The 280,727-nt window shown below is 48.0% G+C and overlaps 2 protein-coding genes and 1 pseudogene across 7 annotated transcripts; 2 read left to right on the forward strand and 1 right to left on the reverse strand.

Moving 5' to 3' along the window:
- Nucleotides 1-50,718: 50,718 nt before the first annotated feature.
- Nucleotides 50,719-111,867, reverse strand: LOC144141266 (CCR4-NOT transcription complex subunit 2-like). 3 transcript variants are annotated; one of them, XM_077672840.1, is made up of 14 exons: nt 111,711-111,866; nt 98,891-98,951; nt 95,928-96,213; nt 90,566-90,667; nt 89,472-89,498; nt 88,242-88,381; nt 86,941-87,051; nt 80,690-80,773; nt 72,594-72,628; nt 72,313-72,415; nt 59,235-59,391; nt 55,179-55,240; nt 54,423-54,573; nt 50,719-53,557 (listed from the first exon to the last, which is right to left on the reverse strand). In XM_077672840.1, the coding sequence occupies exons 2-14, from the start codon at nt 98,946-98,948 to the stop codon at nt 53,356-53,358; spliced, it is 1,518 nt and encodes a 505-aa protein (XP_077528966.1). In that variant the 5' UTR covers nt 98,949-98,951; nt 111,711-111,866; the 3' UTR covers nt 50,719-53,355. The 3 variants fall into 3 exon arrangements, with proteins under 3 accessions (XP_077528966.1, XP_077528965.1, XP_077528967.1); XM_077672839.1 differs by having other exon boundaries at nt 88,242-88,387; XM_077672841.1 differs by lacking the exon at nt 55,179-55,240 and having other exon boundaries at nt 53,399-53,557; nt 88,242-88,387; nt 111,711-111,867.
- A 335-nt stretch (nt 111,868-112,202) lies between these two features.
- On the forward strand, nt 112,203-232,423 carry Mbs (Myosin binding subunit). Of its 4 annotated transcripts, XM_077672843.1 has the most exons (19): nt 112,203-112,532; nt 159,540-159,670; nt 161,660-161,778; nt 165,905-166,064; nt 166,814-167,036; nt 168,297-168,504; nt 170,977-171,287; nt 174,035-174,168; nt 176,237-176,327; nt 177,398-177,592; nt 179,403-179,577; nt 181,301-181,419; nt 183,208-183,288; nt 209,847-209,981; nt 210,793-210,897; nt 217,034-217,069; nt 218,925-218,975; nt 219,700-219,797; nt 228,320-232,423. In XM_077672843.1, exons 1-18 carry the CDS (start codon nt 112,281-112,283, stop codon nt 219,784-219,786), a joined length of 2,613 nt encoding a protein of 870 aa, XP_077528969.1. In that variant the 5' UTR covers nt 112,203-112,280; the 3' UTR covers nt 219,787-219,797; nt 228,320-232,423. The 4 variants fall into 4 exon arrangements, with proteins under 4 accessions (XP_077528969.1, XP_077528971.1, XP_077528968.1 ...); XM_077672845.1 differs by lacking the exon at nt 217,034-217,069; XM_077672842.1 differs by lacking the exon at nt 219,700-219,797 and having other exon boundaries at nt 112,204-112,532.
- Nucleotides 232,424-246,685: 14,262 nt separating this feature from the next.
- LOC144143364 (uncharacterized) lies at nt 246,686-247,343 on the forward strand (annotated as a pseudogene).
- Nucleotides 247,344-280,727: the final 33,384 nt, after the last annotated feature.

Genomic DNA, 280,727 nt, shown 5'->3' on the forward strand with positions numbered 1-280,727 from the left:
ACTGACCATTCAGCGACAGGTGATCCCGTACGCGACATCGTACCAGTACCTGGGAGTGACCATCGGAACGGCGGCCGGCTATATGGAGGAGCACGAACGAAAGCTGAAGAAGAAAGCACTGCGGGGACAGAGTATACTCAGATGCAGGGCACTATGGGCCTTCAACCGAATGGAAGTGGTACGTAGCCTCTGGAAGGCGGTGACGGTTCCGGGGCTGACATTCGCGAACTCAGTGATCTGCCTGTCAAATGCAACACGGGAGTACATGGAGCGCAGACAGCGGGAGGTAGGTCGGATGGCCCTGGGGGCACACAGAGCGACGACAAATGAAGCCGTTCAGGGCGACCTTGGGTGGTCGTCGTTCGAGGCTCGGGAGGCAGTGGCGAAGCTGGGCTTTGAGATCAGGTCTTGGGCCCTCGGAGGGGACCGATGGGTACACCGGGTGCAGATGTGCATGCTGTACACTGGGGTGACGTCCCGGTGGAACCGGCGAACGAGGGCTCTGGCCACTAAGTATGAAGTGCCGCTGCCAACCCTGAACGACCTCAAGGGAACGAGCTTGGGACCGAAGGCACTGCGTGAGCGGGTGTGCGCGGCTGAGACTCGCATGTGGGAGCAGAGAGCTCGGAGCAAGCCGGCACTACGGACGTACAGTGCGCACAAGACAACGATCAGCCGGGAGGGTTTCTATGACAACAGTCGTGGGAGTTCCCTGCTGTTCGAGGCACGCTCTGGAACTTTAAGAACCGCTGTGTGGTGGGCGAAGTGTGGCAGGGAGGGGGAAGTGAGGTGCGCGGCGTGCGGAGAGGAGGAGGAGTCTTTGGAACACGTCGTGCTAGAGTGTAAGGCGATCCAGCCCCACCAGCCTAGTGGAACTACACTAGAGCGGGCGCTGGGCTTTGGATTCAGCAAACCGCCAGGTGGCGGGCCGCAGGCCAGTGAGGCGAATGGTGGAGGAGACGATGCAGCGGTGGACATTGAGTCACAGGCAGAGACCACCGAGCGGACGAAGCGTCGTCTCGAAAACTGGTTTGCAGTAGGGAAAAAGAGGTGTGGCGTCGTAGGCTAGGACCCGTGCGGAACATTTTTCCGAACGTTGTGCTCCGCCCGTTTCAAAGGGAACAGCCATCAAGACATCATCATCATCATCATCCGCCTGGAGGCAGCTCGCCTGACTATTACGGGGGGTCGGCATCGAAACACGCGTCCGAGTAATTTCGGCTGGGTGCGTTGGTCGGCAAAGCTGCGTCAGCATCAAGCAGGCGGGCTCCTGCAACTCACTCGCAGGAATACAAGCTGCCGTAGAGCCAGCGCCAACCGCAATACCAGCGGCTTACGGGCGCACATCACCGGTATAGGTCGCCTGAGAGTCGGTCTCTTACTAAGACTGGCGATCTCTCGCGACCAACGAGCCCGCTGCCGAGACGCAATCTCGAGCGGAGACTTCATGGCATCGAGACGCACGCACTCCGAAAGCGCGGAGACAACGGTCCCATTGCTCCCGCTTCCCCCCGCAGCGAGAGGAGACTGATTCTTCAGCGATCCCCCTCGCTCTTTGTCAGGCGTCAAATCTGCAAACACTCCGCCTCGGCGAGCACATCGTGCGGCTTGCGAACTCCCAAACACCGCACCCTCGCTCGGTAGTGTCCGCCGCGCCTGCGGGAAACTTCAACCGGCGCCGCTGGCGCGACTGCGCGGGGACGGCGCTACGAGGAAGGCGACCCGCCGCCATGTTGGAACAAGGCCTACGCACCTCCCGTCTCGCAAGCGGGCCGCGACTGCGGTGCTCGGAAGTATCCTACTGACTCACCGCCTGGTGCGTGTAGGAAGGTTTACACATTTGGCGTCACGGCTGTATCGGGCATGATAACTGTCTGCCTGCAACCGACTGGCGCGAGGCGTTTCGTCCGAAGTCTTCCGGACAAAGGGTAGCGGGCTACGACTGCAGCAACGCATTTCTCGGGGAGCTAGCAACCTCGAATTCGTCTGAATACGAGCCCCACATTGGTGCGCCAAAAATGTGGGGACCAGGGTTCCGGCCGCAAGGCTAGCTCGGCTGAACTCCTCCACGGACCGCCGACCGGCGTAGCGGCAGAGAACAGCAAGAACACACAAACACAACGAAACGGCCAAACTCGCGTTTATTGGCGCTCCACCAATAACGTAGTCGAACTCCTCGCTCGTCCCGATCCAGCCGTCCGGCGAGGATCAGGAAGCAGGCGCAAAGGGGGTAGACAAAGGAAGGGGAAAGCCGGATCTCCGGTTCTCACGTCTCTCCTCGTTGCCCGCTCGAACCCAAGAGACCCTTCCTTCGTCCCGCGCACCGAGACCGGCCCACCGGGGCCTCCGAAGAGCCGGTCACGTGACGAGCGATCGCCACGCCGCCGCCGCCACGACATGCCTGCGCCGCGACGGGAGCGGCGCTCCGCCGAGGAGAGAGAAGGAGCCTTCCCCCCTCGCATCGGCGGCGGGCGGTGAGGAATGGGGAATGCGCCAGGACTCTGGGCGTGGCCTCCGCGATTTGCTGCCGGTGGCGCGCCGTCGGTGGCCGATCGCGGAGGCCACGCTCTGGGTTTCCCACATAGTGCAGGAGATCGCTAGCTCGCTGCGTTTACAAAAGCTTTGCGTCGTTCTTGGCTACGTGGAAATATTCTGTTTCCTCCGTGTGCTGCACATCGCAGCGCGAAAAAATAAATTTTTGTACGCTGGACCACGCTCTTTTGTCGCCCTTCGTAACATTGAATTTTTTTGTTGCGTGTGATAAAATCAGTTTCATTGTTCTTTTTTCGCTTCCTGTTTTTGCAAGGATTGCAAAGCGTGGAAGCAGAAAGACACATGGTGCAACATATATCTCTTCGTCTTTTGATCCTTCGCGTTTCTGCAGCGTTTTTAGATGTTCTCTAGTATGTACCCACTCATCGAAAAACAATACTATTGGGCTATCTCTTTTAGCGTTCTGTGCATTCCATAGCAATCAACGAATTCATTAAGCATAGTCTGAACGACGCGTACTTGGTTTCTTTCAGTTTTTTTATTGTATTATCGATAGGCCCGCAGCAGTCCGTGACTACACAGCTACCGTATGTGTGGTATTTACAACTTTGCTTTAAGAAAAGAAGCAATATAGATTTAAAATCCGTAAACACGACGGCGCAGCGCTTGTGCCAGAGCATACAGAAGCCGTTGCCGTTCGCGGCCGAAGTCTACGGTAACTTACTTCGAAAAATAAAACCCAATTGAAGGCAGGTGATAAACACAATAACTGGACTATTCATCTCTAAATACTACGAAAAAAAAACACTTAATCAGCGCGCAGACACCAAAAGCAGCGAGCGTTTGCACGCCAAGAGCTGGCCAATACACCGCACGCGCGGTGGCTGGATGACCTTCGTGCGGCGGTGGCGCCTGTAGTGGCGCGCGCGGTCCCTATATGAAGCGAGCGCCGAAGTTTCGTGACCAGTAAAGCATTGAAGGACTCTGGTCGCAGCAACACCGGGGTGCGCCTGTGGAACCAGCTTAGCTCTGGGGCGATTGGTGACGCTGCGCCGGAGCCGCTTGATAAATATACAGTGGAACCCCGATAATACGGCTTTCAAGGGACCGCGAGAAAGCGTCGTATGACCGGGGTGCGGGTAACTGCCGGCCTAGTAGACGGTCTCACGCAACAGGTGGGCTAAGAACTTATTTAAAGTACTATATTTAGCTCGTCCTACCTCTACGCCATCGCTGCCACCGTAGCGATGGCGTAGAGGTAGAACACCCGCCTCGCGTGCAGAAGGACCGTGGTTCGAATCCCGGTGCCTTGTAGAAGGACTGTGGTTCGAATCCCGGTGCCGGACAATTCCCACCGGTTTAAAAAAAAAATCCGCGTATTGATGGAATTGCACAAAGGGGCTTGGGGTGCGGCCTGACCCCGGCGACCATTTCCGGTAATGCACTCCCTCACCAGAGCAGGATTGGCCACCCTGGTGTAGTAACGGCCACAACCTCCCATGAATACGCCAATTAACCCTTGGCCCTCAGTCCCCAGCGGCTGCGAAGCAACTGACCACGGCGGTGGTCAGACCTGTGACGCAGCAGAGGGTGCTAAGAATCCCTGGATCCGGACAGGCCGCCAATGGAATCTGAACCTGGCAACGTTTAACGCGCGAACCTTATCTAGCGAAGCAAGTCTCGAGGTGTTGTTCGAGGAATTAGAGGGCATTAAATGGGATGTAATAGGGCTTAGCGAGGTTAGGAGGGCAGGCGAAGCCTTTACGGTGCTGAAAAATGGACACGTCCTATGTTACCGTGGTCTAGAGGACAGAAGAGAACTGGGAGTGGGATTTCTAGTCAATAAAAGCATAGCTGGCAACATAGACGAATACTATAGCATTAACGAAAGGGCAGCAGGTCTTGTAATTAGGCTCAATAAGAGGTACAAACTCAAGGTGGTGCAGGGCTACGCGCCCACATCCAGCCACGACGACCAAGTAGTGGAACGCTTCTATGAAGATGTGGAATCGGCAATGGCTAAAGTAAAAACACAGTATACCGTAGTTATGGGGGACTTCAATGCTAAAGTAGGCAAGAATCAGGCTGGAGACAAGGAAGTTGGGAACTATGGTCTGGGCTGTAGAAATAGCAGGGGGGACCTACTAGTTGAGTTTGCAGAACGGAATAACCTACGCATAATGAATACCTTCTTCTGTAAACGGGAGAGTCGGAAGTGGACCTGGAGGAGCCCGAATGGGGAGCACAAAAATGAAATAGACTTCATATTATGCGATAACCCTGGTGTCGTGCAGGATGTGGAAGTGCTAGGAAGGGTTAGGTGTAGTGACCACCGTATGGTAAGATCTCGAATTAGGCTAGATTTCAGGAGGGACCGCAACAAGCTAGTACGAAAGAAACCGATAAATGAGCTAACAGTAAGACGTAAAGTAGAAGAATTCAGGATCGCGCTGCAGAACCGATATTCCGCCCTTAACGAGGAAGCCGAGCTTACGACACAGGAAGCCAGCGACAACCTTACACGCGTTATCACGGTGTGTGCAGTAGAAGCCGGGGCACTATGGCTAGACAGGATACTGGTAAACGTTCACAGGAGACGAAAGATCTAATCAGGAAACGGTAAACCATGAGAATCTCTACCGCAGCTGACAGAAGAGAAATAGCCGAGCTCTCCAAGTTAATCAATAAGCGTAAGACAGCTGACATACGGAAGTATAATATGGGGAGGATCGAGTACGCTGTAAAGGACGGAGGTAGCCTGAAAGCAGTGAAGAGACGTCTTGGCGTGGGGAAAAATCAGATGTATGCACTTAGCAAGGCAATGTCATCACTAATAGGGATAAAATAGTCACAGTGGCCGAGGAGTTCTATAGGGATTTGTACAGTAGCCGGGACATACAGGATAATGCCGAAGGAGACAGTAGTTCAGAGGAGATAGACAGGAGATAGATAGGAGGAGATAGATAGGAGATAGACACCAGTAACTACCGAAGAGGTAAGGAAGGCTTTGAAAGAAATGAAAGGGGGCAAAGCACCTGGTGAGGATCAGATAACAGCAGACCTCTTGAAGGATGGCGGAGAAATTGTACTTGAAAAACTGGCAAACCTGTATACGCAATGCCTAATGACCGCAATGGTACCGGAATCTTGGAAGAACGCGAACATCATCCTAATCCATAAGAAAGGCGACATGAAGGACTTGAAAAATTACAGGCCAATCAGCTTACTGTCAGTCGTCTACAAGGTATTTACCAAGGTAATTGCTAACCGAATCTCTACAACCTTAGATTTCAGTCAACCTAAAGAACAAGGAGGGTTCCGTAAAGGTTATTCAACAATGGACCATATTCACACGATCAATCAGGTGATAGAGAAGTGCGCTGAGTATACTGAACCCCTATATATAGCCTTCATAGATTATGAGAAAGCATTTTACTAGGTCGAAACCCTAGCAGTCATTCAGGCATTACGGAACCAGGGGGTAGATGAGCATTATGTAAGAATACTAGAGGATATCTACAATGGGTCTACAGCTACCATCATCCTCCATAGGGAGAGCAGTAAAATACCTATAAGGAAGGGTGTCAGACAAGGAGACACAATCTCTCCAATGTTATTCACAGCATGCTTACAAGAAGTATTCAGAACGTTGGATTGGGAACAGGTGGGAGTAAGGGTTAATGGAGAATACCTCAGTAACCTCAGATTTGCTGATGACGTTGCCTTGCTAAGTAACTCGGGGGACGAATTGCAAAGCATGCTTTCCGTGCTTTCCGCACTGGGCGAACAGAGTAGAACCGTGGGCCTGAAAATTAATATGCAGAAAACTAAAGTATTGATCAATAACCTTGGGACAGCACAGCAGTTTGAGATAGGTGGCGAGGCAGTGGAAGTGGTAAGCGAATATATCTACTTTGGCCAAGTTGTCACCCCAGATCCCAACCATGAGGCACAGATAATTAGAAGGATCAGAATGGGGTGGGGTGCATATGGCAGACATTCTCAGATAATGAATAGCAGCCTACCATTGTCGCTGAAGAAGAAAGTGTATGACAGCTGCATCTTACCGGTACTCACCTACGGGGCAGAAACTTGGAGGCTTACTAAGAGGGTTCAACTTAAACTGAGAACGACTCAGCGGGCAATGGAGCGGAAAATGATAGGTGTAACATCAAGGTACAAGAAGAGAGCGGAGTGGGTCAGGGAGCAAACTGGTGTTAAAGACATATTAGTAGAAATTAAGAAGAAGAAATGGACGTGGGCAGGGCATGTAATGCGAAGGCAAGATAACCGCTGGTCATTAAGGGTAACAGAGTGGATCCCTAGAGAAGGCAAGCGTTGCAGGGGGCGGCAGAAAGTTAGATGGGCAGATGAGATCAAGAAGTTTGCGGGGATAAATTGGTCACAGTTGGCACAGGACCGAGATAATTGGAGAATAATGGGAGAGGCCTTTGCCCTGCAGTGGGCATAGATAGGCTGATGATGATGATGATGATGATGATGATTTAGCTCGTTCTCGCGTGCTTTCCGTACCTTTAGATAAAATGCCAAGTTAAAGAATTGGCCGCGTATATGCTCCTTTCGTTGCAAATGTCGTCAAAAGACGATAGTCTTTGTAGACATTTGCCAATGAAACGCCCCCTTTTGCTTTCACGCTCACCTCTCATCGCGCTCATCCGAAGGTAAACACACCAAGGGTTTGCTCAAGGCGATTTAAATTTACCGCGTTCCCCTGCTACAGGCCGGGTTCCTCGATGCCAGCGCTGCAGTACGGCGGTGACGCGCTTGAATCGAGGCGGCCGACTTCAAGGTTTATAGAACCGCGTGGCCGTGCTCAACGTGCGTTCCAAGCAGAACGTGGAGCCTAGCTAGTGGAACAACTGATTTAGCCCTGGCCAATCCCCCCTTGTGGGTGCGTGCCAAACTCTTTGAGGACATCATCATCATCACCATCGTTCGTTGCTGTTGTCGCTTGATTTTTCATATGCCGCCTGGAAGTGGCGCGGGCCACAGCAGGCGGCGGTTTTCTGCAGTAGATGTAGAATATCATTTGCTATCGAAAAACCAAGCATCTATGAATTTTTTAATAAAGGAACACTGTAAATATCCCTCGAGTACTAATTTCCTGTCTTATACTTACGTAATGCCTTGTTCTTGTTCAACAAAGTTGACAAGTATGAACATATAAACCGGGCTTAGGCGTTTACCTTTGGCTGTGAGTATAAAAGACTAATGCGCAATATCTACTTTACTTTTGCTGGGAGGCTGAATCGAGTCAGAGATATACACAGACACGGCTCACACTTTCTCAAGCTGCAGTGTTGCGCGTTGCTTTTGGCGCATCATACACCGTGCCGCTCCAAGTTTGGGGCTTGCACGGTATCAACTGAGCGAACAGTGCCCTGGCACACCCCTAGGCAAACTATTCGTAGTAATTGGCGATTATATACTATGGCATAATCGCTGCAGGGCTGTAGCACAGAACCGCAGGCTACGTATGCAGTGGCCCTTGCTTTCCTTTTTCAGACAACACCTCGTGACCTTTTTGGAAGGCGAGTTGGCCCTTTTGGGTGAGGAAGAGTTTCGGCGACATTGGTCTACCCGGTTTATTGAGGTTTCGAACAAAAGGGTTATTATTCATGCCAGTTTTCCAGACCTGTGTGCTTAGGGATTTTCGTTGTAACAAGTGATTTTGGTGTTATAATTGTGTGTTAGTGCGGTACAGTACCCGTTGTTACATAAAACCAAACCTGTTCTGTATATTGCTAAATTCTTGAAGCGAATGTTTTTGTATCATTGTTTACCTCGCATGTTAATCTTTTAGTTGTAAGCAACTCTAAATTTTTTGTATGTTAATCTTTTGTCTACAATCAACTTGAAGCTGTTTATGTGTTTTTGTAAGTGTCTGTAAGCCTTCGCGCTCTGTTAGTTTTGTAGCAACCGGCGCTGCACTTGTTTAATTGTTTCTGGTTGTTACGTTGTATCATTGATACCAGGATTTTTTGATAATAAGTTTATTCTTTCAAGACAGACAGACATCTCCAGTCTTCCTTGCCAAGCCTAAGTTTTCGGGAAAGTACGGCCAGTGAAGTGTGCGAAAAATTGGCGATAACCAAATTAGACAACCAACAGATAGGAAGGTCATGCGGTGTCCGTTGGCATCAGCTGACTTCGGCGGCACTCCCGGCTGGTGTTCGGGATTTCAGGTGGTTACGTTGCTGGGAAGTTATCCCGACGTGTGACCGCGTGGCGAGATTCGGCGTTGTGCGTTCCGCACGGTGTCCACACTGCGGCCATACTGAGACGTTAGAACATGCCTTGTTTCACTGTCGTGTAGCGGCAACGTTTTGGAGTGTATTAAGCAGGATGTTCGGCCTCACACTTCGAATGAACACTCGTTCAAATGATGTGTTGGTTAATTTTCTTATGTGTGCTGGTGCTTTTGTTTTGTGGAGGAATGGTGGTGCTGCATGTCTTCGAGCATGGCCGCAACGGGCAATGTTCCGGCTGCTGTGGCGTGTCCGGTCGATTCTCATGAGTCATTTGGAACCCGAGTTGGCAGCTCTAGGATAAGAAGCCTTTCTTTTGCGATGTTCTACACGCTTTATAGTGGTCAGGAGCAGCATCCTGAGCGCTTCCCTAGTGCCGTACTGAGTTCAGTATAGTTTATGAACTCTTTCTTTGAACGCTGGTGAACTTTGTGTGACTTAATTGGTACTAGCTTGTTGCCCACGCCAAACATTTTTGCGCAGTGTGTAGAATGACCACGTTTCATGAAAACTGATTGGATAATTTTCTGTACTTAGGGCAGCGCTGTTATCACTTGTCGCTGCGCCCTGATATGTGGGTTATAATAAATTATCTTTACCCCCACCCCTCCCAGACCAAAATTTCTGGGTTTAAGTAGCCCAAGAAAGACTATCGTCTTTAAAAAAGGCACGCCAATTTTGTGCCCCCTAGCCTGCACGTCGTCCAAACTAGCCCGCCCGCCAAGCGCCGCGCGCTACGCGACACCCGTGCCGCCCCCTTACACATGCCGTCCGGCGGTATTTATAGCCCGCCAGAGCGAGTGAGATAATGCCGACGTGGTCTAACAAACTGAGAGAGGAAAAAGCGAGTGTGGGACTTCCAAGGCTAACTGAAACAAACTATAGTATAAGACGGACATGAAAAAATGACGGCATCTCCACTCCGTGGATGATGGCGAGGGTGCGGAGTACGGGGACTCGAAATGACATCCAAGTTGCGCCCCGAGTGACACCCGATTTGCGCCCCGACCTTCATTCGAATTGAGCCGTGAGTTTCGCAGTGATTATTACCTAAATGCAACTGCAACTCACGGCTCAAATCGAATTTAGCTTGATTTCCGCTTGATGGTGGTGTGCGCACGGATGGACGCGGATGGACATTGGGAGGTCTTAAGGTATACTCTGCACCGTTACAGGCGAGGAAGTCAGCCGTTTGATTCTCGGGTACTAACTCACGGTCGTAGCCCAATGGGTAAGACGACTGACACTAACTCTGTCTGGTCTACCAAAGAAAGGCTCGAATCTTGCCGGTGGCTGTGTGATTTTTTGCGATTGTAAATGCTATGCGCACGGACGCGGACGGACATTCTGCGGTCCTAAGGTACTCCGCACGGAAAAAAATACGGCATTCCCGTACAGGGGGGAGACGCCCTCTGAACGGTCCTGTGCCGTCGCTATTGGGTCAAAGTGCTCAACACACAGCTGTTTTCGTCCTCCGCAAGACCCAGCAACGCGAAATTAATAAGATCAATAAAAGTAAACTGTGTTGCGGCAAAAATTACAGCGCGGGATTGCTACAGTGACTTGCAGTAGCGGCCAGCGAGTGACCCAAAATAGCGGTGCCAACGTATACCTGTCGCCACCCTTGCGGTGGACGCCCGTGAGTGGAGGCACCCTAGCAAACAAAGGAGCGGAGTGACAAGAAAGCGAGTGTTCGGTCATCGCCGTGCGGCTGCGTCGTATGTGTTTTCGTTTTCGTCGGTGGCTCGATGGGAGCTTCAAATTCACGGCCCGCCTGCCACCTGAACTTCGACTTCTCGCGGTCGGCCCGTTGGCGTACTGCTGCCGCGTGGGGCTGTCGAAGGCAGTGTTGCGGAGCTACCACTCCGGAATTGGAATGACTCCGGATTCATTTCACCTTTTGGAGATGCCAGAATTGAATGAGAATGGAATGAGGACAATGCTTGGAGGAATGGAATGGGAACGGAATTAAGCGCCTTTTGTCCGTTATGGAATGGGAATGGAATGGGGATTTTTAGACGACGGTGTCACCCTTGCTGGGCCTCACAGAAACTTAATTAGTCTGTGGCGAAGACGGCGTCGGTATATCTCAAAGGGAGCACCGGCGACAAAAGCGAGAACGTAGACCCGCCATCTCGAGTAAGTGAATCCGCGCAGCCTGCCACAGCGCGTGTGGAAGTGAACTCGAGCGGCGCAAGTGCGCCTGGCCGGTGGAGCTGTTAGGTCGGCTCTTCGTGCTTCGGCAGGCCTTTTGAAGCATAGCTTTTGCTGTACAACTGTCTGTGGCGCAAATGGCAGACCGGCATCTCTCTCAATGGCAGGCGCCGTGTGGCCAGGCCAGCAGGCGGGGTATAGCATCAAAAAGCAGGAAGGAATGGGGAGGGGGATACGAACGTTGCGTATCCGAGGCCGCGGTGTTTCTCACCGCATGCTGACGCTGGAAAATCTTGGAGCCAACAATTTAGGCGTTTGCTCGTGGAACATGAAACAACGAGTCTGCTTTGCTTTCTCCTCCTACCCTCTGTACACGACACGCAAAATATATCCTTGTAGCTTGTAAGCCGACCTGGTAGGCATCTAGCGGGAATACGGCTCCAACCGTCGACCGTCTGTCCGTGTGTTGCAGCTGTCCCCGGGGCTCCAGCAAATCAAAACCAAGGCAACAAAAAGAAAATTGTGGGTGAGGGACTTGCGCGCCCGGCACCCGCCATCAGCGTAAGAAGCGAGCTTCGGATATGTTACTGAGCTTTCAACCTCCACGCTCTGCTACGGCGGCTACGGTGGTGGGCAGCTGGGATATACGATTTCATAAGACAATGCAGAACACAGCTGCCGAAAGGCGTTTCTTTCTAACAGTTCCGGCTCAAATAGCGCCCTTTTTTGCGAGTGCTTTGACAGCTGTCAGCAGTGCGACACCGTGGTTTGCTTCGGTCTGAATGTGGGGCCCTCTCCTACGTGCTATACTTGTTCGTGGTTTGGTTGCTGCGCTTCTGTGAACGTGGCCTTTGCGCCTGTGTACAAACGTATCTAATTACTGAAGCCTTAGTCGTGGGTTTGAAAGTTGGAGAACCGCCACTATTCAGGTAGGAAGGTCTCATTTCTAAATTTTAATCAGGTCCTCGTGCATATTGGTTGGCGTTCATGGAAACAAACTGCCTCACCATACTTTTTTTATTTTGACAGGGCTCCCGTGACAATATGGTTCTGTCAATTTAAATGAGGGGGTCATAAATAATGTCCTGTATTGAACGGATTGGGCTGAGCTAATGCCAGGGCAATAAACAAGCGCAATGGAGGTCAACGTGAAGTGGTGGCGATACGGTGAATACAGAAACTGTTAACGGTGTTTCGTGCCGCTGCCCTCCCGTCTCATGTTGGTATAGTAGCATCAGTGCTAACTAAATGCTGTAAACTCACTTGAAGTTGTTAAAGTAACCATTTCGAATGCGTGTACACGTGATCGAGCTCCGCGCGACATGCCTGTGAGTTATCCACAGCATACTAATTACGCTGGTAAGACAGTACGCAAAGCAGCTAGCAAGATAGCACGCCTCGGACTGTGCAACAGAACGGAAAAATTAAACATCAACGTAATAGCTGCTTCGTCACGCTTTGCGCAAAAAACAAACTGTTAAAACATGCCAACGTGCAAATACTATAATTAGTAGTGGGACCCCACTACTTATTATGCAAAAAGGGGCATTGTGACACTGGCCCTTTTAAAAGCGAAAGCTTTTTTAGTGTGACCTATCGAATTCTGTCAGAAAACTAATACATTCTTCCTTCGACCGGTTGCTCGACCGAAAAGCTGTGATAAGGTGACACACACGGCGCGTGCGGGAAACCGGGAACCGCAAATTAACTCTCCCTCTCTCTCTCTCTCTCTGAAACTGAGTTTCCATTGTGTAAAAATGCTTACTTGAATATCGCAAAAGACGAACGCTTCTACAGACAACACGCGCGCCGATCATGACGAAGGAGTACAGTGGTATACCTTTATCTCGTAAATCACGTAACGGTGTACACTCAGATTATTATTAGTTTCGTTTACTTAGCAGGCGAAAAATCGTCGCATGGGTTCGTTCTTCAGTGGCGGTTTGGGCGTTTGAAGGTTGGACGATCGGTTAGACGCACTTTCGGCGAAAGTTGGGCGCACTTTTAGCTTTCGCGCTTCTCTCCACTTTTGTTAGGAAGGGACGGTAATTTTTTTTAAAGGAGCACCGACACCAATTTTCGGCGTTAATATTATTGCACAGTTCGCTTCCTTCACTCAACCCTGGGTGAAATATGAGCGGCCTGCGACGCGAAGAACATAGTTCAATTGGATCTCATTTATCGCGCCGATGGAGCTGCGCGCGGAGCGGCTCTCAGCAAATGGACATCAGCGTGACATCATCCAGGGAGAGCCAAAAGAAGTGACGCGGCAGCGCTCGTCAAAAGCTCGTGACGTCACTTCATGCGTGCGGCCCCACGAGCGGCGAGCGGGCGCAACACCCTCTCAAGCGGGCGCCGGTGACGTCCGCACAAAGCGATGAGGTCAGGCAGGGAGTCTGTCATATGCGCCGTTCTGGATGAAAGCGCAGGAATCTGAAACAAACGATTTTCAGGCCGTTCAATATAATTAACTATCGCGCGCTGAAGTATTTGAAGTGCGGTTTCAGGTTCGCCAGGCCATTAAGCATCAATAAAAGCAATAAAAGTGTAACAAAATTTTCGTGTCAGTGCTCCTTTAAAGCAAAGCTTTTTACCTCTACCCCCCAAGGGTTCTTTCGCGACCGTTGGTGTCACCAGAAAACTCCAGCGAACAAATAAAAAATCACGCCATATCCACGGAATGAATGATGATAAGTGGGGCGAAGCTCGAGAGTGGGAGATCATCGGTAACCGTAACTCTCCCGTGAAAGTTCGCCCATTACATCATTAAGAAAGACGTAAGACTCTGTGCGTACATTGTACAAATCAACTTTTATTTTCGGAGTCAATGCTCCCAGGCCCAGACCTTAAGAAAGACCCCGCGCCATCGAGGACTACCCCGCACCTCCACCACAATTTGTCACGTAGGATGGGACACAACGGTAAAGAAAGAACTTTTATTTAGGGCGAACTTGTGCCCCAACAAGACGAGAGGAAACGAGCAAAGGTCCTTGCGTCTCGTGCGATCTCCGAGAACGACTGCCTGCGTTCGTGGCGTGATCTCTTGCGTGATCTCCCCCTCGCAGTGCACGTGCGCTCGCGCCTCCGTTGGCGAACACAGACAAGCTCGCGCTCCCGGTGCCGAGTTTGCGCTGCCGGTTGCAGCCGGTTCTTGCGCGTGCAACGCGGCCCACTTTGCGAGAGAGAGAGAGAGAGAATCCACTTTATTGGTGGTGGTGAAAACGTTTTATTGAGCTGGAACGGAGTTAGTTGAGCCGTTCCTCTCTTGTGGGGGGCGTCCTCAGTCCAGGAGGCCCTGGGCACGTGCGGCCAGTTGCGCCCGGGATATCAGCTGTTGCTGGTCACCCAGGTCGCCGCTAGCCAGCTGGCCCTCCCACTGCTCAGGGGTTGGGTTGGGAAGGGGGAGTAGAGTTGGGGTTAGGTGGCACTCCCACACCATGTGGTATAGGGTGCATGGGGATGGGCAGTGTTTGCACTTTGGAGAGTACTGTGCAGGATACATAGCATGAAGGCGTGTGCCATGAGGAAAGGTGTTGGTTTGCAGCCGTCGTAAGATGCACTCGTCGGTCTTGGGAAGGTTCGGATGGGGTGGAGAGAAGTGCTGGCGTTGTCGGTGTAAATGGGCAAGGATGTCAGCGTAGCGGAGGGGTATGGGCGGAGAAGCACTTGGGTCGTCGGCTCCCGTGGGTGCCCGGGGTATGAGGGCGCGGGCAGAGGCGTGGGCCGCCTCATTCCCAGGGAGAGCCGTGTGACCCGGTGTCCACACGATGCGGATATCGGGAATTGGCGCTGATCGTTGGGCAAGAATGCGGAGGGCAAGGGCCGAGATTCGTCCAGCTTGGTAGTGGCGGCAAGCGGTCTGGGAGTCTGTCAGGATCGTCACGTACTCTAGATCGGTGTGGGCGGCCAAGGCAATTGCAATTTCTTCTGCTGTTGTTATGTTGTTGGTAGGGGTGGTAGCTGAGTTCACAAGACTTCCTGTGGAGTCGACAACGGCTGACGTGTGGGCTGAGTGAGAGGAGTATGGAGAGGCATCCACGTATCGAGTGTCGTCCCGAGATCCGTACTTGACGTAGAGGTGGGCAGCCCGCGCCTTGCGGCGGCCTTGGTTATACGTTGGGTGCATATGGCGGGGTATAGGGGAGACAGTGATGTGACGACGGATAGCTGGTGGAATGCGTTGAAGAGTATGTTCCGGGGGGGGGGGGGGAGCGGATAGCCGAGACGACTTAATATTGAGCGACCGGTGGTTGTCAGGAGGCGTTCTTTTTGGCTGGTGAGATGCGCCTCGATGAGCTCCTCGAGTGTTGTGAACCCCGAGTTGTTGGAAACGGATTTTTGACGTGGTGATAGGTAGCCCAAGTGCCATTTTGTAACTTCTCAGTATGAGGGCGTTTAATTTATCACTTTCAGCAGGTTTTAGTGTGAGATACGGCGTGCCGTATGTTATGCGACTTATTAGGAGAGCCTGTACAAGGCTTACAGTGTCGCGCTCCTTAAAGGGACCCTGCAACACTCTTTGAGCAGTGCAAGTAAACCTGCGCAACGTTTAGATTACACTGCCAGGAATACCTGAGCCAAATATTACACGTGCACGTGAAGCGGTGAGCGCGCAAATCGATGTGAAAGACGCGGAAAAACAAACCGCTCTCTCTTCAGTTGTCCTCATTATGCATGGCCTGAGGGACGTCACATAGGCCATGGCTGCCCGATCGGCTGTCACTGGTCAACTTCGCGGGTAGATACTCCCATTTCCGTCGTCGTCGTCGCTGTGTACGAACCTCTTCTATGCCTGAACATGTAGGCACAGTTTTGCTGTTTCTTTTGTGTTTTGAGTGCGCGCGGAGTTTGAGTGATGAGCTCAATACTTCCCTTTCAACGGGACCACTCGACTACAAACGTTTATTGCTTCAAAAACGCCCTACCAGCCCGAGCGCGCACTTGCGAGCAGGTACCCATGCCTGCTTTTTTGTGGCACCAGACCGGAAATAGGCCCCTCCGCGTTGCGGAGAAAAGGAGAAAACTACCCGGCATGTGATATATCGAAGGCCGCCGAAGAGAACGCCGCGAGCCGCCCCCCTCTCCGGGAGAGAGCGCGCAGCTTTCGTCGCGTTGCCCGCGGTCGAGTTGAGAGGGAACGATTACGCGCGATTTCTCATCGCGCGTAGTTTCGTTAATTGTGAACGGATTTTCATAATTCTCGCGGGAGGAGATTTCTGGGACAATAGACTTTATCCCAAAATACATTACTAGTAGTCGATGGCAAGTGTTGCAGGGTCCCTTTAAGGCCTTGACGGCGGTGGGTGATTCGTCGAATGAGGCCGACTAGTTGCATTACGGTGGTTTGCAGTTGGGTGAGAGTTGCGTGGCCAGCCCCATCTTGTTGAATTTGAAGTCCTAGTACCCGAAGAACGGTCACCTTGGGAACGGGTTTACCCTGTATGGTGAGTGAGGGCTCAGGCGGTGGAGGTGGGCGTCTGCCACGAGAGCGGGCGCGGAGAACGAGTAGAGACGATTTTTCCGGGGCGCAAGTAAGTCCGCAGGTTGTCAAATAGGTGAGAGTGGCATTGATAGCTTGCTGGAGTGAGTCTTCCTGGTCGCCTACTGATCCACCAATAGTCCAGATGGTGAGGTCGTCGGCGTAGAGTGCGTAGTGAATGTGAGAAAGAGAGTCAAGAGCTGGTGGTAATCCGAGAAGTGCGACGTTGAAGAGGAGTGGGGATATTACTGAGCCTTGTGGCGTGCCCTTGGGTGGTGGGTGGAAAGCAGAGCTACGGAGGTCACCGATTCCGATCGTAGCTGTCCGGCCAGTTAAAAATTGACGTACGTAGTTGTAGGTGTGGAGGCCGCAATTGGTGCTTTGTAGGTTCTTTAAGATGGCAGCATGGGAGACATTGTCAAAGGCTCCTTTGACGTCTAGAGCCAGGATGGCTCGTGGGGTGGATGTGCTGAGATGGTCCAGAACCTCTTCTTTGATTTGGAGCAGGACGTCTTGCGTTGAAAGGTGAGCTCGAAAACCAATCATCGTATGCGGGACTAGGTTGTTGTCTTCAAGATAGGCTGTAAGGCGAGTATGAATGAGGTGTTCGTAAAGCTTGCCTAGACATGATGTCAGGGAGATCGGGCGGAGATTACTAATGGAGAGCGGTTTGTGAGGTTTCGGGACAAGTGTTATATCCGCATGTCGCCACTGGGCTGGAACAGTGCCTTGGGTCCATTGCGAGTTGAAAAAGTCGAGTAGTGCTTGGAGAGAGTCGTTGTCGAGGTTACGCAGGGTTTTGTTATTGATGCGGTCGTGGCCGGGAGTGGTGTTGCGGGTGAGCTTGGCCAGGACGTCTTGAAGTTCTTGAGTTGTAAAAGGGGCATCTAGGGTGGGATTTGGGGCCCCTGAGTTGTCTGGATGACCTATTGTAGAAGAAGGAGGAGGCCCAAATAGGGTGCTTTTGATATCGGAGAGTAGCTGGTCTTGGGGTCCGGGGTAGTTGTGAAGCAAACGTTTGAGGTGATGTGCCGTAGCAGATTTGGAGGGTTTGTCCCCGAGAAGCGATCGCAGTAAGTGCCATGTCTTTGTAGTTCCAAGCGTTCTTTGCAAGCTGTTACAAAAGGTAGCCCAGTTTTGCTGATGTAGCGTGAGGGCGTATTGGGCTGCCTCTTGGGTGATCTCGTTGATCCGGCGGCGGAGTTTCTTGTTATGTTTTTGTTTTTTCCATCGGCGAAGTAGGCCCTTGCGGCCGTCTAATAAGTGGAGAAGATGAGCATCCATGACTGGGTTTTCGGAGGTAAGAGGGAGAGTTTTGCTGTGCCGGGATACGGTTTCTTGAATTTGAGAGACCCATTGATCAAGGTCCGTGATGGTGGTGGGGAGTGGGTTAGGATCTTCGCGAAAGGCTTTCCAGTCAGTAAGGGTAGCTTGTCCAATGCGCGTTTTTGCTTTATGTTGAGGGAGAGTCACTTGGATGATGTGGTGATTGCTTCCGAGGGTTTCGTCGAGGCGTTCCCAGATGAGGTGGGAGATGTTGCGTGAGAAGGTGAGGTCAGGGTTTGTATCACGGGTGACGCTGTTGCCAATTCGAGTGGGAGTGGTCAAGTCATTTCACAGAGATAGTTGGTGGTGATTCGCGGTTGTGAACAATACCTGGCCTTTCCGTCTGTCCGAAGAGTAACCCCATGAGGTGTGGGGGGCATTGAAGTCCCCCAATAATAGTAAAGGGTGCCTATGAGAATGACAGAGGGCACGTTGGACGAGGTGGTCGAGCGAAGCGAGTGATTCTCGTGGGGGGCTATACACGTTAAGCAGGAATATACTAGGCGTGGTAGGCGAAGTAGGAAGAATTTCTATAAATGTATGGCCAATTCGGGAGTGAATGTCGATAATCTGCGCGGTGAGATGGCGTGCCACCAGGATTGCCGTGCGAGGGGAGGCTGGTGAGACGTGTGTTTCGTAATTCCGTAGGGTGACAGGGGCGGTATCAACTTCTTGGAGGGAAATGACATCTGGTTTTTTGTCCTGACTGAGATGTAAGAGGGAGATACGCTTGCTTTGAAATGAACGACAATTCCATTGCCATATGGTTAAGGGACGTTGTATGGCTTGCGGATTATTATTCATGTTGGAGTGCATCAAGAGTCGCTGCCATTTCCACGTCTCGTTGAGGGTAGGTCTTCTGTTTCTTTGGATATGGTGTATGTTCTCGACTTGAGAGGTCCGAGACTTGTTTCGTAAGGTTCAGGAGCGCTGAGTTCATGGCCGTGATTTGTTGTTCGATTGCCTTTGTTCGTGTGGTGAGGGCGTCTTCTATTCGGAGGATGAGGTTGGTCGTTGAGGTTTGGGCCTCTGTGATTTTTCGATCGATGAGGACGGTTGTTTCCTCGGGCGATTGGAAGACTGGGAGTGTGTTGATCTTTTCTATTAGTAGCGCATTCTGAGTCTCTATCTGAATTAGGCGTTCCTGCGTTTGATGTTCAAGCTTGTCAACTCGTTCCATCAAGAGATTGAGTTGTCGTTGAAATTGAGCTTGTGCTTGGGAGAGTGTCAGTTCAGAGGGGGAAGAAGGTGGGGAAAGGGGTGTGTTGACAGGAGTAGGTAGAGGGGGGAAGTCGGCATGTTGAGCAGTGGGAAAAGGCGCAGCCACTTGCGACCAGCTTACCTGGGTGACGTGGTGGGAAGGCTTGGCTGGTAGAATGTTGAACTTCTGTGCGACGAGGTCGGCCGAAGTCTTGGGTTTCGTTGTTGTTCGGGGAAGAAAACGCTTGGGGCAGTCTTTACTAACTCTGGTTTTAGGGTGGGGGAGTGGCGGTGGCCCATAGGGCCGCCGCGACGTCGAGGGCACGACCGGTGACCAGTTCTTGGAGGTCGCGGTCCGAGCCCCCCAGAGCCTGTTCCCAGAGGGTGGGGGAGGGTAGAGGTGGGAAAGGATCGCGCGGACATTCGCAGAGCGAGTGATAGAGCGTGTCCGGCGCGTCACACAAGGGGCAGTTGGGAGAGGAAAAGAGGTGAGGGTGCGTATGCATTAATAGAGTGCGGTGAGGAAACGAGTGAGTCTGAAGAAGGCGCCACATGTGGGCAGCCTCGGCGGTGAGGGAGGGGTGGGGAGGGGGAAGTTGTCTGCGAAGGAGGCGGTAATGTTGGGTGATGTCCCGGTATGTGAGCAGTACCGAATGGGACATCTCGGGAACGCCGTGTGTAGGTGTAAAAGAAGCGCCTGCCCGGTGTGTCAAAGCTCGGGCTTGGTGGTGGGCAGCCTCATTACCACCTATGCCGGTGTGGGCCGGGGTCCACAGCAGCGTCACGGGTTCGGAAGGGAGTCGAGTGCGAAGAATTTGGAGGGCCAGTGATGAAATAGTGCCCTTGAGGTAATTTCGGATGGCGGGTTGCGAATCTGATAATATAATGAGAGGGGTGGGTGTTTGGGTAAGAGCGAGGGCAATGGCCGCCTCCTCCGCGGTAACTGAGGTCGAGGTGAGCACCGTGGCTGAATCTTGCGGGTCGGCGCCAGGTGTTCCTATGACCGCAATGCCAAAAGCGGGCTTGCTCGGATACTCAGCCGCATCTACATATACGACGCTCGGGGATGGGGAGTAGCGTCTGAGATGATCCCGGGCACGGGCTAAACGGCGACCAATGTGGAAGGCGGGATTCATATTGCGAGGAAGGGGTTTGATGTGGATGCTGGAGCGGATTGAGAGAGGGATGGTTGCCATAGGATCGAGTAGAATGGGTGGGTCGAGATGCGCTCGTTCAAGAATGCAGCGGCCGGTGGGCGTTTGGGATAGGCGAGTGATTTGGGCAGTGCGGTGCGCTTCGAGTAGCTCCGTCACCGTGTTGTGTAGACCTAGGGCTAGAAGTCGTTCGGTAGGGGCGTGTGTAGGCAAGAGAAGCGCTGCACGATAGGCACGTCTTAAAAGAGCGTCCAAGGACTGCTTCTGAGTGAGGGTGAGGGTGGCGTACGGTAGGTGGTAGCAGAAGCGAGAGATGAGGAAGCTATGAAGGAGGCGAAGGCGCTCAGATTCAACGAGGCCATTTTTACGGGTCGTGATGCGTTTAATGAGGGCAATGATCTGCGTGGTGTAAGTGCGAAGCTGGGCGATGGTGTGTGTGCTGCTGCGAGTAGACTGTATGATAAAGCCAAGGATGCGGACTTGTGAGACATGGGGAATAATTGTGCCATCGAGCGAGACCTGGATGGATTCGGCGGCACCGTGTAGGGAGGTGGACCGGGATCGCCGTGGAGGTAATATAAGTAATTCTGATTTGGAGACAGAGCAAGAGAGACCGGCAGCTTGGGCATGCTGGTGTACGATAGAGGCTCTCTGATTGAGGGTCTCTTCGATCATGGCATCACTACCGCTGGGCACCCATAGTGTGATGTCGTCAGCATAGATCACAGATCGGAAATTGGGGGTGTGCTCAAGTGCGCGAGCGAGAGGCGTCATAGCCAGGTTAAAGAGAAGCGGAGAAAGGACGGCGCCCTGGGGCGTGCCGCGAGAGGGCGTAGGGAAAGTTGTGGTGTGGAGTGAGCCGAGGCGCAGTGTAGCGGTGCGGTTAGAAAGGAAGTTTGTTATGTAGGTGTGTGTGCGACTGCCAAGATTGTGGTGGTTGACGGAGGAGTCGAGGATGGCGTGGTGGGAAACATGATCGAAAGCTTTATGTAGATCAAGTGCGAGGATGGCGGCGTTGTCAGATTTAGGTGGCTGGGCGAGGATGTCAGCGTGAATCTGGAGCATAGCATCCTGGGTCGAAAGGCTAGGACGAAACCCAATCATATTGGGTGGGAGTAGTTGATTCTTTTCCAGGTAGGCAGTAAGGCGGGTGTTGATGACATGCTCTAAGAGCTTGCCTAGGCAGTGAGCGATATAGACCGGAGATTTTCAAGTACAAGAGTTTTGTTGGGTTTAGGGATTAGAGAGATGTTTGCGTGTTTCCACGAGCTGGGAAGAGTGCCGTGCTCCCAGTGGTAGTTAAACAAAGTGGTGATATGATCAATACAAGTATCGTCAAGATGTCGGAGTAGCTTGTTAGTTATGGCGTCCTCGCCTGGTGCGGTTTGGCGGTGCAGGGAACGTAAGGCCTGTATGATTTCCTCGCGGGAAATTTCAGCATCGAGGGTGAGGTTGGGAGCTCCGGCGTAGCGTGCAATTGGTGGCTCGGAGGAATTAGAGGTCCGTATGTATAGGGCTTTAAAGGGACACTGAAGTGATATGTAAACATTGCGGGATTACTAGCGCAAATTGTAGTCCGGAGTCCCCAGGCCATGTTTCGACCACTCTAGGCGCGTTTACGCGATTTTATTTAGTAGAAAAACTAATTCGAAAACGCTGTCCTCCTCTCTTTACGCTCGCCCATTTTCTGTGGCGTTTTCGTGTGACGTCAGGAGGGGATGAGCTGGCAATTGGCTGCGCCACGGCTGCGCTACTGCACGGCTCCCCGGCCGACAGAGTCAGTCGGCCCAGCGTTTCGTCCGCCGGCCGCCGGCGGGTCGTCGCAATCAAGGAGGTTAAAAAAAATTGCTTGGTCGCAATTCGTTCGCTTAGTTGAAACGAAGCCAGGACACGTTTGTGAATGGAAGAATGTGCCTTTCTTTACTTGGTTTGTTTGTACACTGTATCTAGCTCCAAGTCAAGGTCGTTTCACACAAGCGCTGCACATGCGACGCTTCGCTGACTGGTACGCCAGTAGGAAAATATAAGGCCTCTTGAAGCCGGGAGAAGAGTCAGCGAAGTCAATATAGGTACTAAGCAAATAAAATCAACTGATATTTTTACCGTACAGCGTAAAACTAGGGCGCGGGAAGCACTTTTTTGCACTGGGCGAACAAGCACAGCGGTCAGCAGCACGACTACGCATCTGCGAACGCTTTTCCGTCTACGAAATGCACTTGCTAGACGTGAGCTACTGTGGAAACTCGGGCGACGCTTACTGCACGATCGCAGTACAACAAATAGTCACCTAAGCGGCTTGAAATGCCAAAACTAAATAAAAGTGTAAACCGGTTGTACAATATATACCCTATATTAGCAAGGAATTCGCGTCGCGCTCCGTGGCCTAGCAGTCTGGGGCGCTAGGAATTCACCCCAAATGTTTTGCGAGTCACGAGTTCGAATCCCCGCGGGTACGTGCTTTTTTTTTTTGTAAGTTAACTTTTTTGTTTTCCGCCGATGTTTTCTATATTGAGTTCACCTTTTTTGGGGCCGCAACGTTCATGGCTACACGAACTAGTTCACAAAACGCGCGCAGGCTGGCACTGGCGCGCTAGCGAGTTCTCGTTGGCGTGCTGTTGCCATAAGCACCGACTGCTTGCAGGCAGTGGGCACAGGCCAGAATGAACAGACCCTTGGCCTGGTGCGAACACGCTTTTTACGATACAGGCATGAGGGAGGCAAGCTCCAAGTATGGGGGAAAAGCGCATGACATTTGGGCGTCTGCGGGTACGCGGAGGGCGTTCATGCACTGCGTAGGTCTCGGCTAGTGAATGCTACGACTACAAGCCGTCCTGGGAGGCTTATCTTGTGCATTTTACAGCCGACAACATGGCAGAAGCGCGGTACGATGATTACTGAGATATTGAGAATGCCCATACAACAAAGCCATTGGTTATGTTTTACAGAACCGAAACCGAAACCGAAACTTGTGTGATTGCTAACCTTGGGCATCGTCCAATCACGGCGCCCCTCCTCTCAACGTCACAGCCTTAGTTGGTGCGGCCGCCGCAAACCGCGCATGGTAGTTTTTCTTCTTTCGCGCTTTGTAAAATAATTACCGATTTGTCAACCGGATAAACGATGAAAAGTGTGCTAATTTGAGCCAGTCTACGCAGTGCAAGCAAAAACGGGAGCTTGACAAATTCACTTCAGTGTCCCTTTAAGGCGGGATATGATATCTTGCTTGGTGCCATCTTGCTTGTGGAGAAGCTGTGTGATACGTAAGGATTGGCTGGATTTGGATTTGTAAGGGTCAAGCAGGTGTCGTAATAGAGCCCAGGTGCGACGCATGTTGAGGGTACCCCGCATTTCGTCGCAGAGTTGGTGCCAGTTGGCCCGCCTAAGGTATTCGGCGTGTCGTGTAATTTCGGTGCGGAGGAGTTCGAGTCGGCGGCGCAGGGCTCGGCGGTGCTTGTGTTTGCGCCACCGTCGCTCGAGGCTACTGTAAGCCTCCCATAGATGCATCATTTTGGAGTCCGGAGGGGATCTTCGGGTCTACGAGTTTCTCGTGTTGTTGTTTAGCGTGCAACAGGTTGGCGACCCACTGCTCGAGGTCAGTGTCTTTGTCAGGGTCAGGGGGAGCGATATGTTGACTGTGTAAGCGAAATGCATCCCAGTCCGTTATATGCGTGTGCTGTGGCTGCTCGTCTGAAGAGATGTGTATCGTGGTGTGCAACTCGGTAATGAAGTGATCGCTGCCCAAGGTATGTGGAAGAGGGTGCCAAGTGGCAGGGCCGAGACGATGTGAACAAGTGATATCGGGGGCTGTGTCGCGCTGTACACTATTTCCTATGCGTGTGGCGAGGTCAGGGTCGTTGTGAGTGGTGAGGTGGAGTTGTTGGATCGCCTCCCACAGCAGGCGCCCTTTACGAGTTGTGCGGGAGTAGCCCCACGCAATATGTGGGGCATTAAAATCGCCCATAATGAGGAGGGGTTGGTGGCCTGCGTGCTGGAGAGCCGATTGGAAGATGTCATGGAATGTGTGTTGCGTGTTTCGGGGAGAGCTGTAGATATTAAGTATGTTAAGTTGTCTGTGTCCTATACGTTTGGGGAGGATGGTCGTGAATATGTGTGGAATGTCGAAAGGCAGGCTGCGCTGCTCTACACTGTAGTTGCGGTGTATTAGAGTTCCCAGCTGAGGAAAATCGGAGTGTCGGTATGCTTTGTAATTTAACAGTTTGACATTAGGGCCCGTTTCCTGAAGTGCAATGACTGTAGGCGTGTGAAACAGTGTGGTGATGAAAGCTTGAAGCGATGCCCGCTTCGTCTTGAAGCTGCGGCAGTTCCATTGCCAGGCTATAACGTCTTTAGAGGTCATTGTCGGCGTCTATGGGTATGGGAGCGTCCGCATGAGTTAGGTTCGCAGAGGGCGGTGGGTTCTGAGCGAACGAGCGCATCCATTCAAGCATTTCCGAATGTAATTCTTGTGTGGACAGTTGTAGTGCTGTCAACTGGCCCTGAAGTGACGCGAACATAGATTGATATTTAGCGCGGAGCTCATGCGGAGTAAGGGGCGCGTCCGTAGAGGCTGGCTGAGTATCGCTTTCCGCTTTGCGTTTCAAGGGGGGTGGTTGGGCGGGATTAGGAGTGGATGACTGAGTAGGCGAGGGCGCTGCGGAGGGGGTAGCAGGGATGGCGGGGGAGGTGGTAAGACGTTGGCGCAGCGATTGGTTCTCCTGCACCAAGCGGGCGTTTTCTTGTTGGAGGCGAATGACTGTTTCGCGCAGAGCTTTCATTTCACGAACTACGTGATCATAGGTGGTGCTGGGTGAGGTGTGGAAGTGGGTGGGAGGAGAGGTTGGGGTCACTGGGAGGCTCTGGGGGCTCACCTGCGCTTGGTGACTGACGTGTGATCGTCGGGGAAGTCCTTGGGCCACTTGGCTGTAGGAAGAAGGGCCGACATGCGTGACGTGAGCTTGTGTTGTGGCGGAAGTGTGGTGCAGGTGGTGGTCAGGTAGAGTGGTCGACTTCGGTGAGTGCCCATGGGGCGAAAGGGCATCCAGGTGCTGTCGAGTCACGGCAGGTGTGCTAGTCTTCCGCCGGGGCTGGAAGCGATTGCGACAACCAGCCGCTCCGGTGAGGTGGGCCGCCCCGCATAAGATGCAGGACGGGGTGCAGGGGTGGTTGGGTTGAGGAGATGTGGTGCCGCAGGTGGTGCAGCGGTCGGTGGGGGGTGGGTGCGGGCAGACATCCTTGCGGTGTCCAGGCCGCCAACAGGCGTAGCAGGCCTCTTGCTTCCTCCTAAAGGGGTAGCATCTCATGGTTGCGGCTCGGTAGCGGATCCAATACGGCACGATGGTACCTTGAAATAGGACCTGCACTATCGTGGAGCCATGAAGTCTTTTGGCGTCGATGATGCGTAGCGAGGGATTGTACTGTATGATGCTTTGAAGAATGGTGTCGGCGTCTTCCTCGGGGGGTACAGTGAATAGGGCGCCGACCGCTGTGGCGCTTGGTGGGGGGATGTGGTTAGCAAGCGCGTACACAGTGCCTTTCCAGTTGAGGCAGGGAGCTCCAGGTTGCGTTGGGCTCGGTTTTCATTGGGGGTGCTCACCACAATAAAGTTGGACCGATAATGGAGACGAACCTGGTCTCCGGCATGGCGAGGGAGCTTGGCTTGGTCCTGAAGTACGTCTGCGAGAGTCGCGGCGTTGACTGTGGTGTGGTCAAAGCCTCCTTGAGGGCGAGGACCACCTTGACATCGTCTTCAGGTAGCGGGTCTTCGGGCGGAGGAGTTTTGCGCCGTCGGCGCTGATGCCGGCGTTTGCGACCGGAGGTCTGCTTGCTGTCGGGGTGTGCCGCCGTCGCGGCGTCAGGTGCAGTGGTTGCGGAGTTCAAGGCGATCTTCAGTCCTGTCCAAATCTTCAAGGCGATCTTCAAGGAGAGCTTCAGTCCTGTCCAAATGGCCCCCCTTTGGGGGGCCATTTGGACAGGACTGAAGCTCTCCGAAATGTTAGGAGTAACATTTCTTCAGCTTACCTCCCCACGATGACGGCAGCAAACCTTCGTGACATCTTATTTAGCCTTAGCCCAAATAAAGCACCTGGTATCGATAAAGTGCGTGTTCACGAACTGCAGCGTAATTTTTTAGTGTTGGAAGAAGTACTTCTGCAAATGATAAATAGTTTCATAGAACACTCTTATATACCCAAGGAATTAAAAACTGCTCTCGTAAAGCCTTTACATAAAGAAGGTTCATTCAAAAAAATTGAAAATTACAGGTCTATTTCCATTCTGTCTACCGTTGTCCAGATTCTTGAAAAACATCTTCTCGTAACCATGACCAGTTTTTTGGAAAAGTTTGATGTCCTATCGCGAGAACAATATGGCTTCACTCCGGGAAAATGCACAACTGCACTTTTGGAAGACTTTTCTGATTTGCTGTATTCGGCCTTTGAAAATAACGAGGTTTCATGTGGCCTCTTTCTTGACGTAAGCAAAGCATTCAATTCCGTACACCATAATCTCTTGCTAGAAAAATTAAATCTTCTGGGGTTCCGGGGTCCTTTTAATGCACTGTTAGGGGACTACTTGGACAACAGAACGCAGATTGTTTGTGTGGGGGATTACTCTAGTTCTAAATTATTGTTAAAATCTGGCTTGCCTCAAGGCTCAATTTTATCGCCCCTATTGTTTAATCTTTACACAAATGATCTGCCTTTGGTGGTGACATATTGCCGTATTTTTCAATACGCTGATGATACTGTCCTTTTGTCGACACGCCCCGCTTACTGTGAATCAATTAATGCACTTCAAAAAGATGTGCATTCTGTTATGAACTGGTTTGATGTTAATTCCATCACGGTAAACACACAAAAAACAAAGCTCGTATGTTTTCGAAATCCGCACAAGCAAATTTCACTCAATCTACAACTTTTTCTACACCCTTCTTCTTGTGTTTCCTGCACTTGTGCGCCGATTTTGTATTCCGACAGTGTAAAATATTTAGGGATCTCTTTTGACTATGATATGACATGGAATACGCATTTGACTAATATCTGTAGTAAACTCAGGGGATTATCGTGCATTTTTTATAACTGCCGACATCTTATGACATTCCAGACTCGCAAAATCATTCTTCATGCACTTGTTTACAGTTCTTTACGATATGCCATTACTGTTTACTATCATTGTTCGACTACGTGGCGTTTAAAGGTCAACTCCATTTTGAAAAACATACTTCGTAGTGTCGCCTATAATATCAATCTTCCAAATGACAGCAATCTCTTTTCAGCGTTACACTTGCCTTCCTTTGACAACTTGTTTTTACAAACAGTGATTTGTGCTCATTTCTGGAACAGTGATTTCCTTGTTAATCATGTACCTGCAAGACCATTACGACACCATATGCGCTTCGACGTACCCAGATGCTTCACCCGATTTGGACGCTTCGTTAGAAAACACTATGTTCTCGCCACCTTCAATTCACTTCCTGATGCCATATTTGCTGTGCAATCAAAACGTTCTTTGAAATTATTTATCCGTGGAAACCTGTTTTGAAATGTGGAATGCTTGCTTTCCTACGCGTTAGTTCAGTTTTATATTTTTTCTAGTTACCGGCGGGATTCAGTGCACTGATGTATACGCCTTCTGTTTCTGCCTCTGACTGCCGGGTACAGCCCGACAAGCCTTTCTGGCTTGGGCTGACCTGACAATAACTGTATTGTCACTATGGATCAAAAAACAAATTTATTATTATTATTATTATTGCGGCGGATGGTCAGCCAGCCAGGCTCTTCGAGGACTTGGGGGTCGATGTCCTCCCCCTCAACCACGGACTCCATGTGGTGGGAAGGCAAGGCAGCTGTTGTAGCGTTAGCAGCAGCGTTGGGGTCGGTGGCTTCGGCCATAGCAGGAAGGTAGGCGCGGCGCGCCGGTGAAGAGACGCTGTGCGCCGAGCAGCACGTGGCCGGCGCAGTGGTGAGTGCACGTGCAGGGCATGCGCACCTGCGAAGCAGCGAGCACCAGGCCGACCCCGCGAGCGTGAGCTGTGGTCGCCCTAGCTCTAGCTTTTAGGCCTCGCTGAGGGGCGGCGTGGCCGGTAGAAAATCTCTTCTCTCAAACGTGAAAGTCGCTGGAGAGGTCGGAAAACTCACTGCGCTGGTTCCCGTGAGGTTATTGTCCAGACTCGTGAGGTTGGCATACGATTTGCAGGGGCAGAAACGTCAAAAAAGAGACATTGAACGGAGCAATGTGGAACTGCGTTCGCACTGCTCGGCCGCCTAGCGGCGAATCTCCCCCACTTTGCGACATCTCCGAAAGCATGCGGCGGTCACGTACCACGAGACACAAGGGATGGACAGACCCATGACTTAAGGAGCTTCGCCCCTAAAAGAATTTACTGGCACCGCCGGGAATCGAACCTGTAACTAACAGACTAACAAAGCGAGAGCTTTTTTTTTTCTTTATTGCCTTCTTTGACAGGATGACAAAACAAAGACACACGTAACTGATAATCTGTACACTCAATACTCAATACAAACAGCAGCCCTTCTTGGGCAAGCGGGGTGATTTCAATACTCTTTCATTACCAACAATGCTTCAATTGTGGGTAGCCGCTCTGGTTTAGAGGGCTGAAGTTTTTGTATCTGTACAAAAGAACCTATTGACTCTTTGAAGTAGTGTCTGATGAGCCTGGAATCTGGGTCGGAGTAGCGTACCGCCATCCTGTTTCTCCAGATGCTATGTAGTCCATACAGCATAATTGTGTCAAGCGGCACACCGTCCTCATTTTCAACATTCAAAAACCTAATACCGTAAGCATCGACAGGCAAATCTTTTTTGAGTGTTCGCTGTAGCTACGAGCCCAGGTGAAGACGGGGATGACAGTTGGTGTATTCACCAAGCACATCTTCGGGTTTATACCCCTCCGTTCTCGCTGAATACAACGTGAACGCGTCAAGCGACCACTCACGCCCGTCTAGCGGCCCTGTGCACATCTTGCTCATGTGCTAAGAGTTACAAAAATTAAAGGAAGCTCACACCAAAACAAGGCATCTCACTTCTAGTACGCCAATGTGCTAAAGCCTGTGGTCTCCAGTGTTCGCGTAAAAAATCACAACTCCTTTTCGTCCGCCCTCACGCCAAATCAAGGAATACATTCAAATACTCCTTGATGGCCAGGCCATCACCCCAAGCCCCAGCATCAAGATCCTGGACCAACATCTCGAGGCTAACACCAAGAGTGACGTCTCCTTGCAGCGCCTCAAAAACAGCATTAATCAAATCATACACATGATCAGGCGAGTTGCCACCAAGAAGCGAGGCCTAAAGGAATCCGGTACCTTTCGATTAATTGAAGCTTTTGTCCTCTCGAGAGTCACTTACGTCAACCCCCTGTCTTCTCCTCGACAAGGCAGACATAGAGATGCTTTATATAATGATTAGAAAGGCGGTCGAGCAGGTCATTGGTCTTCTCATGAGTGCGTCCACACAGAGGCTGCTTAGCATGGGGCTCCACAACACGGTGGAAGAGCTGATAGAAGGCCATCTTTCTAACCAGAAGGTCCGACTCAGAACTGCGATGGGTAACCGCATGCTTCACCAGATTGGCTGGGCAGCCCAGGATGTCGCTCCGCTTGACGTACTTCCAGACTCTTGGCGACTAAAACTAAAGATGCTCCCTTTGCTTAGAAATATGAACCCCTCACATCACGAGGGTCACGGGCTCAAGCGCTAAGCACGGGCTCAAGCACGGGCTCAAGCGCTAAACACCACCCTCGGTGGGGATCATGCAGTTATCTACACAGACGCCTCCAAACATCGAGGGCAGCGATACGCCATCATCGTGGCTACCTCCAGAACCAACCTCCTTGCGTGTACCTCGCTTAGGACCCAAGAAATGACGGCAGCAGAAGAGGCAGCCATCACCTTGGCTCTCACTGAACCAGGGGTTCGGAGGGTAGTCACCGATTCCCAGCAAGCCTACTGGAATTACCAGTCGGGTTGGGTGTCCTGACCTGAACTGCGCGCGCTAAAAAACCACTCCCCAAACGGTTCCATTCAGCTCATCTGGACACCCCTACACGCTTCAATGGAGGGCAACAAATACGCCCACCCAACAAGCCTGCGCTGTTACCTCCCGTGCTATGGAGCTGCACGAGGACAGTCACCCGCTTGTCACATTCAGGGAGATAACCCAGCATTATTCCCTTCTGCGACAGAGCGTACCATCGCTTTAAACTGACTTTTCCAGAGAACAACAAACTACCCTACGGCTCACACAATCCGGACTCCTTCCCACAGCCTACGCGTCTTCACTTAATGCATCCGAATCGCTATGACGCTGAATGTAAATTTTGCACAGAAGTAGGAACACTCCGCCCCGTAATCGGGGTGTGCGACTTTAGCCCTGAGCACCCTTCTCTCTTTCCGTCAACTACCCAACAAGAGCAATAGGAGATGCTGCTGTCCAGGCCCTCTCTACCTACCCAGCTTCAGCGGGTGGACAGAACACAGGCCGCGCGGACTGCATATGGGCCCCACACAAGAAGGAATCAGTACTCCCCATGGCTGCACTCTGGACCATTCAGAAATCTGAACAGAAGTATATCTTCCTCCTCCTCCTTCTCAGCCGCAAGTCTCGTCGCCTCCGTCCGCGGCGCAGAGACGGAGAAGTCAGATCGTCTAACACTGGGTCGGAGCTTACTTTAATTTTATAAAAGAAGTTTCCACTCTTGTGCTACACCAATACAACTCAACCAAACACCATTCATGCATCATGCATTGATTTACCCTAACCAATAATATCTCTTTGAAGTATTATTAAATGGTGTGGTTAAGTGCATTTCACTTTTCTCTGGTTTTACCATTTGTAGAGAGATGTGAGTGAATTGAAGGGACGTCGCATGGGTAATCGTTATGGGTGCCGTTTACAGCTTTGCTTTCCAACCACATTTACGGAGTGGATTGGCGCGATTTTTTTTTTTGTGTGTGGGAACGCTATACGGAGGAACTAAAAGCTTAAACAGCTCTGCTGTTAAAAATTTAAGCTGAGCTTCACTGGCCTAGCACAACACATGAGACGCGTCTCCAAAATGAATAAGCGGATGGCGTGGCAACCATTCCGGTAGAAGCGGCGTATATTTGTGCAACCAAAAGATAGAAGCACAGATGTGAGGGAGTGAGTGGAACAGTTAATGGCCCACAGGCATTCCCGCCACGCTCATTTCGAATCGGAGCGACGGGCCTTTTTTTTTACCTGCAGTGGACACGAACGGGCAGTGGATTATGATGATGATGATGATGATGATGAGTACTAGCGGCAAAGCCATCAATGAAATCGGAAAAGGATTTCTCGCAGCTCCGGCGTACACTGTATTAACAGATATTTGCAACGTTAGAAATCTTGCCGCCAATAATATGAACACTCGCAAAATTACTTCACGCTGTGGTATTGCCTACGTGTTGCTACCAGAAGACGACGACTTAGCGGAAGCGCGAGGCCACGAGCGCATGCGGTGGCACAGCTTGATTGGACCACGTCCGCTTCGGCTGCGTTGACGACTTCCTCTCCACCGCCGGCATCACTCTGCGCAGCCCTGGCCTCCCCTGCTGCGTATGTTCCTCGCTGATTCCCGCCGAATGTTCGTTGCAATCCAACCGTACATAGCGGCGCTGAGTGACTGCGTACGTCCAGCATTCCTGGGCATCAGATCGCCAACGGAAGCTGGCGTGGCTGGACCTCGGTCGCCACGCCCAGGTATCGTCCTCTCCGAGCTTCAAAGTTTGAGCCCCGGACCCCCCGGGCGGCCCACCCCGATCCCCGTTTCTCCACCGTCAGCAACCTCTGCAATGAACCACACGTCGCCGAAAGGCCGCTGGTTCCCGATCCGAGAGGCAGACCGGGGCCGGCGATGAATGCCACCGAACTATCGGCTGTGGGAGGCGGTTGCGCATCACCCATCGTCGAACTTGCTGGCATCCACCCCTGCCGATCCAGAACCGTGGACCAAGTTCTATCCAGCACACCGATGGCTCTTGGAAAGATGTGAGTGCCAGCTTGGAGGATGCCAGCCGGGAGTGATCGAGTCACTGACCCTGGGCCGTGGATGCGGTAGCAGCCCCAACGGTTGCCCTGCCGATGCCTGCGAGCTTAGGAAATGAATCCCCCGGCCACCCCGGGCGGCCCGCCCCGAATCCCAGTTCCTTCACTGTCGGCCGCAGCAGCGGTGGGCGACGCGTCATCGATTGGCCCCTGGGACTTGACCCCAGAGTGCCTCTTGAACGAGCGATAGCGGCCACCGATTGAGCCTCGCCCAACCTGCAGGCGAATTAACCGTGACCGTGGAACGCGCTGGCATATCTGGGCACCCCGGGCGCAGATGGGAGCAGCCCCAACGGTTGCCCTGGAGACCTCTATGCTCGGGGTCCCAGATGCCACCACGCCCAGCACTCGCCTTACGTGGCATCATACACATGACGAGCTCCGGCCAGCCCCCTGCAAGTTCCACCTGCGCCGCCGTCCGACCTCCACGAAGGCTGCCACCGCGGCTGCATCGCCTCGTCCCGCCCACCTCCTCCACCATGCGCACATATAACGTTACGTCATTCGTCTTCGCGACGGCAACGGCGCTGGAGGCGGTCGGCGCGGCTCAACCTTTTCGCAGTTGTGCTGTGCTTCCATGGATGTCGCCGCGTTCGCCCGACAACTCGGCTGTGTGAAGACTGGGATGTAAACTGTGTCGACGATATAGACAAGGACATGTAAAGTAGCGTTGCACTTTTCTGGTTACACCGAATTATGTTAGTAAACGCGATTCCGACTCTCACGCCACATTGAAGCACCCTTCCGTAACAACCTAGACAAAAACCTCGTGTTCTCATCTCACCTGAGTGCACTTGCTGCAACATTTTTGAGAACCACCTGCACATACAGGGTGTCCCAGCTATCATGGACCCAGATTTAAAAGCAATGGCGTTGTTCAAAGAAAACCTATAGTGCATAATGTTTGCGGTACTGTGGAGAAGCAAACAGTAATTTTTTTCCTTTATTGAGACTTAACTCATTAATTGTAATTAATTATCCAACTCGACAATTACTGTCCTTATCACTGAAGTGTCAATGAGGCACTTGAAGGTACCCACTAGGGGCATCAAACTGCGGTATTTTCAGCGACGAACTAATTGCGTACTCATTTATTCTGACTGATTAAGAAAACCCGCAAACTACGAGAAATACCACGTGACGGCACTTCTGCGCGCATTGTAAAGCACGTCCCCAAATAAGCTGACTGAAAGCAACTGCTTCGCCTGTCACCCGCCCGAAGAGGCAGCGCATCATCTTGATAATGGCATGCATGGAAGGAGTAGCAACAGCATGACTCGCGGGGCGCGTGTGCAGATAAGGCACAAACTCGGTCGCGATTTCTTCTTTCTTTTGTTTATTTCATTATGTCTAACTCAGAGGCAGCCTGTGGTAAATCACTGCTTTACGGTGCGCGCGGAGGTGCCGTCACGTGGTATTTTTCATATTTCGCGGGTTTTCTTTGTCAGTCAGAATAAATGTGTACGCGATTAGTCCGTCGCTTAAAATACCGCAGTTAGATGCTCCTCGTGGGTATCTACAATGCCTCATTGAGACTTTAGTGATTAGGACAGTACTTATCGAGTTGCATAATTAATTACAATTATTAGGTAAGTCTCATTATGTACTAGGTTTTCTTAATGTTACGCCATTACTCCCTTTTTAAATCTTGGTGCATTGTAGCTGGCACACCCTGTATAAGGACGATATTCACACCACGCCTATAAATCCATGAGCATCACGCTCGCATTACTTGGCTCACTTGGAACGTCTTGGTTGGCCTCTATCCGTAAACCACTTAATAGAGACCCTGTGGCTTCACGGCCGTGGCAGTTACGGGCGCCTAGACAAAGTTACGGGTCATCTTAGTATAGTTTGCGTGATCCAACCGCCCCGTTTGCGGCTGACAGACATCTTTAGCTCTGAAGTGGGATCGCGGAGGATGGTGGGATGTCTGTGCAGCTTAGTGGATCCCAAAGGGCGCCTTCTTCCTAACACTCATCCACACAACTGCCGTGTCTGGGAAGTACCGGGATCTGCATATAATTCTCCTATGACCATGTCCCCCACCACCAACACTATGCACGTTGCCCTTCACCAATGCAGTGGAAGAGCGGGATTTCCAGCTCGCAGCTTGAGGACCGGGAATACCTGGCCAGTAGAGCCCGAGCGGCGGCGGCAGCCCGAGGCCTTCTGAAATGAAAAGACGCCACGCACTTTTAGAGGGACGTTCTTAATTGGGAGTGATAGCAAAGCGGGTAACCGGTACTGGTACGGTACCTGCAAACCTATACGCTTGCGCACAATCACTTTTTCGTCTCTGCATAGGCGCAAAAGCGCTGGTCGTCTACAGGATATGGTACCGAAACCGGTTCTCCGGTTTGCTATAGTTGCCCAATGTCTCGCTTTCCACATGTTGTGTCCGTTTGAATTGCCTTCTTGAAGGGTTCCGGGAACGATGTTTTGGCCGCTGTTTTTCCCGTCCCTTTGCGTTCACGGCAAGCTTCGGGGGGGGGGGGGGGGGCACTTGCAGCCAGCCGCATTTCACGCGTTCCAAGCGTGATTACTTCTCCTACACCGTCAAAAGTGACAAAGCCACCGAAAGCACCGACACACGGATTGGGACGCCTTCCGAAAGCTGCTACCCACCGAGCAGACGGACATCACGGACATAGAGGAGTGGACAAACGAAATCAGGGAGAAGGAAACGGAAGCCACCAGAACCATCGAGACAGAAGACAACGTCGGTAGAATCGACAGCCGACTGGCCCACCTCATCGAAGCCAAACAATCGATACAAGCAAGGTGGAAGACGCAGCGAACCAACAGGAAACTGCGCAAGAAGGTGGCCGAACTAAACAGGGAGATAGAAGCCCACAGCAGGGTGCTGTGCACCCAACAATGGAACGAAGTGTGCAACGAGGCGGACAGCCAGATGCACTGCGGCAAGACGTGGAGCATGCTGAAAAGCCTCTTAGACGATAGCGCAACCAAATCCCACCAGCACGACAACCTGGCCCGAATCATCCACAAAGCCAGAAAAGAGAACGGGGAAGACGAGACGAAGAGGAGAATCAACAACAAGTACCTACCGACCGCACCCGGAATACCAGGAGGAACAGAACGAGTGGCTGGATCGGGACATTGAGGTGTGGGAGGTCAGGGCCACCCTACAAGATTTGAACACAAAGTCGGCGGCGGGACCCGACCGCGTCACAAATAGAGCACTCAAAAATCTAAACGAAACGGCCATCGAGAACCTCACGGCCTACTTCAACAAGTGCTGGCGCGCAGGGTCGCTGCCCCGACAATGGAAGACGGCCAAGACCATCTTAATCCCAAAGCCAGGCAAACCTCCCGGCATCGAGAACCTCAGACCAATCTCGTTGACGTCCTGCGTAGGCAAGGTGCTAGAACACGTCCTCCTGAACAGATGGCAGAGGTAACTAGAAGACGGAGGGCTCTACCCCAACACCATCATTGGGTTCAGGAATAAGCTCGGCACCCAAGACGCCATGATTCAATTAAAGCACGATATTCTCGACGACACAACGGGAACGAGAGACAAGGCCATACTGGGCCTGGACCTCCAGAGCGCCTTCGACCAAGTGAGGCACTCCGCGATCCTGGCGCAAGTGGCGAAGCTAAACATGGGCCGCAGGACGTATGCGTACATCAAAGATTTCCTGACGAACAGAACCACTGGGATCAACGCCGGTGACCTGCGGCTACCCGAGAAGCTGCTGGGCAGCGTCGGAACCCCCCAAGGCTCGGTCATCTCACCATTACTCTTCAATCTGGTAATGATCAGGGTGGCCCGAGAGACTCTCGCGAGTCGCGGGGGTTCGACACACCATATACGCCGACGACGTGACGCTGTGGGTACCGGGGGGGAGTGACGGGTACATCGAGAGCACGCTGCAAGAAGCAGTCGAGGCCATCGAAGAGCAACTAGACGGGTCCGGCCTCATCTGCTCCCCACGCAAGTCCGAGCTACTGGTGATTCCACCAAAGAGGTCAACCGGAAGGACAAAGGGAGACAAATCCGAGAGAGAGAGAGACAAGATCAGGATCAAGACGAGAAGCGGCCTCACGATCCCTGAGGGAGAAGATTCGGGTACTCGGCATGCTAATCGAACGGAAGTGGGTGAACGGCGAGACGGTCAACCGAGTGACGGCCAAAGTGTACGCGGCCATACGACTCATAAAGAGAGTATCAAACAAGAAAAAAGGAATGAAGGAGGAGAGCCTCATGAGACTCGTACAGTCCTTCGCAATAAGCCACGTAACGTACGTGGCAGCATTCCACAACTGGAGGCAATGCGAGCGGAACAAAATCAACGTGCTGATACGCAAGGCGTACAAGGCGGCACTCGGGCTCATCGACGGCACGAGCACGGAGAAACTCCTGGCCCTCGGCGTGCACAACCCGCTGGAAGAAATAGCAGAGGCGCAAAGAACGGCGCAGCTCGCGCGCCTTACAGAAACAAGAACAGGAAGACAAGTACTAAGGAACCTGGGCATAAGCCTGAGGGAACAAAATAGAACAGAAGAGACAATCCCAGAAGACATCAGCAGAAGGCTACGAGTACACCCCATACCGAGAAACATGAATCCAGAATACAACAGGGAAAGGCGAGAGGCGAGAGCCAGGGCACTCATCGACCTCCACGCCAGGGACGAGGGAGCCGTATACGTGGACGCGGCCGAATACCCGGGAGACGAGAAAGCCTACGCAGCAGTCGTAGTTCAAACCACGACAGGGACAACTAAGGCAGCAGCAAGCGTGCGCACACGGAAGGCGCATCGGGCAGAGGAGGTGGCCATCGCCCTGGCCATCGCCGACACCGAGTGCACGACCATACTCAGTGACTCCGGAACGGCAGTACGCAACTACGCCAGGGGAAGAGTGAGCAGCGAAGCCGCGCGAATACTGAGAGCGATAAAAATCGAGAGCCGCCGCGTGGCGATCAAATGGTTCCCTGCACACATGGGCGAAGACTTATCGGAAAGAGGGTACGCAAACCACAACGAGACGGCGAACGCCGTGGCGCGAGGCCTCACTACCCAGTAAACGTAAAACGTCCTGAGGACGTCCTCAAATGGTCTAAACATCCTGGATCCTTTACTGGGCGTCCAGGGGACATCCGCAGGGTTAGATATTGTAAATGATCCCTCAATGGTCCATCCTAGAGCTTATTTTGGACCACAATGGATTGCGAATGATCCCTAAATGATCCGTTGTATTACTTCTTTTGGATCACAATCCGTATGGACGTCTGACGCTGCCGTTACCGTGGAGGAAAGGCTATTACACTCGTATCCCTAGCAAAAATTCTGATAGAAACTTGTATTAGTCTTATACATTTTTGTATTGGGTGTATATATGACGCTTATTAGTCTTATACAAACTTTTATCAGTTTAAATCTCCGTAAATCTCTAACCAAATTATTATGCAAAATAGGTCAACATTTTTTTTTCACTTTCGCTCCTAAAAAATGCGCTGCTATCAGACATGAAGAGAGCCTGGTGGGAGCTAAGAGCGCTAAAAGTGCTGCGCCTGTGAGGCCGCAAGAAGAGCAAGAATCTAACCCGAAAAGACTGCAACGAAGTCAAGCCAAGCCATGCCATGGTCTTCGTTGGGTAGCCAATATGGCGACAAACATCAAAGTGCGGTTGGCGTGTGTGAACGTTCAGGAAGAAGACGGCTAGAAGCAACAGCTTGTAGCATTATTTCACATCGGACGCGTGTGCATCGCGTCATCGAGAAGTGTTGGAGATGTGTCTAACGCTCGCATAACTTTGGCAAGTATGAACCAGGCCGCCGCGCAACCCATCTTGGACCCGTCACCTTGCCGCTTCGAACACGCTCCTTCTGCTATGCTGTGTAACGAACGCCTGACATGGAAGAAAGCGTGCGCATCACGTCATCGAGAGGTGTTGGAGATGTGTAGCGCCCGGCTAACATTTACAAATACAACCGGGCCGCCGCCCGACCCATCTTTCACCCATCACCTCGCCGCTGCGGACATTTTTGTTGATTCTCAAGGGAATGCCTCACGCCGAAGAGATTCCATTCTAATCGCGTGTTGCGGAAGGGTGAATGCCGTTTTGAAGTTGCATCACAATGGGAATGGTGTTCAATCGGCCATTAATGCGCTCGATGTGTGCCTATGACTGGACCGTGCAGGTTTGACTTCAGCTTTTTTGATTGCATGCTGCAGCTATTTTGTGGATCCGCATTGCAATTTATTCGTTTGTTCTTAATCAGGTTACGAAAGTATGCATCGTTAAATTATTCAGCCAGATTTCTGTCAGCCAGAGGAATTTGCCTGTGTACAGGGGGGATTAAAAGAAATACGAACGGAGCACACAGCCTCCGACGCATGCCGCACCGTCTGGCTGCGCTGTCAGTAAACGGCGCGCATGCGTAATTCTTTCAGAGTGTTTGAGAGTGTGGCCTGCTGTTAGTGGAAATGCTTGATAAAGAAGGGACGCCGGCCATTTATTTTGGGGCGTCTTCTTATGCTCTGTCGCCACTGAACATATTGTGTACTACATTCGGGAGCCAAGCTCGCAGCAGGCTGATTGCAGCTAGCATGATGCCCTTGAACGATCACCCTACTCAGTGGCGACGCAGCGTGAAAAGACGCCTCTCAAAAACGATCGGGGTCGCGTCTTGATCAAGCATTTCCCATAAATATAGGCCACACTCTCAAAGGCTCTCAAAGAAATGCGCATGTGCGCAGTTTACTGACTTTGCAGCCAGACGGTGCAGCATGTGTCGGAAGCTGTGTGCTCCGCTGTTCGCATTTCTTTTAATCGCCCCTGTACCCTGATAATAAAACGTGTTGCCATGTTTCATTGCTTTGTTTGAACTTGCCACTGGTTCTGATAGAACTAGTACACTCTAATAGACCTACCAGACTGATGGATCTAATAGACGAATACAGACTGATGGACCTAATAGACTAATACAGACTGATAGGTCTATTAGCGGCAATAAGTATGTACGTGTATTAGAATTTGTATCAGAATTTCGCCAATAAAAGAAAAACAGTTAAAAAGTTTTTCAGAAGTTCTTTTTTTTTTTCAAAATTAGCTAAGTCCACTTTGGGTGGAATCGAGAAAAACGTCGTTTTTTGCTCCAAAAATAACGGTGGCAACTGCTGAAATAATTTTTTGCTATGGTGTAGAAGCAAGGAAAATATGAAGTTGAACAGTGCAGGGACGGGACTAAGGGCAGAGGCGACAAACACGGGCGCCTCTGCTCTTAGTCCCGTCCCTGCGCTGTTCAACTTCATGCAATGAACCAACTAGCCCAGTTACAAACCCTCCTAAAGGAAAGGATCTTATTTGAGCACTGAAATAGAAATGTGGCTGCATTACTTCCCTAAATGGTAGGTACTTGTAAAGTTCGGATCTGGCACACATTGATGTGACATGCAGGATTTGACCCATTTTGGATGAAAAGTTGTTAATTGCACAGGTCTTTGCGAGTGAATAACGGATGGAAACATATCACTTAAGGGCTTTTTAAAGTAACCTGCAGAAAAGTAGTAATATGACTCATTTTTCAGCGGCAATGCCTTGCTGCTCTGGAACTGAGGTCACTGGGTGTCGAGAGCACGATTGATGCGGACAGAAGTGTCTTCTTGGCAACATCCGCACTCTTCCTGTTCAACAGCTGCCTTTTCTTTATCTTGGAATATCCTCAAAAAGTCGGAAAAGTACTTCAACTCTTCATGCAGCTGCCATGATTCTCCTAAGCTAGAGAAGTCCCGTGATACCTTTCACCTTCAGGGGGGCTTACGTTGTGCTCGTACAAGCCACGCCTCTCTGGGGCACCTGAAAGATTCTTCCCTTTGCCTGAAACTGAAACAAAATTTGACACCAAGAACTGGTAATGTGGTTCTGCTCGAACTTCCAGGGTTTGTCTGTTGGGGTTCAGCTAGCCTATATACTCCGCTTTAGTTTTCTTGGGTTACCCGTGCCGTCTTTTCGGATGCAGTGTTTTTGCCTTCCCGCCAGGCACGGCTTCCCCAGGTTCTACTGTAATCATTTAGGACGTGCCCGATTTCTGTAGTGAGGCCTGTTGCATTAGCTTGTGAAAAAAAGACCGAAAAAAAAGAACATTAGTTTGTATCCTGGAAGTGTACGAAAATTGTCCAGCGGCATCATTTTGACGACGTTCTGAGGATGTACGCTGGACGGACAAACGGACCCCGATTGCACTGGCTAAGGATAAGATATGGACAACCTGAGGATGCTGAAATGTCCAGAGCCGGACATCCTGAGGATTTACCCAGGTTTGTTTTGCGTTATCTGGGTAACCGCGCTGCGGCAACTGCCGCCGTCGATCCAACGTGGTGGTGGGAGACCAAAGACAACATGACCACATACAACGAGATAACGAAGTGGTACAGACACAAGAGGAGAACGATGCCACCGCCCCACCCGGGCCTGACCAGGGAGGAAGCGGTACTATATCGGCAACTCCAGACGGGGACGCTACCCACCCCAGCCCTAATGAAGCACGTGTGCCCGGACGTGTACACGAGTGACCTATGCCGCACATGCCAGAAGGAGAGAGCCACAGCGGCTCACGTCCTATGGGACTGCAGCAAAAATCCACACGAAGCGGCAACGAGGAAGACGATCCCGCCGCTGCTAGAAGCAGCGACGAAGAGCTACGACAGGGAGACCCAGATCCAGGCCGTCCAGCAGGTCTCGGCCGCAGTCGAAAGGCAGCGACCCAGCGAACCCGAGGGAAGACCAGGGGCAGGCGTGGTCGACCCGAGGAAGTAGCGGGGCCGCGGCCAAAGTAGAGGCGACACCAACCGAGACGACGTCAAGGCCGCGTTGCGGCGAAGTACCCTAACAAGACCAGGGCGACAAGCCGTCTGCAGGCACTATCAATAAAGTTGTCGTAGCAATGACACGCCCTATGTTCTGATTGGAGACTTCAAAGTGGACGTCTCGCAGCCCTATGCGCCCTGACTGCTGCCCTCGTGGTCGAGTGGTTTCGGTTGGTATAATACACAGACGTTAAGATGCCTAATACGAAAGAAAGAAACCGAGAGTCCCATGTTTGTCCCCTTCAGTAAAACTGCAGTCTTTCCAAGATTCATTCAGCTAATTAGTTCAATCGAAAGTGCAAAAAACTTGTTGTATTTCACGCACTCCTTGGACTGCGCACAGCTTCGCTAATCATCCTTCTTCCCGGAGTGGAAACCAACTGATCTTTTTTTTTAAATACCGCATACAATTAACGTTTTTTCGTCCTTCCCCTCCTGCGATCTGCAGCCCCCGCCCGCCACGGGACTCTCTCAGCTTGAAGTTGGCCCATAAATGATGATTATGAGGGCCTACCGGGATTATTACACATGCCCAGTGTGGGAGATTGGCCAAGATTAATTTGGTTTAACTAGCGAGTTTATTTACACGATATGAAAACCGAATAGCGGGAGGAAAGATTTCCGTGTATGGTAAAAAAAGAGCGCAAATAGAAGAAAAACGATTCAAAATGACCTCCGGCGTCTCCAGAACACGAGCCGTCTCCAGAATGAATGAGTGGACGGCGTGGAATATACATGGCAGTGGCACAGAAAGATAAAACCACAGGGACAGTTAATGGCATTCCCGCCAATCGCATTTCGAAACGGAGCAACGCGCCTTCTTTTTTTGACTTGCGGTGGACACGAATGAGCAGTGGATGATGATGATGACTGGCGGCAAAGCCCTGAATAAAACCCGAAAACAACTACTTACAGCTTCCGTGTAAAATATATCAACATATTTTTAGAGTTCAACAAGCATTGTCGCAAATGAGATAAATACTCGCTATACATTCCCTCATGTATTGGCCACGTATTGCTGCAAGAAAAAGACGGCGCTGCGGAAGCGCGAAGCCACGAGCGCATGTGTTGGCGCAACCTGACCGGACGAGGTGCGCTCTTGCTGCGTCGTCTTTCCCTCCACCGCCGGCCAAGCTCATTCTGAAGAGGAACGCCGGCGGGTCTCCCACGCAGCCCTGGCCTGCCCTGCTGCGTCTGGCCCTCACCGAGTTGTTCGCCCGGCCATTCGTTGCAATGCCATCAGTGCTACGCTGCGCTGACTTACGGCACACGTCAACCTTCTTTGGATATCGCATCGTCACTGGTATAGTTAGGCCTCACCAGCGTACTGACCTGCAGGGAATGAATAGTCGTCTACGAGCTTTGGAGATCAAGCCCCCGGCCACCCCGGGTGGCACACCCCCTCCGCCGTCGACAGCAGCTGCGGCAAGCGACGGGACATCGACTGGCATCTGGAACTCGACCCCGAAGGGTCTCTCGAGCGAGCGATGACTGCCACCGGGCTATCGCCGGTGGGAGGCAGTTGCCCGCCACCCAACCTGCAGGCGAATTCGGCGCGGGCGTCCGACGTGGAGGAACTCTGGCAGGCCACCCCTGCCGGTCCAGAACCGTCGGCCGGGTTCCCTCCGACAGCCAGGCGACCCTGCACGCAGGATGCTAGTGCCAAGCAAAGGAGGCCGAGCCACTGACCCCGGGCCGTGAATATGGTCGCAGCCCCAACGGTTGCCCTGGAGACCTCTGCGCCGGGGGTCCAAGATGCTCGCCCAGCCCACGGCTTCCGTCGCACCGTAGACACGACGAGCTCCAGAAAGTGTCCGGCAAGTTCCTGTGGCGACGCCCTCCAGGAAGGCTACCACCGCGGCTGCAAGGTCGTAACCCCACACGTCTTTGCGACGGCACGTTCACCGGCGCTGAAGGCGGTCGGCGCAGCTCTACCATTTCGCAGTTGTGTGGTACTTCAATGGCTTGTGCCACGTTCGCCCGGCAACTTGGCTCTCCGAAGCCTGGGACACCTACTGCCTCGACAAGGATATAGAAGACACGCCTATAGGGGTGTTGCAAATAAACGCAATTCCGACTCCCCCATTGCCTCGTTCCTTATGACTTCGTAACACCGATTTGCAGCACCCCTCCGCAACACCATTTTCGCGTTCTCATTTTGTAAGACTATGCTCAAGGGAGGACGATGACACGCCTATTGACTGACGCATGAGCATCACGCACTCATATTGTCTCAGGTGGCCTGTTTGCGTAATTAACTTCGTTGGGACCTTTGTGGCCGTTACACGCTCCTAGCCAAAGTTTCAGATGATTTTATTAATGCCAAGCAGTATACCTCCAACCATCCAAAGAAATTTTCGTGTCCGCGTCAGCAGAAAACTCCCAGGCTTCTACTGGCTACACAAACGTACACCCCAGCACAAACTGCTGGCACTGCCAGTGATTAAACCTGGACCCGCGTAGAGAAGAGGAGAGAGAGCCTGTCGTCTTGACGACTAAGCTACGCCCAGAGGAGAGACCAACGGTTCGTATTCAGCGCGTGGGGAGGTGGAGGGCGACGCATGAAACAAGAGTGAGCGGCAAGCAGTGAGAGAGATGACGCTAAAGACGCGGTGTCACCCCTTCCCACATCCCGCATTGTGCCACCTCCACTTCCCCGCGCGATACTGCCACACGTGCACATGGTGCGGCGCGCCTTTCGCTTCCCTCCACCACATAGTGGGCGCGTGCCCCTCCAAACCCCCTCTCCATGCGACTCTGTCCCTGCCGTACGTGACGGGGCTCCGCTCCTGCAGAGGTTCCGTAGCCGGCCCAACTCGCACATGGGAGCGCTGCTGACTATCTTCGAGGAGGGCATCGAGGTTCCGAACCGACCCTGTCTGGAGCCGCCACAACCAGACACCGGGGAGGCCCTGCAGATCACCACGACCCTCCGCGGGGTCCGCAACAAGCGGACCACACCACCCCAGGCCATCCGCCAAGAGGCGGCCGTCCTGCTGCAGGACAAGCTGAGCAGCTACCTGCATCTCTTCACGGACGGCTCCGTCAAGCACAGCACGTGCGAGGGGGCGGCTGCGTGCGTGGTGCCTGAGCTGGGAGCCAGCCGGAGCTGCCGCCTGCCCTTCCCCACGTCCTCCACACGGGCGGAGCTGGCAGCGCTGCACCTGGCCGCCGACCTCCTCCTCGAAAGGGGGCCCCATAACCACCCCGGGGCGGTCATCCTCACGGACTCCAGGACTGCCCTGCTGCGGCTGCACGCGGCCGATCAACCCACCAACAGCAGCGGCTACCCGGAGCGCTCCCTTGCAATCAAGCTGCGCACTGTGGCCTCCCGAGGCTGCGACCTGCGGCTCCACTGGCTGCCGGGCCACAGTGGCATCCGGGGCAACGAAGACGCCGACGCCCGCGCCAGGGAGGCCCACCAGGAGGGCACCCCAGTCTCCGAAGACGTCACCGCGTTCGACGAGGCCCGCACTGCCCTGGCCCGCATGGTGCAGACGATGCACCCCGACCCTCGGGTCGTGAGCGGCCTGGCGCCCAGACCGTTGCCCGCACGCATCAGCAGGGACGCCCGCTGCCTGCTTCTCCGCATGCGGCTGAACTGCTGCAATGTGGCGGAGCGTCTGCACCGACACGGCCGCAAGGACTCCCCTACATGTGCGGACTGTTCCGAACTGGAGACGCTCGAGCACCTACTCTGCTTCTGCCCCCACCACGCAGGCCCGAGAGCAGAGCTCCACCGAGCGCTCCAGCGTCGAGGCCTTCCTAGCGCCGACATGGAGGACCTTCTGTTCCCGAAGGGACCTGCGGCAACCCAACGGGAAGTGTTCACTCGTCTGCTTCACTTCCTGAAGACGACCGGCCTCACGCAGCGGCTGTAGCCTGGAGTGCAGTGATTGACTGGTGTGCCCGGACTGACAGCGTTCTAGGACTGACAGCTCTCTTTATACCTTTCTCTCTCTCTCTCTCTCTCTTTCTACCTTATCCTATCACTCCCCCTCTACTTCCCTTCCCCTGCACTGGGTTGTATGCAGGTGAGCTCCCTGCCGAGCTCAAAATATCCCCAGTGAATTTCCTTTCATTTTCCCGTCGCGAACCACAACCCCCCCCCGCCCCCTTACCACGGTATACAGCAATGGGAGGCTACGCTGCGCAGCTCCGACCCACAAGTGCAAGAGTGTGTAATCCAGCTGGCCGAACTCGCCGCTAGGCCCCACGGGCTCCTGGCTGTCGACTAGGGGACTGTAGTGTGCCGGTGCTCCCAGCCGGCGCCTCTTTCTTAACAGCTTTGGATGAATGAAGTTTTCACCACCACCACCACCCCCACCACGCGGTGTCGCCCTCCTCTTCACCCTTCCAGAGCCTTCTATACTACTAAGTATATAGAAGGCTCTGCACCCTTCGAAAGACCCTAAAAGTGGCCGCCAGAAAATGCGCTGTCCAAACTGCGCAGAAAAGTGCCGCACGTGCGACATGAAAGCCAGAAAAAAGAACAGAGTTCCCGCTCGTGATGTTCGGGTAGAGGATACGCGAGCACTGCAAGGGCGGGAAATTTGAATTCCCCCACAGACAACTGCTCAGCGTCGATAGGAGGAGGAGGAGGAAACAACTTTATTGAGACCTGCAGATGAGACGTGGCCTAACGTCGCGTCGGTCTGCCGCACGTCGCCTGCTACCTCTTCATGCTGAACCTCCGAAGGAGGTAGCACTTTCGGGTCGCTGGCGTTTGAGGGCAGCCAACACCATGGACGGCCAGAAATTGGATGTTGTAGTCCTTGCTTCTCGCCGCGTCCATAAATTGCGGCGGGATCATAGAAAACGTGGTACAAGTAAGGAACAGATTATCTCCCTTCAAGTTCAACACAGAAGCTGCAAGTACTCGTTTTCGGATTTTAATCAGGGCTTTGCCACCAGTCATCATCATCATCATCATCCACTGCTCATTCATGTTCACCGCAAGTTAAAAAAGAAGGCGTGTTGCTCAGATTCGAAATGCAATTGGCGGGAAGGTCTGTGCGCCATTAACTGTCCCTGTGGTTTTATCTTTCTGTGCCACAAAGCTAAGCCACTGCCATGTATATTCCATGCCGTCCACTCATTCATTCTGGATACGGTTAGTCTTGTGCTAGAGCTGATCAGGTCATCTTGAATAGTTTTTCTTCTATTTGCGCTTTTTTTTACCATTCACTTGAAATCTTTCCTCCTGCTATTCGGTTTTCATCTCGTGTAAATAGACTCACTAGTTAAACCAAATCATTCTTGTCCAATCTCCCACAGTGGGCATGTGCATTTCCGGTAGGCACTTATCATCATCATTTATGGGCTGCCTTTGAACTGAGAGAGAGAGAGAGAGAGAGAGAGAGATAGAGAGAGACAGAGAGAACTTTATTATGAACAGATGGGTTAAGGAGACGGGGTGGCGTGGCCACCAGGCTGGTGGCGTCTAAAGCAGCTCGTTCAACCAAGAGCTCCTGGGTGGCCAGGTCGGAGCTGCCCAGCGCTTCCTCCCACTGCTCGCTGCTGGTGATTGGGGGGAAAGGGTCTTGAGGGCATTCCCACATGCAATGGGTGAGTGATGCATACGCACCACAAAGGGGACATTCGTGAGAGGGGAATTCTGACGGGCGAATGTGGTGGAGAAGGGATCTCGTTGGGAAGGCTCCCGTTTGAAGGAGTCTCCATGTTCGCACTTTATGTTGTGGAAGGGATGTATGGGATGGTGGGTAGAGACGACGGGAGAGACGGTAGTGCTCTGTAATATCATTAAAAGTGATCAGCTTGTCTCTGGTGGACCTGGCGCCGTGGTGGGGATAGGGGCTCATGCCGGCCCGGTGTGTAAGCTCTCGGGCCGCCATGTGTGCCGCCTCATTCCCCTGTAGCCCTGCATGGGCAGGCGCCCAGACGAGTTCCACAGAGATAGTGGGTGGATTTTGTTGGAGAATTCGGAGCGCATCCGAGGAGATATTGCCTCGTGCAAAATTTAGAATGGCCAGTTTCGAATCTGAGATTATGATTTTAGGCTGTGGCCGACAAGTAAGAGCCAGAGCGATTGCTGGTGAATCAGTGCGGATGGTGATTGCATTAACTGGGGGGGAGTGCGGGTTGTTGATAACTGCCACCGCGTAGGCATTTCTGTGCCTGTATTCTGCGGCATCTGCGTAGACGATATCGGGCCGGATGGGTAGCTGTCGGGCGAGGACTCGAGCCCTTGAGAGTCGTCGTGGTGCGTTGTAAACCGGATGCATATGCCTGGGCAGACGCCGAACGATAAGATGCTCTCGGACATCTGTCGGAGTCCCGCAGCGGGCGGCTTGTTTCTAAACCTACTCTTCACCCCACAAATCGCTACCGAGGGATCAGGAAAGAATATTGCGTGCCCTGCAGGTTAACACCTTCCCGCATCCCACCAGACTTCACCTCTTTGACCGAACACACTTTTCTCCACTTTGCTGTGGAGAGCCTGGGACTCTCAGACACATAGTGGGCTGCTGCGATAAGTCTACCCTAGACCCTCCTAACACCCACCTTTCCACGGAGCTTGGGGAGAGAGCCTTGGCCAGCTCCGACCTCGAAGATCAGCTGCGCCTGATCGAAAGGGCTGTCGACGCGGCCCGAGCTAAAGGCGTCCTGGAATGAGGACGCCTCTATGAAGCATTTTCTTCTCTCTCTCTCCAAACGCTTCGCTGCACGAGCACCCACGTGACATCTTCCACTGCGCGCGCTATTCTTTGAGCGCCTGCTAAAAGAAGCCAAGGTTCGGGCTTTAAAGGGACACTGGAGTGATTAATGTGAACATTGCGGAATTACTAGCGCAAATTGTAGTTCGGAGTCCGTAGGCCTTGTTTCGACCACTCTGGCCTCGTTTACGCGAATTTATTTAGTAGAAAAATCAATTCGAAAATGCTGTCCTCCTCTCTTTACGCTCGCCCATTTTCTGTGGCGTTTTCGTGTGACGTCAGCAGGAGATGAGCTGGAAAATGGAAAATGGCTGCGCTACTGCACGGTTCGCCGACCAGCCGACCTACCGATCGAGTCAGTCGGCCCAGCGTTTCGTCCGCCGGCCGCCGACGGGTCGTCGCTATTCGCGCGCTCAATTTAAACTAAGCCACAAGACCTTTGTGAATGAAATAATGTGCCTTTCTTTACTTTGTTAGTTTGTACACTGTGTCAAACTCAGTGTCCGGGTCGCTCCACACAAGCGCTGCATAAGTGCACATGCGACGCTTCGCTGACTTTACGCTAGTAGGAAAATCTAAGGCCAATTAAAGGCGGGAGAAGAGTCAGCGAAGTCAATATAGGTACTATGAAAATAAAATCAACTGAAACTTTTACCGTACAGCGCAAAACTAGGGAGCAGGAAGCATTTTTTGCGCTGGGTAAACAAGCACAGCGGTCAGCAGCACGACCGCACATCTGCGAACGCTTTTCCGTCAAAGAAATGCAATTGCTAGACGTGAGATATTGTGGAAGTTTGGGGGACGCTTACTGCAGGAGCGCTATACAACAAATAGTCACATAAAGTACTTGAAATGCTTAAAATAAATAAAAGTGTAAACTGATTATACATTATAGACCTTATATATCCAGCCCGGTCAGCGCCAGTGGTCTGAGGCGCTGGGATTACTGTTTTGAAAGTCGCACGTTCGAATCCCCAAGAGTACATGTTTTTTTTTTTTTGAAGTTGATTTTTTCGTATGCGGCCGATGTTTTCTGGACTGAGTTCATCCTTTTTGGGCCGTAACGTTTACTGCTCCACGAGCGAGATCGCAGAACGCGCGCATACTGGCAATGACGCTCTAGCGAGTTCTCGTTGGCGTGCTGTTGCCACAAGCACCGACTGCTTGCGGGCAGTGGGCCCAGGCCTCAATCAGCACACCCTTGGCCTGGTGCGAACTAGCTTTTTACGAACAGACATGAGAGAGGCAAGCTCCGAATATGCGGGAAAAGCGCATGGCATTTGAGAGTCTGCGGTGACGCGGAGGGCGTTCATCCACTGCGTAGGCCTCGTCTAGTGATTTCTACGATTCTAAGCCGCCCTGGGAGGTTTATCTTAGACATTTGACAGCCGACAACACGCACAAGCGCGGTACGGGGATTACGGAGATATCGAGAATGGCCATCCAACAACGCCATCGGATGTCAAGCATGTTGTTTTACAGAACCGAAACTTGTTTGATTGCTAACCTTGGGCGTCGTCCAATCACGGTGCCCCCCCTCCTGACGTCACAGCCTTTAGTTGGTGCGGCCGCCGCAAACCGCGCATGGTAGTTTTTCTTCTTTCGCGCTTTGTAAAATAATAACCGATTTGTCAACCGGATAAACGATGAATAGTGTTAATTTGAGCCAGTCTACACAGTGCAAGCAAAAACGGGAGCTTGACAAATTCACTTCAGTGTCCCTTTAAGGCCTAGATGTAAAGCACTGATTACTGGTGCTGACGGGTTGGGTTCGAGCCCCAGCAGCTGTATCTCGTAGTTTTGTTGTTTTCATTGCTTACCTTTTCTTAAAATTGATTTTTTAAACACAAATCTGCGCGTTGTTTTTGTTAATACTAGTGATTTGGTATCTTTAAGGTCGCTTTAGATTGGGACGCAGTCAATGACATTTATTTACCGTTCTGCATCGCGCGAACAGACATGTCACCTTGGTGGTCTGTGCCGCGAAGCGTTTGGAAATGTGCTGGCGGGAGGGGGCTGCAGATCGCCGTTGCCGTCGCGCATTAAGGCTGATTTTTTAACTTTTTTTGAAGCACCTCATCGACTCCAACGATGATCTCTTTGAGGAAGAGTATATAAGAATTGAGAACTGCTACCATTACGTGTGAAGCAAGTTTTCCATGTTGCTATATACTTGTCTGCCCAGTAGCGCATTGGTGTTGTGCGGTGTAGTATTCGTTGTAGGAACATTTGCTTCTCGATTTGTGATTCTGTAAGTTTTTACTGAATCTCTGAAATACATCCAATTATTTGGGACATCTGAATGGACGTACGGCAGTGTTAAATCCGACGTACATGGTATGTCTATCGGCTCTGAAACAGACATCCAGAGGACGTACGCTGGACAGCCGATGGACGTCCAGTGGTTGCTTGGATGATCTCAGGTGAAATGGTAGCGCTGGGGCTGATATCGGCAAGCCGAGGATTTATACCCAGCTGCCGTAGTATGCCTGGCCCGTGTGGCTTTTAGAGAGGTAAGCATGGCAGGGGGCGGTCGAAAGTTAAATATGGGCAGATGAGATCAAGAAGTTTGCGGGGATAAATTGGTCGCAGTTATCACAGGACCAGTATAAATTGGAGACCTATGGGACAGGCCTTTGCCCTGCAGTGGGCGCAGACAGGATGATGATGATGACAAGTTGGGAGGTCCACTGGGCTTCAAGAATCCCTGTAAAAGTGTTTGCAGCCCCAGTTGAAGTAGAAGAAGGGTGTTAGTGTAGGGTGGTAGCCCTACTAACAAGATACACCACTGCACAACAAATGCTGCACGTCAAGCACAGGGTACTTGTCTTGCACACTATTCAATCAATGACAGACTTTCACCCACCATGCACCCAAGGTATGTCACTAGAGCTCGTCAGACACCAAGCCTGTTCATCAGGTCTGGATGATACAGTTGCTCAAGCATTTCGACCATACATGGCCTTAGACAACTTGCAGTCACAGCACGGAGATTTTGTCAAGCCAAAGCACGCGAATCGAGTGGCACAACAGGTGACAAGTATGGCTTTAGAGATCGATCTTTATTGACAAGCAACTATGTATCAAGGCCGCTCCTTTGTACACTTTGAAAATAATTAAGGAAGGCTTATGTACATTGAGTTTTTGTCCCCAACAGCTACCTTTCAACGCTGGGAGCACCCCGACTCCCCCACAGTTGGATTGGCCGGCGGCATTCGACTTCCCGACACGCAGCAGCCGACAGTAGCCGCAAAACACTTACTGTACAGTGACGTTTTTTTTCACATTTTTTTCTCTTTTTGGCAGAAAACAAAACCGGCTTTCGTTCCTTGCATAGACAGCCTCGTAGACACGTCCCAATGGCTTTCGACCAGCGGCGATCTCAAACAAGTGATCTAGCCGCAATTAACGAACTTAAACGGAGTGGAGAGATGGTTTGAAGTGCATTGAACAAGGGTTCGTTTATATACTCAATAACAATTGGAAAAATGAAAAAGAGCCACGCTAATTTTGCACATATACAGGAGAAGGGTCACAAAATAAGTTGGCAATCAACAAGCTTTTTATGCAAGTACAAGCAGCGCTGATGCAAGCACTCAAAATTTCTCATGAGCAGACTTGCAAGCTATGAATTGTCATGAAACGTATGTTTGTCCTAGCTACTTGGAAACCTCCTTGGTAATGCCAGGCACTGCGTGACTGGCACTATTGGAAAAGTTTGGTAATCGACACAATTTCAAACACTTAAACTCGCAGGGACAGCAAATAAATAAAAAATAAGGGAAGAAAAAATAATCCCGACTGCTACAAGCACACAAAAACGAGGCCTGTGACACCCAAAGTTAAAAAAAAAAAAAAAAAAAAAAAAAGAAAAAAAGAAAAACACTGCTTATATTAGTTATAAAAATAAAACGAAAATTGCAACACCTGCGCCTCCAAAAAGATTCCAACCAAAAGGCTACTACTTCAAAAAGATATTTTACACTAAAAATGTAAATATTCTTTTACTTGCCCCGGGTAAAAAAGAACACAACTTTACACTAGCTACTTAAAAAACATGCTCCTGCCTCCTTTCAACTAAAAATGCAAATTAAACAATAACAGTGCGAAAAACCGCGTAACGTTCAACCTCTTATTCCGCTACATTCGTTGCAAGTCGTCTCAGCTCCACTGCCCAGCCGTGTGGAAGTCGGATGCTCACCTAAAGGGAGGTGATCAGTTGCCCGCAATTACCATGGGTCGGAGGCTATACACAAAACACAACAAAAGCACTCGGTCTGTCGGTCGTTTTGCTTGCGATGCACTGGGGGGCAGTGTGTCTCTTCTCTTTAGTAACCTCATTATTACACTAATCTACAGAACAAGTACTGAGCCCACTTTTCCCAAGATTTTCTCTTCCGCAACACAAGATAATTTCCTGCACATACAACATGGCAGTGATGAGTGCCGTTTATGTCCAGTGTTCCTTGGTGCTCTGTCGTCTGAGCATGCAAGTTTGCTTTGTTGGGATCTGATTGAAGGCTAATTAACTAGCTTTAGCAGGTGACCGTGAAACCATGTAAAAGTTCCGAACCCTACACTCATCACACATTGGTCCAAAAGGTGGTGGCTTCATTAAACGCAAGCTATGACAAAAACAAAACGGCTCTGTTCAAAGTGTGACAGCCACATCTAGGAGCTTCAGTTAAGGGCTAGCAGTGGCCACCATGCTTCAAACAAAACTACTTGCTACCAGAAAATTTTCTTGCAAGAAACTGGCAGACAATTGTGCTGAGCTAATTTTAAGAAAACAAGGATATAATTGTAAACATTGCTAAAATTGCTAAGCCAACGAAGGTACTGTTCAAAAAAAAAAAAAAAAAAAACTTGCATGCTCAAGCGAATGAGCACCACAGAAACAAAAAAGTTACCACAGCACCCAATTTTTACGTCGCCCATATTGGGAGTCATTACGAAACTATCTAATACTGGTGTTAGCCAGTGAATAAACCAGCAGGGCGGCAGTGACATCCAGGAATTGTGGGAAGGGCAGCCTGGAACGCAATTAAAGCAAGAACTTCCAAACTTCACAACTTCGAGAACACACCAGGCAGCACACACCAGTTTTTAAGGTATTCTCATTGGACGAAGCATGTATTCACCGTGACAATTGGCACGAAACAATAACGTCACATTTTTAACAAATCGCTCTCGACACACATCCAGTTTGGATCACACAGATGATGTCACAAAGCTCGCAAGTGCTCCCACAGCGCAGCTGAAAGAAAACGTAAAGACCGACATTGTAGTTCGTAAAGTCATCACTGGCAAATGGGGTCCCTGCTCCCACATTATGGACGTAGCAATGTCACAAAGACGAGCCGACGACGACGAGTGCTTCCTTGTAGTACGACCAACCGTGATGAACTGGCGAGGGAAAGTACGCTCAAAACATCCAGCCGGTTCATTCAGCCTTCTTTGCGGCCGCCAAGCACAGTAGTGTTCTTGCGGCAAAGACGTTGGCTCCCGAGGGCCAGCCGACAGAAGCCGAAACAGGCCCCGCCCCCTTGCGACACGCTTTGTAAGCTGTTTGTTTTCACGCTTTAGTTAAGGTTTGTGCGCTTGCCGCAAGGGGACTGAGCCGACATTCGCCCTCTGGTGTGTCGAGGCTTCGCTGCGGTCGGAGGGCTGCCGCAGCCAATCAGACGGGTGGGTAGTGGGGTGGCCGGTCTTCGAGCCGGTCGTAGTCGAGGTGGAACTCCTTGGCGACCTTCCTCCAGTTGACTGGGTCAAAGAAGAAGTACGTCCCGCGCTCGTACGTCGACGTCTTCTCCGTCGGCGAGATGCCTGCCCTCGTGATCCAGACGCGCTCGTCTTTGTGGAAGCGCCAGTCACGGTTGTACCTGCGCCACGTGTGCACAAACGGCGTGTAAGGCCGGGTCCAGACTGTTGCCCTAACTGCCGTAACAACTTTAAAGAATGACGTCAGTTCATGTCTCAGCGGACCGAACTGGGCGACACGCCGTTTTTTTTTTCACGTTCATAGATCACGATATGGCTTCTACGTCGGAAGTACAAACATGGCCGGCCTAAAACACTGGGTAGCAGTGCCTCTGGCACCAGCGAAACAGTCACAATTGCCAGAGAAGCTTGAGCCTATTTCAGACAAACACAATGAAAACAGACAAAATCATGGCTAAAACAATGACACTTATTACATTTTTATCGCAGCAGTTGAAGTTAATGGCAAAAAATATAAAAAGAAAAGCAAAAGAGATATTGCTCGCTCTCACTTATGCTACTACTCCCCATTGTCACCGCTGCGAGCAACTGCTAAATTCGCACGCAAGGGTCGTGATCACTGAGGCCTCAGAATACTGCTCCCAGCGGTGTTCCCGCGTTGCACACCACTCAGCTTTTAAGGTTTGCCAGCCACTGATCAACATCTTTGCATTACGTCATCTCTCGGCCACAGCCTATGGCTGTTTAAGAGAGAAAATCCCGGGCCGTCTCCACTGACGTGAACCCAGTGGAGGGGAGAAGCATGCAGTGTATTCTTAGTGCCTTGGCGTTTTTGCCAACAAAGATGAAACCGCTGGTGGGGTAGAGGTATACACAGCTTTGCTGTAAAACTTTCTTCTCTTTGAAGCACAAAGCTCTCCAGCGCGAGGCGTCCCGGCGTTTTAGTAGCGCAACTACATGAGCCGACTATTACGACGACGATGACAGGAGACGCCAACAGCCCCTGCCCCTAAAAGTGCGACTTACAGCTCTGCCGCGGAGAGGATTTGTAGCACGTCGCCGCCAAACATGTAAAAGATGAAGAACAGCAGGTCCTCCCCGTACCGGTTCAGCTTGATCCCCGCCAGCTTTTCTCTGATGCTCTGGTTGATGATGTACTCGGAAGGGACGTGGTAGTCTGCAGTCACGGCGGAGAGCGACAGTTGAGGAAAAAAGTAACCGAACCAACTAAGATTCTAATCAGGCTTAACAAAAGAGACTACGGCAACGGACAGGCAACGAGCTTCTAAAGGCACTAGCACCTATAGCTGCACTTGGAATTGTTAAGACGAAAATTATGCGTGCAACAAGGTTGGCCACGAAAGCAGGCAAGCCGCATGCATTTTCTCTGAGAGCAACATGCTTTTGCAGGAAGCAAGACAGACTGTTCGCGTGCATAGGAAGACAGTGCGCTTGCGGGATTAGAAGGCGTACAGATCAAAGCATCCCCTCCATTAAGGCGAAAGAAAAAGGCGCCCCCTGTAGCCAAACATGCGCCTTTATGCATGCATACTGCGCATGCACGCATGAGGCTCTGGCTCCGAGATGTGCGCTACAGATGCTAGTGCATTTAGAGGGACGTGCACATACGCATCTTCAAGCACTGACAAAGCATCGACAAAGGCATGGAAGTGATGTGCACAGTACTGCAAGCCCGTAGCCCACAAAGAGGAAAGTGTGCATCGTGTGCCCATGAGCGCTTTCACAGTTTCTGTTCTCCGTCCTTGTCTCAGGGAAACTCACCAATGTCTTGTGGCCTACAAGGCTGTTCGGCCCAGGGACCTCCAAACACGGGGTACAGGTTTCTGGGCACCGAGGAACACAGTCAGTCTTCGTCCCCTTGGCACATCTCTCTTCTTTCAGTTACATTTTGCTTCACCACATTTACAAGGTTTCTGATCGTGCTGGCAATATTAATAAAAAAAGATGCCAAGCAACAAAGTTTATGCTGTCAAAGGATCCCATTACATATTCTTGGCTTATGGGACGTGAACCAAGGATTAATATTAGAAATTCCAATTCTGCCCAAACTATTTGGTGAGTGGACCAGCACGTGACAGTGTTGCATTTTTATACAGGAAATAGAAACCTTTTTTGTAGCAATTCGGTGCAGACACGATTATCCAATTAAAAGTTCTACAGTAGCAAAAGAAATACTAAATGCTGAACTTCTGTGCAAGCTTTATCTACACAGAAAGTTTTTATGTGCTTGAAAGAAAATGTGCCCAGCTTCAACGACAGGAAACTTGAGTGCTTCATTCAAATGTATGTGTAAGTTTCTTTTGTTGGGGTTGCTATTACCCATTAATTTCACGGTATCTTTAAAAAACTCCTAACACGAAGCCACACTTTAATCAAAAATATTAAAAAAAGAACGTGTAGTACCTCAGTCCCCATAGACATTGCTGTATCGTATCGTACGTGCAGTTCCAATCCTGTGGCAATAACATTTTTATGAAGTTGTTTTTTCTAACAGGGGACATACTTTTCTTCTATTCAAGGAGCCTTCACACATCACACACACTTCGGTACTTTTACATTTGCAGGAGTGAGACATCTGAAACTGATTTTGGAATAATCATGGAGGCAAAAAAATCATGATTTTGGAGAAGGTGAATCTCGATTTGAAGCCGTAACGGCCCTAAGCACCTCAAATTAGAAACCAAAAAACATTCGTATTGACTAGAGGACAAAAACATTTTTCAGCAGTTTGATTTTTCAACAGAAGCCTGAAAAGAAGTGCTACACCTTCTCCAAAATTATATGAGATATACCTATAACTGGAATGACACCGTATGGAATAACTGAACAAGATCCTGCGAACAAGGTTCATGAAAGTGTCAACAATAATAATAATAATAATAATAATAATAATAATAATAATAATGCAAAAGCCACGACAGTGCAACGTCAAACATCAGGGGAGGTTGTCTCTCACTGCAGTAGTGAGCACAGCCTCATTAGTCGAATGTCCCGTACAAGCCTAAGCATACGTTATTGGCTTACTTCGATCGAAGTGTTTGTTGTTCCTGGCTAACACCAAAAAAACGTGACAATTTCCAGCAATTTCCTCAATTTTTCTAAGCTTGCCAAATTCCTTAAGAATTCCCCATTTTCACGCCTAGGAGATGCCAGCTACCATACGGCTGCCACGAAGCAAAGATATACTACCAACCTGGCCTTTTTCGATGTTGCAACAGGCATAAGCTGTAACTGCATCTTTGGATATCTGGGACACCATTATATAGCTGTTTTTGAAAAACTTGGGCTACATTCATTCTGAACTGTCCTAACTTTGCATTTCTTGCCTGGCGCAAGTAACGTGAAGCACTCCGTATGCAGGTTGATTTCTCCGACATCTTCCCACCCAGCCCATCTCAAGTAATTATTTCGGGCCCACAAACGGGAAAACACAGAAACAAAGCAACGTAAACAACAAAATCAGTTTTGCCCAACTGAAAGAACTAACTGACTGGCCAAACGAGTCCCCTAGGCATGGCTTCAGAGGAATTTCACTAATTAAAGACACCATTCACACTTGAATGCACACCACATCTCAAGCACATCACGTGTTGGCTTAGGCAATCAGTACAGACCCTCGTTATCACATGGCGCTTGTCAGCTACCGCAGTGGGCCGACCATTCCGTCTATGAACACCCATAACCCAATTCTTCACCACCTCACGAGGGCAGTTTAGCACAGCTACACAAATACCAACACGCAGCTGTGAGAGGAAAACGATAAAGCAGTGCCCAGACAACAAGATGATGGCAGCCTCCTCAATGAATTCTGTAAGATGCAACCAATCGGCATGTCAAGCTAAGGTGTTCAAGCACACTCCAACAACCCTCGCATGCATGCATTGGTTGCATGGCTCTGAAGCCAAAACATTCGAGTGAGAATGTGTGGATTTCGAAGTGTGTCAGCTTTACTCAAAGCTTTAGCATAATTGTAATACCAAACGTGGCTCCCCTAACTGAGCTAATGCTAAAAAGCCTTGCCTCTCTCTGCTTTACATGTGCCTACAACAACCAATACTACACATTTGAGACAGTGAAAGCAGGCGTGTTATAAAGTGGCAAAACTATCTCACAACTAAATCAAATATAACAAATGCCGGTTCAAATGTAAAATGGCATACCAGAAATTCCTTCATCCTACACTACCACATTTTTAAAATCATGCAATGCCATTTACAAGCATACGCACCCGAGTAAAAAAAAAAAAAAAGCGCGCACACACGCACACACACACACACACACACACACACACACACACACACACACACACACACACACACACACACACACACACACACACACACACACACACACACACACCCACACACTCGAATCGACTATTTTGAATTATCCTTTATACCAAACTATTTCTGGACACTGTACATTTAAACGAGAATGTGTCGCTAAAACGGTGCTTATATCGAACAAAAATACAAGCGACAACCGATATATCGAACGCTAAATGCCGGAGACGTGCCCCCCAAGTTGGCTTTCTTCCCTCGGGGCGGAAGAGAAATTCTGCCGGCACACCCCTCAAAGTGGTCTAGCCCGGCAGCTCACGGGCAGCGGGCAACCCCCCCCCCCCCCCCCTACCCTCCCAACCATGACTGCGCCATCGCGCCGTGCAAAGCGAGCCGTCGACAACCCCCTTGAAAAAAATGATCCTGGCCCACCCACCATGCTTTCCCACACATAACAGCAGTGTTATGTAAGGTACAATTATTTACAGTTTATTGGTCAAATAACCAGAAAAAAAAAATGCACAAAAAAGTATACACAAACATATCATATAGGTGATAGTACTAAGCGTAAAAATTATTTTAGGAATTCTAAGATATACAATTTGTTCCTACGTTCCTTGGCTATGATTCAATATATAAATCAATGCTGTCCACCATGTTTTGCATCTTTGCGGGGCCGTCAACCTAGCGGAACTGACAGCTGTGTCACTCCTCGGAGCCACTCGGGTGTAAGTCGGTCTCTCTAAAATATGCATCCAAGCACACTTTTTTTGAGTTCTGACACAAAATCCTCATTACTTCAGTGATAAAAAAAAAAAAAAAAAAAAAAAAAGACAGTGCTTTTGAGAAGCATCGCACATCGCTCTGTAGCGCTAATCTTAGACGAGTGCCAGGCTATCTTGAAGGCTATAACATGATATGGTGTGGTGCATTTGGCAAAAGATCCCTGCTGTACGTTGTCCAGACTCTACACATCAATGTGAAACCGCAGTCACCAGATAGGAAGCAACCGCAGCCGCCAGATAGGAAGCACGCTTTGTTTATAAATAAATACTGCGCTACGTCAAAAACGAACCTAGCTGGCAACACCTGTTGAAGTCTGAGGCATTTGAATGCGATATCAAACGTTGGGACGTTTGATATCGTTGGAACTTCGTGCCCGATGGCCTATGGCGCCGTACAATCATGGGTTTTGGTGTGAATGGCCCTGGGTCTAATACCCAGCAGTGCCCCAATTTTTGCCTGGACTTGTGAGCTTTATTTTGCTGTAAAATCTCCTCTTGGCTCAATTCTACACATTATTCTCATAAGTAAGGGTGGCTGGGTATATTTTATGTCGGTTTAGGGGTGGGGCACGACATATCAACACGTTTTGCATCCCATCGGAAATGCCTGGCTTGTATCTGTCTCGGAGCGAAATACCGCTTCCCTGAATTGCCAGCCAAGAATTCAGTGTGTATGAAGAAGACTGGGCTAAGGGCAGGTCCCTGGGGGGTACCCTCAAACGGAAAAGGCTAGCAGGAGTGTCGTGCCGTACTCGGGTGAGTTGAGGTTGAGCCCCAGGGTGGTGAGGTCGCTCCCCAAGGCCAGCGAGACCAGGTTGGGATCAGTCTCCGCCGCCCTGATGAAGGTTAGGAGCCCCACCATGCCGTACTGGTCCGTCACCATGCCCGCCGGGATGTTGGTTACCGTGCCTGCGTGGGGGACACAGCAACACAGTCTCAATTGATAAAGCGTCGAGGGCAACATATGACAGGTGTGGTCGAAAGACAGGGAAACAAAAATTGGGAGCTATTAATAAACTCTGTGAAGGTGGGTCATCAACGGAGCTGCATAAGATGCACTTCACACATGATGGGAGAATGTACACACATTTATTTTTGCCCACCAATTGGCACTGTGAATACTGAAATGATACTCAACAGTGATAAAGTCATCTGAGTCGCCAATTGTCGTATAATTTCTTTCTGGGAAAAGTTCGATAGAATCAGTTACAGCCATTTTCTGCAACTATAGTACCCCTCTAAATGCCTAAGTGTTCACACCAGACAGGAACTCTGAAATCTCTACATCGTCACAGTGAGCTTACATTTACAAGTGAACGAACTCAAAGAACTGCAACGATTGCCTTAGCAGTTAATTGTCATAAATTATCTTTGGGAAAGTTTTGGGGAAATGAGTTTCTGTAATGCGTTTTAGGTGGTGCTCGACAAAAATGCACAAAATCCTACCCATAAACAGCTTCTCTGTAATATATTGTCACGAAGCCAAAGACGACGCAGTTGTCTTGCAGGAGAAACAAGTTTATTGGAGCGAACTTGTGCTCCCCTAACAACTCAAAAGAATACAGAGGCGGTGAAGCAGCGGTCAACAAAGTGACTTGCGCAAGCTAATGTCGTCGAACCGAATGCCGCGGCGTCTGTCTGCAGGCTTTTATCTTTCGGTGCGAGTGTTTATAGAACCGTCGATTCACATCCAGAACATTGTAGGTCACAGAAGATCATTCTGGGCTAGCGACGTTAGGGCGAAACAGTCTGCTTATCTGAATGGGATAGCCCGTGCGGCATAAAAATAAAGAATGGAAGACGCGCTTTGCTTGGAACGCAGATAACAGCCAGGCGTGGCCCGGCAGTAAAAACAAACAATAAATAAACAAACATGGTTCGCGGCAATATGCAGGGGCATAGAGGCCGTTTATCGGCAGCATACAGCATCAGGCACAGTAACCAAAAGAACAGGAAAATGCACACTTTGTGACAGCCTTCTTTTCACAATCCCAACACACTCCCCACAAGACATGCATCAACACTCTCAACTAAATGACGTCAAAACAGAAGAATTTTCCTTCGTACAATGCTCCTGTGAAGCTGGAATTACCAAAGGCCAATGAGACAAAAACTGCCACTGATTTTTCCGCTGCCTCGTACCATCATTCGTTTATATTCAGCTTTTCTCCTGCAATGCTGCTTCCCATGCTTCCCTGTCAAATGTTCATTTCAGGTTGGTCTTGAACCATTTTTTGTTGTCTTGTTCGCCACCTCACACAGTCTCATTTATTTTTGGTGTATGATGGTAATTCCTTAGCCTTCTTGTGCGATTACCCATTTTCCTTTTCATTCTGTGGCCCGTCAGTTTTTTCTTTTCTGCCAATACACGTGCCATGCTAGCTCCTATTCTTCATACGATGTCACAGTTCTGTTCAATACCAGACAGGAGCAAAACACTCACTTTATGGCGCCTTTGAAAAACAGATAATCATTGTTTTGCCACAAATTCTGCTGAAAGCGTGCGGGAAATAAATTTTCGAAGGCTTACGATCCGTCTTTGTATGGGGAAACAGGGGAAAAGACCGGCAAAGGCCATTATAGCAGATGTCTTGGGTTTTAGGACTGAGTAATAGGCTACGATTCAAAAAGAAATGATTGAAACTGCAGCACAATTCGATAGGTCTTAAGTGAGGTGCATGGCTGACTTTTTACCAACTTGGGTGCACTATGCCGTTGCAAGGTAACTAAACTTGTAGGCAGAAAAATTCTCTCTTCCAGCTTTCACTTTTAGCACTGACTTGACTTTAGGGGATTGTTAAACTAACTCAAGCATGGCAACACCTCCTTGAAAACTTCAGGTTAAGACCAATGAGGTCTGTGCCAACGTGATTCTCCAAGCACATACTTTCCTGTCCACCACTTAGATTTTTCAGTTGGCTAAAACAAAAGCGTGCCTTTCTTCAACTTGCCCTCATTGTCTTCACCACTGGTTATTTGAAACAAAGGCCTATTGAAGAATTTTTCGGTACTTTGCAGGATTACAGCTTCAACTGCAGTGGACAGACTAAGAAGTACATTTCTCTTTTTAACTGTAATAATTTTGGCTACTGCTACCTTGAAGTCAGCACGGATACTAACCACATGAGGCAACTGATCTACAGTGTAGGCCAGTTCTAACGTTCAGTAGACTCCTGCAAAGATGAACTTGAAGGGACCGCAAAAATTAGTTTGTATTACTAGAAATTCACCTTAAGCGAACGTTTTTTGCATTGTGGATGTAACAGGAGAGCAAAAGTGTTGTTCGACAGAGTTTGTCCTAACCGGAGTGTACTGCATGTCGTATGAGCCGCGAAAATTCCCACTATGAGTGCTTCTGTACTGCAACCCAAACAAGCACAAATCAAGCCACATGTACAACTTACCTTTCGAGCACTGTTAATTTATCATCACTGCTCAAACCTTTTAAGGCTTTTTCCCTCATTTGAATAACTGCTGGTGTGACTATGTTATATTTTTTTTGGCGCTTGGAAGAGGGATGCCATAAGGGCAGAAGCCCAACCAATACTACCGGTGCAGCATGACCAGAATGCAAGCTTTTGTTGTCTTTTTTTTTAAAAAAAAGCTAGAGATTAGCTGACTCCTTTGGCATATATCGAGCGTGCGCCGTGACTGGGCCATAAGCACGAAAATGCTCAGACTTAGGACACAAATCCTTCGTGATCATGAACTGTTTCAATCAATTCAATGCCCTATATGCCCATTTCTTTCCCTCGCACCAATCTTATGACCTTTGCGTGATTTCAAGTAAAAGTTTGCCTACACACATCTACACATATCACAATTATTATTAGCTGTCCCTTTATGAATTCGGACATCTTATCAGTCTACCAGTAGCAGTGGATACATTTAGCCCCTGTAGCACGAACCCAACTCATGGCTTTCATACTTGAGACTATACTCGGGGGACAACTTTCTGTGGCAGAGAGAAAGCTTAAGGAGGGAGAGAGCTAACTGCTGTGTGTTACTGCGCCGAAGTAGATCCAGATAAACTGGTTTCGGTTTCAGCTTCGGCGTGACAGATACGGATTTGATACAGTTCGTTTCTTTGCATGAGCTCCGTGGTTGAGTATTACGTATTGTGGGTACCAGGGTTCTTGCACCTGGCCGCGGTTCCCCAGAAAGACACTACGCCCCCTAAAACCACACCTTTACTGGGAGTCCTGTTCCGCCAAGGTCCGCTCCTCAGCCGATCTGGCTGCGCACACCTAGCCCAGCTGAGTCGGCCATGTTCTCATCTCGCGAGATTGTCGACCTGCCACTATTGCCGGGTTACCATAGTATTGAGTATTGCATATTGGCGTCTTTTTTTGCTAAGCTCCACTTGTTTGTAAGGACAAGCCAACGCTTTGACAAAAGAACTCGGGCCGACTGAATAAATTATACCGTGGACAATACCATCTAACTCGGTATCGTCAAGAAATGACATGAATGTTGTCTGCGGTGCAGTTTTGAGGGCATGCACTGGCGTGTAAACTCTTCTCGAGCTGATAACTCGGCACTACCACCGACACGTGTAGCGTGCTTACGTAGCGCGGGCGTGGTATACCGCAAAAGCCGCCCGCACACACTATGGCACAATGTGAAATCCCATTTAGACCGTGTTCAGTGCATTCAAAGGCGAAACTATCGCACCGCTGCACTCTTGTCATTGTGTAACCTTGGGTGGCCTTCCAGTCGCCAAATGAAGCCATTCTATGCTTTGGGGAAGTTCAGGGCACCATCAAGCACATCCATCCTGAGCTGTGCCGAAAGTACACTCGCCTACGCTGGTAAGATTGCAAATCAAACGGAATGCAAAAACGACGGAGAGTCCAGGTTGCGTCAGTCTTACTTTGGGCATACATGTTGTAGACCACTTTCTTCATTTGTTCTAGCAGATTTTGGTTCACAAGCTTCTTATAAATCCTATGCACAAATGAACTAACGAACTACCCTAAGGAAAGGAAGCTGCCGTCAACGAGAACGCCATCTTTTTTTTTCCGAAGATAACCTACGAGAAGACGCCAGTGGACAACGCCGCAGTCAAATAAAACCCAAAAATTAAAAAAATAATGCTCTCTGTTTCACATATGCTGGCTAATAACTTAATGACACTATCAATCCAAGGGGAAAAATTAGAACTACATATTTTTCAGTTGCTTATGTAGCACCGTGCAAATGATTTTTGTTGACCTACTACCAGCTGCGCAGCGAAATGGTGTGGTTCAGCTCTGTAGCCTAGATTAAATTGCCACAGAAAGTTGTCCCCGAGTACAAAGCGGCATTCTGATATCCCCTTTAGATGGCCTTGCTGCCGTCCTAGAAGAATATCCGCCATCTAAAACCCTTTTACAAGGCAGACAGTGCAGGCTGCTTTGCAAAGATCGCTTTGGATGACTACTTCGCCTTTTAAGCTCAAAAACGTTGCCAGCACCACCATTACGCATACTAAGGTCGCCACCAAAAAAAAAAAAAAAAGTTCTTCAAGAAAAGGGTTTTCTATAATTTATCATTTTGGTAGGTACCTTTGTTTAGCTTTCATTTAGCCTAATGTTGAATTTATTACTGTGTTTGTCTTTTACAAAACTGAAGCTTGCATTTGTAACACCTCTGCTACAACGTTTCTCTTAATCAACAAGACTTAGGGGAAACCCCAAAGGTGGAGTGAGTTCCTGGTTAAGCTTGGCAGAGTGGCGCGGCGATCCTGGGTGCAAATCCTGGACCAGGACAAATTTTTCTTAAAGCTGTATAGCTTCCCTTTGTAGCCGTACGGCTGCATTTCAAGTGGATGTCAAATTGTCCTGTGGTGGCGGCTGCAGTGCTCTTCGATTCCTGTTGCATTACATCTGATCAGACTGCTTTCTAAGCTGCCTACTATGCTGTCTGCAAGTAAAAAAGCACCCGAGAAAGCAGAAGTGTGGCACGGTGGGCCGCCCTGAGAGGAATTGTCCACCCCAAAGGTTACTACTACATCAGTTACACAAGAAAACTTTTAAGACAAAGATGACATTGATAGCATTATGATGATGCATCATGAGTATGGTCTTATGCAGACTTATGCATATGAATGTATGCATGTTTGTGCGTTGACACAAATGAATGTATGGGTATCCGCAAGCGCATAGCCGTCAAACTGTTTAGTCCACCGATTGATTAAAAATATGTTGCTACCCTTCCAACTTCTGTTAGCACAAGCCCTCATGTGAAGCCCACGATGAAGTGTCAAGATGTTCAGGCCTAATCAGAGGGCAGTGTGTTGTGAAGAGATCTGTTTAAGCAAATTTATTAGCGCGATAGAAAAAAAAAAAAGCCACTTTTTGAGCTATCACTACTAACTCCCTGCAACAAGCAGGGTAGACTAGCTTATACCGTGTTTACACCCTTGATGAGAGGAAATTTTGCACCTCATGTGAGACTTACTGGTGACCAAATGAGTTCCGGATGACGATACGCCTGAAATGATGCCACAAATTACGCCCCATTAATCGGGAGTTTGTTGACTTGGAAACTACTCAGATAGAAATGCACAATGAAGGCACGTGAGAAGCTGTGGCGAGCAGTTAAGCTTGCCAATCTGAACTGAATGGTAAGTGCAGCATGTTGAACTGAGGTGCAATTGCAAGTACTTGGTAATCCGCTTGTACTGCTGCCCGACGTGCTAACTATGTACCGTATTTTCCGGTGTATAAGTTGCGGTTTTTTTCTGAAATTTTCGTTGGTGCGTCTTATCCACCGGTGCGACTTATGTATGGAATAAATCTGGTTCGCGGCGGCCGCGCGTGGCCAGCGCACGTTGAGACACAGCTCTATGGTCTAAATGAATACGAAGCCCACCGCTACGGCGTTTCTCATAGCCCATATGTCGCTTCAGGACGTTAAACCAAAGAATTTGCAACTTTTCTAGTCAAAAACAATCATAATGGCCTGCAACAACCGCGCGTCACTTTCTGCTATGCGCAGTAACTACATTTCACAATAAATTCAAAGTAACATCAAATTGGGTTGCAAAAACAAAATGCAGCTTATAATTCATTACAAAGTTACTCTGAAGGAGGTAACGTGCTGCTAATTTTTAAAATGACAGCTTGCTGATAAGTTTCGAATTTCGGGCCGCTTCCGTTCGCGTCACTTCCGTCCGCCATGACACCTTTATTGCGCGGATTTACGACAGCACGCAAGACACGCGCGACGTTTGGAGAGGTGGCCAAGTGGGTCTCCGACTCTTGGGACTCCATTTCTACAAAAACAGTTGTAGCCGGGTTGATAAAGGCCAGAGTAATCCGGTCCGCGAGTGCTGACGATGTTGGCGAAGAAGACATCAGTGAGTCGGAGGGCGATAGCGATACGCCGGCGGAACTCCCACTTGAAGTTGCTGAATTATTTGTTAGCGAGTCTGCGGAAGAAGGCTTCGATGGTTTTGTCTAAACACCGTCTAAGTACACGCCATCTGTGTGTATCAATAAATCATTTTTGAGAAGTTAGTTCTGGCTAGACTTTGGACGGTATATGCACGTCTAGCCCTCCTTACCGAGGGGTGCGTTCACAGGCGGCGGCTGCAGCAACCATGTACTTTCGCCGCACTTTCTAACGATCTGATTCACTATGAGTTTACCTAATGAACAAATGCGTCTTGTATACCGGTGCGTCTTATACACGTTTTTTCGGAAAAACTGTCATTTTGAGGGGGGTGCGACTTATAGACCGGAAAATACGGTACCTTGAAAGCTCACATTTGTTCCAGGTATAACATTAAGAATGAAGTGCAGCATAATTAAGGTTCAAACAGAAACAGCCACAAAGATTTTTGCGCAATTCTCCTTCCTTAGGCCCTTCTTTAACTCTTTCGCTACCGCCGGAAAATTGACCAATTTTTAGGGGTTAAAAAAAAACATTTTTTTTCCCGCTAAAAAAATCGGTTAAGCACTAATTACAGGAACACAAAATGCAGATTATTTAACGGCCTTTCCAATAACACCAGTTTTTTTAGATGTTTTCATCTATCATAGTTACGAAAACAAATATCAAAATCAAAATTTTTGTCAAGTTGTCGAAAAAAATGATAAAAAAGGAGCTGTGTATATTAAACCACCGGTAGTAGAAAAAAATGAGAATACACATTTTGTAGGGAAACATTTCAAAAACACGCCCCAGAAAAAATGTCGACGTGCGCGGAACAGTTTGCAAGATATAAAAAAAAATGTTAGCCTGCGCAGTGGTCGTGTCATGCGGTGAAGCCCAACCTCCAATTCAAAATGTGCAATTTCGGGTGGTTTCCTGGAATAAATCTGCCGGTTTGACATTATCAGAGGCACCAATTTGCCCCCCCATAAAGTAAAAAACACCTTGTCAATGACTGACTTTGCATTTACAGAAAGCACAATATTTGGGTCAAGCACGCGATGCGGAAAAAAAACATGCATGAAGTTGAAAACGGAACGCCGTGGCTGATGCTTGTTGACGTTCACGGTCAGTTATCTCTCAAAACATAAAGCTGAGCTTTATTATCATCTTCTTACTCGCAATTGCCACCTTGCTCGCAAAAATGAGGTACGATGCGCTAGAATCGTGCCCTGCGATCTTTGGCCGAGTAGCAGTTGCGCGATGAAAAAGATCAGCACAACGAGCCTCCTCTATTGCAGCGCCACCTAACATTTTTCAAATGAGACAGTACAAAAACTTATCGGAGACTCTTTCCGAATAGACAGTTCAACTAAGCAGCAACATTAGACACCCGGATATACCCTCGCATGGAAACGAAACTGGAAGGCGAACAGCTGGCAGTGTAAGGCCGGTTTGAAGCACTGTCCTCGGCAGAACAGATATCTGGGGACAGGGTGTGATCTTTTGACTTGCATCTGAAGTTCTTATCGCAGAAATCGGGTTAGCGTGAAGGGGAAATCAGGAGCAGTGTGCTTTGTTCAAGGATCCGTCGCGGACGCTCAAGGCGCCATGGCAGGTAGCCTTGAAGTTGGGTAACTGCGTAGTAGCGCTAAATATGAATTTCGTGATGCAGAAACAAAATTGAAACTGTTGTAAAGTGTTTGCAAATGGTCCTGGTGTAAGTAGAACTACCATAGAACTTAGAACAACGTGCGCAAAGGCAATAAAACTGCCTAAAATCATAAAGTAGCTTTGCAACCAGGCACTGCTTGACATTTTCAGCCGATTTCTGGGATTATTACTGTCAGAACGTGAACCTGACGATTGGAAATCGTTTGTTGGTTCACCATTCACGCCCTCATAGCAAAAGACAAACGCTGGTGCAGAGTATATACGAGTGGCACGCATTCTTCGTTAGTAGCAGTGACGTGCGATGACCACGCCCCTTTCCCACACCCAGGTGATTCAACAGCGTGTCAAAAATCACGTTTCCGTTGCAAAAATAAAAACAAAACTGATTTTGAAAGGACATTTTCTGATCTAACTCCGAACAGCTTTACTTGTTCGAGCAACGCCTGGAACGCTATGAAAAGGCGCTCCCAAAGTAACGATCAAATCGATCGATTTTGAATAGGTGCGGTAGCGAAAGAGTTAAGTAAAACAAAATTTTGGTTTATTCGAAAGATTACCTTGTTAGAATCATACTGACACCACTTTTAACGTAAGCTTCGCTCAAATAAGCCATATAATTAGGAAAAAGGGAATGGCAATACAACCCACTAGCTCATTTCCCGCAACAGAACCCATGATGTATGTGCCGGCTCTGCGATTGGCTGAAGCCGGCAAAAGCAAACGCAAGTTAGGCAGGTAGTGAAGTGTGGTGGTTGTGTCAGTAAGGAGCTCTCAGTAAGGAACAGTTTGTCCGACATAAATAAAATATGTTAGCATGCGCAGTGCCCGTGTCATGCGGTGAAGCCCAACCTCCAATTCAAAATGTGCAATTTCGGGTGGTTCCCTGAAATAAATCTGGCGGTTTGACATTATCAGAGGCACCAATTTGCCCCCACATAAAGTAAATACACCTTGCCAATGACTGACTTTGCATTTACAGCGAGCACAATATTTGGGACAAGCACGCGATGCGGAAAAACCATGCATGAAGTTGAAAACGGAACGCCGCGGTTGATGCTTGTTGACGTTCACGGTCAGTTATCTCTCAAAACATAAAGCTGAGCTTTATTATCATCTTCTTACTTGCAATTGCCGCCTTGCTCGCAAAAATGAGGTACGATGCACTACAATCGTGCCCAAGTTTCTCAAATGTGTTTCTGGTGAAATGCCTGGTGAGAATGAAATGATGGGAGGACCAAAAGCAGCGGTGTGCGCTGCTTTAGGTTGGAGCTGGCTAAATGTCAGAACGAGAGGGGTTTTCCAAAAGCTCCTCCCTTTTGCCACGTTACGCCCCATGTCACCAGTGCATTGCGGGTAAAGCCTGCCGCCGCCAGTGAAAAAAGCTGGTGCATGTGAGCGGTGGTCGATTGCAAGTGCTCAGAGTGCAATACACCCAGTCCCCAACTAGTTCTAACCCGTTGCAGGGAATATATTTTGCACGTGATTTTGGCATTCCCAATTTTCAACAACGGGCAATTTCATATGTCCAAGTTAGCTGTAGCAACTGCCCATCCGCGTTTCTGAAGTTTAACATGCTGTAAAAATATTAGACGTTTTCTAATAGTGCTATTCAGCTCAAACCCTAATTGTATATTGCGTTTTTCACAACAATTTTCTCGTGTTTTAAAAACTCCCACAGTGCTCATACAAAGCAGTCAGGTTATACAACAAGTTTACGATATTGAAAGAAACCTTACAATTACAGTGTTTTTCAGTTTTATATATTTTTAAGGAAATGCGCACTGTATATGCATACCACGTCGACAAAATTTGGCAGCGCTGTAAGGAACATTGCTGGGTATGGAAGGCAAAAACATCACCTGGCAATAGACCCTTTGCAAAATGGCCAAATTGTTGGCGGAAAAGCAGCAAGCCACTCTGGCAACACTGTGCACCCGCTGCGCCACCATTAGAAAGGAAGCGAAAACGCTGCGACCACAGAGTTTCTATGGGGTAGCTACCGTCCACGTAATTGCATACGCGTCCCGCGAAGTGGTGTTTCCCACTGCAGGATGGGAAAATAACTTTGCCGCCTTTCCTTCGATAGAAGAGCGGCATATTCAGGATTTTTATTCTTCGAGGTCAACCACTGAAAGGTCCTACGAGTACGAGAGATCATACGTAAGCGTGGAGTCCTACGTTACGCCATCGTCAGTGTTGACAAACAGCAGCAAGCAAAGGTAGGATTTGTTGCTAATAAAGAATAGCCTTAGCGCTGTCTCATTGTTTGGTTGTCGAGTTGCCGTTAATAGCGGCGGCTGGCCGCTATGAACGGGCTACGAAGGGTTCGTCTCTGCTGAGCGCTCACTTTGCGCATGTTAAAACTTTCAAAACTATTCGCGAAAATGACCAAAGCATGCATAAATGAAACTGATTTTGATGTCTCTGCTAGAGGTCATGTTTGCGATTCACCGCCTCTGTACTTGCGGCGCTGAACTTTTTCCGTCGGTGAATGCGGTGCTAATGCGGGAGCGATGGGTCGTGCGCGTGCGTCAGCAGCGAGCAGAGGCAGTCGACCTTGAGAGGAACTCAGAGGAAGGAACAATCGGTAGTGTCCGTCAGCGTTGGTGAGGTAAAGGTTGTTGACGTTCGTGCGCCGGCTGAGAGCAATGTACACGCCCTCCCCTTCGCAGCTTTGTCTTCTTCTCCTTCTATATATGTCTCGACTCGCCCCAGACGAGCCGTTGTGCAGCGGGGTAGATAAGTGGAAGCGATTTGACCAGCGTTAATCTTCGAAAGGTAGCGCAAAACACCACTTTAGGAGAGAAATATGACTACGGCGATGGGGCAACAGACTTGTGAAGCCGTGGGTGAAAACGTGCAGCTGCAACGGCGTTGCTACGACCTGCTTCCTTTCTAATGGCGTCGTCGCGTTCACCACCAGTGTTACCACCACTGAATTCTCAGTGTTGTCCGCCTTTTTGCAAAGGGTCTATACTAAGGTTACTTCTGAGTAGCTCAATTTATGCCTGTGATGCCTGGGATATAACCTTTCCATCATTAGCTGGCTGCGGGAACTGAAACTGCTGCTTTAGCAGTATCATGGCACCCAAAACCAGCCGAAAGCCAGCAGGGGACTTCTTATCAAAGGAAAAGCATGCCTCCCCGTTCACAGTAGAAACACCTGTTCATTAGGCACCCACCAAGTACAATTTAGGTAACCCGGCAGCCTATGGTGAATTTTGTGGCCCACTAGGCATAAAACCTCACACTGCTGCCATCAAACGGCCTGTACTTTTGTGTACCCTGCACGGTTCCTGAAGCAGGCAGCACAGCAATGACGGCAAAGGGCAGACTTTGACTCCGTTTGTTTCTTCTCAATCCTTAAAATGTTACTGAGGTCAAGACAGTCGACAGTTTCAGCTTTATTATTTGTGCTTGTTGTTTTTATGACAGAAAATAGGATACAACAAGCCACCCTCAAATATAGGGTGATAAATATGATGCTTCATATGAAATAAAGCAACCAAAAACATTAAAGGCTCTTTTGACTTGCTCCATACTTTGTAATAACCATCAAAAATAATTAGAACTTCCTCGCACATTCTATTATCATGCTATGGTTTCTTTGCGCAGAAAACACGTAAGGCTGCATACATATTTTCATATAAATACAGTAGCTGAACGTTTTTTCAGACTCCCAAAATTTGGACTTGCTGGATATTCTGGATTTTCTTAAAGAACCGCAAGTTGTCCCATAGGACAACTGGCACATAGGATAATTAGCCCACTTTGCCATTTGAACAATGAGTATTTCGGACAAAATATTCCACGACAGAGCCACGGTGCGACTACAGCTAGGACAACCACATTTTGAATCTTAACTACCTGGCTAGCTTTGGATTGGACGGGGATCGGCTTGACTTCTGCTGGGGTAACCAACTTTGATCTTTTGTGACATTTCAAGAGTTTGCTACAGGGGACAGCTTAACATACTGTTGTGCGTGGAGCTAACGGACGACAAGACCGTGCGCCAAGTGACTGCGCTCCCACAAAGCGACTCTGACTCCGCTGAAGACACTCCCGACCGCCCACAACCATCAATGCAAGACACTGCCAATGGTTTGGCGTTGTTGTCCATTTTTTTTTAGAAGAAAACGTGATGCTTGCAGAGATGCAAGCAGACGTTCTGACGCGAAGGAGGAATAAGGCAGCGAACCATTCGTGTCTTCTCCAGTCCTGTTTTAATGAAATAACATTCATTCTTGTGACTCGCGGATTTTTCGAACTGCTCTTTTATTCGGAGTACATTTTGGTTCCCCCCCCAGGTCCGAAAAAAATCGGTTGGCTACTGTAGTTCCACCCAGGGAGCATGTTTTTCCCCTGCCTTCTTTCTTTCAAACACTTCATAAAATATATTTCAACAGTAAAATAAATACCTCACTTCCCCCTGTGCATTCCTTGGTGTGTAACAGCTCCTATATTCAAGTGAAGCATGTATCTTTTCCTACCTAATGCTACTTCCTGCGTACAAAACAGCATGTTTTCTGCAAGTAGATAAGTGTTAGCACCTGAATTATCACAAATGCAAATTTGGCGGCGGCCCCACAAACATTCCCTAATGTGGGCACACAACTTCGGTTTTCCGTGAACACCTGCCACCCCTACGTCCTCGGGGCCACTGTCACAAACACACTTTGCAGAGTCGAGCTCAAAAAAATACCCCCCCCCCCCCCCCCCCCACCCCCCAACCCTTCAAAGTTTTGAGAACATCTCTCAGCAGTAGTGACAACACAAGGAAATTCGTTGTCCACTCACCGTCTTTTGACGTCTGAATACCCCGTTTGACCGTCTGTGGCGTCAGCTTGTCCGTGGCGAAGCTGCTGTTCTCTTTCGTGGATTCGCTGCTCGAATTACTCGTCTACGAGAGAAAAGGACGAGGAAGGAAGAGGAGAGAGAGAGCAGGCATGAGGGAGAGGGGAGGCGGTGGGAGGGCATGCTGGTCTCAGACACTGGGGGCATTACCTCCAACTCCGTGCACCATCATCATCAATGAAAAGGGGGGGTGGGGGGGATGATATTGTGATAACTGCTCTAACCTGTTTGTTCAAGGTGTCCTGATTGTTTTCTTGGCCTGGAAAAAAAAAAGAAGAAAAAAGTGCGGGTGGAACGGACCGAAATTACTGCCCCTCACATGAGAAGAGTAATAACTTCGAATTATAAAAAAGAAAAATAAAAGCAACCAGCATAAACCAGTTCATATTGCCCTTATTTGTGGGGCAGTTCTGCAGCATTTAAAATGGCTGTATGTTTTTATTCACAAGGAAAGCCGAAGAATATGTTTTCTTTTCTGCTTGTTTTTACGAATAACAAGAACTTCTTTCCTCTGAAGAAAAAAAAAATCGCATCATTGTGCCCAAATTTGGCATTATTTTGAAGTTATAGAATCTTCTCGCACCCCTCGAGCAACTTCAAAGTCGCTGTTTCAGTTTGTACGTGGGCAACAATTTTTTTGGTATTTCCTGAAAGTTAGGGGTGCCGGAATTACACGCATTCAAATGGCAATTATGAAAAGGAAGGAAGGCAAGGGAAAGGTAAGAATTACTTCCTGCTGGCATAAATTTCCCTGCTTTTTCTACAAAGACATACGCCGTAGCTCGCTCTCGAACAAACAAAAAACACTAACGAGAGGTTTCCTCAATCGCAAGCACGAAAGCGACACACAATGCAGTTATGCTAATAAACTTCTTAAACCTAACTTTGTTGCGAACAATTATTTGCGGGAGCTATTTGAACTCTAATCTGCCAAACATTTTTCTCTACTGAGACCCTGACATCTAATTCTGCTGTCGTCAGTGATAACTGATTACGCAACTTCTTTTTGCAAATGCCACAGTCTTCACACAAATTTCGGGATAGCAGAACAAAGTGGTTTCCGCACAGAAACGAACTCCTCACGCTGTGTAGCATTGCCTACGGCATAATAAAAACTGGTCAATTTGAATTTTGTTCAATTAACAAATGCCCACAACTTCCAATGCACCATGAAAACGAAAGGATACATGGTTTCAACTCCACAATACAGCCACAAATTAGGCTTGGACAAGATCAGTTTACCACAGACACATATTGTGCGTATATGCACAGTGCAGCTATTTTCAAAATTCCTTGACCAAATACTTTTTTTTTATGAAACAAAAACTAAACTTGGAAAAATGTAACTGGAGTACAGATTGGCGGCACATAAAGAATGTGAAGACTGTTGCGCAGTATAAGACGGGGCCAGAACCATGACAGCAGAGTTTTAAGTGCACTATGAACGCTTCGTTTCGTTCAACTAATGTAGACGATTTCGAGAGCAGAAAAAAGGTGGTGATGCCTGTGAGAGTGTCTTGCGCTTTCCCTGGTGATGTCTAGGTTGCAAATGTGTGATACGTTGATGCTAGCAACCGCGTATTATAGACCAACCCTCTACATAGGTCAACTCTACACGTAGGCCGACCTCTTAGAGTGACAGTGAAGACAACCACCAACTTGGTTTCAAACAAAAGTCTCTCCTTTGCATTTTCATTTTAGCAATGATTCTGCGCTGAAAGAAGCCCTAATTGCTGAGAAATCGCTAATGAAACACGCCATTTTTCTCCCCTATTTTCCTCGCACCTAGTATTCTATGATGCAAATAGTGGCCGTTGAAGCCGCTGTTTGCATCACGATAAACCGGAAGCAAGCGAGGCAGCGATATAGAAGCAACTGAATTCAACGAATACATGTATCGAGCGGTTTCGTCAGCTTAGGTAAAATCAGCTGTGCTTTCTTCTTAAGGGGGGACGAGGGTCTTAAAACTAACTTTTTTATTTATGGGCAGAAACTTATGAAAATTTGCACACGGATGTGCTTTTCTCTGTAGATTTCAAATATGCAATTATATTTGAGCTGGTGCTGTTAGTTCAAAAGTTATCATACAAAGTCTAAACCGCAATTAGGTAATTTCTTACGCAGCTTGAATGAACTTTCGCATTGCATTTTGTCGCTTTTAATTACATGAATGGATAGCCAGAGAGTTCCTATACCCGATGACATTCTTCGTTTTTCTCGAAAGTCACGGCATCCTAAAAAAATATGTCAAGTACAAAAAATGGCAGTATTGGATATTTTGGCTCATCAAAATAACTGCAAGTCATTATTTATGCGTAGCCTAAACAGAAAAACTAAGAATGTCATCGGCTGCCTCAGGCTGTACTGAAAAAAATGGTACCAAGATTGACCTTATGAAGCAAAAAGAAGTTTCCAAAAAGCTGCGTAAGGCTGAGGGAAGTGACCAAAAATATGAAACTGAGAAAACTGCATTTGAAGTTTGGCCATGTGTTATGAGATAAACCGTCAGTAGTGTAGCTTCAAAATTTCCCAGTAACAAAGACATGTTCTTCCCATTTTCAAATCTGTCTTTGCATTCCAAAAATGTCAACTAGAACTGGAGATACAAAAGGCCAAGTAACGGACCCCATTAGGAATTTAGAAAAATTTATCGACTTCGAATCGGTTGGCATTTTGTTAGCGTTGTGAAATCTGGTGGTGTCTTGCTGGCGTCGTGAAAACTGCAACAGTCCTTCGTGAAGTGCCATCATCTATTACAGTGCACTGTGGTACCCAGAATATTGTGTACGGCAAAAGTGTGAGGGTGAAACTTGCTTTAGGTGCCCCCCTTTGTTTGTTCTTTGGTGAGGCTATTTCATTCGCGGTTTTTATGCTCGAAGTTTGAGAGGATACAGGGGTGGGACACTGCGCACTGCGCTTTCCCCAAATGCATCATGTTGTTGGTCCTCAAAAGAGTCTTTTGGGGAAAATAAATGTAGCCGAAAGGCAAACTTTCTTGGCCTATGGGGATAAACCCATAGACGCCTTTTTCCTTCAAGCCATGCATGGTGCGGCTGTCTCCATCGGACATTACGGTTGTGTACCGCAGCCCATTTTTGGAGAGCGAGCGCTTGAACATTATCAGGGCTGCCTCTACCTCCATGCGTCCTGCACCACAGCCAATGTTTTGCTGACACTCATGGTCTGCCAGTCAATCTTCGTAGCCCTCATCTGAAGCTTTGGGTCTGATGGCGCAACCTAAGCAAAAGTTAGAGAGGACTACATGATCAATCACCAAGCTGGTGTACACTTCAGTGATGCAGCCACTCCAATGTGTGACAACCGTCCCCTTGTCATCCACGTGCAATCAAACATCACATCTATGTTGTTTGGCGGCTGACCAAGGTCCGAGTACAAGTCCTTGATGGCACGCACACTATCAGCTTCAGAGGCTGCTGTAGTGTCCTCGCAAACCTGAACCATTTTCCTCAAGTGCGCTTGGAATGTCTTGTGGTGCAGGCCTCTGTGGGACAAGTTCATACCAGCACAAAAATCTGACAGAGGAGTCACCCCCTTCCCGATGCTTTGAATACTTTTCAAAGCCCTCATATTCCCTTCAAAAAGAGTGATATTGCCAGATCCTTCGATCCTTGGCGAGGAACAACGTTCCACACGGTGTTCACAAACCGAGCACGTCACCTCGAGCTTCACGGCGAGGCCGTACTGTCGGTCAGGCTTCCTCAAATCCGGCGCCGCCAGCCCGCACTTGCCGCACCTGACGTGCGCAAAAAGGTCCTTAAGCATTGCAAAATCCACTAAGACAAAATCTGTGCTGGATTCTTCCTCTGAGTGCGCCAAATCCACTTCAAGGAGGTCGAATTTCCGCTGCGTTGCTGACTTGGTCTCCATTCCGCGCTTGACCTCGTCCGCGTGTTCCGTACGCGCGGCGATCTCCTCCGCCGTGTAATACCTCGTGTCAAGCCGGCAGGACGTGCTTGGACCAGGTATGGATTCCGGAGGTGGTTGGTCAGGCGATGGGGCAGGCGAGGCAATACGAGGCGGCGAACGATTCTCATCCGGCGTTGTCGAGCGGCCCGAAGTCGCACCACGCGACCTTGGGATAGGCGGACGACACTTTCGCTTCCCGTGTGCATGACGGGTCGTCTTCTTCAAACGTATGTCTCCTGGCATCATTCACGAAAGTACGCGATGGAAGAATTAGAAGAAACTGTAAAAAAAAACTGCTCTAAGCGAGCGCTGCGCCAGAAGAGCGGACTCCGTCAGACGCGCGTAGCAGACACCATGATGGCGACCGCCATGACAGCAGTCGCGCCAACCAATGGGAGGGGTCGTATGGCGAACTCAAACCGCGCGCGCCCGCTCTAGCCAATCGGCGGCCGAGAAGGTGCCTTCGGAAAACTGGCAAGGGCGGTCGTTCTACTCAAGCGACGCCATTTTGAGATATCGCAAAATGCGCACAAAGAAACAAGCTTCAAAACAAGACCAAGATGGCGGCGATCGGTTGGCTGCTTCGCCCGCGGGGCGCGCGGGAACTTGAAGCAACTTTTGCCCAATTCGGGGCATTTCGTGGCCCTCGAGGCGTTTCAAAACATGATTTTAGAGTATTTCCCGATGGAATTTCGTGTTGATATTTTTAAGGCAGGTGCTTGAAGGTACAATAATTCCAAAAATTGGATTTTCCTAAAATCGATATTTTGGCCATTTTTGACCATTCTAAGACCCGCGTTCCCCCTTAATGCTACGGACCACTAAGAAAAAGGTTTCTTCATGGGAACCATGATCAGTATTGATGCTTTGTTGAAGAAAAGCATACCGTCCTTTTTAGGTCACACAAATGTTGGCATCAACGCCTCCTTGCGTAGTGGTACCGCCGCGAGCGTCAATTAGTAGCACCATTCAGCGGCAGCCAGAAAAGACGTTTCATTGCGCATACTTCAAAATACTGACCTTAGCCAAAGTAAGCGTTCCGTGCTTTTTAAAAAATTTTTTAGCAGAGAAAAAGAATGCAAAGGGTCATAATAAAAGTGCTATGCACAATGGGCCGTACAAGGGCCACACAATTATCTGGCTGAGTACTACACCAGGGATTGCACTAAAACCGAAACTTACTGGCATTGGGCGGTGCCGTGTGATCTGTCGGCTGGGCTCCCATAATATTGTTTCTAGCTTTCTTTTTGTTCTTCAACGTTCAAACATGACACTACAAAAACTTACAGTTAAAGTTTGTATAAACTTCAGAAGGTGTATAGTGAAAATATTTGTCCCGCAATTTTAACAACTTCCGGTGTAAGTTGCGAGGTATAACGAGTGGTGGCAATAGCTGTCTTCACGTATTCCCTATTTTCTACTTATTTTAAAAAAAGCTACGCATAAGAGTGGTATACAGTCAAACCTTGACGGAACAAACTTCAATGTAACGAGACCCTGATGTAATGAACCACGTAAATTTTTCTAACTTCAAATGTATGCACACCATGTATTTTCACCCTCTGTGTAACAAAGTCCCGTTTGCCGAAATTTCAATGTAACAAAGTTTTATAGACAACCAGGCACGATATTTGGTTGTAGAAGTAGATTTTTAGGAGATGGAAGCGGCGAAACGGGGTCTCACTAAAACATGAATGGTAACACAGGCCGCCCAGTGCCGCAGATGCAGCGAGCTATGGAGTCGGTGAGGGAGCTCGTTGCCTACAAACTGCGTACGGCACCAGCGCCCCCTGATGCCGTTGCTTTGCCCTTCGTTTGAGTTCACTCATGCTTGGTGGGTTCCAGCATTCCAGAAAGTGCGCAGCAAAGCATTTGTGGTTCTTTATAAGCCTCGCGTGTGCATTTTTTCCCCGCCCGCGTCGACGACTGCATGCCGGCGGTGGCTTCTGCAAACAGTGCACGCCGGGCGCGGCAGCGCGAGGAGCCTGACGACTGTCACATATGGGGAGACGTGCACCCTATGGCAGGAGCTTCGAAGCACTCAGGGATGCCGGCTGTCCCCATTACAGGCTACCGCGGAGGATATTTGATGGGCGCTTTCTGATGGGCGCATTCTCACGTGATTTGCGAATCTTTAGCTAAAGTCCCAAGTTAAAAAATGAGAGCAATGCCTATGTCGTGCCCTCCTCCCCTACATGCTTCTGAGCTAGCCCGCCAGCCAAGCGCCGCGCACTACACAATGGTCGTGCCGTCCGGCGCTATTTACCGCCCAACAGCCCGGAAGCTTGCGCGCACGAGATGAGGCCAACATGGTCGAGCAAACTGAGAGAGGAAAAGGCGAGTGTGAAACTGCGAAGGCCAAGCGAAACGAACCATAGTTCAAGGCGGAGTTAAAGAAACAGCGTTCGAGTACATTGTGGAGACAACCTTTGAACGGTCCCGTGCCATCGCTATTGCGTCAAAGTGCTCAACATGTAGCTGTTTTCTTTCCCCACAAGATCCAGACAAAGTGAAATAAACAAGATGATTCAAACTTCGCGACTAAACCGTGTTGTGGTGAAAATTATAGCGCGGTCTCGCTACAGTGACGGTGGCCAGCGATTGACCAAAATTGCCGGTGCCGATGCAAACGTGTCTCCACCCTTGTGGCGGACGCACGTGAACTGAGGTACTCGACCAAAGAAAACAGTGGATTGGCAACGCGGCTAGTACACTCTAACGCGGCTTTAAAAGACACTAATAAGCAGAGAGAGAGGGAGCCCGAACATTGTGAAAGGAACAAACTTGGATCTATTGTGCTGGGAAAGCGGGTGTTTGGTCATTGCCGTGGTGTTGCGTCGGATGAGTTTTCGCTTTCGCCAACGGCTGGACGGGCGCTTCAAATTCACAGTCCACCTGCCCCCTGAACTTTGACTTCTCATGGTTGGCGTGTTGGCGTAATGCTGCCGCGTAGGCCGTCGAAGGTGAACTCCCGCTCACGAGTACCCACCTGCTTGCGTCTGTTCAGCAAGTGGTCTCGCCTTCATGTGGACCTTCGCAGATCAGGCAGCCTCAAACGGGGGTTAAGAATCAAGAAGGTCGTGACGAGGCGGCGAAGCGGTGAAAGAGATGGGAAGAACGCCGGTTTATCCACGCCATGGTCCGTCGTATGAAACAGACCACCTTAATGTCTCCCAGCAATGCAGAAATTAACCAATGACCCTGCCACGAAATTAGGCTAAAACTGTGAATAAGCTGTGCCATCTCTCAGTGGTTCGTGTACTAACACAGTGGTGTTGCTACAGTCACTGGGAAATTTCTCGTGTTGAAGAGCACCATTAAACACTGTCCAGATCAAAACATTGGTGCATTGGTCGGGCCTGACTTGTCAAGTTCTAGACCAACGATTTGTCGAGCTTCAACCACCGAGATACATAACAAAATCCACTGCCACATGGTTCCACTGGTCCCGTGCCCCACAAGCTTTCACTAGGTATCACCAGCGATGGCTCACTGCACAATTTCAACTGCCAGCCTAACACCATTTCACATTGAAGAAGAGTGCAGTGAAGTTTGAAAGGCGCAATCTTTCTAATAGAACAAAGCTGCACTGTCCCTTTAATGAAAGGCCCTTCTGAGCATAACCCTCACTGAAAGGCCGTCACTGGCTGCCTGGTGCAGTTCTCAAGCATTATGCCACCAAGAGTGGGCAGACTGTGTTGAAACAGGGCGAGGGCAACGTGTGTGAGGAGCAATGATTGCCCACAACAAAAAAACTGCCGAACTGGCCAGAGAAGGAGTGAACATTGGAAGGAGGGAACAGCAGAAAAATCAATACGTCCCTTCGGCATCAGCATTGTCCTGTCGACTAGAAATTACCTAGCTAGTACTTCCACCTGATGCGCTTAAATTAAACAGAGACAGAAAGGGAGTGACATCCACCGCAATTCGCCACTGTAAAAGCTACTACATTCGATTTCTGTGCCCCGAGAGACAGAAATGTGAATGTTTCACCCCATGTGGACACTATTCTAAAGAAGTGCACCGGCCACAGCGTGAAAAATAAAAAAAGGAAGGGGTAAAGCGGAAGAGAGTCTCTTGACACGTGCTCTTGGGTAGGCCTCAACTTGCACGGCTGTCTGTTCCATGATTTGCTAAAAGTACGGCCGACGCAGTACCACCAGAGGAGCCCTTCTTGACGTCCTAGCATTGCGCATATGCACCCAGACTGATATGGTTGGAGATGAAACCAGCATCAAGCTTCCCAGCCACCACCACCTTTCTACCTCCTCCCCAAAACAGCCCCTTTGAAATGCAGTAATACTCACGGGTGGCAGGGTGACCCCTTCCACATTCGCCCCACAACAACGGTTGGAAGAGGCGACCACCGGGTGGAGTGAGGAGGGATGCTCACCTTGGGAGCCCGGTAATGCGGGGAAGTCCTCGTTGTGGATGTGGAACTCGTTGGAGTCGTTGTTGGGCTGCTTCACCATGCCGACTGGGGGAGGAGAGGGAGGCAGGGAGGGGAGGAACGTCACAAGCCAAGCACTCCATGTGGCAAGGCAGTAGAAGAATCGAGCACTGGGATGCTCGTGAACTTAATGTGCAGGTAGCACGTTTCACTTTGGTGACTTATGAGAGAGTTCTGGCAGAGCGGAGAACCGGTCCCGGTACGATACCCAGTACACCAGCGCATGTGCACAAACAGTTTTTTTTTTTTTTTGCCTCTGTGCACGCGCAGTAGTGCTGGTCGCCTACCCGGTACCCTACCAGAACTGGTTCTCCGCTCTGCTATAACTCTCTATTGATAGTGCCTCTCAGGGACTCTTGATTAACTGCCAACCTCATGGGCGCATATAAATGTACTCGCAATGTAATAACACCGTACTAACAACATACTCGCGCATTGACGTTAAGTGTGTGTAGAAGTTCGTGCTGCCACACACTATGCCGAAGAGGGCAAGAAACTGCATAGCAGCCGCCATAACCACAATGGCCGTCATACAGTTTAGGCCTAATGCCACTGGACCGGTTTCAACCAAAGCTCGCGTTTACCCTTTTTGACCATTACACTGCTTCTGCACAAAGATTAATCAGACCAGGACTGGTTCTTTTTTACACGACAACCCATTTGCAACCTGTGAAGACGCGAGTAGGGAATATACTGAGACCCGTTCTTGCTGTCAACTCTGCCGGCCAGCCAGCTGCCTGTTCGGACCTGCCGGTGATACCAGTTTCCGCGAGCGGTGCACTGGTGCAGTGCATGGACATCTGGTTTACACAGAGTTGGGTGCCACAAGTGCGTAGTACGCATTCACCGTACGCCAAATCACACCAATTTTACGCGGGCTTATGCCGGGCTACGTCGATGCGGTACATTTATATTACACATCCATTAGGTTGGCCCTTAAGGATGGCACCTTGGCTAGACTGGTCGTAAAGCCGAGGGTGGACATTTAGTAGGGCCATGGAATGGCAGCGAGAAAACAGCAGCTACCGACCTCTCTTCCATAATAATATGGCTACTACCCAATTCTGAAACAGCCTCATATAACATGCATCTTGTTCTCACAAAAAAAAAAAAAAAAAAAAAAAAAAAAAAAAAAAAAAAAAGAGCGCATTAGAAGATTCAGCACTAGTATCTCTCTTTGTGGTAGCTGAAAGTTGCAGGATTCTATACGGTGCTCAATCATATCTGGTGCTGGTCATAGAATGTGCGTTTTGCCTTTGTTTAGTGACTGAGCTCCAGCATGTGTAATGGCGAATTCCATTGGGCGAACAGGAGCAAGTGGAGCGAGCAGCCAGAGCAGCACACAGGAGTAACGGGGACGTGTGCTTTCGTTCCGCGAATGAAACATTCGCGCTGCTCCGGGAGCAGTGAAAAGAGGGGGAGGGCGAGATGTCAAGAGTCATGTGACCAAACGTTTCGCGCGCTCGCGTCCCGGAGCACTTCGCGCGCTCGCGATGTCCGCACGCAGTTATTCCTCGCCAGTTTTGCCAGATACGTGCCGGTGGTTTTGTGTCTGCCTTCCGCATGGCGACGAATGAAGAAGCCGAGCGGATGTTCATGTTCATGATAAAGGGGTTACCACCGTGTCTCCCAAAAATTAGCTGCGAACGATAACAGCGTCCACCGTCTTTTCCAGATACGACTCTACCTTCGGTCGCTGCTCCGCCGGGGTGAACAGGTGCTCGAACATAAACTCATGCAATGCCAAATCGTCGTCGTCGTCGCTGCTGCTGCTGTCCGATGATGAGCTTGAGCTAGAATCTGTTGTGCTTTCATCACTTCAAAGTAGCAGCAATTCCTTGTCCAGACGGCCGCGCTTAGCTGCTGCCGCACGCACTGCGCGACTACCGCGGCTGCTGGATTCCGCCATTTTTCCTCCGCCACCCGGGGATAAAACCAGAAGTGACGCAAAAGAGGTCATGTGACTTCCTCGGCGTTCCCTGTTACTCCGCCGCTGGCGACGGAGCACCGAGAACTCTCTTGGCTGCTCTCGGAGCCAAAAAAGTGCTCCTCATCGACCAATGAAACACAACGCCCCTGCTCCTGCCCGACCACTGGAAGACGCCAGAACTCGCGAGAGCACTTTTGGTGTAGTTAGCAGTGCTCTTGTTCGCCCAATGGAAAGCGCTATAAGAAATGTAAAGCCAGCATTAAAAAAAAAAAAAAAAGCAGCTAGATTTGCCTTGTACAAGGAACTGCACCCAAGATACGCACAATTTTTTTAGGAAAAAAAAAAAATCACTTAACCTTCAAGCATTCACTACCATAAAAAACATTTAAGCGTTCTCGTAGCAGAACTTGTAACGAAAGAAGACCAGCGTCTGGCTTCCGATGTGGTGATCGAGTCGGTTAGTGAGGCAGTGAGCACCGTGATCCTCCTCTTTCTCTTCCCCTACTGTCGCCCCCTGCCTGCGGTTCTTTATTTCTCAACACACTCCCGCCGCCGCCAAGTTGGTTGGGAGCTAGCTGGCAGCAGCACGGGAAGTGGAGAAGTCCGGGCCTCATTACGACCTGTTGTTCGACTTCCGGCGGTGCATAATTCCACATTAGCAATGCTTGTAGGCTGGCTGGCTGATCCAGTGGAGCATTTGGCTGGGTGTCTCGATGCCGTCGATCTCGGTACATGTCTATAGCCAGCATCACGGGCAACGAGCGCTTGCTGGGTTGCTGGATCAAAGTGACTTAGGGGCTAAAAGTGAATATCGCGAATGTTCCTATGGTAACCCGGGAAGAGAAACCATGCTCCAGGTTTTCGACCAGAAGGCAGCCGCCGGGATCGAATGCGAACAGCTGATGCGGTTGGTCAAATTGGCAGAGATCATGCGGCGAGTGTAGTGGCGTTGTCGTGGCGTCCACGTCTGATACGGCTTCCGTGGCGGGATCGGTGTGTTCGATCGGCGTATCCGTTATCTCCGCGAACAATAGGACTTCGCTCTCGCCGTACCCAACAAGGTACAAACGCTTGTCCCGAATCGAGTTGCGCTTGCTGAAGAAGGGGTCGTCACCATACAAGCATTTGTTCTGCTTTGCCACGAGGATGCCTCCCCACCGGGCTAGCACGAGTGTGGGCGAAGCTCGCTTCCGGCGTCGAAGCTTGCTAACAGAGCGTTGGAGGAGCATGCGCTTCGTTATTCCCTGAAGCGAGTCCATCTCATGCACGAACCACGTTTTCGTTGCTGGACCCAATGAAAATATCTTCGACTCGGAACCGGGTTGCTGAACTGCTTTCGAAGCGAGAGGTGCAACAGGGTCGCAACAGGGACGCTCGGACGTCTCCAAAACAAGAGTCGCATCATCGACGCTATGGCCGTGGCATGACGGGTCAGACGACTCCCGAGCGGTAGTCAAGTCGTCGATGCGAGGGTTGCGGAAAGGCTGTAGTGAGGTCTCTGACGTGAGAGCTGTGTCGGCGATGCCAGCGCTGCGGCAAGGCCGGTCAGACATTTCGGAAACGATATTCGCGACAGCGACGGCGAGGTCTACGCAGGGTCTCTGAGATTTCTCCACAACGGCAATCGCGGCAACACCAGGGTTGGGTGGTCGCTGGAGCCGCTCTCCAGTGCGGAGCCCCTCGGGGTCTTGCTTGGCGTCCTGAAAGGCTGCAGCGCCTCCGTCGTCATTGTTCTGTTCTTATACCGCCGCACCAATCATTTCCCGAACGGGTGGCACGTCACCCCGGACCATTGTCCGCTGGGCCTCCTTGGGGATCGAGTAAATAATCGAGGTTGCGGTGCAGGTAGAAAACAGGGCTGCCTGAGGTTGAAGGACGGGGCTTGCGGAAGAGTCATGGCTCGCGGAGAAGCGTACGCGTGTTCTCAGAGCGCAGATACGCTCCTCATAATCGATCGCTTCCAAAACATCAGCATCGAATCCTTCATCCTTCAGGTTCTCCTGAACTTGAGCGTCGAGTTGGTGAAGGCTCACCTGGTCATGCGAAATGAGGTCGAGGACATTTTGTCTATCAAGGGCCGTTGCTGCCTGGCTCCGCAGCAAGGCGTCGAGGACTGTCCTGGTCCCGGAGATGGTCGCTCGCAGGACATCTCGGCGAATACGAAGAGCGTCCATGGCACCAGTCGATGAAGCAAGACGCTGGGGTTGCGAATAACAAGGGAACAAGGGCGGGCTTGGGCACGAGCCGAAAGGGGCGGCGGCCGAGGGCAAGTCTTCCAGGATAAAGCAGTACGAAGGTATCCAAGCCTCGCGTGCCTCGGAGCCGCTGCGCCGTCGAACGTAGATTCGCTCGTGCGCCGGTTCCCGGGTTTCACGGCACCAGAAAATGTGTAACAAAAGAAGACCAGCGTCTGGCTTCCGATGTGGTGATCGAGTCGATTAGCGAGGCAGTGAGCGCCCTGATCCTCCTCTTTCTCTTCCCCTACTGTCGCCCCCTGCCTGCGCTTCTTTATTTCTCAACAGAACTCTGATCAAAGCAGCCATTGAGTAACATACTACTCAATCAAAACGAAAAGAGTATTAGCACATTTCAAAATAGCTGTCTCATTTTCTTCAGAAAAACAGTTGTCCCTCTGGCGTTCTTCTCATTCTTGCATCTGGGTGCTCACGCAAATATGCGGCTGCAGTAAAACCTCATGACAAGTGACAAGGGGCCTGGGAAACCATCTCTTGTAACCAGTCTCATGTATGCGAAGTTGCTAACACGACGAACATAGAAAAGCTAACCAAACCATCTAACCAAAACTAACCAAACCAAACCTATTGCCATGTGTCTCTTTCAACAGTGTCTCCAGTAGAGAGGTTTTACTGCACTTTCAAAGATGCACTCGGCATCGTGCATAAAAGAACACACAGCTGCTCAATGTGTGGCCATGGTGCTGACTATGCTTCCGTCTAATTAAGCTTACATCACTTTCCGCCAGTCCACGAGAACTTTGAAGAGAATGAAGAGAAAATGCAAGTTGGTTTTATTCGAAAGATTTCGTGTTTTATAGTGCCCCCAGCGCTTGTCCGGATACAAACGGTGCTTTATTCACTGAGAAAGTAAACAATTTAGGTTAAAATTTTGATTCTCCTGCTCAATCGTGCGTTTTCGTAGTCCCAAGTGACATCACTGGAGCCGACCGCTCTGCAGCCTAGAGTACCTTCATTCACGCATCCGCCGTACAGGGTAGAGACACGTATACGCTGGCGCCGCCATTTCATTGTGTCAAAACCGCGCTAAAATTATCGCCGCAACGCGGTTTACTGAAGAAGTTTGAATCATATTGTCTGTTTTGCGTTGCTAGGTCTCGTGGGAAACGAAAAGAATAACGCGTTGAGCCCGTTGGCCCAATTGCGGCGGCACGGGACCGTTCAAAGGTTGTCTCCACCCTGTATGTACAGCGGTGTTGGTTTGTTCCCGCGTTTCTTTACGTTCCGTAACCTAGATGGCGCCACCATACCGTGGCAAGCGTTTGGTTTGTTTTTGCCCGCATTTAAACCTGGCTTGTTTTTGTTCTGGGAGAAAATATTCGTTCCCTGAAACAGTGCTCGCTCGACAAATGGGGTCACGTAAGACATCGTTGCTTGCGCCAATCGGCCAGTGTTGTCTGAGACAACCCCAAGCCCCGTAGTGCTGTGCAGCTAAACAAGCATGCTGTGCGCAGTACGAACAGCAGAACGCATCAGTACTTCTATGTTTACATGTGCTTTCGTAACTTCCACTGTTTGTCCCATCATTCTTATTGCTTTGTAAAGAATGTGCCCTAAATTTAAGCGCAAATCGCTCGTTCGTCTAGTTTGTAAGTTCTACCTAATTTGCGTCTGCTTCTGCCAGCCTCCGCCAATCGCAGAGCTTAGCTCATGTGACGACATAGGTTCTGTTGCGGGAAATGAGCTGGTGGGTCGCATGACCGTTCCCGTTTTTCCTAATTATGTAGCTTATTTGAGCGAAGTTTACGTTAAAAGTGGTGTCAGTATGATTCTAACGAGACAATGTTTTGAATGAACCAAACTTGTGTTTTCTCTTCATGGCTCCTTTAATGCCTTGCAACGACACTGCATGAGTAGCTCGCACTTCTCCCACAGGAACCCTTACTTAGCGACAGATGATGTGTAAACCACAGCACGGCCAAGCAGTGTCACAGTGAGCAGTTGCTGAAGCAATTTTTTCGCATCTTGGCCACCTCACCGTGGAAATAAAACACTGCAGCAGTACTCACAGAGCTTGCCGTAGGCTGCCCTCCCCGCCATGGGGTTGCTGTTCAGCGACTGCCCAGTGCCTTCCTGGGAACCCCGGTTCGTCAACGAGGGGAACTCGGACAGGTCCAGGGCTGCAACGTTCAAGAGGGGCTCGCGTCACTTCAGGCACAATGCCCACCAAACAGTAGGAGTGTTGCTTGACAAATTCAACTCCCATGATGACATGCAGGAGCAAAAGAGCACTACTTGTGCACGGGACCGTAGTAGTAGTGTACGCGTGACGCCACTTTTGACACACTTTTGTGCACTTTTGTGACCCCCTCCCTTCCTCTTGCGGCTTTTGACTCTTTCCATACCCCACAAACTACACACCATCAAAAAATTCAACGATTTCAGGACCTTTCGCAACACTCTAAGACACCTGGCACCATCTGCTGCAATGTACATGCGTAGTACAGGTGTTCCCTGTGATGTCCCTTCTGTTGCAAATTTAAGAATCCATGTCCGATAAATGGAGCACCAAAAATGCGTGGTGCTGCAAGCATGATTCCAAACACGGATTCTGTCACAAATTAAAAACAATGTCAGGAATTAGAATGAGCAACAGGGAAAACTTCACATAGGGGAGGGCAGGCAATTACCCCTTTAGGAACAGTGTTGCATAGCTTGGACACTTCAATTTTTCATGGAGCCTTTTTATTTCAGAAGCTTTGAGTACATTAGAATGCTGATGTTTGTATAAGCCTCCACCATTACTTCTTTTCTATAGTTACTGAACCATGACCAAAAATAAAATTTCTCTTCTGCCCATGGCCACTCAAATCGTGCGAGTAATTGTCAAGCAATGCAACTTCCCCATGGCCCCACATTAGAAGAAAAGAGCAGGGCTGACGAAGTGAGCCACATTGCTATAAACAACCATAACTACACAGTGCGGTGCGACTACGCCTGGCTGCTAATCTGAACTCCATGGCCGCTGAAACCGTTGCTGCCTGTTTACTCGCACAAAACTGTTACTAAACAGTCCCCGTGAGGAGCTCAAACGCCGTTTTACATGCAAGAATTCCCTTTCGAGTCCCCCGCAACTGGCTGCAAATCATTCCCAAAATGACACCTCTTTGTGCACACCCGTTCACAATCCCTGCTTCGTACTTTGCACCAATAAGCCAACACTGTGCTCTCTTTCCAATAAACTCTGTGTCACCCGTATTAGCTTCCCTGCTCATTCACCACGTAGAACAGTCAGTGTAGATGATTTTCCAAAGAACTAAGCGGCATTCTCAAGTGCAATGCATCCTCCAAAGCAGAGCAATGCACATACCGGGGTTGGAGTTGAACAGCTGGCTCTGCAGGCTGTTGCCCATGAGCGACTGGGAGGAGGGGAAGCCTCTGGAGGAGCCGTGCGCTGACGAGGGCATGCCGAACGAGGACAGGCTGCCCGCACCTCCGGATGCCGGCACACTGTTCCTAATCGTGGTTGGGGGGAGAGGGAGGGAGAGAGAGAGGGGGGGGAGAGGAGAAGGAGGACACCGTGAGGTGGTGGCAAAAGGAGAGAGAGAGAGAGAGAGAGAGAGAGAGAGAGAGAGAGAGAGAGAGAGAGAGAGAGAGAGAGAGAGAGAGAGAGAGAGAGAGAGAGAGAGAGAGAGAGAGAGAGAGAGAGAGAGAGAGAGCAGATGCTATTTAACGATTTCACTTCCCTGCTGTGTGCAGGAGACGAGCACACAGTCAGCCGTACTAGTGTTTCAGACACACCAACTGCCATCTATCTCTCCACTGGATGCAAGGTGCTAAAGTTCTTAAGAAGCAGCACCAAGCAGTTTAAAGGGGTCCTGATGACACAATACAACACTGTTTAATTTGAAAGGTCTAGGCTCTAGTACCTCACTCAACTCCGTTCCAGCAATGAAATATGTCATTTTTTTTTATCATGAAAGGCAAGATGTATTGAAAAGCTTTCAAATTTTCCACAACAGTGATGTGACATGGACAGGAGTGGTGCCGTATGGGCCAGCAGTAATTATATCAGCATGTGAACTGCACATTAGTATCTAAACGATGCAATAAAACAGATCTACAGCCACCACTACAATCACACACTGATTTGTCTTAGCAATGGGCCAGCTTGTTGGTGGCCAATTGCACAAACAAGGTCCTCTCACCACTGCTTCATACGTTTTATTTAATACTGGCACTATTTGTTCGAAGTTTGCGATAAAATTTGTACCGCTGCTATCAGGATACTGGCACTATTTGTTCGAAGTTTGCGATAAAATTTGTACCGCTGCTATCAGGACAATGAACCAAGCTTGTATCCTATCTTCATGGCCTCTTTAAGAAAATAACATAGCTTCAATTGTACAAACAACAAATTTTGGATCAACAAGAATGCTTAGCGTTTTCCTCATTGAACTAAGAACACTGCAGGTTTCATTTGCACACTTTCCTTTTTCCTTCCATTACTTCCTACTACTCAAAAAAGGTAAGAGGCAACTAGATAGAATGAACTGTTGAGAATCTCAAGGAAAGCATGCGAGGGCAACTTATTTCTCACCTCCATAATGAACTCTGGTCGGTGTACCTGCAAACGGAGGAGGAAAAAAGGAAATACCGCAATCAGACACTTTTTTGGCACGTTTTTTGAGACTCCACAGTAACGCCACAAAAGAAAGTTGGAATGAACAAAGAAGCAGCCATTCCAAAGCTCCAACGAAGCAAAAAATATTCGCATTCAGCAAATTTTCACAGCACTTCTTGGCAAATTGCAAACACCGGTGCTTCAGTCAAGAAAAAAAAATTATCTAAAAAAACTGAACAAAGCACAAAGAAATATTTTTTCCATGTTCAAGATACACATTTGTGCAAGATACACACTTTCACTGGTTCATCGTTGTGTTGTCTGTCACTAAACATGGCTTCTTTTACAGTAGCCGACTGTTTTTTTTTTCGGACTCCGAAAATTCGGACTTGCTGGATATTCCGGACTTTCCCGAGGAACCGCCAGTTGTCCCATATGAGTAATGACTAATGAATTTTTCGGACTGCTCTTCTATTTGGACTACTTTTTGTTCCCCTCCAGGTCCAAAAAATCGGCTGGCTACTGTATTGCAGAAGCATTAGACGGCCCACTCAGTGAAAATGCTGATCTGTCACAGAACTCTGTAGCGGCTCCTAAAAATCCCCACCAGCTGCAGCAAGCAACGAGTGTCTCTTGTTAAAACCAGTTTGGTTTCATAACGTGGCGTGGCAATCTTCGCATACTGTCCCACTACCGCTGTTCCCTCGCCCCGCCGAGCAGCAGTCACTAACAAGCCAAGGCGTTCTTCGTGGCGCAAAGTGTCCCGTGGCATTTAATTGGACCTGGATGCTTTTGCATTCCACACTTACGTGCCCTTAGAGTTTCTTTTTCCAAACTAAGTGCTGCCCAAATCGCTACATATCTTTCTGCACAGCCTGCGCCCCCATTTCCTTACAGAGTTCATACTGCTCAAATCATTACCCCCCCCCAATTTTCTTCAGAAAGAAAAAAAAAAAAAGGGAAAAGAAAAGGAAGAAGGAGTAGAAGTGGTAATCATCTGCAGAAGGTTAAATCAACAAACCATAAATAAATGTCAACATAGCAACAAACTTGTTGGTATCCATCCTTACCCTGTTCGGGGTGGTGCTCCGAGCCCGACTAACCGGTTGATGTCGGGACCCACTTGCCTCTGGCCAGGAAGTGCTCGCGAGCCTATCGTCAACATCGTCCGGCTGAAACGACGGGCATAGGACACAGGATGAGTCAAGACAACACGAGACCGTTACGAAGATGGCGCACAACAGCAGGTCTGCGGAAACCTTCGTTCTCACTACACAACAACGGCCACCGAAACAAAGAAAACACAGTGGCAATCTGTTTCCTCCAACTCAGTGAGGACTTTGTTGGCACGCCTTCAGAAACAAACTGGTGTGTCATTTTTATCTCTCTTCAGTCCCCTGGGAATAAAGGGAACATGGTGCAATTACCTCACCTTGTTAGAACAAAACACAATTTTGGTTCATTCAAAAGACTGCCTCATTAGAATAACACTGACACCAGTTTGAATGCAAACTTCCCTAAATAAGCTATATAAATAGGGTAAAAGAGAATTGCCATGCGACCCACCAGATCATTTCCCACGCGTTCTTAGAATCTGCGACGTATTATGGACAGCTGTGCAATTATTGGCTAGGGCTGGCAAAACCAAACAAGTGTGGCAGGGCTTGTGACATTGCACTGAATTTCACTGCACATTCATTTTACGGCAGTAAGAATGGTGGGGTGACCACCGAAAGTTACGAGAATACATGCAAACATTGAAGTACTACCAGTGCGTACTGCTGGGAATACTGCACGCACTGTGCTTGTCATAGCTGTACAGCTGTTTGGTTCTTTGGGTTGTCCCACATGACACTGGCCAATCGGGGTAAGCAATGATCCTGTTTGTCAAGCATACCCAATGTTGCACAATCTTACTACCGACCGCAACAAAAACAAGCCAGGCGGTCAGAAATAAAGCAAAGGCAGATGCGACCTCTTAGCGGTATTGTGGTGCAATCTGTGAACGGACACGGCAAACAAAAAGACATTTCCCCGTCTGCAGCAGTTCTTTAGCATTTTCCGTGACACCCTGAAATGTGTGATGTAGCGAGAGAATTAAATTAAAATTTCGGTTTAACTCTTCTAGTACGGTGCCATAGGCCATCGGATGCCGGAGTTCCGATGATTTCAAACATCCCGCGCCGATGATTTCAAACATCCCGTGAAAGCTAAAAACGGCGCCTGGTGGACAACTAACGCCATCTGGCGAATTTATTGACAACTCCTTTATCGATTTTATTATGTTTTGTTGATATTTCGTGTGCAGAGACTACGCCAAGAGTGAAATTTGAACCTGCGATAGTGGCGAGTGGTGTGAAAATGGCGTCCATCGGACACGGAGTTCCGATGATTTCAAACATCCCGCGAAAGCTAAAAACGTCTCCTGTCGGACAACTAACGCCATCTGGCGTATTTATTGACAACTCATTTTTAGATTTTATTATGTTTTGTTGATATTTCGTGTGCAGAGATCGCGCCAAGAGTGAAATTTTAACACGCGGTAGTGGCGAGTCGTGTGAAAACGGCGTCCCGCTGTATTTATAAACAAAACAGGCTTCCTATCTGACGACTGCGGCTTTACATTGATGTGTAGGGTTTGGACAATGTATGGTAGGGATATTTTGCCAAATGTGCCGCGTCATATCGCGTTATCACCTTCATGATAGCCTGGCACTCGTGTCAGATTACCGCTACGGAGCGATGCGCGACACTTCTCAAGAGCGCTGGATTTTTTTTCTGGTTTTTTACCACTAAAGTGAAAAGGATTTTGTGTCCGAACACACTCAAATGGCTTCAAGGAGTGGCACAGCCGTCAGTTCCGCTAGGTGGACGGGCCCACAAAAATACAAAACTTGGTGTACAGCGTTGATATATATATTGAATCATAGCCAAGAAATGTAGGAACAATTTGCATATCTTAGAATTCCTAAAATATTTTTTAGGCTCATTACAACTGCCATATACGTTGTGTGTATACTTTTTTTGTGCATCTTTTTCTGATTATTTGACTAATAAACTGCAAGTAATTGTACCTTTCACAAAACTGCTGGTATGTGTTTCTAAGAGCAATCTATAAGCTACAATTACATGCATAGCAATGCTAAATGTGTCCACTAGCTCAAGAGAAAAAATAGTTTTGTGGAAGCATTCAAAATCGGCCGTTTTTCCACCGTAACGAAAGAGTTAAAATGTTTGATTTGCCGGCGAATAAAGCATCGGTTTCTTCCAGACAAGTGCTGGGGCACTACGAAACGCAAAATTTTGAGAATAAAAAAAAAAAACTTGTATTTTGTTTGCATGGCCACCTCAAAAGCTTTGAGAAACAGTGATACGTATTTATTGCGAAATAGCCAAAGACACTGCATCCCTCTGCCTGACAGTTCACTAGAGCAAGTGCTGCTTGTATAGAAGCGGTCCAAAACCCCTTCAGCTGACTTGACACAAAGCGGGGCCTACAAGACACCCCAGAAATCTGTCTTGCACACAACTTTTTGCAGCGGGTGGCACAACATGCCATTTCTAGAGGGCCACCTTGCCTGTGTGAGCTTCTCTTTATTGCCCTCTCCAGCTCGTGTCTCCAAGTACACTTGGCTGATTGATTGTGGGGTTTAACGCACCGACGCAACGCAGGCGATGAGGCGTGCCGTTGTGCAGGGCTCCGGATTAATTTTGACCACCTGGGGATCTTTATCGTGCGCCGAAATCTCGTACAGACGGGCGCTTTTGCTGCTTGCCTCCGTCAGAAAAGCGGCCGCCGCGGCCGGGAATCAAACCCCTGACCTCGTGCCCAGCAGCGTAATGCCTTAGCCACTGAGCCACCGTGTTGATAAGTACACTTGGCTAAAAGAGGCATCAAAGCAAGTGAAGCCACGGTTATCTGCTTCAACTGAAGAGGGTGACACCCCTTGTCGAAATTTTCTAGACCATTCCCAAGCATTCTTGACCACAAAGCATTCAAAGAATAAGCGTCACCTTTAAATGTAAAAAAAAAAAAAAAAAAGAAATTATCACAGTAAGAAAGAAAGGTGTTTTCTCTTGCTTTCCGGCATAAAAAGTTTCAGCCTCGCTTGGGACGTAAGCTTATACATTGGATTTTTTGCAGCCTGCGTGTTTCCGGCTTGGCCTAGAAAATTTTCACGAAGACTGTACCAGTTGGCACTGTTGCGGCAGAAAGAGAAAAGACAAGCCGTCAGCATGGCACCAGTCAATGCAGACACACCAGGGCAGACACACTGACAGCTGAAAGACACGAGGTTTGCATGTTCAACAATACAAAAAGCCCTCGCTATTTCTGGACCCCTATGCCTGCACATTTGTTTTCTTTTAACCAGGGCTGTACTGCAATAGGGTTCTTCGCTCTGGTGATTAAAGCAAGCACCCCCTGCCTCCACCTTTTCAAGCAGGCCTTCCTGTGCACTGAGGCCATTGTGTGAGGAGGCCAAAGAAACAAAACGCTTGATGCGCTAAGCACACAAAGCCCGCAAGAAGAACCCGGTGCACCTTTCTGCCGCACCCTCCACATTCGCTCTTTTAACCTTCTCTCCGGCACCCCGTCCCGCCCTTGTGCACCTCTAAGACCACAGTGGGGCTGTTCAACTCACAATCTCAGGCTCACTGCAGATAGACCCATGCTGTAGAAATGTACGTAAAGAACGAACGCTGGGTTTGTTCCCAAGGAGTGTGCAGCCAGTCTGAAAACTTAAATGGAACAGCCCAGTAGTACCGTATTTTCGCGCGTATAACCCACACCAATAATGCGAAAATTTCAGTGGCAAAGTAGGGGTGCAGATAATACGCGGGGCTTTCCCTTTAGTGCAGCTTCACAGCACTGCGCGTTGTGCCCTGAAGATGACCTTGTGTACAACAGTGAGGGCTGCGGCTCAAATGATAGCTCTTACGAGAGCAGTGGCACTGAGTGAATTGTGACTTTCGCCTTGCACTAAGTGTGTTCTACATACTAAATATACGCTTTTTACATGTACGTAGTATGTCATGTGTCGCTTGAGCAGTACCTTTGGTGCAGCCTTTCCTGTATCAAATGTGCGGGCAATACGAGAGGATTTTTTTTCCCTTTCCGGCAGGCCGAGAGTGTGGTTGCGGATTATATGCAGGGGTGGGCTATACGCGCGAAAATACGGTATACACCACTCGTGTGCCTTGCGCTGGTGGGTAGTGTTCAGACAAGCGAGACCAGTGACGGCATAGAAGAGAAGCGTTTGAACGAAGAAGTGAAGCATCATGCCCTCGCACAAGGGAGCAGTTTTTCTTGATGTTGGTCTGTGAGTCCTCGATGACAATACGTAAAGGGGCCCGAAGACAAAATACCACTTTGCTCAGGATGAAGCAACTGGCCTTCGGTAACTCAATCGGTTCCATCACAGCCGAAAAAGATATTTTAACAGCGGAGCTGTTTAGCGAATCGCAATTTCTCGTGTGCGCAGTTAAAAACACCAAGCCATTGCCAAGTGTGCGCATGTGAGCTTGGGCCTCGCGGCAACCGCTGGGCAGTTAACAAAATAAAACAAAAAAAGGCCTAGCACTCGTGTGTGCAGACCTTGTGACGACCACCAGGCGTCCCCTGCACACATTTGTCAAGCCAAGCTTACCACCTAGAGAGATTGGCTAGGATTGCACCCCCCCCCCCCCCCCCCCCCCCGCCCAAGTTACCTACAGCATTTGCAGTAATTATTCAGCACTTGCTTGGAATGAGAAAGATACGTCAGCGTGCGCCCCTCCGAGGTGATGTCCAATGATTATCACTTAAAAAAAGAAAAGGAAGCTCCTACTTATAGCAACAATGATGGAGTAAATAAAGGTCACTGTGGCAGCGAGTAAGAAGCAAATCGGCTGCAATCGTGGACCTAAACTTTAAGTTATCATCGTGAAGGTTGCGCACAGCTTCGCTACCTTCATGTGTTGCGCATTACTGTGAGCTGCCTTCAATTTTTCTTTTAGGGCTGAGAAAGTGCAGGGAATATTGGAAAGCTTTCAAATTCCGTGCCTATAGTGACGTGTTATGGGCGGAAGTGATCTCATACGGGCCATGAGTGAACCGCAGTCATCAGTATGTTCACCACATGTTTGCACTCTAATAAAGTGATCAAGCAAAACCAGAAGCATCCCTACACTCGCCCTGCTGTGTTTCTGGTGGCGGCTTAGGTCAGTGGATGCCAATCGCACAAGCAAGATACCGTGAAACCACAGTGGAGAAGTGGCTGGGCAGTTGCCACTCCTTCACATGTTTTCTTGAACATCCCCATAGTTTGTTCAAAGTTTGCAACAATATAGGCGTCACTGTTACTGGGACAATGTGGTCCCTTTAACGAACCAAACTTTTTACTTTAACGGGCACAAGCGCTGCCGTGCCAGGTGCCAGATCTGAGAGCTCACCTGTTGGGCGAGGCCTGCTGCTGCGGGGGCGGCAGGGAGGCCGCCGGGGGGAAGCCCGAGAGGCTCGTCGGAGGGGGCCTGGCAACCGAAGGGGGGAACTGGGAGAGGGCTCCTCCCCCGAGGGGCCCCCGCAGGCCCAGGTCCCCTCCGAAGGAGGAGGAGGAGGAGGAGGCCTTGTCCATGCCAAAGAGGTCCGGGAAGGGACCCCCCCGAGAGCTGCCCCCCGCCAGCACCCCGGGCTGCTGGGGGGGAGGGGGCTGCTGGGATACCGACGGGAAGAAGGGGACTGCACAGAGTAGGGGGAGGGGGACAGTTAGAGGAAATGTCGACAGCCCCTACAAAATGTGGCTAGTCTGCCATCCGAGCCCTTCGGCAGGGCCATTTTTCATGATAAAAGCTGCAGGCAGGCAGCACACCAGTCGCCTGCAGCGCACTCTCGGTGTACAGACCATTTTTAGATGCGACTGCATCTCATTCACTCACCTTGTCCCTGCATCCGGCGGCATCGTCGGCGTCCGCCCCTCCCCCATTCTCCTCGCCGCACGAGCTGCACTCTCCTGCCGCTCACCCCTCTACTCTCCGATAGCGAACACTCTCTCGCGAGGGGCATTGGATTGGATTCGAATGGATTGGCTTGGCTTGGATTGGATTAAAGTGGATTGTGTTGTGTCATAGCCGCGGCAGACACACTGGCGCCGGCGCGTCCCCTCACCGTTATGCGCGCTATAAACCGCGGTGCCTGCGCTGCTCCGCTCCATCGTTCCAGTGCCGTTCCTCCGGTGTCCAACGCTGCAACGTGAACCCCCTATGCGTCGCATCTACACAGGGGTTCCCGCGAGGGGAGGTGGAAGTTTTGCTACTGAGATAATTTTCCAGCTACTAAACTGTTGTTCTGATTAGCTTTCCAGCCATTATTATTTCTTTGCATCCTTTTCAAGCATGAGCAACTTTAGCTTCAGAACTGTAAACAGTATGGTGCACACCTCTAATCGGCAGATCACCACAGAGTGCAGGCAACCACAGGTAAAAGCGGCGTGCAAGCAGACAACGCTAACTTTTGACTTTTACATTGCTAAAAAAAACTATTCATGCAAGAAAAAGTGAGTGAATGAATAATTTTGATGTAAGAAGTTAATAGAACGACGGTTTAGTTCTTAAAAATGCCTCAATGGCAAATGCAGCGAGTGCATTGAGAGAACGCTGCGGTTGACCGGTGTACTGTTTTTCATGGGTTTTCAGCACTTCAACAACACACAGTTCTAATGCAAAAGTGGCCAGGATGGTAGACGAGCCCAATTTTTAGGGACTACACCAACACACTTCACTGGGACACAGAAGACAGCTGCTACATAGCCAGCCCCCACGAGTGCTTAAAAATTGCAACCAGATGATGTGTTCTCAGACAGGGCTAAAGAAGCGAGGGAGCCATTTGAACATAGTAGCACTAGAATAACACAAAAACTGCTGCGCTACTGCACAAAATGACATATATATATGAGCAGTTTTAATAAGAATGAAGGCAAGAACTGTCACCTCATTTTTGGACTATAGGTGTTTTCGGAAATCGAAAAGTCGTCTAGTGCTCGCACATACATGCACGTGAAAGAAAAGGCAGTGGCATCTTCTTGTTAGTAGGCTAAAATCTGAAACCTCTCGTAAGCAAAGGTAATTCATAACACAAAGCAGCAGACACCTCGTCAATGCCGTACCTTCCCTGTCCTGAAGTGACTATTTTCTTATAATACAGGCACGGCAGAACCAAGTTCTCCTGAATATTCGAATTTCCTCCCCACCTACATCTGCTTCAGTTTCGCTAGCGAATTTCCGCAACATCACACACACACACAACCAGCTACAGCTGCGAACGAGGCATCTTCCCTCTATGATGTGCAGCGTGCCTGCTGGCAACAAAAGAAAACTACCCTTCAGGGGATTGGCCAAACGACGCCATCATGACAGTCACACAACCAGCCCCATTTGATGATAAAAGTCCTTCTCCTAATTGTTTTTACACAAATTTTTCAACACTCACTAGAGACTTGGTCTCACCAAACTTTATTTTTTGGCTCCCATTGAGTTTTCTGCCCAATCACCGGAAAGATTATGTGGCCTCATAAGAGTGCCCAATTTGTGAGAAATACTCAAGAGCTTTTGCATTGCAGCGCTCTTGCAAAGCATTTTTTTCTTTCGAGTTCAGCCCAATCATGCCCTCAACGTTCACGAAGCTGGCTTTCCCTCACTGCACAGCTTCTTGCAGTGAAGCACGCTCTACAGGCCTCAACGTGAATTGTTTTTTACGGATGTGTCAGCAAAAAACCCAAGAAATGTAACTGGGTCACGCAATCTTGGAGTCACCACTGCAAGGGATAAATGATATGGGCATCATGAACATCATTATCAAAAATATTGTGGGACGTTTTATTTTCTCCTCGCTTCTATTTTTGCGAGCATAAGAATGAAATAAAGTGACACGGATGCCAAAACTGACCAGGGTGCCAGAGAAAGATGCAGTCAACACCCGAAAACAATGCATTTCATCTTGAGAATTCAACAATGTATTATGTAACTTTTAAAATTGAACTAAGGTGTCGAAACAACACTAATGAAAGCAAAGAGATGAATGTTTTCAGATTTAGCTGAACTGTGCTTCTTCGCAAGAAAATATAGCGATAAACAGTGCACCTCTCACACTGCTTACATATTTCATACGTGATTATTAATATGTGAACACAAGCACACCTTGCTCTAGGCATCACACACACAATCGGACAGAGTAGCCGCAAATATCAAGCAGAAAAAAAAAAAAAAAAAAGGCAGCAAATGCTGCTGCTTAAATAGTGTTGCTCTCTCGCCACATTTGTATTTGACACATTTGAAGTTATTTGAGCAACAACACAATAGAGTTCACTGCAGTCTACTTATCATTACAAGTGATGAGAATGTAACGGAATCTTTTCACTTACTGAGCGAGCTACCTGTAGGTTGGCCATATCCGAATGGTTGCGATGGCGACGATGTCATAATCTGCAAGAAACGAAAGAGGCACGTATAAGGCACTGGTCGAGTACATGATGCCAAGGGCTACCAAGAGCATCTAATCGTGGAAAAGGCACGAAAAGGCTGCAGTGTTCAGACTAGCAAGACAATTGATTCAATTGATTGTAGGGTTTAACGTGCCGACGCAACGCAGGCGATGAGGCGCGCCGTAGTGGAGGGCTCCGGATTAATTTTGACCACCTGGGGATCTGTAACGTGCGCCGAAATCCCGAACACATGGGTGTTTTTGCTCTTCGCCTCCATCAGAAAAGCGGCCGCCGCGGCCGGGAATCGAACCCGCGACCTTGTGCAAATAGCAAGAGAAGCGAGCATAGCGATGGCCCATAAGTTAAAGTATAACCTGTGGAAATGAAAGGCGCTCTTTCCTTTAATTCTTTCACTGCCATTTTTTTTTTTCTGGTTTGTTTGGTGTAAATTTCAGGCTCATAATGCACTATGATGCTCTGAAGGTTGTGTAAACACCTTATACTGGATTATCATATAGAACAAAAACATTGCACAATTAACACTTAGATATTTACAAAAAGATTACCTACTAGTGAGGGTGTCCAGGGGTTTGGAAAACTATTTAATTAGATATTCAGTGGCACCTTCTAGCACCTTCTAGCAAAACAGTGGCACCTTCTAGCTAACACGCGGATAGCGAGACCCCCTTTGCTGCTTTGGTCGCATCTGACTTGCCACAGCCAACACAGTCGTGCTGCTGAGACAAGCCGAAACGGTGCAGATGACGACCTGTGTGCAATATGTATCTGTTGTCTAAAATTTACCCAATAGAATATATGCATTTATGTGACCTGCCCGCAATATTTGTTTTACATGAGTTGTCTCATGGCAGGCAGGGAGTTGGGTAAAGAGGCAACACGAGCATATTCTGCTGTGGCAGTGAGTATGAGTGTGTAGTTGCCTGAGTTATCTTGGGTGTGGCAGTGAAAGGGTTAAAAATAGATTCCAACAAACCCAGTATTAATCTCTATCGGAGAACCCAGAACAAAACGATAGTGTTTTCCTATTTGTACACAAGTATGGGCTGACCAGGAATAAATACGCCGGGACAGAGGAACGTCTTTAGGGGGTATTTCAAAAGCAATGTCCCCTAGTATCTATCCAAAGGAAGGCTTGCTGCAACAAATGCTCGTCTTTGAATATCATCCTTCAGCGATAAAATAAATAATGCGGGTATTCGCCATACAAACAAGCCAAATAGGTGCTACGCAAAGCATTAGCCTGCTTCACTTAGCCGTCACAGCACCCAGTGACCTACAAGGCTATTTTCATGTACAAGAAACTTGAGGGCAATTCATTAGTTAATGTTTCGTGCAACGTGTGGCAATCCGCCCCTCAAGCCACTAAAGATGCAGGTGAAAGACGAAATCCTGGAAAGAAGCCACAATCATGCCAACGCTGCATCAGGACTGTGAATGAAGGCCCCTATTTCTCAAAGCTCGCGACCAGGTCCCGCAAGTGTATCGCTCGTAAATAACATCAGTGATCAGTGATGCCGTGTGGGAACGGCCTTTTCTCTGGCATAGCCTGTCGTTCTTCCAAGACTGCCACAACTAATGTGGTCTTAAAAAGAAAGAAAAAAAAAAAAAAAAAAAAACCTAATGAAAATTAGCGGGCGTAAAATACTTTTGGACACTTGTTACCTTTGCTCCTTTTAAAACTTTGTACCATAAATCTACACAAAAGGAAATAAGCTCTTCAGTGCATTAGATTGATTGATTGTGGGGATTTAATGCGCCGACGCAACGCAGGCGATGAGGCGCGCCGTAGTGGAGGGCTCCGGAATAATTTTGACCATCTGGGGACCTTTAGCGTGCGCCGAAATCTCAAAGGCACAGGCGTTTGTACTTCCTGTTGCCATATGAAAAACAGCCGTGGCAGCCGGGAATCAAACCCACATCTTTGGGCTCAGCAGCACAACACCATAGCCACTAAAGCACTGTGGCGGGTGTCAGTGCATTATGCGACGTAACATTCTTGCAGGTCAATTTGCGCCACCGAAAATGAATTGAATTTCTGCAACCAGGTCACGTCCCAATGAGAAAGAATGGTAATAGTAAAAAGCATCAATGCAAAACAATCAACTTAAACCTCGTTCAAAATTTGAGTGCAGCTGCCTCTGTGAAACATGCATCAAGCGAGGGCAGCTAAGAAAATACAAGTATTTTGTCCTTTTTTTTCAGCTCTTGTTCTGAAAGGGGTCACCGAGGCAAAATACTTGTTCAGTTTTAAAGTACTACCATATTAGTAACTCACTCAGCTCAATTTCAGCCATGAAAGATGCCCTTTTTAACCAAAAAAGAAAAATAACTCAAGAAATACAAAGAAGGTTTCAAATTTCAATATTGGAAATTTCAAAGTGAAATTTCAAATTTGACTGCAGGGGTGATGTAATATTGGCCAGCACTGAAGGCGTAGTTATCAGCACGCCAACTGCGCGTTTTCATTCAAATGAAATGATACAACTGAACTAGAGGCCCGGATGCTGCCAATTGTGCAAAAGATTCTGTGATGTCTTAGAGAAATTGGCAGAAAGTGCCTGGGGTGACCATTGCGTTGTGTGTTTCCATTCACACCTTGATTATTTGGCTGATATTTACAACAAAATTGGTATCATTGTAATTACAATAATGCAGTCTTTTTAATTGCCAAACTTGTGGTATGTCTACACAATGCCTTGAAGTGTTGACCACAGGACAGCAGCCACTTGCGAATAGTTCTGCCAGGTTACTAAATTACAATACGGGCTTTATTGCGCTTGCCCATTAGAGTCCCTGGCCAATCTTCCGGGATGGTATGTGCCATACATTTGTGCTACTTACAAATAACTACAGCCAAGACTTGTGTGTAGAAATTCAACCCCCCTGATCAGGTTTTCCTGCACGGCATGCATGCTTGAAACAAAGCCTGCTTCTTTACAGAGGGTTATAGAGCTCCCAGAGGCTGGTATTCTGACCACCCAAGAACAGCTGTTGCATAAATGTTTTCACCTAGTTCACACCGACTTTTACACCGGACATCTCAACTTCAACTCCTCACCATACTTGATATATAGCTTGATACAGCATAATCTGGGTTCCAGCACAGAAGGCAGCACAGCAAGCAAGCTTCCCCACATAGCATGGACGCCACTGAGCTTGCTGTTGCAAAATGAGCCACTCACTAGTGTGCAGTGTCATCCCTTTTGCTCCAAACACAAACGTCCAGGCCAAAAAGCCAGAAAAAATTAGCTCAATCAATTTTAGGCCAAGTTCCACTGTTTTGGGGCTTTATGGCCAGCACAGCCATAGTCAAAATTTTCTAGGACATGCCAAAAGTGCACAGGACAAAACAATTCAACATACAAGACAACCTCTCAAACGGGGCTGAAAGGTTTTACGTCGGAAAGGTGGAGAAAACACCTTTCCTTCCTACTGTCATGAAGTAATTTGGTCACAGCTGAAAGTTATACTTTTGCTATCATATTTTTGTGGCCCAAGAAGCGTTTGGCACGGCCTAGAAAATTTTGACAGACTGTACCTGCAACCACTAAAAATCAAAATCACATGGACGAACTGAACTTGTCTCCAGGCAACCTTGCTTACGTGCATTAGCACCGTTAGGGTTCTGTTTTTTTGTTGTGTTAGTCCAAGAAGTTTCCAGTCATCTTAGAGGGGCACTGGGGAGCTTGTCTGACTGTTGTTTGAGTTTGAACCGTGTAAGCGACTCATGCAACTTTCTGTTTCACTGCGCAGCTGATGTTTTAGGGCTTTTTCAGTCTGTAAAAAGTCTGAAAACCAGATCCTTGGTCTCTAAAACCAATGTACAATCAATCGACACTTTTGGTGATAACATACAGGGTGGAAACTTGGGGTTTTAGTAGCTAATTTGAAAGAGAGCTCCCGTCATTCCAACTAGCTGTGGAAAGGCGAATGCTAGGGATAACACTTTAGCATAAGAAAGCTGCGTCAGGGGTGGGTCAGAGGACAAACTTGGGTCAAACACATAGATTTGCAAATGACGAATTGCTGGAACTGTCCCTCAAATGGAATGGCTACCAAGAGACGGCAAATGCATTTGCGGAAGACAATGATCCGATGGAGGGGTGAATTATGAAACTTGGGGAAAGACTAATGAACTCGAAAAGCATACGACATGAGGGGTTGCAAATTTCCGGGCCAAGCTGCTTTTTCTTCATGATCCGGGTCCCCCAATACCCTGAGCTCGCTTCTATGACCCAAAAGAGCACCGCCGAGAAATGCATCACACTAGCAGACAGTACTTACATCGGAGAACAAAGAGCCACCCTCCTCTGCTTTACAAAACTCGCCCATTCTGAAGCTGTCTGCATTCAACGTGAGCGGCACGCAACCGACAAAACACATACAACACTACATAGACAGGCTTCCAGGCACACCAAAATGCTCACTCTGCAGCCAATACCGCAACAATGAACATAGCCTCTGGACATGCCCAAACATACAAGCCACCCCGAGATCTCCCCTCCAGCCAATTTATGCCACAGAGAGCACTTCTAGCTGGGACACTGGGTCACACCCCCTAAAGAGCTTGAAGAGCTCTACTGGACCACACTAACAGATCAAATTAAAAATACGCCAGGAGCAGCAAGTCCGTGTGACCCTACCAAGAAGCCGAGCAGCCTTTAGGCACGAGCTCCAAAAATAGTTTTCTCTCTCTCTCTCCCTCTGGGAGAAGCCTTTGTCCTGTGGTGGACACAAAAGGGATCTTGATGATGATGATAATGCTCACCACAAGGAGTGACATCCTGCATGATGGAGCATAGTGAGGGATAGGCCTGCTTTGCGCTATTCTTTGTATACCAATGAAGAGCGAAATACATTGCTACAGTCTTTTGTAAAGTGCACAATGTGCAATTTCTCTCTGTTGCAATCAATTCTGTGGTTTTTCCCATCATGAATAAAAACCAACTTGCCCAACCTTCCACCGGGCTTAAAAGTGAAATTTTTGTGCCTCTTCATGACAATTGCACAACACTGATACCACCGACCTGATATCATGCAAGGTCAGTCAGACATCGATCCTTTGATATGAGGTCCCTACATAAGCCTACAATGTTGCTCTCATGAACACCCCACTGGGAAGCAATTTGCTTCGAGAATGGAAGTTCATAGAATAATACGCGAGAGCAGATTCTTCTTTATTTTTTAGTTCCAGATACAAAATTCTACCATGTTCTAGTCAGCATCGATCAGCAAAGTGCTAAGGGTTGACCAAAAAATTCCCAGGCATCAGATACGTGTAGTACTTATGAAGCACTGGTATGTCCGTCTCAAGTAATGTGAACGCACAAAAAAAAAAAAAAAAAAGAGAGAAAAAAAAGGGAAGGAACATGATTTGAGCTACGCACTGGCACAACAGGTAAGAATTACTTCCCAGCTATGTACGAGTGATACACACTTCTTCCACCACCTCGAAGAGTACAACCTTTGCATATGCAGCCACTCAAGCTGAACTAACACTTAGAAATGCAGTCAAACGTCACTCCTACTTTGCAAGAATCGACTACACTGCATTGCTGCTGAACTGGACACAGTCCTAAATGATATGTGGGAAAAATGAGCAACTTTGCTTCAGCCGAACCTCCGTGGCCCACTGCAGGATATTTCGTCAAAAACACCTTGTCTTCCACCCCAAAACCACAACTTTAACTGTTTTCTCACCACCCAAATGCAAGCAGAAGCTCAAGAACCAGAGCAGATGTTTTCCAAAGCTGGAAATGTTATCTGGAGTACCTGGCATACAAACGCACCGATGCCTACGTCTACCTCCCTTCCCAAATCACCTTTTTCTTCATGCCTGCTAGGAAAAGAGTGAAACGTTACTGTCTCTTAAGGTGACCAGTATTAGCCACTGCTCATTTGGAAGACCTGCGTTCTTTATGAACAGAGAGGTGAGGAATTGTGGTCCCCACCCACGCTCCACACCAGGCCACATCATTCCTCCCAACCTGAACGCTGTTTTAATGCTCTGGACAGTGTATAGCCATGGCACAAAGGCCTTGAGCTCCTTTACTGTATTATCATACCCAGTACTGGATGTTGTTAAACATCCCTATGTTGGCACTCTAGCTACTTCTGCCTGCTGATAGGATGGGTGAGAACCCAGCAGATATGAAGAGCTTTCCACTGAGAGAGAAACAAACCGTGCCACCGCACACACAAAATGATTAAAAGGGCCATGAAGGTAAAATAAAAGTTTGGTTGATTAAAAGGACCTTTTTGTCTCAGTGACAATGATGCAAATTTTATCGCAAACTTCAAACAAATTATGGAGATATTAGGGAAAACAGATTCAGTAGTGGTGACCTCCCTGCAGGGTAGAAACCTCCTCAGAAGAAAAAGTCGCCTGGAAATTGCGGAAAGTAGCCGAAAAGTCGCCACCATAAAGTGGATATTTGAACAAAAGCCAGAAAAGTCGCAGTTTTTAGCAAGGCGATGCTAGTAAGTACTTTTCGATTACCTTCGCTGTGGTGTGAGAAATTGACAGTGGTTGACTACTGCCTACAAAAAAGCTAAAATATGCAAGTTTAGGCGAAGCCTTTTTCAAAGGACTTTTAAAACTGTCGTTCTCTGCACACCATGTTTCACCAGTTTCGCTGCCTCCTTACACACCTATGCCAATTATACATTGTCGTACGCACTTCCCATCACTCTGCATGAAATCTCAAGCTCTCGTCAGCTACTGAAGCATTACACTTTACCTGACGGCATTGCTTGAAGGCTTTGATGCTATTCATACCACATCAGGTGCCGGACATTAAAAAGAGGGAGGCAAATTTTGGTTTGTGCCAGTAAGCAGTGCTACACGGGGGTGTGTTTGAGTGACTGATTCGTCTAGACTTTGCCAGATCGCCGTCATCTGTCTCCCAAGCATTCCAAGTAAAATTCTTGAACATGGCCTCTTTTCTAGTCTCAAATTTTCTTGAATCGAACTCCCTTTTCACTTCAGCTCAACAGTGCTTCCGCAAGACGTTCTCGTGCGAAATGCAACTGCTACCATTCACTCATAGGCTTCACTTGATTTTGGACCACCGCTCATGCGCAGACTGTGTATTCCTTGATTTTGTTAAAGCATTCGATAAAGTCTCTCACAACCTACTTCTTTTAACGAAACCTAGATGCTAATCTTCTTTCATGGCTCGAGTTATTCATTCCTAAATAGGTCACAGTATGTAGTCACCAATAATCACCAATCGTCACCCAGTCCCGTTTATTCTGGCATCCCGCAAGGCTCTGTTCTAGGTCCTGTGCTTTTTTTAATTTACGTTAATGATCTATCTGACTGCGTTTCATCTAACATGCACTTGTTCGCGGATGACTGCATTATTTTCCGTGAAATTGTTGACGATAACGGTATTAATCTTTTGCAACGGATACTAACACAGTCACATCCTAGTGCAACACATGGAAGATGGAGCTCAACACTAATTAGTGCAAAGTTTTATGGGTTTGAAGACTTAAACCTTCTGCTGTACCTTCTTATCACCTTAGCAGTTCCATTCTTACATCTTACCGTTATTTAAGGGTACACATATCTTCAGACCTTACCTGGTCGACTCACACTGATAGCATAATTAACAATGCGAACCAAACGCTAGGCTACCTCCGCCATGACTTTTCTACTGACCCTGTTGCCCTGAAAACACTGCCGTACCAAACATTAGGCTGTTCAAAACTTGAATATGCCTTTTCGATTTGGGACCCTGGCTGTGAACTTTTGACTCTCTTTAATGTGTTCAAAATAATGCTGCCCGTTTCATTTACTGTAATTACAGTCGTCCATCGAGTGTCACTTCCATGAAAACCTCACTGTGTTTACCAGATCTAGCAACTCATCGCCGGTTCTTCCATCTTTGTTTCTTCCACAAGACTTTTTCCCATACCCCGGTTTTCGGCACATCCTACATCTCTTCACGCATTCGAGTAATGCATTGTCACACTAAGACATGTTTGCAGTCATTTATACAGAGGACATCACAGGACTGGAACCCCCTTCTCGGGCCAACAGCTGCCATCGCAGAGCCTTCACAACTCCGAAGACACTTAGTCGACACCGTTTTTGCCGGCACCATCTAATAATGGATAACATCACTCATGCTGCTTTTGTTGTATCTTTTGTATAAGTTTACCCATCCCCTCTGTAAAGCCTTGAGGGTAAAATAAATTAAAGGAAAGTTCCTTCTGTTCCATTTGTTCAGTTTGTCTAGATGGCTGAACTGCACCAAAAGGTCATATAAGGCACTGTAAAAAAGATAGCCACCGAGAGAATGCAACGGACCATCTCCTGTCTGTGTGGTATTGCACTAGTGTCACGACAGTATCATGGTCAAGAACTGGTCACGCCCCATCCCACTCGCTCATCTCGTGCTCACTCTGATTCTGCCGGCTGGAAGAACGACCACTTGGTTTGGTCGCCGCTCATCGTCGCACCGCTATCTACCACCCTCCCAATAAATACCATTTCAGCCCTTTTTGTGGAAAGTGGAGCGTCGGAAGGGTCCGGAAATATATGAAATTACCAATGCTCAAGGAGACAGAAAGTAGCTAGGTCGCCACACTGAAATTTCCGTCGCCACGAGTCTCAAAATGTTGCCAGTTTGGCGACAGATCGCCAGACCTGGCAACACTGCCCCTAGCCACTTTTCCAGTGTTCGTACGGGCTTCAAAAGCAAAAATTCAAGGGTTTTCAAGGACTTTCAAGGACCAGAAAACACATTTTCAAGGTCTCCATCTTATGTTTTATCTGGGATTATTTATGACTTTTTCAACACAAAGCAAAATTTTGTTATTGCGCAATACTTAGGAACATTAATGCACATTTAGATAGGCGCTATGGGTTCAGGAATGCTCCCCCAGCTTTATTTTTTATTTCACAGTTTGTATTTAGAGGTTTTTCTTTTTTCTTGGTGTTTTGCTGAGGCTGTTTGATTTCAAAAGTAGGTAATGTTGCCTGCATTTCCTGCTTTGTGAGCAAGAGTATCAGCTGAAATTAACTCAGCAAGTTTTGCTGCAAGGCAGGATGAACTATGTACACGTCTACCATTTGCACGTAAAAGCAAATGCAGATCGAGCGTGAGGCACAACAAACATGCAATGAAAGGCCGTCCACACACTACATAGAACATGCAAGATAGAGAACAGAAGCCGGCTTTCACGGGATTGTATCGTGACATGAATTCTATTGAGGAGTGCTGCTCCCAATGTTGCTTCATAATAATGAGAATCCCCAACTCGTAATTTCACGCAACACACTGAAACTTGATTGTTACAATGTTTCTTTACATTTTTAACACCTAAAATTCACGACAAACACTTTCAATTGTGGTGAAAAGATAGGGCCATTGGTTCTCTCCAGAAAAATCAAGGGCTTTCAAGGACCCTTTAAAAACTCCAGGACTTTCCAGGCCTTGAAATTTACACTTCTAAATTCAGGGGTTTTCAAGGACCTGTGCGAACCCTATTTTTGACCATTTCTCTACAGAATCATCTCAGAGTCTTGTTTTGCATGACTGGCAGCCTCTGACCAAAGCCACCACCAAGAGACGTGACTAAGCATTGTAGTGGGGACTCTAGTTCCCTTAGATTGTATCCCTGAAATGCTAATGTACACTTAACACACTAATAGCAGCGTTTTCAGTGCTGGCCCTTACGTCACTGGTGCTCACATCACGCCACTTTAGCGAGAAATTTGAAAGTTTTTCAATATTTCTTGAGGTTTTTTTTTGTTTCGGTTAGAAAAACGCCTTTTGCAGCTGGAATGGAGTTGAGGGAGTCTCAAAGGGCTAGGGGCTAGTTCTTTACGGCTAAACAAAGTTTCATTTTGTCCCCATGGCCCCGTCAACATACAGGCCAATGGTGTGGAAACAGGGGCGGTATTCTCGTAACTGTCCCTTTTGCGTCCCTTTCATCGTGACGTACTTCCGGTTAAGCAGTGGGCCTTTGATTCAAATAGCGTAATTGTTCTTGCAAACGCATTTTAAAGAACTGAAACCCTATCAGAGTATCTTTTATGTGTTTATTGTTCCGCGAGCAAACCGCGACGAAAAATCGTCTGCTCCAAATCGTCTGCTCCGAGTAGCCACAACTCGTAGCTCCGCCGTGCTTGCATGGCGTCACATGCAGGTGTTCGCTTTTAGCCAATCAGGGCTCGCTCAAAAGGGACACTTTTGAAAGGGACACAAAAGGGACAAAACACGGGAATACCGCCCCAGATCTTTTCAACAAATCCATAAAGACCATGAACGCTGTCAATCCACAAGCTCAGAAATCTTTAGAAAGCCTGAGTGAACCGCAATGTAACCACAGGTTGTGAGGGATGGCGTGATGCTCAAGCTGGGTGCACCAGTGTCACCCCAGAACTGCCCCCACTTTTTCAAAATGCCACTCATTTCACCCAGCAAAAAAGAAGGGCGACGGAAAATCTCCCAGCCAAGAAATGTTCCTTTGGAAATACAATGGTCGTGCCAAAAAAGACAAGGAAAACAGAAAACATTGCGGGCTTACTATCGTTCTTTTTTCCTTTTATGCCAGCCTGACAGCTTTGACGAGACTACAATTGTCTGCCTGTGTATAATAGGGCCCACAGCAGATGTAAACAGAAAGAGTGACCTTAGAGACCTCACCTCTCTTGCAGACTTTTTTAGTGATACTATTTTAGTGAAAGCTTTATACTACATGATGTAGTGTTAATATTGTTACACAATCTTTCGTAATAGTAAATACATTACAGTATCAAATCTTTCGGGCTCAATGCGCTGAAATGGTGACACATGGGTGTTTCCACTTTCTGCCTCCATTTGAAAAAGCAGCCACTGTGGCCGTGATCAAATCCCCACTAGATTACAATTCACCGAACACTAGAAGTTCTTTCTTTCCTTCTTGTAATGAAAACGTAACACCGCTTAGTACTGTCAGTCCAATGAACGTATTTCTTCAATTTAGGTGCCCAGCCTCGCTTTAAGCAACCAGGTGATAAGAAAAAAAAAAGGGGGGGGGGGGTGTTTCAATCTCGAAGACATGACATTCCTTTTGCCATGTCGCAAGTGATAGTTTATGGCATCATTTTTTTTAATCCCCACAAAAACAAGTTTAGCGTTTAAAACTGACTTTGGCACTAGGGGCATTCGAGCTCGTTTTGAGGGCTGCTGCAAATGACCTCGCCCAAACATGCGGCTCAAAACTTGTCCAGCCACTCTTGGCAAGGAATGACACAGCAGATGCAGCAAGCATTGAGGTTTTATTTTATTTGTTTTCAAGTCTAAATTGTTGCTGACATACCTAATGTGTTGCGGCAGACATGTGAATACTTTTACACGTGTTGCCTAATGGCTGAAATGGTGTGAACGAGGAGTGGGAACGTGAAGTTAATTGTCGATACTTACAGTCACATAGCAAACTTCACTTATAACTGGATGCCAGACGAGAGGGAGAAAACACACACATTTTAAAACGAACGAAAGCCGCTTCGGTGGTGTCCACAAGAGTCCCCAAACATGCATTCTGTTGTTAGAAGCACTACAGCGACTACTTGCGGTTTTATTTAAGCTTTGATCAGCACTGAAGCGAGTCGCATTCAAGGAAGAAACAACTACTTAATGTATGTGTCGTTTGCATTGAACAAGAAGCCAGTTTCAGCCAGTTGTTTCGCTGACGACACACGACCTTCACTTTGAATAGGGCTTTCTAAAATTAATTTAAAGGCGAGGCCACTCACATCGGTTTTTCCGGCACGACCCCCCACGGGAAATCACTCCGTGATTTGCCCAACGACCGGGAAAGCTTTTTTAAAGACGAGCTGATATGTTTCTACTAAGCATGGACCGAGTTGCCGTTAAGGCGTCCAGAACCTTGAATACCCGAAGGTTTCCTTCAAAATGTGACTTCCACGGAACCCAAAAAGTTCCCGCAAATAGATATTTTCGTGAACCAACATAAGAAATACGCGGGGTTGTAAAGTGAGTGGTATAGACAGCCGAAGTAACCTTCCCTGGTTCGCGTTGGTTTGTTCAAAGCCAACGTACGGTACAGCGACCCGGCTGCGGAGCACAATCCACGAACATGCGACTTCGGTACGACAGCTGTATAACTCGTTCACCACAATAAAAATAAGCACCGTAATCTAGATTTGAAAATCTCGTCGGCAGCCGCAGAACAGGACGCGTTCGGGGCGGTTTCGAGAACAGCTTGGGGGTCACAGGGCAACTGACGCAGTCGCCCCCACAAAAGCAGCGCTGCGACCCCTACGCTACGCTGGCTACCAGATGGGGTCAACAAAAGACGCGAACACTCATCTGCGCTGAAAGGCGCGAGGGACTAGCGTTTGAAAATCGTTTTCGCTCCGTGACACTGCTCCCGGAGAATGCCAAAAGCACCCCGTTTTTGAACTCTGATTAACTTCCATCCTACGCCAGCTTGAAACGTCGACTACGCGGCATAGGTGGTAGCCGTTGGATACGCTACACGCGGGAAGCCTCGGGTTTGAAGTTTCGCGGAAGAGAACTTTAAAATTGCTTGTCGGAGGAGCCCGTTCAGCCGCTGTGTGCATATGAATGCGCAAAAAAGAGACCAAAGCGCCGGAATAGTGAGAAAACTTGACATGTCCAGTGAGCGTCACCGGGGGTAGCCCCGGTTTGTGAGCGTAGTTTGAAGCACCTCCGCTCCTCCGAGCGGCTGATCAGTAAATAAGAGGCAGGGTAGTTACCTGATGAGGCAATCCGTGTTAACTTATCCTACACAAGACTTGATATTCGCTTTGTTTTTTGTACACTTTTGGGCCAGCACAGTCATTCACACAACACCAACTCTGGAAAAAAACATGGCGATGTGACGTCTCCCGCCCTCTTGCGAAAAGAGGGGCAAGTTTCGAGCATTCGCTTTTGTTACTTTGGTTTTGTAGGATAAATTTCATTACTTTTGTTAAAACTTGACACTAAATAAAATAAAAATATAAAATAAGTTTTTTTGTGTGTTAAGGTATTTGCAGTTTTGAGAGCATTACGGTATTAACTCTATGGCGTTACGTAACGAAGTGTTAAGGGCTTATTATCTGTTCCACATTACAAAAGAAGTAAGGAGCTTATTTACGCGTTTCAAAAGCAACTCAAATTTTAAAATATTGTAGAGCGATGTAATTTCCTTTTCAAAAGTGCAGACAACTTGAAAACGCTGTCTCGAAACCGCCGGCTGGCTCAGCCGTCGTCGACGGTGCTGTCATCTGGCGGTCTGCGGGGGAGGCTGTGATGCGGTGTGCGAGACGAGACAGCGGGTAGTGATGTCTTTGGAATCCCGGCCCAGCAATTCGCTTTTCAAGCGAAAAGAGCAGCTGAAACGTTGGGAGGACTCTGAGACGAACCGGGAAAGTGCCGAACCGCCGGTCGACAAGGCGTCCAAGATCAAGTTCAGCGATGGGTGCGTCTTCCTCGCCGCCTGTGCCGCCGGAGACACGGCCGAAGTCGAGCGTCTGCTCGCCGCCGGCGCCGATATCAACACGACCAACGTCGACGGCCTCACCGCGCTACACCAGGTACGCGGACGGCGATAACCCTGCACCCGGAGCGAAGGTGCCCTCGTCTCGAACCGCACCGGTCACGGTGCGGCTACCCCCCGCTCCTGGGGGTGTCGGCGTGTGTGCGTGTGTGTATCATGGCTGCTGGTAGCTCTCTTTAAAAGCCCCGGGTCGGTTTACTTCCGAGCCGTTCGAAGCTCGACGCCGTCGCAACCGTCCCGTGGCGATCAGGCGTTGTCGTAAGCGCCACTCTTCTGCCCTGAAAGTCGCGCATAGCTGGCGGGCGACTGTCAGCCGATCCTGGCCGTAAAAGACAACCAGTAAAAAAAGAGAAAAAAAAGGCACCGACACGCCTTTTTGCCGAGCGCCGCCACCGCTGGTGTGTGTGTGTTTCCCTTGCGGCTTGTGCGTGCGTGTGTGTGTGTGTGTGTGCCCGCTCCTGGGTCAGTATTAAGCCTACTCCGTGCGGGCCGCTTTCTTGTTGACCCGGGCAGCGCGTTTTTTTCGCACGAGAAGAACGAACGGTCGGGGAAAACGGTCCCGATCGCACGGGCGTCGTCAGCGACGCTGTGAATGAAGCCTCTCGCGAGGTGCTGTGGGCTCGACTTGCTCGCTGTGACCTCCGCGGGAGTCGAGGAAAGAGTCTCGAACAGGCGGGGAGCGAGAGGGGCTCCCTGCCTGGGCTCGGTAGCGCCGCAGAGTCGCGGCTCGGACCGTTCCCTCTCCGTGTTTTAGTTTATATTTAGCTCCGGGGTTTCGAGAAAGGGTCGGTAAGAGCCCCCGCCGAGAAGAAGGCAGCGGGATCCCTGCGCGGCCGGAGCAGTTCGCCGCCGCGGTTGGGCCATCGCATGCAGAACCCGGACGGGCGGCTGGTTTGACGTAACACTCATCTGCCAACCTCCGGCGCGGTCGCGTTGCCCCCGAACACGCTTTTCGCGGGGCCTTGGCGAAAAAAGAAAAACCCGCGCTTTTTTTTAAGCGCACGTTTTTTTTTTTTCTTTTCGCGCGCAATCTTTCGCGGCTAGACGCGGTCTGGAAACTGGGTTGGAGCCCGAAAGGAGTGCCTCGAATCTCCGGGTCTTGACTTGGAGGGCACGCAGTTTTCTGGGTCGTTTTGTCGCGCCTTCGCGATGGCGGTGTGTGTGTGACGTAAGAGTAGGGCGCTCTCGTGACCGAACTTTTGCGACGGTGCCGTAATCGCGGCTTCCTCATATAACACCCTGTGTCAATTCCACCCGAGTCATTCCGTTCGCCTCATCAGGTACACGATAACACCCGTTATCACGGCTACTTTATCCTTTCTGTGGTAGGTACAACGTTGGAAGCTTACTCACAACCCACAATCATCTTGCGCGTGTTTGCACGAAAGAATAATTGACACTGAGCTAATTGTAGCCTGAAGTGGCTCAAATATTCATCTACTGGTATCCCTAACCCCTCCCTATCCACATTATTCATTCCGGACATGCTTCAAATAATTACGGTGAAATGGTGTCTTTTTACCTGACACCTGCTTACACATGGTGCCAGGAAACCGTCCTTGAAGTAGTAGGCCATTGAACCTCCACAGAAAGCAAATGGGCATTACGTAGGGCAACAACTTCTACCCGCTGTCACAGCTGAGCGTCCACAGTGTATCAGGTTTTATACCCGTGCCACAAGTACACAAAAGATGGCATTAAGTGCTTAATGCCTTAAGTTTTAATGCCATTAATTTGCTGCTACACGCAAAAATCTAAAGCTATTCGCTTTAATGTCATTTTGGTTTAAGGAGTTCCGCACAACTCATTTACCTTCGTGAACACCTTAAATCTGCCTACCCTCGAACCCGATGAGCACCAAATGAAACCAACGAAACTCTCACCACCAGAGTGTTGACGCGGAAACGTAGCTAAACTTCGAAATATGACGATTTTTTGTGCACAATTGGTGCCGAAGTTTTGAAGAAGACGAAGTTCACTAGAACAGAGGCAAAAGTAAGAACATCGCGTTACTCTTCGTGTTAAATTTTTCGGATTTCGCTACCGCTGGCCGGCGACGGCATGCCGAAGCCACTTTTAGAAACGGCTCCCACCATTTTTAAAAAACACTATTTCTCATAAAATTTTCTTTCGCAAAAAACAGTTTTAACGCTTCTAAGGCGTTTTTATCTACATTAAAGACTTGTAAAATATGAGTGAATTTCTCTTTTTGGTCATGATCACCATCATGCCTAACACATTTAATGCCTTTGCGTTTTCGCGTGTAGCACGGCCCGGCCAGTTATATCCCTGTCACACGGCAAATCTAATGTCATTCAAAGTGAATGACATTAGCTGTTAATGACATCCGGCTCGGCCGTGCGGGTCTACAGGGCGAAACAAATGTCATTTGATTGTGATAGCGGTGACGATTAGCGAGCTCGCAAAACCGCAAAAATTACATTTCAAGCGCATCTAGAATGTTTTCACACGTAATATTAAAAAAAAAAAACGTAACAAAGGATTATTTTTAAAATAAAAAACAAGAAAACCACTGATTTAAGTGACATCAGTAGACATCACAAGCCGAGACAAGTCTGCAAAAAATCCGGATTCGGCTAGCACGCGCACTGGGGACGAGATTTTCTTTTTTGTTAGTACTTGTTTATCTTTCTTTATTTGAACATCAACACAAAGAAGAAAATATGTTTACTGACAGTTTTTAGAAACAATATTCTCTGGTTTATTACTGAATTTTTCAGTCTAGGGACGCGCTACTGCTGTCGAGGCTACTCATTCGGCCGCCAACGCGCCAACTGAGGTGTAACTGAGGTCCGGGACCTCAGTTAGCCGGTAAATGTCATTCGCCTTGAATGTCATTCGGTATTCTCGTGTAGCGCCGAATTAATGACATTTAGAGCGAATGACATTTGCTGTAAATGTCATTAGATCTGTCGTGTGACAGGGGTATTAATGTCATTTGGCATCTTAATGCCTTCAGCACTTAATGCCATTTTTTGTGTACGTGTGGCACGGGTATAATGCTATTCGCTATAATGTCATTTTTCATTTAGGGAGTTCTGCACAACTCATTTGCCTTCACGAACGCCTTAAACTTGCCTACTCTCGAATGCGATGAGCACCAAATTAAACCAGCAAAACTCTCAGCACCAGAGTGTTGACGCGGAAACGGAGCTGAACTTCGAAATGAGACGATTTTTTGTGCACTGTTGGTAGTGAAGTTGGGTACACGCCCGTCGATGTCGAGTTCACTAAAACAGCGGAAAAAGGCAAAACACTGTGTTACTCGTCGTTTTGAATTTTCCGGATTTCGCTATCACTGGGCAGGTGACGGCAGCTGCTGAAGCCACTTTTAGAAACAACTCACACCATTTTTCAGAAAATGCTGTTTCTCACAACATTTTCCATCACAAAAAAACGTTTTCGTCTACGTTAAAAGCTTCTAAAATATGAGCACACTTCTCTTCTTCGTCGTTCTCACCATCATTCCTGACACATTTAATGCCTTTGCATTTTTACGTGTAGCATTGCCCGCCCAAATAATGTCATTCAGTATCTTAAGGCCTTAAACGCTTGATGTCATTTTTGTACACGTGTGGCATGGGTATTAATCTTGGCTGTGCAGCGGCCGTTTGGTGAAGTTCAGAAATGGAGGTGACCCGTGCGTTCCGCGACAGAGCTGTGGGAAACAAGATGGTGGCCCAGAGAGTGGACATCCTGGAGTGGAGACTTTCTGTGGAGGGAAAGTATTTCTGCGGGGAAAAGTGAATTTTCGCTGACCATGTGAAAGAGAGAACAGGTCTACTTGGTAACCGTGGCTAAGGCGATGTGCGGCTGAGCCCAAGAACACGAGTTCAATCCTGGGCGCGGTGGCTGTTTTTGTGAGGGAGGTGAGAAGCGAAAACGCCCGTGTGTTGAGATTTTTCCGCACGTTAAAGAACCCCTGGTGGGCAAAATTCAAAATTTATTCAGAGCCCTCCATTACAGTGCACCTCGTAGCCCATCCATAGCTTCAATGCGTTAGACACCATAATGAAATCAACTCGAAGTGATAGCGTTTTATCAGGTGAATAAAATGAGTTAGAGGTAGGTTAGAGAAGAGGCTGACAGAGGGAGGTCAGTGGACTGATTATGTTGATGAACACTTAATTTGTGCCTGCAGGAGGGTTGTTGCAATGATAGGTATAGGCTTTCTTTTTTTTGAGTCCTTTTTCAGTCCACTTAAATGTGAAAACGTTTTGTCTGCTGTCTGTCAGTTCATTCACGTGCCGGCTGAAGCGAGGGAGTGCTTCACCACGAAGTATGTCTAAGCAGGACTGTTCCAAAGTACTAATGCTTCTGGCATGGCACATGTGTGTAAACCCCAGGCATATTTAGAGCAAAGTGCAAGTGCATTACTGAGAGTACCAGCACGCTTTATTTAGAGTACTCTTTGGATTTGTATTTATGGTAGCCAGAAAAAAAAAAACATGTTAAAAATGATGGTCAAAAAGAGGCAAGATAAAAGCAAACATTGAGAAAAGCAGATCGAACGAAAGATACAGGAAAAGATCCATGCTGTTCCAACGGGCGGTGCACTGTTGGTGCAAATGCGGAGAAATGGAGCACATGGGAACATAAGAGGATAGTTACATGCAGGGGAGGCAGAAGGTTATCATCTTTCGATGGCGTTTGCAGCGTCGCAAGCTATATGGCCTGGTTATTTTTTGGAACAATTGGGCTTGGCAGTATTTTTTTTTCCAAAAACCAAGCTGTAAGCAGCAGGTTTGAGGGCTTAGCAACTGGCTGTATGGAAAGGCTTGGCCATAGCTGCGCAGCAGTTTCGTGGAATGACGTTGCGTTGCGCTGTGACAGTGTCACATTCCAGCGATACGCCTGGCAACATAAATCGTTCACGTTGCTCGCAAATTGAACCTGTCTGTCTGGGCCCGTGTTTTCATTCGGGTTTCAACGTGACGCATCATACCCCGCGGATTCGAGGCACATGGTGGTTTTTCAAGTTCACAGGTGTGACGGCTAATTGCACTTTCAAGTTGAGTTGCATGGGCTGGTCGACGATGTCGCACATTTAGGTTTTTCTGTGGCTTAAACTTGCGCCACTTCATTTTTTTTAGTGCTGTAAGTGTTAGTAGACTACTTATCACATACGGCATAACCTTGTTGTAACAAACACTGATATAGTGGACTGTCGAGTGTCACAAACAAGATTTAGTTGGTCGGGCTAAATTTCAATGGTACTAGTACTGTCTGCAACGAAACGGAATCGGTTGTGACAAATGAACTATGCTCATTGTGGGACTAAAGTACTATCCAAGCTAGCGTGCAGAGTCCAGGCCTCTCCAGGAACTCCTCCCAATTCTGAATGACTGCATTATGCGGTCAATTGTGCGGAAAATATATGGGGATAATCTGTTTTCCTCTGTGGATGCAGCACGGGAGTGCACCTGCTGCGTGCAGGGGCGGCTTATACGCAAGAAAATACGGTACATGGTTATAATGTAGCTAAGTCTTAGTTCCATTCCATTGTGCACGGTAAAAGCCTGCTGTGTGCTGGGTTCATTTTCTCTTCCATGTGCAGCATTATAGGTGCCTTGTTTTATGACGAATGTCGGGTATAATGAGTAAAATTTCTCGCTGGTGCTGTTTCGTTGTATTGAGGTTTGACGTCATTTCACTTCTACATGCCTAACTCTGTCTGAACAGGTTTGTAGTATAATACGGTGGTCCTGTTGTAGTTGCAGTGGGTCTTTCACACGCACACAAAAATACAGTAAGCAAAAGATGTGCAACACGTACAGTGGTGCTCTGGCTTTCCGGTCCTGGTGTTCACAGCAAAAAAGCCTAAAGCAGTAAAACTGATATTTTAGGCCCTAGAGAAACAAAGCCCCTATTTTCATATCAGTAATGGCATCAATCTCTTCCTCAGCTGCGTTGACAAATGTGGTGGACCAGAGGCTTCATATTACGAAACTGTACAATTTTACGTGCCTCCGTTGATTATGTATCATTCGCAGTGCCAACCACTTCACGAAAAATTTAGCACTTAGATTGCTTTTGGGCTTGTAGGGAATGCACTCGCACACATGCATATACAGAGCATGTGATCTAACTTGCGGCCAGCTTTAAGGTTAAGGGAGCTACTAACCGTTTCAGCACCAAAGTAACCAGCAATGATGCACACTGGTGCAGACAGTCACGGGCTATTATTTTTTACGTTGATTTCGTAATAAACGGGAAACATCATTTAAAGGAGCCGGAAACGTTTAAAGTTGTAGGGCGTCCAAAACGATGCAGAAGTTTCCGTGATAATTTCGTGCAGGTTAGGGGTTTGTGCACCCGAAAGAAGCTTGCGGGAACAATGTAGGTAGCGTCTTACTCTGCAGTAAGCGCGCGCTTTTACCAAGATGGATGAATTCACACCACACAACGAGTTCTCGCTAATGTAGAATCGAACATCTGCCACTCTTTCGAATATGAACCACCACTGGCTTTATATGTCACTGGGTGGCTGAGAAATAGCCGCCAGTTTTGAATTTTACCTAAGTGTCCAGCTAAGCCTAAATAATTAGCTTTTCGTCGGTTAAAAACTATTCTTTTTACTTAGTCGTAGCGCGTTTACAGTAACTTGCGATGTTGCAGGTTTTGGGCTAGTGTCGAAGATCTGCAGTCAGGGCCGTAGTCAGAGTTTTTTTTTTTTTTTCGGATGGGGTTGTGGATTATCAGAGGGCGGAGTTTTGCCGAAAGGACACTAAAGTTCCGCTTACGCGCTGTATAGAAAAAAAATTCGTAGGGTGTTCCATCCCCAATCTGGGGACGTCCCAGTCTGCAGTGCTGTAAAAGAGAAAATGGCGGTCGGCCTACCGTTTGTGTTAGAAAATAGTGGGTTTGGGGACAGTTTTCGTTGAACTGAATTTACTTTCCTGACGTATACGTGGTTCAAAGAGCACGGTGCAGTGGGGATGGAAAAGAGGTGACTGGAACGTTGATGCGAAATGTGCATCACCTCCATCGTATACAGGGCGCTTGGCGGAGATCCCAGCTGGCACAACAATCGGCCGGGGCCCCTACCGCCAGCTTTCGCTCTTAAGCGTGCTGCCGACGCAGCAGTAATCTACGGCGGATGCGGGAGCGTACTTCTTATCGCGCATCGAAGGCGAGACGGCCGGAGAGTAGATCGTTGAACCGCAGCCGTTCGCGTGTACGGTGCGCCAATCGGTCGCGCCCCCACCCTTCACGGCGATATACAGCTTTGTGGATGATAGATCAGTGCGCACTAATCGGGTTCCACGATCATCGAAGCGCGACATTGCGGCGTGGGGTTAGGTCAGTGAACAAGTGAGCGGAGGTCAATTTGAGGAACTGTGGGAAGTCTACGGTGGTAGACGGTAGTCGACTCATAAGGACGCGCGCCCACGGCTCCAGACGACGAAGAATTAGCAGATTCGGCGTCTACAATATCGCAAAAATCATTCCCACGGATTCTGTCAACACAGAATTGCCCTGTGCCCTTTTTTTTTCTGTAATTTTTTTTCTCCCGTATATTGGTTAGGGGAGTAAGACCAACATGTACATACGGGGGGCAGGGACAGGCTTGTGACATATAGGGACATCACCGCTCACTATCGCTTAGGACGCCTGAAATACCCGGCTGCGCATCCCTCCCTCAGTCGGTGGCAGTCTGTGGCCTGGCGACTCTAGCAGTCCAACACCTTTCCGAACCCCGTAGCCTACAGCCGCCTATACCCAGACCTTTACAAAGAGCAATGTAGATGGTGCTCGGAACGAGCCAACCTAGAGTTCCTGTATATAGCTCCCGCAGGGAGCTATATACAGGAACTTTAGGTTGGCTCTGCGGGAGCTATATACAGGAACTCTAAGCCAACCTGCAGCACATGGTATGGGCCTGTCCCGAGAAACCACAGCACACATCACAGACAATAGTGATAAGGACTCGGGAGCAATGGGAGGCCGTGTTGCTCAGCTCCGACCGAGAGACTCAACGCAGCCTTGTCCAACTGGTCGAACATGCCGCTAGGGCTCACGGGCTCCTGGCCGCCATCTGACGGGGAAGGACCGTCGAACGCTCCCTTTCGTCTCCTTCCCTCCCCCAATTTGGGCAAAATAAAGTTTTATCATCATCATCATGTAGATCCAAAAGAAAAAAAAGTAAAACAGTGCAAGACGACTTGCCACTCGGTCGTCTAGTGGTCGTGGGTTCAGCATTACGTGCACTACCCACCGCGATGGCTCATTGTCGAGGGCGTTGTGTTGCTGCGTTTATCTTTCATGCACAGCGCACATTAACAGGGCACAAAGAAGGGACGCGGACAGTGTCGTGTTCCTTGGCGGCAGCTGTTCGGCGGCCGCCGACCATATGCTGCCCGTGGCGTCATAAGGGCCTGACATGGAGCAAGAATATATCTTGCTCCGTGCGGCCTGGCGAGAAAGTTGCTGCCACAGCTTCACTTATGGTCTATCCTAGTTGCTTCCGTTTAAAAAAATGCCGTGCTGTTATTGGAAGAAAGTGGCGCGTTTAATGAACCGAACGTTTGCCTTCGTGGCCTTATTTAAAAAAGGGAGAGGAGTGGGTGACAATGAGCGCCTCGCCTCGGTTTGAGTTATCAAAGCCTGCTTACATAGAGCTGCGCGATGCCAACTAACCCATGGTTGGTTTTTTGCGTCTGTCCCGGTCGCGCGGCCGGGGCTAATGCTGTGGGGGCTGCGTCTTCTTATCTAGAGGGGCTGTGCGAGCCGCCATCGTTATCTGTGGGGCTGATAACAGGTGTGAAAAGGGGGGAAGGAGGGTAACGCCGCGCAGATAGCCAATGTTGTCGGTGTTCCCTTCTGGCTCCGCGTGCTGTTGTGGTGATGCATGGGCAGACGTTTTTGAAGCGTTTCATTTCGACGTAATCGGTTGCGAGAACAGAAAAGGTACAGCTTTATTAGCCGTGCCGCCCTCCCCGGGGCTCACTAAAGTATAGAACTGCTAAGTGGGCCCATGAACACAAAATGCAATTTTGTTTTAAGATCCAGCCTTTGGTTCTCACTCAGCTCCATTCAAGCCACAAAAGACGTTTTTAAAACTGAATGAATGACCTTTATTTAGGAAGAAGCCTGAGGCCCTGGTGGGGGTTGAGGGAAAAGGAAAGGGGAAGACCCGTATTACAAATAATGATCACATGATGTTGTAATCGTTCCTGTTCCGGTTGGCTGCAGGCATGGTTAGAGTGTTCACATAGACACTGGTCATTGGTATGTGGAGCACTGTCAGGAAGGTTTACACCAGTGCAGCGGGAGAAACGTCGAAAAAAACGCTTCAAATTTCACGCCACACGGGCGTGTTATGGGCCCGCACTAAAACACAGCTGTCAGTGTGTTAAAGGAGCCATGAAGAGAAAAAACAACTTCGTTTAATTTGAAAGAACTAGAATTCAGTATCTCACTCGGCTCCATTACAGCCACAAAATATGTTTTGTGGCTGTCCGCGGTGAGTCCGAGACGGTAAATCGAAGAGCCCCAATAAAACATAATTTTCAGTGCGTTGACTGCACGTTAGCATTCGAGTGGTGCGGTCAAATGGAACTAGAGGCCCCATTACAGACGTCCAGCGATGTGTCGTCGCGACAGGTCAGTTAAGCGGCCGCCAATCGCACAGACAAGGTTCCGTGACGTCATAGAAAAGTTGCGGGAAATTGGCTAGGGGGTCGCCACTGCTTCACACGTTTTCTTTAATATCCCCGTTATTTGTTCGAAGATTGCGATGATATTGGTATCATTGTTATCGGGACCAAGCAGTCTTTCTAATAAACCAAACTTGTATTTTGTCTTCATGGCTCATTTAACTGGACGTTAGTGTTCAAGAGATACGACCAAACGAAACTAGACCAGTCATGTTTCTTGGCAGGGCCTTTGATCGGGGGCCGTCGTGCACCAATACGAAAAGTTTTACAAATACATGTAAGCGTTCCCAACGGCGTAGTTTGCTTATTTTAGAAATAGTTCACTTCTGTACGGAAATAAAAAAAAATAAATCTCTCGCATGCTAGACCGCTAGCGCCATCTAATGAAAACTAGACGAACTAAAATGCATGCACTGTTTATTTGTTATTTCAGTAAATATTTGCTATATTTCTGAGAAGTAAACAAGGCCGTCTGGAACATTCTCACGTATCAGTAAAAAAAATTCTGATCGCTACACGATGCTTTTTAGTCCCGTGGGTCGTGAATTTTAGTAAGTGATGTAGTCCCCCTGAAAGATCCCCAGGCGGTCAAAAGAAGTCCGGAGCCCTCCACTACGGCATGCGCCTGAGCCCAGGGGCGGTATTCTCGTAACTGTCCCTTTTGAAAACGTCCCTTTCATCGTGACGTACTTCCGGTTAAGCAGTGGGCGTTGGCAGTAGGTTTGTTGCGCTTGCGTTACGTCACTTCCGGTTGTTTGCTTTTAGCCAATCAGGGCTCGCCAAAAGGGACACTTTTGAAAGGGACGCAAAAGGGACAAAACTCGACAATACCGCCCCAGGTGTAGTTTGGGCGCGTTAAAACCCACAGTCAATCAATTCTACCATCATATCCTTCAAAGGTATGCCTCGAATCGAAATCCGTGACTTCTGGTGTTATCGAAGTTGGCCCTCTGTTACATCGTCGTTTCTAGCCCGGATGCCGTGCGTTGTAATTTCCTTCAGGAGTCGCCCATGGCAGGAAGAAGAGTTGCGTGGCTCTTCCGCTGTTGTGCTCCCCGCCGCACGTTCTTGAGACGGGACACTGGTATTGAGGATATTCGTGTTATTTTTTAACCTATGTGCCTGATATATACACATAAAGTGTCTTTTAACATCCCGAGCACAAATCTGCAGCCAGTATCCATCTATGTGGTGTAAGTTCAGAGTTGTGGAACATGTTATTCCATGCTGTTTCGTGCGATTTTTTTCATTATCTACGTATAAAATACTCGAATACCTTTTATCCCTTTGTGTTCTAGAAGGACCAGGGAGTGCAACTATACCACTGCAGCAATTTTAGCGTTGTTTCTGCAATTGGTGTTTACAAGTTGGGTTTATTAGAAAGACTGCTTAGTCCCGATAACAATGACACCAATATCATCGCTATCTTCGAACAAATAACGGGGTTATTAAAGAAAACGTGTGAAGCAGTCGCGACCCCATAGCCAATTTCCCGCAACTTTTCTATGACGTCACGGAACCTTGTTTGTGCAATTGGCAGCCGCCTAACTGACCTGTCGCGACGACACATGACTGGGCGTCTGTAATGGGGCCTCTAGTTCCATTTGACCGCATCACTTGAATGCTAACGTGCAGTTAACGCACTGAAAATTATGTTTTATTGTTGCCCCATATGACGTTATTCTTGCTCATAACACGTCATTGTGGCTCAAAATTTGAAAGTTTTTAAATACTTGCTTTTTTTTCGTTAAAAAACATCTTTTTTGGCTGTAATGGAGCTGGGCGAGATGCTGAATCCTAATTCTTTCAAATTCAACGAAGTTGTATTCCCTCTTCATGGCTCCTTTAAATGTCAGGTCGTCAATGACCAAAGTTTCTGTAAAACAAACTGCATAAAATCTTGTTCCAGCAAAAACAAATTCTTTACTTTTGTAATTTTATTGCACTGCTCAGTTCATAAGCTTTCAAATGCAGCAAAAATGATACTAATCTGACCAGTGCATCCCAAGATATTGTACCCGACAGTTGACCTCGCAGGAAAGAAGTTGCTCCTGAGAAAACAAGGCATGATGTTTGGAAACATAGGTGAAAATGGTCGTTTAGGCAACTTTAAAGGGTGACAGCTTCGTAAATACTGATGGTACAGCTATAATATTTGGCAGGTACATTCTTTGGGGGTCCGTAGACTGCAAATAAAATTATTACAGAAAATGAATTTTTTTGGCAAATTTTCGGTGCTCAAGACCTGTGTCTCCCCTTAACTTGCCTTGCCGGTTGAAATTAATGACACCACTACGGCTATCGCAGTTTCTGTTTGTCCCTAAAGCATGATGTATAACATGATTAGAAACACCCGTGTGCGTGAATAAGGTAGGCGTTAGATTTGTGCGTGCACTGAGGGGTGCATCTATTTTGTTTTGTTGCCAACTGCGGCTCGGGAGTGGCAGCTTTGCGGATTAGCACAACGGAGATCATAGCATTGCGTTAAGGCTCTTGACTTGTAACCAGTGATGGCAGTTATGGCAATTTAAATTGCTATCGCCCGGTGGATGAGGTTTGAATATGGGTCGTTTGAAAAAGCGCTTCATTTAGGGACGATATTGTCTTCCTTGAGCTACCTAAACGCTAAAACCTTGGTGTGTGTCGCTCGATTCCTCGGCTTGCCATCATATAATAATTCATGAGAAATTCGCCTTGTATCTGTTTGCTTCGCTGGAGGAGAACTACTGCTATGGCTCGCGCATTTCTACATCGTTCAGCGCAAAGGAAACGGTTGGATACAGGTTGGATTGGTTTTTGCGAGAGCGAGTAATAAAAAAAAAACATGTTTAAACTGGTGTCGCATAGAGGCAAAATAAAAACGCAACAGAGGTCTGCTGGAGTTGCACCAAGCAGAGCAGAAAGGAAAGGCCCGATCAGATGACGTGCGAACATTTCGAACGCGGGAATGTCGAATTGATCAGGCCTCCGTGGCCTTTTTTATGGAAGGAGCGAGATTGGTCGAAGGGGAGGGAAGAGTGGGTATTCGTTGGAGGTACGGCAAAAGACTGTTGTATTTCGACAGCGTTTTCGGCAAGGCAAGCAGATACGCGGGCGTAGCTCGAGTTACTGGCGTGACCCGGTATTGGCCGCTTTTAAAGGGGCACTGACACAAAAATTTTGCATCTTGTTTTTTTTGTTGCGATAAGTAGCTAGTGACCTACTTATAACCTGTAGAAACCTCATTTGCTTCAGCGTGCGACGGTTGTTTAATTAGAGGCATTTTCAATGCGGCCAGTCGCAGTTTCGGTTTCAGCGAGTGCCGCGAAACGATAGATTTTGTGGATTTTGTGTGAACAAAGCTGACCACGTGACCATCGGAGGAATATCACAGTTACAGAGCAGAGCCGCCGTAGCACTGTCGAATCCGCATCGACGGCAGTTTCTGCGAATGCCCCCCCGTACTGATCTCGTGAGGCGCCTAATTAAAAGGACCGTGGATGTGACGCAGGCGCTGCGAGTGCAAATGCTACCGCGGCTAACGAACGACGCGCGACGCTCGAGACGGTGGGTGGCAAGACGCGCGCTGGGAGCAGCCGGCCGGTCTGCCTACAGGTCCGCCTACAGATGTGTTCGGCTTAGCACTGCGGCGGATATTCGAGTGCCGCTCTCGTAAGCGGTGCAGACAATTTTTAATGCAACCCGCCATGGCATCATTAACTCCTTTCTCATGTAAGCCACCATGGTCGGGACTTGGGGACAATTTCGTGCAGCGGTAACAAGCTATCCCTGCTATCACTCGAGCTACCTGCGCCGGCGTGGGCCACTTCGCGGCCGTGGCCGCCGCCTGCACAGCGACCGTGCGGCTTGCTCAGTGGGCTTTTCGTGCCTCCGGCGCGTTTCTGCATCCAATGGTAATAAACAGTAATAGAAACAGAGTGCCTGGAATCGCTGTAGAACTATGGTCGCGGCCAGCTGCCCGATGAGCTGATGAAATCACGGCGCCTCCGCCGCCAACGATCGGGTCGTTCGTTCTCGAGAGCAGAAGCTCCGCCCTCCGGCCCTCCGATTGGAGCGGCGAGCCGGCAGTGCGGAAGCGGCAAACACAAACTCGTGACGTGTTTGGGTGTTGTTTATTTACACTTGCGCGTGGTCCTCTGCTGGCCGCTCGGTTGCGTTTCGCACACTTCAAAATTGATTTTAAATATGTTCTAGGCTGTATTCACCGCTGATATTTTGCAGATGATGTATATGTGTTCCCACCAATCTATCTCCGAAGTTATCTCGCCTTCAAAATTTTGTGTCAGTGCCCCTTTAAGTGCAGAGCACTTTATGGGCTTGCCTTGTCCGCTTAGCTCGCTAAGGGTCGATGCGGCTGCCGGAATCGGGCGGCGCAGCGAGATAACGGAGCCAAGTAGAGCCTGGTGTACAGCCGTCAGGGAGTCGCGCTGAGGATTCGAAAACCACGCGGTTTAAATAGTCATAACTAGAGTCACTAAATAAGGTTTGACACTAGTCATAACCGTTCGAACCTCGTGAACTGCTGGCGCTTGTCATACATCTCCCCGTTACTTCGCGCAAAGGAAACTGCAGGTACATTTCAGGGAAAATAACCGGCAACCCCCGCGTTCATTTAGTTAGGAACGCTCGTTGGGTTGGTCTTTACGATAATTAAAATAAAGCGGCCGCGCAAGAAAGAAATGGCGCGTTCGAAATGGCGCAGAAAGGCTCCAGCCGCGCAAAAAAAAAAAAAAAAAATGCGCGTTCGAAATGACGCAGAAAGGCTCCATCATTCCAAACTAAAGCAAGCACAAAAAGAACGGAACTCCCGCTGCACAGTTTTAGGCGGGGTGCGCGTGAGCACTGCGAAGGCGGTAAATTTTAAATGCATTGGGTGGCAGCAGTGAGCGGATAACGGCGCTGCAGCCCATTATGGCGAATCACTGCTCTGCACTTCCGAAAGATTTCGCATTGAGTGGAACGGCTTTAATTTTTTTTCCAACCCCGTAAGTTAATTTAAAGGGACCATGAAGGCAAAAAGTTGCGTTCATTAAAGAGACGTCTTGTTCCGATAATAGTGATGGCAATTTTATCGCCGACTTCAAATAATTAAGCTGTCCAATAAAACAGATGTATGACGTCACAGGGAACTGTTTGTGCTATTGTTTATGTGACGAAAGCCACTGCCGGGAAACTTCACTGCACGTTTGTAGTGGTGCCTCTAGTTCGGTTAGATCGCACACTTGAATGGTAGCGTGCATCGAACGCTTTGATAACTCCGTTTGAGTATTCCTCCCCTGACACGTTTTGCAGCGGGAAATTTGAGCTTTCCCATTTACCTTTTTTTCGCAAACAAAATGTCTTTTCAGTGCTGGAATGGAGTTGAGTGAGTTAGTAAACGGTAGTTGTTGCAAAGCAAACAAGCTTGTGTTTCGTCTTCGTGGCCCTTTTAAATTCGGATAAAAGCTTGCACTCACGCGCAAGTCTTGAATGGCGAAGCTCTTGCAGGTGATTATTGACGCTCACTAAGTTGGGTTCTAGTATCGTTGGGGAGTTGCGCTTGACGTCGACGGCATGGCATTTGAATGACCTGATGTTAAGCAAGGCCAGAGTGAGCTCGTCGTTGTAGTCGACCTTTTCGTGCGCCACTCTGCGAGCGCGACTTGTCTCCTCTAGCGTATGCTTTGCACGCTGAGCCTCTCTAGCGCGGCCTCTTCCTCTGTCGTGCTAACTATTACCCTCGCCTGGCCATGTGGAGTCAGTGATCACGTACAGCGGCTTCGACATTCAAGTTGCGGCTTTTTTACGGTACAGCACGCATGCGCACAATGACACGAGGAGGAACGAAACGAGGGGCGTACGCTAGACGTGTCTTTTAGATGCGACTGCATCTCATTCACTCGCCTTGTCCCTGCAGCGTCGGCGTCGTCCGCCCCTCCCTCATTCTCCTCGCCGCGCGAGCTGCGCTCTCCGCCGCTCACCCTTTCTCCTCTCCGATGCCCTTCTCTCGCCACACCCCTCCCCCTACACTATAAAAAAAATAATAGCGGTGCCCGGTTTCGATCCCACGACCCTGTGGGCGGAACGCAAGGCACATGGTGCTCTTCCCACTGCGCCACAAAACCAAGACAGAATCAAATGCTACGAACGCGCCTTATGTCCTTGACTCATTCAAACTACATCAAGAAGCTACTGATACAGCGCATGATGGGGCAATGATCAACACTTGCAATAAAAGAAAAGAAGCTCCCACCTACAGCAACAATGATGGAGTAAAGGTCGTTGCGACAGCGAAGCCTCAAGCGTACACTGAGAGAGACTGACCAAGATTGGCCAATAAAACATAATAATAATCATAAAACATAATAATCATACGCGTTCCCGACACGTTTCACGCGATTTCGGAATCAATCCAACGGAAACACCAAGTGAACCCCACGATGCGTCGCATCTACACAGGATTCCCCTCGCGGGGAGGTGGGCGCAATTTTTTCTTTTCGAGCAGGTGTTGTCACGATAAGGCGAACGCTGGAGTTTTTTTTTTTTTTTTGTTTGTGTGTGTGTGGCCAATGTTGGCCTATCTTCCTAAGTGGGTATACTCGGCTTGACGAACGTGCGCTCGAGGCACGCGTGCACGAGCGTCGGCATTGTCTTGGTATTTTTAACTGCGGACACCATACTTAAATGATTTGCTCGGTGTCTTCGCTGTTAAAAAAAGAGTAGCTAAATAAAGCTTTGGCTACGTCTGGCACAAAAAATCACGACATTATCCCCCCCCCCCCCCCCCCCCTTCCTCTGAAGGGAAGTGTTTATCTAAGGGTCATCGTTGTGGCCAAACACGCGTGCTTGTCTGTTCCTCCGCTGTGCGTTATCTGGTTGTTGCCGTGGCGTTACTACGTGACAGCTGTGGAGTGTAGAAGATTGGGAGGAACGACTGTTGGGGGTTGTTACTGCGCTCCGAGTGTATCGGCTAGTGCCCAGGATATCTTGTCCGGTTTATCTCCGAAAACGCGGTTCTCTTTCCTTGCGGGGGAATGTGTGGTGAGGCGAGCGCTTCTGGGGAGGAGAGTTTTGTTTGCGGAAAAAAGCAAGGAAAACAATCTGTGCCGCGCTTTTCAATGTGTCCCGACAAATCTACGAACGCGTGCGCCATCTTGAAACCGTAAATGTGCCAACAAAGGATAAGGTATTAAAGCTTGAGTAAAACGTAGTTGTTTTTTTTCCCCGCAGGAGGCACTAAATAAAAACGACTGTGTGTCCAGACAAAATCCTGAGGTAGTTGGAATTAATCCGGGGCCCTTCATTACAGCGCGCCTCACAGCACAGGTGTAACTTCAGCGCGTAAAACACCCATAATTGATGAAAAAAAACACTTCATTATTCAGTTGCGATATTTTTAATCCACTTACTACTATACTTGGCAGGTTAGAGGGTCATAGGATTATAAAATGTTTTTTTTTTCCCCGTTTGTCTTTGAGGTACAGGCAAAGGGAACTTCAGTGAAAAAGCTGTCTAGAGTAGCTTGACGACGCGGCTAAAAACAATGGTAACATTTGCATTGCTGAAACAATCACTTGTCGTTTCTTTGCGAAGAGAGTTTGTTATTAAAGGAGCGCACCGTTTCTTTACCAACAGTGCCTTGCGAGTCTATACGTTCTTTTTCTTCTCTTGTCTTCTGTCTAGGGTACTCAGTACCGTATATTCGCTCGCACTTCGGGGTAACGAAGTCCTGTACTTGCGGGCGACACCGCGTATTCCGTTGGACGCATTTAATCGTCACTTCAAGATTCATTTGACCGGAGGGAATTGCCACCTGCATATTTACGGTCGTTGAACAAGTGTGTAAACCGCCGCACTTGAGCAGCACGATGAAATGACCGGACCTCCGGAAGAACCAACTTAGCAAGTCCAGACTGGCGATGCTGTGGTTGTTCGCGGCGGTGAGGATGATTAACTGGGCATTGCCCCGAGACATAAAGGTCTCGGGGCAATGTGCAAATAGGCAATGCCAGTCTGACCTCTCTCACTGGGTGAGGATCAGCGAATGTGGAAGTTTGTTTCTGTGGGGCGGCGTCTGTTTCGCATCGTTTTTGTAGGGAAGCAGGGTCCACTGGCTCCGCCCCCCGCTGCTGCGCGTCACGTCATTACGTCACGCTTGTTCGTGACGTCATAGGTAGCGAGGGGTTTCGTCGTAGCCGGAAGTGACGACGCGACTTCGCTTTCACCATATCAGTGGCGCGACATCACTACCGCGTGAGGCGTTGTGTGGGCCGCTAAATAATCTTATCGGCTTCCCCTCGCACATAACAGACGCTGCCGAGGGTCTCCACCCCAGCCGAGACTAGGGCATCCCGGACTAGGGACGACCCCCCTCCCCCCCACCGAGTGGGTGACTTGTCCGACTATGTGATTCTGAAGTGACTGACGGAAGCCATATCCCTTTTGCACGTACGCACGGGACGATATATAAATGGTACATGGTCATTTACGGTGTTGGAAGGTGAATTTGGATTTCGTTATAAGGTTGGTCGACCTTGAACCGACTTGTCCTTGTCTTCTGTGTTTTTTTTTTTTTGTGCGCTTAAGATGAACGTTCTGGTCCACGTCCGCCATCTTGGCTAACCCCCCCTGAGCAGGCGTACCATCGGATGAGTGTCTTATGGCGAGTTGGTGCGCTCTCAACTGTTTTCTGTAGACGAATGACATGGACGCGAATGAAGTCTGTGGGATGTAAAGAGAAGCTTTGCTGCCAAAAGCGACAGCGCATATAAGTCGCTTCGCTGATCGACGTGTGTGAGAGAGCAGTCGCACGACGCGCATGAGAGAGCAGGCTTATCGAAGTGGCGGTACCCGTCACATTGTTTTTGCTGTGCTGACACAGCTGTGTTCCTTATCTCCTTGCTTTCTTTTTTTCTACGGCGCTAATTAACTTAGATACCCACTGACCTTCGCAACCCCGAGTGCTTTAATTTCGCCAGCTACGCACACACAGTCTCCGTCCTTTTGCAAATCACCCTTTGCCTGGGACCTTTACTAGATCCAACTATAGGTAGCCTCGCGGCAGTAGATTATATGTAGTGCCATATTGGCACTTTAGCCACTTTCAGCGATAAATAGGTGATTATAGGTGACATTCCGTGTTTAGCTTGAGCCTGATTTAACAAATCAGGGGCGGTATTCTCGCAACTGCCCCTTTTGAAAACGTCCCTTTTGAGTCCCTTCATCGTGACGTACTTCCGGTCAAGCAATGGGCGTTGGCATTACATTTGTTGCGCTTGCGTTACGTCACTTCCGGTTGTTTGCTTTTAGCCAATCAGGGCTCGCCAAAAGTGACACTTTTGAAAGGGACGCAAAGGGACAAAACTCGAGAATACCGCCCCAGGACTAATATCAATAACGTCGTTGTTTATCTCGGCAACACAAGAGATTGCCCTGGGGCTATGGCAAAAGGCCACATTTAAATTTGCCTGACTAGGCCCACCATGCATATGGCGTGTAAATGCAGGCATCGCCAGAGAAGTCCGGGAACTATCCCCAAGAGGGCACGCTTAATTTCCCCAAAGTAGAGTTTAGAGCTACACACTGGAAGTCAGCCGTAAGGTTTATAGGCGAGCTGTAGCTATGTTTGGTACTATGTGCTTGCTGATAAAAAATGCGTGCACGCTCTCCAACGGGAGGTTCCCGTTTCAACCCATTCCCATTTCACCCTTCCCGCTTGTTCCCTCCCGTTTCAACCCGGCGCAAAACGACCTTCCCTTTTCCTCCTTTCCCGTTTGGTCTGTTCCCATTTAAGCCTTCTCGTTTGTTCCCTGCCGCTTCAACCCGGTACGAAATGCCCTTCCCGTTTCGTATTTACCCTATTAGCCCCTTCCCAAAATAACGAACCGAGTTTCGAGTCGGGTGACTCGGAGCGAGGCGTGCGATTTTTTGAAATTAAAGTTGCGTCCGACTGTATTTTAGCCTTATGTTTTGAGTTACCTCCGGCGTAACCGAAAGTCAAAAATTACTTGCGTCCGCGCCGTAAACTGAAAATTAAATTGAAGTTACGTCAAACGTATTTCACCGTAAAAAAACGTTACGGCTGGCGGAGCCGAAGTATGCAGACGCCCTATTAAGCTGCAACCTTTTTTGCAATGGTCCGTTTTACGTTACGCGGCGCCAATTAAAAAACAACGCGTAGGTTGCTGCGTTACGTCCGACCCGGTACAGGGTATGTGAATTACAGCTGAAACCACACCCTTCCGTCTGTTTCTGCGTTGGTCGAGCGGTCTGGAACGTGTTGCTCGCACGCGTACTCCGCGGCAGCGGTGATGGTGCCAGTCCCTACAGTTGCATATACGAATGCACATGCACTTATATGCAACACACGCACAAAAAAGGAGAAGTAACAAAATAGAACCTTTCCACGGTCGCAGTTCCAGTTTGTAGCGTCCGTAGCTCATGCCGAGAATGAAGTTGGGTGTTTTAACAAATGCAACTTAATTTATTAGGGGTAGTACAGGGATACTGTTTTATTTCTACGCAGGAAAAAGATCTCGCGAAATATAATTACCAAATCTAACTAACTACAGAAAAAACGTATTTTATGAAAGCGGTAACTATTATGGGCCAAGCCAGTGGTACGATCCATTTTAATGTGTGGCTAACGGTCACTTTAAATGCAAATGTCTGGAAAAGAATGGCAATTGAAGTCTAAAGCTGAAATTTTTGCTTGGAGGAAATAGTTCGCACACTTTTTTCATCCAGGCGTTAAGAACACCCTATAAGCTGCATTCTCTTGCGTGTACTTTTTACACATAATACATATGCGGGCATTGGGCGGGCATGCAGTACGTGGAAAAGCAAAAGCAAACATTTAGGTAGTTATCCGTCTATAATAGAGAGTTTTAGCATATCGTTACCGTGTTTGCGTCGCCGTTTACCGTACACCGTTTGCGGTTTGCGTGCGTATTCCGGCCGCCGCGGCGCAAGTAGCGACATCTGATGAATTACTCTCAAAGCAAATCACGCATAATTCTGTTGCTCATATCTATTTGCTTTCGTTTAAAGTAACTCGAATATTTCACTTTTCGGGTGAAGCGTTCACAATAAGTGTAGTTTTGCCATTACCTCTAGAGAGGACGTGTCGGTGGCGCCATCTGCGTAGTAGAGTTAGTCAATGTAAAATAGAACTTGTCCCCGCGCGTAATATTTAGGCAAGAAATGAGTAAAATATGTTGTAGTAATTACTCAGTAACCTACACTACCTTGCCCAGCACAATTTTGGAGGCCTAAAAGTGCACTGCGAGCCCAGAAACTTCGCAAGGGTGTTTTGGGAACGGGTTGAAACAGAAAGCGGCCAAATGGGAAGGGCGTTTTGGGAACGGGCGCACACGGGACGGGCAAACGGGAAGGGCGTTTCGCGAATGGGTTCAAACTGGGCGAGTTCAAACGGGAATGGGTTGTTTCGGGCTACGCCCCTCCGTACAGGTGGCTCACCCGTGAAGCTGTTATACGTATGACACGTGGCATATACCGTATTTACTCGCATAATGGCCGCGCACTTTTTTCCCCCAAAAATTGATGCAAATTTAGGGGTGTGTACATTACGCGGGGTAAATTTTTCGCGAAAAACTTTTGAGCACAGAAAAGGCAAGCAAGTTGCGGGTCAAAATGTTTACGGTAGATGTCATGAACATAATAAAAATAATAAATAATAATAAATAGATAAATAAATAATAAATAAATGTCATGAACATAATAAAAATAATAAATACAAACATAATTAAAACTCCGCACACCGCCCCCACTCGCTTTGCAAAGTGACGCGAAATGCAATGTTTTCATAACTTACGGAACGTACTGGAACGGGTTTGCTGCGAAGTGGCAACAGGACCACCAATAAGTGGCTGCCGCTGTCACAGTGCGGGACATCAAAACAGACATGGGGGCCGACGCAACAAGCTGAGGGCGTTTTTTTCCTTTGTCTTGTGAGTACATTATGTGCATTTCGTGAGAGTTTCTTCCTCGTCAATATTGAACGCATGCTTGCCGATATCGCTAATATCGGCAAGTCTGCGGCAATAACGTAGCCATGTCCGCTTTGAAAGGGAAGGAAACAGAGGTAAGCACGATTATCAGCAGCTAGACTTGAAACGCATACGACATACGGCTGCGGCAAGTTCAAGGTGCGTTAATTGCGCGGGAAATGAAAAAAAAAATCGAATTTTTAACGACAAACTTGAGGGGTGCGATCATTACGCGAGTGCGACCATTATGCGAGTGAATACGGTACTCATTTCGAAGTACCGCGCGGCTGGTGTTCGGCATTTGCGCTTTGACGCTGCTCAGCCTGCACCACCACCGCCCTTTCCTGCCGTTGTCGCTTCAGCTGTGCGGAGTAGCTCGCTGCTGCGCGCGCTCTGCTGGAGACACTTTTAAATGCAGAGCATTTCTTAGCCTCGCCTGTTCCTGCGTCGGACGGCGTCCACAGCTCCGCGTCCGCAGCAGGTGCGCCTCTCCTCCTTCCCTCCTCGCTCTCAACAGCAGCTGGCGCGCGCATGCGTCGTAGTCAGCCCGTTCGCTCCGTCGCGGTCTCGGCGTAACAGGTGCGTGATAGCAGCGCGGTGGGGCGTGGAAGGGCGCGCGCTGCTTGCGCATTCGCGCTCTCCCCCCCGTACTGCTCTCCCTCTACTGCGCGCGCTGCAAATATAAAGCGGCTAGCGGTCGCTCGTGCTTCAGTCACTGCGTTGCTCCTTCCTTCCTTGGTTGACGCTCGCTCCACCCTAACGCGACTTTACTCTCCTCTCTCTACCCCAAAGCAACACCAACGCAATTACGACCGAACTACCCACCCTAACGCGACTTTACGCAGTGTTAACGACCCCCAATGCTCTGCATTTACTCGTGTTCCCCTCGCGGGAAGGCGCGGGAATTTTTTTTCACCCCCTCCCACGCGCTGTTCCCTACCACGAGTGTCGGTAGGTGCAAAAGTGCAGCTACATCAAGGAGGTTTAAAAAAAATTTAGCCTCGTTGAGCTGCATCATCTATAAAACCCAGCCACGCTATCGCTGTTTTTTTTTTTAGCGCATGCGCGTTGTGTTGTGGCGGATGAGTTGTGTTGTTGTGCTGAAACCACATAAAGCTTCGCGTTAAAAAGCAAGGGGAAAGTTTCGGGAAGCCGGGGTGTAATTTTGAACCACCCCCCCCTCTTTTTTTTATTGGTTGTATTTTCGACTGGACCACACTGGCTTATGCGTGTGGGAAACGTTCATGGTCCCGAAAAAGTGCTGTAAGGTGGGCTTATGGCAGGCGTTTCCTTGTATCGCGTTTGACTACAAGGTCCGGGTTTCGCGGTTTGCGGGGGTGGTGTAGGGGGAGTTCACGGTATACAGCTGTTGTCACTAAACGCATCTTATGCGGCTAGTAATCCCTTGCAATGCCCCCGCACAGGAACCTCTTCAGCTTCTTTTTCGGTACGTGTAGGGGCATTTCAGGCTACTAAATAGCTGTAATCTTTGCTCATTGCGTGCCGTACGGCGGGCAAACGCGTCCCAGGCTGTTGAAAAAGGGCCCATCTCCCCGCGAGGGGGACTCGAGTAAATGAGTCGCATAGGGGGTGGGTGTATTGCGTTAACGTTTAGTGTTTGGGGAGTTGGTGGTAGTGAATGCGTTGTATGAGCAGCTTCTTGACGTAGTTTGAATGGGTCACGGATATAAGGGGCGTTCGTAGCCTCCCATTCTGTGTCGGTTTTGTGGGGCAGTTGGAAGAGCACCATGTGCCTCGCGTTCCGCCCACAGGTAGTGAATGCGTTGTATGAGCAGCTTCTTGACGTAGTTTGAATGAGTCAAGGATATAAGGCGCGTTCGTAGCCTTTCATTCTGTGTCGGCTTTGTGGCGCAGTGGGTAGAGCACCATGTACCTTGCGTTCCGCCCGCAGGGTCGTGGGATCGAAACCAGGCGCCGGTAAGTATTATTTTTTTATATAGTGTAGGGGCAGGGGTGCGGACCTGTTGTTGAGAGCGAGGAGGGTAGCGTGATGCGGGATAGGAGGAGTGGGGGAGAGGGCGCACCTGCAACGGCTGTTGCGGACGCCGAGGCACAACAACGCCGACAACGCCGGGTGACATCGAGAGTTAAACAAATGCTCTGCATAAAAAAAAAAAAAAAGGAAATGAAACCCGCGTCGGCGTCGCGGTCTCGATGCGACGAGCGTAATTGACGAATGGCGGCGGTGACGCGTCGTCTGCAGGCGTAATAAGAAGAAATGGCGGCACGCGGTCGGAGCGAGCGACTTGTAAAATAATCTTTGACCCGCGCGTTCATTAACCGCTGCTGCGGGCGCAGGCAGGAAGTCTTGCGTGAGGGGAGGGGAGACTTCGCAGTAGGTTTTGATGGGACGGGTTATGGAGGCGCATGCTCCCATGGGACCAAGAGAAAGAAATCGAAGCCGCTTTTATAAGAGAAATATGGTTAAAACGCTTCTCTCATGCAACCTGAGTCAAAGCCGAAGTCGGAAATCCATTGTCCCAAAGTCCAAAGTATGAACTGCGAAAGTCTAAGTCCACTTCAACCCAGCCACATTCCAAGACCAACGTCCAACCCTGCATAGATATCATCGCTTACCGTGTGCACTGCCAAACTATATTTTGCGTATTACAAGAGGTCCGTTAGGTGTGCAGAGACATCCCTTTGCTATGTTGTGTGATGTGAAACCCACTGTCAAGGGCGTAGCCAGGGTGGGTTGTTCCGGCATCGGGACACCCCCCGAAATTTCACAAGCGCCGCATTCGTCACCCTCTTTTTAGTCTTTTTTTTTCGCACATGAGTTGTACACATTTCATGCTTAAATTTTAATGGAACAACGAGAATAAGATAAGAAAACAATAAGATATTGCTTGTGCGCAGAACGTCTTATTTAATTCTTTTTACTGGAGCGGTATAACACCCCGACAAAAAAAATCCTGGCTACGCCACTGCCCAGTATGTAAAAGTTCCATGGCTTTGCTGTAGGGGTGTAGAAAGCTTCGCTTTAAAATGGATGCGAAAGAAGTTGTTAGCGACACCGCGGCTGGCTGTATTTCTGTTGGGAGAGTAATTATGAGTTGCGTTGAAATGTCCATTTCGCATTCGTTTCAATCGTATAGTAGTGCGTTTGCGGGTCCTCTTACATGCAGAAAAAAAAAAAAAAAAAAAAAAAAAAACCTGCGTCACATCTCGGTGGCGCCTTAGCAGGTTTCGCACGAGTGGGACACTTTGAAAGGGGAATGAAGTGGACATACCGAGAATTCCGCTCCTGTTTACTTTCTATGGTGCTAATGGCTGTAGCTGTTGTAGACTTACGATTTGGTAATACGTTCTAATACAATGTGAGCATTATAAAATTAAAAATACTTCAGCAAAACGTGCTGGTGGGTTAGTTGGTGCATTATGCCTTACTTACTAAAATAAGCGGTAGCTGGACACACGAAGTAAACAAGACGACGTGGAAAATTTCCGAAATGCGCATTGTTTGTCTTCTTTACTTCGGTGTTTGTTAGCTCTATAGTTTATAAGGCAGAAAATGAAAACTTGCTTTGAATATCGCAGAGGGCGATACCACATCAACGCATTTCTTTTTTTTTTTTTTTTTTTGTACACACAAGCCGTTTGCAAGTGTGGCACTGTCGGGATGCAATAATTGCCGTTAAAAATAACCCGGAACACCTGTCTTTGTTTTTAAGCTCGGCAATGTGTGACACTAGCCGAGGAGTTTGTTTTCTGGCGCTCCGGTATTAGACCAGAACCGCAATATCCTGTGTCGCCCGAACTAGCACTCGCTGATGTCGAAATATCGCAAGGCCGCGGTTGATATCGTGTTCGGCACTAACGTAGTGTGTCCTCGTTGCCGCCTCTGTTGTGTTGGTGTCCACGTGTGTCTTCCACGGGAGGAAATTCTCGCGGAAGCGAGCGAGAAGTAGTAGTGGGAAGAGGGTGCCTCTGTTCTCGCTTCCTCTCTCTGCCGTCGCCGTTATCGCTCGCCCCCGGAAACCCCGAGGCTCGTGCGCCCGGAAGCGGAAATGGTTCCCAGCGCTCGGAGGGCGTGCGCGCGCACGTCGTCGACGTTCTTGCGGCGCGATCGCGTGCCTCTTCTCGAACTGCTTTGCATGTGATCGGATGTTTTCGTCACCTTTTGGCCTGACGTGTCGGCCGCGCACCGTGTCACTCACCCGGAACTGTTGTAGAACGATCGGGTGGCGGGAGAAGTGCGCGCAGAGCGAGCTTGTGCGTTGGAAATTCCGGCCGCAATGGGAGCTTTCTCTCTCTCTCTCTCTCTCTCTCTCTCTCTCTCTCTCTCTCTCTCTCTCTCTCTCTCTCTCTCTCTCTCTCTCTCTCTCTCTCTCTCTCTCTCTCTCTCTCTCTCTCTCTCTCCCTCTCTCTCTCTCTCTCTCTCTCTCTCTCTCTCTCTCTCATGTCTGCGCGTGAGTGAGTAAGTGAGTGAGTGGGTGAGTGAGCACCTCCGCGACTGTGTAACGGTGGCTTAGTTGGTGAGAGGCGTAGTAGTAAAGAACTTTATTGGGAAAGGGAAAATCGGAAGGAAATCTGAGTGTAGAGCGGAAAAAACTTAGTGGAAATGGGAGCTTATAAGCAGGGTGCTGGAGTGGAACGAAAACCTGAACAGAAAAAAAAAAAAACCGATGTTTTCTGCCAGAACGAAAACGTAACCGTAATGATATTATTTGTTCTGGAGCTAAACCGAAAAAATTGCATTTCGGTTTTCGGTTCGAGCGGAAAGTTCATGTATTTCATTCAGCATTCATTCCAACTTGCTTGCAACAAGGTGGAAGATTGCCTCCGGTTCGCTGGCATTTACAGTTTCCTTTCATTTTGCTGGCTCAATCTTTCCTTCAGCAGGCTTGCTGCTTGCTTCCCTACTCTCTCCATCTACCGTGTTCTAGAACTCTCTAGAACACTGCGTCTGTGTCAGTGCTTAGCTCTCCGTGTGATCGCCGCCTGCAGTTGGCTACGAAGCAGACGTCGCGGCCGTGTTTACTTATTATATAATTTATTTAAACATTTATTTGTTTACTCATTTGTTTACTCATTTATGTGTATATTTATTTATTTATTGACACCCCTACATTCTCCTAAGGCATTGTTAAATAAATGCAAAATTCAGAAATGCGACGTAATGATACAGAACAAATTGCAGGGTCTGGCGTGAGAACAGCAGCATACAAAGATTGCCGCTAAAATATCAAATTACAGCGGAGCGCTCAATGAAGCAGCTTCAAGTCATGTTCCACTTATACACAAGTACTTCCAGAGCCCAGCGGGAACTTCATTCTCAATTTTTCTTGTGGGCTACCACGAACTGTTACGCACTGTTATGAACCGTTAATTTTTTCATTCCGGAACTGAACCGGAACGAAAATTTTAATGCTTGGATCAAACAGATACTGGAATGAAAAACATTTCGTTCCGACACCCTGCTAAGTTGCTTCAGTGGCTGGTCTGAAATAACCGGTGAGCTGCCGAAGATGTCAGAAGTAGTGACCACTCGGCTCCATTAGGTAGAAAACGCAAACCTTTGGTGGGGCCGAACTGCCAGTTCGAATTTTTCCGTGCAATCTAGGGATGAGCGAACAAGATTTTAGTTTATACACACACACACGCACAGCCACACTTGGAATATAAAAATTGGAAATATGGCATAATCCCAAACTCTTTGGAATTATTGGGTATCCTTCCATAACTACTCAGTGGCTTATTTTAGGGGACATGCTTACATAAAATTAGCAGGTGATAAATATAGTTTATACACTTTGCACAAATCCCCGATTGCGCCTTGCGGCTAGAGGCCTGTGGCAAAACAAGTGTATACAGCGAACTCACAAAAGGCACTGAAAAATCGGATTAGTGAAAAGTCGGACGCATGCAGAAGTGACTGAGGTGAAGGCCAATCCCTGGCCGATACGTAAGCAAGCCCTGTTGTTTCCACAGGTGCCCAGCTTTTTGCTTAGCGTAACAGGAAAGTAGCGTGTTGGATGAGCGTAGAAAGGAAAGCTGGCAGCCAACGCCATCAAGGAAAGCGTGGAGGATCTTTTTGGGTTAAAATAAGAGTTTTAAGATAATGTGGTAGGAGAGGGAATGAAACACGCTTCATGTGGAATCCCAATACAGAATACTAATGATGCTTTTCGAAATACCCTATGTACTCCCCCCTCCCTCCCCCATTCTGTGATGCACTGTTTGTGTACACATTGAAGTCATTACGAAAAGTATACATTTTGAGTATTGGGCCAGCCTTTTTCACTTGCAAATGTTGGCTATCCTGCCGGAATGTTGGGATAAAAGTTAGATTTTTCACAGTGACTTCAATGTAGGTATGCATATTGTGACCGGGGTTTATATAGCTGGAGGTTGACAAGGCTGGAGCACATTTTCGACCGTTTCGAGTCGAGAAAGAGCAAGGCAGTAGTAGCCGATGTCCCAGTGTGTTCTGCCCTATCACGAGCTCATTCCGGGGCAAGCAGTGCAGATCGGGCCTTCTCTTCTTCCACCGATGGGACTTGCACATACCCTTTACCTTGTTCTGGGGCGCATCATCAGGTTTCAACTGGACCGTGGTGTGTACTCTGTAGGCTGCACAGGCTGTTCATATCTTCAGATCAGGCACATGCCTGTGTGGAAGGTTGGACTAGAAGCTTTTTACCAAAATGGGCTTGACCGCATGCGTAGCTTTTCTTCTTTTCGTCAGTTTATCATCAATACAGTCAAGTCCACTTATAACGATACCGTTTATAACAATATATCGGATATAACGATGAACAGCTATGGCCCTGTCAACTTTTGTATTCTTTCTATGGTAAAATAAACCGCTTATTACAATGCTCCAGTGCCGCGATATCGGATATAACGATTGAATCTGGTTATATTGTGCACCAAACGTGCAACAGTGACGACTCTAATGACGCGGTTGCGCAGCCTACTCGGGTAGTGTCTTCGTAGGAGGCCCAATGCGTGATGCAGCCCCTCGAGGACTTTGTTTCCGCCAAGGACGTTTACCTCAGCTAGGTGAAGCACCTATAGATGCTCTTGGAAAAGATTTGCGCTAGCTTCACGCGCGGCAAACAAAGGTGACCGACTGTGGCTTCTTTTCCGCAAATTAGTAGTAGTACCACCTTGCTGGCATGCGAATAAAATAGTTTGAGCTCTGTTCCGTCTGTTTATTTTGCAACCTGCTTATAACAATTATCGGTTATAATGATAGGATTTCCTTGGCACTTGGGCATTGTTATAAGTGGACTAGACTGTAAACACTTTCAGTTCCTTGGTGTACCTAGCAGGCTCTGGTCTTCTTGCAAAACAGGCACTTGACACATATCAAACTCATATGCCCTTGTCCCTTTATGGGTCAACACTATCTCCAGTACAGTGTATGTATATCTATCACTTGTTAGTGTTGAAGTGAAGCTTGCATGCATGGCAGGGGTGTTGCCGGTGCGGGACTTGTTACGCTGCTCTGAGTTGCGTGTCCTACCTACCACCTTGTCACAGTATCGTCCCTTCCTCTCCACCTCTCTCGTTTTCTCTGCGGTCGCCGTGCAGCAGCCGTTATGATGTGGCGCCCTTGGCGACTGCCGCTGCTAAATCTGACCGCGTGATTCGCGGCGCAACACTGCGGGGGTGGCAGCTGCCATCTCCTGGCAGGGCGCGGAGACAAATTAATTTCTTGCAACTTGGAAACCAAGCACGTATGGGTGGGGGGCTTTGGAGGGAGCGTTGATTCTTCTGGGCCACGGCCCGGTTGATTCTGTGGGTCTTTCTTTTTGCTCTCTCTCTTTGTTTTCAGTAACTGTGTTAGTGAGAGGGTTCTCGGTTTTATCTTACAATGTTTTCTTTTTTTCTCATCAAAGCACATCTTGTGCAGTGCTTCTGTTGGGTTTTCTATGTTTTGTTTTGTCATTATTCTTTGCTCCTCCTCTTGGCTTGCAGTGAAGTACTTCAGCCTTCAGGCTTGGTGACTTGACAAGTGGTGGCCAATTTTTTTCGAGGACGTTGGTCGGGCTGAAAACACAGACGAAATGGCATCGGTCTTGGCAATCTCGACGCAGAGGTGTTATTTTGAGAAGGGCGCACTAATGGGTGACCGGTTTAGAAGGGCATGTTTTGAGGGAGTTTATCTTTTGAGAAAAAAAAAGTTCTTTCATGCAGCCTCACCTGTCCCTCCCCCTCTCTCTCTCTACTTGGAAAACGGAGGTGAAGGCGTAGTAGAGGCATTGGAAATGTGGTGCTATATATTGATTAACTGTACAGGCTGGGGCAACGCTTGCGTTGCGTGTTGGCTCGCTTGGCTATCTCGAGCGTAGTTGTTATATGTCATTGGTATTTAATGCATTTTCCGTTTTCTTCATTGGAGCTCTTGAATTTACATTCTCGGAAGCACCGCGGGTAGTCTGCAGGTATTCTGCGGATCCCCCACCCCATAGGGATATATCTGAAAAACTAATGCTGGATTGCTTCTTGGGGAGTCTGTGGTGAGTGACCACAGTAATCTGTGTAGGCTAAACTGGTCTCTTCTTTTGAAAGTGGTTCCTTGTTATTGACTTCAGAACAGGCTATTGACTTCAGGCTTCTCTGAAATGGCTTCAGGCTCCTCAGACTTCAGGCTCCTCTGACTCCATGGCTCTGGTGAAATATTTGTAATTTGCGCTAGATTTCACTATGTGGTTTTTGGCCTTCCATGCATCGACAAGATGGGGCAGCTAGTGTGTATAAAACTTATTCCTCGATTCAAATTTCTTTCACGAAGAAATTTTCCATATTCGGCCCTTCTGAATCAGTCATAAGGTTTTTTTTGTAGCACACGAAAATTTTCAGTATCATCATCATCAGCAGCAGCCTATTTAGGTCCACTGTACGAAGAAGGCCTCTCCCATCGACCTCCAAGGCTGAAATACTGCCCTTCTCCTGCGGTCACTGCTGTTGCAGCAATGTCCAGTGCTGTGGCTGCGGCCTCTAGCACAAACAGTGTCTCCACTGACACTTCTCCTTCAGAAACCTTGGATGAGGCCATGGATGTCTCTCCAAGCACACCTGCTTCTGAAACACAACAGGAGCGCCGCAGTTCCGCTGGTCGGGGTAAATCAAACAAACCGAAGTCGTCCAAGATCACTACACCTTCCCGGTGTAGTGATCTTGGACGACTTCGGTCCTAGTGATCTTGGACGACTAACCGACCTAGGTAAACTACTCAAACCCCCAAAAACAAAACTCCTTCATTAATGACCCTTTTAATGGAAAAAGAACATCTCATGATCTCTATTTTTCTTCTCTTGGTATTTATGGCTGCTGAAAGTGTTATCCAGTGGAATTGTAGGGGGCTGTTGAACAACCTTGACGATATATATGATATACTCTCAAATCACAAACCAAAAATACTGTGTCTCCAAGAAACACACCTACGCCCATCTCAGACAAACTTTTTAACACAATACACTATATTTCGTAAAGACAGGCTGAACTACCACCATCCGTCTGGTGGTGTGGCAATAATAGTACAAAAATCTGTTGCTTGTCAACACCTGCAGCTACAAACTTCACTTGAAGCAGTTGCCGTTAGAGCCATAATTTTTGATAGACTAATAACAGTGTGTTCTCTTTACATTCCACCAGACTATCGTCTATCCAGCGTCGAATTTGAAAACCTCACCAATGAGCTACCTGAACCCTACTTAATTATTGGGGATTTTAATGCCCACAACCCTCTCTGGGGATCTGCGCGAGCTGATGCGCGAGGCCGGCTAATAGAAAAGTTCATCACATCATCCGGCAGTTGCATCTTTAATAAGAAACATCCAACATACTACAACACGGCCCACAACACATATTCTGCAATAGACCTGGCAATTGCTCCGCAATTTTACTGCCCACCTGTGAGTGGAAAGTAATTAAAGGAGCCATGAAGAGAAAACACAAGTTTGGTTCATTCAAAAGATTGTCTCGTTAGAATCATACTGACACCACTTTTAACGTAAACTTCGCTCAAATAAGCTACATAATTAGGAAAAACGGGAATGGTCATGCGACCCACCAGCTCATTTCCCGCAACAGAACCTGTGATGTCACATGAGCTAAGCTCTGCGATTGGCGGAGGCTGGCAGAAGCAGACGCAAATTAGGTAGAGCTTACAAACTAGACGAACGAGCGATTTGCGCTTAAATTTAGGGCACATTCTTTACAAAGCAATAAGAATGATGGGACAAACAGTGGAAGTTACGAAAGCACATGTAAACATAGAAGTACTGATGCGTTCTGCTGTTCGTACTGCGCACAGCATGCTTTGGTTTAGCTGCACAGCACTACGGGGCTTGGGGTTGTCTCAGACGACACTGGCCGATTGACGCAAGCAACGGTGTCTTACGTGACCCTATTTGTCGAGCGAGCACTGTTTCAGGGAACGAATATTTTCTCCCAGAACAAAAACAAGCCAGGTTTAAATGCGGGCAAAAACAAACCAAACGCTTGCCACGGTATGGTGGCGCCCTCTAGGTTACGGAACGTAAAGAAACGCGGGAACAAACCAACACCGCTGTACAGGGTGGAGACAACCTTTGAACGGTCCCGTGCCGCCGCAATTGGGCAAACGGGCTCAACGCGTTATTCTTTTCGTTTCCCACGAGACGTAGCAACGCGAAACAGACAATATGATTCAAACTTCTTCAGTAAACCGCGTTGCGGCGATAATTTTAGCGCAGTTTTGACACAATGATTTGCTTCGGCGGCGAGCGAGCAACCGAACATGGCGGCGCCAGCGTTACGTGTCTCTACCCTGTACGGCGGATGCGTGAATGAAGGTACTCTAGGCTGCAGAGCGGTCGGTTCCTGTGATGTCACTTGGGACCACGAAAACGCACGATTGAGCGGGAAAATCAAAATTTTAACCGAAATTGTTTAATTTCTCAGTGAATAAAGCACCGTTTGTATCCGGACAAGCGCTGGGGGCACTATAAAACACGAAATCTTTCGAATAAAACCAACTTGCATTTTCTCTTCATGGCTCCTTTAACAACCCCTATGGCAGCGACCATTTCCCCGTGAAACTACTAGCTATAAGCAATAACTCCCAAGACACCGATTCGCCTCGAACTTTTAAACAACATGCAGCTGACTGGAAAACATTCAAAGAACTTTCCAGACTAACCCCTTCCCTAATAAGTCATTTAGATGTTGAAGCAGCTAGCTCACTTATTACGGCCCATATTCTTGACTGTGCTCAAAAGAGCATTCCAGAGACCACTCCTAAAACCCTCCCCAGACCTAGACCATGGTGGAATGAGGAGTGCAAGCGTGCACGTTCCGAACAGAATAAAGCATGGGCACTCTTACGCCGCTATCCTACGGCAGACAACCTGCTTAAGTTTAAACGGGCAAAAGCCAAAGGAAAGCGGACACGGCGCTTAGCAAAAATTAAAGTTGGACAAGGTTTATATCGTCTATAAACTCTTACACAGACTCTCGCAAAGTATGGACTAGAATAAAGAAACTAAAAGGCTACAAGACCAACCCTACTCCCCTTGTAAATAGTGTGGGTAACACAATAAAAGACCAAGCAGATGCTCTCGGCAAACATTTTGAACACGTATTCAGTTCCTCTCATTACACACAAACATTTTTACGGCACAAGAAAGCAGCTGAGCGCCAGCCCCTTTGTGTGAACCAACGCTGAAATGAAGGATACAATGCACCATTTACGATGCCCGAACTAATTACTGCATTGTCCACATGTGGTAAGTCAGCCCCTGAGCTGACAGAATCAGCTATGAGATGATCAGGCACTTACACATTGACACACTTTACACAATACTCTCTCTCTTTAACAAAATATGGCAGAAAGGCCGCTTTCTGAAAGCATGGAAAGAGGCAATCGTTGTACCTCTTCTAAAAGAGGGGAAAGAACCATCCTTTGCTGCTAGTTACAGGCCTATTGCCCTGACCAGCTGTTTGTGTAAGCTCCTGGAAAAAATGATAAACCGACGACTTTTTTACTTTCTGGAGTTTCATGGTGTTCTAGACAAAAATCAGGCAGGGTTTAGGTCTGGGAGATCAACTACAGATAATCTGGTTGCGTTTGAATCATATGTTAAAGACGCTTTTGTCCATAAACAGCACTGCTTCTCTGTATTCTTTGATATGGAGAAAGCCTACGATAGAACGTGGTGATATGGCATTCTATTGGACTTGCAGTCGTTTGGCCTTAGTGGCAATATACTCAATGTTATTCAAGACTATTTGTCTGATCGCACATTTTGTGTCCGTGTGGGGACTGCCCTGTCTAGAACTTTTGTTCAAGAAAATGGCGTACCCCAGGAAGGAGTGCTGAGCTGTGCACTGTTCATTGTTAAAATGAGTTCTCTTAAAACTGTGCTGCCTCGGACTGTTTCATACTCTGCCTACGTTGACGATATCCAAGTTAGCTTTAAATCCTGTAATCTGTCGATATGTGAACGTCAAATCCAATTAAGTGTCAACAGGCTGGTTACATGGGCTGAAAGAAATGGTTTTAAGTTTAACGCTGATAAAAGTGCTGTTGTTGTCTTTTCTAGGATACGCGGTGTACAACCTCTTCCTTGTATCACGTTCGGAGGTCAGCCCATACCAGTGAAAAAGGAACACAGGTTTCTAGGTATTTTGCTCGACCACAAGCTCACATTCATACCACACATTAAATTACTAAAAGTAAAATGCCTGAAAACAATGAACATTTTAAAGGTACTATCTCATCAGTCCTGGGGTACGGATACAAAATGTCTGCTAGCACTTCTTAATAGTGTTGTTAGGTCAAGAATAGACTACGCCTGCATTGTATACCAGTCTGCAACCAAAACAGCACTCAAAATGTTGGACCCAGTATACAACCTGGGGCTTCGCTTGGCCACAGGGGCATATCGAACAAGTCCTATTCCATCCCTTCATGTCGAATCAAACCAGTGGTCTCTAGCGTACCAGCGCGCCTACACTGCTCTGATGTATGCCGCAAAGATGACTTCTTTGAAGGAACACCCTCTGAATACCATAATGAAAAATAACACAACTGATCATCTCTTTGAAAACTGACCATCCATAGCTCACCTTTCCTGCTGGCAGTTTCACACCTCGTCAGCGAGTTTCAAGTTCCTCTCACTGATGTCTACTGTACCTCAGTTTATGATTTGGTCGCTCCGTGGGACACTTTCCCAATTCACTGTGACATGTCCTTTAGAGAAATACATAAGAAAAATGTACCAAACTTTGTCATCACTCAGCATTTTCTGTTGCTCCAAGACAAATACAAGGCAGCTGAATTTTACACAGATGCCTCAAAAACTACCACAGCCGTATCCTGTGCTGCAAATGGCCCCCTACTTAATGTGTCCAAAACAATGAACACGAACACAAGTATATTCACTGCAGAGGCATACGGTATACTACTGGCTTTAAACCACATTCTTCAAAACAAAATTAAGAACTCAGTTATATACACGGACTCTCTGAGTGTCGTCTCAAATCTTTCATCTCGGAAGGTCAGTAGAAACCCCACTTTTAATTGTGTTTTAAGAGCTCTCTACTTGGCTTATGGCCTGAAACTCATTGTCACAGTCTGCTGGGTTCCTGGCCACTGCGGCATTGCTGGAAATGAAGCTGCTGACCGTAGTGCTGCAGCTGCCGCCCTTCGAAGCAGCATAGACGTAAACGAGGTCCCATATCAAGATCTGAAACCTTTTGTAAGAAGGAAGCTGCGGGACCACTGGCAGCAGCAATGGGACAGAGAAGTAGAGAACAAACTACATATCGTTAAACCCAAAATAGAAAAGCCTCCTGCTGAAAAACATGACAGATTTGTAGAGGTAGCATTATGCAGATTAAGAATTGGCCACACACACATCACACACTCATACCTTTTAACAGACGCAAACAAGCCACAGTGCCATCGATGTGGGGGTCAGCTTTCTGTCCTTCATATGCTTATTGAGTGTGACATGTGCATCATTGAAAGGAAACGTCATTTTAATGAAGCTTACACATATAACATTCCCTTGCACCCTTCATTATTTTTATCAGACCATCCAATGTTCCCATACAAAAAAGTTTTTAGTTACCTAGCAGATGTAGACTTTTTAAAATACATATCATATAGACCATAACCTCACCTGTGTTCATTATGTGTTTTAAAACGGTGGTGGAACCTGAGACTTTACACCTTAGGTGCTTGCACTCACTGTTTTAATATGACCCTATACACCATTTATCTTAGTATACTCACTATGCTTTAATTATGGCCCTATACACCAACCCCCTGAGTAAAGTTTTTTAAACTAGTGCCTCCTTTACAAATCTTTCTCATCTCTTTCATCATTGTCATGGCGCTCTTTGCCTTTGTCGGCCTTGCGCCATTAAACCCAAAATCATCATCATCTGAAATACTGCCTTTATTACTTTAAACGTTAATTAAACATGTTGATATGTTGTGACCCACCTCTAAGCCAACCTAAAGAATACCAAACCAGTTTTTTCATGAAAAGAATGCACAGTATTGAGCTAAGAAAAGATTTCACAGTAAAAAAAAACAAAAAAAAAACACAGGTCTGCAAAGCAGTAGTACTGCCATTGCTGGTGCTCGAACCTGGGGCATTCGTTCCAAAACCCACGATTCTGTCCCCCATGTACTGAGAAATAATGGTGAAGCTCTTTTAGCAGTTGCACAAAAGAGTAGGAGGATTGTTTCAAGCAAAGCAGCAGATGGCTTGTTACCCCCAGGGGTACGGAAATCTCGCAAGCCGAATGGCGTACCAAACAATGTCAGACTTGTACACCAAGCTGCGGGTACCAGTTTACGATGGTAGACCTTAAAGCATAACGTTAGGCCTAATGTCTGGCCGTCGCATAACAAGGACGTCAGGCGAGCACGTACACATGGTTGTCAACCAAGTGGGATGTGAAATATGGGGTTGTGTTGACATCTCAGCAAGTGGGATATTTGGTACCATCGTAGTCGTGCCAATGCTGGATTTTAGCAGAACGGACCATGTAAGACTGTGTTAATTCATGTCCTTCTTGTCTTAAATAACCAAATGTTTATGTTTTACTGGGACCTTGCCCGTCAGCTACATTTTGCTAGTATGCAGCGTTAAATGTTTTCATCTTCAGGTTTTGCGACCCAATATTGCGGCTACTAAAAGTCCCTGTAATGCAGAGGCGAAATCAAATGCAGTTCAGTATGCTTTGTGCGTTACATGAACATCTCAAAACAGGCACACAGAAAAATGGGTATAGTGTACATTAAGATGCAAACATGAAAAAAAAAAAAAAACGAATTTTTTATCAGCAGACAGTTCGCTGTTGGGACTATTTCATTGATTGTCCCATATGTTCAAGCTGTTTTGAGATTTACCGGCAGGTACTTTTCCCGAGATTTTTAGAAGTTGTGAAGGTGGAAGCTAAAGGCCCATTAACACTTGCGACGGGAGCAACAAAAGGCGAGCTATGTGACTGGAGCAACCACCACACTTGGTGTTCACGTTTGCGTCCGACACGAGCAACAGCGATAACCTATTTTTGCTTTTCATGCCATTGTCGGTCAGTTGTAACGTGACTTTACGGGGGTTCTGATTTTGACAATGCACAGTATCTAGATGCTATGGTAGGATATGACATCAGGAGCTCTCACCTCCTCCTCCTTGCATCAAGAGCAACGGTGGTGACAAAAATTGGTCGAAACCAATCGCTCTTGTCGCTCGACGAGAGCGGTGCTGAGCAACTAGAGCGACAGAAATCATATCGCTTCTGTCGATTTTGGTCGGTGCAGCCACAAGTGTGAGCGCACCTTTAATGTCCACTTGAGTGCCCTGGGATGACAGAGGGCTGGTTTAGTAAGCCGGCTGCTGCTATGAAGCAGAAGTGGCCGCAGTGCTGGCAGTGGGTGCAGCAGTGTGCCATGAAGAGCATCGTGGCTCACTGGTGACTGCTGCACCTCTGGGTGAGGGTACGGTTTATCCACGTCCACCCTCCAGCTGCACTGCCAACACTTTGGCTGGCTCTTTGGGAACAATGCAGCATTGTGTGTAACGTTAGGCCCAACTGGTTGATGCATACCTGCATTTCCAATGGGGACGTCAGGCTGACGTGTGTACCTGCATTCACAGCCGATGGGAATTGATGTGCCGTCAAGGAGCTGGAATATTATAGGAGGTGAAACGGCCCACTGTGGCAAGTGCAGTCTAGTGACCAGATAAGGTCATAAGGAAAAACGAACGTGAACTACAAAGCTTCGTAGCTGCGACGGTGAAGGAAAGAATACTGGTATCTGATAGATGTAATGTTAGCAGCTACAATTCATTCTGCAGCTGTGCATGTGCGATGAGCTGTCAAGTGCTGCGGCTGCGCAGTTTCTTCTCTTGCGACAGATGCCGCAAGCTTAACCTAGGCCAAACACTTGTGACATTGTCTCGCCGCCCTAGGAAGCGCTGTTTCCTCTCCTTGTCTTGTTCTTACTCTGTGGGTGCCCTTTAGCTGCTACGGATGACGCTGACACCAGCTTTTTCGCTCAGTGGGCCATTTAATGCACCCAGCAGGGGTCTGGTTCAAAGTTGCTCTTCCCTCATTTCGACGGCTCCGTCTTGTGGGAGTGCATGTCAGCTGTTTTGAGAACGGAGCTGTCTGAGCCACGCAGTTTCGATTCCTGCTTCGCAGTTGTCTGGCCCCAGAGATGAAACAGCCAGCCGGGCCTGGCTCGTACCCTTGTCGTGGGGGAATGGAGAAGGAAACTCGTCACATGCTGCTGCTGCTGCTGCTGGCCTGAATTCCAGCGTCATTGTTGGCCTCTGTTGCCAAAAACCCTTTTCTTCTCCCATCGTCGTCTGCACTTGTGCGTGCTCAGTGGCGGCTGTTTGCAGGACTGCGCACTCCTATTGTCCCTCTCTCCCACTTTCTTGGGGTCGGAAAGGCGCAGAGTTGCTCGTGTTGGTTGGGAGGGCACTTTTCCGCTCCCCCTGCCCTTGCTGCCCTCTTGCATGCTATTTTCTGCTGCACCAGAGGAGCGCTTTTGTTTGACTCTAGGTCACAGTTGGTGTGTTTGCTGGTCAAAGCACCCACACTTCTAGGTCATAGCAATTGCATTTGTGGGCCATTATAGCCCTGTTTCCACAACCATGGCTCCGCTGCACCTCAGGTGGTGCCTGGTAATACCTTTTCATTGGCTGGTTGGCTTAATTGGTTTTATGTTTTGGTTATGCTGTTTTGGAGCAGGTGAGGCCCTTTAAAATTCAAATCATACCCGTCTCATGATGACACTGGTTGAAACGTGAAGCTTTCTTGCATGCGATAAATCAAATCGCGAAATGCCAAAGTCAAAGCCGCTGCTATCAAAGTCTTAAGTGTCAATGATCGAAGTGAAAACTGCATGCAAGTCAAAGTCCAAGGCCAAAGTCCACTTCAATTCAGTAAAGGTCCATAGCCAACGCCTGTGCAATGGACCCAAAGGGAATGCTAAGTCACCCAAATGCAATGATGGTGCAGTCGGACAGATGTGGGCTTCATGACGCGAGGGGCCCATGTTCGATTCCACCCACGGAAAGTGGTTTTTCTTGTTTTCATATCATCATCATCATGTGGTCGTCCTGTGTGTAAAGTTGGCTTTCCTGCTGTGTGTATTGGTTACAACACCGCCATCAGTGAGACTAAGAAAGCTTCGCTTTAAAACAGCGACTCAGTGTCATCGCACCCATATTTTGGCGCATAACTGTCACTCCCGGTGTTCCTGTCTAAATATATTGTGAGCTGCAGCTTGTGCGCTCACTTGGTCCGTCGTTTCCACGCCTCAAGGAATAAGAATTTCTCAAAAAGGCTTTCCGAACATTCCTTCGAAACCTTTCTGCAATGCTCAAACAGTCATAGGATCCTCCTCCGCTAAAGCCATTCACCGCTGCCTTGTGGAAAGCTCTTGTCGTGCGCTTCTCGCAAATGAAAGAGGGGACCGCTCGATACAAAAAGGTTTCTGCTGCGCCAACAACACTCTCAGCCCATTAAACACGCCATCTCTAAAAATAATGCCAGGGGGGAGGGGGGGGGAGCAAACGGCGCCGTCAGGGACCAAAGGGGGCCCCGCATCTGATAGAGCAAGTGACAACAACAACGCCGCCGTTGTTTCCGTCGTCTGCTGCTCCCCGCTCTGTCGTCGTCTGCTCCCCGCCTTCTTCCCTCTCCACCTCATCTGGCTGACAGATCATTGTTCACCTGGGGGGCGTAAAGTCTCGCCGGCTCGTGTTTTCGCACCTTTGCCCTCTTTTCTGCGCCGCCTTGCGTCTTTTCGCGGTTAATGACAGAGTCGGCGGCTTCGCTCGGGTGTGTGCACCGACATGTTCTCAGAGCGTTGACCGGTCGGGCTGGAATTTGGAAGGTGATTTTTTTGAACCACTTGGCAGCTGCAGTTGTGTTCAACTTGTGTGATTTGCTATTTTGTCGTTGTGGGGAAGAAGGGCAACTCGGCAGGCTTTTTCAGTGTCAAGAGCAGCTTCACAGCTCAGTAACGAGGAAAGCAATTGACGATAAAACAGAAAATGAGTAGTGTGTGCACTTTTCACTTTGTTCGTTCGTTTTTAGTGTGTTAAATGTTGCTTCTGCCTTACGTGGAATGAATCAGCGCGTCAGTGAGTTCTGCAGGGGAAACATACAGGCAGGTTGAGGGTGCAAGTTATTCTTGTGATGTGTACTCAGTATAAGCAGTTGATTGTCGACTAAGGGTGTGTCAGTGCAAACATTCATTTCCTTTCCGGGAGCATATATGGCTCCAGACATTCCAAAACATGCACCTTAACAAGTATGCGACACGAACGTTTAAGCATATATTTGTGTTCTGTTGAATACTTCACTGAACTTTGTATGAATAAAGATGAAAATTAATATGGGAAAGTTGGCTCACAGTTGAAGCTTGTTCGCTAATGCTTGATGGTTCAAGGTTAGGCTCGGTTAAGGCGTTGTGCTGCTGAGCACGAGGTCGCGGGTTCGATTCCCGGCCGCGGTTGCCGCTTTTCTGATGGAGGAGTAAAGCAAAAATGCCCGTGTGTGCGAGATTTCGGCGCATACTAAAGATCCCCAGGTGGTCAAAATTAATCCGGAGCCCTCCACTATGGCGCGCCTCATCGCCTGCGTTGCGTTGGCGCGTTAAACCCCACAATCAATAAATCAAGGTTAGGCTCGCAGCATAGCTGTTTCGTACTGCTGAAGTACATTGTGGCCGTTTTCTTTAATACTGTCAGTTGGATTTGCCACAACACGGGGAGAGGTTCAAACTGCACCACTCAGCATACTCCTTTTTATTTTTTTACTTGGCTTTTTTTTTTTTGCTTTACACAACTGCTGTGCAAGAGATTGTTCAGTTTACATAGAGATTGCATGAAACTGTGATGCTAATACACGGTACATTAGCTCTTTGTGCGCAAGATTAAAAACTGTACGCAGATGTTTTGGTCGGTAGAGGCATTGGCTAGTAAGGAACAGTAACGTCCTGTTGGCTGGTATACTTGAAGCGGGATACCTGGTTGTAGTAGCCTTTAAGATGTCTAGCGTGGCTTTACAATGACCAGAGAGACTGCAACTGGTCAACAGTTCTCCCTGTGTTCAAAACGTGTCAGAGAACTCACATGTCTTTGTGACAGCATATGCCACATTTTCTGTTCTATTGCCTCGCCATATTGTTTCAGTCTTTTAGTGAAAGTATTGACACGATTTTTCTTATCAAGAGCTAGTGAATCAACACACGGGTGCGTACAATCCTGACCACCCAAATTATGTACTTTCTTTTTTCATAACTATGTTTAGAAGCTCTTTGCACTGTAAACCAGAAATATTCACGTTCGAAAACGTTTCACCCAACCTGCAATCAGCTTTTGTTTTTATGTGTACTCAATTAAATAAGCCAAAAACGGGACGTCTAGCTGTGCCTTTTGGGCAATAGTTTTGACTGCTGTGGGCACAATTGTTTCCTCCCTATTGGAAAAAAAAGCGCAGCCAAAGCAAGGCCTGTTGCATGGTCGGCCTCCCACGTAATTCGCCGGCGTCCCACTCTCCCCTTCCCAAGAAAAACCTCATCGATGGAGGGCTGAATTTGCCATGGTGAAGGTTGTGCTACCACCATCACAGCACGGCCCCTCAAGATAGTGTCACTGATACGTAGGAGGGAGGGAGGGAGAGGTAGAGAGAGAGAGAGAGAGAGAGAGAGAGAGAGAGAGAGAGAGAGAGAGAGAGAGAGAGAGAGAGAGAGAGAGAGAGAGAGAGAGAGAGAGAGAGAGAGAGAGAGGTAGAGAGAGAGAGAGAGAGATGCGTAGCTTCATCATCAGTTTGCATACCATTGTACCTGATGGAATGGCAGAGATAGCTGAAAAAACACGTTGCGGTCAAAGCATTCAGGAGGGCGAGGCGAAGGTTGCGAGGCCTTGTCTCTCGTAGGCGTTGCCCGCACGAGCGGTCACGGCAGCCTCGGTGTCTCAACCCCAGCAGCCCAAATGCTGCTATGCGCCCGGCCGCCACTGAGACGGCTGCTGCCGCCACTGGGCTCCCCCCGAAGAGAGAGGAGTTTCTGATCTCCTAAAATTAGAACCCCCTGCCTCCTTCCCCCACCCACCCCCCTCTCCGGCTTCTGGGCAGACACGATGGGCCTGCTATTCCGAGGATGATGAAATACTGCCGCCCATTGGCGCGTGCTGTGCGCTCTGTTGAATCGGGGAGAGGCACCGAAACGGAAGACCAGATTGCCCACGCCCCTCGCTGTCTAATGGCCTGGTGGGGGGGGGCTGTGTTTTGTTTGACGGGCGGGGAGGAAGAGGAAGTCGTTATCGGGCCACTCCCCCTTCCCCTCTCGATGGAATGATTGTTTGTTTGAGCGTTTCGTTAGTGGCCAGGCTTTGTTTGGGGCTCCGACCCGCTGTTTATTCACTGGGGCTTGTACCCTCGAGTGCGGAGTGAAGAAAAGCGGGGGCTCTGGGCGTGCGCGGCTGTTGAATTGTGGCGACAATCTTGTGAAGTGCTGTTCGATTCAGAACCGATTATTACAAATGCAGAATTTATTTGTGCGAAGCGGGTGGTGATGCTTTACCAGTCCAGATAGAACAAATGGAGCGGGGCAAATAATTTGCACTCCCTTGCGGCCAGAATACTGGCTGTGAAGCTTGGGTGTTTTGAACCCCGGAAATGTTCTTTGAAAATATTACTCGAAAATAGGGTAGGAAATTGAAGTGCCTGTTGGAAGTTTCAGACCTGTTGGCATGCACTAATGAGAAGGTTTCCTCGCTACTGTAACGTGTGGAAGGATTCGTTATCAATCCATGTGAGGAGCGAAATCAGGGTCACATTTGGAGATGGTATTGGTGCAAAAAAATGTTCAAGCATACGTCGCCCTCTGGTAAAATGGGTCATACAGCAAAATTTTGATAACTCGGAGACATTTAGTGGAGAGTGCTACAAAAGGTGCTTGCAATTGAACACACGTGAATTCCCATGACTTGTGTACGATTAGACATGGGGTGGGTGCAAACAATTTCGAGAAATGGGTTGACCACTATTTTTTGTTGTTTGTTTTAAATTGCGGGAACATGCTTTTTTTTTGTAATATTTGGCATGGCAAAGTGGACTCTAAGCAAATTTTCTGAGGGAACATTATGGTGGCAGTTTGCTTGACAAGTGTATACTGCACCATAACGGGAATATACAAGAGAAGCAAGAAGCACAGCAAAGTCGCGGAGCACACATTTCCCTCCAAAATACGAAATTGCGTTCATCTCCTGAATGGTTTTTGTTGACTGTAGGGGCCCAGACAGGCCGTGGACACGGTGTTTGTTAATACAGTTGCTGACCGATTTTTTTTTGGACCCTCTTGGGGCTGAGACACTGTCCTGATAATCGAGGAGTCCAAAAAAATTAATTTATGCAAAAAAAGTGGCATTATTTACCTAGTGGCTTGAAAAACTCATCAATCTGTTTCTGTGGGGCGCTGTGCAATGCAAACAGCACAACCGACCGTATGCGACCTAACGGCCACCGTGGCGGGCGACTGACAACTGACTTCCTTCGCGCGGCTTGCGAGATGGGGCAGCAAGCGGGGCCTGCTATCTCGGATATATGCGAGATCAGCTGGTGATATGTAAGCACCCCTGGTTCGAGGCTGCAGAAAAACGAAGTGGCAGTGATGTTTTATTTATTTTATTTATTTATTTATTTATTTAGATAAGTGCCCACAAACAGCATGATGCCTTCAGCGTGGTGCACAGAAGAAACAAGGGAAAGGATAGGAAAGGGAGATGTGTTTGCGTTTTCGGTAGATTTTGATTGTGATTGAAAGTAAAAGTCTGGAAAATTGAACAAAGGGTTTCAAACTTCCGAAATTTTGGTCTATGTTATTTATACATTGATTCTGTGGATTGCGTGATGGTGCTGTGGCAAAGTGTGGATAATGAGGGAGGTCCGGAAAATAAGACATCTGAAAGATCGGTTGGGAATTGTAATAAGCCTGGGTTGCTCACAAATGCATCCTGCGGGCACTCGCGTCCTTGTCCAAATTTTGTGATACCGTGAAAGGCCTGTGAAATGGTGCAGTGCGTTTTGTTGAGCTCGAAACCTGACTGGGTATTTTCAGCGATTTTTTTTTTGTTAGCATTTGAAAGCCACTAGCACCGTTTCTTGTTATAATATAGTTGCAAGTAAGCGAGAGCAGTGCATGAGTGCTTGGGCATTGCATTCCGACACAGAATTACAAATTCACAATGTGTGGTTGTGCCACATTGTACATACAGGGGCCGGCATAAGTGATTGGAAGAAGGATTTGTGAGTATCACAAAATATCGTCGGTCTTACTGGCTTCATGGCAGCCATTACCGGTTTACAGGAAGCTTTTTCTATTAGGGGGGACTCTTTGGAACGAACAACAATGCAGCCAGGCACTTTCCAAAAGAAGAAATTCCTGTATATTTCGTTCTTTTTTTCTTTATCGTTTCTTTCCGTTCAGAAAGGGGAACGGAGGCTAAAGGCTTGGAGCCTGACTAGGGCCCCTGCTCCGGTGGCAGGCAGCGTGCGGGCACAGTATATTATATTGCACACTTGCAGTCGAGTGTACAAAAACAAAAACAAACAAAAGGCTACAGAGAATGTTCCAGTTACTTTTGACAGCACCTGTACAGTCACAGACAAATGAAATGGCAACACTAAAATGCGAGCCAGGACACACAAATAGCGCTCTTTCTTTCCCTGCAAGTCAAAAACGACGTGTGGCTCAATTACAGTAACAAAATTGGGAAGTGTGGCTTTCGAAATACACCGATAGCGCACCATTATTTCACCTCCACAAACAGTTTTTTTCTCTTTTGCGTGTCCTGGTTCATATTTTTGTGTTCGCATTTCATTTGTCGGTGACTGTACTAATGTGATACAGTGGAATACAAACAATGGAGCGCGTGGCTTTTAGTACACGCCACACATCCTGGTGACAAGCCACGTATGTGCAGTAAAAACAGGTTATGAGAGTTTTTGTGTCCAACCTTGGTATGAAAAGACCATCGTCCAGCGCTTGGGCATTTTGGGTTGTCTTCCTGCCATGTTCTCCGCTCACTCACGTAGGCATTGTTAAATTTTATTGTTTTGCGAGTGAAAACAGCTCACACAGCTTTTCTTTTTTTTTTCTTTTTCAGTTTTGTGCTGAGGTTCTAACAGATGACGGAAAAACGATGGTCTTTGCTTGCCAATGTTGGTCACAAACTTTGCACTGCGCATGCGCGGCATGCACTGAAAGCGATGAGCTCCGTTGTTCGTATCAATGTAGTATCACGATAGTACATGCATGTATAGGGGACAGTCTGTGCAGAGACTGGAAGTGGCAATGGTTGATAATAGAGGGGTGTAGTCAGATGGGTGATTCCAATCCACAAACTCAAACTCGCCGCTGTGGCTCAGTGACTAAGCCGGTGTGCTGCTGAGCACGAGGTCGCGGGTTCGATTCCCGGCCGCGGCGGCCACTTTTCTGATGGAGGCGAAGAGCAAAAACGCCCGTGTGTTCGAGATTTCGGCGCACGTTAAAAATCCCCAGGTGGTCGAAATTAATCCGGAGTCCTCCACTACGGCACGCCTCATCGCCTGTGGAGCGTCTGTGTGTTAAACCCCACAATCAATCAATCAATCAATCAAGCAGTTCACAAACTGCGAACATTTTGCTATTTCAATCCATCGGTCAGCAAATTTAGTCAGTTACTTAAAGCCAACTGCGAAATTCTCAACCTTGTCTGGTTTTCGTTTATTTTTTTCTCTGTTGGGTGTGTGTCATTGTTAGCGTGCTCCAGTTTTTTTTTTTAAAGCTATGGGATTTGCTGCACTTGAGCATTGGTTGTGGTTTTTCTGGGCCGTCGATAAAAACCGTGCTATTTTGATAAACCGTGTCATTCTGATTTGGCTTTTGACTGTGTGAGGTTTTGAAGCTGATAAGTTAAGAGTGGGAAATTCTGTTTGAACTCTCGGGCTATACAGGAATATTTTGCTGGGAAGACATTCTTTGAGGGGCAGTACAAGAGGTCTGATAAACCCTCATAAAAACCTCGTGTGTATCTGTACAAACCACTGCAAACGTAACCCTTTTATCGGCTGCACTACTATGCACAAATGCTTGGCAGCGAGGACGTTTGTTCCGGGGCAATATAAAGAGCATGATATATCAAAGTAGAAAACCGTAGCGCCTTTTATTACTAGCGATTCCTTTGGTGAAAGTGTACTAGCATTTCCTTTGGTGGAAGTGGGATGCATCAATTGTGATATGGAGAGATGCATTTTTTCTTAGAGTCCACGTTAAAATTCTCACGCAGCTAGAAATTTGAACAGAATTAACACAAAATTGGGTGACTATGAGATGCTCCTCTGCAAGTAGGTGTATAACTAAGGTGTGAACAGGACTCTTTAGCAGCTTGTACATAAGTGAAATGCAAGAAGACAGCTCGGTTTTCTGTTTTTAGCTACTATGCAGAGGGTGTATCGAGCAGAAGAAAGTTGTTGTAGCACCAGACATGCCGGCTCCATTCAGCTCTGACTAACAAGGCACTGCTTCCACCTCTTTGCAAAGCTCTCTTTGTTTCGAAGTCTGCGCAAGTTTTAAAGTTGAAGCACCTTCCGTAAAGCAGTGCTGTGTTGTAACCGCGACCCAGATTTGGAGAAATTACTTGCCGTCATTTCAAGTGCTCACCCAAGTGCACGGCCCGATTTTTGTGGGAATTTCGAACAGAAAAAAAAAATGACAAGGAGGAAGTAATGTCCCCAGCATCTGAGTCGCATCCAGGCTTGGCCTCTTTTGTAGCAGTGGTGAGCTTGCATTGACTATCGGATGGCAGTGGTTGACGAATCGTTGCCCTTGCTTCGCAGGCATGCATCGACGACAACATGGCCATGGTGGAGTTCCTCGTCGAGCACGGCTGTGACCTCAACCTCGGTGATAACGAGGGCTGGACGCCGCTGCACGCGACCGCCTCCTGTGGCTTCGTCAGCGTGGCCAGGTAGGTTGGGAGTGGGAGTGTGTTGTGGTTGTTGGGATGTGGGCTGCGTTAGTTCGCCAGAAATCCTCAAGGTGGAGTACAGTTTTTTCGTGGGTAAAACCGCCCCTACATATAATCCGCGCCCCCACTTTCAGCCCACCGGAACGGAAAAGAAGATTGATTGATTGATTGGCTGTTTATTGGAGGAGGTCATAAGACCCTGAAGGGGATGGGGGAGAATGGGAAAAGGGAACATCACCACAAAAAATTCTCTACAGCGCACACAGCACACACGTGTCTTAATCCGGACATTACAAACAAGACTTCGCCTTGCAATCAGCGTATTGTCCACAAATTTGATACAAGAAGGCTGCACCAAAGCTACTGCTCAAGCAACACATCGCATGCTATGTAGACAGAAAAGGCGTATATTTAGAAAGTAGAATATGCTGATTGCAAGGGAAAAGTCTTGTTTGTAATGTCCGGATTAAGACACGTGTGTGCTGAGTGCGCTGTAGAGAATTTTTTGTGGTGATGTTGCGCAGATTCGTGAATTTATAGGTCTTTCGCCAAACTAATAAACTTCAGTTGTTAGAGTGCGCTCGTCCCTGCTTAGTCAGTGTTACTGCGTAGGAGCTTCGTGGCACATCGTGCACTGCTGTGAAGCTGCACTAAAGGAAAAAACCTGCGTATTATCAGCACCCGTACTTTGCCACTGAAATTTTGCATTTTTGGTGCGGGTTATACGCGCCAAAATACGTTACGTTTCTACAAAGGAAATTTTTACAGGAAATCTGGACCAGGACAAATTTTTCTTCAGCTGTGAAGTTTCTGAGAAAGCTGTATAGCTGCCCTTCGTAGCTGTATGGCTGCATTTTAGGTGGTTGTCAGAATTTCCCTTGCACATGTGGACTGTGTAGAGGGACAGGTGCTTGTTATTTTTATGGTTCGTGTGGTTTTTAATTCTAGTGACTGTGAGCATTGTGTTGTGGCCAGTGGCAGTGCCTTGTAGAACAAAATGGGATGATTAGATGGCCTTGCTACGTATAACAAAGGGGTAAGGACAGAAAGAAAGGCATCGCTGTCTGATCACAAAGTATTATTTTGCAGTAGTTGTATTCGTGTGCTGTATGAACATTTTGCTTGCTTTCTAGTGAGTGGACTTCAATGCCAGGAGAAAATTTGGGTCGTCCCAATTGATCTTGAGCCCTCCCTTAACGGTGGATTTGTACTGGGTGCTTTTTCGGCGCCCGAGGCAGTTTAAACTGTAATTAGTCGTATTCATTTACAAGCCTTCGTGATAGAACTCTAGAAGGGAACAAACAAATGAGTGCTTGGTAGGGTCACTGGCGAAGGTAGTCACTCGGGTTTCATAAGATTTCACAAATTTTTATCCTACTTAGCTAAAGAGACCCTGAAAACCGGCATTTTTTTTGCAGAAAAAAATATTACGGAATAAAAATGGAGGAGGAGGGGGGGTTGTTTCCTTTTTTTGGTAGAGTGGGCAAGTTTGTATCCACCTGGATGAAAAATTGGTGCCAAGAGTGCCAACAGTGCGTGTAGACTTTGAGGTCACTTTTCTTTTATGTCCCTACGGGGGAATGTTCAGTACAGTTTTGCAATCCCAGCCAAAGAAGCGGGCGACCTGATTTCCCAAGGGATAAATTCTCAGATTCGTCTATTTTTGTGTCCATTTGAAAGGGTCCATTTCAAGTGAACCCTGATTAGCTGAAAGCAGACGGCCTTGTGATGCAGCACAAACAAGGCAGGGTGCTGGATTCTGCGCATATCATTGGTCTCGCAAATACAGTTACTACGTCATAATTGAGACAAACGTGAAATGACCATTTTCGAATCAGACGCAATTTGGGATTCCGCCCATGGCTTCATTAGTCATACCCCAGTGCCACACGGGCCATAGCGACTGGCGCGCTTGACCATGGCTTACATATGAGGCATATTGTTTCCGTCTTTCCCTCCCCCCCTCTCTCTCTCTCTCTCTCTACATAGGTACCTGATTGAGAATGGAGCGGATGTCTCGCGAGTGAACAACGATGGTGACCTGCCCATCGACATTGCCGAGTCGGAGGAAATGGAAGAGCTGCTGCAGGCTGAAGTGGAGCGGCTCAGTGAGTCTCTTTGGGAAGAGAAAGCAAGGGGGCCCACAGGCCTTCGCTCTGCTCCCGCTGCTGTTTGTTGCGACTGGTTAAAAAAGCCATAGAGGGCAACGACGCAGGTCGTGCCTCCTGATTTGCACAAGCAGAGTCTTATTGCGTTTGAAATGTGAAATTTTTGTTTTCAATTAAGTCTGCGTTGATGTGGCAAATTTTTTTCTTTTGTGTAACTTTCCTTAAATTTCTGTTTTCCCGCCCCCCTCTCTCCATCTTCTTGCTAACGGAGCCCATGTCATACAATCCTAGTGAAAAACTGAAGTATCTGTTTCTGTGTGCAGGTGTTTCTCTGGGTTTACAATGTAAGCATGACCCATCTGTTGATCTTTTTATGGCTGTAATGAGCTGTAAAATTAGTTACAAGCGGTGCATCAAAAAACGGATTCTCTTATTGCACTCACCAGGGTTCATAGTATTGGAGCATATAAAGATTACAGCTTTATAACAACCACTGTTTTGCCTGCTCCTCCAAAAATGGCTAATTATCTCTAATTATCTTGGCAACTAATTGACTTACTGAAAAAATAATGGCATATTTGAAATCAACGGAAAAAAAGCAGCAAGACTGACAAGTTTCACAGAGTTCACTTAACAATTAAAGCAAGCTGTTTTAAGAGCAGTGTCGTCCCCTCTGAAAGGATGTGCTGCAGGCTTGAGGAGGCAGAATTCAGTGGGCCTGACAGAATTGAGGAGGCTTACTAAGTGGGTAGCCAGCCTTGGTGCATGTATGTACCTGTACAAGGTGTGGTCGCTAGGTTCCCAAAAAAGCGTAATCGCGAAGGGCTTGTGCGGGAACTCACTGTGGTTGCATTTCAATTTTCTCCCTGCGTTCACCGTGTGCATATTGTAGCTCCGCATGTGGCAGGCGGGATTCCTGGCACCCTCTTCCTATTTTTCTTCCCCTCTCGGTGCGAGGGTGGTTGGCGATCGCTCAGGCAGCCTCGCCTTGTGCCCGCCCCACCCCTTCCAGCCGTGATCCCCCGAAATAGCGCGTGCGTTTACATTCCGATGTCCTGCTCCCTCCTCCTTTGTTTTGAACCGGCTGAAAGGGAGGGAGGTGTCAAGGGGGAGGCCTTGGCTGCTGTCCTTTCTTCTCGGCCCCTGCTCTGTTGTTGCCCTCCAGAGAAGGATCACTGGCGGGCGGGTTCGAGCTGTGGGCAGCTACCACTTCTGTTTCACTGGGCGGGTTATGCAGTGTTGGCTTTCGTTTGCTTTCTCGCAGCAGTGCCTCTCTCTTGTCAAGGGCCATAGAGTATCGGTAAGGTGACTGGGACCTTCAGGGTGCAAAATCGGGACACCTTGAAAAGAAGGGGGGGGGGGGGGGGGGGGGGGGGTTCTGAAACAAAAGTGCGAAGCAAGAAATGGAACAAAAGGATTTCTCAGGCACTTCAGGGTGCTGATGTTCTTCGAAGGTGAAAGCATAGCAGTTATCAAATATTCTTGTACTGCTAAGTTGTGTTAGCGTCTCTCTCTTGTTTTTTGCTCCGCCTTTTGGCGCTAATTACTCTGTCAGGCAGGCTAGGTGTATTTCACGCGGTGGCTTCAACACAAGGCTTCCACACAAATTCAGATTCCACACCAATGTATCTTCTTTTATCTTCTCTTTACAGTGGCGGACATTTTGGTACCATTCAAGTTGCCGCCGATGGCTACAGCAGTCACTTTTTGTGTTTTCATGAAACACTTCATGCTTATTTCAAATCCGAGAGAAGCAAGACAGTAGTTCTAGGGCATGGGAAAAGAGATCTTAAATTCTAAGTCTAAGTTGGCAAGCACAACGCTGTTGCTGTACCTACTGACTGTAGGGGCACTCAACTTCGTACAAAAGGATTCTTTGTGTACAAATTTAAACTCCAACCCGTATTGACAGACGTGTTTGCCGCTGGCAGTAGGCCCAAAAAAGAGGCACTTTTTATAACCATTTGCATTGTCCTGTTTGTAGCGTTGCTTGAGCTGGCTGGCTGGAGTAAAAAACGGTTGGCAGATTGTGCGCAGGTCCTTCAAACCTTTGATGAAAACCCTCGAAATTAAAAAAAAAAATTGAGTATTCAATAACCTGAAAGGCCTGGAATTTTTTCTTCACCTTGAAATCCCCTGAATAGCTTGGGCAATGCAGTAGAGGGCTGATCATGGGACCTGGTTTTTCAGGGTCAATCAGCGTGGTCCCCGGCATACTCCCTATCAAATCGGTGCACTTATCGTCAAAATTTGGTGGAACACGTGCAGGCTGCTTCACGCGACTTGCGCCGAAATAGAGCAGGAAGAACATGATAGTGAGAGAGTAAAAGAAGTTAAAAAAAAAGGGCAAAAGATGAATCAAAATATGGTGAATACCGTATTTTCGCGCGTATAACCCGCCCCTGCATATAATCCGCACCCCGACTTTCCATCGAGGAATAGAAAAAATATATCCCCGCGTATTGTCCGCATTTTTATACATGAAAGTATGGACCAAGGCTATTACTCAATTGCACATTTGTTTATGCGAAAGGACTTACCTAGCTGACTACGTAACTAGATGACTTGCCGCATACATTTTTTTCAGGTTGGGGTCTGTGCGTGCAAAATAAGCACTGTCAATGGGATAACAGTGGCATAACAGTGGCTTAGTTGCTATTACTGCTGTAGGGGAATAACGGCCCAGCGCGCATTGCGGCGAAGCTGCAGCAAAGCAAATATTTTGCATATAATCCGCACCTCTACAACATCCCTGAAATCTTCGTATTTTTGGCGCGGGTTATACGCGCGAAAATACGGTAGGCCGAGTCGATGGAAGGAATCGTCCACTCACCCTTCTTATGTACCAGGAAATATTTCAGGGAGAGAGCTGCTACAAAAGGTGTTTATTGGACTAAAAATATGAAGACCGCAGAATGATACACAACACGATGCGCATTGTGTCGTGTATCATTCTGTGGTCTTCATATTTTTGTATTTGGTATGGATTGCCGCCTCTCACAAACCTGCACCATATTTATTCAAGTTCCTCACTACCAAAGTGCGTAAGAGCAAATGTGTCATGCTTGGAAGTGTTCAAAGCAAAGTGCGGCTTTAGTAAAGCTTCCCCCTCGATATTATTGTGGGTGGCAGCGAACTTGCCCATTTTCAAGGGGCAAGTTGTTTCGAAGAAAGTTGTGTGCAGAGCCATTTAGGCCTGCACAAACCCAGGGTTGGGGCGCGATTTGAAATTTGCATGGGTGTCAGCAGCTCACCACAGCCACAACTTCAGCACCTTTCTTTCCTGAGGGAGTTGTTGTTGGTTTGGTTCTTTTCTTTGGTTATTTCTGGGTTCCTTTTCATTTGTCAGTGCCGAAAAATTATGCACTGTATTGTAAATAGGAGGATGCAATTAACCTCAGGGTATTGTCAAGTTGGAACATAATTACACTCAAGTTTTTCAAGTAAAGCAGCATAGTGCTATGAGTAGGAGAAAGCTGTGCTTTATTGTGTTATTGTGGCATCAATGTTACACTCGACATTCATTCTTTACTACTTGCAGCTCACAACTTACCAAGCCTTCCACGTAAGCACACACCGTTCACTTCCACTTCTACGCAAGAAAAGGAACAACTATGCTGCTCAGAGGGATTTTCCCAATTTTGTCTGCTGCAGTCTCTCCCATCACCTGAGACGGGAAAAGAGCTTTGTACTGTAGGAAGCTACCCTAACCTTGAAATAACGTGGAACTTCTAAAGTTGCTAGCTGAATAATGGGTGGTGCCTGGAGTGGAAGGCGAGTAGTGGGGTAGTATTGCTCTACAAGTAGTGCTCTACAAGTTCCCTGCACTCAGATGAAGAAAAAAGAAGCAAGCTGAAGACACGTAAATCTCATTAGCGTTGCAAGTCTAATGCTCGCAATTACTAACCAGGTTCTGAGTTCCTCTTACACTTTGTTCATTCGGGAATCGCTGGACATGTTGGGCATTCCTCTCATCATGTCAAGTTGACAGTGCATCGCCCAGCTGGCTTGGTTCATAGCCAAGCTGTATTGCAAATCCCCTCGCAACAATATCAAAATGGCCGTTGGTGTTTGTCAGTGAGAAAATCCTAACCCTCCCTCTCTCCTTGAAAACCCACTCTGCCAGACGTGGACTGCGAGGCTGCGCGGAACGAGGAGGAGCGGCTGATGCTGGAGGATGCCAAGCAGATGCTGAACAACAGCCGGGTGCAGGACAAGATCCATCCGCGCACGGGGGCCACCTCCCTGCACGTGGCCGCCGCCAAGGGGTACCTGAAGGTCATCAGGTGCGCTTGAACAGGAGGAAGGTTGTGGTGGCATTCCCCAAGGAGCTGTTGTGTGCCTCTGCTGTTTCTTGGGGAAAAAAAAGAAAAAATAGCTCCTTCAATTGCATGTTTGTGTGGAAGCGTGTCTGGAAGAACTGTGGCACATTTTTAGACATCACTCATTTTCTTTTTTGTTGTTTTTATTTTGTTGCTGCTTTGAGGCCTGTTTTAGCTTGGAGGACATTCCGTTGCAAACAAACGAAAAAGTAGGGACAGAGTTTATGTTGGCATCCTTTAGTATTTATTGTTCGTCTGGTCAACCTTCGATTTATTTAATGCATGACTACATTAGCAGTGTTCTTTTTTAGTCAGACTACACGTTGGTTCTGTTTGGACGAACGGAAACAAATTAAAGCCACCATGTCAAAGTGGCTGAGAACAGGTGAGATAGCTGCACAAAGGCAACAGTAAGAAGTCTGACATGCCCTGCCAGTGCAAAGGGGGCTGCTGGGGTGGTTTCTGTGGTGTGATGGAACAAGTGAAGCCCACGAGCTTGGCATTGAACTCTATCCCTTCTAGTGCACCATTTGCTACTTGCCGGCTGATCATTCGCGTGGTGCAAGGATGCTCAAGTTGAAGCTATAGGTAAATCAACTCCTACAAGTACCATCTATCAAACGCGAGCAAAGGTCACTCATGGAGGTTTGGTCCTTGCGCGATTGAGCATGGTGGCGTCAAGGGGATTGTTCTTTCCCCCCGTACTGTTGCAGCCTGCTGATGCAGGCCGGGGTGGACGTGAACGCGGTGGACGTGGACGGGTGGACGCCGCTACACGCGGCGGCCCACTGGGGCCAGAAGGGTGCCTGCCGGCTGCTGTGCGAGGAGGGCCTGGCCAACATGGCGCTGGCCAACTACGTGGGCCAGACCTGCTTCGACCTGGCCGACCCCGACGTGCTGCCCCTGCTCGAGGAGATGCGCAAGAAGCAGGACAGCGTGAGTGGGAAGGGGGAATGGGATTGGTGTCTCCTGCATGTGCGTGCGCGTCTCAGCTGTCGGGAGAGTGGAGGAAAAAGAAAATGCCATGCCCGAATAAGGTCCCGTCCACACGGTTTTTGGTCACGGCAGTACATTTGAACAAACTTGGCTAGAGGACATCGGAGACAAAATTATGAAAAGAAAGTAGGCGTGGGTGTGTGGTGCAGAGGAGAAGAATGTGAGCGGGGCAGTCTCATCCGCTGCACAATTTTGGTCGTGGTAGAGTCAAACAAATTTGGGTAAAGGATATCATAGCTCAAAGAACTGAGCAGAGCCCCAGGATAGCAGGGTGGGTGCTGAGAGACGAGACTGGAAGGAGGGGAAGGCAATACACCAATGAGGAGGTTGACAAAGGGTGTTTTGGGGGCAAATAATGCATGCTTGCATCACAAGGTAGGTACCTGCGTACTCATCCTGAGTTTTCATCCTGCAGTGGGTAAGGATGGGCTGCTGATGATCATGAAGAGTTGAACCCTGTTATATGTGAAATAGGGTCGGATGAAAGCATTTTTTTGCCACGCTCAGGGTGCAGTGGACACACAAGGGGGGCAGAAGATAGACCAAGAGAGGGTTTTGATGTGTGAGGTGCGGGTTAATTAGGTGTGTTGTGAGAGAGGTTCAAGAGGGATGTTGAGGAGGAAAAAAATGGCAGTGCTGGCAGCAGCTATGTGATGGCGTGGCATTGTTGTAGAATACGGTAGAGTAGATTTCATTGTAGAAGTAATCCCTGCGAAGATCCCTGCCCACAAGACGGGAATGGAGTCCATTCGGCTGTACGCAGTCCAGTGTGCACAGTAATGGAATTAAGATGTGTGTGTGTGTGCAAAACTTGCGGTGCAGTGTACGTCTCGTGTTTTCAGTTTTTTTTTTTGTAATTCTCCACAGGTGTCTAACTACACGGTGGTGTTGCTTGCATACTGTGTTTGTCCACAACCCAAGGACGTGTAGCATTCAAGGCACCACAGACAAGAGGGAATCTAGTGCCCTTTCAAAGGGACACAGAAAAAAGTTTGTCGGGCTCTGCGTATTCAATTAGGGGCCCTTTCATCCAGTCCTTAGTGCAAGTCTAGAGCCGTAGTTCATTTGCGCAGGTCACAACAAGACAGAAAGAAAACACCAGGCTTGCAAAGTGCTGTGACGATTTCCGAGTCCTTCAGTTTTCATCCTTGTTCACTTCGGGGTCAATCCTGTAGCGACTGTCCCTCAATTGCCGTGCAGATGCAGAAGGAGCGGCCCGAGATCCAGGAGATCCTGGAGCGCAAGGCCCAGGCGCGGCCCATCCTGCCGCAGCCGCCCCCGCTCAAGCGGCGCACCTCGGTCACCCGCATGAGCCTGGCCGACAAGAACAGTGTGGTGGTCAAGGACACCTCAGCCGAGCGCTCCGCCATCGAGGCCCAGCTGCTGCTGGCCAAGGTCGACGAGGAGGGTGAGCGGGCAGGGCGGCACGCCCTCTCTCTTGCTCTCTCACGAGTGGCTGCTGCTGATCGGCTTTTTTTTTTCTCTTCACCCTCGGTAACGGCTGGATATGTTTCATTTTATTTTCTTATTTAAGATACACTTTAAGGCCAATAGACCAAAGCAGGAGGGGTACGTACACCACAAAAGGAACATCTTCGTGCATACGGCAAAGTATATAGGATGAGCCAAGACATTGGTATTATATTAGATGGACGAAGAGAAATTCAAGAGGCACAACAATGTGGCACAACAGTGAAGAAGTGTAGCGAGATGGCCAACGAAAAGTTGTGTAGGGAAAGGTGCTGTGAGGACTAAAACGCAAGCAAATACAGTTCAACCTTGATGTAACACAGTCTGTAAAATTCGTAATTTACTTCATTACATTGAAATTTTGCTACATTGGAATTCGTGGTTATAATGAAGTGTTCATCTCCTGAAGCATTTCCTGCAAACGAAAACGTGGTGCATACGCAGCTGGCGCACTGTTTCTGTTTCTGTTGAAGTTAATAGTCTAACTCAGGCATCAGCGTGAACTGCATGGAGCGTTTTCTCCCAGCAAAAACGCACCCTGCAAGCCACAGGTGCGCTGACGCAGCCGCAGAGACCACCTGCAGATTGCGGGTAGCTCCAGCGACTGCTTCTAGTTGCTCGCTAAAACGTAACTGGACGGGCAAGCGAGAGGGGCATGCGAGAAAAAAAAAAGTGGATATTGCAGGCGAAATTTTCACTGTAAAACGTCATACGCGCTGCTTACGAAAGCACCCGTCAAATATTCTTCATGGTGGTAAGCCTTATTATGTCTGGCGGGGTCAGCCGGCATCCCCGAGCGCTTCGACGCTCCTGCCATAGGGTGCGCGCCTCCCCATTGGAGAGACTGGTCCAGCTCCTCCCACTGCCCCTACTGCCGTGCACAGCGCGAGTTGCTTTCTGGCCAAGGCTGGTCCACGCAATTGCAGACGTGGGCGTGAAAAAAACGCACGCACAAGGCTCAAAGATTCACAAATGCTTGCTGGAACGATGGAACCACACTCAAACAAAGGGCAAAGCGGCGGCATGCGGCAACGGTGGCATCGCCAGAGATGATTAGGCTTACCACCGCGGAGGATATTTGATGGGCGCTTTCGTATGTGGTGTGTATGACGTTTTACAGTGAAAATTTCACCCGCGTTATCCGCTTTTTTTCTCGCGTGCTCCTCTCGTTTGCCCCTCCAGTTACGTTTTAGCGAGCAACTAGAAGCGGTCGCTGGAGCTACCCGCATCGCGCAGGTGGTTTCCGCGGCTGCGTCAGTGCGCCTGTGGCTTGCGGGGTGCGTTTTTGCAGGGAGAAAACGCTCCGTGCAGTTCACGCTGATGCCCCAAGTAGATGATTAAGCTCCAACAAAAACAGAAACATAGCGCCAGCCGTGCATGTGCGCCACGGAGTTTGTAGGCAAGGAGCTCGCTCACGGACCCCATGGCTTGCTGCATCCGCAACATTGGGTGGCCCGTGTCGTTGTTCACGTTTTATTGAGACCCCGTTTCCGCGCTTGCGTCTCCCAAAATCTACTTCTACAACTGAAATTTCATGCCTGAATCTCCATGAAACTTTGTTACATTGAAATTTGGGCAAACAGGACTTCGTTACACCAAGGGTGAAAATACATGGTGTGCGTACACTTGAGGTTACAAAAAATTCTATGGTTTGTTACATTGAGGGTTTCATTACATTGAAGTTTGTTACATTGAGGTTTAACTGTATCTATTTTAAATTTGAGTACAAAGAGAAACAAACGGTCGAGCTTCAGTGCTACGTCCTGCGGGCAACCGCCGTTTGATTGCTGTTTCCACTTGCATTACCTCGCGTTAGAGTCGTAATATATTTTTTCTTTTCTTTTCTTATATTCGAGGTCGCATTATTTACGTGCAAATTCAGTACTTCAAGCATAGAGATAAGCAATGCTGGAACTTGGTCTTCCCAAGGCTTCAGGGCAAAAAGTGGACAACAAACCTCGGCATGAAAGCTTGTTAACGTCGTAACAGGAAAACAACATACAGAAAAAAAAAACTGTGCACATGGTTTGAGACTTGCCATACACCGCACACAGGGAGTATTGGTGGTTACTGTAGATGTCCTGGCCACTTACAAAAGCTGACAGGCCCAGACGTCTGTTTTAAAGCAAAGCTTTCTTAGTCCTGCTAATAGTCCTGCTCATGATAATGGTGAAACAAAAAAAGAAGACTTTCCATGGACAGAATTGAACCTAGGTCCCTCGAAAGCATCTACTCATACCCTAAGCTACTCAAACGTCTGAATAAATCTAATTCAAACAAATTAATCGCGAACACCCACTCGCTCACTTATGTGCAGAGAAAGCTTCACTTTTGAACCATCCTTCTCGTTAGATGAAAGGGGCTTCGATTTTGTCTTGAGAACGACCTTTTTTGGCGTCATTCCGGACAGCTGAGCGCAAGTCGGAGGAGCGTGAGATCCGGCTGCACCCGAGCGCACTGGAGGTGGCGCGCAAGAACGAGGTGAACCGGGCGGTGAGCAACGCCTACGCGGACAACAAGGCCACTCCCCGGCCGGAAGAGGAGGAGGAGGAGGTGACGGTGGCCCTGCGGAGGCTGCGGAGGCCCAGCCCCACAGTGGACAGCCAGAAGGCCGCGGAGCCGGTCTCCGCGGAAGTGACGGTCGCACACCCCGGGCTGGCCCCGAGGAGCGGGGCCGAGTCGCCACCCGTCGTCGTGGCAACCATCACCATCGACGAAAAGGTGCCCCTCCTCCCGCTCCTCTCGCTCTTCTCTTGGTGCCACTGAGAGTAGCCCTGTCGGGTGCTCTCTTGCTGGGGCTGTGTGGAATAGACCTCTGAGGTGTTCTCTTGTTTGGAATACTGAATAGCGTTGAGAATACCATTTTGACTTACTGTATTTTCACGTGTATAACCCACCCCTGCAGATAATTCACACCCCCACTTTCAGCCCACCGGAAAAGAAAAAAAATCCTCGCGTATTGCCCACTTAGTTGATACAGGAAAGGCTGCACCGAAGCTATTGCTCAAGCAATACATCACATACTATGTAGACGGAAAAGGGGTATATTTGGCAAGTAGAATACACTGACTGCAAGGTGAAAGTCACAATTCACTCAGTGTCACTGCTCTTGCTAGCGCTATGGAAAGCTTAGTCGGTGTTACTGCGTAGGAGCTCGACTGCACAATGCGCATTGCCGTGAAATTGGACTAAAGGAAAAACCCTGCGTACTATCCGCACCCCTACTTTGGCACTTAAATTTTCGCATTTTTGGTGCGGGCTATACACACAAAAATACGGTACTCCCTTCTTGGCGGTGTTGTGAATAGCCCCCCTAAGATATCGTATAATATAGATTGAGCCGGAATATAGGTCGACCGCCTTACCTTGTAGCCGAAAAATGCAAAAAAAATATAATTTCGGTACACAATATCGCTTTATTGATGTTATAACTTGTTTCGTCTCGGATTACTCGTTATGGATGTCTAAAATGTCATCGGATGACTGCGCCTTGCTGGCTGTCGCCCACACTGCAAGTCGTCCTGGGTGCAGTCCAGGGAATTGCCTGTGCAGCACTTCAACACTCACAACATCATGTCATCGTGAAGCAAGCACAAAGCATGGGGCACTCGTGTGGAGACCGTGGCGAGAGCCGGTCTGTGCAGGCGGCCAGCAAGCATCTCGGGCTATCCATTCGTAGAGACGTCGCACGACGCTCGCAGACAAAAGTCGCCACTTCGTACGGCAGCACAGGCGCAGAGAGCAGCGCCCATGAAACGAGGTCTGCTGAGCGTTGCATACCGAGAGCTGCTCCTTCAGCTAACACCAATAGCGACACTTCCTCTGGTGATACCGAACTGGTGCAAGGCGGACACCTCGTTGGCCTTGGAAAACCCCCAACTTTTCTTTTAAACACTGCTGTGCACTGGCACCAAGTGCCTAAACTCATTTTGAGCAAGAAGAAAATAGCACGCACACATTCTCTGGCAGCGAGAGAAGAAACAAAACAAAGATGGCACCGCATATGATTGATGGTGGTGGTGATGCTGCCTTTGAGGTTTGGATGGGCTTAATGGGCTGCCCGGCCGCCAGATGACAACTAGAATTATGCCAGTGACCGCTCTATCGGTTGAGGGGGGACTTCTCGGCAGATTTTTGCAGTAAGATATCTCGACCTATATTCTGCTTTATACGGTACTCTTCTCGGTGCCATAGGGAGTAAGCCATCTGAGGTGCTCTCTTATTGGTGACATTGACAATACTCAGGCACTCTATTCGTGGCAACATTGAGAATACCTTTTCCAGGTGCTTTCTTCCTGGCATTGTTGAGAATGGCCTTCTCAGGTACTTTTTGTGATGTTGTAAATAGGCCTCTTGGGTACTCTCTTGATGCATTGAGAATACTATGGTGCTGTCTTTTTCGTGACATTGGGAATAGCCTATTCAGGTACTCTCTTGGTGATCTAGAGAATAGCCCCCTCAGGTTAAATTTTTTTAGGGGGGGGGGGGGGGAAGAGGAAGGGGACATAGAGAAATGGTGAATAGTCCTCTCAGGTACTGTCATATTGATGGCATTAGAAATACTCGGGTACTCTCTTCTTGGTGATGTTAAAAATAGCCCCTTAAGGGGGCACATGGGTCTTTGGGACCAAAAAATTGCCCAAAAAAGCATTTTTTTAGGTATCACTTTTCTCTCGATTTCCACAGTGTTTCCTCCAAAAATTCTGTATGTGGAACAGTACCAGGTACCTATAAAAGCCCTAGAGGCCCAATTTCAACAAAGAAATAATTATTTTGCCATAATTTCCCACTTTTTCGTCACGAGTGGTATCACAGTGATACAAAATTCTCAAGAGGTACATCCTAGTATGTAGTGCAGCTAGGAACATCATTTCTTGTGCACTGTGAAACTGAATGTGTAAACCATGCGATATGGGAAGCAGATTTGGCAGTTTGTGTTTCAGTAGTTGTTTAATTAGCGATATTTTTAATTCGTTAGCAGGAGTATTTCAAACTTAAAGTTAGAATTGATGTAAACTTGTGTGGGATTGCAAAACAAAAAAACTGCTTCCCATGTTTCATTCTCCACAACTTCTGGTATCTCTTCATGTCTTGCTAATAATCTTTTGTTGAATAGTTTTTTTCCTATTGTTCTCAAAAACAGTCAAGGAGATTTTTTAAATGAAATGGAAACTAGTTATCCGACATCAAAACTAATTAGATATTTGAAATCAGCTAAAAACACTGAACAAGCCTATGAAGTTTCGTCAAAATTGGTTGGAAAGCAAAAAAAAAAGTTTCTAAGACCAGTGTGCCCCCTTAAGGTTCTCTTCTTGATGATGGGGATAATAGAATGTTTAGACAGCTCAGGTGCCTGCTTGTTGGTGATAGTGAGATCACTTGGATACTCACTTGGTGAAGTCGAGGATAGCCCCCCTGGGATACCCCCTGACCCACTGTTGTCTGTCCTGTCTCTTGCCAACCCGCAGAAAAAGGAGCCCTCGCCACCCACGGACGTTGTCACCCTCCGGAAACCGCTGCGGGTGAACACGGATGCCGCAGTCACGGAGGTCACCACCAGTGCCCCGTCCACTCCCCCCTCGGCCGAAAGCATCACCAAAAGGTGACAACAACCCCCCTCCCCCATCCTCCTTCGAAATATAACTGAGTGAAGTGTGTCGTGCTACAAAAGCATTGCAAACAGTTTGTCACGGGTTCTTTTTTAACACCATGCCTCATAATAGATGCCTACATGTGCTGTAAAATCACTTGCAACTGGAAAAAGAATTTTCCAGGAGCTTCCCAACTATATATTTCACCTCTTGAAATGTGTGAAAAGCAACCAAAAAAATTGTTTTTACTAAAGTCACACTTTCGGATTGCACGTTTCAAAGTTTTCCCTTCGAAAATCGTCGGAAGTGCCCACAAGAAATGTTTATGTCAGCTGAGGTGACAAAATATTTCCGTGAAATGATGACAACATGGCAATTTTTGGAGCGCTGTATCTTCGTAACGATGCCACCGGGCGCCAACATTTTGGTCTGGTGAGGAGACCGACCGACTTTTTAACTTCCGGTTGCTCCTTTTGTCTTCCCTCACTAACAGATGTGCAAACAAGAGAAAAGGGAAGACTGTGAAACGGAGCAATTGATAGATTCTAACATGTGGCTGGCTATCCAGCTGGGTAGATGCATAGTTCAGTGCGCTTTGCCGATGTTTTTCTTGTTGAAGTTTCACAGTCAAACCAGTTCCCGTTTAGTCGTTTCATCTATTGCGATACTGAACAGTGACATTATCATTATTGCGGTGATAATGCTTGAGATCGTGCACCAGGTAGGGAAGTGTGCAGCTTGAAAGACCCATTTAAAACATGCCCCCGACAGCGCCGTGGCGTGTCTGCTAGTGGGAAACGCGGTGCGTGCGTGTACAGTCGGGGTTTGTGCAGGGAACTTTTGGACTCATTGCGATGGTATAAAACGCTCAAACTGACCATCATTGCCCACAACTTCATCAGGAGAGTCGCACTTACAGGGGCACTTGCAGTGCGGCGTTCGATACATGAAATGGGGTGGTGGACTGTTCAACACACGTGTACAAAAGTGCTATACATTTGCATAGGATTTCCAAGGGGATGCTTGTGCTGTTCGATACAGAGCTACTTGATATAGGAGTTTCGAAACTCCCCATAGGCCCCGTGCATCAAAAATCGGCCCTACGATTGGTCCACTGCTTTGGATCTTGTTTTACAGTGGCGCCATCTGTTGGTGACAAAATAAACTATACAACGCGGTTCGCCGCTTGACGACCTGGGCAAAAAATGGTATTTGGGGGCTTGCGTAAATTTTTTGTGCTGAAGAAGCCCAACGTGTACAACCGTGCAAGCGTTTCATATCCATTTGAAACAAGAGTAGTAAAAAAATGTGGCCGTGTGGTCAGCGACATGTGTTGTCGCTTGCACATTGTCGTCTGCTGCGCGTCATCTGCGGTCTTCCGGTGGCAAAAAAAGAGTTAAAAATTCGCTTCTACGACTTTACGCAAGCTTTAAAGGATTATTTAGAGCCACTTTATCAGCTACTGGATTAGTTTTGGCATTCAGCGTGATGTAGGCCGAGCGAGAACTGCAAATTTAGTACTTCAGGTCGGACCTATGTTGTGCTGAAGTGCCCGCGCAAACGCCAATCGGTCGAGGCAGTTGCGCAGACGCAAGCACTATCACAACGAAAAACAGCACTTAAATAAATAATGGGTAACTTAGGAAAGCACAAAAAAGAAAAAAAGTTACGAACCCTTAAAATAAATTTAAACATTAAATTGTCAGTTTGAATAATTTCCGGGTTTTTTTTTTTGATAGTGTGTGCGGTGGCCGCGGTAGCGCCACCGTACGTACAGTCCAAAGCAGGGGGGGGGTCCAGGTGCGGGCCGTTTTTTGATGAGGCGGAGTTTTGCAACTGCCTACACCGAAGAGCTCTGGTTCGATATATCTGGAATTGATGTATCCTTGATCGACTTTATATTTAGAGAGATTTGAAAAACCTTCCACTTTTACGCCAGAAACAGCCCCTCTTTGCGGACTCTGGGAAAAGCTGCATTCTCATGGCTGGCTTGAGTCCTCTTGTGAGTGGCACGTCTTGTTCTCCTTCTAATGTCATCTCACTCTCCCGTTTGTCTTTTTTTTTCTTCGTTGTGGCCAGGACCTTTGTGCTACCTGTGCGGGACGAGGAATCTGAGACGCAACGAAAGGCTCATGCCAAACGTGTTCGAGAGACACGAAGATCCACGCAGGTGAGCAGGGTAGGGGAAATGACGAAGCAGCAGGGCTCGCCGCATCATCGGCGTGTCTGTACCCAAATAAGGACTGATGCATCAGCAACAGCAGAACTGATTGGCATGTGAAAAACTTGTTCGCAAAAAGCACACAGTTGCAATGAAGATAGGGTCCATCTAATACTTGTACAGCCCATTTTGTGTAGAGTGTACTCTAAGATGCATTGCATTGGCTTCGATGTAGCGCATTTTATAGCAATTTAGTGAAGCTTGTGTCCCCAAGGGGACACAAACTTTCAAATTCTGGCAGAAAAAAGAAGTGTGGAAGTGCTTACCTCACATGTTGAACCCAGTAGTGTATGGGAGAGGGGTAAAAAGTGAACTCACTTATCAAGCAAGTACAGTAATAATAATCTTATATATTTTCTGACTGAGTGAGTGAATAAAATTTCTCATCCCCAAAATTGCACGTCGAGAGGGGCAGAATGGGTTGTTCCGCCGGTCCTTTCCCATCAGATGGTGGACAGGAGCCGCTGGCTTGCTTCTTTCGCCCCGTAGATGGACTTCTAGTAATTGATGTGTAGCCAATCAGTGTCATTATTGTCAGCAAAGACCAAAAGAATAGTGGGGCACTTGTATTGAGCAGCCATTTCATTGACTCTTAGCAGTATCGTATCAGAAAGGCAAAATAAGGACGTGGCGTAATGGAGGTATGCAGAGCAGGTTGAGGAGAAAGCAGGAGCTGTGCATATTGAACAATTGTGGTTCCCCTTCCCTCTTTATTGAGTGCTTCTCGCTTTTTTTCAGCATCTGAGCAAACATGCTCATCGTATTACCTGTGGAACTCTGAGAGGAACTCCAGTTTTTTTAGGGGGCTTTTTACATTGTCGTCCCCCCAAGAGTTATTCTGTTTAGTCCAAAAATTTGCACTGCACCAGTGCTGTTCAAGAGGTACCACTCCTAAAAGAAGACTGGTGTCGCCCATTTCTCATTGGTGCGTCATCCCAGTGTTGCCGGCCTCCCAATATTGCCCCGTTCCCGCTGTAGCAGAAACAGGTGTGTTCAGGTTCTCGACTCTGTCCGTGTAGGGCGTGACCCTGGAAGACGTCAAGTCGGCTGAACAGCAGCTGCTCAAGCGGCAGCAGGAACTTGAAGACCGGAAAGAGGACAAGCCTCCGCCAGCAGCCACCACCGCAGCACCGCCCACCACTACCACCAACACCACCACCACCACCACGGCAGAGGAACTGGTTCGCCGGCACTCTTGGAGAAACAGAGACAAGGTCGGTGAATGGTGGTGGAAAGAGAGCGGAGCCCTGGGGGCTACCACATTGTTCAAATTAGAAGCTTTACTCATCCGGTGTGATTTCTTAGGCTGTGCGCCAAATGGATAGTACTTTGCGAGGGGTGTATGATGAGTTTTAACGCACAGGGTGACATTCTTGACTATTTCGTTATGGTAGAAAAATGGCTGATTTTGAGTGCTTCTACAAAACATTTTGTTTCTTTTGAGTTACTGGACACATCTAGCATTGCTATGTATGAAATTGTAGCTGATAGACTGCTCTTTCGAATACATAACAGCAGTTTTGTGAAAGGTACAATTATTTACAATTTATTTGTGAAATAAACAAAAAAAATGCACAAAAAAGTATAAACACAATAGAAATACGTGATGGTACTGAGCCTAAAAATTATTTTAGGAATTCTAAGATATACAAGTTGCTTCTATGTTCCTAAGCTACGATTCAATGTATACATCAATGCTGTACACCAAGTTTGGATTTTTGCGGGTCCACCAACCTAGCGGCCCTGACGGCTGTGCCACTCCGCGAAGCCACTTGAGAGTAGGTCGGTCTCTCTAAAGTGTGCACCCAAGCATACTTGTTTGTGTTCTCACACAAAATCCTCATCACTTCAGTGGTAAAAAACGAGAAAATAATCTAGAGATCTTGAAAAGTGGCTTGCGTCGCTCCGCAGCGCTATCTTGACGCGAGCTCCAGGCTGTCTTGAAGGTGATTAACGCGATATGGTGCGGTGCATTTGACAAAATATCCCTTCCACACGTTGTCCAGTGAAAGTAAAACTGCAGTCATCAGATAAGAAGCACACTTTGTTTACAAATACAGTGTGAAGTCAAAAACGAACCTTACTTTTAGCACTTGTCGAAGCCTGAGGCCATTGAATGGGAGCATCTTCATTGGAACTTAAAATGTGACAAATCCACATGTTGCTGGAGTCGTCACTGCTGCTGGGGTAAGAAAAATCAGCAGCTGCAGCTGCCGAAGTCCCTGCCACGCTTTAGCGGAGCGTGTTGTGAAGTGGACACCATTTTCATGGAACTTGCTGCTATCACTGGTTCAAATTTCACTCTCAACGCTGTCTCCACATGCGAAATGTAAACAAATGATAATAAAATCGTAGAGACAGTTGTCAATAAATACGCCAAATGGCGTTAGTTGTCCGCCAGGCGTCGTTTTTAGTTTTTGCAGGACGTTTGAAATAATCGGAACTCTGTGTCCAATGGCCTATGGCACTGTAAAGAAAGGCTGCGTAACTAAAGTGTTGGTTTCTTAAGCACGACACTGCACTTCAATACCTTTGCTTTGTTTGTGGACAGACTGGGATAGATTTGAACACAAAGCTTACTAATTATCCAAACCCACTTTCTTGTGATGCATTTCTGCACGCTGCATTGCGAAATAAAGAAGTTGGCTATGAAAAGCTTTTCTAAATAAGCAAAGTATGTGCAATCTTCGAAGGACTGTAGCCTGAAGAAAGTTTCGGCACTTTCTGCGAGTCTGTATGCACTGCAGCTTTTGTTTTTGCTTCCAGTGGGTGCCTTGTAAGAGCTTGTGTGCATGTACTGCATCAACTCCGTGCCGATAGAGGGCGGCCCAGTCAACCTGTGCCATGCTTGCCCCCGTTTGCCCTTAGTGCAGGGGGCCAATCGTGGAACACTTTTTGATACACAGGGCCTATGGGGAGTTTCCCAATTGGGGTGTATTGAGCAACTCTGCTTTTCTCCTGCTTGGTGCCATCATTGCCACCGCCAACTCCTCCTCCGCACATCCCTCTCCTCTCCTGTCGCAGGAGGAAGAGGCCTCTGTGCCCCCTGCCGTGCGGGTGGTCCCCAGCAGCCCCGAGGGCACCCCCACGGTGACCTTCTCCATGCCCAGGCCCCGGGGCCAGAGGGCCACCGACGTCAGCCACACGGTCACGGTGCCCGTGCGGCCACGGTCCGCCGACGACACGGGGGTCAGAGAAGGTGCGACTACCGAGTTTCAGCTCTCTTCTTCCAGGGGTCGCATGTGTCGTGAGCAGCAGCACATCATTTGGGAAGGGTGTTCGAAGGAGGGAGTTTCCAAGCTTGCGTCCGTTGCAAAACCGTCGTGCTTGATGATGATGATGATAGGGTTTTTATGACGCAAGGCCGACTAAGGGCAAAGAGCGCCAAGGAAAAGCTGAACCTCCGTGCCTAAAGGGACAGCCAACCATTTTTTGTGGAGCATATGCTTTCATCCCAAATGAAAGGGCATCACTTGGAACGCCATGTACTGAAACAGTTTCTTTGACAGGGCCCTGGAACGTTTGAGAGCGCAATTTTCAGGTCTATTATGGTACGCTGACAAAATGAATGCTGGCAACCATGGCAGTGAACCATGTGGCAAAGTACCTCCTTATGTGCACGTGAAATGAAAAGAGATACTTGAAAACTTCTCTCCAACTTATACCCCTGTCACACGGGCATTTTCAATCGCGATTGAAGTGAATCGCGATTGAGTTTTCGAGCGCGCTCGACGCACTGCCGCTGCTACATGGCACGTTTCAATCGCGATCGAGAAGTTGCACCGCTTGCACTTCTGTACACCAGATGGCGCTAACAATGTACTTGCGGCCAGCGTCTGGTAACTTCGCACGGTCGTAGGTATACGTAAACTATGTAAATGTTACCGCATGCTTATTCGAGTCGAGTTATTTGACACAATTTGTGGCGTTAGTTTAGTTGAAGTTGTCACTTCTGTGCCATTACTGAGCGGGGACGAGAGTATCGCCGCTTTCGTTCAATCGCGCTTGGCCGCCTCCATTGCGCTTGAAAAACCAGGATTGAGTTCAAGTGGGATCGAGGCCGATCGCGATTGAAACTGCAGTGTAGCACAGCCCGATCCGGATTGAGCTTGATCCGGATCGACTCAATCGCGACTGAAAGTGCCCGTGTGATAGGGGTATTAAACAACAGTAAAATGCAGTCTTGCCTATATTCCTCTATGCAGTTTTTGAATCGCATCAAAGCTGAAACTCGGCAGTTTGTATATGCACGAAAGTGTCACGTTTAGACACTGTCTCGCACCACCTTTCAAATTTCAGAAAGTTCAGGGGCAAATTAAAATTGCTTTCACCAATTTATTCCGAAGTTCCTTGTGGTTACTGCACTATATAAAACGTTAACCCTTACATGACCTACAGGCCTTGCGGAAGCGGTTGGCTGTCTCTCTAAAGCGTGCGCAGTAATTCTGAAAGGAAGTACTGAAAGTAGTGCGCAATGTGCGTGCCTCGCACAACGGTGGGTGCGTTTGGAGTGGAGTGAACTTTAACGAACTTTCTAGGTTAACTTGCGAAGTATGGTTACAGGCCTTCTGTATTATACAAGAACTCATAGGTGATGCATTCCTTCCTGTAACCAGTGTTCAGGGATTACAAGTTACAACAGAAACATGCTCCCAGTATTGCAACATAACTGGGTGGTTAAGCTAGCGAAAAAGGTGGTCAGTGGAATAAAAAAAAAAAAAAAAACATTGAAAGAGTTTCAGCCATGCCATTATATATGCAACCTGTCGGGAACTCCCACGTGCTTGAAAAGGGGGGTTCTCGCCAAGCATCAACCAGTCCTAGAAATGAGCCGTTGTTGGGACAAAAGCGAAGTTTTGAGAACTTTTGTCCCCTCATTTTGTTGATTTTTTTTCCCTCTCTCTTTTCGCACGTGCCTGCAGGGGGGGCGGGTGACGGGGACCGGGAGGACAGCAAGACGAACGCGGCCATTTCGAGGCGACGGCGGCCGAAGCGGAGATCGACAGGCGTTGTGTATCTCGACGACAGCGCTGGGGGACAGGTGGGTGTCCTCTCGGGTTGGTCTCGTTTCGTGGTGAACTGGGTGTGTGAGCTTTCGACGAAAGCTATTATCGTCTGTCGCCGGCCAAGCCACAGGGTACAACCCACTTGTCAGATGACCCACTCTGACTAACCTCTTCAGTCACAAGAATGCGCAAATACAAAAATCTTTTGTAGCACATTTTTATTCGATTCATTATCCATAGAAATAAACGCAAAAAAATTACAATAGCAAAAAAGGAAACGAAAGTAATAAAATTTGATGGCACTCATTTGGGTACTCTGGGTTTCAGTGCGTGTGGAATGCAAGGATGAATATTTTCAGAATTCTACAATGCTTCAAAAATGCTACAAAAATGCTACGACACACTTTTATTTCGTTCATTATCCATAGAAATAGGTGCAAAAAAATTACAATAGCAAAAAAGCAAACGAAAGTTAAGAAATTTGATGGTACCCATTTGGGTACTCTGGGTCTTTTTACCCTGTGGACGCATTCGAGCGCTCGCGCCGGTGAAAGCTATTTTTCCGCCTCGCTCTTCAGATATGCCTGGACACATCGCGCCACCTAGAAGGGCTTAGTGAAAACAAGGCCTGCTTTTGGCGGGGAGACAGCTTTTGACGCGCTAATTTTGAATGGGGGAAAGCTATTGCCTTTATGGTTGTGGTACCCATTTGGGTACCCCGGGACCGAGGAGGCTAATGTTACAAGTGCAAAGGCATACAAGTACGACCCCTGTTCTGTTCAGGTAGCGTGGTCAGTGAACAGTTTGCGGGGGAGTTGCCTCCGTTCCAACGACAAAGAAGGAAAGCCAAAATTGTTTAATACCTGGCGAGTAGAAAAAAAGTGATGGTTCGGGTAGCAGCACTCTGTTGTGCTTGCAATATGACAACTTGAACAGGCAGAGCAACGCTCTTCAGCGGAGCCCAAACACACAGTGGCTCCACTCGTCAAAACGTGAGCTCTTACAGTTGCCACTGTAACCATCAAAACAAATGTCTGCACGTTTGAAGCAGAGTCGCACACACACATGCATTCACGCACACAAAAGTGCTTTTGCTGAGCTGGAGAGGTGCCGAGTCAGACGCTATGGGTGAGCCTGCAGGTTCTGGCCGCGCCGCAATCTCGAAGTTGCCTGCACGGCACGAGGCGTGTACGAACCTGCACAATTTTGTTTCGTACAACGGCTTCGCAACAAACCTCTGAGCCTCCGCAGGAAAGCCCAACGGCAAGTCGCATTGTGCGCTGTTGAAGCCTGCATGCCACGTCCACACACACCACAGTCAGTTCATAGCACCAGCTGTCGTAAAAAAAAGAGGCTGGTTACCAGGTGTGCAGGTGTGGTGGCGGCATTGAAGTGGGAAGGGTGTCTCTGTGTGGACAAGCAGCTTCCACCTGTGCCTTCTCCTGACTGTCCTTACTTGGGCCACATTCGAGAGCTGAGCTGATCGGCTGTGTTAGTTAGGCGTAGGCCCTTGCTTGGTGGTTTCATAAGGAAGGTGCTTTCTAACTTGGGAAGACAGTGTATTCACTGCAAGGGGAGGCGAAGGGTGCAAATTTGAAGAAACACAGCGAACAAAAGAACTGTTCTTCTTCAACGAGTGTCTTCTAAAATTTTGTTTTGTTCCCCTCCTTTTTCGGCGACGAACTAAGTAGTGGAAGCCGCAACCCTGGCTAGCTGTACTCATTGGTGTCCAGGTTTCGCCGAGCTTTTCATGTAAGAAGGCGACGCCTTTTTTTGGGTGATTGCCACGTGACGTGAATGCGTCGTTTCCTTCTCCTCCCCAGGAGTCTGCGCCAGACCAGGACGCCTCGGATCGGGAGAAGCTGAGGATAGGGGGTGTCAACGACCTGCCCAACAACGCAGAGGTCAGTGAGACAACGACGTGTCCCCCCCCTCTCTTTCAGCTTGCAGGGTGGCCCTTCTGCACGAATCTATGCAAGTCTGGCTGGAGCTTCTGGTTTGGATCCCCCATATGTGTAGCCACGCACAAATGAAACGCTGTCATGAAAATAGGAACCACAACACACAAATAGTGCTAGTTCTTTCCATGCAATCCGAATTTACGCGTAGCTTAATTTCAATAACAAAGCTGGAAAATGGGGCTTTTTAAGTATACCAATAGTACTCCAGTATTGGACCGACACTAACAGTATTTTTCAACTTTGCCTGTTGTGGTCCGTGTTTTCGCGTTCGCATTTCATTTGCTCATGGCTGTTTGTCACTGGCACCGCCATGGAGACAGCGGTGCACATTTTCTTCCATCCTCTCCAAATTGCTCACATTGCAGGCATTTCTCTTTCTCACTGATTGGCGGCGCGTTCTGGAGCTTCGGAGCTGCTTTCGCGTTCTCGCTAGGGCTGAAAGAGCACGCAAAGTGCGGTTCAGATCGCTGTGAATGTTGAGTAAATAGTCTAGTCCACTTTTAACAATATTCCAGTGCCAAGAAAATCCCATCGTTACAGCCAATAATTGTTATGAGCTGCTTGCAAAATAAGTAGACGAAAAAGAGCTCAAAACATTTTATTTGCATGCAAGCAAAGGTGTGCTACTACTTATTTGCAGAAAGTACCGTATTTAATCGCCTAATCCTCGCACTCGCGTAATCCTCGCACCCCTAATGTGAGCCACCAAAACTTGGATTTTTTGGTTCCTCGCATAATCCTCGCACCCCCAACTTTGCAGCGGCGAAAGTTGCCTGTTCGCGAAACCCGCATGGTGCAAGCGCTCTCCAACGCGCGCCCTCCCCCGCCGCCTCTCCGTTCGGCGGAGGGCGCTGTGTATCCAAGGCCATCCAGGCGCCCTAACAACCTGCATGGCTACTCCCTAACAGGCGCCCATTCTTTCCTCCATGAGGCGCCCTAACACGCTACTCACACTGTCCTTGAGCCGGTTTCGCGTGCGCGCAACTAGACTACGTTCGCGCAGCCCGCAGTCGTGTCGTTGTGTCGCTGTCGTGGTCCCGTCGTTGAGCGGCCTCAGTCAGTGAGTCACTCGCGTCAGTGGTGGATAGCTCGCTGCCATTTTGAGAACTTTTTGATCTCTCTGTTTTGTGCTTGGTGCCGCTTCGCCATGGGGAAGCACGCCGGCTACACTGCCGCTTTCAAATTGAAAGCGAAAAAGTACGCGATCGAACACGGCAACCGTGCCGCAGGCAGGCACGTGCTTCGGCGTCACCGACTTCAACGTGCATTACTGGAGTGGGGCTTGCACATACGACGACGAGATAGGGCGCGCGCCAGAAAGCAAAGGCGGCAATTTCATGATCGCTGATCGACGGGAGACTGTTTACGTTGTAAATAATAAAATAAAAAGAAATAGCTGCTGTTGGCAACACTGAGCTTACATATACAAAAAACGACCGCTACATTTAGCGGGATTGGCAGGAGGCAAATTGGCAACACTGTGCACCGGACTTTTTTTTTCCCCGCATAATTCTCGCACCCCTAACTTTGCATTGACTTTTCCGAAAAAAAATTGCGAGGATTATGCGAGTAAATACGGTAAGCCATAGTCAGTCAGCTTTGTTGGCTGCACACGAAGCTGGCGCACATCATCTTTTTTCTCAAGAGCATCTATGAGTGGTTCATCTAGCTGAGTGAAGGTTCCTTGGCGGAAACGAAGACCTCAAGGGACTGTATCATGCGTTGGGCCTCTTGCGAAGGCTGCTCGAGTAGGCTGCTCGACTGCGTCGTCAAAGTTGGCACTGTCCCCACTGTCCGCAGCGCGTATCCGCACAACGATCGCCTCTTCAGTGAGGCAATCGGGCATTTCCAAAACATCGACCCCGACGTCCCTTCCTCGGAAAAACTGAGTCGAAGAGGCACCCAGTCAAATTCAAAGCGGCGCACACGTAACACAACAAGCAAACGTGCGAGCCGGTGCGGGGACGATGCTAAAGCGGCGGCGCTGGGAGGGAAGTTCGGAAGGAAAACTGCTCTCCCCTTCCTCTCGCTTCCTCGTCTACTCGTGGTCTGGTGGGTGGGTGGGATGCGAGGCACATCGCGTTTCATATCGCCGGCTCAGTCATCATGGAAAGCCGACGGCAGCTCGCATTTTTGGTGCACACTGTAACCGGATTTAGTTGTTATATTCGATATCACTGCACTGGAGCATTGTAAAAGCGGTTTATTTTTCTATAGAAACCATACAAAAGTGGACAGTGCCATAGTTATGTATCATTATATCCGACATACAGTGAAACCTTGATGTAACAAACTTCAATGTTACAAAACCCTCCGTTGTAACGACCGACGGAATTTTTTAACTTTAGGTGTATGCACACCATGTATTTTTAACTTCTGTGTAACGAAGTCCCGTTTTCCGAAGTTTTGATGTAACGGAGTTTTATGGACAACTAGGCACGAAATTTTGGTTGTAGATGTAGATTTTAGGAGACGCAAGCGCTGAAACAGGGTCAGGATAAAAAGCAAACGGCGACTCGGGCCGCCCAATGCCGTGGATGCAGTGAGCCACGGAGTCCGTGAGCGAGCTCCTTGCGCCGCCACCTCTGTATTCCGCCGCTCTTCTCTTCGTTCGAGTTTGCTGATGCTGGTTGGGTTCCATCGTTCCAGCGAGTGCATAGCAAAGCATTTGTGGGTCTTGGTAAGCTTTACGCTGTGGGATATGTGAGGGGGCTCCTCGGGGGCCTTTCCAGCACTCTGGAGTAGGCCCCCACGCTAGCTCCCGGCGTTTCAACCACGCGGGCTCCCATGCCCAGTGAGGTTTGCCGATACGAGAACAGTAGAAAGTAGTGCCGAAGCACAGCCGTTTATTTGGGGAATCCCAAAGTATGCGAGCAAAAGGCTCGACGGCGTTCACGAATCATGCCGTCCGGGTCGTGACCGCGAACGGGAGGTAGGCACTCACGCCGCGCGACAAACAACAGTTCCCACCTGAGAGCCATGGTATCCGCAATCGCCGCGATGTTCCGCCGATCTCGCCCCGACCGGGTCTCCAACGAGACTCTCTTGCTCACACGTTCGCGCTGTCTGCGCCCGCGCGCCTAAGATCGGTGGTGCTATCTCTCGGGGGACGCCGACGAACCAGCGGAGCGCCGGACCGGTTTCCGCGCACAAGTCTCTCCCGAAGTGCGCGCCGGCTCATGTTCGCGGGTCGCGGTTCTCCACGATTCCTACAATGCGCACATTTTTTTTAATGCCTGTGTTTGCGATTGCGCGCCAGCGGCAGCTTCTGCCTCGGCCAGAAAGTGACTCGCGCCACGCGCGGCAAGAGAAGGAGCCTGAAGACTTTTAAGCCACTGCTCGAAGCCACTCGAGAGTAGGTTGGTATCTCTAAAATATGCATCCAAGCATATTTGTGTTCCCACACAAAATTCTTATCACTTCAGTGGTAAAAAACTAGAAAAAAATCTAGTGCTCTTGAGAAGCGGCGCGCATCGCTCTGCAATGCTACCCCGACGTGAGTGCTGGGTTATCTTGAAGGTGGTAACGTGATAAGGCACATTGAGTTTGGCAAATATCCCAGCTGAAACTTGTCAAGACTAGACACATGAAAGCAAAGCCGCAGTAGTCAGATAAGAAGCATGTTTTGTTTGTTAATACAGCGCGAAGTCAAAACCAAGCCTTATCCCCAGTACTTGTGCAAGTCTAAGGTCATTGAATGGGGGCGTCTTTATCGGAACTAAAATCTGGTGAACCCTCATGGTTGGTGGAGTCATCACTTCTGCTGGGGTAAGAAAAATCAGCAGCTGCAGCTGCCGAAGTCCCTGCCACAGCTGTCCGCTTTTGGGGAGTGCACTGTGAAGGGGATGCCATTTTCGTGGAACTCGCCGCTATTGTGGGTTCAAATTTCACTCTCGATGCCATTTCCACACGTGAAATGTAAACACACAATAATGAAACCGAAAAAAAGACTCGCTAATAAATACACCAGATGGCTTTAGTTATCCACAAGGCGTCATTTTTAGCTTTCGGGGGGCGTTTGAAATCATCGGAACTCCGTGTCCGATGGCCTATGGCGCTGTAAGGAAAGAGTTAACAGACACCTGTCAATATTTTTGGCCTGTGCGGCCAGTTATTATTGTCAAAACATGAATCTGGCTTTTTAAAATTGCCTTCTAACTTCTGGAGCTGTCGTCACGAAATCAAAAGGTCATTTGCCCTAATGATGAGCGATGTGCTTTTTTTTCTTTGTTTTTGCCGGAGTAGCAGCCTGCGACAGCCATGCCACATTGCCCCATTTTTACACCTGGGGGACGCAAATTTCCATCCAAGAGCGTAGTTTCCTGACTTCCATGACTACCAAAGTGATTTTGATGCCATATTTCTGGAGCTAGCCACCAGGTGTCCTTACGTGCCTTAGAAATGCCTCAATGGGTGACCCGGCCCTTTGAAACCAAACGTCCTCCTCCCCAAAAAAAGACAGTTTCAAGCTTGCTGTACAATAACAGCATTTGCATTTGGGACCATTCTGTATGTACCTGCAGATCTTTATGATAAAAGAACGCATGTGCTGCATAATCACAGTGTAAAATAGTGTATTTGTGCAGGGTGCCCGCTAAGTTGAGGAAAGAGTGGGTAAATGTGAGAACTGCGCGTACGAGTGCAGCCATTTTGGCACCGTTTGAAAGCGCAAGTTGCAGTCTTTTTCGTTTCACAGGAAGCAACACCGTGCGCTGCTTCCGTTGAAAAAAGAAAAGAAACGAAAGAAAAGAAACAAATGGGGAGATCACACTATTATTATCCTTTTTGCATACGCGACCGAAATGGCCACCTGTGGCTGTCATAAGCCGCGAATAACAGTTTTTGTGGGATTCAGCGTAGCGCCTTCTTGTCTGACTGTCACGCGCAAGCAGTGCAAGGTTCTCGGTACCAAGCACTGGTATTTATTCACCACCTCGGCAGCCGGAAATGGAAAAGAGAGTGAAAAGGAGGGTTGACTGTATGGGACACCTAATGCCTGCAGACATAAATCAGCAGGAACTCAGTGTCGTAAAGTGGGGCGCACTTGATAACTGTGCTTGTTCCCATGTGTGGCAAGCGAAAGGTACATTTGACGGTGTGAACTGTGTGTGCAAGCAGCTTTTGCATTTGAGGGGGAAGTCTCTGGCAAAGCCAATGGCACGGTATTGCGCTGCTGTCCTTGGGATCGGTTTCTGGAACTTGTCTAGAAAATGAGGCACTCGTTGCGGCTGAGATGAGAAGCGGAAAAGAGCAGCTGATGCAGGGTGCATCCCAGCTGTGCTCCTAGTGTATTACAGGTTTTTTTTTTTTTTTTTTTTTTTTTCACCTTCAGCACCTGAACATATCCTAGAAAGCTTTTCTGTTTTCTTAAAACTTTTGCTTTGGCACATTTGAGAACTTGGAGGGGGTGTAACTTCAATTCCACTTATAGTACTCTTCGTCGATTGTTTTTGTAGGGAAATGAATCAGTGGACAAGACAAGGCAGTCGTATTTCTTCGTACACACTTACCTACTTACAATCAGTTGTGAGAACCATTTTCAGAATAGCCCCGCAGGCATTTTCTAACATAAATTTTCATGTGCTACCTTTCCGGCTCTATTTGTGCTACAACATTCAATTTTTTTTTTGCACTACTTGGACAAAATAGAGAATCTCTGTGGGCTTTCAACCTACAGCTGTTGTTCTACGACTAAGCGGCCTACAAATTAGCGAAAAATATTTTAACTACAGTATTTACAGTATTTACAAAACATAAAATCACTAAAGTAAGGCCAGGGGTTACTTTTTCTTGCACCAAGCAAAAAACAAAAAAAAAGACAATGACGAACTGCCAAAGTACTTTGCACGGCCAGTGGAAGCATAGAAAAGCACATTTTTTTTTTTTTCAAACAGTGCGATTAGTGACGCTTTGAGCTTTGCTCACGTGATGCCCATCTGTTGAGCGACGTCGTTTGTTTTGAGCTGTAAGTACAACACTGACTGCCATGATGCAGTAAGTGTTGTAAAAATAAAAAAGGAAGCTTGTGCTAAGAGCACACCTCCCCCCTGTTTATAAAGGGATGTAGTTGGGCCTTAAAATCATCAATCAAAATTATCTATTCAAACAGGCACAGTATAGATAGACTTAACGATCAATTGCAGCTCTTTATCAAATCAAACCCCCTGCCTCCCCCTCTTCTCACATTTAATCTAAATTTTTGCAGTCTGAATTCACTGAGAGTGTAAAGAGCCCATGCAGTCATTTCACTGTTGATGCCATGTCTTCTCGACAAACTCTGTGTGCATTGTACTTTTAAACAATGAAGTGGTCCCTGTCAAAGGTGGATCGCGGAGAGCAGAATTCTGACAGGACGCGTTAAAACGCAAGCTACAAAAAGTGTTTCAGCAAGGAGACACTGATGGAGAGGCCCATATAGTCATCCTAATTTTTAGCAATGATTACAACAGGATCGCTCCCTCGTGTGCGATCTACGCCTAGGGCTTGGAAATTGTGGATTGTACTGGCCAGTCTAACTCACTGGCTAAGGCCGTTACTCACTCGTACTCTTTAACTAAGGCTGGTACACACTGGCTGGCACTCTAATTCACTGGCGAGTTCCCCAACAAGTTTCGAATTCGATTTGCATATGGCTGCTGTTTCTGGGTGCTGGTGAAAAACAAAAGCTGCCGTACGTTCAACGTAGCTTGTGTCAGCGCCACTCATTCGGCAGCATTTTTTATGAAAACCACTTGGGTTGCGCAACTATGCGAAGCCACCTAATATTAGTAAAAAATGGCGTTATCAAGGTTCGGATTTTTCGTGGGAATCAAGCACTAAATGCAGAAACTGTTTGCAGATTGACTTGAATGTTTTTGAGTGCAAGGGTCTACCCAGGAGGAGATCTTGTTGATCGGAACTGAAGCACCTATACGTTTATATAGGAGTGCAGACCTGCCAAGTTTTACGACTTTATCGTAAAGTGCCCGATTTTCAGCACATTTTTACGACTATCGTAATGACAACTATATTTTTGCGATTTTTTAGGTTTCGTGCCGAAAACTTGGCAAAGTTGGTTCATTCAATCCAATCTACTGGCTGTATCTCGCCATTTCACGAAGTCATGCTGGCAACACTGCATCGGCTTGTATGCCAAAGATGGAGACTATTCGAAATGTGCTTGCTTTTCTTTGTTTCCCCGTGTGCTTCGTGTGGTGCGTTTTTTTGCTGTGCTGACCAGCGTTGAGTACAAGTCTTCAACCACCCAGAGAGATGATGAAGACCTAGTAATTGGGAGCCAGACTATGCAGAGCTTGTAAAGCCTGAAGAAAGAAGCGGGGAGGAATTTTTTACATGAATCAGAAGATTCTTCGTGCCGGCAACAGAGTAGGTACATGATCTTGAAATTTCCATTGAAGTGTGACCTGTTGAAGAGTGCAGAAGTGGCAAGGCTTGCTTCCATTGAACATGCCAGGTTTCTGATATCAAGTATCTAGTCAACCGCTTCCCAGTGCTTGTACCAGTTCCAGAGGGGCATAGTATCAATCCTGCTCTGGACGACAATCGGGCAGAGTTTGCCCGTCTTCAGTTGGAAGAACTACCCGCTGACGTAACAAAGCAGGAGCGGATCGACGAGCATTGGCGTGCGGTCTCCGATGTGCGAGAAGTGGATGGCACTTTGAAGTAGGCTAAACTTGCGAAAGTTATGTTGGGGGTCTTGACACTCCCGCATTGCAATGCAGTGTGAAAGAGCTTTCATTTCAACAAAGTCAGCAAGGCGCACACACAGTTCCGTGCCTGCATGTCCGAAAAGACAGTTGAGCATTTGATTGTTGCAAGATGTGCCGAGGCAGCAACGGCCTCGGTGCTAGCCCAGCCCTCCACTTCCAAGAATTAATTCTTAGAACATTTTGTCCGTCTTTTGCGATATGCTTGCTATGTATTTTATCCAAGCGAGTTTCTGAGGAATAAAATTGCATTTTAGTATTTCTGTATGCAATTTTAGTATTTCTTGGCATCTTCTGTAGTACTTGGAGCAGTGTGGGGTTGGCAGGTCTGGGAGTGGCCAAGAAGGAAAATCGCACAAAACAATATAATAAAGGGACCATAAAGACAAAATACACCATTGTTTAGTTTTAAATAGCAGCCTTCACTACTCACTCAGCTCCATTTTAGTCCTGAAAGACATTAAAACTAAGACGTTCTTAAGCTTAGAAAACACGAGGAATATTGAAAAAAAAAATTCACATTTCATGGTACAGGGACGTAATGGGGTCAGGAGTGACATAATATGCTCCAGCACTGAAAATGCAGTTAGGAGTGTGTTATCTGCACATTAGCATTTAGGTGATACAGTCACGTCTTGCGAATATGAACACCCCACAATATGGACGAAATTTTTGGCGACCGGTCTCTGGCCACTCAGTTGTGCGCCATTAATATAGAAACCCGCAGTCCGGACTATGGATGGCTACTTTGGAGATGAAACGCGTAAATACGCGCATTTTTGTTTCATCATTTGGACACGGGGCGTGGGAAGCAAAAAATAGAAGAAATGACTGGTGACCCTGCAGAGGCCCCAGCGCTTACCAGGAATTCCCTGTTGGCTGAGGCATGCATTTATTTTGGAACGCTGTTCCTTCAAGTACCATCGAATCTAATCGAGAACATTTAGGATAAGTGAACAACACTCTAGCGTAGTGGCGACAGGGTTGACGCAGTTTCTATATCAAACAAGATTGCCCGGCGAGGCGTGGGCCTGAAAAAGCAAGTCCTGAGGCTCAGGACAAGATAACAGGACTGCAATAGTTCATGCCAACATTTGTTGTGCAAAAAAGGCAAGGCAGTACACCTCTCTGTTCAGTTCGGTAAATGCAATCGCTGGTGTAAAGCATAAATGGACCGAGCTTGAAAATGCCAGTTTACAAGCGAGACAGCTTTGGCATTTGTTCAGTACGTGGAAGATTGGAGTAAGAAAGGTTTACATTGGTCTAGCGAAGTCGACGGTGCATGCGATTTTTAACTCTTTCATTACGGCTAAAAAACGGCCGATTTTGAGTGCTTCCACAAAACTATTTCTTTCTCTTGAGCTAGTGGACACATTTAGCATTTCTATGCATGGAATTGTAGCTTATAGATTGCTCTTGCAAACACATAACAGTAGTTTTGTGAAAGGTACAATTACTTACAGTTTATTAGGCAAATAATCAGAAAAAAATGCACAAAAAGTATACACGCAATGTATATAGGCGATTGTAAGGAGCCTAAAAATTATATTAGGAATACTAAGATATACGAATTGTTCCTACATTTCTTGGCTATGATTCAATATATATATTAACGCTGTACACCAAGTTTTGTATTTTTGTGGACCTGTCAACCTAACAGAACTGACTGTTGTACCACTCCTCGAAGCCACTCGTGTGTAAGTCGGTCATGCATCCAAGCACACTTTTTTGTGTTCTGACACAAAATCGTTTTTACTTTAGTGGTAAAAAACCAGAAAAAAAATCCAGCGCTCTTGAGAAGTGTCGCGCATCGCTTCGTAGCGGTAATCTGAGACGAGTGCCAGGATATCATGAAGGTGATAACGCGGTATGATGCGGCGCATTTGGCAAAATATCTTCACCGTACGTTTTCCAGACCCTACACATCAATGTGTAAAGCCGTAGTCATCAGATAGGAAGCCCGTTTTGTTTATAAATACAGCCCAAAGTCAAAAACGGACCTACCTGGCAGCACCTGTCGGTCTGAGGCATTTGAATGAGAGCGTCTTCATCAGAACTAAAATCTAGCAAATCCACATCGTTCGCGGAGTCATCGCTTCCGCTGGGGTAACAAAAATCAGCAGCAACAGCTGCCGAACTCCCTGCCACAGCTGTCCGCTTTTGCGGAGTGCGCCGTGAAGCGAACGCCATGTTCACACAACTCGCCACTATCGCGGGTTCAAATTTCACTCTTGGCGCAGTCTCCGCACGCGAAATATCAACAAAACATAATAAAATCGAAAAATGAGTTGTCAGTAAATACTTTAGATGGCGTTAGTTGTCCTCCAGGCGCCATTTTTAGCTTTCGCTGGACGTTTGAAATCATCGGAACTCTGTGTCCAATGGCCTATGGCGCTGTAAAGAAAGAGTTAAAGAATAAGAGAATTAGATGAGTGTGCCACCAGCCAACTCTAATTCGTGCTGGCAGCGATGCCCAAAGTTTCAACTGCTCGTTTTTTGGCTGAATAAATTGTGTTTTTTTCTCGAACGATAATTCCTTAATGTTCGTGTTTTTTAATTTCATCATTACGGACGACTCACGTGGATGATTTTTCTGGGGGACGGAGATGTCCATGATAGCGAGACATGACTGTACGGTGAAACGCAACTAGGGGCCTTACCACAATCAACCAGTCAGGTTTTTGGGTGGTGGCGTAGGTTGGTGGCTGCTAATCGCACTGACTGACATCAGAGAGAAATCGCAGAAAAGTGGTTAGGGAGTCGCCACTGCTGAACATGCTTCCTTTAGTATCCCTTTAGTATCCTTTAGTAGTAGCTTTTACTACTAGTTGGAAGTGTGAAATGAAATTGGTGTTGTTATCGGGACAAGGCAGCCTTTTTAATTAACCAAAATTGTATTTCGTCTTCATGGCAAAGGATGAAAAGAAAATAAAAAACTTGGCTCAGATTTTCGAGTTCCCCAACGTGTTTCAAATACAGGAGGGAGTGAGTGTGTGATAGTGGTCGCAGTCTTTCCAAAAGTCCATGTGGAGGCAAATTGCGGCACTGAAGAGGCTAGTTGTGAAAAAAAAAAAAAAAAAAATGCATCATACGTGCCTGCAAATGTCTCAGCAGTGGATTTGGCAACTTTAGGACTGCGCATAGTTTGTGATTGCTGCTACAGTGGAAGCTGGTTACCTCTCGCAGTTTTGTGACTCCAAAGCAGTCGTCTGGAAATGTGGGAATTAAAGGAGAGGGCTTAAGTCTGGCTTTCAGCTCTGGTTTGGAACACAGCCTGAGTAGGCTGTGTGAGATCCTTGCATAATAACAATACGTTAATTTGCCTTTAGCATTCATTGTGCCTGGAGAAGATCTACAAAAATCAGATTCTCTGGAAATTATCGTGCACCATTGTATCGTGCATTCATTTTCGTGTTTATTCTGCGAGTATAGAAGTGACACAAAGCCAGCTCTGTGGGTGGTCAGAACAGGCGTGCGATCGGGGAGAAAGTTCTCGGAGAGTGCCAAGATTGGCGTCGGCACTGTCGGAAGGGGTCGCAGCATTGAAGGGAGACCGGCTTGCCTGTGCGCTTTGTAGGGCTTCAATCGCTTGTTGGTTCAGCCTCTGCCTCTGAAATGCGTTTATACTTTTTCTCTCCCCCCTCCCCCTTCCTTTCTTGCTGTTTGGACAAGCTTTGCGGAACCGTTTCTCGAAATAGCGGCGGCCCCGCTGTGTTGTTTTAGCGGGTCGGGTCGTGATTTCGTCGGCTGCCGTTTTCTTCCGGTGTTGAAGGGGGCCGATGTTTGCTCGTAATCCGATAGCGTTGGCGCTGCGCTGCCGAGAGAAAAAAAGAAGTTGGAAGCACAGACGAGTATAAACGGATGGAATGTTTGAGGCAAAAAGTGGTTTTTGGTTTAATTCTCGGAGTTGTGTCGGTTGGACGCCAGTTCCCTTTTACTGCATGCTGTGGTTGAGTATTGTGACATTTGAAATGTTTTAAATTATGAACGTTTTAAATTAAATTTGCATATTTTTGGAAACTATTTCGTTTAGGGTGACTGATAATTTGTTTGTTTCTTGTTCATTTGTAAGTTTCTTCTCTGAAAACAAGCTAATCTTGGCGATAGTGGGGTTTCATTTGTCGACATCAATCTAGTGCTGCTTATTTAGCACTGTCCGTACAACCTGTGCGTTACTTATTTGTCTTGTGTGAATTGATGCGTGTACTTTTCCACGAAGGCATGCTTCTGTGATAACTTCCCAGGAATGCTTTCTGCATGCTTGGCACATTTTATACTGGTGTGGTCTCTTTTAAAGAGGCATACAAGCTGAGAGTCGGAATCTAGTGCGTAAAGACATGTTTTTGACATTTCCATCGCACCGGGTTCGTTAAATATTAACGAACACTTCCGTCAAGTTTCAATTTGCAATGCAGGGTAGTTTCTTAAGAAAATCAATCTGTCGCAATGGTGATGCATTCACACTGCCACACCCACACAGAAACGCTGGCTTGCGAGTAGCATCGTTAGAAATTTCTTGCGCCTCCTGATGCGTTAATAAGCCCTCTGTCGAGAGTTCCGTGAAGCATCCAGGTTGGCTGCAAGACCAAGGCTTGGCTTGCTAAAACTCATCGCGGGACCACCCATCCGTATTTTCGCGCATATAACCCGCCCCTGCATGCAGTCCACACCCCCACTTCCAGCCCGCCTTAAAAAAAAAAAATGCTCATATATTGCCCACACATTTGATACAGGAAAGGCTGCACCAAAGCTACTGCTCAAGCAGGACATCTCATACTATGTACACAGAGAATGCGTATATTTAGCAAGTAGAATACACTGACTGCAAGGCTTCGAAAGTCACAATTCACTCAGTGTCACTCCTCTAGCTAGAGCTATCACTTGAGACGCAGTCCTCACTGTTGCACACTAGGTCATCTTCACTGTACATCAGGCATTGCTGTGAAGCTGCACTAAAGGAAAAACCCCGCCCCGCGTATTATCTGCACCCCTACTTTGCCGCTGAAATTATCGCATTTTTTGGTGCGGGTTATATGCGTGAAAATACGGTATGTTGCAAGGGACTTGACTCAACACGAGCTAACATTTGCTTGAACTACACAGACAACACATTCCACAGCACCCATCATATTGTTTAGCCAACGAGCCAACGTTTTTGTATCAAACTGAATTTTTGACAGAGATCAAATTTTCGCAGCTCCTTACCTATGCATAATCATGCTGGCCCTCCACATCAGCCATCTTTATTGCCTTCTGTTTCGTTTCACGTTTGTTTTTACTTGCGTAATTTCTTTTTTTACGTTTACGTCACTGGCATTAAATAACTTTATCTTGCCCTAATTGGCCTCGCAGCATTAAACACCATCCTCACTGCCTTTACGTTGTCTTAGCTGCCTTGGCTGTGTGGGTAGTAATGGCAGTGTAATGGGCATTAGGATGGTGCTCTAAAAGCTGGACTGGGATTATCAAGTTCGGCCAAGACAGCACCGTCACCAAGCAATGGGAGCAAGCATTTTAGGTCTATTCAGTGCAAAAAAAGAAGAGGCTTCAAGAAACTGGCAGTGCATAGCGTAGCACTCAAACCGAAGGTCTAATATAACCTCCAGGGGCATTAGTTGATTGTCGCAAACGGGCTGAAAATCGAACAGTGTACTTCGTAGCTTTTGCAGGGATTTCTCTTAATTTGAACTTAATTTGAACTTTTATGTTGCTTCTCCAAAACATGTCTTCAAGATCCTTTGTGGACTGAAAGTGTGTTTGGATTTTCAAATCTGTTAAAAAAAAAATGTCTGCTCATGCATAATAACCGTTCTGTTTGAGTGGAAACATTTCTGTTGTGACAGCGTCTTGCGAGGGGGGGGGAGAGAGAGAGAGAGAGAGAGAGAGAGAGAGAGAGAGAGAGAGAGAGAGAGAGAGAGAGAGAGAGAGAGAGAGAGAGAGAGAGAGATTATTGTGAAAAGCAATGGGTAGGAGTCCTCAGTCCAAGACCTCTTGAGTTTTCCCAGCCTCACCACCAAGAGTCAGAGCTGGTCAGAGCTCTCTCTCAAAGCTCGTAAGAAGAAAGAGGGGATTTCTTGAAGCAAAGCAGGGCGTCGTCCGCTGGGCTGCTCCATCTTTTGTAGAAAACCTCCTTAATGAATCCTAACGTCTTACTAGAATAAAGCATATCACTGTGTTGTCCTTGCGTGAATTATGTAGCATGTCATCAGGGATAAATGCGGTGCGATAATTTAACAAAATGTGAAGGGCCAAACAAAGTTCTTTCTTATTTGTTTTTGTTAACTCAGCAATGCTTGTACCAAAACAGTAAAAAATGAAGAGAAAAGGGAAGAGAGGTTACACAACCACAAAGCTTCTGAGCTGCAAGTTTGTTGTGTAGAGTGTGACAAAAAAAGGGAGGTTGCCTTGGGAGACGAATGGCCTAGCAGGCGACACTCCCAGCGGTGCATGCTTTGTGTGCCGGCACTGGGCCTCGACCATTTTTCAAATTGGCTCCGTCAGGAGGCACTTGTGTTCAAAAAGAGGCAAAGCTCGTTTGAGATGACTGTTTGAGTGGATGAACTGTTGGGAGCATGGGAGATAGCACCAGATTTGCTAATCGTGTTACGACAAATTATGAATCCGCCATAGGGTCTGCATTTAGAAAATGTTTCTGCATTCATCGTCATCATCAACAGCCTGTTTAGGGTACGCTGCAGAACGAAGAGCTCTCCCATTGACCACCAACCGCTCCTGTTCTGGGCTGCTCGAGTCCATGGTTTACCCCAGAATTTATCTATTTCATCCCTCCATCGTGTTATGGGCCTTCCCCTTCTTCTAGGCCCATGTCTTAATATTCACTCTGTTACCCTAATTGTCCGCCGGTTGTCAGTTCGCTTCACTGCATGGCCAGCCCAAGTACATTTATTTTCCTTTATTTCAACTATGATATCTTCTACTGTAGTTTTTTCTCTGATCCAGGTAGCTCGTTTCATGTGCCTGAGTGTTACTCCTAACATTATTCGTTGGATGGCCCCTTAGGCCGACCTAAGTTTGCTTTCTAGTTGTTTAGTAAGGCGCCAAGTTCCAGCTCAGAATGTCATCACCAGTGGAACACATTGATTGAATACCTTTTTTTTTAGGGATAGGAGTTGCTTAGTTTTTATTATTTGAGGTTGCTTATTCAGTGCACCCCAACCCATTCCTATTCTGCGCTGGATTTCTCTTCTCATGGTTGGTTGGCGGCGAGCGGCCATTGGCAGGCTGTAAATTAGGCGCCCCGTCAAATTCTGATGGCTGTCGAGTTCTATTTATGCACGGAGAAATGACTGGGCCGAATTTTTTTGCTTTCTTGCTCTTTTGGCGGAGACGAGCCGTAGACATTGGATCGGAGCCAAGAAGAAGACAGCGTAAAAAGTTTGCGACGAGTTCGCTTCTACTTAGCAGAGAGCGAGGTTGAAACGGAATCCCGTGTCAAAACCTGGCTCTTGCGTTGAAAGCTCGTTTCGCTTTCATAAGAGGCTGAGCACGCCGAACCGAACGGGCACGTGGTCTGACGTCATATCTGGCATCGATCCCCCATTCCGCTCACCTGGGGATTTTTTTTTTTTCTCTGTTGCGTTAAATGGCAGCCACTGTTGGAAGCCCCTCTGCACTCTGTTCCTCCATCACGTCAGAAAGTGTCCTGGAACCCTGTCCAATCACGTGATTGGTGGCTATGTTCCAGGAGTTGCATGATCTAGGGATGGCTAGTATATGACTGGGGGACATGGGCTGTTGCTGACAGCCCAAGTTTAACCAAACTGGCGCTGTCGTTGTGCTTGGTGGTAAACTGTTTTGCGGTGTTGTGCGACTCGTTTTTGGGTGGTCAGGGGTGCACTGCGTGTCGTGGCGGTAGCCGTTGGGGCAACATTTTGTGGCACCTGCAGTTGGTTTGGCGAGACTACACTCGGCAAAATATAAATGTAATGGTTAAGAATTGCCCTTCATCGTGTCCTGCTTTTGTAAATTTGCTAATATGTATGCCACACCAACCACCCCTGCTTTCGCAGCCTAAAGCTATAACGGAAATTATAATTCTGATATACTTGTGAGTCGCTTCACCGGTATGAAGTGACTACCCCTGCTCAAGGGAATTCGAAACTGGCACTGTCAAAGCTGTAGCACATGCCAACCCTGCATGTCGTGCCCCTACGAGAACATCTGTCGCGGTGGCTTGCTGACACATGCGGATTAATCCGCGGTGCATTAGCGACTGCATCTCTTTACCGTCACACAAACATACGAGTCGATTTCTGCTATCTTGAGCAATTTGAGGCATGTCTCTTCTTTGGGTGTCTTTGATTAGCCCTCACAATCTCTCTGTACACTGCTTTTGTTTTCCACGTTGGCTTGGCACTGTTCTTTGGTGCCATCAGTAGAGGCCATTGCACCACCTGTTGCACAATGCCGACACATGCATATGGCCATGGTGAAAAGATATTTTTATTCATGCATATGGCCTATGAATTATGTGCACACGTGTAGCACTGACAGCCTGCCACAAAACTTACCCTTAGAAACTTGCTGTGTGTAAACAGCAGACAATCTGAAAGGACGGTTTTGGGATGCCTTTGTCGTGCCTCCGTAGCCGGCTGTGCTTTACTATGGTGAACTTGGGCTAGAATACTTGTGCCACTAGGGCGGTACAAAACACAAGACGGAGATGAGGAAACACAGCACAAACGGGAAGGCGCAAACTACCAACTGTTTATTCTTATGAGCCCCTTCTGTGGCTGCTTGCTAAAGAAGAGAAACGCAGAGAAAAATTGGGGAGGCTAGTTCAGACAAAACTTTAAAAACCACACATTTTACAGCTCATTAAACCTTGGTAGCACCAATGGCAAGGAACCATTTTGAGTGCCCGTTTCAAACACCGAAGTTTAATAAGCTGTAAAATTAGTTCCAACCGATGCATCAAGAAACTGATTCTCTTATTGGACTCACCAGGGTTCATAGTGTTGGAAAATATGAAGACTACAGTTTTATGATCAACTCTGTTTTGTCTATTGTTTGACCAAAAATGGCTAATTATCTGTAATTACCTGGGAAACTAATTGACCAAGTGAAAAAATAATGGCATATTTGAAATCTGTGTCAAAAAAGCATCGAGACTGACAAGTTTCACAGAGTTTACTTGAAAATTAAAAGAAGTTGTTTTAAGACCAGTGTCAAGCGAAGCTTTCAGCCTCTCGTTCAAGATTTTTCATTGCATCCATGTGCGGAAAGGTGGTGGAAGCAAAGAGAAGGAACGCTACATAATCTGTGGTGTTACGAAAAGCAAAAAAAGTACAAAAGGAAAAAAAAACAAGCTTGAAAAAAAGAATGAACGGCATGCCACTCATGTGCCCTTGAAGAAGAGCGAAGAACAAAAACCAATGCCCTTCCACTATGTCAAGAAGGGTGACCAGCAAAGCTGGGCGCCATCCAAGGACGTTGCTGCTGCTCCGCTCGCCCCTGCCTGGCGTTGGCGTTTGAGCTGGGCTTCATGCTGTAGCTCGGTGCGCTCGCGCTGTGCTGAAATGCCCTTGCTTCCTCTGACGCGCTGTCCCCACTAACCAGTGTTGGTAGATGCGGGAGTGTAGCTACATCATCTACTAAACCCAGCCAGTGTCTTCCCCTCACTTCTAACTCCACTCCAACTTTGTTTTCTCACTCATGGGCTTGCACCGGAGGAGTTTCCTGCGTACACAAGACCACCAGGTTTTCCTTTTGCCCTAGACGTGTAAAGCTTACAAAAAAAGCCAAGCAATATAGCAAAAACAAGCTAATAAACGCGACACAGTCGCCTACGTGCTGTAGAAGGTCAAAGATTACATCTCCCCATTAGCCTGGGAGGAAAAGTATCGAAGCTACGCCACGGACACGTGCACAGCCAGCTGCCGATCTCGTGGACACTGTCGATAGGCAAGTTGCGTCAGTTGTACCATGAATAAGGGAAACCAGTCCGAAGGTACAGGAATGAGCAGCTTAGCACTCTACTGCTCCGCTGGTCGTCTACATTCGTAGGATGGGATGGCTTATATAATTTCTTCGTAACGACTGTAGTCTTCAGCTCAGTTGACGGGGAAATTTTGTTCTCTCTGTCTGTCTGTCCGTCGATTTAGAACACGGGCCAAAAGGTAAAGGAATTGTTGAACAACCTTTTCTAAACTACAAAATCTGGTGGCATATACCTCATAATTGTCTGTGTTGTTCAGCTAAAGGCAAACGTTGTGCCTATTCAGCTATCAACACATAACTGACACGCCAGTGTTTATTTAGTTAAAAATAGATGTGGGCTTGGCTTTAGTGGGGGCCACTAAAATGCGTTAAAACAGTGTTTTGGCCAAAAAATGCAAAAAGGGCTCGTGTTTGCGATGGAACTCCAGTTTTTAACAGTTACAGAAGGTCCCAACCGGCAGCACGTCAGCGGTGCGAACGTGGGAAAATTGAATTGACCTAAAGGGGTACTGACACAAAATTTTGAAGGCGGGATAACTTCGGAAATAGATTGGTGTGGACACATATACATCATCTGCAAAATATCAGCGGCGAATACAGCCTAGAACATATTTAAAATCAATTTTAAAGTGTGAGAAACGCAACCGAGCAGCCAGCAGAAGACCACGCGCAATCGACAACCCGTGGGTATTTTGTAAATAAACATCCACACACGTCACGAGTTTGTGTTTGTCGTTTCCGCACTGCCGGCGCTTTTCGCCGGCTCGCCCGGCTCGCCGCTCCAATCGGAGGGCCGGAGGGCGGAGCTTCTGCTCTCGAGAACGAACGACCCGATCGTTGGCGGCGGAGGCGCCGTGAATTCGTCAGCTCATCGGGCAGCTTGCCGCGACCAAAGTTCTACAGTGATTCCAGGCACTCTGTTTCTATTACATTTGATTTACATTGGACGCGAAACCGCGCCGGAGAGACGAGCCGCACGGTCACTGAGCGAGCCGCACGGTCGCTGTGCAGGCGGAGGCCACGGCCGCGAAGTGGCCCAGGCCGGCGCCGGTAGCACGTGATAGCTTGTTACAGCTGCACGAAATTGCACCCAAGTCCCAACCACGGCAGTTTATATGAGAAAGGAGTTAATGATGCGATGGCGGGTTGCATTAAAAATTGTCATCTGCACCGCTTACTACGAGAGCGGCAATCGAATATCCGCCGCAGTGCTAAGCCGAACACATCTGTAGGCGGACCTGTAGGCAGACCGCCCGGCTGCTCCCAGCGCGCGTCGTCCTCTAGCCGCGGCAGCATTTGCACTCGCAGCGCCTGCGTCACGTCCACGACTGCCGGCGACACGGATTCGACAGGGCTACGGCAGCTTTGCTCTGTGATATCCCTCCGATGGTCACGTGGTGAGCTTTGTTCACACAAAATCCATCGTTTCGCGGCACCCGCTGAAACCGAAACTGCGACTGGCAGCATTGAAAATGCCTCTAATTAAACAACGGTTGCACACTGAAGCAAATGAGGTTTCTACAGGTGATAAGTAGGTCACTAGCTACTTATCGCAACAAAAAAAAAAAACGAGATGCAAAATTTTTGTGTCAGTGCCCCTTTAATAAGCAAGCCTCAATAGTGTATCATGGGAGGAGCGAGACGGAAGGGAAGAAGGTGAGATGTGGGCAGAGAAAAGAAGAGTGCAGTTACGTGGCAGGGGTGGCAGAAGGCTATCCGATAATCTTCTATTGTCTTATCGTATAAGGCTATCGTAGCAGATACACAGCCATTTTGTTTTTGCTATTTTTGCCGTGAGCTGTGAAATGACACTGCTTGCTGAAAGATGTGTGTAATCAATGGGGCTCTTCGATTTACAGTCGGACTCACCGCGGATAGTCCGCGGGTAGTCCGCGGATTCCCCGAAGCCATAGGGATACATGGGAAAATCGAATGCCGGACTGCTTCTCGGGGAGTCCGCGGTGAGACTGTAAATCGAAGAGCCCCACTATCTATGGAAATACCCAGATAGTGGGTTACATGTTTTTAATCGCTGCCCTGGTGCCTATAGCAACCAGGTCAGTGACGTCACTCCCTAGTTTATCGCAGGCAAGCATGTTTGCCTCGCTTTCCCTTTCGCCAGTAACAACAACAAAAAAAGCACCGAACCACGCTTATGATAGAAAATTGGGAACAACCCGCCGTTTTTGATCGCTATCAGCGTATTGCTTATCAGCGTCGCGCGTCCGGATTTTGCCGCTCCTGTGGACAATCACTTGTGCTAATCATCTTGTTTTTTCTGACTACCGCAACCGAAATAAGATCGAGGTTTACGATTGTATCATTACTAAACAGCGCAACAAAAACACGGACTTTAGCTGAGGTACACAGGACGAGCGCTGACTTTCAACTGAGCTTTTATTGAAAAAACCCCATACCCCACACACCTACACACACGTGCTATAAATGCACACAACAAAACAAGCGATTCATCATAGCGGTGCTATGGCGCGCCACACACGCTCTACAAATTCCCATTAAGAACACACGCACTTGAAATCATAATAAGCCTCTCAAGCCATGACACACGTGTTGCGCCCCTAGATTACTTTCTATGTAGCGTTCCTTCCCCCTTGTAAAAAATCAAGTTCCTTGGCTGACAGAGCAACCGAAGGTACGCTGACGCAATTTTCCCCCAACCTAGCAATTTTCGCTGCCTCCACTATCTCCCTTGTCATCTGGTCACTATGGCGCTGAATGACTTCGCATTTGTCTAACATGGGAACGCACTTTCCGGTGGTGCCTTTGCAATCTCGGCAGTGAATGCCTAACTGCCCTTTGACACTTGTTCGTACGTTGTTGCTATGCTCCCGGAGCCTTGTATTAAGACACCTTCCCGTCTGGCCCACGTACTTTTTTCCGCATGGCAAAGGAATCTCATAGATTACCGACTTTGCGCATGAGACGAACTTCGTTTTGTGCTCAATGGAGCACTTGTGGGAATCCTTTCTCGGGAGGTACGTCTTTTTGCAAAGGGCCCCCAGTTTGCGAGGGTCGGAAAAAACCACTTGTACGTCAGCGGCATTCCCTATTTTTTTTCAGCCTATGGGCTATATTATGTATGTATGGAATCACTGCAACCTTCCTTTTTCTTTTTCCTTTTCTACCACAACCGTGGCCTCGCCCTCGCTCCGGCGGCGGTTCTTCTTCAGCTCCCTCAGAACCTGCCCCGCCACAGACGTCACCACGTCATGTGGATAGCCAGAGCTATGCAGGCGCGCTTCTTGTGCATGGATGCTATCCTGCATCTTGTGGGGGCACGATCTTCTTAGTGCATTAGTAAGGCACATCTTTACTATCGCCCTTTTCACCAGCTTTGAGTGACCCGATGAGAAAGGAAGTAGTGGCTTATTACTGCGGGGCTCATACTGCCAGCAAACGTGGTTCTCAAAAAATTGCAGTCGCAGGTCAAGGAACCTCAAAAGTCAGCGCTCGTCCTGTGTACCTCAGCTAAAGTCCGTGGTTTTGTTGCGCTGTTTAGTAATGATGGATAACCAACTCGCCCAATACTGCACTTTGCTTACGATTGTAGTTGGTGTTGTCGCATTTCCGATCACTGCTGTTCGATGGAAGCTCAAGCTTTCACCGAGGGACAGTTTCCCGACACTGCAGCGTCTTCTAACCTGGATGCGGTCATAGAACGGCCGTATCTTCGCGGGGCATGCGCAGAAAGGTGTCAAAGACCATCTGCACACGAGGCCAGGTCAGGCCGTGTACCATCGCTGACACGTAACGAGGTGTCGTCTGCTCTGGCGCCTCTAACGGGTGGTTCTCTGGCTGGCAGGGCCCTTGAAGTCCCAGTTTATAACAGCGCGCAGTCATTGTCGTCGTCTTGTCCGTCGTCTCGTGGGGTTCTTTGTTGTGGCAGTTTCAAGCCCCACACAGCAGACAAGCCCAGCGCTCGTTCCGACGTCGTATTTTGGACGAGCGACGTCGAGGGTTCCTTCGGTCGCTGCGAGGGTGCGGGTCCTTTCGCTTCGGGGAGGGGGTATTTATAACCTTTTAGCCGGCCCTCCCCGCTTTCAACTTTCTCTTCGGTTTGTTTTTCGGTGCGACGAACACCTAGGAGCGGGCGCGCGCGGCTAGGGCTGGCCCAGGGTCGGAAAAAGACTGGCTGGAGGAAAGGGGCATCGTCGGAGAGCGAAAGAAGAAAATGGCATTGCTGAAAATAATAAATTTCGGGGTCTACCGGCGAAGACCTTTCATCTCTCGGGGCCTTTTCTGAGCATCGCTCTCTCCCCTCTTGCCCGGTCTTTTGGAAGCGCACGCCATCAAGTCGCTCTCGCAGTCAATTCTACGCAGCGGCTGTGTTGTCTGTCCCATCGTTTGCGGCGTTGTTCTGCTGCGTGTGCGCGCGTGGGTTTTGTGTGGACAAGCGAACTTGCGTGGCGCGCGTGATCTTCTGCCGCGTCCTTCGTGCGCCGCGTATGTGACTTGCTGCGCCATTTTTAAAAGGAACTTGGGCTTTTCTCTTCCTTCGTGTGTGTGTGTGTGTGTGTGTGCCTTTCTGGGTTGACGCGTGCGAGGCGTCTGCGCTCGTTTCCCCCCCACCGCCCAGCGTCGCATTGTCGTCTGCTGGCGAAGTCGTCTGCTGTGCCAGGCTGCGTCGTCTGCATCCGTGCGCGCCTGGTGAAGAAATCGTCTGCGCGCTTCGCCGAACTAGCGGCGTGCCGTGAGGAAATCGGGCCGGACCCGTGAGAAGTGGAGGGAAAAAGTGTGCTAACTTACGAAATGAAGATCTCAACTTCTTTTTGCCTCGCGGAAACTGTGATTGCGTCGGCGGCCTCGAAATAATTCGTCCGGAGAGTCGAGTTGCATAGCTAAGCCTAAAATCGCAAACTTTCGCGGTCTGTTTGCGCTACCACCCCCTTGCTGTTGGCGCGTCGTGTGATTTGAACTCTCGACTATCGGCAATAGAAAAAAGAAGGCTGCAGTGATGTTGGTTGCAAATGGGCTTCGTTTGTCGTCTGCTCATCTCGTGCGATAGGCGACGATAAGCTTTGACAAGACTCATTTGCGTGGTTCGACGCCGGCCAACGCGGCTTCTTCGTCCCAACTCCGTCGTCTCGGAGGGGTTTTGACGTGCGCGTAACACGGGTGCAAGCGCGGTCGACCTTGCTCGTCGTTGCATCGACGTCGTCGTAATAATAACGCCCTTTCGTTCCCTTTCCCCCATTTCTGGTCGTTCGCGCGCATCGTGGTCGGGGCCGGTTCTTCATTGTTGTGCGCGGCGAATCCGAAAGGACGCGCTCCATCGCTCCGCTGTGCGTGCACTCTTGGATAGACACGGTTGCCTGGGCCGCTGAAGGCCGGCACCGCCCGTGCTGCTGCTGCCCTGCGGAATCGGGTTCCTCCTGTGAAAGAATTCCCTCCGAGACCAGCCCGTGAGGACAAGGTTCAACGTTTGCGAAGCGTGCCTGTCTGGTGTGCAGTCTTCTGGGCTTCCGTCTTGTGTCGCGTGTTTGTGCCGTTCGACGAACGCTGATCGATCTTGGTGTGGTCGTGTGAGGACCCGTGTGACAAGTGTTGACTCGTCTACGGACATCGGCGGCTGTCATCGTCAAGTCGGCGTCCTTTACGACTGCGGTACTACAACCAGCGAACGTTCAGCGTTGATTCGTTCTTCGGCACATTTCAGTGCACGGAGGGGGGAAAATCGACAGGGTAATAGGTTAATGTCACTGCTGTTGACTTGGCTGCCAAAGTTGCATCGCTGAACGATCACCATCGGCGGTGTATCGGGGTTCAGCCGCCGCAGCTACCGTAGTCGATCTACGTTGACGCGGAGAAGCCTTCCACTCAATTCCTGAAGACTTGGAAGGCGGCCTTTTCAAACGTCGGATCTTTTTGAACAACTCTATCACCAGAGTGCGTCATGTCGTACGGTTCTTTCGGAAGCGGCCGGTACGGCGGCTACTCGTCGGGTCTGGGCACGCCGTACAGCTCGCTGTCGGCGCCCACGGCGCTCAGCCGCTCGCTGTCGCCGTCGCCCGGCTCGTACAGCGCCGATAGGCCCCGCAGCCCGCTGCGCTCGTCGACTGTGGGACTGAGCGGATACACGGCCGCGGGCGCCCGTATGTCTCCCTGTCTGAGCCCGACGTCGTCGCGCCGGAGCTACACCAGGCCGACGACCACGACGGCGGGGGGCCTCGCCACGCTCTACGTACGTGAGTCTCACGTCTGCGGGTGTTTGCCTACCCTTTGTTTTAAAGGCTACTGACGCGCGAAAAATTTGGCCCGTTAGTCTAGCGGTAATCAATTCAGCCGGCCGGCCATAAGTTATTAGAATTGTGTGAGTGAAACATTTACAATCTCATTAATGTGAAAATATACTACACATTTTTTCAGAATAGTTCTGCAAAAATATATTAGGCTTATTTGAGGAAGAGCGTCAGCAGAACAACTGGTGTTGCACTGACAGTGTCTTAACCACGAACTACAAACATGGCTGGGGCCCGAGCCTCGCGCCAGTGGCTCGAGCGCCATGCCCCAGCAGATGACGCAGCACTGCGAATGCCGCAAAATTGAACTCCGGCAATCCCCCTTTTGTGGACCGTGGCAGGGGGGGAGAAGAGGTCGGTGGATGAGAGTCAGGGATGGTAGAAGATGGTGGTCTTTAACAACACTTGCAGTGATGCAAGTAGATGTGCGGCCAATTTTTTTTTCTTGCCCTTAATCATGCGGTGAGCCTGTATGCTCTGCTGCGAGGCATGATGCTGTGGTAACAGCTGAGGGGGAGATGGGTAAGGTCAAGTACATGAAAAAAGGAACTCTGCGGAGAAGCTGTTTGTGACCAGGGATTCGTGTGTTTTTGTACTGCATCAGCAAAGGCAACAGATGCACAGTGCACTTTCTCTATGTCCGTGCTCCAGTCACGTGTTTTTTTTAGTTTCCTGTGATCCACGCTGCAACACACTTTCGGCGCTGTCCAATGCTTCGAAGCGTGAAGCGTTCCGTAACACAAGGTTGTTTTGCATGCGCGATTATTTTCTTGCTTGCTGGCGTAAAAGCAGCTGCTGTTGGAGGCACGGGAACAGAAACGTCGGCTAGGCACACAACCATAGCACCAGACTGTTGCCATTGTTGTCGCCGGTAATTTTCATAGGAGTATCGCCCATGTGCCCTAATACAGGCCAAGGTTGTTACAACTGTAAAACACTGAAAATTCGCAGTTTCACTCCCCCTTACAATATACTGCGCTACAGATATGTTAATGGTATTTTGATTTTGTAGAAAAGGGTCAGAGAAAGGGGAATTTCAACTGCACTGAAGAAAAGCGCATGTATTACAGTCCAGTTCACCTATAACGATACCGAATATAACAATATATCGGATATAACGATGAACAGCTATGGCACCGTCCGCTTTTGTATGCTTTCCATGGGAAAATAAACCGCTTATTACAATGCTCCAGTGCGTGATATCGGATATAGCGATTGGATCCGGTTATATTTTGCACTAAAAGTGCAACAGTCATGACTCTAATGACGCGGTTGCGCAGCCTACTCAGGTAGTTTCTTCATAGGAGGCCCAGTGCATGACACAGTCCCTCGGGGACTTTGTTTCCACCAAGGGCATTGACCTCAGCTAGGTGAAGCACCTACAGATGCTCATGCGGCAGCACTCCCACACTATACCACATCACCTGGGAGTGCAACAGCAATTGGCGTGAAGATACAACACCAGAGAAAAAACTTGAGCTATGGGAGGCAGCCCTGGCCAGCTCGAGCCTGGAAGACCAACTTCATCTAGTCAACCAGGCCCGGGAGAAGGCCAGACTCAGTGGAGTCCTGGACTAGGGACCCCACCCATCAGCGTCACCAAAAGTCTTGCTTTTCAATAAAAGTTTGTTCCTCCTCCTTCCTCCTCATTGAAAAGATTTGCGCTAGCTTCACACGCGGCAAACAAAGGTGACCGACTGTGGCTCCTTTTCCACAAATTAATAGTAGTACCACCTTGCTGGCATGCGAATAAAATGTTTTGAGCTCTGTTAATCGTTTTATTTCGCAACCCGCTTATAACAATTATCGGTTATAACGATGGGATTTCCTTGGCACTTGGATATTGTTATAAGTGGACAAGACTATTGTAATTACAGGTAGTGGGTACATGGAATTGTGTGACCTTTGGATGTTGAGAATAGCCTGGTGTTGGTTGGAGGGGGGGGGGATATATGTGATCTTGCAGGTGGGACAATAACGGGGCTTATCCAGTTTCACATGTGCTGGGCTGTCAGCCTACCCGGATGGCATCAAAAGAGAAACTGCTGAGCTAAATGTTCCCACTAACCGAGATGGTACAGGGATGCTGGGGGGAAACTTGGCCCGTGCACAGTTGCGAACGTGGACGCCTACATTTGAGGATTTAGCTCTTGGAGGTAACACAACAGAGTTGTTCCGCTGTGTTTAGAAGTGTGCCGACGGCCGTTGCAATGATTTGCCTCTGTCGTCATATTTTGGGGAATGCAAACCCGTTTGAAACACAGGCCCAGTATTGTGGAGTTGGCAACAGTGGCAGTCTTTTTCCTTCTTGGACTCCTGTACTTATTGTTCCAAGCTTACGCTTACCGCTGCAACGTATATCTCATTTATGCATTGCTCTCTCGTCGATATTATCTCTTGGGTGGATGAAACCTGAGTGAAAACTTCTGTACTTTTTTTCTCATGTATTGATGGCTGCGGGCCATTGGCTTGCAAGCTGTTCTCTGGATTGGATTGGATTGGATTCAATTTGACTATCCCAACTTGCAGCGCTGCTCGCGCTCACTTCCTGCTCTTGTTGTATCCACTGCTGCAGAGTGTGCCGGACACGGTCCGTGGCCGGAGCGGTTCCGCTGGCTCCCTGGCGGACAGCACCAAGTCGGAGACGGAGTCGCGGCTGAGCAGCAGTGCGGCCAGCCTCCAGGATGACGACGAGCTGGACTACAAGAAGGTGCGTGCATAACCTCCGGCGACCTCCGTGCTTTGGAAAGGCGTGAGCAAGCAGTCAATATGAACAAGACTTTTTTGTTCTCCATAGGCGAAAGCATTTTAAGTTTGCTCGAAAAGGTATAAAATGTTGCAAATGGTTGAGCGAGCGTTGCAGGGTCTTGTCATTAGGCTCTGTTTTTTAACAAGGGCAATCAGGCATCTTCCACTGATAAATAATTGTGCCTCAGACTTCTTAAATTGCCGGTTATTAATTATTAAGCGCACTGGAATTGTGAAGGGGAACTGCATGGCTGAACTGGATGTTTTTAGTTTGCTGATCGCTGCTGCGGTGGCTCCGTGGCAAAGGCGTTGTGCTGCTGAGCCCAAGGACGTGGGTTTGATACCAACCACTGTGGCCGCTGTGAAAAGGGAAAACTCCTGTCGTGCATCTAGATTTTGGCGCATGTTAAAGATCTCCGGGTGGCGAAGATTAATCCGGAGCCCTGCATACAGCAAGCCTCATAGGCCAGGTGCAGCTTTGGTGCATGAAGACCGCAAGAGTTTTAGTTTGCTAGTGTCTGTTACTTTCCTTCCCTCCCCCCTCCCCCTTCCTCATGCAATGCCCCATTTTCCACCTCGAGGGGCCGGTTGACGTGTCGGTGCCATGTCAGGCAGTTATTGGCCACTATCTCCCCATCCCCCACCCCCCAACAATCACTTTCTTCTTCTTCTTCTGCCTTGAGGGCTGTGTTTTGCTGGTCTACATGTCACGTGGGACTCTGTGTAACAGTGGCGTTGCAGCTTACCAGAGGTCGACCGTCTCTTGGGCGCAGCTCTACACGGAACTGAAGGAGGACTACGACCGACTCAAGGGCAAGCTGTCGCGGACTGAGGACGAGCTCGACACCACGAGACGCCAGCTCGAGAAGGCACAGTTGGTGAGTGGGGAGATTGCGCACCCCAGTGGCGCCCTAGAACAAACTTGGAGCTGGGCTGGGGGGATTCGACTTTGCCTTGGAACAACACTGGGGGATGCGGAGGAGAAAGGTCATTTTCAAAAGTTGCGCCCTGGTTTCAGTTAGCAGTTAGCTTCGTGGAGGAAGAAGAGGTTTTGTGTGGATAAGCTGGTATTGAAGGATGAAGAACAAGTAGGGCTGAGTTTTTTCGTTGCGGTCTCATCAAGGATCGAGTGGGGGGAATTAAGTGTGACTTCAGTGGTGGTGAATGTCAGCGAAATGACTGTCAGTGAGGTATGGCTTTAGGTGAAAAAATGCACCAGTGGTTACTTGCAGATATTGTCGGAGCCTAGGACATTCGATGGGCTGGCTTTAAAAGCAAAAAGCTGGCAGTTTTCAAGGGGCAGACTTTTTTGGCTTTCTTCGGGGATTTCTTTGAGCGCGACATGTTTGAGCCTTCTTTGGCCATGGGCGTGAAAAAAAAAATTCCTACTTTCTACTAATGCAGCACTATGTGCGCCTTGCAAGGAAGACTTGGAGGGTGGTAAGTTCAAAAGTGCATGGGGCCTTGCCTCTTCTTTAACTCTGCGCTACACACTGTAATGGGGCAGTGCTAAGAGAAGGTTTTTACTCGTTAAGATTTTTTGTGCATTGCCACTGCCTTCAGCGATGTGATAAAGTACAAGTAAAAGGCAAGAGGTCTTGGAAAAATGTGAGGTCTTGGAAAAGGTTGAAATACACTGTAGCACTTACAGTAAAACCTCTGTACAAGAGACACTCAAGGGACCCAGGAATCGTGTCTTTGTAGCCAAGGTCTCTTGTGTGTGATGTTGCTAACATGGCAAACATAGAACCAACCAAATCGTTCTCATTGAAATGGCTCTTATAACCAAGTGTCTCTTGTGGTAGTGTCTCTTGTGATGGGGTTTGACTGTATTTGTTTTTTCATACAGGTTACTAGGGGTTTTAGGTGGCGGGAACAACATTTTATGCCATGGAGTTTCGAATTTAGGAACACGGTGCATCACCTAGAGTCGAATCCCGCTGCAACAAACACCGCTTCAGCAAAATTTCCACTTCAACGAAATATTTCCAATTCCCCCTCAGCTAGCCGTAGAAGTCAATGCAACAAAGTTTTCGCTGCGGTGAACCACTTGTCAGGCTTGTTTTTGCTTCGGCGAAATTTTCGCTCGTTGGGGCTGGGTTTGAAAGTTTATTTTACGATGAAATAAGCATAACGCCAGCCATCTGTAATATTTCATTCATCCACACCGCTTAGTTCAACAAAAATGTGCATCCGCACCGCTACCCATAAACAAACTTGTAGGTGGACGCCATTGTTTGGTGGTGATAATGATGTGGCTGGCCCTGACACACGAGGCGCACGCCCTGCTTGCCAAGCCAGAGTTACAGCCAATCCGTATCCAGTTGAAATAACAAGAACGTGCGCTTCAGGCCATGTGCCGCAATGTATGTGTTGCGAGCAGCTGTTGTTGCAGTTTTTCAACCATTCTTTAATCAAAAGCAAAAATAGTGATTTTGTGTTCTTGAAACTATGTTATCCCATCTAGCTCGTGATAAAATTCCAATGCCAGATAGAGCAATGCCCAGCCAGAGGATAAGATAATGGGCCCTGCTCCTTTGGACCTAGCTGCTATCTGCAAGTAATCAAGCCTTGTTGTACAGCAATATCTTTCGAAGTGACATTTCCCTCCTTAAGGCTCTCTTAACCTTTGTTGTCCACATAGAACACCATGTAATTCCTTCTTCTAAAGATTGCATTATAGTGTCAGTGATGTGGATAGTATATGGGGGTATTTTTCTTTCCCTTTTGTGGGCATTGGGGCAGATTTCGCCAATATCAATTTTTGCCTTAACAGAAGTTTTTGTACATCCTGTCAATTTTGTTGTAGTGGGATATCACTGTATATGGAAAAAGGCAGTTGACTCCTGAGATATGTGCTTTGGGTGGGGATTCAGTAATCGGCATTGGTTTCTATCTGTGTTACAGTATTAAGTTAACAACAAACCTGCTCTTTTCTCTGTGAAAAAATTAGAAGTGTGGGGTGCATTCCCTGGGCAGACAGAGTCGATGCCCATTCTTTTTTTTTTCCCCATGAAATTATTTTTCGCACACTGGGCTCTTACGCTAAGCGTAACCCAAAAGGAGTCGGGCATGCGTACCCTGTGAGTGGCACTGGGGTACAACAACATTCAAGCAGCACCTAAATTTCCATTATCAACATCGGAAACTTTTAGCTCTTTTAAGGCTGGGGTTTTCACTCATTCGGCCCTATATCTTTGGGTCTGCCTCCACTCGCTGAAGATAGAAATTCTGCTGTGCTGGCAGGCAGAGAGCTGGAGGTCTTTTAAAGGGGCCACGAAGGCAAGCACAAGTTTGTTCCGTTTGAATTGAATTGAATTGAATTGAATTGTTTATTTCGACAACAAAAGGAGGTTGCCCTGGGGCTATGCCAAAAGGCGACATTTAAAGTCGCCTGACTAGGCCCCTAGCCCCAGGCAGCACAAACACACAAACAGCAGTTTGTTACAAAACGCAAATGGCTTAGAGATTACAATTTGAAAGTGCAAGCCTGTTAGTAACTCACTCAGCTCCATTGCAGCCACGGAAGATGCTTTTTTTCACCGAGAAGAACTCACGGAATATCGAAAAACTTTCAAACCTTGTGCTGGAGTGACGTAATGTGGGCAGGAGCCACATGTGGCTAGCACTTCAGAAAGGGTTACCAGTGTGGTACTTAAACTGCACGTTAGGATTGATGTGATAAAAACGGGACTAGGGGTCTCGCTGCAATTGCCCGGTCATGTTTCTTGGCGATGACTTAGGTCGGTGGGCGCCAATCGCAAACGCGATTCTGTGACATCAGAGAGAAATCCCCGGAAATCGGCTGGGCTCTGCTTTGTACGTTTTCTTTAACATCGCCATTAACCGTTGGAAGTTTCCGACAAAATTTGTATCATTATAATTACGACAAAGCAGTCCTTTTAAAGAACCGAACCTGTATTTTGTTTTCACGGCCCCTTTAAAATTGATAGTTATCTGTGGGGGCGCCAGGGTGCAAAAAGTGTGAAATGTTGGCCGATATCGACGTCACATTGGCTACGTGAATGTTTCAATGCGCCTGTGTGCAAGCAGAAGCCGTAGGAGCTAGCATTTGTGTGTGTTAGTTCTGCCACAGTGATCGCTCCCTCAAGCTAACGATGAGCATCAAAGAGGAGCGCAGATGTCAGCGTTTCGAGACCTCCACTGTGTTTCTGTCCACACAGCTTTGTTGCCCTTGCTTTTAAATGTGCCCTTCGTTTTTCCCGTGCAAAGGCCCGCTGTTGGCCTTGTCCTCATTTCAAGCGTCTGTGTTTTATTAACGCTTTGCCTGCTTGCCATAAAATGTGCTGAGGCTTGGCTTTTCTCGTGCTGCTGCTTTATTTCGGAATCGATTGCTTAGCCAAAGAATTTTTTTTTGTTCACTTTATGGAGCACGCGTTGGGCGATCAGACTTTTTTTTTTTTTTTTACTTTCTAGCATAAAGTTCATGTGCGATGTGGTAGGCCTCGTTTTGAGTGTCGCATATTTTAAAATTTGGGTTCTTGAGTTGGGGACAACACATTTTTAAGTTCAGCTTGAATGGCTTCTTATTTCTTTTTTTTTTTTTTAACGTTGCTGGCTGCTGTTCTTGCATGCTTTCTATATTTTCTTCTCTGCACTTTTGGCAGACTGGGTAAATTCGGCCTAACCCTTTCCTTCTTTTCTTTGTGCAGGCTAAAATCTCACTCAGTGCACTGTATAAGTCGGAATAGGCCAAGATTTTTTACCAGAATATTTGCTCAAAAGTTTACTCTCAACCCATATACCGGTCCTTGGCATAATGTTGTCATCTGGAAACCAGACAGACCGTGGGGCCCATCCAAACCGCAAAGGCACCATTGCCACCGACATCAATCGGACTCGCACCATTTTTTGTGTAATTTCTCTCATCAGTGAGCATGTGCGTGCTATTTCCTTGTTGCTCAAGATAAGTTAAGGCACTCAGCGGCATTTCACAACAGCGTTTAAGAGAAACGTTGTATAGTATGCCCAAGCCAACAGCAACATGTCCTACTGGCACCAGTTCAGCAACACTTAAAAATGTCCACACTACTAGCATAAGCTGAAGGGGTAGCTCCCAGAATGCAACGCTCAGGAGGCCTCATTTCGTGGGCACACTGCTCTGTGCACCTGAAACAGAGGGACAAGGTGGCCATGTTTGTCAGCGAGCATTGTGCGACGGCTCTACAAATGGATGGGGGGAGGACAACACCGAGACGTTTGCTGGCCACCTGCACAAACCGAATCTCGCGACATTCTGCACAGGGGTGTCCCCTGCTTGTCGCTCGGTTACTGATGGCATGGTCTTGCGAGTGTTTAAGAAGGGCTCCATAAGCGATTTCCTGGACTCCACCTAGGACGACTTGCTGTGCGGGAGATAGCCAGGCAGAGACAGTTATCCGACAGGATTTCAGACAGCTATAATCAGTAAAGTGCTTGTACCTTCAATAAAATGGTATTACGTACGTAATTTTTTTCTAATTTCTCGGCTGCAAGGTAAGGAGGTTGACCTATATTGCGGCTCAACCTATATTCCGACTTATACAGTTCTCAAGTTTATAGCTACTTGTTTTTTGGACATTTTGGTAACTTCATTTCAACTGAAAGCTAATAGCCAACCATTTTGGTCAGTTGTGTTCTCTTCCTGCTTTGCGTCGTAATGGGGGCTGCCCGGGTTATCTTATTTGCTTTCTTGCATACTCTTCTTTTCATCTTGATGTAGCTCAATTTGTGGACAACAATCACTGGTCCTTTCATCAAGTGTCGCCTTGTGCTGTGTTTTGTCCACAAACACTGGCCCCTGCATGATTACTTGGAATTTAGTTGCAAGTTTAAATACTGTTTATAGCTTATTCACGCGGAGATCTCTTATAGGGATAACGCTCTACAATCCATTTGTATCGCTGGAGCTCAAGCTGAGGCACAACTGGAAGGAAATTGCCTGTAATTGGCAATAGAAATGCGCAGTTTATGGGTGCTTATTGGAACCATCTGCAAAGGGGGGTCATTTCTTTCTAATAGCATGAAAAACACCCCAGTACTTGTGTTGTGTATCAATGTTTGGCTTCACCAAAATTTTGAGAAAAGTTTCTAGAAAAAGCAGCAGTCTAGAAGATGGCACTTTGGTGTTAGATCAGACTTTTGGTGATGCCCGCTGTAGGAAACAACTTCTTTGACGATTTGTTTTCGCAAGTAATCATTGGGGGCTTCAGTGTATCATATTTTTCTTCTTCTGCTTCCCATTGGCACTCTTGTGGGTGCTACGCTGGTGACTTAGTAGTGGTTTGAGTAGAAGCGCAGTACTTTGTGCACCAGCCCACTTCATGCCGTGCCGCTTTTGATGTGTTCAGAGCATTTTCAGTATTCTTAGGCACAGCCTGGGCGGTGGTGTGCAAGGTACTGATCTAATAATCCTTGCTTGGTAGGCCTTCTTTATCCCAAGTGCTGGAAAACAAAAACTGCACGGGGCTTCAGTGAATTTGAGTCAAGCATACGGAGGCAATGCATCGAATAACTGAATTCACTGTAAACTAAGCCTCGTAATAAATTGTGAAAGGGCTCAAGGTGACGGCAACAGTGTGCACTATACCTTGATTCCCATGCTACTGTCGCAGCCTTGCGCAGTACAGTGCAGTGCCATTGTGATGTCACATCTGTCCTCCCGCTGCGAGGTGCAAGTCTCAGTCGATGCACGCGAAGTCACTGCGGAAAGATTACATCGGGAACTGCGATTAGGCAGTGTTCAATGCTACTTCACTTAAAAAAACGCAAGTGCATGCAGTGGAATGACCAAATATATAGGCAGTTAGTGCAACATGCAGAAAAATGAGTGTTTGATCATAGGGTATTCTTAATTTGGCACTTCAAAAAAAATTTTTTTGAAAGCAAACCAGGATTTAGTTTGAGGTTGATCCTTTGGGCTGACGAGGGCTTACCACGTTGCTGTGTTGCTAAACCAGTACCTCTGTGTTGTGTGGTGTCTCACCGTGCTGTTGTGATCCCGCATGCTTTCAGAACAATCGGAACTCACTCAGTGACGCTGAGAAAAGGGTGAGTGGATAGGGGACACCTTCTTAACCAGTCCTCTCTCTCTGTCGTGTCCCGCTTCTATGTTTTCATAGTGTGTCCTCATAGCCGTCAGTAACATTTGTCCTGCTTTCTGTGTGGCTATCCTTGCAGGAACTGTGTTCACAGTCCAACATTGTTATAATGAAATGGGCCACACTGAACTGGTGGCTATATTGAAGTAATCGTGGTGCTGCCTTTCATTGTTGGTGGCACAAAAAGAAAGTGCTTATAGCGTGGACGTTATCTCGTTTCTTCCTCCTTCAACTTCGTGTAGCAAAATTTTACTGTACCTGGTTTGCTGGTGTATCTTTCTTCTGCTTAGTGCTCTTATCTCTGACTTGTGTGAGCGTTGAAAGCTGCGGAGGTTAGGTCCATCAGACTGTGTTGGTCTTGAAAGATTTGCTTCTTCTAGCAGTCTCCTTTAAAGCTTTCAGCCCTACAGTTTTTTATTTTGAGGAAAAATTGTTTTTATGTGTGTTTTCGCGTAGTTTTGGACCTCAGAAGTGCAGAAACAAAACATTGAGATGATAGTGCAAGTAATTTACACGCATGACAATTAATTAAATCGGAAAAAGAAATCAGGTTTTCCAAAAAGATGCACCACCTTAAGCCTACTGGTAGTGCAAGTATTTACATGCTTATGGACATTTTCACAAACTAGAATTCAAGTTTTCTGTACCTAGAGCTCCTTCTTTTTCATAGCGTCCAACTCCGCAAAAACACAGCAATGGTGATCCCTGTCGCAAAAGGCATCCTTGAAGAAGTGTCACCCAGAAAACTAGCAGTTTTCGTTTTGTTATCAAGATGATATATTTTGTGCGGTATCGTCAAATGACCACACAAGGGCTGAAAGGGTTAAATTTCATTCACGCACACTTTCCAGCTGCTGTGCACAGTATGGATACTATCTGAACCTCTTTAAAACTTCTGGGTTTTATAAACCACTAAAGATTACACACTCAATGTTACTGTCTAATTTGCTCAACACTAAGATTGGTTACCACCCTTACTTGGTTATTTTAACATCTGATAAATGCATTTTTCCCCGGATAAACAATCGCGCAGTCACCAGTGAGCACATGCCAGTTGTGGAATGAAAGAACTCGAAGGCTTAGGGTGTGGTGTACGAAACCTGGAAGCAGAAAAGCCCACTGCAATCAAAAAGAAAGCAACGACTGACTGAAAAAAAAAAAAGCTGAAAACGAAGAAATTCTTAGGTAACTAGGAATTAGGAAGTGAGAGATCACAGGGGGTAGGGGAAATTTCTACAGTGACACTAAAGGAGGTGCATTGCTTTTTGAAGCCTGGGCAGGTTGTTTCAGAACAAGGACACTTGTTTACCAAGAGGCACAGGATAAAAGAATTGTACGTAGTTTGAAGGAAACGAACTGGAAACCATGCAATGTGTTGTAATTGAGTGCAAGGGTAATTAAATGCAATGAGGGTGGCATCCAGCTTCAAGAGGCTGTGGAGTTTACGGTTAATGGAAAATTGTGTTGCAAAACAATGGTGGTTAGTAGCCAAGGTGACAATTTTAGTGGTAGTAAATCAGACTAGCCTAAAGGTACAAAAAGGTATAAGGCGAGTTTTTTTTATATCTAACACAGTATGGACTACGGGAGGGTAAAATTACTTTTATTCACTTTCAAAAAAACACGAAAGTGCTACCTGTGTTGGTGTTAAATAAATTGGACTATGAAGCATGACATTTGGTTAATGTGATTGCAAACAAAAAGAGCAATTTTCTAAAGAAAGCACGAAGTAGCTTTTCAACACTTTGTGTTTAGGCGTGACTTTCGAGCAAGTAGTCATGTTTCTGTGTGTTGCATTTGCTCAGGAACGCCGAGCGCTCGAGAGGAAAATCTCTGAAATGGAGGAAGAACTCAAGGTACGTTATCTTGAGGCACACTTGCCAATCAATGGTCTGTTGGCTGTTGCAACCGTCAAGTAAAAAAACTTTTCTTGTGTGGTTGTTCTTGTGGGCTGTGTGTTAGGTGTGCGGTTTTTTCAGTTATTGCTTCTGGAAGACTGCCTCCCGAAAGAAGCTCGCAAAGCCAATCGTTGTGCCTGGTCATGGTAACTTTGTTTTTGTAAGGAAACCATGAAATTTGCTTTGGGTTCAATAGTACGAATGTGTTGATGATAAAGCTAGCATCAATCGCTGGGCGCGTTTTGTCACCGTTCTAATAGCGGCTTTTTGTTTGGCAACCTATGCAAAGGCGTCATTGGTTAAACATGCCATTTGGCAAAGTGTGTGAAAAGTAGCAATTGTCTGTGAACTCCAGCCTACTTCAACGCTCAGAAGTTAATGCTCTGGGGTCTTGAATGAGTATGTTGGGTAAATCAAAAGAGAAATCTCAGTCCTAAGATAAGTTTTCTTGAATGAGTTGGTTTCATGGTGTTGGAATGCCTTGGTTTGTGCCTGGGCGTACCACAATGTCTAGAGACGTTCGCCATCACATCCAAAGGTACCAGCCACCAGCAAGAGCTACCAGGCACCTGTGGCTTCGAGAACTTCAACCAGGCCACCAACAGGAGCCATGTCACGCAACTTTTATTGCAGCCAAATGAGCCGCAACGTCGCCTGACCCCAGGCGGGCGTCTTGTTGCAGGTTCTGCCTCAGCTCAGGGCCGAGAACGCCAAGCTGAAGGCGGAAAACCGTGCGCTGACGCGCGTCGTGTCGAACTTGTCCAAGTAGAGGCGGAGGAGGTAAAGGACTTGTGCCCCTCGTACGAAGCACGCGTCGTGTGGCAGTGCGCGCCTGGCTTTCTCCTCGCTCACCTACTCTTGCGCCTGCCGTGCCTTGTAGCGTGGCGTGTGTGACTACTGCAGCTTGGTTAGTAGCCTGCTTGCCGTCTCTTGCGTCTTCTAAACCACAGAAAAAAAAAACTCGGGGCATTTTGGAAGGAACGGAGGCAATGATACGTTTCCCTGCTTGCGTGCGTGGAAAGCACTTTTCCCACATCGTTGACCCCTGTATTCACAAACCTAGCTTAACTTTCGCGGTTGGACATCCCTTTGAAGAACCCGCCGCGGTGGCTCAGTGGCTGTAGCTTTGTGCTGCTGAGCACGAGGACGTGGGTTCGATTCCCGGCCGTGGCGGCTGCTTTTCTGGTGGATGCCAAAAGCGAAAACGCCCGCGTGTTCGAGATTTCGACGCACGTTAAAGATCCCCGGGTGGTCTAAATTTATCCGGAGCCCTCCACTATGGCGTGCCTCATTGCCCGCGTTGCGTCGGCGCATTAAACCCTATAATCAAGGATCAATCATCTTTTTAAAAAAACTGAAGAACAAGCATGAGTGCTGCTAGGCCTTTAGTAGTAGTAGTAGTAGCAGCACCTTTATTGGTAACGAGGGCCAAAGGCCGGTTTAGGAAAGACGAAGGGGAGCAGGGGAAGGGAATGCAGCGTTTTTTTACAGGCACGTGGCAGCTTGCAGGGACCAGGGTCGGCCCCAGCTACACTGCCCGTGCTAGGCCACTTTTGATGGCAAACAGCCCTATTTTGTGCAGTAGAGGTTTCTCCATAGTATGATGGTCTTCTGGGGTGCTTGTGGGTGCGTGGAAAGATGTGATGATGTCTGAGCGATGTTGCGAGAAGAAGGAGCAATCCCGAAGGAGATGGTTGAGGTCTGCATATGTGAGGGTATTGCAGAATGTACATTTGAGAGGCAGATTGGGTGAGAGCCATTTTCGGAGTATGAAATTTTTTTATTGCAAATGCAAGTTGCAATTTTCCAGGCAAGTTACACATCGGGAAGCAAGGCTAACGCATCAGTCATTGTATGCCACATGGTTTGTGCCTGTCCTTTAAGCTGAGAGGGAAGAGGAGTACACATGGCAGCAGCATCGATGTGTTCAAGCTGCTTGGACTTCTTTGGCCTGGCTGTCTTGAGAACTTCCAGCTTTGCGTCACAGAAGATATTTGGTAGCCCCTTTCACTACGGCGTGGGTGACAGGTCCTGGTGCAGTTTTCTTTTACATTATTTTACATTGCCATCTGTACTTTTAAATGCGAATGCATTTCTTAGTCGGGGGTTGTCGTGCTCCGTCGGCGTGCGCCTGCATTCCTCCAGCACGAGCGCATGTGAGCGCGTGCCTCGTAGTTCTGCCTTCGTCGTTGTCGTCTCGGCGCGGCGGTCCCGCGCCGCTACAGTCTTTTTAAATGCGAATGCATTTCTTAGCGGGTGGTAGCTCGGGCGGGAGTAGCGGAGGGCAAGGGGAGAAGAGGAGCGCGCTTGGGCGTGTGAGGGCGCTCGCATCGCGGAGCTCGGGCGGAGTAGCGGAGAGTGAGTGGAGAGGAGGAGCGCGTTCGGGCGTGTGAGGGCGCTCGCATCGCGGAGCTCGGCGGGAGAGAGAGCTCGCGCACGGGGCGGGCGTGTTGCGCGGGTCTCTCTCTCCTCTCCGCATACCCTCTCTCCGCTCGCTGAGCTCGGAAAATGTATATAAATGCAGTGGAGCGCACGCCTCTCTCCGTTACTGCTTGCCGCAGCGCACTCATCGGTGCACCCAATGTATTCGCATTTCCGCACGATCTTCTTCGGGGAGGTGGGGGGAGTTTTTTTGCACTACAATTTTTCGTCGTTGGCAAAATGCAATCAGCGGAGCCCTGAAACACATTTTGAGCATAGTGACTAAACTGGTATTCGTGTAGTAGCAGGCCGAAGGGTATCTCGCAGAATATCACTTTTTGTGGATAGCAGGACGCTCGCATTTACGCTGAAAAATGTGTCCCTTTTGGCATTTATTTCGGATATCCACCATCTTTGATGCAGCATCATCACTGCTGCTGTTCTTGCGAACCTTGACTGGGTGTGCATTGAGAGAGAGAGAGAGAGAGTAGAGACTTTATTGAGAGAACGTCGCCTGCGGGACTTTTTGCCGCCAAAGTTAACTTCAAGCAATGCAAAGCATTTATCTAGGACCTTTATGACTGCATCCCACTATGGCAAGCGCTTTGATGCTGCAAGCCTGGCACGGCGAAAGCTCGCATTTGCATTTTCCAAAGCAGGAAATGTATCATTGCTTTTACTGCTTTATAGCCTGAACGCAGCCACCTGTGGTCAAATTTTGCTTCATTTTGTGCAATTCTAGCTTGGCTCTAATCATGGAGCGATTTTTGCTGCACTAGTCACTTTTTTGCCCTCCTTTTGAGCTGGGGATCATCGTTACAGCAACGGGCTTGCACCATCACACTGGAAATGGTCCAGTGCATTGTCAAGCTTCTGGTGCGAGGCACATTTTGTGGAATGAGCCCTCCTTCTCCCAAAATTTCTTGGTCCTAATCTACTGACTTTCTTTGGCAAGAAATCTCTTTAATTGCGATAAAATAATACGGTTTCAGTGCAGTGAAATACAGGAAAGCCTCATCACATCGAAATCGATGTACAGTCGACTCTCGATAATTTGAACCCGCTTAATTGGAAGTGACATTCTGGTCCCACAATTTTACATGCAGTTCAGTAGAAGAAATCGCTCGATAATTCGGAGCTAAAACCCAAGATATTAGTTAATTGGAAGTTATTTTGAATAAAAAAACATCACGGTGACCTGCATCTCTTGCTGCAATTCAAAATTTTTAACCGCTAAAACACCACTGTGCTCTGTACTATGTCGGCGCCACCGCAACTGAGGCAGCGAACACTCATAAAACGGCAGGTCAGCTGAGACTCCCGCCAGCGGGCGCATCCCGCTTCGGGTCCTCAGCCTTTTTTTTTTTGTGAAGAACAGCTCCGCGTGACGCTCCGAATTTACCGCTGACCAAAGTGCTGCAGCTGTTGCCCTTCATGACACCATAGATATTAAGCTGGTTCCATATCAAGACCGCAAACCTTAACCTTATGTGTGGAGGAAGCTGCGAGAGCACTGGCAACAACAGTGGGATAAAGAAATAAGCAGTAAATTACATGTAATTAAACATAAAATTGAAAAGCCTCCCTCTGAGAAACATGCTAGATCAATAGAAGTGGCCTTATGCAGACAGGATCGGCCACACACACATCACACATTCATGCCTGTTGACTGACACAAACAAGCCACGATGTCATCGATGTGGGGGGGCAGCTATCTGTCCATGTGCTTATTGAATGCAAGACGTGCAACATTGAAAGGAAACGTCACTTTAATGAAGTTTACACATATAATATTCCCTTGCACCCTTCATTATTTCCTGCAGACCATCCCATGTTCTCTTACAAAAAGTTTTTAGCTACCTTGCAGACGTAGATTTTTTTTAAAACACACATCTTACTGCCCAAAACCTCACCTGTGCTCATGACAAGTTGCAAAACAACAGCAGACCCTAAGGCTTTACACCTTAGGTACCGGCACTCCCTATGTTTTAATATGACCCTATATAGGCACCCATTCTCTTAGTATACTCATTATGCTTTAATATGGCCCTATACACCAACTTTTTTAGCAAATTTTTAATCTAGTGCCTTTATTACAAGTCTTTCTCATCTCATCCACGATTGTCATGGCCTCTTTGCCTTTGTTGGCCTTGCGCCATTAAACCTGAAATCATCATAATCACCATCCGAATTTACCGACATGTCTGAACTATCAGGGCAAACCCTGTCGTGTGCTCGAACTGCCGACGAAAGTCGAGATTGTCAACAAAATCAAGAAGGGAGACGTGTTGAGGACTAATGGCCATGTGCTTCCTGTTTAATCAGAAGGTCGGTTAAATTCAAATTTTTTTGCGGTCCCCGTGGACTTCAGTTGGGAAGTTAAAAACATGGCCAATTACGACAGCTGGAAAAGTTGGGTACGGCCACTGAATTTGTGTGAAGCACCTTTTTTTAAAGCTTTGTGACCGTGCTGACGTTTTTTACGTGCAGAAATATTCTATGCACACTTTTTGGAAGCTTGTTCCCAAATGTCCAGATTTTTTTTCTTTCACGTTTGTGCTTTGTGTGAGTACCACACATGCTGAGTTGCGCGATACTAAGAAAGTGTGCTTGTGGTGTGGTGTCACTGGACGTAACGAATGTTACACGTCTGTTGAGCTTGTTAACTTTCCACAAAGCAATCTTTGCACCAGACAGTAGAACGGGACAGGTTTACAGAAGTCTTCTTTATATAGTTTTCTTTTTCTAGTTATTGTATAATCACATGTGTATTATACCAGGTGTTTCATGAAACTTGGACCAAGTGATGGAAATGTCAAGTTTCTACCGGAAAAGCGGGTATCGTCTATCACGACCTATTTTTGTATTTAAAATACACTAGACTTCTTGAGACGAACTCAAGGGACTGTGAAAATTTGTTCGTATTATCAGAAATTCATCTCAAGCAGAGGTTTCTTGCATTGTGGATGTTGCAAGAGAGCAAAAGTTTTCATCTTAACCAGAGTGTGCTGTAAATAGGAAATGAAAATTAACTTAGCATTTTTGACAGTGCAATTCTGGCCAAGATTCTCCCACTGTGAAGTTGTAGAGCACCAAAGAGATCAGAAGCACGAAGGTTTTACAAAAATAGTCTCTGCATTATCTGTATTGGTAATTTGAACCATCTTTAGATCTTAAATAGCTGAGTAAGGAAGATAAAATAACCACTTCGACTACCAATTCTGACCAAATGTCAGCTACGAAGTTGTGGAGCATTAAAAAAATACTGATGTTCTCGTGCAAATTTTGAGAATAGAAAACTTGTTGCTCCAAAAAGGAACCGTCAAAAATTCTGGATCAAACTTTCATGCAACAGCCACGTTTGGCATTTCTTCTGGCAAAAAATCTCATCTTGGTTCAATTGTTAATCATTTTATTTTGGCTAATGCCTTGATCAGAATGTATAAATAGAATAGGCCACACCATCCCACTGAAAATGGGGAGGTTTGTTACAAAATCAGCATTTATCACAGACTCGTGGTCCAAGTTGTGCACAACACCTTGCATACATATGCATACATATACATGCACATTATATATGTATATGTATAAATTTGTGTGGCTGGACAGCCTACTTTTACACCTCTGTTTGAAATGTAAAGGTACAAAGAATGTAAAGAGATGTAAAACTACAGTGCTAGTATTGGGCACTGAGCAACTGTTCTTTTGGTATCAGAATTGCTTCATGTGAAAATAATGTTGCAACAATAAATGAGCAAGTTTGAAAGATTTTTGCAGCAAACCACTCTTCAGTAGAGTTGAAGCTTTACATCAAGACCACATTTTATGGACTATTTTGTTTAGCACCTAGAACAGCGACAGTATGAGACAGCTGGTAGCCATCTTTAAAAATGGATCATTTTAGAATTTGTGGTGCCACCTAGTGTATTCAGAATGAAACATGCAATGCGGGTCACGGCATGGGGGAATATTGTATTACAGTCCAGATAAGCTCGTCTCGAAGAAATTTTTAACCTCCTGTGAACCACCATCACAAGTTTTTTTCTGGATACCACAGGGGGCGCCAAAATTCTAAGGTGATAATTTTTCCAAGATGGCTGTCAGCTTTGCCATAGGCAGAAATCATTGATATTATTTTTAATGTGCATTTTAGTGCAGGCACCGTTTTTGGTGTTAAACAAAGCACACCACAATATACAACCTTTGTATAAAGTTTGAGCGTGAACCGAAAGTGGTTAGCTCAGAAAATACTATGCCTATTTATTGTTGCAACACCGTGTATATGGATGCCAATCCGTAGCGAACTATAAAGCTACTGCAGCTACACTATGGTGTCACCCAAATGTATTGAAATTTTTTGCTATTTCAAGAAGAGCCTTTGAAGAGATGCTCATTTGTTCTGCTTCATGTCAGGCGCATTAGTTTGTGATCCTTGTGTGGTGCTTAGAAGTGGTGGAAATTTGACATTGTCACATTTATTTTTTGTGCGTGTTTGCAACTAAAATGTGCACGATTTAATAGCATGTCTGGTCTGCTTTGCATGTTATTAGACGATTTTGGGGAACAGTTAGCAACACATGCAGCATTACACCATTGTCGGTGCATAAAAATGGAATTGGATTTTGTAGTCAGAACATGTTACAATATCTGTTTCACTGCCTCATCTCTTTCTCAAACCTAGTATATTCTAGTGGTGCAACTTCAACCAATGTTTTTGGAGATTGGGGTCTATTTGCTGCAAAATGAGAACACCTTGCTGTGTAGATAGTCCTGCACATTCATTAGAGCTCTCAAAAGCACTTTACATTAGGATAGGCTGTGCTCATTTAGCTCTGACCTGGCCTTCGGTGCTTGTCAGGTTTCAATCATGTGCCATTGGACTAACAGGGCAATTTGCTGTACACATCGTTCTTTATGTGATATATCATGATTTATAGCATTTGAGGCATTTTACGCATGTATTGGAGCGTGCATGCACAATGCCTGAAGGTTCCTGCACTTGATTTGGGGGGTCTGGTTGCATGCGAGTGAACATAGTGCTCTTTGTTGTGTGCTTTGGTAAGATCCCACCGCAGTGACCTTTTCAATTCGTAGTTGCCTGTTGTTCTTAGCCCCGAGAGGTCAAGTTTGCATAAAAGTTGCGCAGATATCTTGAGTTCACAGCACCACTTTTGGGATTAGGTTCTGTAGACAGGCCCACTGTGATGCCATGGCTGTTGGGTTACTCTGCGGTGGCAGCAATTGCAGTTAAAAGGGAATTCAGTTTGGTACCTGCAGCTTGAATTTAGGTAGAGGCAGGAAGCACTTAAAAATGACACTGTACATTGGGTATACACATGAAAGCAGTGTGGTTAATGTGTATCCTTCAAACACCTTTCAAGTGCTGTTGTGCTTGCATTGAACCCCAGCACCTCTAGGTAATTTCTCCTGTGGGTTTTCAGTGTTTTACTAAATGACACACTTGTTTAGCTGATTTTGCAGGATGATCTATGGTCTATTTTGACATCACTCTAAGCAACAGCATTTTTCTGCTTATTTGTCAATCAAAGCAAAAATATCTCTTTCATCATCTTTGTTAAAATTTCCCTTGTTTTTAAAGCACGAACTGCTACAGCTCTTGGTCAGAGTAAAATAGAAACATGTTATCCTGCAATGCAGATGCACTCAAGAGTGAACGCCGTCCACTAAAACATCACAAGTATACTGCTAGTCACTGCTCTAGTTTAACTCTAGTACTTCTCTGTCTAATTGTGCAAATCGAGGTAGGCTGTATTGTGGTTCAGTGTGTCTGGCCAGCATTGATCTTGGTGTTTGCACAGTCTACATGGGATCGGTGGAGCTAAAAATTGCACTTTTTAATGCTTCTCCTTGTTGCCAACAAAACCACTTCGGCATGGTGTTTGATGCTGCATGTTTTTTTGTTTCATTTGGGGCAGAGAACGTGGAGTCCCAGTCGCTGATCTCTTTAAAACCCTAGCTCAATATTTTGTCGATGCTATTAAGTTTGGTAGGTGTTGTGCATCTATCACTGCAGTACAGTGTGTTTTTCAAAGTTGTCCAACTTTGAAAAAATATAGCTTTGTTGTTTTTGGTGCTCCTGTGCGGGTTTGGCACATGTGTTGTGTGTTGGGATTAAGTACAAAATTACTTTTGGGTTGTGTGATCGTAAAACTTGTTTTTTTACGTGTGTGTACAGGAAACTTTGTCATGGGTATTTGCAGTCTGCAGTAATAACATGTCCATTGAAACGATGATATCATGTTTAAGGCCATGTTGGTCAACTAAATTTCATGTGTAAAAAGACTGGGAGATCTGGAAATGTCAAGCAGGAATAAGTCATGTCTGCAAAATGTTCCCAATATTGTTCTTAAATTTTTTGTACCCACATTTTCGTACAATCCGCTCTCACTTTTAATTTCCCATTAAGTACGTCGCGTGGCTCCCATAAATAAATACCTCACTCTTAAGCACATTTCACACTCATTTTATATAGCTTTTCTTTTTTTTTACATCAAGCTTGTGCCAAATGCTTTGTTGTTTTGTTTGCAATTGCATAGAGCTGAATATTGCTCTAGAACAAGTATTGCTGACACCGTTCTCATTACGGTGTAAAATGGGCTGTGCAATATTTAGCAGTTTCTAAACACAACTGGCTACTTGCTAGAATAAACTAATTGCATGAAGGTGAGTGTTTTGCTTGGTTGAGAGCAACCGCGTTCTGTGATATGTTCTGGGCATAGCAGTTGACAGTACTGCATGCAACTTGTGCTTCCTTGGCCTTTGTGCATCCAGGCATGAACTTCTACCCCCAAAAAAGCTGTGTTCCGCAAACAAGGCAAGGTTCCTTGTGGCAGTTCTGACTTTTCCTTTTTGCCTTGCAGCAAACGGAACAGCTTCGGGCAGAAAACGCCCGTATCCGTGAAGAGAATGGTGCCCTGATACGCGTCATCAGCAAGCTGTCCAAGTAGTGTCTTCCCCCCTGGGGCAACGAGAGGTCAGCAGCGCCACCCTGCTGCCTCCTCAGTGCCCCCCATCTTCTTCCTCGTGTGTGTGCACCGACTCCTCTCTACTGCGACAGAATGCTCAGCGCTTGTTTCGCTCTCCGCCCCCGCTTTCATCGTTTCGTTGTTGGCCGCTGTGTTTTAATTTGATGTCGCCACTGGCCCCCTCTGGATAACGTGGATGCTGGTGGTCCCGCTGCTCTCACGAGAGTCTCGCAGCACCGTGCTTTTGTTGTCTCGGTGCAGCGCTTGGTAAAACGGCTGCAGCTACCACTTTGCAGCATCCTCGCAGGATATTTGCTTTTCAAGAAGCTTGCATTTTCGGGCCTCCATCCATACCCATTGGGGATACAAGCTGCTCCTTAGTGGAGCTCCGGATAAGCGAAGTGCCACTTTTTGCCATAACCGTTTGTACCCACAGGAAAATGTGCGTGTGCCTACCTGGAGACACGCTTCGAAGTTTGTGTGTGGCGATGCAGTGAGAGCTTCAACGATGCTGCCGATGCCCCCTTTTAAAGTCATCCGTGTGAGATTCCCAACTTGTGTGGGTTAGATTTGTGGGTTCCTCCCATGGGCACAGAGCTTATTATTAGTCAGTACTGCACTACGACAATTAATGTGCCTGGGAGTTGTACCCCTAGGCCCAGCAGTTGTCTCACAGTGTTGGAGGTTTTGGTTTTACTCTGTGTGCATGCCGTTTCAGGCAGGCGTATGCACACTTTACCACTTCACCCAAGTACCAGCCAAACGGAACAAATTTGAACGCTCTGTGATAGCTGAATGGGGGATAATGTAGTTTTTTTTTTTGCAACTACTGCTTCAGTGAGGCACGTTCTGTGAAGCTTTGTCTTACGGGGATTTTTTTTCCCATCGAAAGGTGCGCTGAAGCATGTTTTGTGCACTTAGATGCTGACTTTACGGAAACTAGCTATGTTTTTGTCATATCGGGACGCTTTTTGCAGATGATTACTAATCTACTGTGCTCGACCACATTGAAATTGCAATGATTTCATATGTCAAGGTTATTGAAGTATCAAAAAAGGGGGCTGGAAACAACAACATATGCTTTGTATGTGAAGTTAGGATTCCTTTTGACAGTTGTTTTATGTTCTTGTCTTGAGATGAAGGTTGTTTTTAGTTTTTAGCGCTAAAAATGGAATCTCTGCTACTAGTATCTAAAGCAAATCAGGTGCCCTGTAATTACTGGGCACCCTCAACGACATTTAGAGAAGTGCCTCTTTTCAGAGCACTTTAGTCGTACCGCTGTCGCCGTGTTCACTGTTTCACTGTTGCGTTAGCACCATTAATGAATTTGTTGGGTATGGCCGGAGCGGAAAAAAATCATGGCAGTGCTCTTGAGTTTGTAAAGATTGGAAGTGCTTCGCAACGTTTGCTTTCTCCTTTTTCAAAACGCGCACGAAGGACAATGTGCCTATGCTTTTTTTTTGCTACACCCAGCCCACTCCCTTTTTGTCTAGTCTGATGCGCGTGGGTCGCACTTCCGTTTGTGTAGTCCTCGGTGATGTCGGCTCCTTTTAATTGTGCAAGTGATCGCTTTTAGCTGTTCCTGCGGCATCCAGGTTTCTGTTGAATCGAATGGCGAAACCTTGTGCTTATTATTTTGTGCGAGATGGTGCAATCGCATGTGCGGCTTTTTTAGGTTTCGAAGTTAAACACAATCTGCAGCACGGTGGAGTTCGATGAGCCTTCGCTTTTGCATAGTGTGGTGCCTTTATTTAGTTATGATTGGTACAGTTTTATTTTAGCTTCCTGTCGGTTGCGACTGCTTTAAAGTCCCAAGAAACCTATTTTTTTTCGCAGTCAGTCGATTATTTTTTTTTTTTCACCGTGCTTTCCAGTGGACTGAGACAAATGACACATGGGTTGCTTTATTTTTGAAGTGCCAATCTCAACGAAACTTCGTTTTGCCACTGTGCATTTCAATGTAAATGCCCTGTATGTTCCTTTGTGTGTAGCCATGCCTTTGAATGGTGACTCATAAGCTCATCTTTTGTTAAAAGACCCAGGGCAAACCTGTACCCCGCTCTTTTGTATTTAACCTGTGCATCACCTTTTGGTGTCACTTACAATTGGTTCGCCTGAAGAAACAACAGTGAGAATTTTTACCACGGATATTTAGCTGCAGAAAAAAGACTAGGAGCTGGAAGCTACATGTGGGGTCGCCTCATAATGTTTGCACTGGGATTACTTTGTCTTTGTTGCAGAGTAACGTGTCTTTTGCTAGCATCTCAATCAGCAGAAAGTTCTGGCTTTGAAAAGGGAGCTTATTAAGGGGGGACACTGTCTTGAGGACATTTTTGTTATTTTTTAACCTATGTGCTTGAGATTTACACAATGCGTGTATTTCAATATGCTGAGCACAAATATGCAGTCAGTTTTCGTCTATGGGGTGTAAGTTTAGAGTTGTGCAACATGTTATGTCACTCCGTTTTGGGCAATTTTTTCATTATGTACCTATGAAATACCCAAATAGCTTTTATTCCTTTGTGCTCTAGAGGGGCAAGGGAGTGCAACTATACCACTGCAGTAATTTTAGCATGGTTTCGGCCAACGCTGTAAAATTTGCAAATGTCAGGTCATTACAATGTTTTTGTAAAACTAACTGCATAAAATCTTGTGCCAGCAAAAATAAATTCTGTAATTTTGTGGTTTTATTGCACTTTTCAGTTCATAAGCTTTCGAATGCAGCAAAAATCATGTAAATCGAACCAGTACATCCCAAGATATTGTACTTGACAGCTGACCATGTGGGAAAAAATTGGTTCTGAGAAAACAGGGCACGAAGTTTGCAAACATAGGCAAAAATGGTCATTAGGCGACTTCAAAGGGTGACAGCTTTGTGAATACTTATGATACAGCTATGATATTTTGCAGGTACATTCTTTGGGACCTGTAGACTGCAAATAAAATTAATACAGAAAATTGATTTTTTTGGCAAATTTTCGGTCCTCAAGACCAGTGTCCCCCCCTTAAAAGAAGTTGACAGTTAATTGCAGCTTAAGACAGCAATAAAGTTTAACAAAAAAAAACACTTTAAACTGGCAATGTTAATGTTACTAATTTGCCCAAGGTGTGAGCTTTCCTGGCTGTATTCTTTCCTTGGTGTAGGTTTCGAGAAAAGCAGTCTTTAGTGCCATGACAGTTTGTTCCTAGATTGGGTACTGTAGTTGCAGAGGAAGCTATTTAAGTTGATTTATTTTTTCCACACCAAATCTTTGAATTGATGCAAGGCTGTCTATTGTGTTACTTTCTTCGCTGCTTCAGAGGTTCAAATAGGTGTCAAGAACAAAATAAGCCCTGACGGGATTACTTAAAATTTAGTCCCTTCACTTCAAAGTTACCGCGTAAGCGTACTGTACATATCTTACCCTGCTCGCGTGTTGAATGCACTTAAAACAGTGCAGGACGGTGCCTTGAACACTCGCACTGCACATTTTTTTACTTACGCCTTTCGAAAAGATTTTGCCGCACTGAGAAGCGCTCGTAACCCGTAGTACAACAACATGTCCCGTTTTTACGCAGTTGAGTCACGAATAGAATGTTAACATTGTGAGTTTTTGTGTGTGTGTGTGTGCATGAGTACCCCATAGATTTTGCCAGTGCTCTTTGCTGTTACGATTGCAAATGAATGGGTGTTTGATACTGTTGTGCCCCACACTGAGGCCAGTCTTGAGAGCGAAGCCACATGCTTCAGCGCTAGAGCATGACAATGAGCATTTCGACATGGACGTTTAATATATTTATTTATGAAGCGCAAGCACAGGCGCACTTTGTCGTTTTACACTCTCCCCTGCCCAGTCCTCCCGCGCGCTTTCTTTCTCTGGACAGAACGAACTTCGCTGTGCCTGTGTTGTACGAAGTGTTTTATTGAAGTCGTGGGCACTGGTTCCTACGAAGGGAGAAACGAATGTCACTTCTCGGATGCGTGTTTGTAATAAAGAAAAAGGTTTCTTTTTGTGACTTGTGTTTGTGGAGACTGGACTTCATTTCTGATGTACAGGTAATGTGCGCATGGCTTAAATTGCCCATTGAGCAAGGAAGCCAGCTTTGACGTCTGTAAGAGAAGGCTCTTTTAGGAACGTTCAGTACTGTAACGAATTTCACAGCGCGAGCTTAAACTTTTTTTATAGCGAGAGGTGGTTGTCTATGCCAGTACACAGCAGATGGAGCGAGAGAATCCAACTGAACATGGGAATAGACAAGCTGATAATTTCGCCACCCTTGTCAACTCCCATTAAATAGTGGCGGGAATGACAAGGAGTGCAATACGAAGGAAACATGCAATTCGAAAATGTTAAGGCAGGTCGCAAGACAGCATCTTGAGCTTCTATTACGGAGCCCTTTGACAATGTGAAGCAAAGGCAAGGTGCCTCAGGCGTTCATCTGGACATTCTTGCTTTCGCATTTACAAATAAATGGTGCTTATGGGTCCTCGGACGTTTATTTTTCTCATTTACACTGAAATACTGGTTCTGGCAATGCAGCTTATAGCAAGTGCACTTCACGGTAGCTTTAATGGCAATTGCAAGATGTCGTTCACATCCTAAAGGAACAAGTGTAGGCCATGCACTGGCGCAGAAAATAATTGGACACAAAGTTTCTCAAAGTATGCAATGTAACATGGCATTAGTTCTTTCCTCAAGTGATCAAGTCGTGATCGATGTCTTCACCAGAAGTAAAGTTCCTTCAAATCAGCATTGCTTGGTTATAAATGTCAAGGTTGTGCTCACCTATATTGCTACCACATTAAACTTGCAAGGGAATTTCTGAACCACTTTACTGAGCTAACTGCCACACCCTATGAGACCTGTTGTCACCTTAGCCCGCCTGCTTCGAATATGAGCTGACTGCATTTAGCATAGGGCATGCAAAGCAGTATGTGCATTGGTGTAATAAAAAATAGCTAGATCTGATATGATTATGACAATCTGGTTGCTTGTGCATAGCATTTTTGTAGAAGCCAGCTTTTGGAAAGTGTTAAGATGTTCTTGGTTACAGGAAATGCTATGTGATGTTTTGCGATTGGGACGTGCCGTGTTCATATAGCCTGGGTGCTGAACTCGCTCAGACTGTGTTCATGGAGCCTTGGCTTGTAACTCGCTCTTTTAACTGTTAAAAATTTCAAGAAGCAAAGTCGGTTTATAAAGTGTGGCAAGGATTGAGATAATGTGCCCTAGCATTGTTGAATCACAACAAGCCAACTACAGATAAACCTTGTAGTTGCTCTCATGTCGAGGGAGTTTGATCTGGACCAACGTTTTTAAGAAGGGTGTCATTTTTGTGGAACATCTTAAAATGGATTTCGTCTTTAAGTTGTGCTCATTTGTGATGCAAGTACAGTAAAAGCTCGCTAATTCCAACTCTGTTAATTCGAACTTCCGGTTAATTCACGCACTGGTCCCGGCACTGCCCTGTATATTTTCAATGGCGGAAAACTCCCGATAATTCGAAAGCATCAATATCCAGAACGGTTAATTCGAACTGTGATCCGCTGGTTCATCGCTCCTGGCAGAAGAAGTCGGCCCAGAGTGATTACATTGTGTTGCAAATCCAAACCAAGCCAAATTTACTGGAAATTCAAAACAACGCAACAGAAAAACAACAGCGTGGCACGCGCTATGCTCCTGCAACAGCTTATTTCGTGTCTACAGAGGGTGCTGCGCCACCAGCGTTAGTGCTCTGGGGCATGTCATCATTATTTACGAAATCACCTGACACAAACGTGTAGTAGCGCATAATGTTTTCTTTGTGTTGTGCCCGCACAGCGTGGCGTGATTTACATACATTCTAGCGCCCACCCACTAATTCGAACTCTGCTTAATTTGAGCAGTTTTATGGTCCCCCTCGAGTTTGAATTAACAAGCTTTTACTGTATGTGTAGTGTTGGATTTTCTTGAGCTCATCCATTCTAGAGCTTTTCAACGATCCATAGATTGTGTTATCCTCAACTAAGTTTGTGGCATAGTATGGCAATGATGTGCAAAACAACCAAGATGGCCGGCACATTCCAGTTTGTAACGAAACTTTGAGCATCTTCCATACAGACCATGTGCCCGAAAAGGGCTGGTTGGAATGTGAGTCGCCACGACAATCACGTGCTACAGTCCTTCCATGAAGCTGCCCCTTATAGCCACCCATGGCCTCCTAGTGAAACGTTCTGTACATACGGAATTACGGGAATACGTGTTCATATGGAGTATAGAGCACCGAGAGACAGGCAATATTTCCAGTATCAGTAAAATCCCATGATGTTTCTTAATAATAATGATTGGCGCAATTTTCATGTTTCTATCGTCAACCGAAAGCGAAATCAGGCTGCGTATGTTTTTCGTATACTCTGTAATACGAAATTCACACGGAGAATGATTTGGCATTTCTTGCAGTCTTATAGCAGTAAAAATGGTGTCACATTTTTTTGAAGGGTTTGCACTATTTTATTGCCACGTGTTTCTTAAAGAAACGCCTTGTTTTGTAATGGCCTTCAGGATAGGTAAGACCTGCATATTTCCATACAATTCCGTATATACAGAACGTGTCACTCCTGTACTCCATGTGTTTCCTCGTCAACTAGGTTGAGTGGAGGATACCGCAATGCCTTGACATACGAAAATCACTTTCAAAGATCTCCTGGACTTCAGGCTCCAGTGGAGGAAGGATGTAAAATACCAAGGCCAGTCAGCATGCATGCAAGTCTCGCAGCCGCACTCATTACCACGCCTGCCTCTTCCCCGACAACACATAGGATTATTTTCCGCCCCCACAATGGCTTTGAGCGTTGCCCAGATAAGCTCAGCCAACCTCCAAGACTACATCATCACAGCTGCTAATATGCCTGAGGCCGAGGTGCCTCAACTCCGCACACAAAGGAACAAGTACGAAGAGAAATGATACCCCACCCCTTGCCGGCGAGGAAATCACTCGCATTTGACAAACCCTCGAATTGGTTCTAAAGGAAAACAGGCAGCTCAAAGCTGAAATTGATATGCTGAAGTGTAACCAGGCAACTGCAGCCAACGTAACTTCCCGCACCCCTCTCCACCAACTGCCAACATCGTGTGCGCCTCCGATTAAAAGGAAAGCCGCGGGTGTTTCTCAGGGCACCGCCCAACAGCAAGACCTCTTGAATCTGGAAAATAACCTTGTAGGCCAAATCAACAAAATTGGCAGCATGCATGGTTACGGCCTTAGCCGACACCTTCACTAAGCAGCAGGGAGCCTGGAGCGCCAAATTTGCCGCCATAGAAGACACCATCACACGTATGCAACAGACTACAGTCAAACCTCGTTATATCGAACAGTGCGCGAACCGTGAAATAGTTCGATATAACCGAAATTCGATATATAAAATTTGATCAAAAACGCGTAAAATGCAGCGCGATTCAATCACTAAAAAGGCAACGACTAGAATGACTACTCACATGAAGCGTTAAAGTGAACTATTTATTCCCAGGGGAAAAAAAACTGCAGCAGCGTTGACTGTTTCTTCGAGTTGACCATCACTACGCCGCACGCGGCTGACACAGCGCCTTGCAAACACAGTCACGAAACTGCGCGAACAGTGTCCGCTAGTTTAAACCACGCACGACGCTGAAGAGTTCGTTAAGGCGTTGAGGCTTGAGCTTATCGACTGAAACAAGGCAAGACGATGACTGAAGCTGATGAACAACGACTGATCCAACTGGTGAACCGGCTGAGCCTGAGTCAGCCAACTGCGTATGCCGCCTAGTCTGAATGGCGCTACCAGCGCCTCAGGCATGCGTTTGAGTCGCAAACGCCTGCTGCGCCACCGCTATTCTCCCCTGCATTGCGGGAAAGCCTGCCGCCTGTCTCCGGAGCGCGCGCTTCCGGCCGGCGCTGAGTTCGATATATCCATTTCTTAACCGACCGAGTTCGATACAGAAAATTAAAAATGCATGTAATTCTTTTAAAAAACTGACAATGGTTCGATATAAGCAATAATTCGATATACCCGTGTTCGATATAACGAGGTTCGACTGTACATCCAGCGCGGGCCCACAAAGGACGACAAAAATGTACACGCCTCCCTTTAATCTTGTAGCGGAAAGACCCAAGAATTCTGAGTCTACTGGCAACCGTCATGGAGTAGAACTGCAATAAAACATATCGAATTTGGCAATGGAACTGCCGAAGTTTCAAAAGCAAGCGAGAAAATTTGCAAAAATACATCAACATCCTGATGTTATAGCCCTTCAAGAAACTAATGGCCAGGCGAAGCTTCCGGGCTTTCGCCCACACAGTTCCATCCCCTCGGTGGCGTACAGGAAAAGCGTATGGGAGTTGCAACCCTCGTTCGGAGAAATATCCCAGTCGTCCAGCATTCAATGGACATCGGGGAACCAGAAAATGTGTTAACTGAAATTATTTCTGGGCGGAAACAAAATGGAGATAGTCTCTTTGTTTTAAATGTGTATAGCAGCCCTAGTAAGACACTACTCCAAGCTTCTCAGGAGAACTATGGACCTAGCCAAAGGTCAACCTGTGGTTGTCCTTGGTGACTTTAATTCCCCACACCCGGCGTGGGAATACCCCAGAGAGGTCAAGAAAGGAAGAATATTATGGGAAGATGCGCAGTCACTAAGATTGACCATGCTAACTGACCACATACCCCACAAGGGTGGGTAACACTAACAGCGTCACAATAGGACACCACCCCGGACCTCACTTTCACTAAAAAGATCAAGGAGGCCATCTGCAACAACACGTGTACAAACCTCGGGAGTGATCATTACATAGTCGAAACGATTATCCAGACCGGACCAGCTAAATCAATGGGCAGACGACATATGATTGTCAAGTGGGACACATTCCGCAAATTACGAGAAGCAAATGTCGAACCAGATGGAGCAGAGATCGAAGACTTGGATGAGTGGATTTCGGAGCTACAAAGCCATGTTGACCTGTCCACACACATACCCGAAGAGGCAGACTTATGGCAGGCTGACTCCAAACTTCTACACATGTGGGAGGCTGAAGTCAGCATCCAGGCGCGGCTCCACAAGCAGAAACTGAATCTCCCGCTTCGCAGGAGATTAGCAAGACTGAATCGGGAAATTGAAGCACACGCTAACCACGGAGCAATAAGAGGGGAAACGAGGCTTCCTAACGCGGCCAGATAATGTCACAAGCGGTCGTCATACGTTAAGCTAGCGACATCTGCCGCGGGTGAAGAAACTGCGGGGCTGCCGCTTTCGGCATTGCACTGCACAGCCGCGGAAAGAAGTGCGGCCGCTATCATTTCGTCCATCAGGTGCCGCTAGGCCCGCTACCCTCTCCGTCATCGTCGCAGCGACGAAACTTTGCAGTCCGCCTTGGTTTTTGTTGTGACATTATCGGGTCGCTCGCCCGCGCTTATCGCAATGGGCCATTTCGCCTCCTATATATTCTTGCTCCGTGACGCTATCTCACGAATCAGCAATGGCATACTGTATGCGACCGCATGGATTGCCAAATGGGGAAAGTCGGCTCGTGGAATATGCTAAGAAGCCTCCTCGACCCAAACGGAGGTAAAACGGTACAGCGACATAACCTTCTCGCTCTCCTATACATACATATGGCGGTGATGAGCAGCAACTTTTGCAAACTATTAAGGACCTCTACATTAAAGAGGGAGACCCAGAGCCGTTGCCTGAATACACTGGGCCTGAAAACGCTGAACTCGACAGGCCTCTAATGGAGGCTGAAATCCGAGGTGCACTAAGAAACCTCCGGACCAAATCGGCGCCGATCCCGGATGGAGCCACGAATAAACTGCTGACTAACTTGGACAATCTTAAATTTCCATAGCCACCCTCACATGGTACATGACCGAGGGCAAATCCGACCGTCCCGGAAAACAGGGAAGATCTCCATGATACCGAAACCGGGCAAGGAACTCAAGTTGGAGAACTTACGGCCTATTTCTCTTACGTCTTGCCTGGACAAGCTTCTGGAGCACGTGGTGCTGAATAGGTTGTACAAGCACATGGAGACAAACCACTTGTTTCCTCACACGATGGCGGGTTTCAGGCCCAAGCTTTCCACGCAAGACGTTATGCTACAACTAAAACACCCGATTGTGGACATTCAAGGTTCGGACCTCGACACTACAGTTATACTTGGATTGGACCTGACCAAGGCACTTGACAACGTCAGACACGATGCCATTCTATACAATCTGGCCGAGCTTTGAGTCGGGCGCTGTGCCTATACATACATCAAGGACTTTCTGTCTCATCGCACGGCACTATCACCCTGGGAGGATTTGAATCGGAGCTCATTCAAATGGGGAGTCAGGGAACACCACAGGGATCCGTACTGTCGCCCTTCATCTTCAACGTCGCCATGATCAAGCTGCCTCCACTCCTAGAGGCTATCCCTGGAATCCAACATAGCCTCTACGACTGGAGGCAGTGATGGGGACCTGGAGGAAAGGAAGCAGCAAGCTGCCGATGCAGTCCACGCCTACATCACCCCGAGAGGTCTTGCCTGCTCACCTCAAAAATCCGAGGTCCTTTTCTACAAACCTCCCAAACAGGGAAGAAGAAAGAAAGACGTCCCGAACATTCAAAGTGTATATACAGGGCAGCCTGATTCCGCGCGTCGAGTGCATTCGCGTACTTGGCCTTCGTGTTCAAGCAAACGAAGCCAACGCAGCTACTATATCGACGTTGAAATCTAGTGCGGAGCAAATCAGCCGACTTATAGCCCGCATAGCTAACAAACACCACGGCCTCAAGGAGGCAAATTTACTGCGTCTCGTTCATGATTTCATTATAAGTCACATCATATACGTGGCTCCTTTTCTGAACTTCCAAAGGGCAGAAATAGAGAAGCTTCAGTGCATCATCCGGAAAGCCTACAAGCAAGCTGTAGGAATATCCGTCATGGCATCCACGGAGCGCTTCCAAGCAATGGGGGTGCACAATACCCTGGAAGAGCTATACTCGGTTACAACTCAAGAACGGCACCAACTCATGTAGTGTATCACTCCGCCAAAGCGCCGGACCCGTGACGTCAGTGCGCGCGCGTTTTGAAAGGGGTTTGCAATAAATGGGTGATATCGTCTGCCTTGTCTCACGCAGTTTGTTTGTCGTCCCTGGAGTCGTTTATAAGCATATTAAGTCCAAAAAATCACGGAAACGGCTCACGCCATGTTCAAAATATTCCCAATAACGCCCTACTTGTGCCGCGCGGAGAAACGTCCGGCTACGGTGATAAGGCACAGCGGCAACTTCCGGTGCCGTTCTTAAGTTGTCACCGAGTATAGTAGAAGCACAAAGGATGGCGCAGCTGCACAGGCTCTCGTGCAGCGAAACTGGCCGCGCAATTCTAAGGTCCCTGCTCTCTGGATGACAGCACTCGATCGTACATCCATGGTTCTCACATACCACGAAATATGCACCCGGATCATCATCAAGACAGAAGAACCACCAGAGCTTCTGCACTTCAGTGGCAGCTTTGCGGGAACCCACATGTCCTCTATGTGGAAGCTGCGGATTATCACGACCGACCGGCTGCGGCCGTAGCCGTGGTAGACGAGCAAGGAAACGCAGTCAACTCGGGCACAATCCTGACGACGCACCGTGAGGTGGCGAAAGAAGCGGCTATTGCTCTCGCGATAGCTAGCACGGAAGCCAAAATTATTGTGTCTGATTCCAAGACGGCAATAAGAAACTTCCTGGCGGCACGAATATCCCTGCCAGCGGCCAAAATTCTTTCGACGTTTATTGGCGACAGATGCAGGCATGCTCGCCTTGCATGGACACCAGCACACTCGTCCCAGCCGGGGAATGAACTGCTCACGCTCACGAGGCAGCCCCAGATTTCGGCAACCAGGCTGACCTCGACGGAGACATCGGGCCTACTTTCACGGGGAGCAGAGACGGGCTGGTCACGTACAGGGAGATTACGCACCACTACAGGCTGAGCCGCCTCAAGTACCCTGCACCACACTCTTCCCTCAACAGATGGCAGTCGGTTGCGTGGAGACGACTACAGTCAAACACCTTCCCCAACCCCGCTCTCTACAACCGATATTTCCCAGATACGTATTCCGACAGATGTAAGTGATGTGCAGACAATGCCACCCTACAACACATCATATGGGCATGCCCACGTAAACCTCGTTCACCTAATAGAGCATTAAACATCAGGACTCAAGAGCAATTGGAGGCCGCCTTGCTCAGCTCCCACCCCGACTGACAACTACTACTCGTTTAGCTGGCGGAAAATGCCGCTAGGGCGCCCACGGGCTCATGGCCGCCATCTAACGGGGAAGGCTAAATGACTTCCTCCCTGTCAACCCCTTTCTTCTACCAGTTTGGGCTCAAATAAAGTTCCTTCTCTCTCTCTTGTGCTCGGTACACCAAGTGTATCCTAAGCAGGCCAATATAATGCTAGTGTCGTGCCGTGAGAACAACCACGGTGCTCTCCCTCGAGTGGGCGCCACATTTCTGCCGGTGAATGCTGGGACGGGGGCAACGCTCAGGGACGATGAGAATGCATGGTGTGACAATAAACCTTCCGAGTAGTTCTCTCCAAACCAATGAATTTTCCTGCAACCCCTTGCTGCTAGCATAATAGCAACCACGTTTATTTACATCAACTCGTGGAACTTCCTGTTATGTCCTTATGTTGCCCTCAAAGCGTACTGCATGGGTTCAACTAGTAGCTTATTTAGTGGTTCTACGTTCAACCAGCACTGTCATAAATGCGCATATAATTTTAGGGCCGTCCCCTGCTCACATCGTCGGATTTTCTTCCCTCATGGGACACGTTATGCTTTCACACAAATATTCAGCATCGCAACTGAGCGACGGGAAAAAATGGCCTACTGAGGACAGAGAATAGAAGTAAGTAGTTCAGTTTAAAAGAAAGTTGGGTCTGGATGGGAATCTAGCACGCATTCCCAACACCACTGCTATTATCAGTGGCCCAAGCTGCACTGGATGAATGCATTGGGGCCTTTGATGTAAAACAAATTACACCATCTCCCCGAAGAATGGGGCGATGCAAAGCATGGGGGTTCCGTGTATGTTCCACACCGGAGCACAACCGGCGCAGGCGGTGTTTCGGAGCAGACTGAACGCCGCGCAGCGCGCGCACCTACTTTTATACAGCTGGAGGAGATGAGAATGGAGGAGAGAAGCGCATGCGCAGTGGGGGTGTGGACGGCGCAACAAGGGAGGGACATAGCCCCGACCATGAGATGGCTCCTGGAGCAACAGTGTTGCCGGTGCCTTCCTGAGCCGGCACGAGACGAGCCGAGCGGCGAGGAGGACAGCGTTGTTATCACAGCTGGCGTGGAGAGGAGGACGAGGAGGAGAGTTGCAGACGGCGGACGCCGACGGACGACGGAGGGTCGACTAAAACGAGTGTCGGAGTACTGAGAGGTGTTAATTACATAATTAACAGTTAGGCAACAGCAAAGTACGGTTTCCGTCAGCAATATTGACACCACTTCTCCCCACCTTATCCACATGTAGCTTCACAAGGCAGGAATGTATGGCGGCTCCAGACAACACGTTTCGCCACGACAGGTGACTTCATGCAGAATAACACACCCGCCATTCCCAAGCAACCCCCGGATGTCCTTCGCCCGTCCATTATACATCCATTCCGGCTTTAGCGGACGTCCGCTGGACGTCTATTTCAGAGCCGTTGGACATACTATGTATACAGTCATGGACAAGCGATTCGCGGTCACAAAAATGTGAACCAGAACACAAATAGACCTATTTCTTTCCATGCAGGCGACATTGACACGTGGCATAATTACAGTAATAAAGTTGGGAAATGTCGCTTTACCAATATAGCGCTTCCGTATTGGACCAACACTAACAGTATTTTTCAATTGTGCCTGTTCCGGTTCACATTTTCGTGTTCGCATTTTGATGTATTTTGGATGTATCGCAATTGGATGTATTTTGGATGTTCAGCATAATTTTACAGAATCACAAATGCTTTATACCCCAGGCTTGGCACACTGGAAAATGAAATTAGAATGCCTACTCTGGTTAAATAACAGCAAAATTTAAAAACAAGATATTAGGTGTTCACATGTAATGCGAAACATATTCATACGCTACCGAATATAACTGTGTACAATGAGAGGCATATATGTTTTATACAATGAATAATACACTGCATAGCACTAACGCACTCCAGGGTGGACACGTATAGATAAGTTTATCATAAACCATATACCAGGGTGCAGCGACTAGTAATAACAGCGCTGGCTTAAAAAGCAGAAAAACCCGATCAGTTTCCAAAAAAATCCGGGCATTCAACATACTGCACAACAAATGCGTGGGGTGGGAAAACAAGCTACGACAATAAAGAAAAACATCCCCCTCGCGAGGGGCACGATCAAATGCAGAGCATTTCTGCGGGGGGGGGGGCGCCTGCAAGTCGTATGGATTACATTACGTATTGGTTGTTGTTGTTGTAATTGTTGTCTTCCAGCGTAGACATTGTCGATGAAGTCGATGGTGAAACGTGCCGTGAACCCCCTGCCGCGGCTATGACGCAACGTGGAGCGGCTATGACGCAACGTGGCGCGGCTATGACGCAACACAATCCAACACAATCCACTTTAATCCAATCCAATCCAAATCCAAGCCAATCCAATCGAATACAATCCAATGCCCCTCGCGAGAGAGTGTTATAGCGCCGAAATCGCCACCACGCGAACGCGTGATGCTGACGTCACGATCACGCCACAGATGTTAGCGACCGCAGCGCGCGCGAACGACATATGTGGTTTAAGCGCGAACCGACCGCGGCGAGATAGCGCGATGCGAGCGCCCCACCTGTCCTTGCGCGCGAACCTAACGCGGTGAGAGAGGGTGTTGCGCACGTCCCCACCTGTTGTGCGCCCGAACCGAACGCGGCGAGAGAGGGCGTTGCGAGCGGAGAGAAGGCGAGGAGGACGCGGGGGAGAGGGCGCACCTCTGGCCGACGGTTGAATAAGTCAAGGATATAAGGCACGTTCGTAACCTTCCGTTCTGTGTCGGCTTTGTGGCTCAGTTGGTGGAGTACCGTGCACCTTGCGTTCCACCCGCAGGGTCGTAGGATCGAAACCTGGCGCCGGCAAGTATTATTTTTTTATATAGTGTAGGGGGAGCGATGCGGACGCGGACTACGGACGCCAACGCGGGTGACATCGTGAGTTACTGAAATGCTCTGCATTTAAAATCAATTCACAGGTGTTCCTATAAAGAGTTCAGTAACTACAGAGTCCTTCAATGCCTTTCTGGTCATGAAACTTCGCCGTCACGCTATGGGAGAGCTTCGTACGCTGCCGCGGCGCTGGTGTTGATCGGAGGGCAGCCGGGGGCGTGGTCAGAGCGCGTTTGGCAGGGAACGGACACCGGAGTAACATAAAACAGACGCTTGCCGCCTTGTCAGCAGTGCGCTTTCGCTTTACGTGTCGTGGGCCGCTCAAATGTACTTATCATTTTGTGAGTGGCGAAAAAAATTGTTACGAACGGGCATGCTGCTACTGCGTTCCTGCCTGCCGGTCTGGCTACAGAGCAGCGGCGGCCGCCCGATGCCCTCCGACCTGCGGTGGCGCCACTCGCGGTAGCCTTTGTCCCCGTGCGAAACTTGGCCGGGAGTTTCATGACCAGAGAAGCATTGAAGAACTCTGGTAACTAGCTGAAACTCAATACGGCACTAGAGACGCTCTGGATGTTAATCCTTACCACTATGAAACGCGTGGACCAGCGTAAATGCTTGTTCGCTTAAAGCTGCAAACTCGTGCTCAAAATCGACCGTACATGCCATCCATGGCAGCAGGAACAGTGGACACGTACCAGGCGCGGTAAACTTGCCTTACTTGGGGTTTCAGCAGTCGCAATGCTTGTATACCGTTCGCCAACGAGATAATCGGTGAGCTGCTTCAAAATGTAAATTAGAATATGTTGAGAAACACGCAGATAAAACTTACAACATACAAGTCAGAGTACAAAGTCTTTTAGATGCGAAGCATCTCATGCTCGGGGCTGTGTCCCTGCCTCCCTTGTTGTCGTTGTCCGCCGTCCGCACCGCCACTGCGCATGCCTGCCAAGCACCGCTGATGATGATTGTGGCAGGATGCCCCTAGGGATTGCCCAACCAAAGGATCCATCCCTCCCTTGTCGTTGTCGTTGTCCGCCTTCTGCACCCCCACTGCGCATGCCTGGCTAGGCACCGCTGATGATGATTGTGGCAGGGTGCCCCTAGGGATTGGCCAACCAAAGAATCCATCACGAGATAGCTTCGCGTTCAACCACCGTCGTCATCTTCCCGTAGGGGAACCCTGAGTACCACACCCCCATTGCGCATGCCTGGCCAGGCACCGCTGATGATTATTGTGGCAGGATGCCCCTAGGGCTTGGCCAATCAAACAATCCATCACGAGATAGCTTTGCGTTCAACCACCGTCTTCATCTTCCCGTAGGGGAACACTGAGTAGTATGCGAGGCATTCCTCCTCTCCTCTCGGACGCTCCCCTCCTCTCCGGCATTCCTCCTCTCCTCTCCGGGATTGCGCAACAAATAGCAACACCGGCGGCTCCGGGCGCGATAATGCGAAGCAGCTTAGGGTTAGAGACGTGACGATAGCCGCTGCATACTCCGCTGGGGGCGCCACTGTAGCTCCGCGGTAGTAATGACGCGCGCGCGTCATTACTACTACAACTTGAGTCGACCCCATGGTTGCTTGGCATAATACTCAGGGTTCCCCTACTGGAAGATGGTGATTTTTTAAATTGAAAAGCGTAGTAATGTTCTCAGTTTTGCCTTTATGTTTAATAATACGCCGTGCTTAGTGGCAATTTTCATCGTCCACAGGCAGACGTCCTTCGGGCATGCGGAAATGTATACCTTTTGTATCTGTTGCTGGATGCACACTGTACGTCCACAAACGTACATTCAAACATGTAGGTGCAGTGTACGTACACTGGCCGTCCAAACTTAGTCTCACGAAGCTCCGCCGTGACGCTATGGGGCGAGTTTACCGTGTTGCCGAAGCCGCGGCGGCGCGGCGCTGGGAGCACGGAGGGGGTAGAGTTCCTCTATATAGCTCCCGCAGGGAGCTAAGAGTTGCGCGACCGTCCACCATCTTGTTATCCGGATTGCTGCGGGAAAGCCGCCCGTCGCCCGTGTAGGAGCCGCGCCGCCGTGCTTCCGACGGCGGCCGACGCGCGGTGTGGGCGCTTCGGTCGGCGGTGCCTTACGGCGGCTACGCTGGATTCCTGCGATGTCGCTCACGCTGCTGCTGCTGCTGCTGCTGTTCCTGGGCGGGGCGCGGTGCCGCTCGCGTCGGCGGCTGCGGCGCAGCCGTAGAGGGGGCTTCTCTGCGTGGCGTGGATAATCGGAGTGACGTCGTCATGGCGGCGCGTGGAAAAGGGTCGCGCAACTCTTAGCTCCCTGCGGGAGCTATATAGAGGAGCTCTAGGAGGGGGCGGAGGAGACCTGCGCGCTGCGTCGACGAAGCTGGGCTCCCACGGAATCCGACGGCGTCGGCATGTTTCTTTCGCAGTTTCAGGTAGTCGATGGGACGCCTTTGGTCATAATATAGAGACTGCTTTTGGCCTGCGGCAACAAGCATGCTCAGCACAAGTCCTCCAATGCTTTTCAAGAAACACGGAAGGACACTGAATGACTCTAATACAGAGATGAAGTGTGAAATGGATTTGGAGACCTGGGGCTGACTCTTTTCATTCTACAGACGACGACATTTGGTTACAATTCAAGACATCATCATCATCATCACCAGCCTATCTACGCCCACTGCAGGGCAAAGGCCTCTCCCATTATTCTCCAATTACCTCAGTCCTGTGCCAACTGTGACCAATTTATCCCCGCAAACTTCTTGATCTCATCTGCCCATCTAACATTCTGCCGCCCCCTGCAGCGCTTGCCTTCTCTAGGGATCCACTCTGTTACCCTTAATGACCAGCGGTTATCTTGCCTTCGCATTACATGCCCTGCCCACGTCCATTTCTTCTCCTTAATTTCTACTAATATGTCTTTAACACCACTTTTGTCCCTGACCAACTCCGCTCTCTTCTTGTCCCTTAATGTTACACCTATCATTTTCCGCTCCGTTGCCCGCTGAGTCGTTCTCAATTTAAGTTGAACCCTCTTGGTGAGTGTTGTATATTCGGATTGGTTCAGTGACTCCATCAGAGATGGCGCTGTTATCTGTTATGTCGTGTGTATATATATGTGTGCTGTCCAATAAACATTGGCAGTCCTCGGTAGCTCACAGCGGCGTTCATGTGTTTGTTCCTTCCGAGATAGCGGCCCACCGCGCCGCAACACCACATTGGCGATGAGGATGGCCACCGGGATATCCCCGCCGCCGCCGTTCCTCGAGACTCCAGGCACGCCAGCGATCCCTTGGCACCGCTGGTTTCGCTTGTTCCAGAACTTCGTGCTCGCGTCCGGCGCCGACGAGCGGTCAGCAACCCGACGTCGCGCGCTCCTGCTTCACTGCCTGGGCCCCGAGGGTCAAAGGATTTTCGACGCCCTTCCGGCACCGCCCCCACCCCAGCCGCCGCTTTCACCACCCGCCACCGACGACAAGCTGACGAAGGAACAGGCGCCTGCCACGCACGCCCCTGCCTCAAGCCGTCCGGACCCGTACGACGTTGCCGTTGACACACTGGCAAAGTACTTCACCGCCACCGTCAACGTTTGAGTCGAACGTCATCATTTTCGTGAGCGTCGACAACTTTCCGGTGAGTCTGTTGCCGAATTTGCTTTGGCGCTCCGTGAACTGGCAGCCCCGTGTAATTTCGACGCTACCGCGGATGATAACTTGTGCGAACAGTTCGTTGCCGGAGTTACTTGCCCGCAACTCAGGGAAAGACTGCTGCTTGAAGGCGACGCGTTGACATTCGACCGAGCGGTAGAAATAGCCAGACTTCGCGAACAAACCGCTGAAGCGTTTGCGAGCCCGATTCACCGCATCACGCAACAGCGACAACGCGGACGCAATTCCGCTAGGCAAGATATCCCCCGCTTTGGCTTCAAAGCCTTCAACGGGTCCCGCCCCCCTAGTCAACATCGTCGTAGCTCGTCGCGCAGTCGCCAAAACTACAAGCCCAAGCCGGAAACTGCCGCTGCCGACCCCCTGCATGCCGTATCTCGAGATAACTGTGATAACTGCGGCGCAACAAGATGCGAACGGTCGCGCTGTCCCGCCCGTGGCCACAGCTGTTACGGTTGCGGACGCCGCGGACACTTCCAAAGCGTTTGTCGGAGCTCGCGTCGCGGCCCACCGCGAAGGCCTGCACCAGTCCGTGAACTCCTCTGCGACGATGACGCTGAAAGCGTTCACAGTATTTTGACCATCCGTACAAGCAAACGCCGAGGTCTGTATGTTGACGTCGACGTGACGGTGCTCAACTCGAAGCCGCTCGCGCGCAAAGTCTCGTTTCTCATCGACACAGGCTCAGCAGTGTCAATACTTGGGGAAGGCCACTTTCGAAGCCTTTTTCAAGATAAAGTGAAACTCAGTACCCCCAGCATCACACTTCTTGATTTTTCACGCCAGAAGATTCCTGTGCTTGGCCTGTTTGAAGCAAAGCTGTCGTTCAAGGCACGAACAGCCATCATACCGCTTTATGTAACGCGCAGTGGGACCTCCCTTTTGGGATTAGATGCTGTGCAAGCCCTGTATCTTCAAATTTCAGGCACAGAGCTACGTTGTTTGCACACGGCCGTTCAGCAAACGCCCGCCCACGCAACATCAACGTTGCCTGCAACGAGCTCAGACGCACAACAGCGCATTCCACCGCAAGGCGCCATCTTAAAGCAGCCACAGAGTGAGCCAAAGTTTGGCATGCCTGCACTACTGTGGGCCAGGTTTTCTCACCTGTTAACTCCAGGCCTGGGCCTTGTCAAAGGTTTTCAACACAAGGTGAAGATGAAAGAGGCAGTCTCCCCAGTCGCCCAGAAGTTGAGACGCCTTCCATTCTCAGTAGGTCAACCAGCAAGCAACCAACTACAGGCTCTGCTATCCGCCGTCATCATCGAAAGGATCGATGCCTCTGAAAGGGTTTCTTCCATCGTCGCAGCCCTGAAGAGAGATGGCAGCGCATTCGTCTTTGTGTTGACCTGAGGGGGACGAACAAAGCCATCGTGGTCGACAACTTCCCGCTGCCTCACACCGAAGAGCTGCTGCATGCCTTAAACGGAGCCCGCCACTTCTCAAAGCTAGATCTTGCCTCTGCGTACCACCAAGTTCTGCTGCACCCAGACAGCAGGGATCTCACAGCGTTTGTTACGCATGAGGGCCTTTTCCGGTTTAAACTGGTCTGCTTTGGATTGGCGTCGGCCTCTGCAGCCTTTCAGCAGCTCATGACAAGGATCCTGCAAGGCTGCCATGGTGTTCTTTGTTACATAGACGACATCATTGTCTTCGGGAAGACGGAGACAGAACATCTGGAGAACCTGGAAGGAGTTCTGCATCGCATCGCGAAAGCAGGTCTGAAACTTAACGAGAAATGTGTTTTCAATGCAACAGAACTCTCTTTCCTTGGCCATCGTGTCAGCGCTGAAGGCATAGCACCCCTTCAAGCCAAAGTCGATGCAATCGTCCACGCAGCCGCGCCCACAGAACCAGGCACGCTTCGTTCATTCTTAGGCTTAGTGGAGTACTACGCCAAGTTCATTCCGAGGCTAGCCGAAGAAGTGGAGCCCATGCGTCGACTGCTGCGCAAAGACGCACTTTTTGAGTGGGACACAGCTGCCCAAGCAAGTTTTGAAAGAGTGAAGACTCTTCTGGCCTCCCACAAGGTGTTGCACATGTTTGACCCAGCCCTTCCAGTTATTGTTGCAACTGATGCTTCTGCATACGGGCTAGGTGCGGTTTTGCAGCAAGTGGATGGACACGAAACTCGCACCATTGCGTTTGCCTCGCGGACCCTATCTAATACAGAAAGGAAGTACTCCGCCAGCGATCGTGAAACATTAGCTTGCATGTGGGCATGCGAGAAGTGGCATGTTTACTTGTGGGGACGACCTTTCACTCTTCAAACTGATCACTAGGCGTTGGTAGCATTGCTGTCTAACAAGGGAACAGGGCGACGCCCTTTTCGCATCGCAAGGTGGGCTGAACGACTGCTCCGCTATAACTACTCCGTGGAATACCGCAAGGGCTCTGAAAACAAGGTAGCAGACGCGCTGTCACGTCTCCCAGTGGTAGGTAACCCGGAATGTACACCACAACCTGAAGACAACTCCACAGAAGTTGTCTTCCTTGTCGAGCCGCTGTGTATCGCGAAGGACCAGTTCGAGCAGTCCACCAGTGACGACGCCACTCTGGCAAAAGTCAAGGAATACGTTACATCGTCATGGCCCCCACACAAGCTCGTCCCAAACTAACTGCAACCATACTTCATGCAGCGCAACGAGTTGTCAGTGGTCGACAACTTACTCCTGCGTGGAGAGCGACTCGTAGTGCCACAGTCCCTTACGCATCAAGTCATCTCCACAGCTCAGGAAGCTCATCCTGGCATCGTCAGGACGAAATCCAGACTTCGAGAACGGTTTTGGTGGCCGGGCATGGATCGGCAAACAGAAGTTGCAATCCAAAACTGCAGCGTCTGTCAGAAGGCAGACAAGAGTGTGAAAATGGCACCTGCTCCTCTGCAACCCGTTCCATTTTCAGAGCGCCCATGGCAAAAAATTGCCATAGACATTGTTGGCCCAATAGAAAGAGCTCCTCAAGATTGCAGATTCGCGATCACACTGGTTGACTATTTTTCTAAGTGGCCCGAAGTACAATTCTGCAGCGAGGTATCTACCAGATCAGTCACTAACTTCTTGTTGTCGATCTTTTCCCGAGAGGGATACCCTGACGAGGTAGTCGGTGACAATGGGCCCCAATTTGCTTCACGAGAATTTGCACACTTCTTAGACGAGCGTGGCATCCGGTTGACACATTCTTCAGTGTATTACCCCCAAGCCACTGGGCTTGTTGAGGGGTTTAATCGTGTTCTCAAGATTTTTGTACAAGTTGCTTCACTAGACCATCGGCCTCTTCGACAAGCAGCACTGGAGTACTTGGGTGTCTATCGGTGCACACCTCACGCAACCACGGGAGTCGCACCAGCCTTGCTCCTCCATGGACGACTACCCCGAACACGACTTGACATCATTGGGCACCCATCCCCATCATTCTTCACGGACCCTGCTAAAGAACTTGGCCAACTTCGGAAGAGAGTCACACGGAGGCAAAAGTACAGCAAGAGGTACACCGACTTCCGTCGTGCAGCCAAGAAACCAAACATAGCAGTTGGGGACATGGTTCGTGTTAAGAAACCGACAGTCTCTTTTAAAGGAGACCTTTCGTTCAGCCGTCCTCGGAAGGTAGTGGAACAACGAGGGCCAGCCTCGTTCTGTCTTGATGATGGACGAACGTGGAACTCGTCCAAGCCAAGCAAGGTTCCTGCACAGGCCGCCCAGCCTCAGCCAGTCGTCCTAACGCCAAGTGTTCACGGTGAGCCAGCGCAGCCTTCAAGCCCGTCAGCTGTGCGTTGTGGGAGTGGGCAATCGGCAGTGCCACCCGGTTCCCCCCTCAGTGCAGTGCCCCCAGGTTCCCCCCTAAGTGTAGTGCCTAGTGTTCTGTGCAGCCCTTGTGTAGCATCGCAAGAGACACCACAACAGCCTGTCTCTTCTCCACCCTCTCAAGAACCCCCTCCACGCCGGGAGCTACCTGCGAGGACAAGACGACCGCCTCAAAGATATATGGATTATGTTTAGTGGACTCGGTGACATGTACGCATGCACTTGTAATTGAGCGTATATTTAGAGTGCATACTCTGCATTTTGAGTGTATGAGTCGATGTGTAAATATTTCATGCTTATTGTACATAGATGAGATGCCTCTCCACTAACACGTACTAACAGTTACTAATCAACTAAAAAAAAGAAGGGAGGGAATATGTTGTATATTCGGATTGGTTCAGTGACTCCATCAGAGATGGCGCTGTTATCTGTTATGTCGTGTATATATATGTGTGCTGTCCAATAAACATTGGCAGTCGTCGGTAGCCCACAGCGGCGTTCATGTGTTTGTTCCTTCCGATAGCGGCCCACCGTGCCGCAACACCACAGTGAGCCTCCAAGTTTCTGCCCAGTAGGTGAGTACCGGTAAGATGCAGCTGTCATACACTATCTTCAGCGACAATGGTAGGCTGCTATTCATTATCTGAGAATGTCTGCCATATGCACCACACCCCATTATGATCTTTCTAATTATTTCTGCCTCATGTTTGGGATCTGGGGCCACAACTTGGCCTAAGTAGATATATTTGCTTACCACTTCCACTGCCTCGCCACCTATCTCAAATCGCTGTGCTGTCCCGAGGTTATTGATCATTACTTTAGTTTTCTTCATATTAATTTTCAGGCTCACGGTTCTACTCCGTTCGTCTAGTGCGGAAAGCATGCTTTGCAATTCGTCCCCCGAGTTACTTAGCAAGGCAACGTCATCAGCAAATCTGAGGTTACTGAGGTATTCTCCATTAACCCTTACTCCCACCTGTTCCCAATCGAACGTTCTGAATACTTCTTGTAAACATGCTGTGAATAACATTGGAGAGATTGTGTCTCCTTGTCTGACACCCTTCCTTATAGGTATTTTACTACTCTCCCTATGGAGGATGATGGTAGCTGTAGACCCATTGTAGATATCCTCTAGTATTCTTACATAATGCTCATCATAATTCAGGACATAATTCAAGACATACCAATCAACAAATGTACGCAATTTACACGAAACGAGGGAAATACTTAAATGCATTTTGCTAAACATATTTAAGTCGTGAGGGTCTCCTGGCATGTGCCTTCGTTTGCTCTCGTTCAGTCGACTGACCCTCGTCTCTAGTTTCTTTAAATCCACCCCAAAACACCAAACACTTCAGTTTTATTACATTAAGACCACGGCTTCAAGGCCGTGCCCCAAAAGAGTTAGGAGGAACCACTAACACACACTGGGCCGCTAATTGGCGTCGTCGATCAAAGGTTTATACACAAACAATCACTTGATCCACACTCTCACTCTCACTCACACACACAAAAAAATCCAACTCATAAAAAACTCATAAAGCTAAAAAAACACCCAAAGTGGTTCTCGGCGTGGAGACGCCTGCAGAAACGCGGGCTTTTCCGCCCATGTTTTCGACATGAGCGGAAAAGCACGCGTCCCCGCCCCGAGAACCATGCTGGATGCCGGATGACCCGCCGCGTCCACCGCTCTCGCGCGCATCCAACCTGATAGATATCCTGACGCGCCGCGTCGAAAACCGGATCGCTCGGACGGACATGAGTCCCCCGCTTAATGCGGTAATCACCCCCGGCAGCTAGAGAGACCTTACGCCGGCGTCACAAGGTGCAGGTGCCGTCAGAAGTAATTGGAGCACGGGAGCTGGGGCCGAAGCGCATAGGAGCGCCGTGTAGCTAAACCGGCGGTAAACAAAAGGAGCAGAACGCGCATGCGCGCCTGTCGACAATGATAGCCCATCTATACTTCTCAGCCGACTTCTTTTAACGCGGCTTCGAGCATTATTCGCAGAGTAATGGTCTGAGCAATGGCGCTGATAGCAGAGACGGTATATGGCAGCGTCGCTCACACACTTTCAGCGCGCGCGAGCTGCTGGAGGTGGGTCTGCTATCAGCGCCATCGCCGAAACCAGTATGCTGCGAACAACGCTCGAAGCCGCGTTAAAAGAAGTGGGTTGAGAAGTATTGGCCGCGAGGCCCACCACTGGAGAGGCCGGCGCTGCGATCGTTTTGACGTCACTTGTAGGATCACCGTTCCTATATTTCTGCGCAGTTGGCTTGCAGCGCGTGACACTTCGCTTAGGAAGCGCGTTCTAAAAGTATTTTCGTGTTAATTTCCTTCGTTTGAAGTTAATTCTCAGTGCGTCAAGCGCAGTTCGACCTAATGGGGACTGTATAACCGTATCAACTGTGGTAGATTATCCGCAAACACCATGAGCGGGGTGGTGTATTACGCATGCGACCGAAGCATAAGCAGCGGCTCGTTTCCCCGATCAACAATGTGGACTACGACGATCGCCCAGTGAAGTTTATAGATTTCCCTTGTTTGCAAGAAATGCATAAAGCAGGAAATCGTGAAGCGTTAACTGCTCGCAGAAGCACACGCACCCGCCGTGCCTGCCCGCACAGCCGACGGTGCGGCTCGAACCGACGCAGGTCCCGGCAGCAACTTGTCGCCGCTTTTTAAAATCACAAGTCGTGGAAAAGAAGTTCCAGATTGGTGAAAGTGGATGTTAGTGTGATGAAAAATCCTGATAGGTAGTGTCATCAGCTGTGGTTTTCAAAGCGATGCTCAAATATCTGCCGCGATTTACGCCGACCGGCCGCGGAGGTCGGTCCCGCCAGCGCCGGCCCGTTCACGCACGGTGCGGAGAGCGGCCGAAGGATGGCTATGCTTGCGCGCAAGAATCGGCCGAGACCGTGCAGGTAACTTGATCGTCGATCGCTTCAACGGAAATCACCGCGCTTACAGAGTTCCCAGCGCGGTGAAACGTTCTGCTAGGGACTGTCACTCGCAACTCTAACGGCGATGAAATATCTGCTGCGGCGCCAAGCCTAAAATTCCCAACATCCGATTACGTGCATCCGAAGCCGGCTGCGAGCTGTTGGCGAAGGCCCTCCCGTCGCGCACGCGCGGGTTGCGTTTGGGTTCCTCTAACTTCATGGGGGCCCCCAACGCTCGGTTCTCCTATTCTAAATATCCCCATTACCCGAAATCATTAACGACGTGTTTCTCCTCGTACGCAGCCTCGCCTTCTGTGAGCAGTCGTGAGTTTCGAAATTGATGCTTGAGAAATGCCGGATTACTGTAAACATACAAAACACGCTGCAATTATAAATTACCACGCCGAGCAACTAATGAAAACTAGATATAGCCTTGTCCGAACCCGCTCGAAGGCGTTAAAAACTCGCGTTCATACCGTTCATACATTGCGGACAAGTCGCGAAAAGTAATCAGCCGTGCAGAGTACAGGATCGTTAATCAAATCCGGGCATGACTATAAAAACATCGTAGGGGAAATAGGCACTGATCAAGCCAAACTGCAGACCATAACAATACTTTTAAGCATGTGCAGCGAAGCAATCTGATCAGCGTTCTTGCGTCATTCATTTACCAGGCAATACGAGCAGTTCGCGCGGTGAGATCATAAGTGAGCGACGCGTTTCCGTCGCTGTTACAAGGTGTTTGCTTGCACACACATGTCCCGTCACAAGTATTTCATAATGAATTTACAGCGTACTTTTCTCGGCATCAGTTGCATCGTCCTTGGCGTTAGCTGGCTGCGTATGAAAGAGCTGTGGGTCGCGATGGTAGCAACTACCTAAACGCGGCGGTGTCGCAGGGAACAAGCGAGTCGCGATTGCTTACCAGAATTATTTGGTTTACAGACAACTTTTTTGGTAATTTTCATCAAATCCACTAGGAGCGGGCGAGACGGTGGCCACAAGAAAAAAACACGCTTCCGCATACTCACGGGAAATCTGCTGTAGCAGACGACAACACGATTCGGCGTCCTACAAGTGACGTCACTCGCAGGTGGCGCCACGGTATGTCCTCGGGGCCAATAGATGGGCTATCACCGTCGGCAGGCACGCATGCGTGTTCTGCTCCTTTAGTTCACCGCCGGTGCAGCTACAGGGCGCTCCTATAGATGCGCTTGGGCCACAGCTCCCGTGCTCCAATTACTTCTGACGGCACCTGTACCCTCGGCGCCGCTTGGACCTAAGACAACAAAGGTGAGGGTCGCCGCAAAAGTACATTGACAACCTTTCCCGGCCTGGGCTTGACGGCATTTCCCGGCTTTCCCAGAAAAATGATGAAAGGGGAAAAGCGTTCCCACGGCTGCTTCTAGCGCCCCTCGAGCACGTCAGCCCGGCCGGCAAAAAGAAGGCACGCACGTACAAGAATAACGCAGTTGCCGGTGATCCTCTGATTAACTGAGGTACTCGAACTGGACAGCCCGTCAAAGCTGTTTTCAAACGAATGCAACGCGCCTCCCTCGCTAAGTGGGAACAGAGGAGACTGGACTACGAATTCGCGACACATCTAAATGGTAGTGGGATTTGCCTCAGAGGGTGGGGCATTTCTGGGAGCGCAACGCATTCGGAAATTGGAGCTGCCCTTGAGCGGCCGCATATATTAGCTGAGACGCACTTTTGCCCGTGCAGTGCCTATGCAACATTATCCTGCTGCAGTTTCATGAAAATTAACACGAGGTAGCTTCAAACACGAATTTCAGCTGGGTTAGAATCCGCATGATCAGCCTGTATTCACGTGACGAAAAGTTTAGTTCTCGCGCTTGGAAATTTTGCCGAAGCTTTATGCGATAGGCGCACAGGACTGAAGTTAACGTCAGTAAAAGTGTTAACAGGGGAAATGTATGGGTTTATTTTTGGTACCGCAGCCTCTGCGAACACCGGCCGTGTAACGGTCGGATCGCAAATAACTCGATCGGCGTTGCCGCAGCACCTCGCTGGATGGCTCGTATTTGCGAGTTTCGAAATCTGGGGCTTCACTAAGTGTCACAAAACTGAGTAAATAACCTTCGCTTAAATAAAGCACAATCTTACGCTGCCTTGCACGAGATAAAAAAAAATGGCCGTTATCTGCTCCTTTTGTTTCCAATCTCGACGAAAGACGATAGCCGACTGGCGCCCCTGCCAAGTAAATATCCTTCTCTTTGCCGCTCGCCTCTCATTCTGTTCCTCTCCCGTCTCGTTCCTCCCAAGATAACACGCGAGAGGTTTGCTCAAATCAGCTTAAATATACCGTGTTCTACTGCTCCAAGTTAGGTGCCTCGATGTCAGCGCTGCCGTACGGCGGAGAAGCGCGTGAATCGAGGCACCTCACTACAACGTTTGTAGAACCACGTTGCCCTTCTGCACGAGCGTTTCAAGCGAAACGTGAACTTATCTAGTGGAAGCTTTTGTTGCTGTTGCCGTTTGATTTGTTAAATGCCGCCAGGGGCAACAGCAGGCGACTGTTTTCTGTAGTTGATTAGTATTTCATTTGCTATCGCAAAAACCAGGCATCCATGAATTTTTTAATAAAGGAACAGTGTAAATTTTACTTATGTATTGATTTTCTCTCTCAAATTTGTTTAATGTCTTGTTTTTGGTCAACACTGTTGAAAAGTATGAACATTGCCACCGGACTTAAACGTTTAGATTTGGCTATGGGTATGTAAGACTATTGCGCAGCTGTTGTTTCACTTTAGCCGTGTCTCTGAATCGAGTCGCCGACCGATACAGACAGACCATAATTTCTGCGTTGAAGTGGCTTAATTAAAGAAGGTATCGTCTTAAAAAAAACTGCCGCAACAAAACGTACATGCATAATTGCTGCGTACGCATGACTGGCTCCATCCAAGCGTTGATATCTTGAAAAGGTAAGCGAAGAAAACTTTTTCACATGGGAATGCAGCAACCACATTGTATGTCAAACTAAATATATACATTCCCTGCGCTGTCATCAACTGCCTGGAACGGTCAGCAGCTTCGGCGGTTCGCTGTGCGCGCGGGTGGTGCGGGAGCGGAATGCCCCGCGCCTCCCTGACAGCGGTGACCCTAGCGGCAGATTTTGTCCCTGTATGAAACTGCGGCCGGAGTTTTATGACCAGAAAAGCACTGAGAAACTCTGCTTGCGCTTACACCACATGGCATGGGCCGGGTGCCACGTACCTCAGCACAACCCCTGGGCTGCAGCGGGAAGGCAAGGTGGCTAGGGGTGACTAGCGTCACTAAATAAAGCTTTTGGAGTATCGGCACTCTTTTCTCTCATTGTTATGTGCCGCCGGGATTTTCATTGGTCGGTCGGCACCATGGATATTTGTTTACATATGGGCTCAGCCATTTTGTTTCTGGGCGCCTCTACTTTTCTCTCTCTCTCTCTCTCTCTCTGCTGCGCGGACGCTAAAGCGGCCGGTCACACTCTGCCCATCACAACCGGCGGAGGTTTCGTTGGCAGAGGTGGCAACATTGCAAGCCAGAAACAAAATGGCCCCCGCGCGCTTCTGGGTGCACGAAGTGGCGGTACTCTTAAGCGTAGCTTATTTAGTGACGCCAGGGGTGACCTGGATGACCAGCCCGAGGTGATATGCCGGGTGCAACTTGCCGCACGTGCCCAGTCCCTCGTAGACTAAGAGCGCCCGCAGCAAGAGGGGAATGGCTCAACCATCACCGTTCTGTTCGAATGAACTTACGTACTTCTACAATTACCCGCTAAATCTGTTTGCCGGGTGATGCGAACGCAGCTGTATGGCAGCTTGACATTTCTAGCGCCATCATATATACGGCACACCCTGAAACTTGCGATTGTACAATGCTGCCCCAAGACAAAGCCTTCGAGCAGTGCCAACACTAACGCGTACAACTTTACGTTAGCCTTAAAGGTACAGACAACCGATTTTTGTCGCGTATATGTTCTCTGGCTCACATGAAAGCCAGCGTTTTGCATATATAACCACAAGCAATTTCTAAACAAATTGGCGGAAATAATTTTAATTTGGCAGCAAACTTCCTGAAATCGGAAGGGTGGTGGTTCGTAGTGTCGAAACTTGACACTACAATGTGTCCCTGTCACGTGAGCTGCAAACCTAGCAGTTGGTGTAACTGCTGAAACGTTTATTTACGTATTGAAAACCTTTTAACACAAGTATTTAAACAAGGTTAAATTGTATATGTATTTCTTAACATTGGTGCTCTCAGCGTGGCTAACTGAGCCTCCATGCCCAGAATCAACGGAAGCGTTCAGTAAACACACCCAGCGAAGGAGCTTTGACGATTCTGCCTGAGTCAGGGGCGTTTGTTCTGTCAAAATATTTGATTTCAGTTACCAAATACGCCAACGGCAGCTTAAAAAAAAAAAAAAAAACACGTCGTGCCTCGGGAGAATCGAACTTCCCACCTCCACAACGTGAAGCCAGATTCTACCTATCGTCTATCCCAACAGATGGCGCATTCGTGTAAAATAGACCGTTGCATTAAAAAAAAACACACATTAAGGAACAGGAAATCCTGCGATTCAAACTTTTTTAGGTGGGCACAAGTGTTTATATCGTTTTTCGTTTTTCATTTCGCATACAGACAAAAGTATGTTGCCGAGCTGCTCTATGTCATGGTTGTCAGCATTATTTTTGGGAGGGGTACAGACGGCTCGTAAATCTAAAAATTCCGATTTTAAAAAGTTGTAGGGCGTTATCAGCAAAGCCGTTTCTCGTCAAGGTGCTTTTAAGTGATGCCCTTTCATTTGGGATAGAGAATATATACTCGACAAAAATCGGTTGTCTGTCCCTTTAACCTTACAATTTCAGCTCAACATCGTCAACCGGTAGCTGCAGTTGGACGTACAGCCACTATAAAAAGTTTACGGACCAGGAAAATGGCAATTTTAGGTTATTTCTCTTCCTATAGCAACCAGACAAACTGTCGAATGCATGCGAGATGTCGTATAAGTACTGAACTAAAGAAAACTACCGCACATAGTACTCCGGGCTAAGAGAAATAACTCAAAATTGCTGCTTTCGTGGTCCGTAAACTTCTGCTCTTGGGTGTACGATGAGTGACATTGCTTGGCACGTCGTATACATAGGCTGCAGTGTTATGAAAGTTAAGCCTAGGCATAGGCCTAACAGGGGCAATTGACCAAGGCATCTCTAATTTATGGTAGCAAAGATGAAGACGCAAAGAAAAAAAAACGGTATACGGAAAGGACACTTCTGGCCAATTCGACACCAATGCTATTACATCCGCTACATTTTAAGGCACACTCAAGTGTCCTCGTAATTAGGTATCTGCCAGTTTATTCCATGCGCAAATCCTTCAGTATCACGGAATCATATGGATACCGCATGCCATGGGGATGAAGTGTGAGGTGTTTGGTGCAGTCGGATTAAAAGACTCGGCGACGGAACACTGCATTTTATTATCGACGCTCGCCGCTTACTACGCGGGCTTGCACACTAATACGCTGAGCAGCATTGACGAATTTCCTATTTCTTGTCGTTGGGTTTCTTCGGTGCAGCCTTAAGCTTGGATTCAGAGCCTGGCGGCTTGGGTTCCTGCGCATAAGGCTCGGGATCAGTGTTCGCACACAACACGATCACGTCCGTTTGGGATCAGTTCCACATACCATGTACGTCCGTGGGACGTCCGGATTTAACGCTTCCGTACGTCAGAAATCGGATGTATTTTGGGTGTTCAGTAAAAATTAACAGAATCAAGAAAGTTTTATTAACCAGAAGCTTATGTTCCTAGACGAATACTACGTGCACAACACCAACGCACTACCGCGCCGACAAATGCGCTAACAAAGAGAGATAGAAGGCTCTTTATTGAAGAAGCAGGGAAGTTTGCCAGCGTTTACAGTCACCTACATGCCTCTCTGCTGTGGGTTGGGGATGCGGAGAAAAGGCCCAAGAAAGAGGTGGGCAGGAAAGAAAACAAAACTGTCGTGGAATTGGCACGGTAACTGACTTACATGCATATTTTTGTTCTGAGCTTGGGCCAAATATTTTACAATTGTGAAATTAGGCCGATGTCATCCAAACAAGAGAACTAACTCCGTAGAGCTTGGCTCTGCTTTGATGGACAGGTCCATGGTCCTAAAATAATCTTCACAGTTATAGACGTTCGATGTTTTCAAGGAAATGGATCTCGGTTCCATTTAGGCCGCAAATTCTAATAAAATGTGTCCAGCTGTTTCAACACAAAGCAATTATCGCAGTGCGGATTTGGCGTCGCTCCAAGGCGAAATAGGTAACTGTGTATGCACAGTTGAAAATCAGAGCAGCTTTTCTATTTTTGTTTTAATATTTAGTTTGCGCCATTATTTGATGCTTCGTGGTAACTTCGTACATCCACAGGCAGACGTCCTTCGGACATACGGAAATGCATACCCTTTGTACATTCGTTGCTGGATGTCCGCTGTACGTCCACAAACGTACATCTAAATATGGACGTACAGTGGACGTACATTGTCTGTCTCAACTTGGCGTGGGGGTTTTTCGGACGTTCCACGGACGTCCGTGGTTGCGTGGGTGTGCTAACGCAGAATTAGTTCAATGACATGTGAAAACATTGACTGGATAACACAAGATGACAACATTCCACTACAGTGCTTAAAACAAATGCATTAAAAGGATTTTGCCAGATGCTTTTATTCTCTCTCTGACACACTGCAACAACGGGACCCAACGGAAATGCCTTTTTTCTTTGACCGTGATGCATAAACGTGTCGGAAAAAATTAAAATCCCCGCCGTCTACCGACGAGGATGGTTGAAACGCGAAACTTTCTTGCGGGCGAGAATCAAATGTTGTAGTGCCGAAGATAAGGACGCTGCAATCAAAGTCAAAGCGCCAACGATCAAAGTGCAAACAGTCTGAGAGTCCAAGCGACTACGGTCAAAGTCCGAATAGCGTGCAACTCAAAGTCCGAGCAACTTCTCAGACGACAACAAATGGGTCCCTCACAAGAATGCTAAGACCCCACCCCCCCACCCCCCGTCGTCGCTAGGCAAAGATTTGGCCAAGAAAGCTCCGCTTTAAAATCCACACTCCGAAATCCAAGCCGTTGAAGTCCAAAAGTGAAGTCCACTTCGACCAGCCAAAGTCCAATGCCATCTGCCGCGCAACGAACCCAAAGGAAACGAATGCGGTCATGACGCAATGAGATAGCCAAACGTTCAGTTGCAAACACGTACAGTGGCAAACATTCAACAAAATTTTCATCGTGATTTTAACTTACAGAAATATATAGCCCTTCAATAAAATTAGCGTCGGAGTCAGGTGAAAACAGCAGCACTACTTTACAGCAACCCAATATAGCCAATGCATTAATTTGCCAACTTGTACAGCGGCAAACATTCAAAAAAATTTTCATCGGGATTTTAGTCCGTGTCACCCGTACAGGACGAATACGCCGTGCCGCCGGTGCAGGAGCGCTGCGCGCAACCGCGTTTCTCCCAGATCCGGGAACGCTGACTGGCTACAGCACTTAACGGGGCCCACCAATAGCGCAGCCGTACTATTGAGAGCTTCGTGCGTCACACGGGTGCGTCACAACCGCTCTGTCGCACGTCACAGCGCGCAAGTGTGGCGGCAAGGAAGCGGTAGGTGAGCAAGGAAGAAAGAAAGCATCTTTGTTGCGTGTTTGTGCGCCCCTGCTTTACGCAGAGGTGTAATATTTGGTATACATTGTCGTGAAGGGGTACTCTAGCGATTGCGCGATTGAAATGGCGACCTTCAGAAACCTATTTAGGGCCCCTTTAACGTCGGAGGAATGTGAACACAGCAGCAGTACTGTACAGCAACCCAGTATAGCTAATGCATTATTTTGAAAACTTGTACAGCGGCACGTTCAAATAAAATTTTCATCGGGATTTTAACTGACAGTAATTATAGCCCTTCAATTAAATCAACGTCAGGGGAAGGTGAAAACAGCAGCAGTACTGTACAGCATCCCAATATAGCTAATGCATTAATTTGCAAACTTGTACAGCGGCAAACATTCAAAAAATTTTCGTCGGTATTTTAACTGACAGGAATTGTAGCCCTTCAATAAAATTAACGTCGGAGTAAAGTGAACACAGCAGCAGTATTGTACAGCAACCCTATAGAGCTAATGCATTAATTTGCAAACTTGTACTGCGGCAAACATTCAAAAAAATTTTCATGGGAATTTCAACTGACAGGAATTGTGGCCCTTCAATAAAATTAACGTCGGAGTAAGGTGAACACAGCAGCAGTACTGTACAGCAACCCAATATAGCTAATGCATTCATTTGCGAGGTTGAACAGTGGCAAACATTCAAATAAAATTTTCCTCGGGATTTTAACTGACAGGAATTATAGGCCTTAAATAAGATCAACGTCGGAGTAAGGTGAAGACAGCAGCAGTACCGTACAGCAACCGAATATAGCTAATACATGTAATTTGGAAACTTGTACACCGGGAAACATTCAAATAAAATTTTCATCGGGATTTTAATTGACAGTAATTATAGGTCTTCAATAAAATAACGTCGGAGGAAGGTAAACACAGCAGCAGTACTGTACAGCAACCCAATATAGCTAATGCATTAAGTTGCAAACTTGTACAGTGGCAAACGTTCAAGTAAAATTTTCATCGGAATTTTAACTGTCAGGAATATGTCGTGCTTGTATAAGATTAATGTCGGAATAATGTGAAAATAGCAGGAGTACTGTACAGCAACCTAATATAGCTAATGCATTCAATTGCAAGCTTGTAAAGCAGCAAACATTAAAACAAAATTACAGCCTGGATTTTAACTGACAGGAACTTCTAGCACTTCAACAAAACTAACGTCGGAGTACGGTACGGTGAAACATCAGCAGTGGCTATGGCGTCGGCCGCGAGCATGATGGCGCGGATTCAATCGCGGCCTTACTAGAGTTAACGCCATGACACGCCCTCTGCGTGGCAGGCATACAAAATCTTTATGAAAAACTACTGTTCGGCCGTACAATCTGCTAAACATAAATATTACTCTGTCGATCTACCTTCCCTCTTGATATCAAATTCTAAGAAGTTCTGGACCCTTGTTTCTCCTGAACAAAATGGCCAACAAATATCCTTGCTAGATGACGACCATGTCCCCCTTTCAGATAGTCATTGCACATCAGCATTTAACGCATTTTTTTCATCCGTTTTCACCCTGGAAGACCATTCCGACGTACCATACGTTCCCGAACTTGACATTGCATACATGGAACCGATAGAAATAACTGCCGAGGGTATTGCTCTTCTAGTTAATAACCTCAAGCTATCCACTTCAGCCGGCATCGACAACATCAATTCTAAAATTCTTAAAAACACCGCCTCCGTTTCTGTTAAAATTTTGTATCACCTTTTCAGGCAATCTTTAGCGACAGGTCAACTCCCTTCTGACTGGAAAATTGGTAAAATAGTGCCTGTGTTTAAAGCCGGCAGCATTCACCCGAAAGTTACCGTCCAATTTCTCTTACATGTATATGCTGCAAACTTCTTGAACACATAATCGCTTCACATGTTTTCCGACACTTAGAATCAAATAATTTCTTCTTTCAGAACCAACACGGATTCCGAAAGGGTTTTTCTTGCGAAACACAGCTGCTAGAACTAACAACTGAGCTGCATTCCAATATGAACAGTAACATTCAGACTGACTGTATCTTTCTCGATTTTTCTAAAGCTTTCGATCGTGTAGCCCATTGCCGTCTGATTTCTAAATTAACTGCCCTCCGATTAGACTCTCTAACCCTATCTTGGCTTCGTAACTTTCTTTCACTTCGTCAGCAGTTTACTGTAATTAACAATTCGCCTTCCCCTCTTTCCCATGTAACCTCTGGCGTACCACAAGGGTGCGTCCTCGGTCCCCTATTGTTCTTAATCTATATCAATGATTTGCCAAATAACATATCATCCTGCATGCGAATTTTCGCAGATGATTGCATAATATCTCGTCCTATATCATCCCCCGACGACCAGTTAACTCTACAAAGCGACCTTCACCGCATTAATGACTGGTGTAACAAATGGTTAATGTCCCTGAACACGGAAAAATGTAAAATAATCTCCTTTACGCGCAAGCAAAACGTTTACACCTTCCGCTACACTATCAATAATTCCGCACTGTCACAGGCATCTTCCTATAAGTACCTTGGTGTTCATTTCACACCCAATCTCTCCTGGTCTCACCACATCACCACCATTTGCGCGAAAGCTTCCAAGTCTTTAGGATATCTACGCCGTAATTTACATAGCTGTCCCACTCACGTCCGTCAACTAGCCTATCAAACCTTTGTCCGCCCACAGCTTGAATTTGCCGCTCCTATCTGGTCCCCTTATCACAACTACTTAATTAACATGCTTGAAGCGATTCAGAATAGGGCGGCCCGTTTCATTTCACGCAATCATGACTATCACAGCAGCATAACGCAAATTAAAAACAACCTTTCTCTTCAACCCCTGAGCACTCGTCGCGACATTTCCCTTCTCTGCCTCTTTCACAAATACGTGTACACCAACAGACCCTTTCCACTTCACCTCGATGTTCCTTCCATTACTTCACGTAGGTTGCATAATCACTTCAGTTTCACGCGATTATACGGGGCAACTGATGCGTTCAACTCATCTGCCCTTCCTCGCGCCATACGTTTGTGGAATGGTCTTCCAGATAACATCGCATCTGTATCAGACAATAATTCTTTCCGTCAGTTGCTGCTTACTCTCTTTTCGCAATAAGGTCGTACCACTGTTCTGCTCATTCTTTTTTCTTTTTTTTCCTGTCATGCCCTGTATCCCCCCCTGTGTACCCCCCCCCCCAAAAAAAAAAAATGTACCTGAAGACCACAGAACCTGTCGTCTCTGTTGCACAGCTAGTGCTTTCTTATACTTTTCGTTTCTTTTTTCAGTGTCGCATTTCGTGCCCGAATATGATTGTTGCATACTGGAAATGTTTTCGGCGTATGGGCATAGGTTATGCCTTTTTTCTGGTGATTTTTATATTGTGTGTTCTGCAAATTATAAACTCTCATTGGTGCGCATTGGGTCGGTAAAGCCAGCTATCTTTGGTTGATGTCGCCTTCATATACCATAATGATTGTATCGGTTCACTTTGTCGCGTGTGCACTATGAAAACGTCTTTTCTTTTTCTTCTTGTTATCGTCTGCTAACTTCAACTTATTGCAAACCTCGTCGCAATTCATTGTGCTGCTATGCTTTGTAACGCGTTAATCAATTTTGTATAATCTGTAACACTTCACCAATTACCCCCCTTACTCAATGCCCTGGAAAGGGGCCTGTAAGGAATTTTATATAAATAAATAAATAAATAAATAAACTAGAATGGCAGTTCACTCTAGCCTTACCGTGTGTTTTTCTCATGCAGTTGTAGGAACAGAATTGCAGTGTGTCGAGATTTCTGTGTAGTTTAAAGGCGTCGAGGTGGTCTAAATTATTGCGCAATCCTGCAGCACGACGTGCTTTGTGCAGTTTCGGCGCATAAAACGTAATTGCATCCGCAAGCGGGCGTTATAACACCGGCGCCATGCCAAAAGTGTGAATTCTGGGGATTTACGTGCCGAATTTTCATCTTGGTAATGAGGTGCGCTGCAGTGGAAAGCTCTGGAATAATTTTGACTACACAGTGGTCTTCAACGCCTGTCCAAATCCGCAGAACACACGGGCGTTTTCGTTTTTGGGACGGCGTCATGCAAGAGTGCGATGATGCGATGATCTTCACTGAGAAAGCACGCTGCAGTGAGATGTGACTGAGCAAGGCACTAAATGACTGAAAATGGGCCTTTTGCATGTCAAATATTTTAGAAGATAAAAATCTATTAACAAAATTGAAGAGGAAACTTCTGCCTTGGAAACTTTCGTAAACGCTCTCCAACTTTTTTATTTAGAAAAAAAGTTGCGAATCGCCCTGTTGAAAACTTCGTTAGCTAACAAAAACGCTCGGAAATTTGAGACATTGTCTTTTCACCAACAAGAATTATAAGTTGTCAAAATCGAGTTTTTTTTCAGACCGCTTCTGTTTCGGACGCCGGCTGGTTTGCTCAATGCGTTATTTAAGGATTTCTCTTGAGAAGGTTTATATGCTGCGTACTAATGACGTAATTGATAGCAGGCTCAGCCATGCAGGTTCAGCGTTACAGGCCCAGCATGTTCAGGTTCAGCACTACAGGTTCAGCATTACAGGTTCAGATAACAGGTCCAGTACAGGCAACAGGCTCTAGGAGCGGAACTGTGCGGCTATGCCGAAAGAGAAAATCGCTCAACATGTACCGCACAACAAGGAAACGGCGAGAGGAAATAGCGACGCAAGTAATGTTGCAAACGTGATGTTCAGGCACATTCGGAAGACATGGACAAATAAAAACTTATAAAACTTCATCGTAGTATTACTAATAAGAGTAGTAGTATTAACAAATAGTAATAGTAGCGCATAAAAATAGTGAGAAAAGTAACAAGAATTCTCTTCAGAAAAATCAAGACAAGCAAACCGATAATAATTGTAAAAAGTGAAAATTGAGGAAACAAAATACAGGAGACAGAAACGTTTTACAGACTCGAAAGCACGAGGATGAAATGAGGGCCTACACCGCGTGAGAAGTGTCGGCAAAGATGCCTCGGGATGCTGGCAAAGATGCTGGCCGATGGGATGTCGGCAAAGACGCTGGCCGTCGGAGCCCGTTCCACCAGTCATCGCTGGTCCGAGAGCTCATACACTTCCCATAGGTGGAGTTGGGAGTAAGGGTAAGAGCAGAGCTTCATTGGACTTCCCATATAAGGTGGAATAGGGTGCCAGTGACAGGGGAGATGTAACAGGTGTGGGGTATTGGTGGGATACATAGAGCGTATAGTAAGGTGTTGTGGGGATATGAATGGGTTTGAAGGAGCTGAAAAGTGGTTTCCTCGTCGCGTGTTAGTTGCTAATGGGGTGGCGGAAATGAATTTAAAGCGAGTGAATTTAGTCGACCCTATAAGCGATGATCCAAGCAGTATACTTGAGAGGAACCGACCTTCGCGGACTGAGAGGACACGTTAGAGCAAAAAACGGAACGAAGAGATGTTGTGGAGGACAATTGGACGCGCAGCCGTGATAGCAGGCGGATAACTGTACGGCCTTCGATGGATGGATGGAAGGACAGCTTGAAAGAGAGATAATCTAGATAAAAGAATTGCACGTGCGATTAATGCATTGAGCGCTGCGGATTATAGTTACGTCCCTCTGTAGTGTTCTTTAACCATGCGAATGTCTTCTACCATGTGAGAAGCCTAATTTTTGTAGTGAGCAACATCTGATAATTATGATTACGACAGCGCTTATGAGTTGTGCCTCAACAAGCTCTGTGATATCTCTCAGACATCATGTGTGTGTCAAGTCGTACACGAAGACAAAACAAATGACTGGATCCCACGCAGAGGTGGGGATCGTCGTGGCACACCCACGGGCGTGAATGAAGCTATTGCAGGTTGCCGTCTTCTGAGAGCCATACTGCGCTTGGCGTTGTTGCTGATTACTCGCAACACCCAGCAGGTGCGAGAGCGTCGAGAAATTCCAGACGTAACGTGTAACGTTACGCTCGCAACCCAGGGCGCAACCCAGGGCGCTCGCAACCCAGGGCGCTCGCAAGCTCGCAACCCAGGGCTCGCAACCCAGGGCGCTGTGTCATCAGTCGCTTCCCCAGCACCAGCTAACGCTGGCGGGGAGGCCAGCGTTATGGGGTGTAACTTCCTCGGGTTCCCCCGCCTTTAACTCGCTTCTCCGGCTCCGCGGTCGCGATACACGTTTGTAAACGTTATCTGGTGCAAGATGACTGCACGTTAGCGCTGAAGTGGTATGATCAAATGGGGCTATACTGTCACCACTGCAATCTCTGTCAGGTTTTTTGGTGGTGGCTCAGATCGGCAGCCGCAAGTGGTGCATACGGCAAGAATGCAGCAGCAGCCGCCCATGAAAACCGGGGGGAAAGCAAAATAAAGCCTCGATTTTTAAAAAGAAACGCTTACCGCGGCCTTTTTGAGGGACGCGGTGCTTGGGGCCTTGCTAGGCTTTCGAGCTAGGCCCCCCGTTTCTGCGATGCTTGGGGCCTTGCTAAGCTTTCGAGCTAGGCCCCCCGTTTCTCCGGGCTTTTGCGTGGCGTCGCGGGATGGTCCGGCTGGCCCGGATGAAGTCGTCATGCTGTCCTGGCCGCGGACATCCAACTTGGATTGCCGGCGGCTGGCAGCGAAATCGGCTGTCGACATGGACGCCAGCTTGTAAGCGTTGCTTTGGGACTTCGCCACCATCTCCTCCAGGGCCCCAGTTACGCTGTCTTGCATCGCCTGCGCCGCGCAAACGAACACACGCGTAGTTTTAAGGGACCCAGGAAAGGTGTCAGCATTGGAGGGTCGCTGACAAAATACAACTATTTAATGAGAAAGAACAGGCCTTTAGTAACCCACTTAATCAAAGCTCTATGTATGTATGTATGTATGTATGTATGTATGTATGTATGTATGTATGTATGTATGTATGTATGTATGTATGTATGTATGTATGTATGTATGTATGTATGTATGTATGTATGTATGTATGTATGTATGTATATTTGTATGTATGTATGTATGTATGTATGTATGTATGTATGTATGTATGTATGTATGTATGTATGTATGTATGTATGTATGTATGTATATTTATATATACATCATAAGGCCCGCGTGCAACGTACTGCACATTCAGAATTAGGCTCTTCGTAAACAATACAAGCAGCAAGCGAAACCGAAACAGCGTCTCCAAGCTACAGTAGAGACCGGCGGTTCATACTGTTTGTGTTTCATGCAACTGTAGTTGCCAGGTGGCGCTCATAGTAACAAACAAACTTGGCGTTTTTCAGTCCGGAGGTTTTCTATCGCCGCCACCAAGGAAAACCGTTCTCATGTTTTTAAAAATGCTGTGACGCTCATGAATTTCGTTTTACGAGCTCATGAAAGACTAAGGTCTCATAGGCCACCACTATTTCCGCCTTTAATTTTCTGTTTTTGTCTTGATTCCACTCGTAAATTCTATGTTGAACAGATTGCACGTCAGGACAATGTTGAATCTTTGTCACTACATTTAGCAGAACTCATTACTTTGATTTGCTCTTTCACTCTTAAAACTAGGGGTGTTTATGTGCAAATAAATAATAAAAAATCGCTTTAGATGCCACCGATGCCTCTGTTGCAGATTTAGTAATGAAGAGGAAGAGGACAAAGGCGGCTAACCGCCAACTATCATTACTATCGGAGAGAGGAGAAACAAGCTAATAAACCTTGGTCCGGCTCAGCCATGGCCTCGCGCCCGCGTCCCGTTCCATAACAATAATGTTATGGCACCTAAATCTGCAACATACTCCCACCCCCGACGGTGACACTAGTGGGAAAGTGCAGAACACGTTAGCGTAGTTTTTCTAGATGGGCAGTACGATGTCAATTCCTTTGAAGACGAGAGGTGGAAGATACATCCTTCTTTATCCTCCATCTATGCTTCGCGGCACGATGCCTTTTTCTTGCTACCTTCTTGGCTACGACGGGGCACGCTGTTTTGCTCGAACCGGAGTGCCTGACGCAGGAGGCAAATTTAATCCTCGAGTGAGCATGGGTAAATCGTATTCTGAATGCAGCCTCAATCTTCTGGTCAGCGGTCCCTTTCCCCTTTTCTGTTCGCTTTCTATGTTCCGTTCTGAATCCTGGCTGAGTTTTTCGCACTTGTGTCTCGTCATTGCCCTGGATTTCTTTGCTTCTAGTAGTGGAACGAATGCTTCACTTTCACATGCCTGAATCTGCGTGTTCCGAGACTTGCTGCCGAGCAACCTGTTTGGTACCTGCGGTGCACGAGTGAATGTCTTGCTATAGTTGCAGCCGGTACCACTGCTAGGCCGTTCATCCATTGTCTTGATGCGACTATTTCCCATGCGCGATGGCTTCTTGGTCTTGAACCTGACCGCATCCGAGTCTTGCATGGTATTGTCCTGGCTTCGGTGGGATGCCACGGAGCCAGCTGCTTGGCCGAACTCGGTCGTGCTGGTACATCCCGCGACCTGGTTTACCGACGACGTTGGAAATGTAGGGTCACTGTGCTGGTCTATCTTCTCTTCCACAGACGACGATGAACTCATGGTTTCGAAGGCAGTCCTTGTTGCGAAGGGGAGGACTGAGCTGGCCGCGTCCTTTTTCTGGGAGGGGCCACCTCTGAGAGGCCCCTGCTTCTTTTTAGGTGGCGACAAAGTCTTCATCACGGTTCCCGCCTTTCTCGAAGTTTCCTCAGATTCGCTCCTTTAGCGAAACCTTAGCGCGACTGACCGTGTATGAGTACTCGTCGGCCTCTTCTAGGTCCTTTACGAAGGTGTCAAAGTCGAGAACGTTCTGAATCATCCCTTCAAGCTTACGAAGTTGATTCTGTTTTTGTTCTACCTCACGGCACAAATCCATAAGCATACTGATATTCGGTGTTGACTTTTGCAAGGCACGAACAGATGTACTGGCTAATTCAGTTATGTCCGCCTGGAGGATTGCCCGCGAAATTCGAAGTCTTTCTACGACCTGCCAGTCATCAGAACCAGGGAGCGCAGTGAAGCAAGGGTCGAGATTGTCCGATGGGTGGGGCTCATCTCCGGCTTCTAGGCGGTGGGTCTGCTTCCAGCACGCAGCCATGGCAGGCACCGTTCAAGGGTGAGGCGTCCGAAATGAGAAGATCCGACGTACATGAGGCCACGCACTACCTTGGATGCAAGTCCTCTGGTCCGTCGTTCCGGGGTTTCGGCACTATAATGTTATCGAACGGGACGCGGACGCGAGGCCATGGCTGAGCCGGACCAAGGTTTATCCTCTCTCCGAAAGTAATTATAGTTGGCGGTCAGCCGCCTTTGTCCTCTTCCTCTTCCTTACCAAATCTGCAACAGCCTCTACCCTCGAAATTCTTGAGAGGACTGCGGCAATAGGGACAAACACCACCAATTCTATGCTGTTTCTTTTGTGCTAGGCTTCCTTTCCCCAGAAAGATTTCACATCTAAGACTTGAAATCTAAGATTTCAAGATATAAGATTTCAAAATATGTCTTAAGCCTTGATGGCTTTCCACGCTAAAGTTCTTCAGGCCTGTCAATTTGAGCTTTACAGAACGAACTGCTCCACTGTGCACTTAGCGGTGAAGGGAATAATTCAACTCAGATGTTTGGAGGAAGAAGACGGACTTTCCATAGCCGATTGACTTCTTCATCTTTGTCAGAAATAGGGAAGCACACACACACACACACGCACATACACAACCCACAAACAACACACAACCAACGCACACACAACCCACAGACAACAGACACGCAAACAACCCACAGCGCAATACACACACGCACACACAACGCACATACACACACGATACACACACACAAAACAACACGCACACAACACACCCAACACGCACACGCAACACAACACACACACACACAACACACGCACGCGCGCACACGCACACAACACAACACATACACACTGTCTATGCCATCATGCTACATGATTTTTTGACAACTTAGTCCCAGTGTGCAATATATTGCACATCTGATAACTTCTCAACGAACCGTGATAGAAAATAAAGAAAGGCATCAGAATTATCGCTGTAGTCTGGTAAATTCAATAACGAAAAAAATTAACTTCATTTTACTTCGTCGTGTCTCGCGTCTCAGGAGGAAATATATTGTGAGCGCCAGCAGAATCTACCTGTTACAGTGCCGGGACAATCGCCCTCCTCTGCTAGGGTGCACTATCATCATCGCACCATCCTAATCTTCCCGAATATATAAGTCGACGACCGACCATTCGGCCCCTTAGGGGTCCGCAAAAGTGTTCGAAAAATCAGGCGGCCCGAAAAAGGAACTGTTCCCCCCAAAAGCTCAATGTTGTGTTGCCTGGAAAAAGTCCGAATAACCAGGCATGTCCGAAAAATTACGCTAGTCCGAAACATCGGTCTACTATATATATATATATATATACACAAAGTGAACTCCATTAAGATGAACTTGGTGTTAACATGCATTATCGCTTATGCCAAACAATGTGGGAACATGTGTTAGGTTTTCCCTGGACCCAATGCAACAAAAATCTGCTTAAGACGAACAGCCTTGCAGGAACTCTTCACTCAGCTTTGTTACACCATTTATCGCCGAAAAGGGTGTAACAATCTTGTGCCATGGCGAACACCTCTAAAAGGTGTTTTGACTAAAAAAGGGTGTAAAACAGCCTAAAAGCGTGTAACGTTGCCTAACACCCTAAAATGAGGGATGGGCAGCGGAGCTACGCGTGACGGTGTGGATGGGTCAATAGCGCAGCGTGACATGCAGACACATTCAACACGCACAATTCACACATGACCCTCAAATGAATTGGGCGAGAAAAGCAACGGGATGTATGGGGACAGCGAGTGCATTTTTTTATTACCTGCTTTATACAACACAAAACAAAGAGACATGCATACAAACACTTCAAGAAAAAAAAACAACACCAACCAATACACTTCGGCCGGTGCGGTTATGTTAAAAGCGTCTCATGGTTACAAGGGTGTCTAGTATGTGCACCCAGCTGGGTTGCTCTTCTGCTATTTTGTTTACATCTCTGATGTAGGCTACACTCTCAGTGAAATAATCCTTTGCAGGCCGTCCATTTGTATTCGCATGCCTGACATCCAGACGGGGTTTCCATAGGCTATGCAGGCTCAGGAGCAGGAACATGTCCAATGGAACGCCCTGTTCATTGTCGGTAGGCAAGAAACGTATACCATGCGCTGTGACCGTTTATTCCTTCCTAAGTGTTCGCTGGAGAATGTCCCAATGAAACACAGCATCGGAACAATCCAAGAAAATGTGTTCGACATTTTCCGGCTTATGGCAAAAGGCACAGTTGACATCCCAGATCGCAAAAATTCCTTTTTCTTAGAGCCATGGTTTCACCGGCAGTGTCCCGGTGTGCAGTTGGAAGAAAAAACGTTCAATGAATGGCGTAACCGGCATCTTTTTAACTCGCTTTAGGACATTTCTTTCTGAGCCCGCAATGTCTATGGATCGGTAGACTGGAAGCGGCAGCGAAATTTCGATGACGTTCTTATACAATCGTCTACGTGGTACATTGATCAGGTACTCAAGCGAAAACCTTGCCTTCAGAAAATTGTATGACAACGCCACCTCGCGCAGAAACCCACGTAAACCACCCCTTCGTAAACCACTTGAAGAAACAATAAAATCCGGCAATGCGTCTCGCATTCTTACTTGAATCATTGTTCGTATAAAATCATCTATTTGGTCCCTCAGGAACATGAACCGTGAAACGATTTGTTTCAGAAATAAATGCACTAAGCCCAGTCCACCAGACTTCAGAAAAAGAAACAAATTGGAGCGACTCATGCGCTCCCATGTGGAGCCCCAGAAAAAAAAATAGCAAATGCTCTGTGGAGCCTTTGAATGTTGGCATGTGTTATGCACAGAACCTGAAGCACATACCATACCTTGGCAGCCAAGAACACACAGCAGCTCGGGTGAACATGGTCAACTCGCGTCCACCCCACTTCGTTGTCTTTTCGCGAACGCGTTAGATTTCCCCAGCCGAATAACTATTTGTGTCCCGGTACTAATATAGTGGCACTCCAAGGTATTTGGAAGGCGTGGTGGTCCATTGGACGTTTTCAAACGTTTTTTCCAGGTTCTCTCAGTCGCCATGCCAAATCTAGCGCATTTGCCCCAGTTTATTAGGCTACCGGTTTGCTTACCGCACATTTCAGACTGTTGCACCGCCGCGCTGATGCTTTGTTTGTCTTCACAGATAACCGCCATATCATCAGCATAGGCCAGGATTTTCACCTCACTTGAATCCAACTTGTATCCTCGCACGTTATGGATTTTTATAACACTTAGAAAGAATGGCTCCAAGTATATAGACAAAAGCAGATGTGCCAGAGGGCAGCCTTGCCTGATCGAAGATCGGATCGCAATCATTTCACTGAGGCTTTTGTTGAAGATAATACGTGTGGCGATCTGAGAGTAGCTCATTGTAACCCCCTCTAGTACAAATGTTCCAATGTTTACATGTTCCAGGATTTCAAACAGAAGATCGTGTGAGGCGCAATAAAAGGCTTTTTCCCTGTCTAACTGTAGTATGGCCACTCTTCCTCTAAAACCATCCACACATTCTATAATGCTCCTAACAACGTGTATATTGGTCATTATTGATCGCCCCGTTATTCCACATGTTTTGTGGGGCCCCACGATAGTTGTTATTATGCCCTGCATTCTTCTCGCCAGTCATCTCATGTTAACCGTATAGTCCACGTTTGTCAGACTAATAGGCCGATAGACTTTTATCGATAGAAGTTTGACGAGGTCATCGGATTTTGGAATTAACACCACGTGTGATACACAAAAGGATGGTTGCAATTGTTTCCATTTGTACCCTTGTGCAATAACACGATAAAGTACAATCGCCAGATATGTCTTAAAGGTCTAATAGAAGCAGGCTCTGATGCCGCCTGGACCGGGCGTCTTTCCAGTGCCTAATTTACCTAGGGCATGTTCTACTTCCGTTAGTGTTATGGGCCCTTCAAGTCTCGTTCTGATTTTAGGGCACTCAGAAGAAAGTGAAGTTCAGAAAGTAGTTCCTTTTCTTTTTCCTTGGTTCTTCGCCGTAATACTGCAGCTCGTTCAATGCATCAATCTTCATCTCTTGTTCAAAAGCTTCCCACCCTATGACTATGTTCTCATCGTTTTCTTGTAACAGTAGTTTAATTTTATCATTTACACTATCCAAAAACACCTCGGCATGCAAGAACGTTATATTAAACTTCCACAAATCCCAATTAAATTTAGGCTTCCTTTGGTAAGCTCCAATAACTAGCGACACTAAGCTGTGATCGCTGAAGCTAGCATGCTTAACCTGGTAATTGTTGCAAAGGGGCATTATATAAAATAGATTCTATCTAATCTAGCTTGGCTACCGTTCTTAAAGTGCGTGTACTGATTTGTCATACCAGCCGAAAGTGCCCGTCCAGTAACGTCCAAGTTATTTTCTTGTGCTACTGTATTTAACAGTAGCGCACTGGTGTCACGGACCATTACATTGGCCGCTCTATCATTTGCGTTGCATACACAATTAAAATCGCCGCGCAATATGACATAGCTTTCCGTATCAAGAGATCTCTCTACTCGTTCAAAAAATTTTTTCTTTCCGCTTGTGTATTGGGCGCGTATATGCATATGATGCGAAAAATCGTTCCAGCGAAGCTAATGTCACACAATGAGCCGGCCCCTTGCGCAGAAGAAAATATGCTGCACTTCGAAACCAACACAATTTCGGATGAAAAAAGCACACCCTCCCGATCGTCCTACGGCATGGGACACACATACATAGCGTGTTTTAAAGATATCGACCATTCTGTCTGTCTGGTCTTCATTTTCAGTTTTGGTTTCTTGAACCGCAATTATGTCGAGGTAACTTTCCATGAGAAGACGACTCACTTGATACTGCCGCCTCTCTGCGCCCAAGCCACGCAAGTTTAACGTGGCAATTCGGAAAGTTCTGTCTAAATTGCGCAGCATCTAATCATCAAACAGGCCAATTGGTGGTAATATAGGGGTTAAAGAAGGAAGAAAGTACTTTGTCCCATAGGGCGTTTCCGAGGCATTGTGTAACTCTAGTGCCGCATAACTCCGAGTCCGAAAGGCTGTCGAGGATGGTCAGTTATCAGATCCCACACCACCCCCGGAACTACGTCGGCATTGCTGCAGACGCCTTCGCAGGCGCCTTCCTGTCAGGTGGAACGGTTGGCTTGGACCTCAAAGTAGACCGGCGCCCAGGCGGCGCCTTCGGAGGTGGCTCATCGGGACTCGCATTGTAGTCATCTGCAGTTCCGGCATTGCTCTCGTGGACCCGCTTACAGCAGGCACCGCCGACGGGGTCCCCGCTGGTGTTCATTCCAACGATGTCATCATCGTCCTCCTTATCGCCGCCCCCCGGATTGCTCTTGGGCGCCTTCCTTGTCGACGACGTTAATCACAGCTGCACCATCAGGGTTAAGCTTCTGCACGCCGTTTTCTTTCTCTTCGGGGCCTTTGCCGTCACCTTGCACTGAGGCTACAGGTGCCTGTGGTGGTGCGCCCCCTCCTCCAGCGGCGACTTCTTCCGCTTCTGCCTCATCCATGAAGTGCTCCGACTTGTAATCACACTCCGCGAACCCGGTGACGCTGGCGGACGTTTGCACGCACTGGCTGTTGTCGTGGCCGAAGCGCCCACAGCGCGAGTAACGCGGGACGTGGCACTCCCGTCGTACGTGGCCAGAGCGATGACAGCGCAAGCACAGCGGCATTCGTCCCGGAACGACGACGAGAGCGTTGTCCCCGGCGATGCGCAGCTGGTGAGGCACGTCGTCAGGCGTCACACCAGCCTTCAGCTTAAGCGACACGAGGCGGGACGTCGAACCCTTCTCGCTGCACCCGGACACACGCCAACGGTCCCTTACGACATCGGTCACCATCCCGAACGGGGCAAATGCCGCATGCACGATCGGGAACGCCGTACAGAACCCAGTACACTTTTATACCTGGTTGCAGGGATCGATAACCATGCAACGTAGGTCCTTCACTTTCACATCACGAAAAGCGACCAATTTCTTGGCGCTTTCCGCCTTTTAAATGCAGAGCATTTCTTAGCCTCGCCTCTTCCTGCGTCGGACGGCGTCCACAGCTCCGCGTCCGCAGCAGGTGCGCCTCTCCTCCTTCCCTCCTCTCTCTCAACAGCAGCTGGCGCGCGCATGCGTCGTAGTCAGCCCGTTCGCTCCTTCGCGGTCTCGGCGTAACAGGTGCGTGATAGCAGCGCGGTGGGGCGTGGAAGGGCGCGCGCTGCTTGCTCATGCGCGCTCCCCCCCCCCCCCCCCCGTACTGCTCTTCCTCTACTGCGCGCGCTGCAAATATAAAGCGGCTAGCGGTCGCTCGTGCTTAAGTCACTGCGTTGCTCCTTCCTTCCTTAGTTGACGCTCGCTCCACCCTAACGCGACTTTACTCTCCTCTCTCTACCCCAAACGAACACCAACGCAACTACGACCCAACTACCCACCCTAACGCGACTTTACGCGGCGTTAACGACCCTCAATGCTCTGCATTTGCTCGTGTTCCCCTCGCGGGAAGGCGCGGAAATTTTTTGAATGTCACTGCCCACACGTGGTTCATTTGGAACGCGCCCAACGCTAATAGCAGCTCGAAGCGTGCGAACGCGTCGCAGAAATCTTCCACTCGATAGGGTCTCGCTTTTACGTCGGCGTGCAAAATACGGTGTTCAAAACGAACCGACCTGTTGGCAGTTGAGGCAGAATAACCTGGTAGTCGTTTTCAGGATACGTTGTCCTGCTTCCGCGGCCCGAGGCCGCAACGGCCTCAAACTGACCACAGAACTCACTTTCTTCGCATTGATGACACGTTCGGTTGTGAAAGGCAGGGCAAAGAAAAGTATAGAGCAATATACACGTTTTGGTGCTTTTTTTTTACTTATTCGGTTTTACTTTTTGCGTAATATTTTAAAACAAAGTGATTCGCCTTTTCTTTTTTGCTGTTTTCCGTGTAAACAATTAAAAAAACTGGCGCATTTGCTATATCTCTCCTCCGAGGCGGAGCTTATGTTGCAGGCCGGCAGACTTATTTTAACCAGCTGGTGACATTAAACGTGGATCGAAATCTCGATACACGGACATTCTCAATTTCCATATACTTCAGAAAAACCGTCGTGGGGAAGGGAGATCGAGGCCACTTGTGGTCAGCAGCAAACGGCTTAGCCACTGAGCAGCTCCTGCGGTCACACTTGTCAAGTATTAACAATTTGCAGGTGTCGGACCTTTTAAACCAATTACGAAATGCAAAAAGTTTGCACACATCGGGTGTGGGCTTTCGCTGTTGCAGAGGGGAGCACTCCTGCAGCCTGATTGTTCCAATAAAGTCGCAGCTCGGTAAGGGCAAAGTCGTTTTATATCCCCTGCAAGCTGCCGAGAATGACACTTCGTTTGTCAGCTTGCACTACGCTCACGCTTCTAGCAGCAACAGACCATTGCTACATTAGTGCTCATTCATTTCCCCTGCTCTTACATAGAGCGTGATAGTGTTCAATTGTCTGGAGGGGAAAGTGCGCGAGCGGGTACGAAGTTGATGGTACGTGAAAGAAAAAAATGCCTGAATTTCATGCATTGACTGTGCAATATCAACAACGGCGGGTCGAACCATTTCGGCATGAACCGGTAACCGTTATTTCTTTTTTCGGTTCAGTTCCGGTTCGGGTTCAGCATGCTAAAAAAATAACGGTTCGGGTTCGGGTTCAGTTCCGGCAAAAATACCGGTTCAGTTTCGGTTTTCGGTTCGGTTCCGGTTCGACACCCTGATATATATATGTATACAGTCGAACACGGATATATCGAACACGGGTATATCGAATTATTGTCTATATCGAACTCATAAATTATCTACTTGAAAATTCTGTGCAAAAGTATGGGAATTCGTACGTTTATATCGAACCGTATTTTTCCCGACATTGGGTATATCGAACGCCGCGCGAGCTGGAAGGTGCTCTTCGGCGGTCGCTGCACCCCCGATTGAGGTTGAGGAGGATGTGGAGGAATGCGCGGGCATGACGAAGACTGGCTCGCGGAACTAATCCCCCCTACCGGAACGAATTAGCGCTTGCCCAGTCGGGTCCCGCTACCGGCCGCCGTAGCGTTAGCGAACGGAGCCCGGTATGCTAAATCTCTCTAGGCACACAAGCCCGAACGTTCGGAAAATGTGACAGTGCGAGGTAGGGATGCCCCGACTGCGCACGTTCTTTTTTTTTTTTCGGCTGTGTACGTTCCCCGGCTTGCCGAAAAGAATTTTTTCTCTCTCTCTCTGGGTCTGTCTTCCCCCGATGTCGTCTCGGGAAAGGGAAGAGGGAATGAAGGCGCTGACGGCCTCCTCCGTCTTTGGCATTTTGCTGCTGTTGCTGCTGTTTGGCGAGTTGTCCCGCACCTTTCGGAGATCACTGTTTCTCTCGGAGATGACCATCGCGAGCGCTATGTTGGAGTCCGTTCAGAGAGCCTTGGAATTGTTACCCTCAAAGTTCTTGTGGTACGTGCGCGCTGTTCTTCTTTTGAGTGCGTGTTGTGCATGGTGCGCGAAGGCGCAGCGTACTGCTGTAATTTTGTAGTTGTGCAGCCTCGAAAAGATCGAGACCAGCGTCTTTAATTTCATTTCCAGGACGAAGAAGAACGCCAAGATCAGCGATTTTTTTTTCACGGAATTAAAGCGTCCAGTTGCGTCGTGAGTGCGGAATTAGTTCTCATTCTTGAATGCGACGATCGGTAAGTTATCGTCCCCCATAGGTGAGGTCTCAGAGCCCATATTTTTTATATCGAATTTTTCATATATCGAACTATTTCGGGATCCGCTTGGAGTTCGATATATCCGTGTTTGACTGTATATGTAAAAATTGCAACTGAATGAACACAATGAAAACAGTAACCGGTACGTGTGCTGCACGGCTACAATCGTAACATGTTCCTTGGTGGGGGCTCTGGTCGGAAGCCGCAAATAATACAAAAGATCCTGTGACGGGAAATCGACCCCGGGAGGAAGTAGCCAGTGTTCACCACTGTTTCGCGGGGTATCCTCGATATCTAGGTTATTTTTAAAGGTTCGCGATAAAATACTGGCGTCGCTGTTCATGGGACAAAACCGTATTTTTATTGAACGAGACGCGTATGGTGTCTTCATGGCCGTGGAACTGATTGTATGGACGGGCGGAAAGTGGTTAGAGTACGAGCGATGTATGTATGACGAATACTTCGATGACTGATTAAGTGGCCATCGCCTTCTTTGCTTGTTTTCATTCATCTATATTCTAGGCGGGATGGGAGGACCATTTTATTGGCTCTCCAGAACCACCTCAAGGGCGCAACAAGCGTAGAGAGAGAGAGAGAGAGAGAGAGAGAGAGTAAACATTTATTTCCTAGAACTGGGGGAGGGTAAAGGAGGGTGTTAAGGAAAACATGCAAAGGCGGCCATCCTAGACCGGTAGGCCACGTGCCACGTGTGCTGACCTAGCCCGTTCGACGTGTAGCCTGGTCCTTGAGCTGGCCGCTGCGCATAAGGCACTCCTACTGCTCGTAGGTTGGATGGGTGGAAGGTAGGGGGGGGGAGGCTAGAAGAGCACTGACATACCAAGTGGGGTGTCTTTAATCTGGAGTTGCAGTGTTTGCAGTTTTATAGGAAGTAGGTGTTCGGAAATATGTGGTGTGGATGATGGTGGTTGCAGTAAGGGTTGGTCTTTAGGCGGCGCCACATCTGTGCGTCCGCGATGGGAAGGGAGGAGTGAGGTGGTGGCGGCGGGACTGACGGTAGTGGGAGAGTATATCGGCGTAGGGGGGGTGGTGTAGAGGTTGGAAGGCAGGGGTGTGTGGGGGTGGTGGGTGGTTCATCCTTTCAGGGAATGCCCGGTAGGTCAAGGCGCGGGCAGTGGCTTGAGCAACCTCACTCCCGGGAAGAGGTGAATGCCCTGGGATTCATACGACGCGGGTGTACGGTAATGTGGGTCGTTGGGTGAGTACGGAAAGGGAGAAGTTGGTGATACGACCCATGGCCTAACGACGGCAGGCGGGTTGATAGTCAATCTGGATGGTAATGTGCGTAGCAG

Source organism: Haemaphysalis longicornis, unplaced genomic scaffold (genome assembly GCF_048455015.1).
Source record: "Haemaphysalis longicornis isolate Haplotype H1 unplaced genomic scaffold, Haemaphysalis longicornis Haplotype H1 scaffold_6, whole genome shotgun sequence".
Taxonomy (NCBI): Eukaryota; Metazoa; Arthropoda; class Arachnida; order Ixodida; family Ixodidae; genus Haemaphysalis; species Haemaphysalis longicornis.

Coding starts and splice junctions, on each gene's coding strand:
- LOC144141266 (XM_077672839.1), bottom strand. CDS start 98,948: ATGACATCGTCGCCATCGCAACCATTCGGATATGGCCAACCTACAGGT. Junction 55,241..59,234: donor CTCAACCTCAACTCACCCGA/GTACGGCACGAC, acceptor CTCGGTGCCCAG/AAACCTGTACCCCGTGTTTG. Junction 54,574..55,178: donor TTGTAGGCCACAAGACATTG/GTGAGTTTCCCT, acceptor CCGTGACTGCAG/ACTACCACGTCCCTTCCGAG.
- Mbs (XM_077672843.1), top strand. CDS start 112,281: ATGTCTTTGGAATCCCGGCCCAGCAATTCGCTTTTCAAGCGAAAAGAG. Junction 177,593..179,402: donor CTTGGAGAAACAGAGACAAG/GTCGGTGAATGG, acceptor CTCCTGTCGCAG/GAGGAAGAGGCCTCTGTGCC. Junction 181,420..183,207: donor ACGACAGCGCTGGGGGACAG/GTGGGTGTCCTC, acceptor TCTCCTCCCCAG/GAGTCTGCGCCAGACCAGGA.